At 32.5% G+C, this 283,551-nt stretch overlaps 8 protein-coding genes and 1 long non-coding RNA gene across 10 annotated transcripts; 6 read left to right on the forward strand and 3 right to left on the reverse strand.

Moving 5' to 3' along the window:
* Window positions 1-6,503: 6,503 nt before the first annotated feature.
* Window positions 6,504-98,106, reverse strand: LOC127700885 (RAB11-binding protein RELCH homolog). Its single transcript, XM_052204596.1, has 27 exons — window positions 97,809-98,106; window positions 95,467-95,556; window positions 95,071-95,142; window positions 94,593-94,765; window positions 90,792-90,980; window positions 89,227-89,315; window positions 87,523-87,891; window positions 86,946-87,024; window positions 86,322-86,420; window positions 85,341-85,453; window positions 84,914-85,004; window positions 83,831-83,902; window positions 83,320-83,460; window positions 81,626-81,784; window positions 80,459-80,633; window positions 78,684-78,840; window positions 74,843-74,966; window positions 74,401-74,446; window positions 73,895-73,986; window positions 72,301-72,407; window positions 69,993-70,092; window positions 68,153-68,235; window positions 67,746-67,809; window positions 46,861-46,999; window positions 13,044-13,160; window positions 8,855-9,005; window positions 6,504-7,594 (listed from the first exon to the last, which is right to left on the reverse strand). Exons 1-27 carry the CDS (start codon window positions 98,080-98,082, stop codon window positions 7,483-7,485), a joined length of 3,477 nt encoding a protein of 1,158 aa, XP_052060556.1. The 5' UTR covers window positions 98,083-98,106; the 3' UTR covers window positions 6,504-7,482.
* LOC127700891 (uncharacterized) lies at window positions 40,664-42,568 on the forward strand. Its single transcript, XM_052204607.1, has one exon. The coding sequence runs from the start codon at window positions 40,722-40,724 to the stop codon at window positions 41,913-41,915; it is 1,194 nt and encodes a 397-aa protein (XP_052060567.1). The 5' UTR covers window positions 40,664-40,721; the 3' UTR covers window positions 41,916-42,568.
* On the forward strand, window positions 45,848-46,750 carry LOC127700894 (uncharacterized). The gene is made up of 3 exons (XR_007981761.1): window positions 45,848-46,031; window positions 46,117-46,202; window positions 46,719-46,750. It is a non-coding gene; the product is annotated as an uncharacterized LOC127700894 (long non-coding RNA).
* LOC127700889 (E3 ubiquitin-protein ligase Trim36-like) lies at window positions 55,304-58,081 on the forward strand. The gene has a single exon (XM_052204603.1). It carries the CDS (start codon window positions 55,344-55,346, stop codon window positions 57,039-57,041), a length of 1,698 nt encoding a protein of 565 aa, XP_052060563.1. The 5' UTR covers window positions 55,304-55,343; the 3' UTR covers window positions 57,042-58,081.
* An 8,870-nt stretch (window positions 98,107-106,976) lies between the features above and the next one.
* On the forward strand, window positions 106,977-157,636 carry LOC127700896 (DNA replication factor Cdt1-like). Its single transcript, XM_052204610.1, has 10 exons — window positions 106,977-107,555; window positions 133,304-133,438; window positions 146,107-146,309; window positions 147,858-148,055; window positions 149,098-149,237; window positions 149,991-150,109; window positions 150,958-151,146; window positions 151,989-152,108; window positions 153,926-154,127; window positions 156,244-157,636. Exons 1-10 carry the CDS (start codon window positions 106,989-106,991, stop codon window positions 156,393-156,395), a joined length of 2,025 nt encoding a protein of 674 aa, XP_052060570.1. The 5' UTR covers window positions 106,977-106,988; the 3' UTR covers window positions 156,396-157,636.
* An 8,041-nt stretch (window positions 157,637-165,677) lies between these two features.
* Window positions 165,678-194,031, reverse strand: LOC127700902 (N6-adenosine-methyltransferase subunit METTL3-like). The gene is made up of 16 exons (XM_052204611.1): window positions 193,803-194,031; window positions 185,255-185,525; window positions 184,426-184,498; window positions 183,894-183,952; window positions 183,367-183,427; window positions 175,476-175,565; window positions 175,274-175,310; window positions 174,570-174,689; window positions 173,837-173,892; window positions 172,509-172,613; window positions 170,770-170,957; window positions 170,239-170,277; window positions 169,341-169,449; window positions 168,786-168,851; window positions 168,080-168,192; window positions 165,678-166,795 (listed from the first exon to the last, which is right to left on the reverse strand). The coding sequence occupies exons 1-16, from the start codon at window positions 193,951-193,953 to the stop codon at window positions 166,681-166,683; spliced, it is 1,653 nt and encodes a 550-aa protein (XP_052060571.1). The 5' UTR covers window positions 193,954-194,031; the 3' UTR covers window positions 165,678-166,680.
* Window positions 194,032-194,157: 126 nt separating this feature from the next.
* Window positions 194,158-224,550, forward strand: LOC127700906 (cleavage and polyadenylation specificity factor subunit 5-like). Its single transcript, XM_052204623.1, has 7 exons — window positions 194,158-194,305; window positions 199,759-199,959; window positions 200,501-200,564; window positions 201,002-201,091; window positions 201,298-201,373; window positions 203,710-203,824; window positions 224,405-224,550. Exons 1-7 carry the CDS (start codon window positions 194,184-194,186, stop codon window positions 224,424-224,426), a joined length of 690 nt encoding a protein of 229 aa, XP_052060583.1. The 5' UTR covers window positions 194,158-194,183; the 3' UTR covers window positions 224,427-224,550.
* A 22,694-nt stretch (window positions 224,551-247,244) lies between these two features.
* LOC127700905 (transcriptional repressor scratch 2-like) lies at window positions 247,245-251,574 on the forward strand. Its single transcript, XM_052204622.1, has 2 exons — window positions 247,245-247,817; window positions 248,838-251,574. Exons 1-2 carry the CDS (start codon window positions 247,652-247,654, stop codon window positions 249,596-249,598), a joined length of 927 nt encoding a protein of 308 aa, XP_052060582.1. The 5' UTR covers window positions 247,245-247,651; the 3' UTR covers window positions 249,599-251,574.
* A 9,244-nt stretch (window positions 251,575-260,818) lies between these two features.
* LOC127700903 (uncharacterized) lies at window positions 260,819-277,214 on the reverse strand. 2 transcript variants are annotated; one of them, XM_052204612.1, is made up of 4 exons: window positions 276,999-277,214; window positions 267,415-267,928; window positions 263,842-264,646; window positions 260,819-262,382 (listed from the first exon to the last, which is right to left on the reverse strand). In XM_052204612.1, the coding sequence occupies exons 2-4, from the start codon at window positions 267,863-267,865 to the stop codon at window positions 261,344-261,346; spliced, it is 2,295 nt and encodes a 764-aa protein (XP_052060572.1). In that variant the 5' UTR covers window positions 267,866-267,928; window positions 276,999-277,214; the 3' UTR covers window positions 260,819-261,343. The 2 variants fall into 2 exon arrangements, with proteins under 2 accessions (XP_052060572.1, XP_052060573.1); XM_052204613.1 differs by lacking the exon at window positions 276,999-277,214 and adding an exon at window positions 272,743-272,812.
* Between the last annotated feature and the right edge of the window lie 6,337 nt (window positions 277,215-283,551).

Below are 283,551 nucleotides of genomic sequence, written 5' to 3' on the forward strand. Positions count from 1 at the left end.
AAAAATAATTAAAACAGAACTTGCATTTTTGATCAAAAAAGGTTCTGGGAAATGCGTAGAATGCATGATTTTGCATACATTTTTCTATAGCTTCTTCGGGCCTTCAGCGGCCCCAAAACCCTGCGAACGAAATTTGTTTAGTTTTTAATATACTTTATATTACTTTTAAAACAGGCTAGTGTCATTGTTTTACATGTATGTTAAATTATTGAGAGAAAAAATATATGATTTATTTATAATTTATCTATACATTTATGAAAATGGAATTACAAAAAAAATAAATACCTGAATATATATAGAAAACACTGATAAACTATATACCTAAGTTGAAACAGACTATATAATTGTATGCTCATTAAACCTTTTGTCTTTTTTGTTTTCTTTACTAATAAATAATTGGTGTAATTAAAAGTGGGCAAACCAGGAGTAAACCCTTAGCACCCATCCACTTAATTTTCAGAGAAAAATAATAATAATGAGGGGTGGGGTCCCTGTTTATTTTTCAGAAAACTGTCACAGATTTTGCCAAGTTATATGCAAACAATCCAGTTTAAAACATAATTCATCTACTTTTATGACATCACAAGTACATCACTAATGATGCAATTTGTGAAAATCTTCTCTAATTGAAACAATAGTTATTTTTGACATGTTTTCATCAACTTTTCACAACATCATAACAGTGAAAAATTTTCAGATTTTTAGGGCCAAATTACGAGTTAATGAACAACTTCTACAAGAAATTACTATTTCAATGATCTTCCATGTCATCTTAGAAGCACTGACTACTGGGCTGGTGATACCTTTTGAGCTAAGACCACTAGAAGTGGCATCGACCTAGTGTAGAAGAGTTAGACAATCTATACATAATATCAGGAGCCTGTCATTCAGTGGTAGTTGTTGTTTCATGCCTGTCATATTTGGTGTTTGTTAATTGATTTGATATAGGCTGTTGGTTTTAATGTTTGAATTATTTCACATTCTTTCATATTTAGGCCTTTTATAGTTGACATTATGGTACAGGTTTTGCTCATTGTTGATGGCCATACAGTGACCTTTAGTTGTTCACATGCACATCATTAGGACTCTGGCAGATAGTTGTTTAATATAGATTACTTGTGATCTGAAACTTCTATATGGTCCTTGACCTCATTCTGATGGTTCAGTAAATAACTTTGAAGTCAAAAGTTTTATGCTTTGGTCAGTTTGTCATTTACTTTGAGTAATAATTTCAAACATATTTTGACCATGGAATATTTCTTTAGTGGACATGTTCACCCTACTGGGATATCAGACTTGACCTCATTTCAATGGTTCATGAAACTTTCCTGATTAGGACATTCTCAGTTACCACAATTAAAAGTATCTATATTTAGTCTGTAGAAATACTAGATCCATTGTATTGTGTGCAGGTCCAACTGACCTTGATCTCATTTTTATTGTACAATGATAAATGTTAATTTGTGCATAGGTCAGATTCTTGATAATTGTGAGTATTGGCCAACTATAGTTGGTGTATATAATCATAGTACTGTCCAGCTGGCTGTGGTCACTTGACCTTGTTTTCATGGTTCAATGATCAACATTAATATTTCATGCTTAGTATAGTTTTACCATAGTAGCTTTGAGTAATGCATTAACAGTATCTGGTCTATACAATCGTCGTTGTAAATGTCATCTAACAAAGGTCACCTGCCCTTGACCACATTATGGTTCATAGATGAATATTAAGTTTTTTGATACCTGCAGTTGAACATTATCTCTAAGAATGTCAATATATTATTCAGTTGAAATCCATTTTTTTTCTCATTTGCAATGAAAGTCAAAGTATGCATGCGAGACATAGGTAGGTATTACAATCCGCTGGCAGCGTCGGTGTAAACTATTTATTTAAAGCGTTATATTTCAACAATAAGAAAACTTGGATGCTTCATACCTAGTATGCAGATGCCTTATGTTACAAAGTTTTTGTCTGTCATATATCCATTGTCCTTGACCTCTTTTTCATGGTTCAGTGACTGCTTGAAAAAAAATTACCGATAACTATGTTTGGTATATGGGTTCCTTGCAACGTCAACATGTCCATCAGGTAGGGTTCACCTGACCTTAACCTTATTCAATAGATCAGTGACCAAGATTAAAGTTATGTAGTCAAGTCTGTATCTCATATTCTGTAAGTAATAGGTCAACTATATTTGGTGTATGGAATGGTTGTAAGGGGTACATGTCCGACTGACCGATTTCATATGACCTTGACCTCAATTTCATGGTTCATTGAATAATGTTTAGTTTTTGTAGTTTGGTCTATTTCTCAGATATTATAAGCAATAGGTCAGCTATATTTGGTGTAAAGAATGATTGTAAGGGGTGCATGTCCGATTGATTGATTTTATCTGACCTTGACCTCAGTTTCATGGTTCATTGAACAATGTTAAGTGTTTTTGGTTTGGTCTATTTCTTAAATACTATAAGCAATAGGTCAACTATATTTGGTGTATGGAAATGATTGTAAGGGGTACATGTGCGACTGACAGATTTCATTGGACCTTGACCTCAATTTCATGGTTCATTGAACAATGTTAAGTTTTTTGGTTTGGTCTATTTCTCAGATACTATAAGCAATAGGTCAACTATTTTGGTGTATGGAATGGTTGTAATGGGTACATGTCTGATTGACCGATTTCATTTGACCTTGACCTCAATTTCATTGAACAATGTTTAGTTTTTGTGGTTTGATCTATTTCTTAGACACTATAAGCAATAGGTCAACTATTTTGGTGTATGGAATGATTGTAAGGGGTACATGTCTGACTGACCGATTTCATTACCTTGACCTCAAGTATATGGTTTATTGAACAATGTTTAGTTTTTGTGGTTTGATCTATTTCTTAAATACTATAAGCAATAGGTCAATTACATTTGGTGTATGGAATGATTGTTAGGGTTACATGTCCGACTGACCAATTTCACTTGACCTCAATTTCATAGTTCATTGAACAATGTTTAGTTTTTGTGGTTTAGTTTATTTCTCAGATACTTTAACAAATAGCTCAATTATATTTAGAGTATGGAATACTTGTTAGGTGTACTTGTCAATTATAAATTTTGTGATTTTGTCAGTTTATCAGATACTATTAGCAATAAGTCAACTATATTTGGTGTATGGAATGATTTTAAGGTGTACTTGTCTGTCTGGCAGGGTTCATATGACCTTAACCTCATTTTCATGGTTCATTGGTCAATGTGAAGTTTATGTGATACTTATAGTAAAACCTTCATATTACAGACTTCCAACATAAATTCAATACCGGTAAGTAAAACAGGTGAGACATTTCAGCGTGTGCACTCTTGTTAAGTAGTTAGCACAATTCAGTGTGTCCACTTTATGTGACATCTTGTATCACATATGTGAAAACTAATAAGCTATTGAAGGTTGCTACAAAAAAAATGTCACTTAACTATAGAGGTTAACAGAATGAGACAGCTACCACACTATGCACATAGATTGTGCATTCCAAAATAAAGGAAATATGTGAGGAGCAGGATAGAAGAGTGGTCCAATCACAAGGATGTTTTGACTTGGTCTCTTAGGTTCCATGGTAGACAGAACAAACATTAATATGTAGTGTTGCTATGCTGTCTTATTATCTTTGTGACATATTAATATTTATAGGCTGTCTTCTCCATTTTTTAAACTTAATAATCTGTGGTACATTCACTGATAAACCATTTTGGTTTTAGCAAATCTTACAGCAATTTGCTACAAACTGTTAAGAAGTACTTATAAATCGGATTCTGGTAAAGGTCAGTTTGTTTTATGAACCAGCTCTAGTTCTTTGTCTTGTGATGATAATTCCTTATGAACCAGCTCTAGTTCTTTGTCTTGTGATGATAATTCCTTATGAACCAGCTCTAGTTCTTTGTCTTGTGATGATAATTCCTCGATATTGTTTGAAGTAATCTTGATTTTCTCAGTAAGCCTTAGTCTTGTTCTCGACATTTGGGTGTTACTGCAATTTCTGACATGTTATTTAAAAAAATAAGTTAATCTGATACACAAGAATAATAAACGTCAAAATAAAAATTTCAAGGTACGGGTATTGTAAAACAAGTGTGATTACACTTCGATATCTTGCCTTCAGCAATATCTAAATCATTTTAAGGAGCAATGAACTCTGAAATTGTGGTCAATGTCAAATAAAGCCTGTGAGATATACATGTTCAGTTACAAACATAACATTTCAAGTTCAAAGACAACTTCGTCAAAAGTCAACTGATAAAAATTTCTTGTGGATATGCACATCGAAATATTATGTCCTTATTGTCTACAAAGTTTTATAAAGTTCTGTTGTGTGGTTTCAGAGGAGTTGCGATGTTTTAATAGTAGTGTATTTAGGCAAAAATTCTAAATTCAAAAGTGGCTTAATTCTTAGAAAAAAAATTGAATCATATATACCTGTCAATATGCACATCTACATGTTATTATTATTATCTACAAAGTTTCATGAAATTCTGTTGTGTTGTGTCAGAGGAGTTGGGATGACAAGAACAGGACTGACAGATGGACTGACAGACAGATGGATGGGTCAAAAACATTATACCCTACAGAATTGTGTTCAGTGGGGTATAATCATGAGATACAGGTAATCATATCACATCTCCTTGTTGACTTCAAATGATCCATTATTAAAACATATATATAGAATTACTATACATTGTCTCCAAATATAAAAATTATTTGTACAATGCTTAGAAACAGATAGAATGAGAGGCAGCGTCCAGCATTTGTATCCTGTTTAGAGCTGAGTACAAATAAAAATTATGTTTGGAGACAATGTATGGTTATTTTCTTTACACTGCAACTCTTACAACTGTGCCAAATAAAATATTTCGGGTAACATTAATCGATTTTAAATTTGAAGCAGATGACTTAAAATTCTTTGAACCTGAATTCTTTATTGATGTCATAGATAAAACTCTAGGGAAATGCATTATCCACATCACAAACGAGGTGTCATACCAATAGCACAGTTGCAGTATAGACTTAGTTTAGGACTTTTCAAGTGCTCTTCTCTTAATACAACCTGGATCTTGCCTTAAATAAAAATTGAACGACTTCATTTCTCAGTTCACTCAATGGGAAATGACAGATTCTGCGCAAAGATAAAGAATAATTAAAGTGACACTACCCAAATTCAACTTGATCTGTGTTTTATCAGTGGAAGTCAAAATTAAACATTGCATTGTATAAAGCATTGATTGTAGTTAATTCAACTATAATCATGGACAAAGGAAGATAACTCCAATTTTAAAAATAACTTGATATTTAGAAGAAAATAAAAATTTTGCAATTTTTCCATTTATAAAGGGGCATAACTCTAGAACAGTTAAAGTGAAGCCACCAAAATTCAAACTTGATCTGTGTTTTGTGGTAATAAGCATTGTGTATAAGTTTCATAACATTTGGTTGAGGCAAACTTAAGTAATAGAGAACGGAAACTAAAAAGTTTGCAATTTTTCCATTTACCGGTATAAAAGGGCATAACTCTAGAACAGTTAAAGTGACACCACCAAAATTCAAACTTGATCTGTGTTTTGTGGTAATAAGCATTGTGTATAAGTTTCATAACATTTGGTTGAGGCAAACTTAAGTTAGAGAACGGAAACTAAAAATTTTGCAATTTTTCCATTTATAAAGGGGCATAACTCTAGAACGGTTAAAAGTGACGCCACCAAAATTCAAACTTGATCTGTGTTTTGTGGTAATAAGCATTGTGTATAAGTTTCATAACATTTGGTTGAGGCAAACTTAAGAAATAGAGAACGGAAACTAAAAATTTAATGCCCCTTCCGCTATGGCGGGGGCATAAAAATAGGTTGTTATCAAGCTTCATATCAGATTACTTAAGTTATCTAATTAGATAAAATCTGAAAGGTAAATCCTGAAATATGAAATCAGAGAAAAAATTGTTGTGCTGTGACACCACTGTCTAGGGTAATGTGAATTCATTTATTTTCTTGGATCGAGGAAATATTGTCTTCGTGGATATTTGATTTCCTGGTTCTGCCAAAGTCTGTATGCAAGCCTATAGAAAATGTGTACTTCGGTTGACATTTTAATTCATGGTTTACCTTTACTTAGGAAATCCATGAAAATGTTATCCAACGATTAATAATGAAATTCCAGTATATATCGTATCTGTTTTGTACATAAATCAGGCTGTTGGTTTTCTCTTTTGAATTGTTTTCCATTCAGTCATGTTATGACCATTATAGCTTGCTATGCAGTATGAGTTTTGCTCATTGTTCAAGGCCGTACAGTGACCAATAGTTGCTGGAGATGTCTCATTGGCAATTATACCGCATCTTCTTACTTTTATACATGTATTAAAGTCGCTGACCTATGGAAGTGCCATTAAGCACAGACTAGTCTACCTGTATAACCATTAGTAATAACTGATATAATAAGCCTAAAGTCTTCAATTAAACATAATAATAACAAATCAATTTGATCACAGTTTATTAGTTGTAGAGTCAACAGATATGTATAAATCTAGTATAAATTAAAAAAGCCATTAACTACATGCTTGGTTCAGTAAACAATGGAATGAATTAGAAATAATAAACAATATTATAAGCAAAATGTATGTATCTTGTTGTAAGGGCATAATGTATGCATAAGAGGAAAAGAAATGAAGCACTTGTAAACAAAGGCTAATCCCTTCTTACATTAATCAAAATATTTAATTTCAATCTAAATCATTAAAATGACATTGCATAGTTGTATTTTTTAGTCTTATACTTGAAAACAAGCACAGTAACCTATGTTTAATTTTTCAATTTTTCTCATACCTTTAGAAAATAATAAAGTTTTATAGCTCCACTAAATGTTATTACTTTCTGTATTATCAAGGATTATAACTTTAGAACCAAAAATGAAAAATAAAATGTATATCATACTTGTTCTTAATTTGGTTTATCTGGCCCCAACAAGAATGCTCACTTTAAAAGGTTTTATCAAGGCTTACTGAATGGAGAAAAAAAACCAGAATCAATTTGCATCACTAAACGCCTTAAATGCCTATTTTGGTCATGATTAAACATCAATATCTGTATCACTGTCATAAAAAAAATTGTGAACAACAATTTATAATTACTATCCAAAAAAATAAATACTATCAAAACAAAAATAATCAATCTGCTTGGATTACCTCCCTTCTCTTGTAATATTTATCACATTTTATATCAAAAGCATATCTTTAACAAAGCATATAAATAAATATTGTCTGTTTGTATATTGCTCATTCTACTCTTCTGAAAGACATTCAATGATAACAAATGCCCCTGCCACACAACTGCTGTCGTAAAGACACCTAACAATTCCAGACTGTTTAAATTTCCAGTTGGGAGATCTACATTCCATTTAAAGTGCTTCCAAGTGTGCCTCATAGATTAATATTGGGACTTGGGTATTTTGGTTTTTTACTTTTTCCTTGTAAATATATTTGATAAGTTTGCAGTGTCCTTTAATCGGCTCATCATACGAGATTTCACATCATCAGATCCAGTGGTAGATTGTCCAAAACTTGAACTTCTGAAATAGACAATTTTGGTGGTTAAAAAGTGATCATAGCAAAAGACCATTTCTTAACAGATAATTCAATATTGGTAAATGCATAAATGAAAAACTGCTCTTTTCAAAAACTTTTGTATAATAGTCTTTCTTTTAATTTGGTCCCTCAAAAACAGCCTTTTACTCTTACTGTGACAAGTCCTCACATGAGACTACTACTATCATGAGGCTGTCCTTGTGAATGTAACAGTAACTCAACAACACTGCAAACAGTAGGCAATCCTTTAGGACCATCAATATGTTAGCGACACAAACCCTACTTGAAATAAAGTGTGGTATGGGTTTTGCTCATTGTTGAAGGCCATACAGTGACCTATAGTTGTAAACTTCTATGTGATTTGGTCTCTGCTGGAGAGTTGTCTCATTGGCTTTCATGCCACATCTTCTTATTTTTATAACTAAAAACTACAGCTAATTTTAATATGCTAGATCACACATGTATTCAGCAGGAGGAAATGTCACCAGTCCAGTACAAATCAAACCTACTCTTAACCATCAGTATGTGCTCATATACCTAAATGCTGCTATAGAAACAGAATACCAGTCTTTAAGTCTTGGTTTGATACTAAGAGTGTTTCCCTCTACTGGCCAGCATGATCTTGGGAGAATAAAAAGGCTTTTATACACGTTGTGATTAAAATGTTTAAAGTTGGAAAGTTAGCTTTCATGGAAAGTTTGCTTTACTTTCAGTGAGAACAGTATATCCATGTATTATGGATTTACACTATTTCAGCATTGAAATATTACATTAAATAATTTCCCCTGATCTTTTTGAAATAGGGTAAATTAAGCAATACAAGACATCATTATCATCTGAGAAACTTTTACTGACAAAAAAGTCTTACTTTTGGACCCTCACCCCTCTTTTATGCCTTAAATGAAGGTCAAGGTGATACTATTTTTGTATGAACTTCAGTTCAATCCACACTGACTAGGATTAGGTTTTGGCATTTATAAAGAGCAGATCTTATTACTATCCAGGTTTCAAATAAACCTTCAATTTTACAGAGTTTATCCACTTACAAAATAAGTGCTCTGCGGATGTGGAGATTATTTAAACTCAAAACAGTTCATGAATATCAATGATAGCGCACAGTTTTCCTTTGTCAGAGGGTATTGCAAACTAATAGAAATTTTCATATTATTTGAGATGTCTAATTTTTTCCTTGTGGGATTCAACGATGAGGGTATGCTGAGGGTATGAACATGCCACTATATTACCTGTCAGATCTGGAGAGTTCCATTTTGGTCTCATAATCTCTGATCATTGATTGGATGACTTCCTCATGTTCTGGAGCTATCTGTACCATGTCGTGTTGTAAACAACGTAACCCTGGTAACATCGTCTCTCGTACCAACTGGTCATTCATTACTTTGTACAGGTTAAGGACATTATCATATATAATCAAATAAATCAATTTCTAAGTACAGAAAACTGAAAAACTAATGCATATTATTTGATCTTTTTTCTAAAATCTAAAATCAAGAAATTACTGATCATTTTTTATTCCCTGATGCCCTTTTTAACATAAGTTAAAATGTAAACTCAAATCTAGAATGGAAATAGCTAATAAGAGAGCTAACATAAGACGCGTTTTAAATGTGTTCCTATTCAGTGCTGTGCTAAAAATTCTTTAGTTAAAACAAGTTAAACAAGAGTGCACATGCTGAAATGTCTTGCCTGCTTTACTGACCATTGATTTTATGTTGATAGTCCTAAATATAAAATTTTAATACAAGTATCCCATTAACTTAACATGATCCAAGAAAATGAGGTCAAGGTCAGATAAACCAAGCCAGAAGTACATGTACACCTTACAATTATTCCATGCATCAAATATAGTTGACAGATTGCATATAACGTTATCTAAGAAACAAACTTAACACTGACCAAATTGAACCATGTAATGAGGTCAGATGATACCTGCCGGACAGACATATACACCTTACAATAATTTCATACACCAAATATGGTTGACCTTTTTCTTATAGTCTAAGAAAAACAGACCAAAACACAAAAACTTAACTTTGAGCAATGAAGTGGAACATGAGGTTAAGGTCAAATGAAACTATCAGACAGACATATACATTGTTAAATATTTCCATACACCAAATCAGGAACATATATATTGACGGGACTTGACACTACCTGATTGTAGTCGATTTTATCGTCGTGCCATAGTTAATAAAGATACGATACAGAAACGGACATGTGTTAAAAACGGACTCGCTATTATCCTAATAATTTCTGATATTATCAATAAAATGTCATTCAAAGTAGTTTTATAGTGATGCTAGTGTATCAAACTTGTATTCTGTCACTTCAAATTTGTTAAAATCGCAATCATTTCATCACAGAATTGTGCAGAATGCAAACCAGGTAATAAAAAAATGGCGGCCATTACCGCGATTATTTACAAATTCCCAAACTATTATAAAACACTTCACATCAAATAAATCAAACTTATTTTGGTAATTTTATATGACAAAATATATCTACTAAATGATAAAACTTGTATTTATTTACAATTAGAGTTATGTGGTTTATTTGTTGATCAGTTCTGATAGTTTTTCAGTCAGACGCTACCAAAATCTGAAATCTTGGGAAGTCTCGGGGAGTCCGAGATTTTATCAATTTTATACTGAAAAGCGTATCAGATTCATTTCCCGTTAGATATACTGTTCCCAGACCAAATATAGTTCACCTATTGCATGCAGTATTAGAAAAACAGACCAAAACACAAAAACTTAAACTTTAACCACTGAACCATGAAACTGAGGTCAAGGTCAGATGAAACCTGCCAGTTGGACAAGTACACTTTACACTCATTCCATACACCTTATATAAAAGACCTATGGCTTATAGTATCTGAGATATAGACTAGACCACGAAAACTTAACCTTGTTCACTGATCCATGAAATGAGGTTGAGGTCAAGTGAAAATTGTCTGACAGGCTGAGGACCTTGCAAGGAATGCACATACCAAATATTGTTATCCTATTACTCATAATAAGAGAGACATTAACGTTACAAAAAATTTGAACTTTTTTTTTCAAATAGTCACTGAACCATGAAAATGAGGTTAAAAATAGTAAATTACAGTGGTTGCAATATAGGATTAACCATTGCATTATTGCAACAAATCAGTATTTAGTTAAAATAAAACTGACTGATGATCCTTTATGTACATTTTGTAAATCAGAAAAGGAGTCTATAGAACACCTATTTTGGAATTGCAATAATGTACAAAATTTTCTACAGGATATTGATAACTGGTTCCTTTCCGGTGGAATAAAAATCAAAAATAAAAAAAAAAATGAAAATGAGGTCAAGGGCAATGGACATAAGACAAACAGAAACTTCATAACATAAGGCATCTATATACAAGTTATCAAGCATCCAGGCCTTCTACCTTCTGAAAGTTAGTTAACGGTGCCAGAGGATGACTATCCCTATGTCTCGCTTTCTGCGACTTCTGGCTCGACAAAAAAATTGTGTCTAAGCACCCTATGATCTTTATCACTTTTAACCTTTTCCACGAAGAATGTAGTCTTTTTAAGGGTCTCTTGGACAGTTTTTCTACTACAAAACAGGACATTTTGTAGTGAATGAATAAGGTCCGTGGTCTGATTCCAAATGAATCTTGTACTAGGATAGCAAAATTAATAAAAGAACAGATATATAATGTCCCCCGCGTTGCACATATTTTATCTATCCAAGGAACAAGGGCATAACTAAAAAAAGCACTTTTTTTTTTCTATACAACTTTTTATTAATACTTTAGAGAAATGAAGGCCCCAGAACAAATGCAATGTGATTTCCATTATAATTGATATTTCCAAGGGGCATAACGTTAACATTTTTTGATCAGAACTTATTTTAGAAATTGTCAAAGACATTGCTGATATAAACCTATGATATAAGTTTCATGAAATTCTGGCAAGAATTGAACTTATGAGAGGGCTAACAATGCAATTTTCCATATAATCAATGTTTCTAAGGGACAAAGCACTTTTAAAAATAATTGATCAGCACTAATTTTCAAACTCATCAAAGACATTGATGATACATGTATAAACCTATAATATAAATTTCATAAAAATCTGGCAAGAATTGTACATATTAAAGTGCTAACGATGCAATTTTCCATATAATTAATGTTTCAAAGTGGCATAACTCTTTTAAAAAATTTTGATCGGCACAGATTTTCGAACTCGTCAAAGATATTGCTGATATAAACCTATGATTTAAGTTTCAGAAAATTCTGGCAAGAATTGAACACATGAGAGTGCCAACAATGCAATTTTCCATATAATTAATGTTTCCATGGGGCACAACTCTTTCAAAAATAATAGACCGGGAAGATTTTGGAATTCGTCCAAGACAATGCTGATATTAACCTATGATATAAGTTTCATAAAAATCTGGCAAGAATTGAACAAACAAGAGCGCTAATGATGCAATTTTCCATATAATTAATGTTTCCAAGGGGCATAACTCTTTCAAAAAAAATAGACCAGGACTGATTTTGAAACTCGTCCAAAACAATGCTGATATTAACCTATGATATAAATTTCATAAAAATCTGGCAAGAATTGAACAAACAAGAGCGCTAATGATGCAATTTTCCATATAATTAATGTTTCCAAGGGGCATAACTCTTTCAAATATAATTGATCGGGACTGATTTTCAAACTCATTCAAGACATTACTGATATAAACCTATGATATAAATTACATAAAAATTTGGCAAGAATTGTACATGTGAGAGTGCTAACGAGACCGGATGGATGGATGGATGCCCGGTATTTCTATGTCCCCGGCAACACGTTGCGGGGGGACAATAATATCACAATGGAATGTCACCAGTCCTGTCACATTTCAGAGTATTAATTGTGTCAAAGTTTTTTAAAAATTGTGCTCATAGTTCTAGGACCATACGTCTTGTAACCATAATATTTAAATTTTGACTTGATTTCAAAAATGTTCTTTTGATTAAGAAGTGTCACTTTTTTCAAATAAATGAGGTCTTCCTAAATCATTATTTTCAAAAAATTGAAAATTACTTGTAACAGCCTCTAACTTATCTAACTTTAAGTAATATGATATGTCATTTATTAAACAGACAGCTGTCACAAAATAAAACAATTTTTTTTAATTTGTTTTCAGCATAGGATATATATCAAATCTCTCAAAAAAATAATTTCAGAGGAGAATAATCAATGTTGTTAACTATTGCTGGTTTTTATGATTTCAGTAAATACTACAAAATGACTCTTTTATTTGAAAATCCATCTTATTTCAAAGACTGTATAGAGTACTTTTTGAAAATATACAAATAAATACATGTTGAAAAATGTTGCATATGGCCTTTAACCTTATTCTACCTGCTGATCTTATAAAGGATACCACAACATGACATAGAACTGTAGGCTTCAAATAATTCTAATGCTATCTCTCTTTTCTTCTTTTCCTCTGTCATGTGGTTGTTAGCGGAAGCCATAGCTGCCAATCTTGGTAAAATAACTGAAAATATAAAAAAAAATAGATAATCACTATATAGAATTTCAAAGCAGGAATATGAAAATTGGTAAAGAATTTTACAGAATTATAAAGAATAACTGTAAGAGTAAAGTCTGGTGGGCTCATATTCTGAACTGTGATTTCAATTTTCAATTTTCCATATTTAAATTTATAGAGAACAAGTTATCTTACAGTTTTAATATTGAAAGTTGAAAATGATACTATTTTAAAATTCAAGGTAACAATTCATTATTTTTACTTCTTGTAATTTCCATAAAATACTATGGGATAATATACAGCTGTAAACATAAAATATTTTGTGAAAGAATGTACAATATTTTATGATCTACTCATTTGTAAATATTAACAATACCCATCTTTTGGAATATTCTACTAATGGAAGAGATCTGCCAAATATGAAAAAAAATTCTAAATATTCTCAACTTCATCATCATTAAAAAAAAAAAAAAAAGGAAAAATGCAGTAGAAATCTGAATGTGATAAAATTTGCTGGTCTTTTTATTGGTAACATTTATGTATTTTAGCGGATTCTTTTGTGACACAACCAAAGGCACAAATAAGATAAATCTAAATGAGAAAACGCTTTTACAACTAAAAAGTATCACACGTGGGAAATCTTAATCAGGAAATAGAAATGAATATGCCATTAAACCAAAAGTTATAATGAGCTACCATAAAGTGTTGGGCAGACCTACGTCATATCACATCAAAACAATTACACTCAAAATCTGTTTCTTTTCACTGATCGTCAACGCTGCCATATTGGGAATTATAAAGAGAAAGATCAAATATTCCATGAAATATTGTTACCTAATATAGATCGTGTAATATCATTGTCGAATGTCACAAAACAATGGTGGGACAAATCCAAGTCTGCCAGGAAAAAGAAAATACTGTGGTTCAGAATTACTGCTATAACTTCACTTTATAAACGTTTTTTTTACTTTTATCATTATGTTTTTCTTTCATCAGCAGCTGGTTTTTCACTTGCATCCCACATATTCATTTCTTCTATTGTAAAATAATATATAAAAAAATACAAATACTCTCATTAAGTTCCTTCATTGATACAGTATTTTTCAGATTTTTCCATTTCATTTCTTTTTAAATCGATAAAGTAACCTTATACTGTTATTGTGTACAACAATGAGATTGTCAGGCAAATTATAACCTTATACTGGTATTGTATACAACAATGAGATTGTCAGGCAAATTATAACCTTATACTGTTATTGTATACAACAATGAGATTGTCAGGCAAATTATAACCTTATACTGGTATTGTATATATTACAATGAGATTGTCAGGCAAATTATAACCTTATACTGGTATTGTATACAACAATGAGACTGTCAGGCAAATTATACCCTTATACTGTTATTGTATACAACAATGAGATTGTTAGGCAAATTATAACCTTATACTGATATTGTATACAACAATGAGATTGTCAGGCAAATTATGTAGTAGAGAATTGATAAGAAGTAGTGGATTCGTAAACGATAATCAACGAGCGACTTTAGTCGCAAGTTGATTATCGTTTCCGAATCCACTACTTCTTATCAATTCTCTAGCTTAACCCATTTCTATTAAAACGACTGTCTGTTTTACGTTTTGACAATGAATCAACGATATTTCATAAAAATAGTTTAGTATTTTGTCTTTTTTATTCTATAATAGCTGGAAATGATTATATCCACACGGTTCGCATCTATAATTAGACATTCGACAAGTTAACATAAGTTTAAAATAACTTAAATGGGGTGTTAGCTCCCCTTTTTAACACCAGATTTCAGTTTTGTGTATACATATTTCATTTAATGTTTAATCATTACAAATTATTTATATTGAATAGATTTTGGTATATTTAATTTATTCAAAAAGACATATACTAATATACAGAATTTATTTATCTTGTTTTGAAAAGTTAAAAAATTTTAATTACCAAAATTTAGAACCTTCAAAATTTATATATATAATATTTAGCAACGTGTTTTGGTTAATTGAAGACTAAACACCGTTAAGCCGTTCTTAGTCAAAAAAATATTGATAAGGTAGATGCCATAAATCTGCCATTTCATAATGCTCAAATTCATGTTGCTTTCCTAAAGTATTAAAATTACGATTGTGCTTATGATTTAAATTGAACAATTATATTCAAATCTGTTTAAACTGTTTCCGTTTCATTAAGTTACGATTATTTTAACGTTATAATTTCATTTGGCATATATCGTTCACCGGTAAATAAACTAGTTTTATCTGAGGTACGCATTCTGAATCCCCATCAGAATTGCTCTTGCTACGGATGTACAATGAATAATTATCTTGATTTCATAAACTTACCATCAAGCTGTTCATAGCTGTGATCGTCTAGTCGTTGGTAACGAATGCCATAACGGTGATATTAACAGTGCAAAGTTCGAACCTTGTATCCGGAATGAAATTTTTTCATTGTAATTTTTTTCTCGATAAAAACAGTTTTAATCTTAGAGGTATTATATACTTCATTTTCATGTAAAGGCGATGATTTTGTTTCTGGTTTAACAGTCAAAGAAGTAGTTTTACGGTCGTAGCTTATATATCACACTTTACTCAAATTAGAGTCCGTTCAATGTTGACGTGACATAAATAAATTTGAAAAGAACATGAACAAATCCAGACATAGTATATATATTTTGTTAGATAACAAAAGCGAATTATCTCTGAGATAGAAATACAGTTTATTGACATGTATTGACAGTTGTGCGCTTTAAGAGTGTTATTTAACTAATGATTTATGTGAGCACTCGTGGTATAGTGGTATCATGCATAGACTGAAGACTCTACTGATTATGAAGAAAATACGCGCGAGTTCGAACCCTTCATATGACACTCGTTTTTGAGAGGATAAAAAATCGTAAGTTAAAAGTTTAAAGTCATAAAATAAGTTATCTTAAGTTAACGAAGTAGTCAGTGGATTCTTGAAAAATAATCCACTGTAAGAACAATAGAATGACGTCAGAGAAATGGGTTAAACCCTTATACTGGTATTGTATACAACAATGAGATTGTCAGGCAAATTATAACCTTATACTGGTATTGTATACAACAATGAGATTGTCAGGCAAATTATAACCTTATACTGGTATTGTATACAACAATGAGATTGTCAGGCAAATTATAACCTTATATTGTTATTGTATACAACAAGGAGATTGTCAGGCAAATTATAACCTTATACTGGTAGTGTATACAACAATGAGATTGTCAGGCAAATTATAACCTTATACTTGTATTGTATACAACAATGAGATTGTCAGGCAAATTATAACCTTATACTGGTATTGTATACAACAATGAGATTGTCAGGCAAATTATAACAGTATTTGTCAGATTTCTTTGCCCATAACAGTCTGTAATTTGTTGATATTATTTTGTATCAAGGTACTTCAATGCTAGATGTTTTTAGGTGACACAATCATTCAATTGTCACTGAGCTGTCTAAGTAGTCCATCTACAGTATCACTAGCCTGTTAACACTGAGGTTGTGGTTGTGAGTCAAAATCCTGCTCATTTCAGATGCGTTTGACTCCAATCTTAATTGAATAGAATTGTAAGTTTTCGGTGGTTCTCTCTGGGGACTCCAGCTTCCTCCACCAATAAAAACTGGCTGCCACGATATAAAGCCAATATATTGCAGAAAAAAACAACCGTCAATCAATCCTGTTAATTAGTTTTAAACAATCACAAATGTAAATGAAATAGCACCAACACATAAGACTTAATATTTACAGATCTAGACAGTAAACTGACCAATCAATGCAAATCAAATCATAATTCGTACATGTTGATGAATGTCTTGCTAGTCACTCAGGAACCAATGTTTTAATGTTTTAACAGAAAAACTTCATAAGAAATGGATATGCTCTGTATTGATTCATATTCCTGAAAATAATTTCCCCCAAAGGAATCTTTTCACAGCGTGCAAGAAAAAAATTAACGGAATCAAATCTGACAAGGGATGCTAAGGGAGTGAAGTCAAATTTCATCTGTTGTAAATATAACAATTAAAATTTATTGATAAAAGAAACAAAACAGCTATACTTATAGCAATCAGTACATACAAACTGAGAGATGATGTTATACAGGAAAGGATTGTAAAATGTCTTACTAACATTAACATAGTATATCATTTGAATATTCCACAACAAACCAGAGTTAAGTAATATAACAGAAAGTTTTGTCACAATGAAGGACATAAGAATGAAAATCCATACAAGTGTTAGCTTTCAAAAAAGCTTTGTCTGAATTTGACATTGATGATAAATGAGCAAATTGAGTAATCCTGAATTTTGGATGCAAATTATTCTTAAAAAGGAAGTATTGATGTATAAAAAACATCTCCTTTTCTTCACACTCACTACACATCAAAACAGTCAGACTTATATGAAAACAATGCAAACAGTGTGAAAAGCATGACGTCTGAAGAAAAACACAACCACAAAACTTGCTAAGTACTGTTTTCAATTATGTTTTCACATATCAATGATTGTTGGAGTAGGTTTAAAAAGCTATAACATTTTACTATGTATAAAAATATAAAGTAATTGAACAATTGCACGTATTATTGAGAGGTTAATCACACTCTAGACTATGCTTTTTACCGTTATCATTTGTCAGTTGCAGAAAGATTTTATATTGATGTAAAATTGAGAATGGAAACGGGGAATGCGTCAAAGAGACGTGACTATTCAGTATGTGACTGAGCTAGTAATTAAGCAGATTTTAAGAATGGATTAACATCAACAAATAAACCCTGTTTTTTAAACTATGGTTTGTGAACAATTCATTCATAGATATTTTGAAATTCATGGTTTGAGGACAGAATATTTTGCTCATGGATTTTTGTAAGGCAAACAATTAGTGTACGGATTTAGGAATTCATGGTTCATCAACAAATCATTGGTTTATGAATTTTGAATTCATGGTTTGTAAACAAATCCTTGGTTCACGGATTTAGAAGTTCATGGTTTGTGAATAGATCACTGGTTCACGGATTTTGAAGTTCATGGTTTGTGAACGGATCATTGATTTATGGATTTTGTTGTTCATGGATTGTGAACAAATCATTAGTTCAATGACTGATTGATCGATTGGTGTTAAACGCCAATATCAACACTATTGTGCTATTTCGTGGCAGTCAGTTTTTATTGGTGGAGGAAGCGGAGTGCCTGAAAAGAACGACGACCTTAGGTAGGAAAACTGACAATCCTAGTCAATTAACATTTTAGTCGAGCACACCTGCCACGTTCAGGATTCAAACTCACAACCTCAGTGTGATAGGCTAGTGATATAGTAGTTCGACTTCTTAGACCACTCCGCCCCTATTGGTTCAATGATACTGGCATGATGGTCTGTGGACAATTGACTGATAAAAGGATTTTTTAAATCAAATTTTGTGGGCAAACCATTTAGAAATTCATGGTTTCAGGTTTTACACATAAAACATTAATGAACAATATAGGCTTATGTTCATTTGTTTGATGCTAAATCCTAAAATTGGCATTAGGAATAACATGACTTTCACAGTGTTTACACAAATCCAATGATACAAGAAGTGTGATACATATAGATACCTAACAAAAGTTTTTGAAAAATAAAAACTTGATTTCTGTCATAACTATTTACTCAAAAGCTGGTGATCTGTAATTCAAAATACCTAAGGTCCTTGCTGTGTAATATTGAGAAAAGTAACAGACAGTGACATTTAAATGTTGCAGTTAATGTTCCTGATCTTCATATTGATCTGTAATTTAACACATATTTCATGTAATGGTTTTCGTAACTTTTATTACAAACATCTGTATTATTTATAGAGTTTGTATGGGACAATTTTCATATCTATTAAAAAAGGACATTAATGCCATTCATATCGCTATTGTCCAAATAGCAATTTTCACACATTTTGCACAAAGTAGCAACTTTTTTTTCCTGATTTAGCAAATCTATGAAAACATACATCAAAAAGCTAACATGTCAAAACAAATGTAGAAAAAAACATTAATCTGTTACAATGAATACGACATGACAAATTAAAATAGTGGCCAAATAAAGGAAATTATGGAGATCAGTTGAGACAATCATGACTTATCCTACCACATTGGCATGCTGACGGCTTATGGACAGAGGAAAGACAGAGGGATTACATAAGGGCACTATCAAAATCATATGATAGAGGCAACCTGCCAAAACTCGAGAATTCAAACTGATCAAATTTCAAAATTCCAATAAGAGAGATATTTCCAAAAAATATTGGGAGGCTGCGTCTCAAAATTGTCTGTCACATATTTTAATTTCCTGTAAGTGATAAATATATAAAACTAAGGAGATGTGGTATGATTGCCAATGAGTCAACTATCCACCAGATTCAAATGATGTAGATATGTAATAGTCTGATGTGGTATGGTTGCCAATGAGACAATTGTCCAACAGATTCAAATGACGTAGATATGTAATAGTCCAATGTGGTATGATTGCCAATGAGACAACTATCCACCAGATTCTAATGACGTAGATATGTAATAGTCCAATGTGGTATGATTGCCAAGGAGACAACTATCAATCCAGATTCAAATGACGTAGATATGATCATTGCCCTCCCCCTTCTAAATTTCACAAAAAGTAATAAAATACAACTTCCAATATCTGTTACATTTGTACTTTATATTTATCATCCAGTTATCAATTTATTTCAGACAATATCATTAACTTTAATATTTCAATATATATGCAAATAACTTCTATTATTCTGTGACCTGCAGATTTCAGTTATTTGTCTCAATTGACAGATAAAAATGTCGGTATAAATAGTAATCATACCACAGAGTCTTCTCATATAATTGAATTATAATGCAACAGAAATCCACACTCTCTTGAGAAAAAATAAACAACAAAATTGTTCATTTCTGAAAACTTGAAATACTGATTTACAGGAGTATTATATTTTAGCAAAGACCTTTGATGAAGCTTTTGATTGAATGAATAAAAAAAAAACATTTTGTAATGACAAACTGCATATTCACACTCTGTGGAAATTGGAACATGCATGGCTACAGTAGATCATTGTAAGACAGGGATAAATTATGTGGAGAATAAAGGAGTTTTAATAGAGAGGACCTGCATCCAATGATAAACTTATTGCTTAAACCAATGGCTTTAATCAACAGGGATGCAATTTAGATGTATTCAAGTAATAGTCAATTTATAGTTAACATTAAAATCAACTATTTACTGTGACTCAATTGAAAGTGCTGTGTCCACCTATTGCAGTTCATTAAAAATTCTGATCTAATTTTAATTTATCAAACCAATCTGTTCAACTGGTCAGAAATTTTAACCAACTGCTGTAAAAGAAGTAGTCGAAGTCATCAAAGTGCAAAACGATTGATTTACAACTACGTCACTGTAAATTCAACACACTAGCATCCTTTGATATTTGCTTTCAAAATTAGTATTGTATTGAAAATAAACGTCAGTGGATCACATTATTGGTGTCTCATTGTTTGTATAACAATGTCTGTCAACATTTACATCATATTTACATCATCTTAATTTCATTGCGTTTCCTATTTTTAAACATGTCTTGGAATATTTAGTTTGATGTAACTCCTACTACTCAGAAATATTTAACAAAACATCAAACATAAGCATGGCAAGGTATTAGATTTAAAAAGGTTGAAACAAATTACGTCAGCTATAAAATAGAGTTGGTAAACTGCACACAGGAGCAAACAATAGCATGCAATTCTGCAATTTTCTCTTACCACAGTACTATGGTATAATAAAAATAATCATTATAATGACTTTAAGAAGCTAAGTCAATTAGCAATCACTAATATCTACTTTGTGGCCCTCACAAAAAACATACAGAATAAGTTTTACAAAGATTACAATTTTTGAACACACAATGCCATGCTAATTGATTGTCTGTAGAACAAGAAAACAAAATTATACAATACAGAAACATTAAAAAGATACGAAAGAGTTGTTACATATCATTTTCAGTTAAAAACAACTTTTTTTGTTGGTAGATAAGTTGTCTTGGTTTTTGCATCCAACTTATAACCATTCTCTACTCGTCTGGATTAACTAAATTTAAGAAGATTAGTAACGTTTTGCCTAAAAACCCTTGACCTATCTCTTTGTTTGACTATTGATCAATAGGAATCATCCTCTCCTGATGGATATATGAGTAAAATATATCAAATGAAGTCTGATAAAGCCATAAAGGGTGATCAACCAGTCATATGTCTGTATTTGTTGACAATATTTTGACCTGAACCCTTGAACTTAAAGTTATAAGTCGAGACTTTTATCATAGGAATTATGTACATAGTGTTTGACAACATTAGCTCCAGCAGTTTAGATATTATGCTTAGTAAGGTTTAACATCTGACCTTGAACATCTACAGGGGTCACTTCTTATCACGATAATTATGTATACTAAATATGGTCATAGAACTAATATAGGACATATAGTTAATATGTACTTTCATGGTATGATGTAGTTTGCACAACAGTTAAGTCTATTACTTTGATAGGATTGTGCTGAGTACTTTACCTCTCTTTGAACTTTGACCTTTGACCTTTGACCTCTGATGCCTAAACCCCATAGTGGTTTATTTTTAGCCTTCCTTCAAGGTATGTTAAATCTATTTCACATTAAGATTTTGAAATACATCATTGATTATAAATTGACTTTAGACCTGAAAAGCGATCTATAGTTGCTAACTTCTGTGTCATTTGGTCTCTGGTGCAGAGTTGTCTCATTGGCAGTTATACCACATCTCCATGTTTTTAAAAGGGTAATAACTCCTCATTTAATTCATATACACATGAAGTTTGATGAGGATTTATTTATAGATGTGTTTAGTCCATATTGTGTTGTCAGGACTGTGATTACTCATAGACAAACACAAACACATTCCACTGATTGAAAGAACCCTTACTGTTTCTCTTTTGAAATTTGCAAGGGGATAATAAGAAAATGTGCTGTAAATACCATAATGTCTTCACTAATTTGATGCCAATAAGTTAACTTCCTAGAATACATCAGAGATAATTGAACTGCTGATCTAATCTTCACATAACCATTACAAAACCATGTTTTTTCCAAACTACAAAAGTCTCCCCTTGACAGTTCTAAGATGAAATCTTCTGATTATTGATTATGCTGAACTGAACTTCAGCTGTTTATACATGCATTGATTAACCCAACACATGTATTGATAGTAATGATTATAAACTACAGGTAGTAATTGGTATGTACCTGTTACAATATCTTTGCACCAAATCTTTCGAACAGAACTACTGTAAAATCAGAAATTTTTGCATGTATTTATTATTGCGATTTTTGAAGTATGGACAAAAATGCCAGATGAATTATTGGGATCTCAGTAAATGCTGCATACAAATAGTACTATCACAATCTAAAATGTATGAGTTTTTAGTTTTTGCAAAACTTATCCGTTGCAATTTTTTCACAAAAACTATTTACAGCATTCAGATATACAAGTCAAATAAAGTTAAAAAGAAAATACTGGAAGATCAATGTCAAGCAATTAATACATCAACATTGCTAAACTAGTTCTTATTAGGTGATCACACAGAGTCAATCTCTGTGTGCATGACACATGCTTCAGGAATAAACTTCATCAGAAACACTTCAGATCACAAGTTTGTGAATCCAAATACCAGTAGTATTACTTATAATGTTTGGGAGCATTTAAAGCAAAAGAACCAAAAACAGAACCACCAAAAACAAGGTCACTTTTTCTAAGAGATTTGTCACCATGATATAATATAATTACTGTTGCTCTGAACAATTACTATTAAAAACAAAACAAGCACTCTTCTATGAATTATTGCCTGGCACAGCTTGAATTTAGAATTCCAGGTTACTCACAAAACATCATCCAATTCTTTAACAAAAGAACCTAAAACTGTACTTACATTAAATTAACATGAAGAATAATAACTTCATAAAAATAGCTGTAAAGTTCCTATAAAAATAATTAGAGGTGTTATAGACAAAGAATAAGCATGTTTATTACCCATGAATTTCTTTGATACTTTACTACTTTTTGTTACTTAGATGATCAAACATTCTGTAATGCTGTTATCCTAAATATTCCACTTCAACCACTCAATAAACACAAGAACAGAGCAACTGGAATGTCCCCAGATGTATCTGTAAAGCACAACTCAACTTTGAATAGTGCACACAAATGGGGATATACATAAATAAATACTTAGGAGTGATTACTGTAACTAAGGAAGTATTATATTGTCTAACGACCACCTGAGGCGTTCACGAAAAATGAAACGGACATCCAATCTAAGCAACTGGACACAGTGCTGTACAAGATAGGGATTTCCAAATCAGAGATCGACAGAGATATTGCCTTGAGAGAGGTCAAAGACAGACCCAAGGTTTCATGCTGGAGCACATTGTGTCGCATTTCGAGAAGTTCAAGCTTAAAGAAAAGCATGAAATACAACATTAGTCCCCAATTTATTTGTAAAGTATAACTCCACTTTTAAAAGTGCGCAGCAAACGGAATATACATGAATAAATACTTAGGATGATTACTTAAACTATATAAGGTAGTATTATATTGTCTATCTTACTTCCATTGCTGTAAGCAAAATTTTACTGAACAGTAATCAATTCAATCTCTCTATTTGTCCAGTCAATAAAAAGTAATCTGATCCAAACATTATGCTATAGAGTCATCAGCACTGTTCAATTGGTAAGAAATTCTACCCAGGTACTCTTTGAGACATAACAATCAAGTCATTCATGTTAGTAGTGCCTTGAAAGGTTTGAACATACTTTTTCCAATAGGTTTAATATCCACATTTTAAAGCAATGATACTGAGTAAATGATACCCTAGGAAACTAACAGTCAACAAGCAGTAGTCAAAATGTGCCAAGTCAGCACATTTCCTATTTCTATTTTGATATTGTACTTTAAACTATATTGATAACCACACAGACCTATTACCAGAATTGTATAACATTATCAATCCACTTTAATTTGTCAGATTTAAAGGTTTCTGCCTTTTCTATTATTATTCAGTGATCTATAGAATATGTACCATTACAAATGACATTAGCTTCTATAAAATCTCTAGAAAACTTGCTAGGCTTCAGACCATTTCCCCATTACAAATAAGACTTTGTCAACTTAATCTATAAAGTTTACAGCTTCAGAAAAGGGATTGCTCTCAGATCTGTCACAGCTAGATAGTGATTCTATCAAATTCAAATAAATACATAGACTTCAATCTTCCATACCGCCTATGAAAATAATCATTCCTATAAAAAAGACGTAGGGGAAATGAACTCTTGGACAAAATGATGAATCTTTTGTTAACAAATTCTCATCAAAATGAAACAAGTCAATGCCATTTATTGTTGCTAGAATTTTAATCTTGATAATTCTGTAAAAATAGATGTTTGATTAAAATTCATGTAATCGTTCATCATTATAAAAGTAATAACTCAACCCTCTTAATCATAATAAATTTAATTTAACTAAATAATCAAATATCGATTTTTATTACTCTTATCGATTTTAAAACATTTTTTCAACTTGTTGAAAAAAGATAATTCAATAAGAAAGTATGAGTTATTTAAATAATTTGCAATAATATAAAGCACAAAAGGAATTCTTGGAATGGTAATATAGGTCATAACATGCAAAAAAAACATAATCTTTCCCTGAAAAGGAAATTCATCACTTTTAGTATTAGTATGCCAGGGTTTTCATCTATTACAGTGTCATCAAGCTTAATTTCATAGTGAAGGACAAGAGCCATGACGATATCATGTGACCAAACCATTTATTTAAAGAACAACTCAAACAGATAGCCAAAATGAATAGCCTTTAATCTTGGACACCCTAATTAAGATTCAACTGTCAATAGAATGAGGGTTATAATTCATAATATATATCAAATGTACAAACAAATAAGAGTAAAAAGATGTCCAATCTTTTTTCAAAAGAACTCTTGGCGCCAGTAATAGATATACTCATGAGGGAGTTAGACGGATAAGGATAGATCTAATTTACACCACGATAAAAAAATAAACAAATTCTTATTCATATGAGTCAATACTGTAAATGGTCAATAGTCAATGTTTATGTTAAACAAGAGCGCACACTCTGAAATATCTCGCCTGTTTTACTTATCATTCAATTTATATTGAAAGTCTGTTATATGAAGGATTTACTACAAGTTTCACATAAACTAAACATTATCAATGTTCTATGAAAATGAGGTCACGGTTAGATGAACCCTATCAGACAGACATGTACACCTTACAATCATTCCATACACAAAATATAGTGGTCCTATCGCTAATAGTACCTGAGAAACAGATCAAACCACAAAATTTTAACATTGACCAATGAACCATGAAAATGAAGTCAAGGTCGCATGAACCCTACCAGACAGACATGTACACCTTACGATTTCGTTCCATACACTCAATATAATTGACCTTTTGCTTAGAATACATAAGAAACAGACCAAACCGCAAAAAAAAAACATTGTCCAATGAACCATGAAAATGAGGTCAAGGTCAGATGAAATCTGCCAGATGACATGTACACCCTACAATCATTCCATACACCAGATATAGTGGCCCTATTGCTTATAGTATCTGAGAAATAGACCAAACCACAAAAACTAAACATTGTTCAATGAACCATGAAATTGAGGTCAAGGTCAGATGAAACCTGCCAGTTGGAAATGTACACCTTACAATCATTCGTTACACCAAATATAGTTGATCTAATGCTAATAGTTTCTAAGATATGGACTTGAATACGTAACTTTAACCTTGATCACTGATCCATGAAATGAGGTCGAGGTCAGGGTAACCCTCACCTGACATACATGTGGATGATGCAAGATACCCATATACCAAATATAGTAATCCTATTACTCATAATAAGTGAGTATTTCACTTGACAAAAAAATTGTATTTTTTTTTAATGCAGTCACTGAAGCATGAAAATGAGGTCAAGGACAATGGACATATGACAGACGGAAACTTCTTAACATAAGGTATCTGTATACAAGGCATGAGGCATCCAGGTCTTCTACCTTCTGAAATATAAAGCTTTAAACAAATAGTTGTCACAGTCAGATTGTAAAACCTATGTCTCGCATTCTACGACTTTCATTGCAGGCGAGACAACAAAAAAAGTCAGTGAAAAAGTTCAAGTAAGCCACATATTTGTATAAATGATCCATTCTCTTTTACAATAATTTATATGTACATGATGTACCAAGATTTTATTCAATCTGATAAGCAGTAATGGCATATTGTTCAACAGTCTATTATGTCTAAATAGTTAGGATGATTTGTATATATATTTTCATAGATAAGTTAATTTCCTCTGGAATACAGCAAGCAATAATCAAACAATCAATCATCCATAATTTGAAACAATAATTCTAATTTTGTGAATACTGTATTCTAGTAAACACAATCAGATGACAATTGTTTCACTTGTCTTCAGCTACCTTTTACAAATCAGTATTTTCTATAAAATATACATGAAATATTTGATTTTGGACATGAAGCAAAACAACAATCAATCCATACTAATGTAGTATTTACAGAATATAATTTAAACAAGCATTCTGTGAGTATTGTATAGTCCCCTACCGGTTAAAAATTCATTGTATTGGAACAAAATTCTAACTTGATCTATAACTTGTCATGGTGTAAACTATGTAACAAATATCAAGTCAATATCTTCAAAAAAAGTGTTGAAAACTGATTATTTAAGTGAATTTTCTAAGTCCAAGGACCATAACTCTGCACAAAATCATCAGACCGGAACAGAAGTCGAACTTGAACTGTAACTTGTCATGATTTAACTATATACCAATTATCAAATCAATATCTTCAAGAATGACAAAAAAAAAGTGTTGAAAACTGATTATTTTAGTGAATCTTCTAAGTCAAAGCACCATAACTCTGCACAAAATTATCAGACCGGAACAAAATTTGAACTTGATCTGTAACTTGTCATGATAAAATAACACACTACATATCAAATCAATATCTTCAAGCATGAAGAAAAAGTGTGGAAAACTGATTTGCCAAACTGACGGATGGATAGACAGACGGAGTGCAAACCTAAAGCCCCCTTCGACTTTGTCAGTAGGGGACTAAAAAAAGAAATTTGCAATTGACAAATTTTTGTTTGTACAGGAACAAAAAAAAATATATTGTTTGTTTTAATTTAATTTTTCTCCATATTTCCATATGATCAGAGTTGGAAGTAAAAAGAGGTACAGTGACATCCAGCAGTGGCTTTTTCTTTATTTGTGGATATCAAATTTTTCATTGATTTCATTGGTAATAGGTGAACCACCAGTTTAAGTGTACAACAAAATACAAATTTTCTACAGGCATGAATACCACAATTTGTAAAAACTAACAAAATATCATTTTTCCTAAAACACAAATTTTGGTACCCTCTCCCCCCAAAAAAAATGATCTTTCAAAAAATATTCTACCATAAAAATACATAAAGAAAAAAAAGATAAGCATGTTCAATTCAAATTTTTCCTTCACAAATAAAATTTGATGAACAGATTATTAATTACTGTAAAACCTTTTTCATTAGACAAAAAATTAGCGTATCAATAATCACTGTAACTATAGAAAACCTCGGAGATAAAAGGTGTAGTGACTATTGGAGAGAAACAGTATGATGATCGCTGATCATACAATATCTCTATCAGTAGAATATTGATTGTAGTCAAATACAGGTTAGTCTTATCTACTCACTTTTATCCTTATTTTATTGTATTAATTTATTATTAACATTATATATATTTGTGAATTTAAAAAGAAAGAATTGATTCAATATTTTACATTTTTTAATTTAAAAAAGTTGCTGTTATTCCATATCACTAAGTATCTTTAACAAATATGAAAATTAATGCATTTTCAAATAAAATTTCAACAGTGGATATATGTTTCCCAAATTTTGTAATTGAAGGGGCATTTTCTTATATTTTTTTTTTTCATGTTAATATTGACTGGGTTTTTTTTTATGAAAGAAAACAAATTACTTAGATTATTAGGAAAATGAAAAGTAAGCTAGAGAGAATACTACCATTTGTTTATTGTGTATTATATCAATGTTGTGCAACTCCACCTAAACGGCAAATAATACTAACAGATTTTTAAATCAAATATTCAAACATTGCAAATTATTATCTATTAGCTAAGATTTTAGTTAGGTTCGTACCAATGTTTAGATTTGAAAGACAAAATGTTTAGATTTGGAAGACAAAATGTTTAGATTTGGAAGACAAAATGTTTAGATTTGGAAGACAAAGAGGTTAAGCAACTCTTTAATTTCAATTTTTCTTTAAAAAAGTCAATACAAGTAGATATCAAAATTCAATATATAAGGCTCATGTTTCAAGAAATATTTTCAAAGTAGTTCAATAAACAAAATTATATGTGAATTGAAGAAGATTTTTATTGCAAAGACGTATTTGTCACTTGAAGATAGAAATAAATGAAAAAAAAGTGAGCATCATAAAACTGATGATGGAAATACCATAGAAAAATATCAAAATGGCAGGCTAATTTAAATAAATCTTTAACTACATCTATTTTTGACCTGATCAAGCGACATTGATAATAAATGACATTTATTGTGCTTCAATTTCAATTATATTGCCAGAAGATCATGACAGAAGATTGCTTTATATAATTATATCCCGTCTTGTATAAGCTAGTAGTTACAAGTGCCATACAAGTTAGAATCTACAGAAGTAAAATGGGTTCATTATATTTTTCATTGCATAGAGATTTATTTTGGCAGGAAAAAAATCCTAAATTTGATTATAGCAATTTACAGTTATGAGCAGAAAGGTTACATTGTTTCCTAAATTGCCTCTAAAACCTAATATCACTATATATAATGTCAATAAATCTAGAACTGTAGGACATTATCACTAGAATGGACGGGATTTAATTCACCATTTAACAACACTCTCTTTATATACAAATATCAAGGATATACAAGCTTATATGTAGAATTAAATTAGCCGTTCAAGCATAATAAGTCATGGTGACTAATGTGAAGTTTTTGTTGGAAGCCATCAGATTCACATTAAGTTGTATGTAGGGAATTTCCATGAAATTTGCTAGTATATATCACATATATGGAAACTTTGAAGTTTAGTACACTAGTATTGGTAATTGTAATTCCCTATCTTCAGTTTTTTAAGACCTTAATTTGTCTAGATGGATACTTGATGGTCTTTGATCAACATTTGTCTAGACTCCAGGTCATTTATAGCTGATCTTATTTTGTGAATGTTGATAAATTAGTGTTGTGAGGTTACCACACACAAGTTGTTGTCTCATTGAAGTTTATACACATGTTAAACTACATGAAAAGTCAATGAAGCATGAAATATATGTCACTGTGACCTAATTTTGATAAGAGATTTTTATAATCAAGATGCAGCCCTACACAATAATTTGAGCCACTTAGTAGTATTTGGAACCTGAACTCAGAAATGAAACTTAATCTGTCAATAAGGCATGGAAAGTAGTTCACAGTGATTTATTTTTTTATGCTACTGTGACTTGACTGTGAGAACATGCCAGTAAAGTCACCTTGAACTTCAGAGGTGAATTAGAAATCACTCTTTTAGGACTTATCAATCATTCAATGAGGTACTCTGAGGTAATACAGGTAAATTCCTGTTCACAAAATCTATCTGCAGAACTACTTGTCTACTTGTAATGATCTTAAGCTTGGGGTACTAAATCTACTCCAAAGTACAGCTGCCAATACTTCAGAAAAGGATTGCAAGGATTTCTATATCAGCATGTTAATGACTTTGAGTTTGCTTCAGATAACACCAAGTTACCTGGTGTTATCCGTTTATACAGAATTATTGACTATTTTTTTACTTGTACCAGTGTTGTTTTTTTTTTTATCTATTATACAGATCTTATAGAGTGAAGTAGTTTTTCCAGATAATTGTAAATTCTTCAATGTAACTTCTGCTATTCCACTTATCAGGATTATTATATAGACTCTGGTGATTTTGAACATAACATATTCTATAGACAAAAGTCACATGACAATTATAAGACCGTATTTTGACCTCTAAATGTCTTTTGGTTGTCTAATGTGTTGTTGGGTTGACATCTCCTTTTTATTTATACATTTAGCGAATTTTGATTTTCACTTCTTTTTATAAATAATCGAAGGTAGGTTATGAAATCATTTCTTCACAAAATTGATTAAACAAAATTCAATAAAAAATACTCCTAGAAATAATCATTTAATATTCCTAGGCCAGAAGGCTACATCATATTTTTTTTCTGTAGCCTGAGATGAACAATTTATCTGGGGCCAAGTACACAGACCCATAAATCCTAGCTGTGATGGACAATATCATGTTACGTTTAATTTATAGATGGAGTAATTCCCTTGACAATTTAATAGAAAATCAATATATTAACAGGTCTGAAAAATATAAGCAATTAACGTAAAGCAAACAAGTTGTCATATTAACTGCAGATTATATTTCAGCTTATTAAAATCTTCTTTTCATCCACAAAACATGCCATACTATTTACATTATGTAATGGTATTGACTATGATGGTGCTAAGAGTAACTAATTCCCACATTCCTGTTTGAGTAAACATAGAAATAAGATTTGTACCAGGTAAAACAAACCTAATCAGGTAATAACATTTTTCTAAATAAAAAATTGGAATCTATAAGTACTTTAATAGAAGCTGGCCTGGTTATAGGCAGTGGCCAGTTCAGGGCATACTAAAAAGGCACAGAAACTCAATGCAATAATAAATTAACAAGGCCATTTTTCACAAAACTTTCAGGTCATTGTAACGACTTTTTTTGTATATGTCACTGTTATTTGAGAACAGCTGTTGCAGAACAAAAACAATATCTTACCAAAAGATTTAAAGCTTTTTTACAATGAAATAACAACAAATACCCTCTAAATATATGAAAGAAGTTAAGTAGCAAATTACCCATGGGAAAATTGTCCAATATATATATATTAGCACAATGTTAATTGGAGCATTATTTTGATAATTAGTTCAATAATTGTTATTTTACAATTAAATTCTGGGTAAATAGATTATTATCATATTCTGAATTGGGCAATTTATCTCCAGATAGGTTAAGTATCCACAATTACAAACCTAATAACCTAATGACTCATTTTTTCCATGACCTAAATCCAAGATACCATTTCAGTCATTGGTCTTTCAGATTAGGTCTTTGACTGTCAGAACTGACTGTTTCCAGAAATTTGTAGTGAGAGTTGTGATTAATAAAATATCTTTTACCGTACACCAATTATTTAAAGACTGAAGTGCTTTCTGAATATCTATATTAGCTGACCATTACAGCTTGTTTGTCTATATTACACCATTAATTTAAGCATGATGATGATAAAACCAAAACTGTGTGAACCAATTTTCTTGCCAGTTGTCAATTCTGTTCTAATTTCATCAAATAAAATGTCAGATGTTGAATCCAAAATTGCTAATGTACAAATTAGAAGAAGAGTAAAGCTCCATGAATCATGAAGTTTTACTTGAGCAATACTTAATTCTTACTTTAACACTCCACTATTCTTACCAGAAAAGGAATCATATAAAAATAGCAATCAACAAATAAAAGTTTTTACATAGATGCTCTTACTTATATGTTGGCAATGGCATATTCACGGATGAAGAAGGACAAGAAACAGAAACCTGATCAGTGATATTATAACATAAATAAGACCATTTTCCACAAAGTTATTATACAATGGCAATGGTCTGATAAAAATAAATACTTGATAAAGTAAATTGGAAATTTCATTCTCTGATTCCACACTTAAATTGCAGAGGCTGAGCCCTAACAGAAATTGCAGCCTAAACTCTGTCTAAAATGGAGACAGTGTAATCTCCCAATCCCATAGCAGAGCTTGCATATTTGTCTTATATACGACTTCTATTCTACCAGTTATGTAGAAAAAATAAATATTTAGTGAATCCCCTTAACCAAGTTAACTGAGGAGACAACTTAATATCCTATTTTTATTCTTTGTGAATGTTGAAAAGAGGATATTTCAAACTATGATATCCTACAGGAACCATCAAAATGAGAACTTTCATTAAATTTAATTCAATATTCTCATTTATGATCTGAAAAGAGTTTTACAACAGAATTTTGGGGAGGGAGTGAACAAAAAAATCTCTCTATTTTGCTTAGTTTCTGTAAATTCAAATTTTGATATTAATTATGTAAGTTATGTGACTTTTTAACCTACCATTCTTAAAGAACGAAACAAATATATAATTGTTACATATTTTTCATGTCGGGGCCTTTTATAGCTGACCATACTATTGGTTTTTCTCATTGTTGAAGGCCGTACGGTTGCCTATAATTGCTTACATCCACTTCATTTGAACTTTGGTGGATAATTATATCATTGGCAATCATACCACATCTCCTTAATTTTATATAACAATAAACCAAACCTTCAAATACATTAAGTAATTGTCTTACATATTTTATTACTGTCAATCTGGATAAAAAACAGTGAAAATTTCCTGTAGTAATCCTTTTATAGACAAATTACATTCAACCATGATCAAAAATCAGCTGAAATCTATTTCATTACCAAACTCAATGACTTTAAGGAATCTCCAAAAGAATTAAGATTAAGAAGCGAAACATTGTGAAGTAATTAATTTGGCGACAATTTAAGCATGGTATGATTTTAACTATGATGAACATTTTATTTATTGAGGAAGATTAATATCCTTCAGATAATGTTCTAAATTGAAAGTAGATCTGTAGAACTCATCAATCCTATTACATTGTACTCAACATCAAAAACTGATAAAAGATATAATCACATCATACATTAACATTTCAAACACTATAACTGTCATATGGGATTAAAATAATATTGGATTCAATCCAATTTTTGTGATAATTTTGTGATTTTATCATTTTCTGACCGATAAATTCACAAACTGAATGAAAGTCAGAAGGACTTTTTGAAATTCAGCAGCCCAGATTACATACACAACAGTAACCTCTAGAAAGAATATGTTTAATACTTACAGTAGCAGATCCAGGGGTTGGAACCCTACTTTTTTTTTGGCAATCAATGCTTTTGAATTGGGACAAATGTATCACAGTGGAATCCAAGTAGTGTTTACAATGGTCATGTAAGTAGTTTTGGCAAAATGGTCTGTAGAAGTGTAAACCAAGGAAAGCAATTCTAATGGACCAATCACATTCAAGTATTTGTATATACTGTATAAGAATAAAAAGACTTTGTAATTTAGTAACTTTAATAGCAGATACTAGTATTATATAATCATCATACTGTTTGACTATATACAAAGAGAACAGTTAGATCTGTTGTCTGCATACTTTTAGCATGGAGAAATATATATCCCATCTTTGCTGCTAAAGAACCCATGTCTCTAGGTTTCTTTAGGCTTTTTTCGTGTTTGGGTTGTTGTCTCCTTGACGTATACCCCACATCTTCTTTTATTCCTAATAGGTATCTCTTTTATTCCTATTAGGTATCAAGTGATTAATAAGAATTATATTGCAAAATATTACCGTGAGATTTTTAATAATAATGAAAACAGAAAAAAAGGTAATTAAAGTTCTGAATTATATGTGACATCTAAAGGTGTGGTAGAATTTTAATTCTAAACAGGAAATCTTACAGTCTGATTATTACCTATAAAACGTGAGTAATCATCCTATAGCAAATTCTAAAACAAATATTCGTAAACCAATAATTAGTAAGTAATTATTCTCCGTCTGTGCCAGACAATTACTGTTTTATCAGATTGTTTTTCTTTTTTTGTAATCTGTGATGCTGTATATATATTTTACTGTTTTATACTTAACATCACAGACAAATTAAAAATTAAGTTTTACAGTTACGACCATATAAAGTGGTCATTTACTGAATATAAGCATTCTGTCTTTGAAATATTCTAATGGCAATACATGTCAACATTTTTTGGTTCCTTGTGTAAATAAAATGCTCCGCAGGGCGCAGCTTGATACGACCGCAGAGGTCGAACCCTGAACAGTTGGGGCAAGTATGGACACAACATTCAAGCTTGATACAGCTCTAAATTTGGATTGTGATTAAATATTTGACACAGCATAGGTTTCTGACACAGAATGAATGTGGTCTAAGAACTTAAAAATTTTAAATTGGACATTCACCTATTATGGTCCAATATCCAAAATCTAAATACATGGTTAGATTCAGCATATCAAAGAACCCCAAGAATTCAATTTTTGATGAAATCAAACAAAGTTTAATTTTGGACCCTTTTGACCTCAATATGGACAAAGTTGATAACGGGGCCCAAAAATCAAAAATCTAAATACATGGTTAGATTCAGGATATCAAAGAACCCCATATATTCAATTTTTGTTGAAATCAAACAAAGTTTAATTTTGGACCCTGATTTGGACCAACTTGAAAACTGGGCCCATAATCAAAAATCTAAATACATGTTTAGATTCAGCATATCAAAGAACCCTAAGAATTCAATTTTTGTTAAAATCAAACTAAGTTTAATTTTGGACCCTTTGGACCTTAATGTAGACCAATTTGAAAATGGAACCAAAAATTAAGGATCTAAATACACGGTTAGATTCGGCATATCAAAGAACCCCAATAATTAAATTTTTGATGAGATCAAACAAAGTTAAATTTTGGACCCTTTGGACCTCAATGTGGACCAATTTAAAAATGGGGCCCAAAATCCAAAAACTTAATACACGGTTAGATTCAGCATATTAAAGAACCCCAAGAATTCAAGAATAAAACCCCATTGAAATTGATCAAGAAATAAGCAATTTATACGAAGTATCTTCTTTTGCACAATACTGTGCAATTGAATATTTCTTGCTATTGTGCAATACTGTACAATTGACAATTTCTTGCTATTGCGCAATATTGTGCTATTGGATATTTCTTGCTATTGCGCAATACTGTGCAATTGAAGATTTCTTGCTATTGCGCAATACTGTGCAATTGAAAATTTCTTGCTATTGCACAATACTTATTATATAATAATTTACACATCCTGTTTGGTGTGTATCTCCTACCATATCATTATTATTTGCTTTTAAATATAAATCAGAAATAACCAACTTAAAATGGAAAATTTTAAAAGAAAAAAAAAAAGAAAAAGAGAAAAAAAAAGAAAAAAAAAAAATCCCCCCCCAAATTTTTTGAACCCCTTATGATTCATAACCCCCAAACTCAATCCCAGCCTTCCCTTTGTGGTATGGTACCTTGCAGTACAATTTCAGAGAGATCCATACACTTGAACACAAGTTATTGTCTGGAAACTAGAAAAAATGCTTATTTTTGGCCCCTTTTTGGCCCCCAATTCCTAAACGTTTCGGGCAATTACCCCCAAACTCAATTCCAGCTTTCCCTTTGTGATATGGAATCTTGTAGTACAATTTCAGAAATATCCAAACACTTACACACAAGTTATTGTCATGAAACTAGAAAAATGCTTGTTTTTTGCCCCTTTTTTGGCCCCTAATTCTTTAAATTTTGAGGCAATTACCCCCAAAATCAATTACAGCCTTCCCTTTGTGATATGGAACCTTGTGGTACAATGTCAGAGAGATCCATACACTTACACACAAGTTATTGTCTGGAAGTTACAAAAATGCTTATTTTTGGCCCCTAATTCCTTAACTGTTGGTACCATAACCCCCAAAATCAATCCCAACCTTCCTTTCGTGGTCTTGAACCTTATGGTAAAATTTCATGGAGATCCATTGACTTAAACTAAAGTTAGAGTGCGAAAACCAATGTGTCTTCGGACGACGCCAACGACGACGACGACGCCAACGTCATACCAATATACGACCAAAATATTTTTAATTTTTGCGGTCGTATAAATATTGGTGTGTGGAATGATTGTTATTGAGACTACTATCCACCGATAAATCAAGGAGGTGTAATATAATTGTTATTGAGACTACTATCCACCAATAAATCAAGGAGGTGTGGTATAATTGTCATTGAGACAACTATCCACCGATAAATCAAGGAGGTGTGGTATAATTGTCATTGAGACTTCTATCCACTGATAAATCAAGGAGGTGTGGTATAATTGTCATTGAGACAACTATCCACCGATAAATCAAGGAGGTGTGGTATAATTGTCATTGAGACTTCTATCCACTGATAAATCAAGGAGGTGTGGTATAATTGTCATTGAGACTTCTATCCACTGATAAATCAAGGAGGTGTGGTATAATTGTCATTGAGACTTCTATTAACCGATAAATCAAGGAGGTGTGGTATTTTCACTGTTGAATAGATGTGTTCTGACTTTTCATTTTGCAATACATTTGTTCTGGCTTATACAACGGCAATGGTCTGATAACAAATTATCTGACTTATCTCCGTGTCAACAGTTTATTGAAGACATTAACCAATCACAATGTTTCGATGAACACTTTTCAAAACATTACTTAGAATGCAATTAATTCCGAAAAAGTGTTGTGCAGGGTACATTTCTTTCATGTTTTATCTAGAGTTGCTGGTTCATTAACATATAACACATCTTTTTTTTTTTAATTCCTATCCTGATTCATTTGTTTTGTTCAAAGTCTGTAACTACAAACCAGAAAACTCATGTAGCAATAATATTTGTACAAAATCTGTAACTACAAACCAGAAAACTCATGTAGCAATAATATTTGTACAAAATCTGTAACTACAAACCCGAGAACCCATGTAGCAATAATATTTGTACAAAATCTGTAACTACAAACCCGAGAACCAATGTAGCAATAATATTTGTACAAAATCCGAAAACTGGAAACCATGAATAAAAGATCTGACTCAGTCTCAATAGATGAGTTCTGTATTTTCACTGTTCAACAGATGTGTTCTGACTTTTCACTGTTCAACAGATGTGTTCTGACTTTTCACTGTTCAACAGATATGTTCCGACTTCTCACTGTTCAACAGATGTGTTCTGACTTTTCACAGTTCAACAGATGTGTTCCGACTTTTCACAGTTCAACAGATGTGTTCTGACTTTTCACAATTCAACAGATGTGTTCTGACTTTTCACTGTTCAACAGATGTGTTCTGACTTTTCACTGTTCAACAAATATGTTCCGACTTTTCACTGTTCAACAGATGTGTTCTGACTTTTCACAGTTCAACAGATGTGTTCCGACTTTTCACAGTTCAACAGATGTGTTCTGAATTTTCACTGTTCGACAGATGTGTTCTGAATTTTCACTGTTCAATAGATGTGTTCTGACTTTTCACTGTTCAGTAGATGGGTTCTGACTTTTCACTGTTCAACAGATGTGTTCTGACTTTTCACTGTTCAACAGATGTGTTCCGACTTTTCACAGTTCAATAGATGTGTTCTGACTTTTCACAGTTCAACAGATGTGTTCTGACTTTTCACTGTTCAACAAATATGTTCCGACTTCTCACTGTTCAACAGATGTGTTCTGACTTTTCACAGTTCAACAGATGTGTTCCGACTTTGCACAGTTCAACAGATGTGTTCTGACTTTTCACAGTTCAACAGATGTGTTCTGACTTTTCACTGTTTGACAGATGTGTTCTGACTTTTCACTGTTCAATAGATGTGTTCTGACTTTTCACTGTTCAGTAGATGTGTTCTGACTTTTCACTGTTCAACAAATGTGTTCTGACTTTTCACTGTTCAATAGATGTGTTCTGACTTTTCACTGTTCAACAGATGTATTCCGACTTTTCACTGTTCAACAGATGTATTCTGACTTTTCACAGTTCAACAGATGTGTTCTGACTTTTCACTGTTCAATAGATGTGTTCTGACTTTTCATAGTTTACTAAAGGCATTCTGACCTTCATTTTCTTATTCTTGTTCTAAAATAGGTTCATTTGGATTTAAACTGTAACATCAATTCTTTTCTTGGACACAAAATATTATTATGTTTAGTAATATTAGTATTCTGTTTTAAATGTTTCAATTCGATGATGCTTAACATGAAAGCATTGAATTTTTGGGCAATATCTTTGACTTTTTGTTAATTACAATCAGTTAAAGCTGACATTATTATTTTTTTAAACTGGTTGACAAATATATGAGCAGAAATTTGAATTTGAATTAAATCTTGAATTAAATCTTTCAATTTTGTAATTTACCACCCGTTAATTATGTAATTTACCACCCATTAATTATGTAATTTACCACCCATTAATTATGTAATTTACCACCCATTAATTATGTAATTTACCACCCATTAATTATGTAATTACGGACAGGAAAACATCATCTGCAGTTCAAATGCATAATACAGGCAATGACTATTTTTTTCCCCATCTAATATTTATTTTTCTTTGTCTTGGTACAGATGATTTGTGCTGCTATTTTTACCCTTATCTACTTCCAGCTGTGTTATTTGTGATGTAAACAGAACTTTATGTATCTCCTCGACAGAACAGATCCTTATACACATCTGATAACTGTAAAAAAATAACAATTAACTAGTATTTATCTTTTATACTGAATTCTTTACTTTATTGATTCTATCGCATTGATAAAAAGTCTTTAGAGAGGGGGGGGGAGTGTTCAGTTAGGACCATCTCTATAAAAAAAATTTAAAACATTATTGAATTCACTGTCTAGTTCATGTCCATTGGGAAAGATAAAATAAGAAAAAAACAAACATTATACCACATCTTCTTATTTTTATATTTATACTCAATTAACAGGTAAATTTCTTAGAAGTTTGAATAAGAGAGAATATTGACAACATTTCCTTCATATAATACAACATTATAACCAAAGCTATAAAAATGTATCAGCAATGATTTAATGCAGAGTAGGCATTTAGAACTTGTTGAACAGCATCGAAATATAGAAAAATGTTGTAGGTAGCTTTTATACTTTCAGAAATACAATCAATTCAGAAGTTATGAAATAGATTAATGAATGTTTAGATAATACATGTTAAAAGGGGCAAAAATATATTCCATCTCTTTCATAACTTTTTAATTGATTGTTTCTCTGAAAATATAAATACTACATGTAACATTTTTAGATATTCAGGTGCATTTTAACAAGTTCTAAATCCGTACAAAATTTTATAAAAATCTGAAAAACTGCCCAATAACATTTACTTTATTTATTTTATTTATTATTCCAATCAAGGGCCTTTGATGGGCAGCATAACATGTACACATAAAACAATACATCATGATTTGTAACAGAAAAACATTTTTATATATTAAAATGAAACATTAAAAAGTTCAGACAGATGTTATTATCTTCATTCTATAAAAATCACATACATTTAATTCCAGGCAGGATCAGAACTATAAAATAGATGTTATTATCTTCATTTTATAATTTATATTTAATTAAATACAATTTATTGTAAATTTTTATTAACTGCATATTGTAAGCTACTGACAAATGGAAACCATGGAACAGTTAGCACTACTTGTTATAAAAGATTATTGACCCATCAGGGTTAATTATAACTAATTATTTCTGCAGATTTTCTGGATTCCTGTGTTGATTATTTGATCAGTGTTTTGAAGCCAAAAATATGAAAAGATTTATATTCACCTACCAGGAACTTGGTTAATAGACAACAAATGTGGGACAGTTATCGAAAGTATTCTCTTTTTAAGCATAACACATACTTATATCAATTTTCAATCTAGTTGTTATTTTTTTTACAGAAGTCTTCAACACAATGCACTATTCATATGTATAAGGAAAAACAACAAAACTGAAGAGATTTTTCTCCCCAAACAATGTATTTTTAACACATGGAAATATTTTTCTGTCACATAAACGATTTTATTAAAAAAAAATAGATTTAACTCCCTTAATTTAGCAGATATCTAATGGGATGACAGGATGATGCAAAGGAGACACACAAAAAAACCATGCTACCCTGGTACTGGATAAAATAAATACAATAATTATTGCATTCATTGACATATGTTGGTGCAACTTTTTGAATCTAAAACAAATTTTTTTATTAAGCAATTCATTGGTTTATTCTTAAAAAAAACCCAGTTTTTAAAGTTTTATGTGAATGGTGAGAATCATGGTAACCAAAAAGGTTTATAAATGTATAAATCTGTTTCATGTTGTCGCCAGTTTGAATTCCTACACAGGCAAAATAGTTCTGTGTGAGTGTTGAGGAAATTTTTGAACTGGACAAAATTTTTAGTGCTTTTTTTTGTAATGATGAGAAATTAAGGTTCGGACTTTCATTCATATATAAGAAAGTCCTTTGTTCACACACCAGTTAACTCCTAAAAAATAAAATTTATTACTATATAATAATTTCTCTTTTGCAGGAAAGTAATAATTGTTGAAAAAAAATGTTAACATCCTGATTAAGTGAAATAAACATAGAAGATGTGGAACACTACTTTGTCATTTGATTATCCATTACCTATGAACGATGACCAAGAGTGGCTGGAAAATTATCAACAGTACTTGAATAAATTAAATGTGTATGATAACATAGAGAATGGACTCAGTCGGTATTTATATGTAGTATTTCTAATTGTTGGAACATTTGGAAATCTTTCATGCGTGTATGGCCTTTCACAGTATTGTAGGACTGCATGGTCAGTTTGTTTCTATCTAGTGCTATCAATGTTGTTTGGATTAATAGAATTGTATATCTACTGTGGAAACTTGTGGTTCTTGTCTTTAACAGACAAGAATCTGACATTGGAGATCAACATCTTGTCGAATGCTGTGTGTAAACTGTATAATTTTGTAACAACTGTTCTTCTGTACTTCAACTCGTGGGTTATGGTGGCTATCTCTGTAGAAACAATGATAACAATTGTGTATCCACATCGTATGTATAAAATGTGTACGGTTGAACGAGCAAGGTCAATTGTACTTTTAATCACAGTTTTAGTCGTTTGTTTGAATCTTCATTATTTCTGGACTATAGGATTATCCCTTCCAGAGACAAATCCAGACGTTGACCAACGGATGTGCCATAATAATTACCAACCACAACTTTCTGACGAGATCACTTTTATTGTTCCACTTTTGGATTTTTTATTGGATAACATCATTCCACTCATCCTGGTGACAGTTTTTATCTATATGACTTTAGTAACTATGATATTAAAGAAAAAAGACATTACATTTGACCTAAAAAAGTACATTGTGGACATAAATACACTAATTCAGTTAAGAAAACCAACTGTTGTCATGTTAGTTTGGTATGCCCTTTTAAAGGCATGTCACTGTACGGAACATACTTTACGTTTTATACAAAGTCGAACGACTATCGACCTTCTTTGGGAAACACAATACATACAGATGTTTAATGTAACACTAACCTATTTTTTCATTAGCTTCAAACCCTTAATATTCATTGTAATGTGCAAGCAGCTTCGACAAGACATAAAAAAGGGATTATGTAGCATTATTAAATGTCTTTGTCCATGTGATTCTTGTGGACAGAGTCGATATAAATCATATATTACTCCAGAGACCAAGTCTGCAACAGCTGGATCTTTAATGGCAGTAGACAAGCAGTCCAATGGGGACCTGTTGCCAAATATTAAATGTACAAATGTATAATTCTGTCCAGATCAAACTCTGTGTTTGGATAAACTGTTTGATGATTGATATTTATCAAGGACCCATTCTGTACAAAGAGCAACACCTTACAGAAAATGTACATGTGTGTATAAACTCTGTCCAGATCAAACTCTGTAATCTGTATTTGGATAAACTGTTTGCATATCTATCAAGGACCCATTCTGAACAAGGATAAACACCTAACAGGCAATGTTCAAGTGAATAGACCTATTCAATGTTTGAATGACCAGATGACAGCAAAATATATAAAGGTGTAATTCAGTCATATAATTGTCCAATACTTGAATTACTGCAGAAAAAAAGACAATGGGCCAATCCGCTGATACTGATATTCTCCAAACAGTGAGAAAAGTGCAATGCAAAGACCTAACATTAGTACAGAAGAATTAGTTCTGTCAAGATCTAGTTCTATACAGAGATGAACTTCTAATGGAAAATATCTAAAATGCATAATTCTGTTTGGTGACATTCTGAACAAAGATAAACTATTAGAGTTTCTAATTCTGTGTAGGTGTCATTCTGAACAGGTTTGAACAACTGATGGCTTACGTTACTACTGATAGATTCTTATTCTGTCAATGTCTGAATCTGTACCAATAAAAAATGCTCATAAATAAATTATACTTTCTGAGTGCTGTTTGCTCAAATTAACAACATGGCCTAGCATCAAATAGGCCAGAGTGACCAGAATAAGATAAATATGTTACACTATGCACAGCTAGCTCTTCATGTATATAATCAATTTAAAAAGATATATACAGTGGATTCATTATAATTCGTGGGATACCAATTTTCGTTGATTTCTTGGGTAAACCACAGATTTAATTGTTCAACAAATAATTTCTATAAGCTTGTATGCAGACTTTGGCAAAACCATGAAATCAAATATCCACGAAAATACAATGTTTCCTCAATCCACTAAAATTAGTACCCATAAAAATAAACAGTACTTCTTTTCTAAAATTTTCTGTCTTTTCATACCTTACTATAGCTACAAAAAATAAAACAAATATAAATATGCATAGGAAAGTTAACTATATATGAATTGCTTTCTGTTTTCAGTTCCAGTGGGTTTTTTATATTCAAACTTTTAATCATGAAACAGCCTGACTGCAAATGACCTGACAGCAAGTGTTAGAAAACTAAATGTTTGATAATAGGTTCTAACATCCCAATGAGGATTAAGCTGATGCATATACTTATCTAATTAAATAACAATAAATCCAGAAAACTCTTATATTGATTAATCCTTATGACAGCTTAATAAGAACAGCATTAACCATCAGGGATTTTAGTATATACATAACAGGGAAGTAAATTGTTGACGATTACAACAGTACAGATACTGTTACGAGGTGAATGGCCGAATCTTTAATTTAAGCACAAGAAAAATTAAACTTTAAAAGAATCCCAGTTCCAATTTTCAAAACCAACTGAAGCAGGTTGTATCAATCTCTAACTACTGGAATCACATAACAAATATAAACACTTGCATTGATCTGACATCTATACGACAAAATATTCCCTATTGGTACAGATGGAAAATATATCAAATTATACTGTATTTCAATATAGAAATTATTCTGTATTACAATTAGTTACAGGTATCCTGTTACTGCATTGTGGGGGCATTGGTAGCATGCTTGCCTTAAATGATGGAAATGGGGGGCTTGTTTCCTAGCAAGGTAGGTAAACTGTTGACACAGAGTTATGTCTTGCCTGTATGTAATTTGATAGTAAAATGCAAATATCATCACTAACCATTAATTGTTCTTTTTTAATTGACTTAATCACAAGCAATAACACTTAAATCAAGTAAAAGTTTCAAATTTCATAGACAATGGCTGAGGGGTGAGGCCAAAAAATCTCAATAGAAATGAGATGTGCATATGATAATACAACTGCATACCAAATATCATTGACCAACCACTTGTGCTTCCCTTTAAACTGACCTAATCATAAACAATAACATTTAAACTATGAAGCATTTCAAATACAATAGACCATGACTGAGGGGGCAGGGCCAAATAATCTCCATGGAAATTGGATGTGCCAACGCTTTTACAACTGCATACTATCATTGACTTATCATAAGTGGTTCCCCTTAAACTGACCTAATAACAAGCTTTAACATGTAAACTTTGCAAAAGTTTCACAGCCAACAGACCATGACTGAGGGAGAAAGGCCAATAATCTCCATGGACACCGGATGTGCCAATGCTAAATACAACGGCATACATAATATCACTGATTAACCCTTTATGGTTCCCCTTAAGCTGACCTCAACACAAACTTGTATAGAGCTTATTTTGAAAGGGAAGGAACTCCAAATTATAAATCAGCAACATTTGTTTACTGAAGAGAACATAATCAAAACAAGTGTTTTACTCCTTGAGTACATTATTACTCATTTAAGTGACCAAGGAGTTAAAAAGAAGATGGACTTTTACATGTAATAAATTGTCTGCTATAAGGTTCTTTATACAACTATATTCTGTCCTGATAGTTATCTTTGATACTGGTCACTGCCATCACTTGTACAGAATGGGAACTATATTGTGATCATGACCAAGTCCTCACACACTCCAGGTGAGCATGTTACCATGAAACCTCCATGGAGGTTGAGAAAATGATTATAGACGACTTACAACACATGATGGCAAGGTGAACAATTAAACATAGCTGTTTATCAATGACTTACAACACATGATGGGTGAGCAATTAAATGATGGCAAGGTGAGCAATTAAACGATGGCAAGGTGAGCAATTAAACGATGGCAAGGTGAACAATTAAACACAGTTGTTTATCAATGACTTACAACACATGATGGCAAGGGGAGCAATTAAACACATCTGTTTATCGACTTACAACACATGATGGCAAGGGGAGCAATTAAACACATCTGTTTATCGACTTACAACACATGATGGCAAGGGGAGCAATTAAACACAGCTGTTTATCGACTTACAACACATGATGGCAAAGGTGAGCAATTAAACACAGCTGTTTATCGACTTACAACACATGATGGCAAAGGTGAGCAATTAAACACAGCTGTTTATCAACTTACAACACATGATGGCAAAGGTGAGCAATTAAACACAGCTGTTTATCGACTTACAACACATGATGGCAAAGGTGAGCAATTAAACACAGCTGTTTATCAATGATACAATATCACATACCTTCCAAAAATGATGAAAGAGTAACTTTTTGTTTGCTTTGTAATTGTAATGAAAGCTGTAAACCTTCCATTCAAGTAACACTACAAACCTATATATGTAACTATTTACAATATGATTTAACTTAATGAGAAAAAGTATTCAACCATCTTTAAGATAAGTGTATTCTGTAGTGAAAGTGAAATCCCATAAGGAGTCCGCTGCAGTGAAAGTGATGTCCCATAATTCACCAGACAGACAACAAATTATTTAATTACTGACAGAAATCTAAGTCAATACAAATGTATGCATTTCAATAACAACAATTTATCCACTACTTTGAATTGCCAGTTTTGATTTAATAACTCAAACTACATAACAACTGCTATCTCAAAAGAGATAAAATTGATGCATTAAATCCTATTTGAATTTTCATATTAAGCCATAACAAACAGACTTAATTTATTTTGTCACATTTTCATTAGTGACACAATCTTCAAAAGAAGACATATATTGGAAATATGATTCCAATATGACAGGATTTATTTGACAAGTGAAAAATGGACAGACATTTTTTTCTGCAGAAAACCATTTCACATAACATTTCACATATAAGTTTTGATGTGAGTCCTATCATTATAAACAAAACTGCTGACTGGCAACTTATATAATTAAGGTTAGTTTTATCTGCTAAGGATTCAGATCAGTTCAGATCAACTTTATGCTCCACTTACATTCCTACATAAATTTCAGTTGTGTGTTAAGTGCCACTCTGGGTAAGGTTTTCAGTTCTCTGTGGCCTACATGTTCTACTATATTCCTCCCTAAACTTTTAAGTATTGTGTTTATTGCCACTGTAACTTAAGTATGATCATTTCTAGTTGGACTACATGTTCTACTTACATTCCTCCCTAAACTTTGGTTCTGTGTTAGGTCACACTCTGGATAGGGTATGGATTAGTTCTAGGTTGATTACATGTTCTAATTACATTCCTCCCAAACTTTGGTTCTGTGTTAGATCCCACTCTGGCTAGGGTATGGATTAGTTCTAGGTTGATTACATGTTCTACTTACATTCCTCCCTAAACTTTGGTTCTGTGTTAGGTCCCACTCTGGCTAGGGTACGGATTAGTTCTAGTTGGACTACATGTTCTACTTACATTCCTCCCTAAACTTTGGTTCTGTGTTAGATCCCACTCTGGCTAGGGTATGGATTAGTTCTAGGTTGATTACATGTTCTAATTACATTCCTCCCTAAACGTTGGTTCTGTGTTAGATCCCACTCTGGATAGGGTATGGATTAGTTCTAGGTTGATTACATGTTCTAATTACATTCCTCCCTAAACGTTGGTTCTGTGTTAGGTCACACTCTGGATAGGGTATGGATTTATTCTAGGTTGATTACATGTTCTAATTACATTCCTCCCTAAACGTTGGTTCTGTGTTAGATCCCACTCTGGATAGGGTATGGATTAGTATTAAGGGGACTACATGTTCTACTTACATTCCTCCCTAAACTTTGGTTCTGTGTTAGATCCCACTCTGGTTAGGGTACTGATTAGTACTAGTGGGACTACATGTTCTACTTACATTCCTCCCTAAACGTTGGTTCTGTGTTAGATCCCACTCTGGCTAGGGTATGGATTAGTTCTAAGGGGACTACATGTTCTACTTACATTCCTCCCTAAACTTTGGTTCTGTGTTAGGTCCCACTCACGCTAGGGTATGGATTAGTTCTAGGTTGATTACATGTTCTACTTACATTCCTCCCTAAACTTTGGTTCTGTGTTAGGTCCCACTCTGGCTAGTGTATGGATTAGTTCAATGTGAACCTTATGTTCGTCCCGGTATGCAGAGTCATCCATGAAGGTTAAAAATTGCATATAAGCTCTGTCTAACATCTGAAAATAGACATTTGAACCCCAATTTTGCATTTCATTAAAAAAGGAACGATTGATTGGCGTTTTAATGCCATTGGCAAATATCAATTGCATATCAGGATGAGAACATTTTGATGCGATTTGAATATGAATATGAATAGATATAGGAAGATGTGGTATGAGTGCCAATGAGACAACTCTCCATCCAAGTTACAATTTATAAAAGTAAACCATTATAGGTCAAGGTACGGCCTTCAACACGGAGCATTGGCTCACACCGAACAGCAAGCTATAAAGGGCCCCAAAAAATTACTAGTGTTAAACCATTCAAACAGAAAACCAATGGTCTAATCTATATAAAAACGAGAAACGAGAAACACTGCTTTGTACTAGAACAACATGCTGATCAGGATATTTAATATGCTAGTTCACAAGGACCACTGACATTCTACAGGAAAACATTAGAATAGGAAATGATTATCAACTTCATATAAAAATGCTGAATGTGTGACACTGGGTCTTTTTGGTCTTTAAATCTTGGAAACCATAACTTTTAATTTGTACATATTTTTAAAGAAAAATTCGTAAGGGTTCCGCGGAACCCAGTGTCTCGCCTACTTTTGCTGTTAATCGCAGGCTCAACAAAAATGAGGAAAAAAAAATAATAAAAATATTCCTCTCTATACTATCTTTTGATTGTAAGTAGCTTCTGTCCAAGTTTGGTAAAAATCCAGGATAGTTTATGAATCTAATAAATGTTTTAAAAACTTAAACTGCAGACTGTATGTAAAGTTAACTTGAAGAAAAACTAAGTCCATTTATAAGTAAAATAAGGAAAAAATGGAACAAAATTTTAACAAAATTTCCTTCTAGATACTAGCTTTTAATCATAAACAAGCTTCTGTCCAAGTTTGGTACAAATCCAAGATAGTTTAAGAAAGTTGTTAAAATTTTAAAAACTTTAACCACAGAGTGAATGTAATGTTAACTGGCAGAAAAACTAAGTCCATTTATAAGTAAAATACTGAAAAATGATTTTTTTTTTTACAAAATTTACTTCTGGATACTATCTTATGATCATAAACAAGCATTCAAAGAGTATTGTATGGCAATACATAGTCCCCTACCGGTTAAAAACTCATTGTACTGAAACAAAATGCTCACATGATCTATATCTTAACATGGTGTAAACTATATAACAAATATTAGGTCAATATCTCCAAGCATGACTAAACTAGAGGCTCTCAAGAGCCTGTGTCGCTCACCTGATTCTACTTTGGTTTTGGAAATCATGTAAAAATAGATTAAAATCATAACAGATACCCTAATAATGAGTGAGGCCAAATTTGGTTTAATATTGGTCCTGTAATTTAATAAAAAATCCTGGTGGCCATCTTGAACAGTAAATCGGCAACAAAGTAGCAACACTTAATCAGCACCTCATAAGAAACATTTATGCCATGTTTTGGTTTCATTCCATTCAGTGCACCTCTAGAAGAAGCATTTGTATGTATTTCCCATAGGGTCTTATGTTAAAGGAAGTCCCCCCATTGGCGGCCATCATGGATGAAGGATCAGCTTCAAAGTAACAAGACTTGGTCAGCACCTCAAAAGGAACATGCATGCCATGTTTGGTTTTATTCCATTCAGTGGTTCTTTAAAAGAAGACATTTGTATGTATTTCCCATAGGGTCCTATGTTAAACTAAGTCCACCGCTGGCGTCCATCTTGGATTATGGATCGGCTTCAAAGTAACAACACTCGGTCAGCACCTCATAAGAAACATTCATGCCATGTTTGGTTTCATTCCATTCAGTGGTTCTCTAAAAGAAGACATTTGTATGTATTTCCCATAGGGTCCTATGTTAAACTAAGTCCACCGCTGGCGGCCATCTTGGATGATGGATCCGCTACAAAGTAACAACACTTGGTCAGCACCTCATAAGGAACATTCATGCCATGTTTGGTTTCATTCCATTCAGTGGTTCTCTAAAAGAAGACATTTGTATGTATTTCCCATAGGGTCCTATGTTAAACTAAGTCCACCGCTGGCGGCCATCTTGGATGATGGATCCGCTACAAAGTAACAACACTTGGTCAGCACCTCATAAGGAACATTCATACCATGTTTGGTTTCATTCCATTCAGTGGTTCTCTAAAAGAAGACATTTGTATGTATTTCCCATAGGGTCCTATGTTAAACTAAGTCCCCCGCTGGCGTCCATCTTGGATTATGGATCGGCTTCAAAGTAACAACACTCGGTCAGCACCTCATAAGAAACATGCATGCCATGTTTGGTTTCATTCCATTCAGTGGTTCTCTAAAAGAAGACATTTGTATGTATTTCCCATAGGGTCCTATGTTAAACCAAGTCCACCGCTGGCGGCCATCTTGGATGATGGATCCGCTACAAAGTAACAACACTTGGTCAGCACCTCATAAGGAACATTCATGCCATGTTTGGTTTCATTGCATTCAGTGGTTCTCTAAAAGAAGACATTTGTATGTATTTCCCATAGGGTCCTATGTTAAACTAAGTCCACCGCTGGCGGCCATCTTGGATGATGGATCGGCTACAAAGTAACAACACTTGGTCAGCACCTCATAAGGAACATTCATGCCATGTTTGGTTTCATTCCATTCAGTGGTTCTCTAGAAGAAGTTCAAAATGTAAAAAGTTTACGCCGACGACGGACGACGCCGGACGACGGACGACGGACGCCAAGTGATGAGAAAAGCTCACTTGGCCCTTCGGGCCAGGTGAGCTAAAAAGTGAGGAAAACTGATTATTTGAGTGAATTTTCCAAGTCCAAGGACCATAACTCTGCACAAAATCATCACACCGGAACAAAATGCAAACTTAATCTGTAACTTCTCATGATAAAAACTATATACCATTTATCAAATCAGTATCTTCAAGCATGACAAAAAAGGAAAACAGATTATTTGAGTGAATTTTGTAAGTTCAAGGACCATAACTCTGCACAAAATCATTAGACTGGCAAACAATTTAAACTTGTTCTGCAAACTTGTCATAACAAAACTATATACCAATTATCAAATCAAAATCTTCAAGCATGACGAAAAAAAAATGTGGAAAACCAACTATTTGAGTGAATTTTTTAATTCCAAGGACCCAAACTCTGGACAAAATCATAAGACCAAAACAAAATTTAAACATGATCTGTAACTTGTCATGATTAAACTATATACCAAATATCAAATCGATATCTTCAAGCACGAAGAAAAAAAAGTGCAGAAAACTGATTTGCCAGATTGACGGATAGACAGACAGACAGACAGACGCAAACCTAAAGTCCCCTTCGACTTTGTTGGTAGGGGACTAATAATTAAGGTGAAAGAAGTTAACTGATGTTCAAATCTCGTAAATCTATTAAAAGAGACAAATCAAGGTAACTCATCTGAAAATATGATTAAAACTGAACTTTCTGCCATGACAGAGAATGAGGATGAGATGGAAACTAGAAAGAACAACCTAAACCAAGCATTGGAGGCACATCAGGTGGCAGACATTTTCTCTACAAACAAAACCTTACACAAGTCATTGCAAAACTATTCAGTTAAACAAATCAAACCTAATAAAATAAAGTTCATTACAAGCAAAGTGCAAATGAATATAGGATGTGGAATGCTTGGTGACTTTTATACAGTTCCAAACTTTACAATGGTAGGCACTTATCATAGTGATTATAAAGATGTGATGAATATACTCATCTTCGATGACGATACTGCATGTATAGGAACTTTTCACAGTGAACATGGTCAAAAACTGCAAAAAGTCAAATTGGAAAACCAAGATATAAGAGTAGAGAGAGAAATCCCAATAGAAGTGTATGATTTTGCAATGACAAAAACTGGAGAAATACTAGTATCCTCTAAAAAAAAATAATCTGAAACTCTATACAAAAACTGTTAAATTGAAGACATTTAAGGGTTTTCCCCTTTGAAAACTTTGGGTGTTCATATAACAAACAATAATAGGATAATAGTGAGGTTGGTGGAATATTTAATACTACCTGCATCAAAAGACAGTATCAGAAAACTTGAAGTTATGAACCAGGATGGTGACATACAACATACTATTTAATATGACAGGGATGGACAGAAAATGTTAACTTTCTCTCATAGAATTTATTCTTTCAATGATAAGATATTAGTTGTAGACATTATTAACAAAGAAGAGGAGGGGAGGGTAGTAATGTTAGATTATGGGGGACAACTCCATTGGACCTACAAAGGTTTTGAAAGTATCACTTCAAAGGAGGTTTATAATTTTTTTCCAAAAGATGTGGCGATTACCATAACTGAAACGATTTTAGTGTCTGATTCTGTGAATCATGCTATACATGTATTAAATAGTGCTGGAGAAGTTATTCTATAGAAGGATGTAATAAAATGCTTCGCTGGGGCGCAGCTTGATACGACCGCAGAGGTCGAACCCTGAACAGTTGGGGCAAGTATGGACACAACATTCAAGCTTGATACAGCTCTGAATTTGGATTGTTATTAAATATTTGACACAGCATAGGTTTCTGACACAGAAAGAATGTGGTCTAAGAACTTGAATTTTTTTAATTTACCTATTATGGTCCAATGTCCAAAATCAAAATACATGGTTAGATTCAGCATATCAAAGAACCCCATATATTCAATTTTTGTTAAAATCAAACAAAGTTTAATTTTGGACCCCAACTTGGACAAACTTGAAAACTGGGCCCATAATCAAAAATCTATACACATGTTTAGATTCAGCATATCAAAGAACCCCAAGAATTCAATTTTTGCTAAAATCAAACTAAGTTTAATTTTGGACCCTTTGGACCTTAATGTAGACCAATTTAAAAAACGGGACTTAAAATTAAAAATCTAAATACACGGTTAGATTTGGAATATCAAAGAACCCCAATTATTCAATTTTTGATGAAATCAAACAAAGTTTAATTTTGGACCCTTTTGACCTCAATATGAAGCAATTTGATAGCGGGGCCCACAAATAAAAAATCTAAATTCATGGTTAGATTCAGCATATCAAAGAACCCCATATATTCAATTTTTGTTGAAATCAAAAAAAGTTTAATTTTGGACCCCAACTTGGACCAACTTGAAAACTGGGCCCATAATCAAAAATCTAAACACATGTTTAGATTCAGCATATCAAAGAACCCCAAGAATTCAATTTTTGTTAAAATCAAACTAAGTTTAATTTTGGACCCTTTGGACCTCAATGAAGACCAATTTAAAAAACGGGACCCAAATTAAAAATACGGTTAGATTTGGCATATCAAAGAACCCCAATAATTCAATTTTCGATGAAATCAAACAAAGTTTAATTTTGGACCCTTTTGACCTCAATATGAACCAATTTGATAGTGGGGCCTACAAATAAAAAATCTAAATACATGGTTAGATTCAGCATATCAAAGAACCCCATATATTCAATTTTTGTTGAAATCAAACAAAGTTTAATTTTGGACCCCAATTTGGACCAACTTGAAAACTGGGCCCATAATCAAAAATCTAAATACATGTTTAGATTCAGCATATCAAAGAACCCCATATATTCAATTTTTGTTGAAATCAAACAAAGTTTAAATACTGGACCCTATCTTGGACCAACTTGAAAACTGGGCCCATAATCAAAAATCTAAACACATGTTTAGATTCAGCAAATCAAAGAACCCCAAGAATTCAATTTTTGTCAAAATCAAACTAAGTTTAATTTTGGACCCTTTGGACCTCAATGTAGACCAATTTAAAAAACAGGACCCAAAATTAAAAACCTAAATACACGGTTAGATTTGGAATATCAAAGAACCCCAATAATTCAATTTTAGATGAAATCAAACAAAGTTTAATTTTGGACCCTTTTGACCTCAATATGAACCAATTAGATAACGGGGTCCACAAATAAAAAATCTAAATACATGGTTAGATTCAGCATATCAAAGAACCCCATATATTCAATTTTTGTTGAAATCAAACAAAGTTTAATTTTGGACCCCAATTTGGACCAACTTGAAAACTGGGCCAAAAATCAAAAATCTAAATACATGTTAAGATTCAGCATATCAAAGAACCTCATATATTCAATTTTTGCTAAAATCAAACAAAGTTTAATTTTGGACCCTTAGGACATTAATGTAGACCAATTTGAAAACTGGACCCAAAATTAAAAATCTAAATACACGGTTAGATTCGGCATAACAAATAAATAAATGTGATCAAATATTTTACAAATCTAATGCGCCATACTGTGCAATTAAAGATTACTTCTTGAAATTTTTCAATATTTGAAATTTGAAAAAAAAATAATATTTGAAGAATAATTCTTTTTAATTTCTGAAATCTGAAATGAGAAAAAATTGGCCCCCACAATTTCTTTTTATCCCCCCCCCCTTTTTCCCCCAAAAAAATTCTTTCCCTCAAGATATGGTCATAATCTCAATTCAAATTTCCAATGGAGTTGGCAACCATAATTACCCATTTAAATTTACCATAGTGCTAACTTAATCTATTTTATAATAGAATTAATAAAAATATAGTGTCAAATCTTTCATATGGATTTTTTTGTAAAAAAAAAAGATGAAAACATTTGCAGATATTTTTACTGGTCTTCCTTTATAAATATGCATTTCTTTAAACATAATTTAAAAGCAGTGTAAGGGAAGTAACCAAAACGTTGTATTTGGATTACCTCCCTTACACTGTTTTAGATTATCTTTATTGTTCATTAACCATTACTTTATACATAATTTAAAAGCAGTGTAAGGGAGATAATTTCAATGATGTATTTGATTTATCTCCCTTACACTGCTTTAAATTTTGTTTTGTACTAAAGTATTTGTCCATTAACCAGGACAACCTTGTTTTCCCCCTTTTTTGCCCCTAATTCCTAAACGGTTTGAGCCATAACCCCCCAAAGCAAATCCTAACCATCCCTTTGTGGTATGGAAACTTGTAGTATAATTTCAGAGAGATCCATACACCGTTCCACAGTTATTGTCTGGAAACTAGAAAATGCTCATTTTTTGCCCCTTTTTGGCCCCTAATTCCTTAACTGTTGGTACCATATCCCCCAAAATCAATCCCAACCTTCCTTTTGTGGTATTTAACCTTATGGTCAAATTTCAAAAAGATCCATTCACTTAAACTAAAGTTAGAGTGCGAAAACCAATATGTATTCGGACGACGACGCCGGACGACGACGACGACGACGCCAACGTCATACCAATATACGACCACAAAATTTTTTGGCGGTCGTATAAAAAGCTTAGGAATAGAATTTCCTTGAGTCTTAATTTACTATTAACACAAATGAAGTTCTGTGGATTGGGTGTAGTATATGGGAAGCAGACATAATAAGCTAATATAAGTTGTGTTAAGCTTACACAACTAAAATAAGAGTCTTAGTGATTGGAATATGTAACATATTATTATATATATCAATGAGAAGTATTGTGTTTGTATAAAATTGTGGAATATTTCCAGTTAAGTTAAAGTTTTACTTAAAATTGAATATGAAGTGAGCAATACATTTTTATTTCATTTTATCAATATTATACATTCATTTGCATTTTCTTTTATTTGTGTTCATTTGCAAATTACTACCAAGCGGTAATATTGATCTGGTCCCCAGAGAAATAAAAAAAAAAACTTGATATCTACGTTCCAATTGTTTCCTTTATACCACTTTTACTTGTTTCACTCTTCCTACATTTTAAGCCTTTTGTTTCCAACCATTTACCTAAAAATCAACATATTCACTACCTTTATAATTACTGTTTTAAAATTACCTTTGAAATTTCTACAAAACAATTGTTAAGTATAATTACCCCCAGCTGATGGTCCATGATTGGTTTACAATAAATACTATGTTATATACTGCAATAGTTTTTTGGATAAATCAGTTGATTCATTTGTTTTCATGGATACTAGTTTTTACTGATTAAAGAAAAATTGTAATTTCTCAGATATTTGATTTCATGGTTTGTCAAAGTCTGCATACAAAGTTATAGAAAATATGTACTTTGTTGGTCCTTTAAATTTAAGGTTTATACATATATATATATATATATATATATATAAACCCAAGAAATCCACGAACATTAGTATCTAATAAATAATTATAATGAATTAAAGGTATGACATAAGGTCCTCAAATTTCTTTATATGCTTTAAAATTGCCTTGTTATCAGTTCTTTAAATATTTAAATAATCCATAAATTATTTGTTATAAACTTAAATGTATAATATGACCTAGTAGTTGAATTTTAATAGTTTTCCAATAACCAGGAAGTAAAACCTATTCATAAATTACTGACAGTGACTGGATATTATAACAAAATGGCATTTTCTCATTCTGTAGGGAAAGCACAAACTCCAGCTGTATGTCAGTTCTGTGAGGAATCCACAGAAATTAAGTGGAAGTGTATTAATTGTGAACTATTCCTATGTCAACTGTGCAGTTCAAAGATACATAGTAAAAGTAAGGCATCAATGGAACATGAAATTATAAATCTTAAAGATTTAGAAACACAGAACTTCGCTACTTCCATGCGGAAAGTAGATCTTGATAACATGGTATGTACGAAGCATATTAAACAGAAGTGTTTTTTCTACTGTAATAAATGCAGTCAGCCGGCCTGTTCCGAATGTGTAGTGGAGACCCATAAACTGCACGACTTTAAAGCCATTGGTGAAGTGTATAAAGATATCATCTCTGAAATGAAGAAACTAACAGACACATTTGAAAACAATCTTAAAATCTGTAGAAATAAAAAAGACAAACTGCAAAAAATGCTTTCTGATGGTGATACAAATTTTCAAGAAACAAGGGGGAAAATTTTGCAAACTGAGAAGGAATTGAAAGAGGCTATTTCGAAACATGCCAAAGACCTCTTACAAGAACTTGAAGCAAAATGGAAACCTTCAGAAAATAGGATCAAAACAGAACTATCTGCTTTGAGGAAGAATGAGGATGAGTTGGAAACCAGGAGCAACAACCTAAATCAAGTGCTGCAGTCTCATGAAGTGAAAGACATTTTCTCTACAAGTAAAACCTTAAATAAGGCATTGCCAAAGTGTTCAGTTACACAAATAAAACCTAATAAGGCAATTAAGTTTATTCCTAGAAATATACACATGAATATACAAAGTAAAATACTTGGTGATCTTTATACTGTTCCAGACTTTGAACTTATAGACACTTATCAAAGTGACATTGAAAATGTGTCATCTATACTTGTATCCAGTGACAGTAATGCCTTTATAGGAAGTCATAATAATAAAAAGATACAGAAAATAAAATTTGAAAATCACAATATTAAAGTGGAGAAAGAAGTTCATGAAGTAGTCTGGGATATATCCTTGACAAAGGATGGAGCAATACTTGTGTCATCCATAGGGAGTGATCTGAAACTATATACTAAAGATGGACAATTAAAGACATTCAAATCATTTTCTCCACTGAAAACTCTAGGTATCCATGTAACCAAAGATAATAAGTTAATAGTAGGATTGATAGAACCTATTCCTATTCCATTCCCCCTAACAAAAGACAGTATCAGAAAACTTATGGTTATGAACCAGGATGGTGATATACAACATTCCATTGAATATGATACATGTACAACCAATCAGAGACTGCTAACATTTCCTTGTAGAATCCAATCTGTCAATGATAAGATAGTAGTTTTAGATCTTATAAACAAAGAATATGAGGGTAGGGTAGTAATGTTAGATTATGGGGGACAACTCCATTGGACCTACAATGGTTGTAATAGTACCAATTCTGATCTGGTTCAATTTAATCCTAGAGATTTGGCAATAACTTCTACAGACATGCTTTTAGTTTCTGATTTTATAAAAAATGCTATACATGTATTAAATCATGCTGGGGAGGTTATTGTATATAAGGATGTAAAAAGCTTAGGAATAGAAATACCGTTAGGTCTTGGGGTTGACAAAAATGAGGTTTTATGGATTGGGTGTGGTAGATTGGGAAATGACAAAAGTAAGATACACAGTGTTAAACTGATATAACCAAGATGTTAAAATAGACCAGACATTATCAATAAAGCTAAAAAAAAACATCTTTGAGTTTAACCTGAAGGGTCAGACCAGGGTTTGGGACCAGAAAATATCTACAAAGAAGGGAAAGGGACAAGACTTCAACTGAAGTATCTTATTGTTCACTTGTTTCAGAGTTTAATTTCTACTCTGAAAAAATCACACCCACAACTTCCCTGCCATTTTTTTTTTATTAATTAATATATCTTAAGACAGCTTCCCAATGAAGTAACAAACACAGAACATATATCTACAATCTGATTTATAAATAAGTATTGTTTAATTTTTATTTTTTGCTATGTGACTCTCATATATATTAAAACAAGTCAATATCTTCAAGCATGACTAAAAACAGTGTGGAAAACTGAATATATGAGTGAATTTTTTTCAAGTCCAAGGACCATAACTCTGCACAAAATTATCAGACCGAAACAAAAATTTGAACTTGATCTGTAACTTGTCATGATAAAACTATTTACCAATTGTCAATCAATATCTTCAAGCATGATGAAAAAAAGTGTGGAAAACCTATAACACTCTAACATTAGATATGATGTAATACAATGTATATCTAATTTGAAATTACAATCAAATATAATTAATAGTTCCAAATATTTTTTCTTTCATTTGTCACAAACTAATATAGATTTGTAACTTACCTATAAAATGTCAACAACTTTTATCTACACAATGTAATGTAATGAAATATATACCTTAATAAAAATAGATTATTATCTAATTAAAGGATTTCACTTAATAAAAAAAAAAATATATATATACATGTAGCATTCAGAAAATTAGTTTATACAAAATAACATATTAACCTGCCACAAAATTCCTCAAACAATTTACCAAAGAATGTCTTTTAAAAAATGAGTTATCTCCCTTTGTACAGATTATATGGTTTAACATAGTACTCTAACATTAGTTATGGAGTTTTTTCATGGACCATAACTCTGGACTAAATCATCAGACCGGAACAAAATTCGAACTTGATCTATAACTTGTCATGATAAAACTATAAACCAAATATCAAATCAATATCTTCAAGAACGAAGAAAAAACGTGTGGAAAGCTGAGTTGCCGGACTGACGGATGGACAGACGGACGGACAGAGTGCAAACCTAAAGTCCCCTTCTTTCCAAGTTTGGTAGAAATCCAGGACAGTTTAAGAAAGTTATTAAAATTTCAAAAACTTTAACCACAGAGTGAATGTAATGTTTCCTGGCAGAAAAACTAAGTCAATTTATAAGTAAAATACGGAAAATGGAATTTTTTTTTACAAAATTTACTTTTGGATATTATCTTATGATCATAAACAAGCTTCTGTCCAAGTTTGGTAGAAATCCAGGATGGTTTAAGAAAGTTATTAAAATTTCAAAAACTTTAACCACAGAGTGAATATTTGTGGATGCTGCTGACGACGAAGCCGCCGACGGAATGTAGGATCGCTATGTCTCGCTTTTTCGACAAAAGTCGAAGGCTCGACAAAAAAACAACACACAAAGTAGAATAAGAATAATCTGAAAAAATAAAAAAGTCTATAAAAAAAAAGGAGTTGTCGGATTTTGATCCACAATAAAAATTAAAACTTTCAGCATAAACAAATTTACTCAAATCTTTTCAAGGCAATGAAAAATTACCTACAATACAAAAAAAAACCTCTTATAATTAATTGCTCAAGTTATCACTCAAAAACAAAGCATTTACAAACAAACAAACAAACACCAATAATGAATATACATCTTTGCCATATAGTTCATTAAATTGTACAATGCATATAAAATAATCAGGAAGAAAGGTCGTACAGTGTATAAAAATCAAGAAAAAAGGATCAAGTACTATCAAAACTTTCGAGGTATGCTTTACACTTGAACATCAGAAACATTTCTGATTCTACGTCAAGTCACTTAACCATTCTATAGAAAACATAATTGGAGAGCTGCTAAAATTTTGAAGATAGGAACTATTTTTTCTGAATACTAATTAATTGCCTATTAAATCATCCACAAATGGAGTACTGGTCAGTAACAACCTCCTTCAGTTGCCAATAATATTAAATATTCACAATAATTGACCATAATCAACTTTCTCTCTGAGGACACAATAATGTCTTTACTTCATAATAGTTTTTGACATCTGTACTGTGTGACCTTTATCTCAGCTGCTGTTATGACTGCAGGCCCTCTAACATTTAGAACTTGTTTCTATTTTGATAGAGATGAACATCATTTGGTCTCTTGTGGAAAGTTTTTTTGCTTCTTATTTTTACATAATTATTTCCAGTCAGTTGATGAGGTTAAAAGTTCATTTTTGTGCAGTTCTGTAGAACATGTAGTCAGATTTATAAACAAGAATGCACAAGCTAAACTGTCTTGTCTGCTTTACCGATCATGATTGAATCTTATGTTGAATGTCTTTGATTTTTGATTTTTTGATTGTTGGTGTTTAACGCCACTTTTAAGCACCGCTTTTGGGCTATTTCGTGGTGGCCAGATTTTATAGGTGGAGGAAGCCGGAGTCCCCGGATAAAACCACCGACCTTCGATAGGAAAACTGACAATCCTAGTCAATTAAGATTGGAGTTGAAAGCACCCGCACGAGCGGGGTTCGAACTCACAACCTCAGTGTTGACTGTCTAGTGATTACAGTAGTAACTACTTAGACCACTCGGCCACCGAGGCCCCTTGAATGTCTTTGAAGTCATCTGATACTTCAAATTTAAAAAAAAAAATAAAGTTGAAAGTATTATATAATCTTTTAAAAGAAAATCCTTTATCTCATCCAAATCTTTAGAAATTAACAGGGTCAAATAACCTCCATGGAAATGAGAAATGCCAATGCTTATAAAACTTGTACCAGATTTCATTGACTTATCGTAAGTTGCTTCCTTAAAACTAACCTGTAAACTATGCAAAAGTTTCAAAGTCAATGAATCATGAAGATGGGACAGGGGCATATAATCTCCATAGAAATGAGACTTGCAAATGCTATTACAACTCAAAATATGTTTAACTGCCCGCCCCAAACCCCCCCCCCCCCACATTCTTTATGTGCCTGTAGTTCAGTGGTTGTCGTTGATTCATGTCTGTCATATCTATTTTTCATGAATTATTTTGTTAGAAATTAGGTCGTTAGTTTTCTCAATTGAATTGTTGCATATTTTTCATTTCAGGGGCTTTTATAGCTGACTGTACAGAATAGGTTTTTCTCATTGTTGAAGGCTGTATGATTGCCTTTAAATGCTTACATCCTCTTCATTTGAACTGTGGTGGATAGTTGTCTCATTGGAAATCATACCACATCTCCTTATTTTTATATTAAAACATTCAAAGTCAAATGACTATGCCTGGAGGGGGGAGTCAACTAATCTCCATGGAATAGAAATGAGATGTCCCAATGCTAATAAGTCTGCATACCAAATATAATTGACATACTTCTATTGGTTCCCCTTAAACTGACCTAATCACCACACTAAAACATTGCTAAGACCACCTTTGTCGAGGCTACACAAAAACTGTGCACAGAGGACTTAGTTTAGTATATATACATGCATTGGTTTAATAATTTCCTTAACATTATGGTAGCAATACACAGTTAGAAGTTTATTTTCGTGTTTTGGCCATGGTAAATTTTTTAAATATGAAAGTTTTTGTACAATAAAATTGATTTTTAGATAGTTGAAGAATAATATAGCCTTCCAAGTGGGTTTATATGAACATCTAGATTGTTTTTAGCATGTTTTATAGGCCATTTTTCTGTTTAACAGTCCATATTTTCACATCCGTACCGCCCATAGGTCCAGAAATTATTGTAGTGTTTTTCAACAAAGATTTGACCCTCGATCTTTTCAATTCAATTTTATGGAAAAACGAGCAGAAATGCATATGATTTTTTTTTGACCTCTTGATAGATAAATGTCTATGGTTTCAGGAAAGGTATCACTCTAATGGATTGAAATTCTCCTTTGGACAAAATTTTGAAGACTTTTGTGACATTTTCACCCCCCTTTTTGCAATTTTTGTATCAAATAAATGCAGATTGTTGCCATGGTTACACCAAAAAGAGATTATATTTCACCATTATAACTATTGGAAATCAAATCTATGGAAGATTCTCTTTCCATAAATATACACATGCATAACACAACTATTAAGCCTTATTTGTTAGAAAGGAAGGAAAAGAGGGTGGTTAAAAATTATGAGTGTCAATTTTAAGTTTTTTTCCTAACTGTGTATTGCTATCTTATAATTACACGAAACTCTTAAGCATAAAGCTTAAGGTTTTACTACAGGTAACACATAAACCTATCACTATTAATAATCCATAAAAATGAGGTCAAGGTCAGATGAACCATGCCAGATTTACATGTTCACCTTAAAATCATTTCATACACCAAATAAAGTTGTCCTAATGCTTATAGTATCTGAGAAAAGGCCTAACCAAGTTAACTTAACATTAACAAATGAACCAAAGATAAAGACAATATGTTTATTTAACAATGGTTCTATATACCAAATAAAGACCTATTCCTATTAGTCAACCAAACAGTTTTTTTTAGTACTAACTGAACCATGAAAATGAGGCCAAGGACAACAAACATATGCTAGACAGAAACATCAGACCATCAGGCTTCTGTATACTTATGTGATGTATCACAGTATAGATAGGTTTAGATTGACCCAATTTGAGCAAGAGTTACTTCCCTTTTGTTGCCATTTTATACGACTATATGCGCAAATTCCATCATAAATCAGCCAAATTCAACTTGTTACACTGACCGTTACTACGGTTAGAATTTAGAAAAAGGTTTTTTTCTGAACATTTTTTTAATCCTTTTAGCCTTACTTAGTTCATCATTCAATCTAGTTAGGATCTCTTATCACTTATGAGTATCACATGTTTCTTTTAGCCTTGCTTAGTTCATCACTCAATCTAGTTATGATCTCTTATCACTTATGAGTATCACATGTTTCTTTTAGCCTTGCTCAGTTCATCACTCAATCTAGTTAGGATCTCTTATCACTTATGAGTATCACATGTTTCTTTTAGCCTTGCTTAGTTCATCACTCAATCTAGTTAGGATCTCGTATCACCTATGAGTATCACATGTTTCTTTTAGCCTTGCTTAGTTCATCACTCAATCTAGTTAGGATCTCTTATCACTTATGAGTATAGCATGTTTCTTTTAGCCTTGCTTAGTTCATCACCCAATCTAGTTAGGATCTCGTATCACCTATGAGTATCACATGTTTCAATGTGTTTAGCCTTGCTTAGTTCATCACTTAACCTAGTTAGGATCTCTTATGAGTATCACATGTTTCAATGTGTTTAGTCAAATAAGAAAATCAACAGTGTATCCCTACAAAATGGTAGCCAAGGGAAATAACTCAAACTCAAATTATGTCCTTCCAAACCTATCTATTCTGCATTCTGATAAACAAAGCTTTAAACAAATAGTTTATTTGACATTACTTGTAGGCGAAACAAAAACAGAGTGAGGAATTTAATGAACAGAAGCAGTAAAGAAACATATTGGACACCTTTAACCATTTGGAGTTATCTGATGCTGATATTGAGTGCAGCAGCTAAGAACTGTCTTTATCTGTAGTTGTTTTGAAGACTAAGTGATTATCTTGGCATTATCAGATTTTTTTTTATATACAGTGTAGTATATCTGTTTTATGTTTGCCAGGTTTGGATGTTATGTCAATTAACATTTTTTTCAATCTCTTCAGATTAATTACCTCTGCTTACAAAGTAGAACAGTAACTTTACCATATAATGTTTTTTTAAGCAATCATAGGAAAAGTTCATGTAAGATTACAAAGTGTAACAGTTGTTCTAAATGGGTTTTTGTAAAGCTTGTGAATGATAACAAAGTGCAGCAGTGTAACTACACAGATTTTTGTAATGCTTCTAACCATGCAGTCACGTGAAATAGTTAATCAGAAATGACAAATCAATCAGCACCCATCACACCTGCTAAATCATTTAACATTAAAATGATAAAACATTTCTGACAAGTAATTATAAACTAGCATGTTAGCAGATCATTATAATCATCTTATAATAGTGAACAAAGTTATATGTTGGGTAAGATGGTCAAAAGAAGATTGGTCAATGCATGAATTAAATTAAACTTTTCTTCATTTGCACAACTAGCATTTTGTTTGAAATTGACATTCAATTTGTTTTTTACAAACTCATTTATGAGTGTAAAGACAAAATAATATAATCTTCTTTTTAAACTTGTATAAAAGACCTTGAATTCCATCAAAACTGAAATTAAAAATGTTTTGCAAAGCTATACCAATTAAAGAATCTTTAAGTGACTAAGCTCACATACCCTATGCTCCCATATGAAGAGGGAAAACTTAAATTAACCTGATGTCACAGTTTTATTTCTTCTTTTTTGCTTTTAGATAAGATTCTTTTCTATTATGATTTACTTTGTAGCATAGGGTATAATCTGTTGACAAAGCCAATTTGCCAACCTTGTCCCAAATATTAACCCTTCCAGGAAAATAAACAACCAAGTCTTTTTTAGCATATTGTTTAAACTTGAAGAGAGAAAGTTGACCTTCCAGTCTTTCCATGTCACTGAAATACTAGTTGATATTTAGAGTCTTTCTGATAAATAACGAACAAATATTTTACTTGAAACCACAACTAATTTGGCTATTTCTTTAAATTAATTGATTTTTACCTGCATAAAGGAAATTAAAACTAAGCCAGAAATCTATTTCTTTTAAAAGTATGGAGGCACATATGCATAAAAGATGAAATGCTATTTCAATGACAAATTATAAAATAGATAGGTTTGGGGATAAATGTGTTAAAGAGAGCTGAATAGTATTGAATGAATGAATGGATCTTTCTTGCAAAAGCATAAACATGCTATGGCAAAATTAACCACATATATTACTTTGGTAACAAGAGTGCACACGCTGAAATGTCTCGCCTTCTTTACTAACCATTGATATTATGTTGATAGTCCTAAATATAAAGCTTTACTACAACTATCACATAAACTTAACATGATCCAAGAAAATGAGGTCAAGGTTATATAAACCGAAGGAGAAATACATGTACACCTTACAATCATACAATTCACTAAATATAGTTGACCTATTGCTTATAGTTTCTAAGAAACAGACTTAACCAAGAAAAACTAAACATTGACCAATGAACCATGAAAATGAGGTCAAGGTAAGATGAACCATGCTAGGCAGACATGTACAGCTTACAATCCTTCCATACAACAAATATAGATGACCTATTGCTTATAGTTTAAGAAAAACAGACCAAAACACAAAAACTTTACACTGAGCAATGAACTGTGAAAATGAGGTCAAGGTCAAATAAAACCTGCGAGACTGACATGTTCATCATAAAATCTTTCCATACACCAAATATAGTAGACCTATTGCATATAGTATTAGAAAAAAAGACCAAAACTCAAAAACTTTACTTTGACCACTGAACCATGAAAATGAGGTCAAGGTCAGATGACACCTGCCAGATGGAAATGTATACCTTACAATCTTTCCATACACCAAATATACTAGACCTATTGCTTATAGTATCTGAGATATGGACTTGACCACCAAAACTTAACCTTGTTCACTGATCCATGAAATGAGGTTAAGGTAAAATGAAAACTGTCTGACGGGCATGAGGACCTTGCAAGGTACGCACATACCAAATATAGTTATCCTTTTATTCACAATAAGAGAGAAATTAACATTACAAAAAATGTAAAAAAAAATTTCAAGTAGTCATTGAACCATGAAAATGAGGTCAAGGACAATGGTCATGTGACAGACAGAAATTTCGTGACATAAGGCATCTATATACAAAGTATGAAGCATCCAGGTCTTCCACCTTCTAAAATATAAAGCTTTTAAGAAGTTAGCAAACGCTGCCGCTGTTGCCGCCGGATCACTATCCCTATGTCGAGATTTCTGCGACAAAAGTCGCAGGCTCTACAAAAATTGTGTTTTCGCACAGATCTATAAGCTGGACAAACTAGAACAAAATGATGTTCATCTTCAATAACACACATTTTAAGGCATCTACATTAATGATTTTCTCTTGGAATGTTAGTGTAACGACCAACTTCAACATCTAACTTTAATGTTCCACTACTTACCTTTGTTAACAGACAAACATTATTGTCATAAGTAAGATATTGGAAATCTATTAAATCTGTTAATGACTACAACTGTTACTGGTATTGACATTTCAATCTTTTGGCTAAGGATGTCTTTTTTTCTTCTTTTTTTGTAGTTAAGGAAAAAAAGGGGGGAGGTTATTGAAACCATTTCTCTTTTTTGCAAATACATGCAAACGTAAAGAAATATTTTAATAGAATAATTATAATACAGTTAATATTCTGCTGGACATTTTGAAACTCTGCAACAATGCTTGATAAAAAGGGAGATAAATAATAAAAGGTTCAAGAAGAAATAGATATATTAAAACAATTCCACAAAAATATTGTTTGTCTTGAAAACAAACATCTAAAGTTTTATTTGCAATCACAGAAACCAAACATTTTTTTGAAACTGTATCCAAAAAAACATGGGAAAGGCATTCCATAAACTCAGAATAACTTGCCACTAAGTACATGGGAATCCTCCTGAAATCTGAACCTTTTCAGGAAAATTCTTTACAAATGATCATCATTAGAACATTTGGTTATTGAATATCATACACAACATTCTAAAATGGTAGGTTTAATCAGATTGTACAGCCTACCAAACCATAACTTTTATTACAATCATTTTCAATTCCAATTTATCACTAAACCCAAAAACACTGAAGTTTATAAATTAAATAATCTTAAATGTTATTCAACCAAAGCAAAAGTGTATTGATCAAAGTATACTTAGATTATCATCTTGAAACCTTATGTTTTTAATGGATGGACAGACAGAGTGGTGACTATATGCATTTCAGATTTTATTTCAAAAGACTAAATTAATTAAAACTCTTTTAAGTACATTGATTGCATGAATAGCAAACAATCTATCTACTAACTGTTTGTCTTTCAGAGCAATCATTTAAAAAGCTTATTTTGTTGAAGCAATTTACCAAACTTTTTATCTATGTATAATGTGAGAGTACCAAATTTCAACTATTTTGACAGTTTTTTCACATAAAATTAAAACAACATCTTCACATTTTTTTAACACTTTGACAATAGTTCATGCTTGTTTAAGCATTTTGTATGAAAGGATGTCTGTTTTATAGTTTAATTTCTCATTTTAAAAGCAGATTTTTGTTGACATTGCATGCAACGTTTCGGTAAATCTTAACTTTTTTTCACTGGAGACTTATCTGTTGATATATAATGTGATCGTTTTGTGTACATTAAAGTATAGTTAGCATTGAAATTAGTGTCACACCTTCTTATTATTCCCAGCATGGCATGGTCTAAAAGATTCTGGAGAGAATACTGCCTAAGATGATTTGGGTATTTTGTTAAGCATATTTTGGTTGACCTCCTTAAATAAATTATGCAACAATCCTAAGTCACCAGCTCTGGAGTATTCCTTATGAAGGTTATTCCATTAATATAAGCCATGTACATGCAAAGAAGTATCATATTATCAGATGCAGATTTGTGGGGGGGGGGGGGGGGGGGGGGGGGGCAGGGAATTTAGAGATTGAGTAACAAGAGTTTTTACTTATTCTGAGATAAATGTTGGAGTGCTCAATTCTGAGTTTCTGTGAAATGTTTTGTGGACTGAATCTGATGATGTTTTTTGTTGTTTTTGTTCTTCGACATGTAAATGTTGCACTAGTGGTCGATTACCCCTTTGGAATCTTACTTTTTATATAAATATAAATCATGCCCTAAAATTTTCAATTGCATAAAAAACGAACATGTTAACGTCTTTCTAGTTCAACACACAAATTCACATGTCATACTTACAATTTTACGCTACTGTATGTATTTCATTCAAATTTTGTAGGGTCAATTTTGTTTTGATTTTAATTCATTTGGAACGAATAGAAGCAGAATTGTCACTGGTTTATTTGTTTATTTTGTTATAATTTTGTTGTTAGGCGTTTTTACTTTCTGTGATATAAACTTGAGTCGCATTGACTATTGTGTTCCCTGTCCTGTGTGATTAAAACAAAAACAGTGGTAATAGAGTAAGGCTAACTAGCAACAGGATACTCTGATTTCTGATTGGAGTAATTCTAATAATTTCTTTGAAGTTTTGAGACAGCACTGGCATACTTATTTGGATTCGTGATAGACCGCACGGTAATTTCTCTTTCATGTGCCCATTTTCTCTCTCTTGGAGTAAGGGTGATAACTTGCTTAACTAACAACACACGTTTTTTACCCCGAATTCTGCTAGAGGCGTGCAATTACGTATCCTTCGCCTTCAATGAATATAACTGTAATATTGAGGGATATCTACTAATAATATTTCTGTTCGATTATTATCATTATTTTGAAGATATAGAATCATACAATACCTTTCTTTTCAGTCCAAATAATTATGACGTCTTGAAAGGCTATTTCATTTTTTTGCTGTGACGCCTTACGAAGGCATCACAGCAAAAAAATAAAATAGCCTTTCAAGACGTCATAATTATTTGGACTACTTTCTTTCCAGAGAAAGCTTTAATACATGCACAACAGTTAACACTCACCTCTCTTACAGTAACATTCTCTATTATTGCACCAAGTGCCGGAATGGTTGATGTTCTGACCAATCTGAAATTAAAAAATATCAAAAAACATTAATTCAATGAATCAATTTCATCATTTAAAAGATTTTTTTTTATTATCATAAAATCACTTTCCAACTGATGCAGAAACATCTTTTAGAACACAAATCAGATAAAAACAAAAATCTCCTCTTTCTCTAATGATGAATTCTTCTTTGAATTGAAGGTACTCCAGAATTGCTACCATTATGACCAAATAACCAACAATGTACAGCCCTCTTTACTTAAGTAATTGATGTCCAGCATAATAGCTGATAAATATAGAATGGGAAAATCTTAAAATTTTCACCATATTGTTATATAATGTACGATGGGAAGAATGAACTTACATTTCTGGGTCGTTACCAAGTGTAACTAAGGCAGGAAACACTCTTGATGAGACTAGACTTTCATTTACACCTTTGACCAGTAACTGTAAAGAGAAAACAAATATTGGAAATATTTGAATGCTTTATTTCTAATAGCAACATGAAATTATTCAATAATAAAAAGATAAATGGGGCAAATACAAATTTGGCTATTTTCAGCAAACAGTTTAACAATTAAAATGTGTACAAAGAAATTTCACATTAAATCTGATTGTAAAATAGGTGGACCATATTACCCTTAGACACTTTCTTTACAACCTAATGTTTTTGGAGTACCCATTGAAACTGCTAACCAATGAATCATTAAACAGGCAACAAAGGTGTGTTCGAAGAACCTGCTGCACTAGTCAGCTTTTTTATTTACCATAGCTTATACAGAATTCATGATTATACTACAGGTACTTAAAATCTTAGTACTAAATAGAAAATTAACAACAGACTCTGATAATTTCACTGTAGCGTTAAAATTTATTTCATACATATCAAAAAGTTCTTTGATAAACATTTACATACATAAGTTAATAATGTACAAAGCTGATGTTGATATTACATCAGATATAATAATTGGTTGCTTTTAGACTTTGGCATCTGCCTTGACATGTTACTGTCAAGTTGTACAATCTTCTTCACTTTGTTATTAAGATAAGAACACTTACAATTTGTATTATATCTTTAATGCATTATACAATTAATGATAACACTTATCAATTACCATAATGTTTTAGTGCACTGCCAAATTAATTGTTTACAATGTTTTAATGTAATTCTGGAAGTCAAAAGGACTTTCTCAGTGTCATAGTTTCTGTGACACTATAAGACTGCAATGCAAATATTTCTATGTGATGAAAAAGTATGAAAAAAAGGTTTATATTTTCAATGCATATTACTCCAGGTGAAGAGACAGACTTTACAAAACACATTCAATGTATATGTGTATTGCAATGTTTCCAATGTAAATTGCAAAGATATGATATTGATATTTTCATGAAGGCTATGTGGTGTTGTTGTAATAAAATTATACTATATTATGTAATAGAGGATGGTAGTCTCTAAGATAGACATGAAAAATGGCATTCTTTGTTACAAGACTAACCTCTTTTGATAAGCTCTGTTGATTTGAAATAAAGTGCTAAGGTTATAAAGATTTCTATCACAAATCAGTAGTAATTCACAAAACAGCACATGTACCAAGAAAACTTAACATTGAACAACATGAATCTCTAGCTTTTATAACTAAGTGATAGGGTAAAATCTGCTTAAAAATAACTTAGAAGTTTGCATGGCTTCAAGAGACATACTGATTAATTCATCAATAGGGAAAATAATTCATTTCCAAGAACTTGAAAGTAGGGAAAAACTCAATCCTTCAAAGAAATAATTCAGTTCAAATAAATTAGCCACTCGAATTATTGAATTGACCTGATATCAATCAAAATCCTCAGGGCTATTCCATTAAAATGTATGTGGGAGGGTAGGAAGGGAAGTTTAATTATTGAATGTGGGTCATGGGTCTTTTTTCAGTATGCGTCTATTACCATTATGCAAAATTATCTAAAAAATGGTTCTTGGTTGTAGGGATATTTTGAAAGTCCCTTCCTACCCTCCCACATACATTTTAATGGAATAGCCCTCATACAATCAATAGAAATACAGTGAGCAGGCTAAACATGATACTCTCTGCTCTAATTCAACTTAAGGTGATATGTTTAAGTATCTTTCCTTTAAGAAGTCTGATCATAATTATTTAGCTTCATACTTATAGTACATTAGTACAGGATTCCATTATCCAGTGGAAACTCACCTCAAACAACCTTGCCGCTGATGCCCTGACTTGAGCAGATGTGTGAACAACTCCGTCCCACAGAACTGTTAACAAGAGATCATGGTTTGCAGAATCACAACTAAAAAGAATAAAAAATAAATACACATTATTTGAAACAAGAAATCTGTAAAGTAATCTGTTAGCCATTGTTTATTATTACATCAGGGTTTTCGATATCACAAACTAGTCAAAACATTTACTAAATGATATCATCGGTACAAGGACATTATTCGTAAATATAAATCAACATGCAGACATCTTATACGTTCAGGTATTTCACATCCAATCTTTTATGGTAATATTCTATACAAAGCACAAAAATGTCGTCATTCACCTCAAAAGATAACCAAACCTTTAAACAGACTTATTCAGAAGAGATATAGTTCCTTAAAGATGGCATATTTTGGAATTAATATTGGGTCTTTGCATTGGAAATAAACACATTTATTCTAAAACCAGTTGTTGGCATGATACGGGTTATGTCCTTCTCATATATTTTATGATGGTATGATACTAAACCCATAACGGTAGGGATTGTGCTTGATTTTCATATGATGAAGACATAATCTGTCAATCAGTTTAATTGAGGTCTGGAGCTGGCATGTCTATAACTGCTAGTAGTCCTTTGTTAATTAATGTATCATTGTCATTTTGCTTAGTTTCTTCTGTTACCTATTCTGAAATCGGACTCAGACTTCTTTTAAACTGAGTTTTACTGTGTGTATTGCTGTGTGTTTTTTCATTCTACATTGGCTAGAGGTATAGGGGGAGGGTTGAGATCTCACAAAACATGTTTAACCCCGCCACATTTTTGCGCCTGTTCCAAGTCAGGAGCCTCTGGCCTTTGTTAGTCTTAATTGTTTTTTTTAATTTTAGCTTATTTATATGTTTTGGAGTTTAGTGTGACGTCCATTTTCACTGAACTAGTACACATTTTTGTTTAGGGGCCAGCTGAAGCTCACCTCCGGGTGCAGAATTTTCTCGCCGTGTTGAAGACCCATTGGTGGCCTTGGGCTGTTTTCTGCTCTTTGGTTGGGTTGTTGTCTCTTTGACACATTCCCCATTTCCATTCTCAATTTTATTTACCATTCTAATTCAAATTCTAAATGTACACACACAAGATATTCCACTGGATATCATATATTACTTGATATTCTCAGAATAAAAATGGATTTTCCCCCAGTTATTTTAGATATTAAAAAAATAAACCTTCTTATCTTGTTTGTCTTTAGTTTTAACTCATCATATTTTCAATAATGGCATTCAGTTTTGATCAGGATTCAAAAGTAGCTGGCAGAATATGAAAAAAAATGAATTGTAAGGAGATTGAGTTTTTTGAATATTTTCTGAAAGTAACACCCTATCTGAAATTCTATTTGGTCTTTTTGGTGGATAGTTATCCAAATGGCAATCACACCACATCTCCTTATTCTTATATTGAGAAAAAAATATGTACATAATGAGTTGATCTGAATGAATATTTAACAAAGGTAAGTGTAACCATAGAAATTTAAAAATTTGATGCTTCAAAAGGGTGCTTTGTACAATTTTCTTTCCTTAAAATAGATGAGGCAGATTTGAAGCTTGACTTAATTGATCTTATCTGACACTCAAAGGGTTTTCTGTACAAATCATATTATTTTCAAAAAAACATGGAAGATTTAAGCTCCCTGAGGGATCTTTTCATATATATCAATTACCTTAACACAGATACCTAAGATTTGACTTGTTTAAAAATATATTTGTATAAGGTAGCAATACACAGTTAGGAAAAAAACTTAAAATTGACACTCATAATTTTTAACCACCCTCTTTCCCTTGCATCATATGTATTTTACCTCATTTGTCCAAAAAATTGAATTGAAAAGTTGAGTAAAAAATACTTGTTGGAAAACACTACAATAACTTCTGGATCTATGGGAGGTAAATTATTCTTTAGCTATCTAAAAATCAATTTTATTGCACAATAACTTTCATATTTGAAAAATTCAGCAAGGCTAAAATGTGAAACCAAACTACTAAAGTTCTTTGTATTGCTACCTAAGCTATCTAAACTTAAAACTGGTAAAATGATTTGAATCTTTTAAACAAAAGCAAATCTTACATTCTTATGCAGCTGCTTATCTATTTAAATATACCTCATGGCAAACTGTTTAAAATTTGCATATTAGCCATTTCTTGTATATCACTCATACTGATGAAAATGTTTGTGGAAAAAAAGCATTGTTCCCTTTCTTATGTAATTTTTTTTGTTAAATCATCATGGGAACCTGGTACAAAGTCTTACCTTAAAACAGATATGGCTGATTTGAGGCTCTCTAAAGGAGCTTGGTATAATGATAATGTACACAGAATTTCTTGTAAAAATTGACATAGTTGCTGTTTGTCTTCTTCCTGTGAAAGAGAAAAAGATGCCAATATTTTATGTAGGTTATATATAATCATTTTCTTTCCAAACCATGTAAATCCTAAGTTGATTAAAACTGTGCATTTTCACTTAAAAAATAAATGGGGAATGTGTCCATGTGACACAGATGATGCCCTAGCTTGCATATCATATAAAGTCATAAAGGGATATAACTCTAGAACGGTATAAGTGACACCACCAAAATTCAAACTTAATCTGTAGTTTGTGGTAATTAGCATTGTGTATAAGTTTCATAACATTTGGTTCAGGCAAACTAAAGTTAGAGAACGGAAACGAAAAAAATTCAGCATTTTTTATGTTTATAAAGGGGCATAACTCAAGAACGGTAAGTGACTCCCCAATATCGAACTTGATCTGTATTATGTGGTAATAAGCATTGTGTATACGTTTCATAACATTTGGTTCAGGCAAACTAAAGTTAGAGAACGGAAACGAAAAAAATTCAGCATTTTTTATGTTTATAAAGGGGCATAACTCAAGAACGGTAAGTGACTCCCCAATATCGAACTTGATCTGTATTATGTGGTAATAAGCATTGTGTATACGTTTCATAACATTTGGTTCAGGCAAACTAAAGTTAGAGAACGGAAACGAAAAAAATTCAGCATTTTTTATGTTTATAAAGGGGCATAACTCAAGAACGGTAAGTGACTCCCCAATATCGAACTTGATCTGTATTATGTGGTAATAAGCATTGTGTATACGTTTCATAACATTTGGTTGAGGCAAACTAAAGTTAGAAAACGGAAACGAAAAATTCAGCAATTTTTCCATTTGTAAAGGGGCATAACTCTAGAACGGTTATAGTGACGCCACCAAAATTCAAACTCGATCTGTGTTTTATGGTAATAAGCATTGTGTATAAGTTTCATAACATTTGGTAGAGGCAAACTAAAGTTAGAGAATGGAAACCAACTTTGGGACGTACAGACGGACAAGGGTAAAACTTAATGCCCCCTCCGCTACGGCGGGGGCATAAAAATTGTGTGACCAATTAATATACACAGAAATGGTCAAATAAATGTTTTGGCATGGGAAACCCCAAAAATTACTTAGATAAAAATCTTAAAAACAGCAGTTGACCAACTGCTTGTCCTATAGAAGATTGTGTGCAAATTGAATGAAATTCTGTCAAGCTGTTTTCAAGGAGTTGCTGTGTAACAAACTGATATATGCAGAAATGGCTAAGTCACTGAAGAAGAATTTTGGTTGAATTCTGTCAAGCTGTTTTTAAGGAGTTGACAAATAACAAAGTGTGACCGGACCACTATACAAGACAACAGAAGTGTGTCCCTAAGTGTCCAAATAGTTTTGCTGGCCGGCAACACAAGAAGTTTGAAGGGAGATTAAATCGTATTTAGCCTACTTTTTACAAAGTTTATCAGTCGATGCATTCTTTAGTAAATTTTGCCTTCTTTTAATTCCACTATTCAGATTTCATTCAATTACTTACTGAACTAAATGCAGTTAACACTCCACTTGCATAAACTGGTACTATACTGGTAGTTACTGCTGTCTGTTTGCTCCTCATATAAGAATTCACATCTACAAAGGTAATAAAAAAAAATACACTTAACTGATTTGTTTTCTCAGAATTCTGTGATTTTGTAACATCAATTTGGACACAAAATAGTAATAGATTAATACTAACCCATTTAAAAAAGCTAAAACATTATACTTTCTATGAAACTTTTTTTTGTGTAATAATTTAAAAGCTCCAATAAAGTATTTCGTTCTGCATCATTTTATTATTCAATAATACTTCTTAAAAAATCTGTTTTAATTTGTCATTAAAAAATAAAATGGTCTACACTACAGTCAATTTATTTTTATACCAAAATCGATTGAACTGACAAAAAATAATTTGAGATAAAAAGATTTATTATAGTATTGATAAACACCTATTTGATATTATTTTCGATTAATTCATCAATTTTAAAAAATTTCTCTTCAACATACCTTCATCGTCATTCTGTATGAGTAACTCTATAAACTTTGGTCTAACCTGAAAAAGTGTAAACAAAATTAAAATCAAATACTATGGTGTCAGCTTTTTTCTGATAGTTAATACAATAAATCATTGTATTCCCTTTCCCTGGGGAGTATAAGTAAAATAATAGCATGCAACTTTCATTTAGTTTTGGACTAGTTCAAAATAGTTTGAAAATGGTGATTTAACTGTAGTTAACATTGTGTTCTTGTCATTATGTAAGAATTCACATACAATAAAAGGGTGACTGCATGAATATTGGTGAACTCTTGAAACAGTTCATAATTGGTACCAGCAGATTTACAGGGGGAAGCACTTATATGCTTATTTTGAAGAAAAAATTATAGGAGTCTGACAACTTATTATTCAAATATAGTACAGTAAATGTTGTATTATAGTTTAGGATCCTACCTTTTTCTCTACAAAAACTTTCCCAAACGTCCGAGATATAGTGAGAAAACATGAACACAACTGGCTTATGACCTTTGGCATAGATAATCCTGATCCCATTACAACTTCTAATAAACGTGGAATACTGAAAATAAAAATATCATCTAGATCTTTGTAACATAAGGACTAATGAATTTTTTTCTATCACATACATTGTAGGATTTAGTCTTCAAAAATGAACTATATAAAAATAAGGAGTTGTGGTATGATTGTCAATGAGACAACTCTCCACAAGAGACCAAATGACACAGAAATTAACAACTATAGGTCACGGTTTTCAACATTTTCCATTTTTTGTATTGTATGCATTTTCCTGAAATATCCTTAATGTGTATACTGTGGATTTATTTTTAGTCATGGGGGAATACCAATTTTCATGGATTTTTTGGGTAAAGGAGAAAAACAAATTTAAATATTCAACGAAGTACAAATTTTCTTGAAGATTATACACAGATTTTGGCAAAACCACGAAATCAAATATCCATGAAAGTGTAATATTCCATCAATCTATGAAAATTGATTACCAAGAAAATAAAATGCTCTGCAGGGCGCAGCTTGATACGACCGCAGAGGTCGAACCCTGAACAGTTGGGGCAAGTATGGACACAACATTCAAACTTGATACAGCTCTGAATTTGGATTGTGATTAAATATTTGACACAGCATAGGTTTCTGACACAGAATGAATGTGGTCTAAGAACTTAAAAATTTTAAATTGGACATTCACCTATTATGGTCCAATATCCAAAATCTAAATACATAGTTAGATTCAGCATATCACCCCAAGAATTCAATTTTTGATGAAATCAAACAAAGTTTAATTTTGGACCCTTTTGACCTCAATGTGGACAAAGTTGATAACGGGGCCCAAAAATCAAAAATCTAAATACATGGTTAGATTCAGCATATCAAAGAACCCCATATATTCAATTTTTGTTGAAATCAAACAAAGTTTAATTTTGGACCCTTTTGACCCCGATTTGGACCAACTTGAAAACTGGTCCCCATAATCAAAAATCTAAATACATGTTTAGATTCAGCATATCAAAGAACCCTAAAAATTCAATTTTTGTTAAAAACAAACTAAGTTTAATTTTGGACCCTTTGGACCTTAATGTAGACCAATTTGAAAACGGAACCAAAAATTAAGAATCTAAATACTGGGCCCATAATCAAAAATCTAAATACACGGTTAGATTCGGAATATCAAAGAACCCCAATAATTCAATTTTTGATGAAATCAAACAAAGTTAAATTTTGGACCCTTTGGACCTCAATGTGGACCAATTTAAAAACGGGGCCCAAAATCCAAAAACTTAATACACGGTTAGATTCAGCATATTAAAGAACCCCAAGAATTCAAGAATAAAACCCCATTGAAATTGATCAAGAAATAAGCAATTTATACGAAGTATCTTCTTTTGCACAATACTGTGCAATTGAATATTTCTTGCTATTGCGCAATACTGTACAATTGACAATTTCTTGCTATTGTGCAATATTGTGCTATTGGATATTTCTTGCTATTGCGCAATACTGTGCAATTGAAGATTTCTTGCTATTGCGCAATACTGTGCAATTGAAGATTTCTTGCTATTGTGCAATACTGTGCAATTGAAAATTTCTTGCTATTGCACAATACTTATTATATAATAATTTACACATCCTGTTTGGTGTGTGTATCTCCTACCATATCATTATTATTTGCTTTTAAATATTAATCAGAAATAACCAACTTAAAATGGAAAATTTTAAAAGAAAAAAAAAAGGAAAAAAAGAAAAAAAAAGAAAAAAAAAAAATCCCCCCCCCCCCAAAGTTTTTGAACCCCCTTATGATTCATCACCCCCAAACTCAATCCCAGCCTTCCCTTTGTAGTATGGTACCTTGCAGTACAATTTCAGAGAGATCCATACACTTGAACACAAGTTATTGTCTGGAAACTAGAAAAATGCTTATTTTTGGCCCCTTTTTGGCCCCCAATTCCTAAACGTTTCGGGCAATTACCCCCAAACTCAATTCCAGCTTTCCCTTTGTGATATGGAACCTTGTAGTACAATTTCAGAAATATCCAAACACTTACACACAAGTTATTGTCATGAAACTAGAAAAATGCTTGATTTTTTGCCCCTTTTTTGGCCCCTAATTCCTAAAATTTTGAGGCAATTACCCCCAAAATCAATTACAGCCTTCCCTTTGTGATATGGAACCTTGTGGTACAATGTCAGAGAGATCCATACACTTACACACAAGTTATTGTCTGGAAGTTACAAAAATGCTTATTTTTGGCCCCTTTTTGGCCCCTAATTCCTTAACAGCTGGTACCATAACCCCCAAAATCAATCCCAACCTTCCTTTCGTGGTATTGAACCTTATGGTAAAATTTCATGGAGATCCATTGACTTAAACTAAAGTTAGAGTGCAAAAACCAATGTGTCTTCGGACGACGCAGGACGACGACGCCAACGTCATACCAATATACAACCAAAAAATTTTTTAATTTTTGCGGTCGTATAAAAAATGAATTCACAGTAATATCAATCATTAATTGTGGTACAAAGCATGAACACAGCTGACAATAAACATCAGTAATTTTTTATGTGAAAAGAGCTGATTAACATTAGTAACATGTATTTACTGTATAGATCATTAATATTCTTTGTCTTTATTTGTATAAACAATTTAAAAGGGGTTCTGCGGAAACCTGTGTCTCACCTGTGATTGCTGCTGTAAGTGTAAAAATGTAATGTTGACTTAAAAAGTGAGTCCATTTATCAGTATAATACAGAATTTAAAAAAAAAAAAAAAAACTTTTTTCTTTCGATGCTATTTCTTGGTCTTGAAGATTAGCTTCTGTCCAAGTTTCATTACAGTCCATGAAGGTTTACAAATTTATCATGTCAAAAAAATTTAATTCAAGCCTGTCTGTAAATGTTAACAGTAAAAAACGAAGTCCATCTATCAGAAAAATACTAAAAATGTAAAAAAAAATATTTTCAAAGGTTTGCTTCAATCATTATCTCTTAGTCATTAAAAAGTTTCTGCAAAGTAATTGATGTGTAACAAACTTTAACCCCAGACTATATCTACTTGTTAACTGTAGACTGAGCCTGAGTGTTAACTGTAAAAAAACTTAGTCCATTTATCAGTAAATGAAAATAAACATGTTCAAAATTTTGCTCTGGATACTTACTGTCTTTTGGTCATAAACAAGCTTCTGTCTAAGTTTCCTAAAATTCTATGTAGGTTTGACAGAGTTATTGATGTCTAAAAAAACTTTAACCACAGACTGAACCTAAATGATGACGCCGCCAACAGAATTTAGGCTATGTCTTGCTTTCGTGAAACAAATTTTATAGGTTCAACAAAAATGAAGTAGTTTTCATATTTGTGAGTCATACAATGTTGTAAACAATTTAACATAGGTAAAATGATTAAGCTGTTAGATTCATGTTCAAAGGAACATACTGCACTTTAACCATTTATTCCAAATTTTTATTAGAAAAAACAACATTTTTCTTCTCTGCAATTTCTTCAATATTGTAATGGCATACTGTAACTTCCAGGTTTATGTCCTGTTAAGAAATACACTATAAATAAAGATTGATTGTTTTTTGGCAGAATTTTCATGAATATTGCAATCCAATTTGACATTAAAAATAAAAGAAAGGGTAATTTAGTGTTTTGAAAAAATATTACAACAGCTGATACATTCATTTCTAGCCTTTATCTAATTTTGTGGAATTCTGTACATTGTTTTCTGCCAAAATTTTCAAATAGACAAGCTATATCTTAAATACTTACAAATTATTTACAACCCAATTAAAGCTATCCCATGGTTCAAACCATTCTTGAGATAGATGATTCTGAAATCGGTGAACCAGGAAAGATAAGTCTTCACTGTCACCTATTATTACGTTCAGATCTGTTAAAGGAGAACTGGATTTAGGAAACTGAAATTCTGTAAAGAAAACAAAGAGATAAATTTGATGCTACGACCATTATGAAACAAGTAAAAATTTTCTACAAAATAAATCTACAAAACCCAAAAAAACTGGAACTGGACCACTTATGCAATATACACAGAATTTTGCATTTAATATGTTAATACAAGTAAGAAGGGGTTTATTAATGCATTATTTTATCTCCTGTCTGCATGTGTGGTGACATCGTGGTTTCTGTATAGAAGGAAATATTACAAATTTGAAAAGACACAGCAGTCTATTAGAGAAACAATGATTTATAACCTACTACAAAGATAACATTTTAATAAAAGAACAGCATTCCAATATTCCCTGTCTATGCACATATGTAATATTTATAATAGATTCAAAAGTATTACAAAATTCTTCATGTGAAAAATTATTAGGTGTTAAAATTGACAGCACACTTAACTGGAGAAATCAAATTGACCACGTTTGTGCTAATATATCATCCAGAATATACCTTCTTTCTAAAATAAAGAAATTTTTAGATATAAATGCAAGGAAAACATATTACAATGGGTATATTCTGCCCCTGATTGACTACTGCTGTATTATTTGGGGTGAATGTAAAAATGAAGGGATAGCAAGAATTTTAAAACTCCAAAAAAGGGCAGCAAGATTAATTCTAGATGCAGTTCCTTTATCCCCCTCAGCCCCCTTATTTAAAGAACTTGGGTGGATGACAGTTGACAATAGAATCAAATACCACAAATATTTACTTCTATATAAATGTATGCGTATGGAAGCACCAATGTACCTAGTTCAAAAGTTTAAACTGAAATCAGATAATAATCCTTACTCCCTGAGAGGCGTCACTCAAGGTAATCTGATAGTTCCTAAGCCAAAAGCTGAGCTATTTAAGAAATCTTTTGTTTATTCTGGATCAGTGTTATGGAATGGACTACCACACAAAATGCGTAAAGCTCAAAACACTTATACTTTTAAACAAAGTATCAAGAAGTACTTAACACAGTCCTGATAAGATTATGTTTTCTACAATGTATTTGTATATTCTTTTATTTTTATTTATATTTGATTTTTTGACTACATGTACATCTTGAACAGCCTTATATCTTATCATGTTAGTAATATTACACTGAACTAATTGACTGTAAATTAACTATGTGTAAATATCTGTTTTTGATTGTATTGTAATTTGTATGTGAGGGCCTCAGGGAAGATTAGTTTATTGTAACTAACTGAGTTTACCCTCTTTAAATAAAGAATTTATTATTATTATTATTATTATAATCATCCAGGGGAAGTAACTCTAATTTGAAATTATTTTTTTTAAATACTGTTGTAACATGAAGGAGTAAGATCACTTCGGGCAATGCTACGGGGACAAAAATGAACTTATCATATATATATCATGTAAAAATTGTGTGTTCATTTAGTTTTGTTTGTCCTTGAATTTTCTAAGCATGCTAAGAGTTGCTACTTGTATATTTGTGACATGGTAACTATGGCAATACAATTACATATCTTATTGAAGAATGATACAATTCGAATTTTTATTTAGGTACGGCTATCATAATATCACAGATAAATATTGGAATGAAACATGATAACAATGGCAATAAAGTTACATACCATCTAACTGAGGAATATCACAGTCTATATCTTTATCTAGGTATGGCCCTGATGATATCACAGATATATAAAGGAATGTCACAAGTTCCTTCAATGAAGACAATAACAACAAGAATCTGCCCTCATTTAATGGTATGGTCTGACTAGTAGATGCTCTTTTAGCCCCGGCTGCACACTGAAATACAAATAAATAAAAATATAATGTAAGTTCAATTTAACTGATTGTACTAATTTTCAATATTTTCTGGGGTCTAAACAAAATACAAACTTGAAAGTTAAATAAAAAAATGACCCCTATAAACTACAAGGTTAAAGTTGATTGATTGTTGGTTGGTGTTTAACATTACTTTGAGCACTCTTGGCTAAATCATGATGTCAGTTTTTACTGATGGAGGCAGCCTGAGTACTAAGAGATAACATTGACCTTCAACAGTACCGGTAATCCTGGCAATCCTAGTCAATTAAGATTGGTCAGGGTTTGAACTCACAAGCTCAGTGTTAATAAATGTTGATGAACTACTTAGGTCACTTGGTCAGCAAGAACTCACAGATAAAAGTTATAAAAACACAACATTTTGTTGCATGATAATGTTATGATTGATTGATTGATTGATTGTTGGTGTTTAATGCCACTTTCAGCACTATTGGCTATATCGTGGAGGTCAGATTTTTTTGGTGAAGGAAGCCAGAGTGCCCTGAGAGAACCACCAACCTTTGGCAGCAAAACTGACAATCCTAGTCAATTAAGATTTTAGTCAAACACACCTGCCACATGCCGGGTTTGAAATAATGCACTCAGAATTGGTAAGCTAGTGATACTAAGATTGACTACTTAGACCACTCTGCCATTAAGGCACTGATAACGTTATGATACTTCAGAAGGAACATATCTGTCTGATATATATTAATTGATCAGATGTCAACTCTTCAAATAAATTTTTTTATTCTAAATTGCAAACATATTTATTGTAATGAAGTATGAATAAGTTGTGCAAGTAGTTATTAGTTCATGTAATAGCCTAAATGTTACTATAACTGTACTTCTACATGGATATAAACCATTTCCTCAAAATCACTTTGATACTAGGTATCAGATTATGCTGTAGTCCATCCACATCATACATCCTTAAGGACAGCAGAAATAAATATTGTGTTGCTAAGACTCACCATATCTTCCAGATCTCTCAGAATACTATGTATAAGATTATGTTGTAATTTATCCAGATCACATGCCCACATAGCAAACGACGGCAGAAAAACATGCTGCGTTGCTATCACAACCTTCTCTGAGGTGTCTTTTAATGCCATTTTTAATAACTCATAACCCTACAAGTAGAATAACTACTGCTAAAACAAAATCAGAATGAGTTCTATCAAATACATGTATTATCTATAACATATTAAAAGGAAATAAAACTTCAGTGACATTGATGTACAGTCGAACCTCGTTGTGTCGAAGTCGAAGGGACCGGACCAAAGTATTCGACTCATCCGAGGTTCGACTCATCCGAGGTCGAGTGTGTCGTCATAAATTTGGAATGCATGAACTACGGTATGAGATTTGTGTAAACTAGATACAATGAACAGTGTGCCTTTTTTCGATATGACACTTTATGATTGTGTATTCAATCTACATTTTTGGTCCTTCGTAATAATTAAACACACAAGTACAGATACAAATCATGCACAAATAAAATCAATAGTCTACACAAATATTTACAAATGTCAGTCACTATAAATTATGAAATCCCTCGCGGCACGAAATAAGTTCTGAACGATCTCTGATGAGGTCGTCTGCTTTACATTAAATTATTATGAATTTATTATAATTGTCCTAATCCTTTTATTTATTGTAATTAATGAGTTTTAAATCTAACGTTTCATTTAATCTCGGCTTGGGTCATTTAAATTCGTTTTGTTTTTATCTCAGGTGAAAAATGTTAAACAACACTAACATTCCGCTTGATCGATCAACAAAGGTGTTAATTAGCGGTCTTCATAAACATGTCATTTTAACTGTTATACAAACAAGTATGTTTACTCAGCTTTAATCTCTTTTGAAAATGATTAGGTGACATAAGAAATACATCCGATTTGAATTTTTATCATTAGGCCTGCATCTTTCGAACTTCGAGACATCGGGGTCAATTTACATTAATTTTACCTCGACGGGACTATAAAATTTACTCTACTTAACCAAGTATTCGAATCAACCTAGTTCGACTCATCAGAGGTAATTATGCATTGATCAAACGGGAATTTTACCGGGACCGAGAAATTACTTTGACTCATCCGAGTTTTCGACACAACCGAGTTTGACACAACGAGGTTCGACTGTATCTATGGTAACTCTACTTTTCTCCAAAGTATTTATGTATAAGCAGACATTTAAGTGACATTTATAAAAAAAGCTGTGTAAATCTAACCATTCGACCAAATATTTTTTTTTAATCATTATAATTTATTGTTTTTCTTGTTTCACATACTGTGACCTATAATTGCTTTTATCTTCATCATTTGAACTTTGGTGGATAATTGTCTCATTGACAATCATACCACTTCTCCTTATTTTTATATCATGGATCTTTGTCATATATCTTCATTACTCTACTTTGCTCTAACTTTATCAATATAAGTAACTTTCTTAAGACAGGTATGTGAAAAGTTTATGTAACTTTCCCAGGGGTCGTGAATTCTTAACAATTTTTATGTGTTTGCAATGTGCTAATTAGTCAGTTAAACTACAGAAAATGTAAGATATTTCAAGCTCAATGTTTATTTTGATTCAACACAATAAAAAATGTCACTTTATCCTTCTATCAACATTTATCATAAAAAATATTGTATCCTTGATAGCTTACCTGGGTATATTTATCAGGATTTTGAATAAATCCTACAATAAGCCCTAGACTACGTATCACAGCTTCTCGAACATCATCATCTTTGTCATCCATCAACATTTGTTGTAACATGGATAACACTAATGAGCTGAGTAATTCATTCTGAAATCAAAGAATGAGTATTTTATACTGACATACCGATAGGCTTAAGTAACATTACACAGAATTCATGAAATTTCCAACATAATTTTAATAAAGAATTTAAAAGCTGAATGAAAATGTGCATTAGCTGAAATTATGGAAACATCAATATATTTATCTCCTTAAATCTACCATAATTCCTTAGAATTTCTAAACTTTTGGACTCTCATTCTACTTTTCAGTTTCAATAAAATCTTCCAAAATGGACTGATAAAAGCAGTTAACACATTATCAAAGCATCTAAAGACTGAATTTTTAGGTGTTTCTATGAGTGAGTTTAGACATATGTAAAACTGCTGATGTCACATTTAGGCTGTGTTAAATAACTTACTGGGATGTATGGAGATAATGCCCCACATGCTTCAGCTACTAAAATTCTTCTCTCTGGATATTTATGGTTGATCTGTAAAACACATGTATCATTGTATAGTCAATATACAAGTTGTTAATCATATGTACAATACATACAGTGATGTTTTTTTTATCTATATACTGGTTTTCAAAGACATCTAATAAACAATCAAGGAAAACTTTTTTTAAAAATATTTTTGCACTACCACTAAAAAAATTTCCCAAGACACTTGATATTAACCCTTAAAATGTATACATAAATGATCTCTCAGTCACAGCTGTGACCTATTTTTCTACTTTTTCATTAAAAAAATTTCTTGCACCATCCTTCCCCCCTTTTGTGGTCATAAATATATTCCATCTCCTATGTTGTCCAAGCTCACTTATGGTAAGTAAAAGCAACAAGTGTTAACACAACTGACAATGTTTTTATCAGTAAGTTACTTACCCTTTTCACTTCATCATATAAAAGTGAATGTATCCATGTTTAGTGTTTCAAAAAATGATTACCTAAAATATTTTTTATCGGACAAAATTTATCGTGCCTGTATAAACCAGATACTGTCTGTATATACATTTAACAATTTGATTTAAAAAAGGCATAACAAAAACTTAAAGTTTGACAGGGGAAATCAAATTAAAAATTAGGCAGTATTTTTAAAACAAAGGCAACACAACATTTTCTAAATTTGAATTCGTTAAAGAATAGTATGAACTGACAAATCCCAAACTGTAAAATAACATAAAAATACATTTCCAATGGCATCATAAACAACTGGTATGTTTTCTGGGTTAGGATCATTTAGAAGAACTTCTATTTTTGTATATCGTTGCACCCAAGTTATATATTACAATGCTGCTACTCATCTTATAAGGGTGATTTAAAAAGATAATTATTTTTTTTTTATACTGTGGTGTTCAATTTTATTCTGTCAGACCAGTTCCAATTATTTTCTATCAACATTTCCATGCCTTTCAAAATTTGGCCATGACTATTCCCAAGAAAGTTTATTCAATAAAACCCTTCTAATGCAATACACAAGGTACAGCATGATTATTTTACCTGTTCCCAGCATTGAGGTAATAATTCTTCCTCCAGCCTCTGTTGACCAACATGTTGAGCAAAAGCCACAATACCAGTCAATATCATGTTCCTGTTCAAAGTTTCAAGAAATCAGAAATATTAAATTGGCACAAATTCAAGAAAGCAGAAATGATAAATTGGCCTAATTTCAAGAGAGCAGAAATATTAAAAGTGGCACAAATTCAAGAAAGCAGAAAGAATTTTACAGTTATCTACACAACATATTTGACAAACAACTTATTTAAATTTAATGAAATAAGATTGACAAAAGGCTTTAGAAAATTTACAATAACTGAGATTCCAAAGCATTACTTCAAATGTCAGCAATTATTTCAAGTACAACAAATATAACAAATCAAATTTATTTATAAATTATTGCATTGAAATATTGTCCTTCATTAAATACCTTTGTTCTTCATCTGGTTTTTTGATTAGATTAAACAAAATATTCAGTAGCCGATCCCTGTCTTTACTGTTTGGATGTAACATTGCTGTGCATATAATCAGGGGAATTAACTCCTAAAAAATGCATAAAATTGTTTGACATTATATTACAGTATGTCTAACCAAGACAACTTCCGAAATAAAGAAAATATTTACTAAACATTGCTTTATATAATAAATTGTGATTCTTTCTTCAAGTTAACCTAAAAAGTATTTTCTGTAAATTATACATCAGACCATATATTGACCTCTAGATATGTTTTTTTTGTATTGCTTGGATGCTGTCTCATTGATTTATACATGAAATCTTTCTTTCAACTTTACTTACAGCAAGTAACATTGAATAATATAAAACAAGGAGGAACTAACTCCTGAAATCAAACATTAAAGAATAATTTAAGTCTATACTTCATGTCAGGAGGCACTTCGGTGGCCGAGTGGTCTAAGTAGTCGAGCTACTGTATCAGTAGCCAGTCAACACTGACGTTGTGAGTTTGAATCCCACACAGGGCAGGTGCACTCGACTCCAATCATCAGTTTTCCTACCGAAGGTCGATGGTTCTCTCCAGGCACTCCGGCTTCCGTCACCAATAAAGCCTGACCGCAACGAAATAGCACCATAGTGTTGAAAGTGACGTTAAACACCAATCAATCATGTCAGGATTTGTATGTTCTCTTTTAAATTGTAATTGATTGCCTCATTCAATAGACGTTTATATTAAATAATAATGTCTCATAGGTAGTAAATTTTGCATTCTAAAACTTAGCCTACCTGTTATTGTTTTATTGCAAATTTTAATGTGTGATATGTCCTCAGGCGTACAGGCTAAAATTTTTGACAGTATAAATAATTTTCATATCTGCAGGTAAGTCTGATGATAGAATGCTATGAAATCTATAAAAAAGTAAGTACATCATTCTGAAAATAATATCTTTTACTGACCTCACGTTTAGCCAACAAAACATTAGGTACAATGTGTGGCAGACATCGACTTAACATTAACACTACAGTATCAGTATCTGATCCCACTATCTGAGACACCTGGAAAAGTAAAAAAACATAAAATTAACACATTAGTAATGGTATCTCATCCCACTACCTGAGACACCTGGAAAATTCAAAACATAAAATTAACACTATAGTAGTGGTATCTGATCCCACTTTCTGAGACACCCGTAAAATTCAAAACATAAAATCAACACTATAGTAATGGTATATGATCCCACTATCTGAGACAACTGGGAAAATTTTAAACATAAAATCAACACTATGGCAATGGTATCTGATCCAACTATCTGAAACACCGGGAAAATACAAAACATAAAATCAACACTACATCAACTACGTTATAAAGATCTGATCCCACAGACACATTCTGGGACACCTGGAAAATTTAAGCATTAAATATGCCTTATAAGGAAAAAACAAATGAGAAAGATTAAGGACAAAACATGTACCTTATTTAGTATATGAAAATATGTTGACTTAAATGTTTACTATGCTAACACTGTAATGTAGAATCTCTATATCTTGCATTGCAGGGGAGACAATAAAATCTTTTCATACCTCATTTATCAACCTATTATCTTTGGAAACATGGAAACACACATCTCGTAAAGCTCTCTGGAATGCTACTGATGTTTTTCTGTAAATAAATTATCATAAACTATTTTCACATAAATAGCAAAAAGAAAGAACATTGAACTATAATTCAAATAAATCTTTCCTTAAATAATGTCAAGAAATAAGAAAATTCTATATCAGATATATTCAACAACGGGGTATAATCCAGTGTCATATGGTAAACTTCTTTCTGGACAAAACTATTTTGTTGTTCAACTTCCGTTGTCTTTTTAGTGTGATTTGGCAATTTGAAAATAAGGGGAATTAACTCTTGAAATCTGACAAAAAAATAAAATAATCTCAATCTTTTTTGAAGGAGTCTTGTTTTGAATTACACAGAACTTTATATACATGTAGATTGGAAATGCAGAATTTGCAAAGAACATTTTCACTTGTGACATTAAACAATTCATAATTATTAGTACTGTTACAATTATTAAAAAAATAAATTGAAATCTGTAAATTGACAGTTGTCAAAGAATACTTGTTTAAGTTTTTTAGCTGAATTTCTAGTACCTACCTTGATAGATTTTTTTCATGATGTTGCCCTTTATCAGGTGGTTTCTCCTTTTGTGATTGTGTTCCCTCTCTTGTTTCAATTGTCAGTTCTATGTTTTGGTCCATTTCACTAGTATTCTCATTTGTATTTCTATCTTCATTTTGATTGGTCTCTGATGACTCAGATACAGAGTCACATGTTATTTGATTGACAGACAAAGTTTCTGAACCATCTCCCATTTCTCTTATAGAGAACATTCCATTTTCAACAATGTCAACACTATTTTCAGATAAGTTTAACGACACACGGTCTAAATTGTCAGATTTTTTGATAGAATCTAATGGCTTGGATGGAGTGGAGTGTATCACTTTATCATTGTTATATGTATTGCTGCAAAAAACAAAGTTACACTCATTATCTATATTAAAATGTATAAAATGTAAATCCTGATACTATCTTTAATAAGATGAACACATTAACAATAATAAATAGACACTTTAAAATCCAATCTTTAAAAAATGTACATCAACAAATATATATTATAATCATATTAACAGAAAACTGAAAAATAGATACTGATGCTACAAAATTTATATTTTTATAGTCTCCCAAAAAAAAAAAACTTTCACAACATAAAGATAAAGACAACTGAATTATATCTTGGAATAGTTTTTTTATCTTCAAGTACCTCCTTCTTTAACCTTTGGAGAAAAATAAAAAAAGTATAAATGTTCATTATTGCAGTAAAAATGTGACTGCAATATAACTGGCTCTTGAAAGGATAAAATGACTCTTTCATGTTGCAACAACCCCTAGATGTCCTATGAATGGTCTTTTTTTAAATGTGGAAAGCCTAATACAGCAATTAGTAAAATTCTCTAAAGTGAGGTGTATTCTATTTCACAATATAGATCATAGGTTTTTAACATACCCTACATGTTCTCATAAAAAAAGGTTAAACATAATGATGGCATTATGTACTTCATTTACATTACAATTACTGTGAATTCAGAAATTATTGCAAGGTTTTTATTACTGTAGTTGCAATAATTATTCAAAAATTTTGGTCTGTCATGTCGAAATCGCAATAATAAATGCAGGCGATAATTTCTGAATTTACAGTAATTTGAACCTCTGTGGTTTACATGCAGATTATCAGATTAAAGACTACATAGAGACAGCCATGAGAATACCAACCTTTTATAAGATTACAGACTACACAGAGACAGCCATGAGAATACCAACCTTTTATAAGATTACAGACTACACAGAGACAGCCATGAGAATACAAACCTTTTATAAGATTACAGACTACACAGAGACAGCCATGAGAATACAAACCTTTTATAAGATTACAGACTACACAGAGACAACCATCAGAATACCAACCTTTTATAAGATTACAGACTACACAGAGACAGCCAAGAGAATACCAACCTTTTATAAGATTACAGACTATATAGAGACAGCCATGAGAATACCAACCTTTTATAAGATTACAGATTACACAGAGACAACCATCAGAATACCAACCTTTTATAAGATTACAGACTACACAGAGACAGCCAAGAGAATACCAACCTTTTATAAGATTACAGACTACACAGAGACAGCCACGAGAATACCAACCTTTTATAAGATTACAGACTATACAGAGACAACCATCAGAATACCAACCTTTTATAAGATTACAGACTACACAGAGACAGCCATGAGAATACCAACCTTTTATAATCTTCTAACTGTAACATTAGTTGATCTTTCTCTATTTTACAACAATCTAATTCTATTTCTAACTGCGAGATTCTTATTTCCTGCATAAGATAAATCAAAATCTAATAATTTATTATTATTATTATAATATAAAATATTTATATAAGAATAAAAAATTCGTCAGGGTTCCGCGGAACCCAGTGTCTCGCCTACTTTTGCTGTTAATCGCAGGCTCAACAAAAATGAGGAAAAAAATTAATAAAAATATTCCTCTCTATACTATCTTTTGATTGTAAGTAGCTTCTGTCCAAGTTTGGTAAAATCCAGGATAGTTTATGAATCTAATAAATGTTTTAAAAACTAAAACTGCAGACTGTATGTAATGTTATCTGGCAGAAAAACTAAGTCCATTTATAAGTAAAATACGGAAAAAATGGATTTTTTTTTTTACAAAATTTACTTCTGGATACTATCTTATGATTATAAACAAGCTTCTTTCCAAGTTTGGTACAAATCCAGGATAGTTTAAGAAAGTTATTAAAATTTCAAAAACTTTAACCACAGAGTGAATTCGAATGTAATGTTAACTGGCAGAAAAACTAAGTCCATTTCTAAGTAAAATACAGAAAAAATGGAATTTTTTTTTTACAAAATTTACTTTCGAATATTATCTTATGATCATATACAAGCTTCTGTCCAAGTTTGGTAGAAATCCAGGATAGTTTAAGAAAGTTATTAAAATTTCAAAAACTTTAACCACAGGGTGAATATTTGTGGACGCCGCTGCCGACGACGACGACGCCAACGACGGAATGTAGGATCGCTATGTCTCGCTTTTTCGACAAAAACGGTTCATTGATGTGTGAAATGGACCAAATTACTCACAAACCAACATTGAAGCTCAAGGTACATATACATAAAACTGTGAGTAGTACACTCACTGTTAACACAGCAATAAAGTCTAGGGGGAAATGGTTTAATCCTTATCATTTGTTTAATTTCATAATCTTTCAATCTACAATTGTAAAAAAAATATAAAGAGGATTTGTATGTTTAACATGCATACAAACCATATGGTTATCCTGGGTACATACGAAATATATTCTAATGAACACGCTCTTTTGAAAAATAACCTGTCGAAAAAAATAACTACCAAAAGACTTTGTTACAAATCATAGTAAAGCATTCCCATGCAAATCATAAATTTTAATGCCCTACAGAAGAAGTCTTGTGTTCTGTGCTTTTACATACTACAAATCTCACAATTTCCCGAAAAAAAAACACTACTATTTATGTTGTTAATGTTTTTCCTTTCATCTTCAACATTATAGTACATTTCATACGCTATGTCCTAACACCACAAATCTCACCATTTCTTGACAAAACTGTTTATGTTTTTTTCCTGTATGACAAAATTTTATTTCACACCCAATGTCCCAACACCACATTAGCATTTCCTGACATAACTGTTTATGTTTTTCCTGTATGGCAGAAATAATATTATCTTCAAACCATACCATGCATTTCCCTATAAAGTATACTACCTCCACCTCTGTCCTATACAACAGTTATCTTACCATTTCCTGACACAGAAGTTTGTGTTGTTCCTGTATAGCAGCAATCCTTTCATCTTCAAAACATACCATACATCCAACACTACAAGTTTCTACCAAAGGTGCTGTATGGCTACCAAAATCTTTATACAAATGTAGTAAGTCTGGAGGTCGAGCAATGTTCAGTCCCACATCATCCCAATCTTCAAAATCCTAGTGGAAATAAGAAACACAATCATTATTAACAGAAAGTTTCCCCAATTTATATTGTAACTTTATAAGGAACTGTGAACTAAGAAATAAAGGGAAGGTTCTATTGAGGATTATTTCATAAATAAATGTAGAGCAGAGGTTTCACAAGACATTTTATTATTATCCAACAATACATAAATTTTAAATGCTAAGGTCCATCATGTATACTTCTTAACCCTATACCCAGGATTGTTTTCCATTTCCCAATGTAACCATCCATACAATTAAAATAAAATTCTCATTCTAAAAATACAAATAATGTTCATTTCTGATGATCTTTTTTTAATTATATTGTACCATTATAAAAAAAAAAGAGTTGTATGAAATGTAAATGTAACTGGTGGTATAAACATGTAGTTCATCATACTTTGCAGAGACTTCAAGGGAATTAATTTATTTGTTTTGTTAACCAAGTAAACATTGATTTGTTGGATTTTAAATCTGAGATTTTAAGATTTACATATTTTGAATCAATGGAAAATATGCATTTTTTGGGGGTATATAATTTGTCGTTAGAGGGAACCTTCAAAACTGGTACCTTTGACTATCTCACAACAATAATACTCTCACAGTAATTAACTAAAAAAAAAGTATCTTTTAACTAATCAATATTACGTCTTAACAAATCTTCAGCCACATCCCATTTCAATGATTTGTATGTTGATTTTATTCATTTTCCATCAAGAGCTGGTACCCCCTTATATATCCCTCTCCTGAAATTAGTACTATCTCTTGTTTATCCATCCTGTAACTAATTCATTCTTCATCAAGAGCTGGTACCCCCTTATATACCCCTCTCCTGAAGTTAGTACTATCTCTTGTTTATCCATCCTGTAACTAATTCATTCTTCATCAAGAGCTGGTACCCCCTTATATACCCCTCTCCTGAAGTTAGTACTATCTCTTGTTTATCCATCCTGTAACTAATTCATTCTTCATCAAGAGCTGGTACCCCCTTATATACCCCTCTCCTGAAGTAAGTACTATCTCTTATTAATCCATCCTGTAATTAATGCATTCTTCATCAAGAGCTGGTACCCCCTTATATACCCCTCTCCTGAAATTAGTACTATCTCTTGTTTATCCATCCTGTAACTAATTCATTCTTCATCAAGAGCTGGTACCCCCTTATATACCCCTCTCCTGAAGTTAGTACTATCTCTTGTTTATCCATCCTGTAACTAATTCATTCTTCATCAAGAGCTGGTACCCCCTTATATACCCCTCTCCTGAAGTTAGTACTATCTCTTGTTTATCCATCCTGTAACTAATTCATTCTTCATCAAGAGCTGGTACCCCCTTATATACCCCTCTCCTGAAGTTAGTACTATCTCTTGTTTATCCATCCTGTAATTAATTCATTCTTCATCAAGAGCTGGTACCCCCTTATATACCCCTCTCCTGAAGTTAGTACTATCTCTTGTTTATCCATCCTGTAATTAATTCATTCTTCATCAAGAGCTGGTACCCCCTTATATACCCCTCTCCTGAAGTTAGTACTATCTCTTGTTTATCCATCCTGTAATTAATTCATTCTTCATCAAGAGCTGGTACCCCCTTATATATCCTTCTCCTGAAATTAGTACTATCTCTTATTAATCCATCCTGTAATTAATGCATTCTTCATCAAGAGCTGGTACCCCCTTATATATCCTTCTCCTGAAATTAGTACTATCTCTTGTTTATCCATCCTGTAATTAATTCATTCTTCATCAAGAGCTGGTACCCCCTTATACATCCTTCTCCTGAAATTAGTACTATCTCTTGTTTACCCATCCTGTAATTAATTCATTCTTCATCAAGAGCTGGTATCCCCTTATATACCCCTCTCCTGAAGTTAGTACTATCCCTTATTAATCCATCCTGTAATTAATTCATTCTTCATCAAGAGCTGGTACCCCCTTATATACCCCTCTCATGAAGTTAGTACTATCCCTTATTAATCCATCCTGTAATTAATTCATTCTTCATCAAGAGCTGGTACCCCCTTATATACCCCTCTCCTGAAGTTAGTACTATCCCTTATTAATCCATCCTGTAATTAATTCATTCTTCATCAAGAGCTGGTACCCCCTTATATACCCCTCTCATGAAGTTAGTACTATCCCTTATTAATCCATCCTGTAATTAATTCATTCTTCATCAAGAGCTGGTACCCCCTTATATACCCCTCTCCTGAAGTTAGTACTATCTCTTGTTTATCCATCCTGTAATTAATTCATTCTTCATCAAGAGCTGGTACCCCCTTATATACCCCTCTCCTGAAGTTAGTACTATCTCTTGTTTATCCATCCTGTAACTAATTCATTCTTCATCAAGAGCTGGTACCCCCTTATATACCCCTCTCCTGAAGTAAGTACTATCTCTTATTAATCCATCCTGTAATTAATGCATTCTTCATCAAGAGCTGGTACCCCCTTATATACCCCTCTCCTGAAATTAGTACTATCTCTTGTTTATCCATCCTGTAACTAATTCATTCTTCATCAAGAGCTGGTACCCCCTTATATACCCCTCTCCTGAAGTTAGTACTATCTCTTGTTTATCCATCCTGTAACTAATTCATTCTTCATCAAGAGCTGGTACCCCCTTATATACCCCTCTCCTGAAGTTAGTACTATCTCTTGTTTATCCATCCTGTAATTAATTCATTCTTCATCAAGAGCTGGTACCCCCTTATATACCCCTCTCCTGAAGTTAGTACTATCTCTTGTTTATCCATCCTGTAATTAATTCATTCTTCATCAAGAGCTGGTACCCCCTTATATACCCCTCTCCTGAAGTTAGTACTATCTCTTGTTTATCCATCCTGTAATTAATTCATTCTTCATCAAGAGCTGGTACCCCCTTATATATCCTTCTCCTGAAATTAGTACTATCTCTTATTAATCCATCCTGTAATTAATGCATTCTTCATCAAGAGCTGGTACCCCCTTATATATCCTTCTCCTGAAATTAGTACTATCTCTTGTTTATCCATCCTGTAATTAATTCATTCTTCATCAAGAGCTGGTACCCCCTTATACATCCTTCTCCTGAAATTAGTACTATCTCTTGTTTACCCATCCTGTAATTAATTCATTCTTCATCAAGAGCTGGTATCCCCTTATATACCCCTCTCCTGAAGTTAGTACTATCCCTTATTAATCCATCCTGTAATTAATTCATTCTTCATCAAGAGCTGGTACCCCCTTATATACCCCTCTCATGAAGTTAGTACTATCCCTTATTAATCCATCCTGTAATTAATTCATTCTTCATCAAGAGCTGGTACCCCCTTATATACCCCTCTCCTGAAGTTAGTACTATCCCTTATTAATCCATCCTGTAATTAATTCATTCTTCATCAAGAGCTGGTACCCCCTTATATACCCCTCTCATGAAGTTAGTACTATCCCTTATTAATCCATCCTGTAATTAATTCATTCTTCATCAAGAGCTGGTACCCCCTTATATACCCCTCTCATGAAGTTAGTACTATCCCTTATTAATCCATCCTGTAATTAATTCATTCTTCATTAAGAGCTGGTACCCCTCCTGAAGTTAGCTCTCTCTTATTAATCCATCCTGTACCTGTTCTTCATTCTCCTCTGAGAATGTAACTGATGTCAGTTTATAATTGTTCTGTAACAGGTACTCATTCACCAGGAAGTTTAATGCCTTTCTTTCCAGTGGTTTGATTGGATCATCCTTGTTTGGTGTTATATTGTCTTCATTTACTTGCTCAGCTGGAACTAAATCGGTTTCTGCAAAGTTACAAATATAATGTCAATATTATTCTAACTTTTATATAATGGTAGATACAATATGGTGCTTTTATAATGTGTTAAACATAAAAACAGGTGTTCAGTTAAAAAAAAAACTTTTCATTTTTTGGACTGTAGACAATTAAGTGCTTCACATAACAATGTATATGGTGCTGTATAGACACCTAATTATTGTTGAAGACTGTATATTGACTTCTAGTTATTTTTTAGTTACTTTTTCATTGTAAACCTGATATCACCTTATTATTAAATGCTTTTCTTATTTAAAGTAGAAATATATTTACCTGCTTCTTTTGTTAAACTAGCTCGTAGTGATTTGATTGTGTCCTGAGCTTTTCTTAACTCAAATTCTAGAACTGTCAATATAAGAATTAGCATTTCAGTTAGTTTATCACAATATTATTACTATTTTTTAACGGTATCTTTATAGCTGTTCTTCATCTTCAAAATTTCTGAAAGGTCTTCAACAATGATCTAAAGAGCACATGCCTAACATCAATATCATCATGCTTTCACCTCACTCTCCCAGGTTTTTAGTTGATTTAATATAGATATATAGGTAATATAAAATCAGAACAGTGTTACAATTTGTAGTATAAACACAAGTTGTTTATCATGTTCATGTATCTGCTTTACTTTCATATATTTCTCAGAAAGAAAAAAAGAAGTTGTCAACAAACCTGCAACTCTTTCATCTACTTGCCCCCCACCATCATCAGAATATCGGGCAAAATCTAGTGAATCAAAGGTCTGTATGCTGGAAGCTCTCTCTGAAAATAAAAAAAAAAACACATGAAATAAACTTCAATTTATAATTTTTAAAACCACATCCTTATTTAGAGTGTAAAACATGTAAAAGGCATCATGGCAAAAGGGTTAGGTATACTTTGTGCCTTGTTAAATAGTCTAGCTCAATCAAAAACTATTCTATTCTGTTTGTCAAGTTCATGAAATTCATTGTTTCTCATAAAAAAGATATATATAAATTTAAATAATTTAAGCAACTTTAATCCATAAATCAAAACAATGCATTTACATGGAAATATATACATTTAGCAAGGAGATCTAACCAACTGTCTATTAATGCGTGTAGAATGCGTAATTTTCCTTTTAGGAATCAGTATTCTTTTGTCTGCTGAGCCTTTCATACATCTGCAGTAATTATCGGTAGAATACGGATTTCGATCATTGCTGATCTGCTTCCGCTGAATACTGCCTCTGATGCATGGTTTGTACAAATATTTCAATGGCGGATGAAGAAAATATTTCAAAAATAAACCATGTTTTACAAGCGGTTTGGAAAGGAATATGACATTTTTTAATTGAATGAATAGATGAAACACTATTAAATGGCAATTTTCATCAAGTTCTAATGATGTTCAATACTTATTTTGCAGAAAATCAGAGTCTTTTGATGTAAACTCTCAAGTAACAAGTTCGGGAAGTGAAAGAAAACACTTCATAAAAAGCTGTTTCTTTGAAATAACATACAACCAATTTGTTAATCTCTTTTCTAAAGTAATAAATCGTTTAAGTCTTAGAATTTCTTTACTTACAAATGAAAAATTGATGTTACATCAACTTGGTAAAAATGGAAAATTTTCTATGACGAAAGCAAAGAAAAGCGACTATTGTGAAAACCCCCGGTAACTAGATATCGTTTTTGAAAGTAGAGCAAATCAAATGTAGGAAAGGCGACTTATTAGCCCCACTTCCCCACTAGTATGAGCCCTCAAAACCAACTAATATTTTGCTTAAGAAAACTTAGTTCAAAGCATTTTAGGGATACTACCGAAATAAAGAATTTTCTTTACTCAATATAATAATAAGATGTGATATGATTGCCTATGAGACAACTCTCCACCAGTGACCAAAATGTCGTAGAAGTAAGCAGCTGTACAGCCTTTAACAAATGTAATAAGTAACTTCTTTAAAATTTCCACAATGCCACTAGAATATATACGGAAATAATCTTAATGATGTAAGAAATCAGCTGGTGTAAGGGGGATGCTTCCTGCAGACACACATGACATCAAGACAGAAAATCATGAGTCTGTAACACATATCGGGTCAAGTAGAATAAATGGTACTGTAGTTCCATCGGAAGAATAGAGAAGTAATTCGGTTTAACTTATGAAGTAGATCAGTTTATATGTACATAAGTTGACAGACTAAAAGGTCGACAGGTTGACACTAGAAAGGTCGACAAGTGCGAAAGTCAACAGGTTAACAAGTGTTGAGGTCGACAGGTTGGCAGGTCGACATGTTGAAAATTCGACAGGTTGACAGGTTGACAAGTGTTTAGGTCGACAGGTTGACATGTGTAATGGTTAACAAGTTGACAGGTTTAATTTTACAATTCAGTTTTTTAACCTTTTTATTAAGTCTTGACTTATAACTGTCTACCTGTTGACTGTTGAACTGTCAACCTGTCAACCTTTCGACTGTCAACCTTTTAACCACTATTAAAGTTTTCATTTCTCCCCGTCAAATTGTCGACCAGTTGACTTGTCGACCTGTCTACCAGTCACCAATAATACTATTTTACACTAGATAAATTCTTTCAAATTGTCAACCTATCGACTTGTCTACCATAACTTCAATTTTAACTATATTAAATTTTCAACTTGTCAACCTGTCGACCAGTCAACCATAAAAGTATTTACATTTTTAACATTGTCAACTTGTCGACCTGTCAACCATAAAAATATTTGCATTTTTAACACATTGTCAGCCTGTCGACATGCATGACATGTCAACCTGTCTGTAGTAGAAGTAGACCAGTCATTTATTTTTTTTCATTGTATAATTTTAATACATTTATTGCCCATAAATACATAGGCGTATAAATTTATTATAAAAGCCGGAACTATAGTACCTTATATCCTACTTGAGCCCACAAAAAAGGCTCATATCCAGGTACACGCTTTAACAAGATCTTTTTAGGGAATATATTTATTCAATGAATGATATTTATAAAAAACATGGTTGACAGTTGTTTAGATATGTTTGTGTATCTTACGCAATGTAGGAGAAGTTAGGTCCTCTTTGGTTCTTTCGAAGTTTCCTGGATTTGAAAAATAATCCCGGAGACGTGGGACTTCCCTTCCCAGCTCGGTCAACTCCGTATGTAGTTCTAGGGCAGTTAACAGTAAATTTTCTTTGAGAAGTCTAGATGCTAGCGAATCTAATGTCATTTCCGTAGTTTCCTCAGATTTTGAAGTCTGTGTTACGGTATGTTCTTCTGAAATACTATCGTCATCGAGGAACGGATTTGTGTTTGGACAATCCGCCATTTTGTGATCACGTGGGTATTAAGGATATCCAGTATTTTTTTTAACTACATCCCTAAAATTAAACAGAAATGATTGAATTATTAGCTCAATTCTAAAATTCAATATATGTTTATATATTGAGTTATATTGATATTGTTTTCAATACAACGGTAGCAAAGTGCGAAACTAAAGATATAAATTATGTCTGACACTTTCGTAAGCACCCCCTTTCAAGTGAAAGGGTGCCACATGTGGAGCAGGATCTGCTTCCCCTTCCAGGTACCTGAGATCACCCTCAGTTTTTGGTGGGGTTCGTGTTGCTCAGTCTTTAGTTTTCTGGGTTGTGTTTTGTGTACTGTTGTTTGTCTGTTTGTCTTTTTGTCGGTTGGTCTTTTTCTTTTTTAGCAATGGCATTGTCAGTTTTCTTTTTACTTATGACTGTCACAGGGTAAATGGCCACTTGGTTCTTATTATTAGGGCATTGATTATAGTGACGATAATAAAGTTGCAAACCATTTATTCACACTGAAAATACATAATTATAATAAACAGTTATTACAAATGTTAACTTGAAGTTTCCTTTCAATATGAACTGTGAATTGGATAGAAATACATGCATTATAAGGCCTACAAAATTAAATGTGCTTACCTGAAAATAGGGAAAAAGTTATATGTCCCATATGTAGCTCGTGCGTGCTAAAGTGTGAAACTCGCATTAGTACGAGTACACTGTATATATAGTACTAGAAAAAGTGGCGGGGTTGCATGCATTATAAATTCGTGCAGAGTAGAACATAGCCTAAGTCTTTGGGTCAATGAATGAATGAATGAATGAATGAATGAATGAATGAATGAATGAATGAATGAATGAATGAATGAATTAATTAATTAATTAATTAATTAATGAATTAATGAATGAATGAATGAATGAATGAATGAATGAATGAATTAATTAATTAATTAATTAATGTATGAATGAATGCGTAAATGATAGTAAATATAGTACACACAACATATAGTATAGTACTAGTATATAGCTGATAAATAGCTACGGTGACATGACTTATGAATGTCCCTTTTGGTATCTGTCGACTCTCTTTTACCCCCTTTCAAGCAGTTCAGATCAGTTCGATATTATGTATTTTACTCCACGAGGGTATTGTGTTGGGGCTATGTACATCTGTTTAACATAAACAATGATTTAAAAAAAAATCATGACCAGTTTAACATAATAATATTCATAAAAAAATACCAACACCCATTCAAAAGTGGGAGTCTAAATTAAAATCGATAGAATTTTAAAGTAATCTGCCAAAATGTAGTTTATATCATACTTTTTTCAAAAATATAATAAAACTAGAGGCTATCAAGAGCCTGTGTCGCTCACCTGATTCTACTTTGGTTTTGGAAATCATGTAGAAATAGATTCAAATCATAACAGATACCCTAATAATGATTGACCAAATTTTGTTTAATATTGGCACCGTATTTTAACAAAAAGCAGAAGACTTTTGTAAAGTTTACCGAAATTACCAATAAATTCATTGAAATTGTAGAAAATGACTTTATAAGGACAATAACTCCAACAAGATGTCAATTGACAATTTTGCTCATGTTGACTTATGTGTAGATCTTCTTTTCTTGATATTTTTGCAGTTTATAGTATATCTCAATCTATACATGTATTAAGGTCTTCATCAGCACCTCATAAGGAATATTTATGCCATGTGTGGTTTCATTCCATTCAGTGCTCCTCTAGAAGAAGCATTTGTATGTATTTCCCATAGGGTCTTATGTTAAAATAAGTTCCCCGATGGCAGCCATCTTGGATGATTGATCGGCTACAAAGTAACAACACTTGGCCAGCACCTCATTGGAACATTCATGCCATGTTTGGTTTCATTCCATTTAGTGGTTCTCTAAAACAAGACATTTGTATGTATTGTCCATAGGGTCCTATGTTAAACGAAGTCCCCCGCTGGCGGCCATCTTGGATGATTGATCGCCTACAAAGTTACAACACTTGGTCAGCACCTCATAAGGAACATTCATGCCATGTTTGGTTTCATTCCATTTAGTGGTTCTCTAAAAGAAAACATTTGTATGTATTTCCCATAGGGTCCTATGTTAAACTAAGTCCCCCTCTGGCGGCCATCTTGGATGATGGATCAGCTTCAGCACCTCATAAGGAACATTCATGTCATGTTTGGTTTCATTCCATTCAGTGGTTCTCTTAAAGAAGACATTTGTATGTATTGTCCATAGGGTCCTATGTTAAACGAAGTCCCCCTCTGGCGGCCATCTTAAATGATGGATCGGCTTCAAAGTAACAACACTTGGTCAGCACCTCATAAGGAACATTCATGCCATGTTTGGTTTCATTCCATTTAGTGGTTCTCTAAAAGAAGACATTTGTATGTATTGTCCATAGGGTCCTATTTTAAACGAAGTCCCCCACTGGCGGCCATCTTGGATAATTGATCTCCTACAAAGTTACAACACTTGGTCAGCACCTCATAAGGAAAAGTCATGCCATGTTTGGTTTCATTCCATTCAGTGGTTCTCTTAAAGAAAACATTTGTATGTATTTCCCATAGGGTCCTATGTTAAACTAAGTCCCCGTCTGGCGGCCATCTTGAATGATGGATCGGCTTCAAAGTAACAACACTTGGTCAGCACCTCATAAGGAACATTCATGCCATGTTTGGTTTCATTCCATTTAGTGGTTCTCTAATACAAGACATTTGTATGTATTTCCCACATGGTCCTATGTTAAGTCCCCCTCTGGCGTTTGAATGGTTTTACACTAGTTATTTTTGGGGCCCTTTATAGCTTGCTGTTCGGTGTGAGCCAAGGCTCCGTGTTGAAGACCGTACTTTCACCTATAATTGTTTACTTTTATAAATTTTGACTTGGATGGAGAGTTGTCTCATTGGCACTCATACCACATCTTCTGATATCTATTTGTATGTATTGTCCAAAGGGTCTTATGTTAAACGAAGTCCCCCGCTTGCGGCCATCTTGGATGATGGATCAGCTACAAAGTAACAACACTTGGTCAGCACCTCATAAGGAACATTCATGCCATGTTTGGTTTCATTCCATTCAGTGGTTCTCTAGAATAAGTTCAAAATGTAAAAAGTTAACGACGGACGACGGACGCCAAGTGATGAGAAAAGCTCACTTGGCCCTGAGGGCCAGGTGAGCTTAAAATATGGTTCAGGGTTTTTTTTTTAATCAAGCTGCAGGTTTTTCAAAATTATAAGAGACTATGCATGAAAAACCAATTGTTGTGTGATAAAAAGAAAACAAAACGATGGAATTTTAAGATATACTATGAGAAGATAGATCTTGTAATGTGCTATTAGAAAAAGAAAAGAAAAATAGGGGTTACGGGACTCGTTTTCTTGCGACAAAACTAAATAGGCATATTCATAAAACATTCCTTTATAAACGTTACATTATTTGAGTTATCTCCCCTTATATGACAAAGTTGAAAAATGAATCAAACAAAACATATTCTGTATTTGTAAAAAAACCAGTTGAAAAAAATGATAAAACACATAATTTTCTCATTTAAATGAAAAGTTTTACAAATGAATAACATTCTTCTGTCAAAATTTGCACATTTCATTAAAGATCTGAACCGATTGTTTTCTGCTATTTATCAATCCAAGATTTAAGATATATAGCTTTATTTAAGGTCGGTATATACAAAATAATTGCAAACATAAGCTCTGGAGAGGTGTGCAGTATGTAACAGATGTAGTGCATGTCACACACACTATTTTGGTGCATCTCATAGCACATAATTCTAGCGATGCTTTTTATATCTTCGCACATTTGTGTATGCTGACAACAGATGAACTAAGGAAAAAAGACAAAAAGGAAAATTAACAGTAAATCAAAACACTGCATAGACACACAAAGAAGGGGCATTACGAACTCACAAATACAAAGGTTTCGCCACTTCGATACCAAGACAAATATTGATAAATATTCCGTATCAACTTTACAAATTATACATGATGGTCTTGAAGTATAGATTCTAGGTACTGACGTTGTTTATCATCTTAATTACGTGTTATAGTGTTCTTTTATTTGTCTTTGTAAATGATTACCTTTACTGTTTAGTCCATTTTTTGGTAATATCCCTTTGGCGTGCGGCTCGGTACTTATATATCCCGTCATTGTGTTTTTGTGCTATGGTCAATTTTTGTATTTTTGTTCACACATTGTTGTCAATATAATGGAATTTTATGCGACTGTCATACAAGTGAGAGGTTTAGCTAGCTATAAAACCAGGTTTAATCCACCATTTTCTAGCTACATAAGAAAATGCCTGTACCAAGTCAGGAATATGACAGTTGTTTTCCATGCATTCGTTTGATGTGTTTGAGCTTTTGATTTTGCCATTTGGTGAGGGACTTTCCGTTTTGGATTTTCATTAGAGTTCGGTATTTTTGTTCTTTTAATTTTTACTTCCATTATAATTCTGATCAAGTCAGCATAGTCATAATACACCTGGATCGTTGATGTGCTGACCCTGGAGAAACTGTGTCTGTGATATTGCCTGGTTGTTACGTTTTGTCTCTTGATATGAAATGGAATGGTAACAACAAATTATAAATACTTACAGATGGCAATTTAAGATTATTCCAGCAACAAGCTTTCTCGTGGTGTCACCATCCTGCTGAAAAACTGTCTCGTTTATGTTTTTTCTTGTAGATATAGCTTTTGGCCTCTTTTTAAAAACAATATGAGCAAGCAATTGAATAAAAACCGAAAATGGATCTACTGTTTATAAAGTTTTCCGCCCGACTTCGGCGAAGGACAAAGCGTCCTTTTGAACTGAATAAAATGTCCGGGCTGGTGATACCTCCGGGAGGAAACATCCATCAGCAGTTGCATCGACCCAGTGGATGTAAATGAACTCATCATAGATACCAGGATTACAATTTTGTGTGCCAGAAGCGCATTTCGTCTACAAAAGACTCATCAGTGACGACTCAAGGAACTATTAAAAAGGGTGAATGGTTACACGTAAATAATGGAAGGAGTCAAACCTTATATCATATTAATGTTTAAGATATGATTAAGGAGATAAAGCAAAAAATAGAAATCAAATTAATTTCTCGATTTAACGTTTTCGCTGTTTCGTGTTTGTCAATCATAGCCTGCATTCCCTATTAGACTCCATTAGATTACATTCTTTATGTTATGTATCTATTTCAGAATAAAAACTATTTCATTTTAAAACTAGAATGACTTTGCATATATCTTTACACGATGACTGACTTGACACTCCGTCAAAGACAATTTTCTTTTTATCTTTTGAAAACCATTTTATTTAGTAATATCAAACGGTCACAAAACCACTTGGTTGTTGTAACAATAATCTTCTTTTTTGTTTTAATTTAACTTGATAAAATTTTACAACTCACTATTTATCCTTTACCTGGTACCACCTATTTGCATAACTTCTATATGACTTTTAAGAAAATGAATAAAATTGTTCAAAAATATTTTCATATAATTGTTCAATGACAGTTTTTCAATTCTATTATTTATTTATTTTTACATTTTTTAATTATTACCAATAACATTATTTTTTAATGACATAAATTTACCAGGTCTTCTGACCTACTGACAATCTTATAAAGCTCTAAAAATTTATTATATTGTCACACACCTGTACCAATATAAAACAATTATACATCATAATATATATATTAAAAATATACAATAAAGATTTTAAGTTAAAATATCGTCCATACCTTGTAAAGACGTATCGTTCATACGTTAAGTATTTATTCCACTGTGGTTATAACATTAAATATAATAATACACCAAGTATTAATTCATAGTTATGACATAAATATGATTTTGTAGTATTTATTATGTACAAGTTTGTCGGTTCACATCCTTTGTTCATTTGTTTATGGATAATTGTATCATCGACAATCATATCAAATCTCCTTAAAACTTTTTACTATAAGAAGTAAAGATAATATTTCTGTTTTGTATTTTGTTTATTCATTCAATCATACAGATAAACAAATATAAAACAGATATACATCATACAGCAAACACCATACACCATACATACAACATACAATATACAAAAAACATAATTAAATTGAGAATGGAAACGGGGAATGTGTCAAAGAGACAACAATCCGACCACTGAAGAACAGAAACAGCCCAAGGCCACCAATATGGGTATGAAATACAGCGAGAAAATCTCGCACCCGGAAGCAGGCTTCAGCTGGCCCCTAAACAAAAATGTGTACTAGTTCAGAGAAAATGGACCTCACACTAAACTAAATAAGAAAAAACACACATTGTCAAAACTTACAAAGGCCAGAGGTTCCTGACTTGGGACAGGCGCAAACATGCGGTGTGTTAAACATGTTTTGTGAGATCTCACCCCCCTAATACATCTAGCTAATGTAGAATAAACACACACATAGCAATACGTACAGTAAAACTCAGTTTTCAATTAACCATTGAAATCAATTGCTTTCAATATTAGATTATATCAAAGTTACTTATAGTTACTTATAGTTGATTTCCAGTACAGGACCCCTCAAGGTTCCTCTTCACCAGACTCATAATTTAATGTTTTTCTATTACTGTTTTGTCCGTGACTTCCGGATATTTCTGCTCTGTAGTCATTATAGTATATCTCTTCGTCTGACCAAAATTTGTCTAATCGGTTTTTAAATGCATTTATTGATGGTGACTTTGTTATTTTATCTGGTAATTTGTTCCAGGTTTTAGCAATTCTAACAGAGAAAGAGTGTTTACGGATATTTGTTTTGAATCTTTGATGAATGACTTTATTACTGTTGGTCCTGCTACTGAATCTTTGTTGAGAATCATCTGCCGTTCTTAAAAATGAGCTTACTTCTTTGTCGTAGTATCCATTCATTGTTTTGAAAGTTTCAATCATATCCCCTCTTATTCTCCTAAACGATAATGTTGGTAAGCCTAGTTTTTTAAGTCGCTCTGGGTAGCTCATGTCTTTGAGACCTGGTAATTGTTTTGTTACCCTTCTTTGGACACCTTCTATTTTGTCGATATCTTTTTTCCTGTATGGGGACCAGACTGAGCTGGCATAATCTAGGTGGGTTCTAACCATGGTTTTGTACAATGGCATGAATGTCTCAATTCCCAAGTACTTAAATGTTCTTCTAAGAACTGCAAATATAGAGTTGGCCTTGTTCACTTTTTCACTTATGTGATTTTCAAAGGTGAGTTCTGAGTCAATAAGGACTCCTATATCTTTTTCCTCTGTAACTTGTGCTATTGGATGGTTTAGAAGACTATAATTTGATGGTTGGTCAGTGCTATTAGATTTCTTACATATTTTCATATATTTACATTTTTCCGGGTGAAATTTGAGTAGCCATTTGTCACTCCAGGATTCCATCTTGTTAAGGTCTTCTTGTAGAATTTGTCTGTCTTTCTGGGTTTTTATTATTCTAAAGATCTTGGTATCATCCGCAAATAGGTATGCATCAGAATCCACTTGGTCTGGAAGATCATTTATATATAGAACAAATAGTAATGGTCCTAGTACTGATCCTTGGGGTATCTCAGATGTAACGTTAGCCCAGTCTGATTCTTCACCATTCACTATGACCTTTTGTTTCCTATCTTTTAAGAAGCTTGTTATCCACCCTACTATATCTTCACTGACACCTAGATTTTTGATTTTGGCTATTAATCTTTTATGAGGTACCTTATCAAAGGCCTTCATAAAATCAGTATATATGCAGTCTATGTCTAAACCTTGATCTAATGCCTCTGTCCACTTATCAATCACTTCTAATAATTGAAGACCAGTTGACCTCCCTGCAATAAATCCGTATTGCTTTTTAGAGAATAAGTTGTTCTTTTTCATATGCTCTATAATAAATTCACGCAATATCTTCTCCATTATTTTGCATACTACAGATGTCAAACTGACTGGTCTATAATTTTTGGCTAGTGACTTATTACCCTTTTTAAATATAGCACTTATCATAGCATTTTTCCAATCGTTAGGTACTGTCTTACTTTCAAGTGATTGATTATATATTATACATAAAGGATTTGCCAATGATTCAGCGATCTCTTTTAGCAGCCTAGGGTGTAGTTTGTCCATACCTGGAGATTTATCTATTTTCAATGCATTTAAGTGTTTCAGCACTACTTCTTCCTTTATTTTCTGATTTGACATTACATTAGTTACTAATACCGGCGTTGGTGATGGCACTACTCCGTCAGGTTCCTTGGTGAATACGCTGGAAAAGTATTCTACTAGTAATTTAGCCTTCTTGCTATTATCCTCCGTTTTATCTGATTTTGTGTCTTCTGGATCCAGGTGTAAATCCCCAATTCCTTCTTTGGTTTTAGTTTTTGACTTGATATAACTCCAGATAGCTTTTGGGTTTTCTTTAGCTTTTTCAGACAGATTTTTCTCATATTCCCTCTTCAACTTATTTACTCTACTTTTTACTTGATTCCTTATCTTATTGTATTCTTTCCTCACATCTGGGTCGTTATTATGCGTTATCTTTTTTAAGAGGATGTTTTTCCTTTTAATTTTATCTATGGTGTTTTTATCCATTGGAAAATTGTTTTTCCCTCTACCGATTTGTTTCCTTTCTTTTGTTGGTATATAATCAAAGATCTGAATAAAATTCATAACTCATTTAAAAATGCTTTTCATCTTCTACACAATCAACTGTACACTATTTAAATATGTCTATGTTATTTATCATTTACATTTTTCAGAAATAAACTTGTTAATTATTCTATACAATTAGAATCCTTGGCGTATGAGTAACTGGTTTCTAATTCGGATATGAAAGTTGGGTTTTATGTACAATACTAATTAGGTCACGTGATTTATACCGCGGCAAACTAGAATCATAACAATGTCCCAAGCTCACGTTACTGATTTTTTCTCCACAAGAAAGAAGACGAATGGGGGAAATCCTTCGAAAAGAAGGAAACTTGGTGAAACTAATGAAGTTGTGAACGTTTTTAGTGTACAAGAAACAAACAAAACACCACAACATACAGTGAATAACAACGTAAACGTCGAGGACACACGACCTGAAAATGCTGTATTGCAAACGTTACCTGAGGCAAAATCTGCATCAAGAACAAACAGATCCACAAAGAAAAGGCTTCCAAAATCAGTAGCAAGTAAAAATCAACCCTTGTTGAAAGATTTGTTTAATCATCAGTCTGATAAGGATGGATATCGTCAGGTCATGGAAGAAGTTACCTCGGCATGGGATGAACATGACGGACCCTTATTAACCCCTAGTAAAAGGAACAAAGAACAGAATGACTCGGACACTGAAATGGCTCAAGGATCGAAAAAAAGATCAAGATGTGGTGCAAAGAAGATAGAAGTTGAAGAAACACCAGAGAAATGCCTTGAAGATAATCCGAGAACAGAGGTTAAAGCAAGAAAACAGTTGATTCTTAAACAGGTATTGAAAAAAATTAACCATGAGTGTATATTATAATGATATCTTCATCATTTCTCCTGGCTAGGTATTTCTTGAAGTGGATCCATTCACCAAAAAATCATGTTTGCTCCGATTCTTGTTCACACCACACACGTTTGCACTCTGGGTGGGGTGCGACTTTTTACCCCAATATACCCCAACATACCCCAATATACCCCAATATACATCAAAAAACAGTTTCAACAAAATATTATTGAATAATAATAGCATTTTAGGCATTTTCATGTTATTTTAACACCAACAATACTTTATTTTATAAATATATTTAATTTTAAATCACTTTTTTCATTGAAACTTGTTCCGTTCTTGTCAGCCGCTTACGATCACAAAATGACTTTTTACCCCAATATACCCAAATATACTCCAATAAAACGTTTCAGTGCAACATTCATGTTCTGGAATGATATTTTAACCATATTTATTTAAAAAAAATATCCTATGCACATTTGTGTGCATTTAGAAGCTTTTTAAACTATAGTTAACTCGAATACTGATAATGGTAGCACTAAAGACCAGAATGGACCTGAAAATATACAGGGCAATTTTTAAATTGCAATTTCTTTTTCACTCCTTCAAATTTAAGTTTTATTCAATAACATTTGTGTTTTCTGAATTAAATTTGAAATGTTTTTTTCATACATGTAGATAAAATTAGAAATATTTTACTCATGTTTTGAAATATTTTTTTCAATTTTGATTTTTTTTTTCTCATATTTTTAAAATAATTGTCTCAAATAAAATTTGAAAAATTTTCTCCTACATGAAATAAGATTTTCGAATTTTCATTGAACAAATTATGTTTAATCATCACATGCTTAAAATTTAGGTAAACTTGGACGGACCAGAAACTACACAGATGGTAGTTTTATTTATATTTTTCACTTTTCAATAGATAAATTTCAAATTAAAAAGTTATAAATTCCATTCATCTAGACGGGAAAATAATTTTTCTGATGCCACAACTCAGGACTGAATGGGGAGATTTAAAGACTTAAACGGACATCTATCTTACGGTTGGATTCATTTAAACTTAAGAATTATTTATTCATTGGATTTCCTTCTTATTTTAAAGTCGAGGCTAGTCATTCAATTAAAATCAAACAAGTTTTAAAGAATTATATGTTTGTAATAAATAAAAAAAACTTGGACCTAAACGTTAACATTGAAAGACATCAAGACAAGAAATTCTGTATATTTTTTTTAATTTATTTATTTTCATAAGTAATCACTGATTCCAACCTTTTAAGTTAGGACTGAAAACGAGAAAAAAATATTTTTAGATGATAGGAGGTATATCTAAAAAAAGTCTGAATGTTCCCGAATTGTATCTACCATTCTGCAGATAGCATATTTAATATTTATTCGAAGAAGAAAAAAGTCTTTTAAGCCAACACTCTTCTTCTTCTTCTTTGATATAGTAGTTAAAAAAACTCAGTAATGAGTACTCAATACTTGTGCGTTACGTAGGTGCTGGTAATGTCTATTTACAATAAAAGACCAAAGATAAAAAAAAAATATGGTGCATGCTGTACAGTTGGAGCAGGATAAAAACATTCCTTCATCTATGTAATCAGTCTTGAAAGCTTCCATATAGTTGGAGCTTTCACTGTCGATTTCGGTAATGTATTCCAGGCTATTACTGTTCTCGGAAGTGAACTGGGAAAAGGAAAAGGCCTAACTGTTTCTAAAAATATACAGGTAGATTTATAGAAACTTGTAAAACTCATATATTTTCAATGGATCTTCTGCAAAATTGGATTATATTAATGAAAGAGACAGTCGTTTTATAAAATGAAAAGATCTGATTGGCTCTGAAAATTGAAAAAAAATATATACATACAAATAAGAAGATGTGGTATGATTGTCAATGAGACAACTCTTCACCAGAATAGAAGCTGGGACTATTACAACAATGTAAGTGTAATAGTTCCAGGTAGAAGTTTGTAATTATAATGGTCACCGTACAGCAAGCAAAAATCATTCCGTATGTAGCAAGCTATAAAAGGCCCTGGCATGTAGCTGGGAAGTCATTTCCTTTTTTTAAATCGTATATACTTTTTCTTTGGCGCCAATGATACTATGTATTCTGAAATATAATGACGCCAATGAGTTGGTGCACAAAAGGATGCATTTTTGACGGTCAGGTGCTGGCGAAAACACACCAAACGTGAATCACATTTTGTTTTCTTTTAAAATCTCAGTAGAAACACCTACAAATAAAGTATTTTTCTCTTTATTGTATTAAAATTTTGTACAAAACCAGTTTTATATAAAAATGTGTTTTAAAATAAGAAAACTAGAAATACAGCAAATGAAAAGGTTCCTGTACGAAATGTGACGCCTTTAAATGACACGGAAACCAGGCGTAGAAATCATACTTTATCCTGGCGTCATTGCAGTGTTTGAGGAATGCATGTCCAGGCGTCAACCAGGCGTAAAATTAGGCGTAATATTTAAATGAGTACGCCTGGTTGACAGAAAATCAGGCGTAATATGCAAATGAGTACGCCTGGTCAATAAATAAACCAGGCGTTATGTCCTTACATAATACTACACTTAATTTAAATCAGTGTATTACCCTAGCTGTGTACTTTGTGTATTTGATACAAACTTGTATTGTTGCTTAAAGTTCTCACTGTTTGACATAAAACATTAAATATTAACCATTTAAGAAGCTATATAAATAAATACATATTAGAGGGACACTGGCTCAAATAAATTTAAGGTTAATTAAGAATTATGACAATTAGTTTTTCTTGAAATAAAACTAGCATTTTGACTAAGTTGTTTTGAAAAGTATTGTCATTTAAACTAAAAAAATCAATGATAATACTGTAATTTAACTTGTGAAAGATTTATAAATGTTATTATCCAAGGATGAGGGTTTCCAGAATTTGAAATTAATGGTAAAAAATTAAAAAATAATAACTTAGTTACTCACATAATTATTATTTACCATGGCCATGTATACTACTTTCTTTCATTTCACAATTTTCATTCATCAATTTGATTCCATAATTACAATTTCAAGTTCTTTCAAAAAGCACAAAAAAGCAAATTTCCCCTGAATATATGAAGCTGCCATATGTCCAACTCTTGCAAGCTAATACCAGAGAGCCAAATCTTGAAAAAATTTCCCACGATCCTTTAAACATTTAGCATTATGGGTATTATGATTTAGCGGTCCTTCCAACAGTTTTACGCCCGTAGGAAAATTTACGCCTGGCTTATTTCAATTTACGCCAGGTTTATCACTTTTTTCTACGCCTGTAAATGCTACAAATTTACGTTTCCTGCTCCATTACGCCTAGATCTAGACACGTAACTATCACTTACGCCTGGTTTACGCCAGATTTCCAGGCGTAATACTATGGAAAGCCTCAGCTGTCACATATTAGAGATTTACAATACATTATGCTTCAGCTTAAAATGTAAACTTAAGACCGCGTGATGTTGAATTGAGTCATCAAAATGCTAACTCTAAATTACAATATGCTAAGTTGAATCTGCGCAATGTTGACTTGCAATGACAAGTGCTTTAGTTGTGATAATATAATGATAAGTCACAATGTTGTGATGATATGCCAAACACACGTTACGTTGAGTTCAAAGTACATGATGTGAAGTTGACGTTGCATGATGTTAGCTTGCAGATGGATAATGCTCAGTCATCCACTTCGATTGCTATGATAACAAATAAAATGAATAGCTAAAATGTATGGTGCTGACTTGTTATTAATAAATGTTGAGCTGAGATAGTACGATGTTATATCATTGTGATATTGCGATAGGTCTATCATGCAATCTGTTGATTTAAAACACCATGATGTACAGTTGAAAGTACATAATGTTAAGTTAAGATAACACGATGCTACACCACTATATTGAAACGAAAGGCCTACCATACAATTTGTTGACTTAAAACAACACGATGCCACTTTGAAAGTACATGATGTTAAGCTAAGATATCACGATGGTTTATCAGTATAATGTCACGATGGGCTTACCATACAATATGATCACTTAAAACTACACGACGTACAGACTAGTGTCAAGCTATCCAGCAATTCTCATCCTGCAATTCTCTTTATAAAAAGCTATCCTGCAATTCGTCATCCTGCAATTGCTTTTGGAAAACTACTTGAGCGACAATTTTCTTTTTCTTTAAAATCATAGTTTTTGACTTTTTTGCTCGAAAACAAGATTTATATAGAAAATCAAAGATTTTTATATCCCATTAATAAAATGCTAAATTTACTTTGCAGATTTCTAACTCATAGTTACGGTTTTGTAATGAGAATTTACAATAAAAAAATAAAAAAAACAAAGTATTATTTGTTAAGTCCAGGATGTGATTCGTATTAACGCATGTTTAACCCACATTTGCGATTTTCGAAACTCATATTAACGACTAAAAATATAGAATTTAAATTTTGCTGTAAAATAAATTTTTTCATGGTATACCCAACAATAGAACTTCTATTTGAAACTGGGTCAACCATTTTCAAACCAATTGCCTCGGCAGTTTTGTATGGCTAGGGATTATAGACGCTGCCCTAATGAATAGCTATTGGATAGTACTACAACGTGAGGGTAAAGAATTTCTAGGGTAAGCATTCTTAAAGGCCGGAAATTTCGTCCGTAACACGAAAAAATAATCAAATTTGATAAAATACGCATTGGGGTCACCAACTTTCCAACCCATTGCCTCGGCAGTTTTCTATGGCTAGGGATTATAGACCCTGCCCTAATGAATAGCTATTGGATAGTACTACAACGTGAGGGTGACGAATTTCTGGGGTAAGTATTCTTAACGGCCGAAAATTACGTCCGTAATACGGAACAATGGTCAAATTTGATAAAATACACCCTGGGGTCACCCACTTGTTCAAATCTATTGCCTCGGCAGTTCTGTATGGCTAGGGATTATATACTCTGCTCTAATAAATAGCTATTGGATAGTACTACAACGAGACGGCAAATAGTTTCTTGGGTAAGCATTCCTAAAGTTCGAATATTTCGTCCGTAACATGGAAATAAAGCCAAATTCGATCAAATACCCATTGGGGCCACCCACTTTCAAACCCATTGTCTTGGTAGTTCTTTATAGCTAGGGATCATAGACCCTGCCCGAATGAATAGCTATTGGATAGTACTACAACGTGAGGGTAAAGAATTTCTGGGGTAAGTATTCTTAACGGCCGAAAATTTCGTCCGTAACACGGAAAAATGGTCAAAATTGATAAAATACATATTGGGGTCACCCACTTGTTAAATCCATTGCCCCGGCAGTTCTGTATGGCTAGGGATTATAGACTCTGCTCTAATGAATAACTATTGGATAGTACTACAACGAGACGGCAAAGAATTTCTAGGGTAAGCATTCCTAAAGGTCGAAAATTTCGTGCGAAACATGGAAATAAAGCCAAATTCGATCAAATACGCATTGGGGCAACCCACTGTCAAACCCATTGTCTCGGTAGTTCTTTATGGCTAGGGATTATAGACCCTGCCCTAATGAATAGCTATTGAATAGTACTACAACGTGAGGGTAAATAATTTCTGGGGTAAGAAGCAGTCTATAATCCCTAGCCATACAGAACTGCTAAGGCAATGGATTTAACAAGTGGGTGAAATGTGTATTTTATCAATTTTGACCATTTTTCCGTGTTACGGACGAAATTTTCGGCCGTTAAGAATACTGTCCCCAGAAATTTACCCTCACGTTGTAGTACTATCCAATAGCTATTCATTAGGGCAGGGTCTATGATCCCTAGCCATAAAGAACTACCGAGACAATGGGTTTGAAAGTGGGTGGCCCCAATGCGTATTTGATCAAATTGAACTTTTTTCCGTGTTACGGACGAAATTTCCGGCCTTTAAGAATGCTTACCCCAGAAATTCTTTACCCTCACGTTGTAGTACTATCCAGTAGCTATTTACTAAAGTAGAGTCTATAATCCCTAGCCATACAGAACTTCCGACGCAATGGGTTGGAAAGTTGGTGACCCCAATGCGTATTTTATCAAATTTGACTTTTTTTCCGTGTTACGGACGAAATTTCCGGCCTTTAAGAATGCTTACCCCAGAAATTCTTTACCCTCATATTGTAGTACTATCCAATAGCTATACGTAAGGGTTCCGTTTATAATCTCTAGCCATAAAGAACTACCGAGACAACGGGTCGTAAAAGTGGGTGTCCCCAATGCGTATTTGATCGAATTTGGCTTTATTTCCATGTTTCGGGCGACATTTTCGGCCTTTTGGAATGCTTACCCCAGAAATTCTTTACCCTCCCGCTGTAGTACTATCCAATAGCTTTTTATTAAAGTAGAGTCTATAATCCTTAGCCATACAGAACTGCCAAGGACTGCCAAGGCAATGGGTTGGAAAGTTGGTGACCCCAATGCGTATTTTATCAAATTTGACTTTTTTTCCGTGTTACGGACGAAATTTCCGGCCTTAAAGAATGCTTACCCCAGAAATTCTTTACCCTCACGTTGTAGTACTATCCAATAGCTATACGTTAGGGTTCCGTTTATAATCCCTAGCCATAAAGAACTAACGAGACAATGGGTCGTAAAAATGGGTGTCCCCAATGCGTATTTGATCGAATTTGGCTTTATTTCCATGTTTCGGACGACATTTTCGGCCTTTTGGAATGCTTACCCCAGAAATTCTTTACCCTCCCGTTGTAGTACTATCCAATAGCTACTTATTAAAGTAGAGTCTATAATCCCTAGCCATACAGAACTGCCAAGGACTGCCAGGGCAATGGGTTGGAAAGTTAGTGACCCCAATGCGTATTTTATCAAACTTGACTTTTTTTCCGTGTTACGGACGAAATTTCCGGCCTTAAAGAATGCTTACCCCAGAAATTCTTTACCCTCACGTTGTAGTACTATCCAGTAGCTATTTACTAAAGTAGAGTCTATAATCCCTAGCCATACAGAACTTCCGAGGCAATGGGTTGGAAAGTTGGTGACCCCAATGCGTATTTTATCAAATTTGACTTTTTTTCCGTGTTACGGACGAAATTTCCGGCCTTTAAGAATGCTTACCCCAGAAATTCTTTACCCTCATGTTGTAGTACTATCCAATAGCTATACGTTAGGGTTCCGTTTATAATCTCTAGCCATAAAGAACTACCGAGACAATGGGTCGTAAAAATGGGTGTCCCCAATGCGTATTTGATCGAATTTGGCTTTATTTCCATGTTTCGGACGACATTTTCGGCCTTTTGGAATGCTTACCCCAGAAATTCTTTACCCTCCCGTTGTAGTACTATCAAATAGCTACTTATTAAAGTAGAGTCTATAATCCCTAGCCATACAGAACTGCCAAGGACTGCCAGGGCAATGGGTTGGAAAGTTAGTGACCCCAATGCGTATTTTATCAAATTTGACTTTTTTTCCGTGTTACGGACGAAATTTCCGGCCTTAAAGAATGCTTACCCCAGAAATTCTTTACCCTCACGTTGTAGTACTATCCAATAGCTATACGTTAGGGTTCCGTTTATAATCCCTAGCCATAAAGAACTAACGAGACAATGGGTCGTAAAAATGGGTGTCCCCAATGCGTATTTGATCGAATTTGGCTTTATTTCCATGTTTCGGACGACATTTTCGGCCTTTTGGAATGCTTACCCCAGAAATTCTTTACCCTCCCGTTGTAGTACTATCCAATAGCTACTTATTAAAGTAGAGTCTATAATCCCTAGCCATACAGAACTGCCAAGGACTGCCAGGGCAATGGGTTGGAAAGTTGGTGACCCCAATGCGTATTTTATCAAATTTGACTTTTTTTCCGTGTTACGGACGAAATTTTCGGCCGTTAAGAATACTGTCCCCAGAAATTTACCCTCACGTTGTAGTACTATCCAATAGCTATTCATTAGGGCAGGGTCTATGATCCCTAGCCATAAAGAACTACCGAGACAATGGGTTTGAAAGTGGGTGGCCCCAATGCGTATTTGATCAAATTGAACTTTTTTCCGTGTTACGGACGAAATTTCCGGCCTTTAAGAATGCTTACCCCAGAAATTCTTTACCCTCACGTTGTAGTACTATCCAGTAGCTATTTACTAAAGTAGAGTCTATAATCCCTAGCCATACAGAACTTCCGACGCAATGGGTTGGAAAGTTGGTGACCCCAATGCGTATTTTATCAAATTTGACTTTTTTTCCGTGTTACGGACGAAATTTCCGGCCTTTAAGAATGCTTACCCCAGAAATTCTTTACCCTCATATTGTAGTACTATCCAATAGCTATACGTAAGGGTTCCGTTTATAATCTCTAGCCATAAAGAACTACCGAGACAACGGGTCGTAAAAGTGGGTGTCCCCAATGCGTATTTGATCGAATTTGGCTTTATTTCCATGTTTCGGGCGACATTTTCGGCCTTTTGGAATGCTTACCCCAGAAATTCTTTACCCTCCCGCTGTAGTACTATCCAATAGCTTTTTATTAAAGTAGAGTCTATAATCCTTAGCCATACAGAACTGCCAAGGACTGCCAAGGCAATGGGTTGGAAAGTTGGTGACCCCAATGCGTATTTTATCAAATTTGACTTTTTTTCCGTGTTACGGACGAAATTTCCGGCCTTAAAGAATGCTTACCCCAGAAATTCTTTACCCTCACGTTGTAGTACTATCCAATAGCTATACGTTAGGGTTCCGTTTATAATCCCTAGCCATAAAGAACTAACGAGACAATGGGTCGTAAAAATGGGTGTCCCCAATGCGTATTTGATCGAATTTGGCTTTATTTCCATGTTTCGGACGACATTTTCGGCCTTTTGGAATGCTTACCCCAGAAATTCTTTACCCTCCCGTTGTAGTACTATCCAATAGCTACTTATTAAAGTAGAGTCTATAATCCCTAGCCATACAGAACTGCCAAGGACTGCCAGGGCAATGGGTTGGAAAGTTAGTGACCCCAATGCGTATTTTATCAAACTTGACTTTTTTTCCGTGTTACGGACGAAATTTCCGGCCTTAAAGAATGCTTACCCCAGAAATTCTTTACCCTCACGTTGTAGTACTATCCAGTAGCTATTTACTAAAGTAGAGTCTATAATCCCTAGCCATACAGAACTTCCGAGGCAATGGGTTGGAAAGTTGGTGACCCCAATGCGTATTTTATCAAATTTGACTTTTTTTCCGTGTTACGGACGAAATTTCCGGCCTTTAAGAATGCTTACCCCAGAAATTCTTTACCCTCATGTTGTAGTACTATCCAATAGCTATACGTTAGGGTTCCGTTTATAATCTCTAGCCATAAAGAACTACCGAGACAATGGGTCGTAAAAATGGGTGTCCCCAATGCGTATTTGATCGAATTTGGCTTTATTTCCATGTTTCGGACGACATTTTCGGCCTTTTGGAATGCTTACCCCAGAAATTCTTTACCCTCCCGTTGTAGTACTATCAAATAGCTACTTATTAAAGTAGAGTCTATAATCCCTAGCCATACAGAACTGCCAAGGACTGCCAGGGCAATGGGTTGGAAAGTTAGTGACCCCAATGCGTATTTTATCAAATTTGACTTTTTTTCCGTGTTACGGACGAAATTTCCGGCCTTAAAGAATGCTTACCCCAGAATTCTTTACCCTCACGTTGTAGTACTATCCAATAGCTATACGTTAGGGTTCCGTTTATAATCCCTAGCCATAAAGAACTAACGAGACAATGGGTCGTAAAAATGGGTGTCCCCAATGCGTATTTGATCGAATTTGGCTTTATTTCCATGTTTCGGACGACATTTTCGGCCTTTTGGAATGCTTACCCCAGAAATTCTTTACCCTCCCGTTGTAGTACTATCCAATAGCTACTTATTAAAGTAGAGTCTATAATCCCTAGCCATACAGAACTGCAAAGGACTGCCAGGGCAATGGGTTGGAAAGTTAGTGACCCCAATGCGTAAGTTATCAAATTTGACTTTTTTTCCGTGTTACGGACGAAATTTCCGGCCTTAAAGAATGCTTACCCCAGAAATTCTTTACCCTCACGTTGTAGTACTATCCAATAGCTATACGTTAGGGTTCCGTTTATAATCCCTAGCCATAAAGAACTAACGAGACAATGGGTCGTAAAAATGGGTGTCCCCAATGCGTATTTGATCGAATTTGGCTTTATTTCCATGTTTCGGGCGACATTTTCGGCCTTTTGGAATGCTTACCCCAGAAATTCTTTACCCTCCCGCTGTAGTACTATCCAATAGCTTTTTATTAAAGTAGAGTCTATAATCCTTAGCCATACAGAACTGCCAAGGACTGCCAAGGCAATGGGTTGGAAAGTTGGTGACCCCAATGCGTATTTTATCAAATTTGACTTTTTTTCCGTGTTACGGACGAAATTTCCGGCCTTAAAGAATGCTTACCCCAGAAATTCTTTACCCTCACGTTGTAGTACTATCCAATAGCTATACGTTAGGGTTCCGTTTATAATCCCTAGCCATAAAGAACTAACGAGACAATGGGTCGTAAAAATGGGTGTCCCCAATGCGTATTTGATCGAATTTGGCTTTATTTCCATGTTTCGGACGACATTTTCGGCCTTTTGGAATGCTTACCCCAGAAATTCTTTACCCTCCCGTTGTAGTACTATCCAATAGCTACTTATTAAAGTAGAGTCTATAATCCCTAGCCATACAGAACTGCCAAGGACTGCCAGGGCAATGGGTTGGAAAGTTAGTGACCCCAATGCGTATTTTATCAAACTTGACTTTTTTTCCGTGTTACGGACGAAATTTCCGGCCTTAAAGAATGCTTACCCCAGAAATTCTTTACCCTCACGTTGTAGTACTATCCAGTAGCTATTTACTAAAGTAGAGTCTATAATCCCTAGCCATACAGAACTTCCGAGGCAATGGGTTGGAAAGTTGGTGACCCCAATGCGTATTTTATCAAATTTGACTTTTTTTCCGTGTTACGGACGAAATTTCCGGCCTTTAAGAATGCTTACCCCAGAAATTCTTTACCCTCATGTTGTAGTACTATCCAATAGCTATACGTTAGGGTTCCGTTTATAATCTCTAGCCATAAAGAACTACCGAGACAATGGGTCGTAAAAATGGGTGTCCCCAATGCGTATTTGATCGAATTTGGCTTTATTTCCATGTTTCGGACGACATTTTCGGCCTTTTGGAATGCTTACCCCAGAAATTCTTTACCCTCCCGTTGTAGTACTATCAAATAGCTACTTATTAAAGTAGAGTCTATAATCCCTAGCCATACAGAACTGCCAAGGACTGCCAGGGCAATGGGTTGGAAAGTTAGTGACCCCAATGCGTATTTTATCAAATTTGACTTTTTTTCCGTGTTACGGACGAAATTTCCGGCCTTAAAGAATGCTTACCCCAGAAATTCTTTACCCTCACGTTGTAGTACTATCCAATAGCTATACGTTAGGGTTCCGTTTATAATCCCTAGCCATAAAGAACTAACGAGACAATGGGTCGTAAAAATGGGTGTCCCCAATGCGTATTTGATCGAATTTGGCTTTATTTCCATGTTTCGGACGACATTTTCGGCCTTTTGGAATGCTTACCCCAGAAATTCTTTACCCTCCCGTTGTAGTACTATCCAATAGCTACTTATTAAAGTAGAGTCTATAATCCCTAGCCATACAGAACTGCAAAGGACTGCCAGGGCAATGGGTTGGAAAGTTAGTGACCCCAATGCGTAAGTTATCAAATTTGACTTTTTTTCCGTGTTACGGACGAAATTTCCGGCCTTAAAGAATGCTTACCCCAGAAATTCTTTACCCTCACGTTGTAGTACTATCCAGTAGCTATTTACTAAAGTAGAGTCTATAATCCCTAGCCATACAGAACTTCCGAGGCAATGGGTTGGAAAGTTGGTGACCCCAATGCGTATTTTATCAAATTTGACTTTTTTTCCGTGTTACGGACGAAATTTCCGGCCTTTAAGAATGCTTACCCCAGAAATTCTTTACCCTCATGTTGTAGTACTATCCAATAGCTATACGTTAGGGTTCCGTTTATAATCTCTAGCCATAAAGAACTACCGAGACAATGGGTCGTAAAAATGGGTGTCCCCAATGCGTATTTGATCGAATTTGGCTTTATTTCCATGTTTCGGACGACATTTTCGGCCTTTTGGAATGCTTACCCCAGAAATTCTTTACCCTCCCGTTGTAGTACTATCCAATAGCTACTTATTAAAGTAGAGTCTATAATCCCTAGCCATACAGAACTGCCAAGGACTGCCAGGGCAATGGGTTGGAAAGTTAGTGACCCCAATGCGTATTTTATCAAATTTGACTTTTTTTCCGTGTTACGGACGAAATTTCCGGCCTTAAAGAATGCTTACCCCAGAAATTCTTTACCCTCACGTTGTAGTACTATCCAATAGCTATACGTTAGGGTTCCGTTTATAATCCCTAGCCATAAAGAACTAACGAGACAATGGGTCGTAAAAATGGGTGTCCCCAATGCGTATTTGATCGAATTTGGCTTTATTTCCATGTTTCGGACGACATTTTCGGCCTTTTGGAATGCTTACCCCAGAAATTCTTTACCCTCCCGTTGTAGTACTATCCAATAGCTACTTATTAAAGTAGAGTCTATAATCCCTAGCCATACAGAACTGCCAAGGACTGCCAGGGCAATGGGTTGGAAAGTTGGTGACCCCAATGCGTATTTTATCAAATTTGACTTTTTTTCCGTGTTACGGACGAAATTTCCGGCCTTTAAGAATGCTTACCCCAGAAATTCTTTACCCTCACGTTGTAGTACTATCCAGTAGCTATTTACTAAAGTAGAGTCTATAATCCCTAGCCATACAGAACTTCCGAGGCAATGGGTTGGAAAGTTGGTGACCCCAATGCGTATTTTATCAAATTTGACTTTTTTTCCGTGTTACGGACGAAATTTCCGGCCTTTAAGAATGCTTACCCCAGAAATTCTTTACCCTCACGTTTTAGTACTATCCAATAGCTATACGTTAGGGTTCCGTTTATAATCCCTAGCCATAAAGAACTACCGAGACAATGGGTCGTAAAAGTGGGTGTCCCCAATGCGTATTTGATCGAATTTGGCTTTATTTCCATGTTTCGGGCGACATTTTCGGCCTTTTGGAATGCTTACCCCAGAAATTCTTTACCCTCCCGCTGTAGTACTATCCAATAGCTTTTTATTAAAGTAGAGTCTATAATCCCTAGCCATACAGAACTGCCAAGGACTGCCAAGGCAATGGGTTGGAAAGTTGGTGACCCCAATGCGTATTTTATCAAATTTGACTTTTTTTCCGTCTTACGGACGAAATTTCCGGCCTTTAAGAATGCTAACCCAAGAAATTCTTTACCCTCACGTTGTATTTCTATCCAATAGCTTTACGTTAGGGTTCCGTTTATAATCCCTAGCCATAAAGAAATACCGAGACAATGGGTCGTAAAAGTGGGTGTCCCCAAAGCGTAGTTGATTGAATTTGGCTTTATTTCCATGTTTCGGACGACATTTTCCGCCTTTAGGAATGCTTACCCCAGAAATTCTTTACCCTCCCGCTGTAGTACTATCCAATAGCTATTTATTAAAGCAGAGTCTATAATCCCTAGCCATACAGAACTGCCGAGGCAATGGGTCGGAAATGTGAGTTATGAAGTTGTATCGTCGGTATACAACAACCATGAAAATTTTTATTTTACATCAAAATTCAATGTTTTTAGTCGTTAATATGAGTTTTGAAAATTGCAAATGTTGGTTAAACATGCGTTAATACGAATCACATCCTGGACTTAACAGATATACTGTGTTTGAATCGTCGTCATGATTTATTTATTGTAAATGCTAATTACAAAATCGTAAATATGAGTTAGAAATCTACAAACTAAAGTTCGAATTTTGTTAATGGGATATAAAAATCTTTGATTTACTATATAAATCTTGTTTTCGAACAAAAATGTCAAAAACTATGATTTTAGAGAAAAATAAAATTGTCGCTCAAGTAGTTTTCCAAACGCAATTGCAGGATGACGAATTGCGGGATAGCTTTTCATAAAGAGAATTGCAGGAAGTGAATTGCTGGATAGCTTGACACTAGTGACGTACAGTTGAAATTGTGTAATGTTAAGCTAAGATAGCATGATGTTATATTATTATAATGTCACGATAGGCTTTTTATACAATTTGCTCATTTAAAACTACACCACGTACAGCTGAAAGTACGTGACGTTAAGCTAAGATAGCACGTTGTTATATCATTAGAATGTCACGATGCTTACCACACGATATGCTCAATTAGAACTACATGACTTACAGTTGAAACTAGGTGATGTTAAGCTAAGATAGCATGTTGTTATATCATTTGAATGTCACGATAGGCTTACCATAGAATATGTTCATTCAGCTTAGCATATTGTAATTTAGAGTTAGCATTTTGATGACTCAATTCAACATCACGCTGTCTTAAGTTTACATTTTAAGCTTCAGCATAATGTTTTGTAAATCTCTAATATATGACAGCTGAGGCTTTCTATAATAGTGGTTTAGAGGTCGAACCTGGTTGAATTTTTCAATGGCGAGTTAAAGAAATTTCTTTTTTATCGAGATTCAAAGTAGTGTAATCATATTTTATGCCAGAATAAAAGAACTTATTATTTTTTTAGAAAAGAAAAGAAAAAAGATTTTTACAAGTGTTGAAACTTTCTTTCGTTACGGTAACACGAAGTTTTAGAAAATAAAGAGAAAAAAGGAATACATTATACATTCTATACACCTTTCCGCTTACCATTTTTGTGCTTGTTTTGCAATCAAATAGCTGGTGGTATAATCTGATTGTCGATTTCATTTTTGAAGCAAACAATATATAGATAATTAAGCGTTATAATTGCCATGATAAAATGAAAATATAGGAGTTTTGTCCTGTGTCATTCATGGTTTTTCCCTCCTTCTTACAATTGTGTTAGAGGTGTGATTCGTACTATAAATACAGCTACATATCCCTCCGTAAGTCTGACCGCGTTCATGATCAGTAATTGTCAACGTACTTTAGTGTACTTTATTTTTATAACTCCTTTGGTTTGGTATGAAACCAGTTGTGTGTATTTTCTATTACAGTAATTGATTACATGATCGTTGATTTCACAACGTTCAGTGGCAAATATTTGAGGCATATTCAGGACTAATAAGAACAATGTAAACATTGATCAAACTTTAGGCGTAGAAAATATTTACGAATATAGGAGAAAAAATACAAACTCCCATGCATTCAACGCTTTTCAACACAGATTATGTGTAATGAGGTTATCTAAATCGGGTATTTTCTACATTTCTTAACTAAAGAAAATAACAATAAATATGTTTTTTTAGTTGTCTATTTGTCTATCACAAGTCCGTTTCCCGTTTTTTTTCACATGTAGGCTAAACGCAATAAAGATAAAAGCTTAAAAAATAATTATTTCTTAATTTCACCCATTCAAGATTTGTTTTACTGCATGAATTAATTAATAAATTAGATATATTCAATCATTTTGGTTTTGACAGAGTTTATACCATAACATATTTGTCTCAGTACCTGATGGTCACATGAACATGAGGGTATTCCATCAAGAATATACAATATACAAGGTTGTCGGGTAAATGTAGATTGCGGATTAAGAATTTGGATATCAAACTTGAATAAACAAACTGAGGCGAATTTAACGCGGATATGTATTTTCTCTTCAACAATATTTTAATTCTCTGATCTTTATTTTCATTTAAACTAGGTTAATACATTTTATGGCATATAAAATAAAAAATAAACATCAGATATATTTGAAGGCATTTTGTAAATAAAGTAAAGGGTCAGGCAAATATATCAAGTATTCCGTTTTAGAAAGTTTTTATATATGATTTTTTTTACTTGAAATTGTGTTTACGGGTTTTAAGTTATTTCACAATTATTGATTTTCTGATAAAATAGTTAAATTTGTGGTATTATCATAATAATTCTCTAATTTATTTAAAATAAACATTTAACACTTTCTCGGATTAACTTTTCATCGTGTTCATGATAACTTTGTTAACCCTCTAGGATTATTAAAAAATGACTGATTTTTTTTACCATGGGTGTATTTTTGTTCCGTTACTGAGGATATTTTTGTCCTTTATGAATCCATAGGAGAAATTTGACTCCAATATGATATATTTTGTCTCATATTAATAAATGGTAGTTTTATCCGATAAATTTTTATCAGTTATAGTCGTTATTTTGATAAATTCAATAATTCATTGAAGTTTCGTATGCATCTATGAAAATAAAAAAATCCCGTGCAGCAATTTTCTCCAGGAACGCTCAAAGCAAAATATTTGAAAGCCAAAGAATGCATAAAAAAGATAGGAGTGAAGAGGTTTATGACCAAAAAAGGACCTACACATCGCCACCTTCTTTGTGAGTCTGTTCAAAGTCAGGAGCATGTACTTCAGTGGTTGTTGTTACTTCAAGTCTGATATTTTTTTTTTGTAAATGCTTTGTTATAAATTAGGCCGTTACTTTTCTCAAGGAATTGTTTCATATTTTTCATGTCGAGGCGGGCCCTTTTATAACCAACTTTACGGTTTCCATATTTTTCCATATTGAAGGTCGTACGGTTGCCTAAAACACAACTGAATGATCGAAAAAAGAGAATATACTTGCACTGACGATTTTCATACAAATATGGTAGTAAATTAATAATATAACAATTATAGCCTATGCATGAGGTCAATAGAGGAGACATCGACCCAAAGAAGTATATCGTCCTCAGTCCATATACTTTTTTAGGTCAATATATCATTGTATCGACCTCATACAAAGGCTATAATTGTATAACATAATATAGACCGAAAACACAACAATCGTGATTCACATTTTTTTTTTTAAATCTCAGTAGAAACACATACAAATAAAGTTTGTTTAATAAATGATAAAACATCGGAAATTGTTTAGCCGAGTGTTTATTTAAGTAAAGAAAAATGTAAGTGGGGGTTAAAATATAAACAGACGACGAACAGCCAATAATGGATCCAACATTTGATAATGTCAACTACCGCAAGACCACAAGATACCCTTTGAATATATTTACATACTTAAACTATTCTAAGGAATTTATTTCTGCACAAAAACGAATTCAGAAAGTTAACTGTTTAACAGACAACAGACATGCACCAAGTGATGGATACGATTGTGTTTTAAATTGTTGAATTCATATTTTAGTGCAAAATTTGATTGATTGATTGTTGATTGCTTAACGTCCAGTGGCAAACATTTCATGCATATTATGAACGAAATGTCATTTCAGAAATTGATTTATGGAGTAATAATTATTACAAATGTTAAAATTTTCGTATCATTTGGTAAAACATCAAGACTACTTTGCCTATGTAGATAGAATGGAACCGAAAAAATACATAGTTCGGCTGAAACATGCTCCTTTATATTAGTATTTAGTGCAAGAAAACGTTTGTGAATTGTTTAAGACAGACTGGAAGAATCGGGTTTTCTATGTGCTTTATATCTTGTACCTTTGCAAGACTTGTCATTCATATTCTTCAGTAGGGGACATTATTCCTACTCTAAACAGACAAGAATACTGCTTAATACCAGATAAGCAATAGTATTTTTTAAATTTCTTTGATTTAATACCAATTTAAATAAAAACCACCGAAATTAATTTGATACTCAATATGTTTCCTTGAATATAAGTATATTCTCATTCGGTCTGAAAATAAAATATGAAATTGATATATAGAGCATTTAGAAATGTGAATGTTATAAAATGTTATTAAATCAGAGAAAGGTATTGAACGCCATTCTAAAACATGAACCTGTATACGTAGGACCTCATGGGACGACACTCTGCCATTTTCAGGTAATATACATGTTGATCTGTAATACCCGGAAATGTCAAGGAATATCACTACCTATATCCTATATAGCTATACAGAATGTACCATGTCAAAGAAATTCGTAAAGCATGACCATTCATGATTTAAGAGGGATCAAGGGGGGGGGGGGGGGGGGGGGGGGGGGGGGTAATGATTTAAATTTTGACTACATTGTTTTTCCCAACTTATATCACTAATAAAAATACATCCAGGAACAAAATTCTTTTTGTTATTTCATAGAATACTCCTTAATATGGGCTACAGTGGACAAGCAGTATTTTTTGATTTAATACTTAGTAAAAACAAAATTATTTTGATAGCCAATATGTTTCCATAAAAAATTACATATGCTCATTGGTAAACGGACAGAAAGTCACAGGACATAAAGTCACAAATTTGATAGGACAAAAAGTAACAGGACAAATTGAAAAAGTCACAAATAATGTGTTGACAATTGTTCGAATATATAAGAGAAAGATCTTACAATATTTCCTAGGATTTTTCAGTATACGGATATGGATAGTAAACTGCACGTTGCTAGAAAACAAAGAAATATTGATGCCAACGTTAAAAACGTGAGTAATGTAATTCAAATAGACAGGAAATACGAAAAAAAGATTTTAAAAACAAAAATAAACAAAATTTTAATCTGCAAACCGAGTCCCTGAGGTAATTTTATAGATTTTAAAAACAAACTTAGTGTGCATTTCTTTCTAACCAAAGTTTGGTAAACGTTGTGTGCCGTTTGTTATAGTTTGTTAAACGTTACAAAAGTAGAAACAAATGCATCGTTTAATCAGTGTTTACTGACCCTGTTTGAACTGTGAAAACGCATGCACATGTTGTTGGTATTTGAACTTAATATTACGCGGGGAAAATAGCCTCCGTATAAGATGTTATAGACACAGAGGACATCGCTCCTCTATGCATATTTAATTTTTTTGGCAGTTCTTCATCTTCATCAGATAAATGTATGAAGATAGTGATGATAAGCCTTTTTATTGAAGATAACAGAAATGAAAAAAAGGCCATGCTGGTAATACCTAAATTTTAGTAATTTTAGACATTGTTTTGAGTTATGACAAGCAAGAACATACATCTTTTTTAGTGCGGAAATTTGTTTAGGTATTGATTAAATGTTTAAGTTAGAAAGAAATTCATCGTTTGTACTAACAAACGACGAACGACAAACTATAGACGCATTTGCAGCGAGTGTATAGTTTGTCAAAGTTTATGCAAACTTTGCAAATGTATGTTAGAAACAAATGATCTAAACGTGTGCTCGCTGAACCGTTTGTATCGTTTGTGTAAGAAAGAAATGCGCTCTTAGAGAGATATTCGTTATTTTCATAAAATAATGCGGGCACGTGTCAACGATTACACAACTACTCAGCCGTGAATTATACAATCAACAAAATTGATTGGATTATCCTTATTGCTTATGACTATAATGTTATGAGAACAGTGTTTTGAATAAAATAGAATTAATTATACATGTTCAACGATGTTTTTGAGTTGTTTCTGAATTGTTCCATGTTATTAATACTTTAAGGGTAGTGCGTTTTTGTGATTATGGAGAACAAAATATATGATAAATGATAGAAACAAAGAGGAAAACAGAGTCAAATTCATTTTTCAAAATTTATTTTCACATTGAAATATACTATTCATTGATTCTATAAACCCCATCAAGACCCTCACAATGTTGATTGAGCTGATGCGTTCTGTATTTTGAGGTATGAGAGATAACTAGTACTGCGTGTGAGTCCTGGAAAATAATGCGGATTGGTCTGTTGTTTCAACAGATGAATTAATCAACAACATCCTGTCATTGTTTATTGAACCTGAATGACCACCTAGGGTATACATCGATATCCTGTGACACGAGTGTAATCTATTGAATAACTTATCAAATTGCACATCACTAAGTTTAAAATTAGAATTAGCAGTACAATTCAACTAATTCAACATTTTGAAGTCTGATGATAACTCGACCTATCAGAATTTAAAACAAGAAACTTGATTAACGTCTCTATAGTATGCAAGAACATAAAATACCATATTGCAATTCTGACAAAAAGAAACATACTATACGAATAACAACAGCAACAAATAAAACAGATAACATAACAATTATCATAATGCATCAGTAGCAGGTAAACACTATTATAATGAGACTACAATAAATTGCTTTTTTCTGTTAAAAACATTGAAATATAGCTGCAAATCACATGCTGATATCATGTACCATAGATTATACATCTATGCATGTACTTAGTTTTGTTTCGTTTGGTTTTCTGCTGTTTTATATATCGGAATGAAATTATTTCTAAGTACAAATATTGTTTACATACAAATAGATAGTGAAGTTAACCTCCTTTAGTGTTTCTCTATAGAATGATGATTAATTCTGTCCTCTGATAGGAAATCCGACAAGTACACTGTTTCAATTAGAAACTAGTTATTTAAGAGTATGTAAATTTATATGATTAAAAAAATTGGAAAAACGATTTTCTTTCTCAAATCTTGTGGAGTCCCCTGGATATCTTAAACTTTCTCCTCTTTTAATAGAACATCAAAAGCATTTTCCTCGGACAATTGTATCATTCAAGTTGTTTAATTCTTATAGAATAGCTATATATACCTTTGTAATAGCAAAAATGCGAATTTGTATAAAAAAAATTATTTTAGAAAAAAAAATCAAAATCATTCGAAAAAAAAAAACACCAATTTTTTATAACCCGATTAATTCACTCCTCGCCATATCGATATCTCCTATACTTATGACGTACCCGTCATAGAGCACAGAAATATAAAGATTGAATTAGCAAATATGTGTCTTCATTTTTTTCTTTTTCAGTCAACGATTAGTAAGATACAAGACACAATTCAAGTTTCTTTTCCTGATTTTAAAAACAATTTTAAAGCATTCTGTATATTAATAAAGTAGATGTGAGATATTCAATGAAACAGCAATCAAGATAATATTACAGATTTTCAACATTCTTCAATCATGATAAATAAAGCAGCCAAGATATTTGAGTGCACTCTTTTTTTTTATTGATAATTTTTTTTGTGCTTAATTAAAGATTGTAAAGTGCCGATTTTTTTTCTGTATAGTACTTTTGATATGTTCGCAATTAAAAAAAAAACCCTTTGCCTCAGTAATTTCAAGATTTTATAGTGTATTATTTCGCCATAAATACAAATTTTATTGTCAATTTAGCGGTATTTCTAACATTGCCTATAAGAGAGAGATTTGGCTTGCCATAAAACCAGGTTCAACCCACCATTGTTAAATTGAATTGGATTCACTGTAACTCCATTTACCGGTAAATTTCATTAATCTCTTGGACAAAAAAAAACCACCTTTCTCCGACATGGATTTTTTACCTTTACAAGCTAAAAAATTACCATAGAGCAAATTACATGGATGATTAATATTGACCATTTGGTATAGGCATATGTCCGTGTTCAAAGCGATACGTACATGCAGGACATACATTATTTTGTTGAATAAAATCAAATCTACAAATGGGTGCCGTAGGAGGACCACTGAGTTTTGAGCAAGGATTTCTTGGCATGTAACAGATCGAAAACTCGGGGTTATGATATTTCATGTATATTTTGAACACATGGAGGGTTACCCCGGCACCTTTGCAAAAAAAAAAAAAAAAAATCTTCTATGTGCCTTCGGACTTTATGTTTTTGAATTGTAGTTCCACTTTCCATATACGGTATTTATTCTGAGTCAAGTGCCTGTGCGGAGACTCCAAGCAGACAACACGCATGTGTATAACGGCATTGTAGATTTTCTTATAAAATAACGAGAGTTGCCGGTCCGGTACACGAAAAGATCGGTTAGAAAGCTAGGTTTTAATTTTTAAATTAATTAGATTGGAAAGCTTAATTGAGGGTTGAAAATAGAGAGCGCAAAAAAGGGGGTTGGGGTGTTCCACAGGGAATATTTTTATTTTATAAACGCTACATTTGAAAGGTTTATATTTTCCTATTTAATCTTTAACTAGTAATGGATGCCGTAGGAGGTCCATCGGAGTTTCGAGCAAGGATTTCTTGGCATGACAAACAATTTCAGATGTTGGTCCGAGAAGCGTGAACACACCGACCTGACCAACATAGAATTTCCGCTGACCAATGTCCTAACTGAGTGAAAGATACAAACATTTTATAAACATAAAAAGAAAACTTTAAATGTTTAACATATAAGGATTATATATTATTTTCAAAGAAAACAATTATTTGAGAAAATAATTCCAAATTTGAGAAAAAATTTCGAGTTTTATTTTAGAAAAAAACATCATATAGAAAACAAAACACAAAATGCATTTACAATCTCAAAATTTTAAGGGAGAAAAAAGAAATTGCAAAAATTTACCGGTATATTTTTAGGTTCGTTCGTTCGGGTTTTTAGTGTAACCTTCGTCAATACATGAATAAAGAACCCGTGTTTTAAAAGCCTCTAAATGCACAAAAAATGTAAACAGTTGTGTTCAATTTTAATATATCTGCTTGTTATATCATTCCTTATCGTGGAAATTGTGTTGAAACTGTTTATTCGAGTATATTTGGGTATATTGGGGTAAAAAGTCATTTTGTGATCGTAAGCGGCTGACATGAACAGAACAAGTTACGAGGGAAAAAGTGATTTAAAATTAAATATATTCATAAAATAAAGTATTAATGTCGTTAAAATAACATTTAAATGCCTAGTGTAACATTGTTATTCAACCAAATTATGTTTAAACTGCTTTTTGAGGTATATTGGGGTATGTTGGGGTATATTGGGGTATATTGGGGTAAAAAGTCACGCCGCTCTGGGTGGGTCCATTTGCACCCTTTTAAAATCTTACATACATGTGCTATAATAAAGGGAGAATTAAGAATGTATATAAAATGGACAAAACAATAGAGAAAGAGAGACCAATTTAAAGATAGGAAACCAGTATTAATGGGAAATGGGTTTTTTGTCACTGAGACTACAACTAAAAGTAAAAGAGGAGTTCAAACTTTTTTCGACATCAAATTTCAAATGAATTGTGTATCTACCAAAAATAGAAATAACTATGGGGCTGAAAATTTTCTCATGATTTTTTTGTGAAATGAGTCCCGGATATTGCTATAGAATAAAGATAAGTCTTTTTTTATTGTTTTAGAATAAAGTGACATTCTAAAAAGGTATACAGTATAAAAATAAGGAAATGTGGTATGATTGCCAATGAGACAACTATCCACCAAAGTTAAATGAAGTGGATATAAGCAATTATAGGCAACCGTACGGCCTTCAACAATGAGAAAACCCCATACAGTTTAGTTTGGCTATATAAGGCCCAGACATGAAAATATGAAACACTTCAATTGAGAAAACTTAACGGCCAGATTTATAACAAAACAATTTATGAAAAACAAATATGACAGACATGAACCAACAACAACTGCCTACAGGCTCTCGACTTGGGACAGGTACAGAAAGAATGTGGCTGGGTTAAACATGTTTGTGAGAGCACTCAACCCTCCCCTAGTCTAGGACAGTGGTGTTACAGCACAACATAAGAACAAACTTTAAAAATCAGTTGTAAATGGCTTAACTCATCAGATCAATACAAAGCTGAAAAACATCTTAACAAAAACACATACCAGACATGGCAGGGTATTTATAATATACATCCTTTACCACAAAAGACACTAAGTACAGATATGAGAGTACTCGCAGTTACTGACAGCTAATTCAAAGCCAATAACAACTAATAAAAGAAATCGTGTTTAAAACTAAGATATCAATCGGTTCACATCCAACATCCAATGGATTTAGTGTAAAGAGGTCAAAAACAGTCAGAGAAAATATGACCTCAGGTAAATTTCAGCTGTTCGACAACTAATTAGCCTTGATTAGAATTAGAAGGTATTAAAGTAGGGGTTGTTTTGATAGTACTTAATGATCATGTCACTTATATGACCGGAAATGTGTGGCTGTTAAAGGCAAAAGGTTGGGTCGAAAGGATCGTGAATTATGTTAAAATGACTGTCTCTTAAGAAAGCGTTGAGAACTAAAAAGTAGATGACTGTTTCATCTTTTGCCCAGCTGGACTTTTACCGGACACTACACAAATGACCGGAATATATGACCGTTTTGGAAGCCTTAGTGCTAGTGTATATGTGTATGAAAATGCTATTTAGTATCGTTTTAATTTACTGATAACAAAATGAATATTTATACAGATAAAAACAATATTCAAAGATCTAATTACAGTGTTGAATTGGTAATCTTTTAGAATAAGTTTGTTCAAAGGATTGATAAGTTTACAAGGGTCGTATATAAATTTCCAGGCTCTGTAAACAACATCATCGTAAAATTAAGGATGTGCTGTTCCGCTGAAATAAGTTTTTTGCAGGTACAGCCAAATTTCCAAACCAAACCTTTGTATCTATGGACATGATGGAAGAATTTAGTAAAGGTTTTTAAGTAATTTGTGGTAACTAAATCCCCAAGTTAATAATTTTCCAGTAATACATAGGTTATGTTCTTTGCAATCCAAAACTTCACTACAGACACAGGCATAGCAAATGAGTTGGGATATATAAACACCGTAAGACAGTGCAAAAGGAACATTAATGTCCTAAAAATTTATATTGGTATTGTATTTCTTACAATCATGGGTTTTATTATTGCGTGCCAATATTATATCCTGAGAGCATGATGTACCAACTGAGCTAAAGGATTACTTTACTAGCACAGCAAATGGCAGGCAAATATTATTAAACTAGGTATGGGTAAGCACTGCTACAAATTAAACAACTGTTAAAAGAATTTTATAGCTTTACTTTACTAATTTGAGTTGAATTATTTATCATGTTTATAACATGTACTGAATATTCCTATTGTCACTCTGATAATGATGAAAATATAAGGTTTCTGCTTGGGGTCGCCATTTTTTGCATTTTGCGAAAAAAATATAAAATGGCAATAAAAAATCATTGAATCATGAATGTCGAAAGAATTTGGCGAAAGAAATATAACGGATTGAATTCGTCTACTCGTTATTTTGGTTTCAGGTTTTATCAGACTTAATTTGGATTTCATCTGAACTTGTCACAGTCTCAATTTTTTCAGAAAATCAATAATCAGCTGATTGCATTTGAAAGCAATGGGGCAACAATGGACTAATTAAAAAATATGTTAATTGTAATGTTTAATGAAAATGTGTGGTAAAACAGCGTCACATGTCAACTAAAGGATTGTTTTACAACTTTTGATAAAAATGATTGTTTTGAAGTGGGTACTTCACAATTGTTTTAGCTGCACACCTGTTTTAAGCATAATTTAGGTCTCAACATTTACTTTTAACGATGGTTCGGAAAAGAAAGCATGATTTTGAAGAAAGGGTTCAAAAGTAAGAAAAATCTCTGATTTTATTCTTTGTCCTTTAACTAGACAGCAGTATCCAATAGAATGATTGATGATGAACCCTGTTTCCCCAGAAGTCAAATTTTACAGTACATGTATATTAAAAAAAATTCAAGAAATTTTGTTCTAATTACAATGTAGATCATAAATAGACATGTAGAATTATAATGAATGAGCCAACAATGCTGCAAACTGATGTTTTTTTGTGAACAAGAAGGAAAACAAATTATAAACAAAAACATTTTTATGTGAGCTGGCAAAAAAAATTGAGAGAGTGGCTTAAAAAGAAATTGACCCAAGGCCCTGGAAATATGTTATACAGTTGATATTTGTCTTACTTGGTTAGTTGTATTGACTTTGTAGTTTTCACTATTTTGAGATGTTATCAAAATTATCAATTTTCTTTTCTTATTTACAGGTTGCTGACAATATATCTGAAGAACAGACTCCCATAATTAACAAACCAGAAACTTCTACTTTTAAAAATATTCCTATGTCACCAAGGTTAAAGAAAACTATTGAGAAGGTTAAGCAGCTGGGTAGTATTGAAAAGGTAAATTCTAAAAGCTTTTTTTAAAATAATTAAGTCAAGATTCTGAATGTACCATGTTTATCAGGGGTGTGGAAATATTTGTTGTGACCACTTGTCCCCAAGTGAAAGTGTAGATTTTACTTGTCCGGAAGAAAAGTTACTTGCCCTGATTTCTTAATGAATTTTGTAATGAAGAAGATGTATTTTACTGTATTGTTATTGTTTGTAGCGGTTTAGTAATTAAGGGACAAAAAGGGACCAAAAGCTAGTATTTTTCTGGTTCACAGACAATAACTTCAGTATAAGTGTAACGATCACTATGAAATTATTGTAAACGTGTATGTTTCTCAAACAGTTATGAAACACAATGAAAATGGTATTCATGATTTTTATGTGTATGTTAGAATGATAAAAAGATAAGTAGAGTATACACCAATGACATAAAAACCAACCAAAAAATCAACTTTAAACTAAAGAATCTAGAGCGAAGTTTTTTTTCAATGCTAGCTTACATGAACCTAGGAGATTATATCATGACATATTTTCTTCACTGTTAGTATGTGCAGAATTTTAAAGCTAATAAAGAGCGGATGAAAACCAAAAAATTGATGATTTATTCAATTGTTGTTTGCACCTCCCCCCTGTTTTCCCCCAAAAAAAATTTTGTAGGCCAATTGTAAATTTGAGATTTTTTTAGATATTAACTAAGCAAAATCAAAACATTATATAACTTTAAAATCCTCTATTTGTCCTTTGCCTCTTCTGATTTCCATTTCTTGTCAATTAGAAATTTTCATTCTTGAGAGCTTAAAATAAGTAAGTCAAAATTTTTTTTTGTAAATATTTTAATTGCACCAAGCTTATCACTGCTACTTAATTGTTCTGCGAGTTTAATGCCTCAGATTGAAACTTGAAAAAAAATTTGAAGATATAAACATTCTTATATTTTAAACTTATATAAATCGATCACAATGGATTCCGGTTAATTGCATAGCCTTCTTGATGGAAAAAATTATGCAGTTAAGTGGACTATGCTTATAACAGAAATCATGATTTTGGAGTGACGTCAGACTGGAAGTAAAGGAAATACGATAATGAACTGGGATCCACACATATATCATCGATTGTTCAGTATATAATGTATTATTTATGTTATGTGATCTTGTTATTTAACCCTTTCAAAAAAAGATTGTATATAAATATTTGTGTTTGTTGTGTAATAACATTTTCTTTAGGGTTGAACTAATTATAGAACCATGTGTTGTCAGTTTTTGATCTATAAATAGACTGTGACTGTATGTAAACATGGTAAAATAAACCATCATTCCCCTTTGTTCAAGTAACCAATAATGTTATCAAAAATGTGAACTCTCTATTCTTTAAAATGGTATCCTACTGCATTATTGATTTTTGTGTAACTGGATTAGTAACCACATTGCGTTTTCCTAGTGTAATGTTGAAAAGTGGCTCCTTCAGGGGTAGAAGTTGATTTAGAAAAAAGAATTGAAAAGCAAATTGTATCTTTATATAGGTCATAGAGATGAAATAATTATAATAATAAAACATTTTAAATTAACATATATAATTTATTGTCTGACAGTTAATTTTTTTAAGCATATATTGTATTTATACACGGTCTTTTCTGCAAAGTGATACATGAGCACAGTTTAATTTTCGTAAAGCACATATTAGTTGCACAACATTATTTTCTACAATTTCACTAATGAATTGTCACTTCAGTTTCCAGTTTACAAACTCTGTAATTTTGCATTGGTGTCTTGACTGTGCAAACATCTTAATAATTTTGGCTTCCACCTTATAGTAGGTTGAGAAGTCAGTACAATTGTGTTCCTCCATCGCATGTGGTAAACAGGTGAGATGTGTTTGCCTGGGCCAAATTCACTGGAATAATGCTTTCTTTTGTAGACTCGTCTTTCCTGTCTATCACCTGCTAATTCAGAATTCTTCATAGTTTCTTCTTGTAATATAGATGTGGTGATGTCTGTGTTGGTAAACTTTCCCTAATATTTGGTGTATCAAGTGTTCTCCCCTGAAATTTCTAGCTGGATCAAACACACACAAACTTTCCAAAAGAGGTAAATCTAGAAACCTCTTACAAATTCTCTATCACTTTGTCTAGGTATGGCAAGTAAACCTTAAAAGAAGTGTTTATTAATGTTTACTTTGTGAGAAAATTTATAAAAGATGCATATAATTTAGAAAGTCAGATAAAATTATTTTGTTCTATCATTAATGAGCTACTGTAACAAGCATGGTTTATGTTAAAAAGTAAAGAGTTTTTTTTATTTAAATACTTTTTTTTCAAATTTGTCCATTTTCTCTTCTGATGGACTCATATTAAATCAAATTGTCCATATAACAGTCTGGATTGTAACATAATTGTCCCAATTTGTTTTTTGGAATGATTGGATGGTTTTTAGCATTCCAGTCACTAGAGGTCTCACAACCATGACAACTGTGTAATCTGCATCTTTTATTTGTAAAAAAAATATACATTTGCTTTAAATTATTTTATCTTATCATTTTCGTATCAAATCTATTTTGGATGTGAAAAAAATATGACATATTACCTGTAAGGCCTTTGCCAGCTGTTACAGGGGTGGCAGCAGATCACACATTATGTACAGAGTTGCTATAGTCATTTTTCTGTACAAATGTAGCAAGACCTAGTACTTGAGCATCACACCTCTCTTAAGGTTCTCTCTCTAACCTTGTAATAATTGAAGACAAACACCTCCTTATTGACTGATGATTACCAGTAATTTATACTTATCAATGCCAGTCATGTTGCATGCTACTATTGTAGTGGATCTGTCTTTTAGCTTCAGCTGCTGGAAACATCATCGTCTTTATGTCAGGGCTCACACTACTTCAGAATTACAGGGAGAAGTGACTTCTCTTTATGAGACTAGCAGGGAGAAGTGGTTCACCTTGCCATATAATGAATCGACAAACGCGTCACGTTCTAGTTTTATGTTTCCTTGTGTATTATATGCAGTATTTAATGTACTCGGTATAGTGCATGTGTTATTTAAACTAACTATGCATCTTTTAATCTTTGCTTGGTGTTTTAGGGCTCTTGTGATGATCCAGGCACATGTTTAGGAAAAGAAAAAAGCCAATGCAAGGCATATCTTTGTTGCAGATTATAGCATAATAAACAAATACAATATTATATCAGAATTCAATTTTATTGAGCAGTCAGTTTCATTTCATTTCGTTACATACATACATGAACAACATACATAAAGACATAAATAAAATAAATAACAACAGAGTAATGAAAAGAAAACAGATGTATATGCACTATTTCAATGTTTACTGCACTATAAAATGTCACAAAATGATTGTGTTTTTAACACAAACTACAAGAAGTTAAAACTAAGTTTGTAATCATCTCAGCATTGGCAGTGCCTGAGGATATCTGTATGTTTGAAAGAAAGCATGTCTCTTTGACAGAGTTGTGAATGTATTCTATATAAGTTATCAAATGTTTTTTGTTGGTAAGATCTGTAGACTCATCTATAGTTATCGAATATCCAGCTGAGTTATGTCATATATCTTGTTTTTCTTTACAATACATGATAAGACAGACTGAAATTCTGTGGTATTTTGATGGCTTGTGTATGCTACAGTGTCAGATTTGTGAATTGGAGCTTCTTGGATTGACTCTATCAATTCTAAGGTTGGCTTAAACTGTGTTTTAGGTAGCTCATGTTTGGCCAGGTGATATGCAGTCTTTAAATAAGTTTTTACGACAAGATCATCTTTCGACATTTGTTTAACCACTATATCTTTTATACCTGTATCTGTTTTACTACTTATGTTCTTTTTTCTGGTGATAGCCATCAGGTGATTAGCAGCTGAAATTAAAAGATTGTTTTTATTTTCTGTTGAATGTAAGGATAAATTTATATTCATGTAATACAACTTATTAAAATTTTATTCAAATAATTTTCTACTCGTCATTCTTTTTATTTTTGTTCATTCACTACTGTATATTATGCGAACCCCATCAAGACCCTCCAATAATACAACGACTTGAAGGAACATCGGAAAGAATTATCGATTTTTAATTTTTACCTGTGACCGATAGCTATCTGTCCGAGATTTTTACTAATATAGTATGCAACAAGTAGATATTGTAGACTGCCCGTCGTGTGTGTATAATAAAAATGCCAAATAGACACGTGTCGGTAATTAATAGTTTGACTTGATCGGACTTTAAATAGACGTCAGAAATTGATATTAGCTCAAAATTCTAGAATAAAACTTTTTGCGCATTGTATTTCATATCTTTACATCTATACAGTAAGAAAATTGATTCCTTTGGCGTAAATGAAGTAATATTGGGGCAAATGTTCATTAAATTACATTAAAAACTTTTAAAAATCTCGTGTTTCTTAAGATTTTTCAGTACCTTTTGACGTTTACCCTTTAACAAATGTCGTTACTAATATACCTGGCTAATTGACCAGGGATACAAATTATTCCTTAAGTATCGTAAAGACGTATAAAATATCATATTTCCTATAAACAAAAATCTATTTATCGACGTCTACAAATGTAAATCATACTTTTCTTTACTTCTATACAATGACGACCAACGAAAAAATATATTCCATTAACTTAATGAAATAAATAATCTATTAAGTAATGATACAATTATAGAAAGGCATTTTCATAATATAAATCTAAAAGTAATGATTTTATATACCGGTTATATATATATTAAGAGCGCAAGATGTCTACAAGTAAATGAAAAAGATAAATATAAAAGACTTACATTTTGCATGCCTAGAATGGTTTGTAGTTTTCTGAGGCTTGTCATGTCCTGTGGAATATTTACTACTGAATTTAGCATCCCGACACAAAACACAATGCCACACATTGAAAGTATCCTTGACGTACCAGTCATAAGAGTTCTGAGTCATAGTTTTACTAAACTTTTTCAGTGGAGGAGTATTTTCCAATTCACTAGTATCAGCTTTCCGTTTTAACGGAGCTGGCGATTTAATCCATGTTTGGAGAGACATTTTTAAGAATGGTTAACCATTTTTCCGTGGTGCTGAATTTATCAACTTCGGAGCTTGGGTATAAACAAAAAGAAACAAATATTCCGACATTTTAGGATGAACTCAATTTCCATTGACCCAAGTGCGATCAAAGCCCGATACAAGCTGTGAAATTCCTGATACATTTAATACCTTTAATCATGAAACATCAACTTTTTGTCACAACAAGTTATTTAATTAATTTTACCTTGTTTCTAATCATTAGTTCTGATCACTTTGTGATTAAATTAAATCGAAGCCATAATAAGAAATCATTAGCAAATTGAACTACCATGTCGGAATTTTTCTTCATTATATCTGATTAATAATAAGATAAAAGAACCAATTTGAAAATAGATTACTTGTTCGCATCAATTAGAATTAAAAAATTAAAAATCAGATCTCGGGATGCGGATACACAGTCACTTACCGACACGTTTTTTTAGTTTAGTATCAAACACCTATTTGTTAATTATTCCCCTTTGATAAACAATGTCTGCATACTCGTTTGATGCTAACAAGTCTGTTTTTTGTTTTGTTTAGTTGACACAGAAACAGAAACATTTCAGGGATTTTAATGCATTTCAAAATAAATATTGATATTTCATGGATTTCATTGGAACTTTTTACCGATTTACTGCAAAAAATCAGCGGTCGGGCAAAGCGAAGTGACGGCTGGGAAAGCGACTTCTTCGTCCCAGTTGCCTGGTAGCGTGAGCCCTGTTATGTGTTAGTGTACTGTTGGGTAGTGCCCTGAAGTATAGGCCTGTTTCGTCTCCATTGTAAACATCTTTCGGGTGGTACTGTTCCAATAATTTTGAGTAAAACAATATGCTAGATAATTCTCTGCTGCTTTAACTTCCGATTCTTTTCTTTTTGCCATGCATCTTTTTTTGTGTATGATCATGTTGCATGTATTCCAATATGACTGTCAGCCTGATGTTGGGTTGAAGTCTGCATCGCCTAATTCAAAAGCAAGGTTTTTTTTGTTTTCCCTTCTTTTATTGTGCCACTGATTGGAATATCTCTTGACCTTGTGTCGTTAAACCATGTAGTGAGTGCTGCTTGAACATCAGCAGATTTAACACATCTAGCATTTTCTATCTGGTAGGGTTTTGGAATGAAACTGGTCTCTTATCACTTCTTTTTTTGCATATATATGAGAGACCTGATATTAGGAACAATGAGAAGATTACGTGTTTGATTTCTATATTTTAATAATGGATATTAAAGCTATTTCATATTTTCTATCAAACTGAAAATAAACCACACAAGTCGATATTAATTTTACGCAAGTCTGTTACGGTCCTGGTTTTGAAATTTTTACAAACTAGAGTAGGATTTCACTGGCCTAGTGCATCGGACCACCAGGCCAATTTAGAAGACTGTTTTCATTCTTTCACTATCTACAATTGAGTCAACATTAACATTGCCTTATACATCAGTCTTTCCATAATTATCACATAGTTAGTCTGGTGTTTACCTCAAGAGTCCATGACTTGGGATAGTTCCAGTCAGTCTCTAGACAGTTTGGATTTAAAACCGTGTTGATTAGCTGTAGTGATTCGATTGAATTGTAATCAAAACTGTTTTGAATCAATGAGTCCAGGTATTCATTGGCTGAATTTTATAATAGCATTCTAAATGTTTGTTTGTTAAAAACTCTTCCTTTAATTCATAAGCCTGAGTGAGTAACAGTGTTGAACTGTTCAAGTTGTTAGATTGTAATTTCAATCATAACACTGCAACTAACACGTCTAAATTGTCCCTTTGGAAAGTTTTGTAATTTTAGCAAGAACATCTTTCGTGCATGCTGTTGTCAAAAGAAATCCTAACATATTTCATTTTCTAAAACAATCCCTTTGCCTGTTTGTTGTTTTTGCCAGCAGCACTGTTTTCAAAAGTTCTTACAAGTGCTAGGTAAACATGAATGACCCTGACATCTGTATCCATTGAGAACCAACTGAAGCTTACAGACTCTTTCAGTGTCAGGTGTCTAATGTTTTCATCCTTGACTACACCTTGCATTACACAAACTTTATTATACCGCACAGCACTGTTGTTGAAATGGCAATAAATGTATTTTAGAGTCAATTTCATATTTATTTAAATAGCTCACATCTGTGCAAGCTTGTCCAGCAACCTGGACTACTCTATGAGCAACACAATGAAGTTGTATCAATCTTGTGTTGTGTTCATATTTGAGATAGCACCTACTGTCTATCCATCATAACTACAGCTCCAGTCAAGTCTCCTTTCTTTGACTACCTTCTTTGTTTCATCAACAATTGTAGTTGCCTGTCTTTTGTCTCATTATACTTTGATATTTTTTAAAATATTGAAATATAATTCATAAATTTATAAATAATCTCATGTACATAACTCCCTAAAATAAAGTAAAAAATACCTATAGAATCTGTTGACACCCACTGGATAAGCATAGTACAACCACATCTAGTCGTTGATAATGAACTCTGCACTCCTCATATTACAGTCAAGTCTATCTAATGTTCATTAGCTTAGAGGAAGCATTCTGTTTGTTGCTCTGATACACTTATCATTGACTGTTGATGGAGTGCCGGTTTTGGATTAAAGTCCTTAACAGGAACACCCACTAAACCTATGCACAGCGCATCATCTGGTCCAAAGTGTGGGTACTGGTCTTACATTGGAGCATCGTCTTGATGAGGTTTTCAGTGTCTTCCCTAGAAAATTTTTCATGCATGGTGAATTTGCAACGAGGCGCTACGCTTCTTTTTTTCAGAACTATTTACACTACATAATGAATATATTTAAAGCCATATACCAATCCAATTGTTTTATTTTAGCTACAGCAATTCATACAAGTCCTGGAACTCTAAAGTATTTATCACAGATGAGAGGAATAAATGAAAAACCTTATAAACAATAATAAAAATAATCCAGTCTGCAATAGTTATTTACAAATTAATGTCATGTACACATTATTTTGTTGATATTTTCCTCTGTTTCAACTTTCCAAAGGTCAGCACACATTTTTCAAAATCAAAATCTTCCTCCTTTGGTCCTTCAATTGATATGTGCATTAAACAATTCAGCACTTTTTGGCATAGTCTGATTCTCAAAGGTGTTTTTACTCTGTTCAAACATGAAAAATATCTTTCACAATCAGCTGTTGAAACAGGCAAAACAAGACCAATTGCTGCATACTTAGACAGACAAGGATACAAAGTTCCAAGACTGGCAACTTTGTTCATTGTCTGCCTAAATGTCATGTCTTTACATTCTTTCACTAACAGTGTCCTCAGTTTTTCCCATTCTTCCAGAACTTCTATTTCACTTCCAACTGACTTGAAATGTTTGGCTAGATTCTAAAAAATAATTGTAGTGCAGGAATTATATGTCAAAAACTACAGTTAAAGTACATACTGTATGTGTATGGTCCAGCTTGATAAATAAAAATGTTTTACTTTTTGTTTTTCATTTATCCTCAGACTATAAATAGTAAGATTTATTTGTATTTATGTATATATTTCATAACTAGTTAATGAATAATTCAATGTACATAACTTCAGTTTTATGTGTTGAATCCATTCATTCAATGTAGGGTCCTCTGCATTTAGAGGTCTGGATCCATGACAGATAGTGCATCCAGTACTGGGTTGTCTGGAAATCTGTCATGTAGGTTCTGGACCACATTCTCTAGGTAGGGCTGGTATATATCCCTTTTCAGGTTGTCAATGTCTGACTGCCTCAGTCTAACACCATACTCTGACAGGTTGTCCAGACAGGTTGGTCATTTCTTGTCAACTCCAGTTTTTCGTTTCTTTGGATCTTTTGTGATTTTCGTATTTTCCGAGTTCAGGGATACAATGGCCAGTGTACTGGTAGGTCTTGTGTTTGTTTGTACATCTAGACTTTCGGTGCATTCAGGTGAAGGTTGAATTTCAGGGCTTTGCTCAAGGTGATGATTTTCATGATCTGTCTGACTACAATTTGATGAAGGAGTAGACTTCTCTAACCAACTTGTCAGAAAAGTTGGGCCAGTAATACGACGTGATGATTGTTCTTCGAAATTTGCGGGTAGAATGGTTTCATCTTCAACAGCAATTTGTTAAATAAAACTATGAATGTCATCATTGCTTCACAGACATTTTACAGGAAATAATAAAGTATATTATTTGTGTTAATTACAGAAGTCTTCACTGACTAATACCTGACATACGTACGTACGGATGACATATTTGGCAATTACCTGTTTGAAAGCTAAGCTGACATTATATTTTATGAAAATTAACTATTGATTTAAAAACACCCCTTTCCCATTTATTTATAACGATTCATAATTGTAAAAATCTTATCTTGCTGAAGTGAAAGAAATTTAGCCCCACTTGTGATCACTTGTTTAAAAAGGGTAAATGAATCTGCTACACGTATAAACCCATTGAAATAAAAATAGAACAACACAAGTTTATTAAAGAACAATATTTCCATTAATTACCAAATCTTTTAAATGTTTCATAAGACACATCTTTTACTCGGCCCAGTGATGTGTATTCTTTGATAAAAATCAATCAACCGCGACTAATCTAAAAATAACTGATTGTTGTGACCACTCAAAAAATAGTTCATTGATGTACATATAACTTGTGAAGTAACTGCGAAACTTTATTTAAAAAAATGTGTTGTTCATTCTCGGTGAAATTACCTTAGTTTTATCAAAAAATTTCTACTTTTTAAAGATCATAGTAAAACAACGATGTCAAAAACCCGTTTTAAAAGAGATCACTACCACAGGTAAAAGTTAATATACGGAAAAGGTTAAACTTTTTATTTTTTTTCACAGAAAGTAGGCATTGGAGATTAATATAACTATTTATTTATCAGCTGTCTGGCAACTTCTATTGTGTAACTGAAGTCTCGAAGTATAACCAACTAATCAAGACGGTTGTAAAATCCTGGCACGCACGACATGATGCATCCAATTATCAGTCGGATGAGTTTAAAACACCTGTGGAGATTTGTCAATTGTCTCTTCACTTTCAAAATATCGATAATAAATATTTTACACAGTTACAATTTTCACACATAGTGGGATGCATTGCGGCAATGATGAAAGCATGGCGGTCGAAATTTATGCATAGCGGTACCGCAATGCTTGAATAGCCTAGGGAAAACACTGGTTTTGTCTTGAACTCACACTCCACAATAGGAATCAAAAGACCACGGTTGTACTGGAAATAGTTGCTTCAATCATAACAATAATGACTTCTAAGCTAAGTGTTAATTTTATAGGATTACTGTCTCCAAGTATGATAGATACTATATTTATAAACCCAGACTTACCCCTTGTTGTGACTGGATCGAGTTCCTGTGCATTGTATTCACAAATATGAATCTTAATGTTTCGGTTTTGATTTATTTATATTGATTTAAAAACAAACCAAGCAAGCAAAAAACCCACATGATATATTAAGATAACAAGCACTGGACAAATGTACAGGTCTGTTGATAGTACTAACATAGAATAAGCTCGTAGTCTTTTTAGCTCTGCAATAAAGTGACTTTATCACTGAGTAGTCAGCTTTTGATAATAGAAGTTCCTGAAGTCACACTGACAATAAAGGTATACAGTTCAAATTTACTAACCAGATTGAGTATTCTGTTGTCCCATGATCAGTGAGGTGTAGATGTGGTCAATATTCCACACCATGGCAATCTGCACTGAACAAGGTGCTACAACTTGAACTGGTCTCATGGTAATTACCCGGTAAAGGGATTTTAGATAAAATATTTTTTGAAAAGCCCAAGAAGGTGAAAGAAATAGGTGAAACTTGATTTAAATATTGCAATGTTTTATTTATTTGACTTGTACATTAATCTTTGACTTTTTTATTCAATAGTTGACAACAGGCTATTAGGAAGCAATATCTAATCTCCATCTTTGCGGTGGACATTCAGATCCATTCATTTTTTTTTGTATTTTTTTTTTTTTGTATTTGCTACTATTATAGCTGATATGGAAGCTTCTATTCAACAATCAATAATAGCATACACATCTCAACTATCTATAAAGTTTTACTGATGAATATCTTCATAACACAGTAAGGACTTAAAAAAACTCACAACTTCAGAACACTCGTGAAACAACATGTAACAGTAAGGGAAATTTTTTTTTTACAATAAGTTATAAATAGTGCCCAAGTTCCACACTAGGAAAGCCACCTCCCAAAACTCAAAAGAAGAAATAGAAGTAGAAGTAGTCAGCTTTCTGTTCTTTGACTTTCCAAACCGTCTAGGAAGTTTAAGTATTGTAGAGCTAGTCTAAAGATATGGTCTTGAGTGAGTTAAGTATTTTCTGGCTCAAACGGTTTCTTAGGGAGATCTTGTCTGTTAAGAGCACTGAAGGATCTTTCACAGTCAGCTGTGCTTACTGGATTGACAATTAGAATCTGCAGTATCTTCCCTAAAAAAAATTTCATGCATGGTGGGTCAATGGTGGATTTGCAGTGCGGCGTGCAATGATTCTTTTTCAGAATTAGTTACACTACATAATTTATTTGTTTATAGCCATATACCAATCTAATTGTTTTATTAAAGGTAAGTCATGGAACTTTAAAGTATTTATTACAGATGAGAGGAATTAATGAAAGAACATATAAACAATAATAAAAATAATCCAGTCTGCACTAGTTATTTACAAATTAATGTGATATACACATTATTTTGTTGATATCTTCCTCTGTTTCAACTTTCCAAAGGTCACCACACATTTGTCAAAATCAAAATCTTCCTCCTTTGGTCCAATTGATATATGCATTAAGCAATTCAGCACTTTTTGGCATGGTCTGTTTCTCAAAGGTGTTTTAACTCTGTTTAAACATGAAAAACACATTTCACAATCAGCTGTTGAAACTGGCAAAACCAGACCAATTGCTGCATACTTAGACAGACAAGGATACAAAGTTCCAAGACTGGCAACTTTGTTCATTGTCTGCCTAAATGTCATGTCTTTACATTCTTTCACTAACAGTGTCCTCAATTTGCTGATAGAATGGTTTTAACAGCAACAGCAAGTTGTTAAATAAAACTTTGAATGTCATCATTGCTTCACAGAGATTTTACAGGAAACAATAAAAAAAAAAGTTTATTTGCGTTAATTACAGAAGTCTAGGGAAAACACTGATCTGTGCATACTATGCTAGTGTAGGATAACAGTCTTTCAGAGTTGCAATCTTTCTGATGGCTTTTGTGTAGGTGATGTCTTACATATGTGTAGAAATCAGGTTTCTAAGTGATGAGAACTCTTCTTTGCCTGTCTGGTAATCACCAATACTACGTCTTGTTAAAGTCTGAACGACAGTAAATGAGTTATTTGATTAAAATTTAAAGTGTATAGAAACTGTGAATTCAGAAATTTTTGCTATGTTTTCGGGATAGGTTTCGCAAAAATAAAACCTTCCATTTTAAATTTTGATAGCATTATTCATATGCAGTATTTTCTGATATAGCAATAATTTATATCACATTTTTTTCTATTGTTCAACATTCGCAATAAAAAGCATGCAAAAATTTCTGAATTTACAGTAATTAAATTTTATAGATCCTTGCTTAGGGGAGTTATTTCCATTTCAGAAGTTTACAGCAGACAATGTAAAAGACAAGCTAAAGAAATGTGGACGCCTGGAAGAGATCAAGGCACAGCTTTCACAAATGAGTAAAAACTTGAAAGACCTGAAAAAGACCCCAGTAGAAAGTCCAAAGCTTGGAAAGTTTGAAACAGTTACAATAGAATCACCAGTGAAGGAAATTATAAAACCAAAAGAAGCTTCACCTCTGTAAGATTTATGTTTTCATGATTTAACTTATGATTTATGATTTAAGGATACAAGTATTTCTATTTACAGTACACACGAGATAATTAAGGTGAAAATATGAGTGATGCACTGTCTCAATCACCAGCATTTTCATTGCAAACAGCCACAACCATCAGTAGCTTTTATATCGATCTCCTTGTCTGTACTGAACATTGATCTTTGATTTAAACCAATTTTGCCCATTGCTCATGCTCATAGCATAATAATATTAGTTACACAGTGTGTTAGAGACCTAATAAGATATATATGGGTTCAGTAAATTCCATATTGGGTGAGAGCATAGCTTTTTTGTTTTGAAAGGGAAGTAACTCCTTACTAACCCCATATTTTTTAGGACACCCTATATCAAATATATGTAGTCACCACGTGTAGTCCTTTAACCAATCATATCCCCAAAAATCTATAGGAGGTAAGATAATATTACTGACCTCATATATATCGTATTAGGTCACTAGCACACTATGTAACAAATTTATCTTACAGACTATCTTCACATGGTATTTAGACTAGTGGTCATCTTCAATACCGTTGGTATTAAGAACCTACTTCAATGGGTCTATACAAAAACAAGTTCCAACAATAACAACTTGTTAGCTTTAAATGTGTTAAATGAATTTACTTCAATCGTTCATCATCAATTTCTTCGTCTGTTGAAACCTTAAGATTTTTCCACAACACAGTGTTGTTTTTATAAAGGCATGTAACACCACTACTAACCGTGTATTGAAATAAGCCCCACCTACTAACCCATTATGGAATATACGCGGTCTACACACGGTTGCTTTTAACCAATCATATTCCTAAAAATGTATAGGAGGTAAGATAAATATAGAATAACTATACATATATGATTTATTTGTAATATTGTGGTATTTTAAGTTTCCTTCAAGTTATTTATAGGTGTCTATGTACTCTGGGCACACATGTTTACTTTACTAATTATACCGACTTTCATGAAACCAGAGGAAAATGATAAAAAGTGGTGTATCGCACTATCCAATGATCTTTATTGATTCATTAACTTGACTAGAATTTGCTTTTGCTTCGAATGGTTGTTCAGAATTAATAACTTCAGAACAATGTACTTTAAAAGACACGTTTCAGCCTACCTGCTATGTGTTTGTCAATGGCAAGAGAGATCTTCAGTTGTAAATTAATTTTCCTTACGGGAACATTATTTAATACTTTGATGCATGCACATACTGTATAGCAGGTTATTTTCGCAGGGTGTAAATTTTCGCTTATTTTTAGGGTTAGAACAAAATTGCCAAAATAAATTCTGTCAATTTAAAAGTGCACATGCAATGGTATTGTATAAAAGTTTTGAATCCGCCAAAATATTTTGTATACCTTATTCAATGAAAATCACAAAAGTTTACACCTGCGAAAATAACACGCTGTACAGTACATTCTGTGAACCATTATGAAGTCACAGTAAAAGTCCATTTTAATCAAAGTGGAAAATATGAATACATTTGTATATTTGAATTTAAAATTTGTACATTTCAGCAAACAGAAAGCACCTGCTTATGAAAGATTCCATTCTTTGGCAACACCAGCCCCGCCCACTTTGTCACTTCCTTACAAGTACAAACTACTGGCAGAGATGTTCAGGAACTGTGATACAGTTGTTAGTATGTTACACAACAGAGCTGAAGTATGTACGTTCTCCAAACTAAAGGCAGCAGTTCAGGATATGGGTAAAAGGTAATACATAATTTACAGATATGATTAATAGTATCAAGTTTATATTTTCTACAAATAATGTCCTAGTTCAAGTTGTTGTTGAGAATAAGGCTATATTGGAAAACATGAAGTGTATATGAAGTTTTTTCTGAACTTTCTGCTTTATTTTAAATTCATAACACATGCCTGAATAGCAGTACATGCTTCATGTTGAAGGCTTATGTACAAAATATTGAAAGTTCCAATGACTTTTCTTTACAATTTTCAAAAGCATAAAAAATTAATTTGTATTCTATGTGGAAAGCTAATATATAAAGATAAAAAGTTTAAATCAAAATCTAAAACATGACTTGTGACGTGTGTTTCTTAAGGGCATACGATACAGTTTCGATCCCATGATGAAATTTTTACAAAAACTTGCATACAAGCTATTTTTCACCTAAGCAATTCAAATATGTAATAAAAAATATACCTTCATGTGCTACTTTAAGAGATAAAAAAGGTTGAAATTTTAGACATTTACTGTAAATTTTGTTTTCTGGTACATTTCTATCATTTGGATAGACACACCTAACTTTTTAATTTCAACAGATAAACACAAGCCGATTTTTGTAAAAACACTATGAAAATCTTTTTTACATATATATGCTCTTAATATGAACGACAATGCTTTGGAAATAATTAATTTGTAACAAAGTTTCAGATTTTAGGAAAAAAACGGCATTTTTTGCGGTATATTAATCAAATTAAAAAAAAATCAATATTGACTTTTTCATTAAAATTGGTACAATTAATCTTCATACGTAATCAAACCTAATGCCATTTTAGAAAAGAGGGGTCCATGTACTCGTTTTCAAGATAAATCAGTTTAAAGCATAAAAAACAGTCGAAAAATGCATCTTTTCCCTGATATGTTCTAGTTTGACGTCGCCAAAATAACATTTTACGTTAGCAACGTCATTATCTCCTCTGTAACTGTATTGTATGCCCTTAAACATACAATGTATAGAATTTATCTGACTGTTGAATATACGATTTAAAAAATTATATTTTGTGTTATTAGAAACTTTGAGAAGAAGAATTTAGGACAGATCAAAGCAGTTGACCCTACAGTCTATACTCTTCGTCAGGAGAAAGGATTTGCTGCTTTTGGTAACAAGAAAACTGGATATCAGCTCACAGTAGAAGCTAATTTACCACAAGGTAGAATTGTAACATTTGCTTTAGGACATTGACTTTTTCTTTGCAATGTTTGGAAAGTTTAAAATATTAAAATATTAACAGCAAACGTGTCAACTAAGTTGAAATTTTTGAAAATAGAATAATTCTCCTCTTGGAGGTTCAGTACAGATTCTGACCTTTGATGTATAATGCTGTTGCACTTTGTTTTTAACCCTAAATGATTTGATCTCTGATATCCCATGACTTACTTTGACACCCAATGTGATAAACCTACATGTATATGCATATTCTGCCATCTTGATGTTTACACCATTTGTGCAATAAGGGCCTTATTCTTTTAAAATGAGACGGGACAAAAACAAAACTGAAATGAACCTGATTTATGTGACACCTCACATCTGGTTTTAGATTGGGAAAGACACATTAATGTCATCATTACTTAAACTGGTTTCATAAAAACTGGACCTCCTTCTTTTTGAATTATCTTTGTCTTTTTTTCTGACAATAAAACTTAAAAGATAAATTATCTTTTTTCAGATGTCAAAACATAAATATTGTTTGTACCTTAAGCTGTTTTTGTTATGTAAATCAAATTGTGTTGTAAATTAACAATTTTCTATTTTTGATGACTTGTTACATCTCTATCTTGCATATAACAACTGCATATTTAAGCAGTGGTGACCAGTGAAATTTCAGGTATTTGTTTAGAATACAAATAAAAATATTAATTTAATAAAATGACCAGCAGTTGACTTTTATTTTATTTTTTCACAGAAAATAAGACTGTTCCTGTCAGCTATAAAACTAGACAGACCTTCACTGCTAAACACTTGCTGGAAAGAAGATCAGTGTTCACCAATAAATTGATATCCATTGTTAAAAGACAACACAAGGTAAGGATATACGAATGTCACTCATTATTGTCAACTTACAAATGGAGATGAGGGATGAATTAAATGAGACAGCAACCCAGCATCTATGGTTACCTGACATCTAGGGGTCAACATGCAACTGTCTATCATGGACAAAAACCTGACCTGAAAAGCACTTACCGTGAATGTAGATAAGAATCAATTAAATATTCCATCGCAAATTCTTGATTGAAGAAAAACATGAAAAGTAAAGATACTCCCCCTCTGTTAATAAGCACTTAAAAACATGGTTATAGTTGGCCTCAACTAGTTTTATAAAAACTCAATCCTCCACAATTTTCATATTTATCTTAATCTTAAAAAATTATGATTAAACACACTATAAAAACCATACCTCTCAAACCCAATTGAATGGACAGCAGATGTTAATTGTAAAAAAATAAATAAATGATGTTTTATTTAGAGTTGGCATAGTATACAAATAAGGACATAACATAAGCTCTATTAAGCTTTTAATCGACATACAAGACATAACAATACATTACATAATAAGCATGCAAGAAGGTGATACATAAAAACACAAAATGAAGCACTATAATTAAGCATGGTAGTAATAAGCAGATTATAAACATGATAAGCTAGGTATTAAAGCTGAAAGCAAATTAAAAAAAATGTGTAGAAACTGGAATATTGAAGCACTTACTAATGATGTATGTGATTGATGCTGTGAATAATTAAAAAAATATGAAACTGTTAACACTACAATGAAAATTTACCATTTAAAATGCACTCTGTATATATTGTTTATAAAGTCTTAGACATTCCAACAGATCACTTAGTAGCTCATGAATGTTCTACTTTCTCTTCAGGAATTCCTGTCAAAGTTGGACCGACCACTAAATGTCCCAGATGATAAGATTACTAGATGGCATCCCAAGTTCCGATTAGATGAAGTCGCTGATATTGAACCATCAGAACTTCCAACACCACCCAATGTAGAAGTGTATCAAACAGCTAAAGATGTTTTGGAGAATGCTAGAGGAAAAGTTTTACCAAATGTAATTATATAAAGTACTGTAAATTCAGAAATTATTGTGATGTTTTAGTAATGCAAAAAATGCGACTGTTTCAGGTTTGCAATAATAAAAACTTGCATTTCATAAATTCAGTAGTGATTTTCCTTTCATAACATTTTTGCAATCATATTAATTAGATTTCACATTTTTACCAAAGGTCAAGGATTGGCAATAATAAATGCACACATTAATTTCTGAATTTACAGTATTATTTTAACTGTTTTGACATTCGAAATATGACAGGATAATCGTCACAAATTTTTTAAAATCACAATTTGACTTTTGGTAGTAATATTCTGTGACAGCAAGTTCTGGAGTCCTATTTTAAAATTAGTCACATTATTTTTGTCGGCTATCATAAATGCACAGTAATGAAAGCTCACATTTAATTCTATATTTATGTTAGTACTAATGGAAAAAGTTGGGAATAGAAATCTACAAAGTTCAATAATGTGAAATACACAAAGAATTTGCTAATGTCTTTTTAATCTGTTTCAATGCTAATAACAGAATACAATCTAAATGTCTTTCAGGCTAATTTTCTACAGATTAGAAATATAAACGCTATAAACAGGTTATATGCTAGTAATTCAGTAATGCTATACAAAACTATATGAAATATGTTTTAAATTAGGTCTGTTCAGAGAATCATGATGGTTGTTTGACACCAATTGTTTTTGAGGTTTTTTTTATAAAAAGAAAAATTATGAACTTTGATAAAACTGCAAGTGTCAGTCAAATTGTTACAGTTTTATTAATACTTAAAATTGGTACCTCCCTAATTCAGTACATAACAATATTTGAGAGTTTTTTTGTGTTTCTAGGTAGAGAAAGCATTAGAGAATGTTTCAAATAACAAAAGAGAAACTCCTGCTGTTTCTACGGATAAACCTAAAGACGAGCGTGATGAAATGAGAGGAGTTCCACAGACTCTACTAGACAAGGTATGGTATATGATGAAAAAAAGACCAATAAATATAATGAACTTGAGGCATATATAATTAAAGTTGAGCTTCTGATATTAGGACATGTATTTTAGAATGTATTCTATACAGAGTCCAAACCATTAAAACGCTTAGAGAAATAAAATGAAATTTTAATTATACCTTATGTCGGGTAACATTTTGAGAATTTTTGTTATGGTGATGTCAGTTTGGCTGGGTAACCCACTTACAATATTGTGATGTCAGATGGGCAGGCAGTGAAAAGATGGTACTATTTTGTGTAAACTTTCAAACAGGATCTCTAAAACTTTACAGAAAAATATCTCAAGCCTGCTATTACGAAACTGCTTGAGTAATTTTATCTATCTTCCAAGATATGGAAACTTATTAATTCTTATACAAATTTAACAATCATAACTCTCCTTTAGTTTTCAACCAGTATCCTTGAAACATCACAGAAGTATTGAAATTGAGCACTTTCTACTGTGGAATTATAAAAAAAATTTTCAAGACTTCAGAACATGAAAATTAATATGCAGACTTTTCCAATTTCCAACTCCTAGTTTTCATCATAGACACTTGAAACATTTCAGAAAGATTGCTGGCATATAAAAGTTTATGGAGTTGCTATTTTAAAATTGTTTGGAGAAATTTTTACCAATTTTTCAACAATTAGTTAAAGTGATTAGGTCAGTTTGAGGGGAACCTCTAATGGCAATTCAATGGTATTTGATTCTGAAGCTTCAGTCATTTTTAAGAGCTTTCAGTGTTTTGCATAGTTTACATGTTAAAGTATTGCCATTTTAATATCAATATTTTTATTTACCAAACAAATTACATACAGGTGAGACATATCTCTCTCTGTTTATACAGTTTAATGCAGTTTCCATCAGGATTGATCACAGTAATACAAAGAAGTTTTTCTAAATCACTTTTTCTTAAGAAAAGTTGAAATTTTCTGAAAAGATTTATCGTTAAGTCGAAGTTTATGATTGTGTATTCAAGCTCCATATTTTTTAGGTCCATCATAATTAAGACAAAAAAAAACATCTCAAATAAAATCAATAGGCCAGTACACAAATATTTACAGTCAGTCACTATAAATAATAGAATCACTTGCGGAACACAACAAATCCTGAAAGATCCCTGATGAGGGTGGTCTGCTTTGAATTGAATTCTTGTAAATTTGTCATAATTGTTTTAATCCTTTTGATTTTTGTAATCAATGAATTTTGATTTAACCAATTCATCTAATCTCTGCCAGATGAAATATGTTAAGTAAACGAAAGTTCCACTTGGGCGATCAACCAAAGTGTTAATTACTAGTCACCATAAACATGTCATTTTAACTGTTATACAAACAAGTATATTTATTATGAAAATAATTAGGTTGCATAAGATAAACATCTGATTTGAATTTTATCTTTAAGTCTGCATTTTTCAAAATTTCTTACTTTCGAAACTTCGAGACATCGGGGTCAATTTACATTAATTTTACATCGATGGGACCAAGAAATTTACTCAACTTAACCGAGAATTCAAATCAACTGAGTTTGACTCATCAGAGGTTAAAATGCATTGATCAAACAGGAATTTTACCGGGACCAGGAAATTTCTTCGACTAATCTGAGTTTTCAACACAACCGAGTTTGACACGATGTTCAACTGTATAATGAAATCTGGTAATTGTTTACAAAGTAAATAATATAGCTGATTCACCTTGATTGATTGTTATTCATCATATATGTTTGTTTTACATGTCTTAAAACTGAATCAGAATATCATATTTTACCACATTTTGTTAATTCATTCTACAGATCAGAGCAAAAGAAGCCAAGAAGATTGAAGCAGCAATGATGAGGAATCCTGTAGAAGACAAGAGACAGAAGATGTTACAGAAATTACCAGAAATGATGAGAATTCTGCGAGGTCATTTTGTAACAGAAAAGAAGCCAGCCTTGCTTAAAGCTGATATAGTCACTAAACTGGTTGATAGCTGTAGATCGGCTATTGCTGTTGGTATGTAGTTTTTTGGAAAGTTTGCTATAGCTTGCTATAGCAATAAACTTTCCAATGGCATTGGCCTCCCAACCGGAAGTTGGACAGACTATCGCACTATAGGATGTGTGTTCTACTCCTAGATAATGTAGTACTAGTGTTTGAATACTAATTATAGGAAGATGCTTTTGAAGTTTTGAGTTACTTCTAATTTATTAAGCTTACAGCTTGAATAAAAATGGACTGAATGTTCACCGACAATTCAAATGAATCCAACTTCATTTTGAAAATGGGTGTCACAAACACTACTTCGCGGATCTGACCTGCGTTGAAGATAAAATTAATAACATCAACACAAGGCAGCAGTTTCTACGTTTATATTCATTGAAAATTAAGAGGGCCTGATATTTATTTCGAGGTGTGTGTTGGGTTTTTTTTTTACATTTATTCATGAAATTAAAGAATTCTTATTGTTAAGAATATCGTAATCTTTTAAGTTTTTACGTTTGTAAATGGTATTAGGTGTGACCTCTATAAATTATTCATACCTTGAACTTTCAGCCATTTTGTATGTTTATGTTACCTTTATGTTTTCCTACGGGATTCCCCAGACATGCATTTAATCCATATATGTGAACCTCCCGACGGGAGTACAATAATCCCGGTGTCAGGGGTCTCCTCCTGTCCTCCGATTGAAGAGAAAATAAATACCGTGTTTAAAATATTTCATGAAGGAACATTTTCCGATGCCATATTTACAAATGTTTATTAAAGACGTAAAAGCCTGAGTGTATCGAAAGTATCATCATATCTCGGCCTATAACATACTCGGCCTATAACATAATTGGCCTCACAAAATAGGACTCTAATTACTATATATATACACCCTATGGGATTTTATTTTTTCAAATTTTCAAATGACTATAACTTGAAAACAGTAAGTGATAGACACACACAGTCTTCAGTAATGATCACAGGACAATAAAACAAATCAGATAAAATATAGGGTGAGTCCTGGGGGTTCCCCCCCTCCCCTTTTCAATTTGAGAATGTTTGAGAATGTGCTTTTATCTTGTAAACGGTTGAGATCCCCACCCCTAAACCATATATATTCTTGTATGGGACAATAAAACAAATCAAATGAAATATAGGGCGAGTCCCTGGAGGTCACCCCATCCCATCCTGTTTGAGAACTTGTAAACGGTCGAGATCCCCACCTTAAAACCATATATAATCTTGTATGGGACAATAAAACAAATCAAATGAAATATAGGGGAGTCCCTGGGGGTCACCCCCACCCTTTCCTATATTAGAACTTGTAAACGGTTGAGATCCCCACCCCTAAACCAAATGTATTCTTGTATGGGACAATAAAACAAATCAAATGAGATAAAAGTCGAGTCCCCTGGGGTCACTCCCATCCCTTCCTGTTTGAGAACTTGTAAACGGTCGAGATCCCCACCCTAAACCATATATATTCTTGTATGGGACAATAAAACAAATCAAATGAAATATAGGGAAAGTCCACAGGGGTCACCCTACCCCCCCTTCTTTTTGAAAACTTGTAAAAGGTCGAGATCCCCACCCCGAAACCATATATATTCTTGTATGGGACAATAAAACAAATCCAATGAGATGAAAGCGAGTCCCCTGGGGTCACTCCCACCCCCTCCTGTTTGAGAACTTGTAAACGGTCGAGATCCCCACCCCTAAACCATATATATTCTTGTATGGGACAATAAAACAAATCAAATGAAATATATGGAAGTCCATGGGGGTCACCCGACCCCCCTTCATTTTGGAAACTTGTAAACGGTCGAGATCCCCACCCCGAAACCAAATATATTCTTGTATGGGACAATAAAACAAATCAAATGAAATAAAAAGTCGAGTCCCCTGGGGTCACTCCCACCCCCTCCTGTTTGAGAACTTGTAAATGGTCGAGATCCCCACCCCTAAACCATATATATTCTTGTATGGGACAAATAAATTAATCAAATGAAATAAAGGGTGAATCCCCTGGGGATCATGGGGAGACTTCATAACAGCATCCTGTAACAATTGTTTCTTGTTAACAATGTGTCAACTCAACACAGAGGGAAAGATAATATCAAATGAATTTTATTTATATTTCCAGGTGATGTAGAAGCCCATTTAAGTTTAATGATTGAAGTGTTACCACAATGGTTAAAGCAGGTGGAAATAAAGAAAGGAAAGTACATCAAAATGGACAGGAATCTGGAGTTACAAACACTCATAGCTCAAGTCAATAAATCTATACAGAGTTGATGAAGGCATTTTAACTTTTTAGTGCAATTGTAAATATTTTTTTATGTTGTATGTAATTAACATTTATGCTTAGCAATGTAAGATGATTCATCATTATTTTTTGTGCTTTTTTACTTTAAAAAGATATACATGTATTACTAGAAATACCATAATGTACTTCACATGTAAGTACCAAAAATGTTACATGTTATTGAAATCATTGAGGAGCAGATTTTTTTACTATCTGTTTGGTAATTTCTTTCTAAATATTTTACTATTTGACATTTTTAGATATAGCTGTAACAAACTAAGAATAAATATACGATAAAAGTAGAAGCAGAAATCATGTATATTGATACTATAATTTTTTGTCAAAACATGATGAGTTTTTGTTTGAGAAAAATTTCCATTTCGTTTGAAACATTTTATTTTATTGAACATTCTAAATTTGACACTGAAACTTTGCATGCATAGGCAGATTCAGAGATTCAAGGATCTTAAATAGCTAAAACAGTAGATATGTTTTTCTCAGGTTACAGATTTGATTCAGGTATTTATATATATTGCACTATCATAACAGTGATTATATATATATGATATATGAATTAAAAATAGTAGTACCCCATGTGTGTTTGTGATAGAATAAATTGAAATAGGGCTAAAGGACAATTACCTTTATTTTTATTTAAATTTTTAATTGCATGAATGATGGAAACATATTTTTATGCCTTGCAAGATCTAAAGTAATTATTTGTTATGTTTTATAGACCACAACATTTTAATAACTTTCATATCTTGATCCACAAATTTATTTTGAAATTAGGATACAATCAGGTTCAGAGAAATTTTTATATATAATATCGTAAAAATGTAGATTTTATTTTGCATGCTGTAGATGATTTACATTTATTTTGTATAAAGTAGAAAGAAGGGATTTTTTTTTAATGCAATCTATAAACAATTTCCTAGTTGTACCTTTTTGAGATATTACTTAGCAAAAAGTATTATTCAAATTAAGTTTTTGCGATTGTATAATATTTTTCTGTTATTGTCAAACAAAGTGACCAAACACATGTAATTCTCTTATTGTGATGTTTAGATTTCTTTTGAGAGTAGAATAAAATTTATGGGTATAGGAAAACTTTATATAAAAACATAACTTTTTGTTTGCTAGAGATGTATTGCATTTATTTTGTATAACTTGTGATGGAAAATGATAACGCATTGCAAATATAAGTTGTTAAATAAATTTGTTGATTTAACACATGACTTTTTTTTGACCAATCCATAGATGAAATCCATTTTCCAAAAAGCTTTGATGGTGTATTGGAGGCACTCAATTTAATATGGGTCGTTGCATATTCCACAGAATTTTGTAAGAATTATAAGTAAAATGCAAATTTTTATAATGGTATTCAGGGTGTTAAAAAGTGCCTCCCATATGTTTATGGAACAGCCTTTAACAATATTTTTCTGTGTATTATATAACTATATCATAATTGATATAGTTATATAATATATATATTTGTGTTCTAAAGTATTGGACAATGCAAGCATATTCATCTGGTCCAATATTTATTTATGTCAGAACAAGTTGCCAAAAAAAGAAAAAAAAACCACCAGAGAAATGTAGTATAAAGAAAGCTCATTTATTGCTGCACCTTTTCATATACCTTAATGACTTGTCTCCATTTTCACCTTGGTCATCACATTTGAATGACAACACTTTGTCATTCAGCCATTGACCTAATTTCTAATTCCTGGTCCAGTGGTCAGGGAAAGTTTTCAGGTACCATAACTATACATGATAGGTCAACAATATTTGATATGTGAAGTTTTTACAAGGAATATATCTTCTACTTGCAGTCGAAATTTCCCAACCTTGCCCCAATAAATTAATTTTGCAGATTCTACTAAATCGCTTTTGTTAAATTTGTTTTTGTCGAGCCTGCGACTTATGTCGCAGAAAGCTCGACATAGGGATAGTGATCCTACGGCGGCGGCGGCGTTAGCTAACTTCCTAAAAGCTTTATATTTTAGAAGCTAGAAGACCTGGATGCTTCATACTTTGTATATGGATGCCTCATGTTACGAAGTTTCCGTCAGTCACATGTCCAATGTCCTTGACCTCATTTTCATGGTTCAGTGACTACTTGAAAAAAAAGTCAGCATTTTTTGTAATGTTAATTTCTTTCTTATTATGAGTAAAAGGATAACTATATTTAGTATGTGCGTACCTTGCAAGGTCCTCATGCCCGTCAGACAATTTTCATTTGACCTCGACCTCATTTCATGGATCAGTGAACCAGGTTAAGTTTTCGTGGTCAAGTCCATATATCAGATACTATAAGCAGTAGGTCTACTATATTTGGTATATGGAATGATTGTAAGGTGTACATGTCCAACTGGTAGGTGTCATGTGACCTTGACCTCATTTTCATGGTTCAGTGGTCAAAGTTAAGTTTTTGAGTTTTGGTCTTTTTTTCTAATACTATATGCAATAGTTCAACTATATTTGGTGTATGGAAATATTTTATGATCTATATGTCAGTCACGCAGGTTTTATTTGACCTTGACCTCATTTTCAAGGTTCATTGCTCAGTGTTAAGTTTTTGTGTTTTGGTCTGTTTTTCTTATACTATGCAATAGGTCAACTATATTTGGTGTAAGGAATGATTGTAAGGTGTACATGTCTAGCTGGCAGGTGTCATCTGACCTTGACCTCATTTTCATGGATCAGTGGTCAAAGTTAAGTTTTTGAGTTTTGGTCTTTTTTTCTAATACTATATGCAATAGTTCAACTATATTTGGTGTATGGAAATATTTTATGATCTATATGTCAGTCACGCAGGTTTTATTTGACCTTGACCTCATTTTCAAGGTTCATTGCTCAGTGTTAAGTTTTTGTGTTTTGGTCTGTTTTTCTTAAACTATAAGCAATAAGTCAACTATATTTGTTGTATGGAAGAATTGTTAGCTATACATGACTGCCTAGCATGGTTCATCTGACCTTGACCTCATTTTCATGGTTCATTGGTCAATGTTTAGTTTACTTGGTTAATGTTAAGTTTATGTGACAGTTGTAATAAAGCTTTATATTTAGGACTATCAACATAATAACAATGATTAATAAAGAAGGCGAGACATTTCAGCGTGTGCACTCTTGTTTCATCCTGATTATGTGTAAACTATATAACACTGGATATAAGCAAACATCAATCAATCAAATGAGAAGATATTTTAAAATTAACTAATCAGAATCAAGAGTTCAACTTTCCAATTGTGAACTTTTCATTTATGGGTAGCAACATTACAGCAGCGTCTGCATATGGAGTATGTATCTCCCAGTTGATACAATATATCAGGGCTTGTTTCCTATCATGATTTCCTTGATTTAGGTTTTTTGCTCACAAGGAAGCTATTGCACCAAGAGTTCCAAGTGGTGAAGTTGAAATCATCCCTTAAAAAAGGATACATCACTAGTTGGACCTTTATGGAATATCTGTTTCACAGATGACGATGGATGTGTTCCAATTGTTAACAGCACAATCCCGTCCTCCTTTTCCCCAAAATATGACCTACTAAATTAAACTTATCAGTGGGTTCTTATTACACGAGCAACACGACTGGAGCCACATGGAGCAGAATCAACTCATTCTTCCAGAGCACCTGAGGTCATCCCGAGTTTTTTGTGGGGGTGAAGTTGCTGAGTCTTTAATTTCTATGTTGTGTTTTGTATACTGTTGTTTGTCTTTTGGTCTTTCTTTTTTTGCCATGGCATTGTGAGTTTATTTTCAAATTAAAGGAGTTTGAATGTCCTTTTGGTATCTTTCACCTCTCTTTTACATGGCAATCCTTCACATAATTTAATTTCCAAATCATTTTTGATCAGTTTTGGATTTCAAACAAAATTATATTTAACTCACAGGAAAAATATTGATTCCATCTTTCCACCCGAAAGAAAGAAATCTTTGACAATTGGCTGCTATGAAAGGTAATGGTTTGAAATTTGGTCTGCAACTTGATAATGTAGAGTTGTAGCGAGTAAGTAATTCTGACATCTGCTGTGTAGCCACTTCCTGTTTGCTGTTAGTACACTCATTGTACAAGGAAAATTTTCATCGTAGTTTTTGTGGCTTCTATGAAAGGGAATAATTTAATATTTGGTCAGCAGCTTAATAATGCTGAGTTGTATTGAGTAATTGATTTTTACATCTGCTGTGTGGCCACTTCCTGTTTGCGGATAGTATGAAATTTTACAACATTGTACAAGGAAAATTTTCTTGGCTACTATTGAAGTGAATGTTTTTAATATTTCATAAATTTGTCTGGGAATGATCAGTTATGCTCCGGTATACATGTTACCTCAATCAGTGATGCAGGTCAAGAACAGGTATTGGTCTTTTGTAACTTGAGATATAGTTAATATGAACTTTTCATTCAAATTTAATAGAATCAGTCAAGAATTTCAAGGAAGACCAATCTTACAAGGGAATTGTTGGCTTGATTTTTACACAGCATTTCTCAAATAAAAGTGTTTGATTGGCCTGTTTTTTTTTTAACTTGATCGATATATTGTTGATTTAAACCCCTCATTTACATTTAATCAGAATCATCAAACACTGTAAAGGTCATCAAAACACTTATAAGATGAACAGAGAGCCTGTCATTTCCATGTCTCTACAGTATCTTTGTGACTGACAAAAAATATTTTCCATCTTTCATGTGTAATTAGAAAGATACATACAATCCAAGATCAGAACTCAATTTTAAGAATGAAAATGAGGTCAAGACCATTTGTAATACATAGGATGTACTTCTCACAGCAAATCCACATTCCAAAAATTGACCATTACATGCTGAGTAACAGGCTTTGTGCTAGCTTTGGTTGTTTGTTTCTTGAGTAATTTTGTTAATTGTTAATGTGTTTTCTAAGGACCTTATTTAGTGAGAAGAGTCATGCCCTATTCAACTGATTTTAGTTTGGTCTAACATTGTGCTGTTATGCCACTGCTAAAAAAATCAACCCACCAAAATGAGGTCAAAGCCATAAGAACTAGAGGATCTAAAGAGCCTGTGTCGCTCACCTAGGTCTATGTGCATCTTCAACATTGTAGACTACTGTTTACAGTTTCTCTTATTTAATTTTTGCCCAAAACACAAAAGAGGGTAAAAAAAATTGGCAATCACTCCACTAGCTTTTTCAGTAGAATTTGACCTGATTGTAGATCTTGTCTTGCTGATCATTTTTGTTATTTAAAGTTTCTATCCATCTTATATAGTTTAAGATAATAGGCAAATTGGTAAAAAATTGTCATAAAAGAGCAATAACTTCAATAACCAGTCGACTGAAGAATTCGACCTTTAGACTTGTTTGTAGACCTTGTCTTGCTGATCACTTTTGCTGTTAAAAGTTTCTATCTATGTATCGTAGTTTTTAAGATTTGAGGCAAAAAAATTGGTAAAAATCTTCATTAAAGGGCAATAAGTCTAACTAGAAGTCGACTGATGATTTCCGCTATTTGACTGATTTGAAGATCTTGTCTTGCTGATCATTTTTTATGTCAAGATTCTCTCTTAGCTATTATAGTTTCAAGATAATAGGCAAAAATGGAAATAATATGGTAAATTTTGTCATCACAGGGCAATAACTCCTATAAAGTCGTATGACAGTTCTGATGTAAAAACAATAGGTCCGGGTACACAGTTATCGTCCTTTGATTTTCGTTGTCCGCGAATATAGTCCCTAGTGTGGACAGTGTGTTACTTGTCGATTTTTTTTATACCCCTTCCGAATTTATTTCTCCATGTTTTATGACTCAAATAGTAAGTAGGGGGGTGAAATGACACTGTAAAAAAATTTGGGTCATGAATTTTAAAGTAAAGTAGTGATTTGGTCCAGCTGAAAAATGTTAAAAATTAGCACTTCGGAGGCTGTCAAAAGATTTGAAGACCCCCTCAGCATGAAATTGTCCATATTTTGAGTTAGAGCCGATGAAGTTTTCTATAATTTTGATATAATTTGTCCCAAAAGTAGTACAACACACTGTAAAAATATTATTGAGAAAGCTCAGGTGGGATTTTTTTAATTTTCATTTATTGTCTAAAAGAAATGCACTACGAAATAACTGTGTACTCGGACCTAAGAGGTGAAATCAGGAAATATAGAATCTGTACTTTGGCAACTTCCCTGAATGATTTGATGGTGTCAATTTATCAAATAGCATAAAACTAAAGGATTAAAACTTTTATTTGATAGAATTTCTGCAAAATGATCAATTTTGGCATTTTATGGTCAAAATAAGCATTTCATAGCTTTTTCAATTTTGATGCATAAGTGGCATTCTGACTTTCTATCTAATAGGTTTTTATGTGTCAATATTTGTGTTTCTATGCTTCAATCCAGTTGTATTACTCATTTGTGAACTCTGAATCTACAGAAAAGAAGATTATCTCAGACAATATGTTCAAAATGTGTTGTATATATGGTCCTCGTCTAACGCCCTGTTTGGATCGAGTTAAATGTGAGGAGCTTGGAACATAAAAGTTGAAGTCCATTATAAAGACCTCACTAAATTTGTATAAAAAGCACTTAACAATGTCTTTTGTACCTGTTTTATGTCACATAATATCTTTCTTTTCTTCTGTAGGATAGCAAGTGGTTCAAATATAAGCCTGTTGAGACTAAAATTGCATGCATGTTTTTCACTAAAAAGTGAAAAATCTTTGTATCAGACCATACTGTTTGCAAAAAAAGTTGAATGCAAGAGTCTTTTTGTGCTCAGATTTATTGTATCATGTCACCTGAGTATAGAAATGATAGAAAAGACACAAAATTTTATTTCATATAGCTTCAATATGCATTTTTAAATGTAAATATGTGATACGGCCTAAATTGACCCTAAATTATTTTCAGTCTTACTTGGCCTAAGACCCTTTTAAACTAATGTGATATGTTATTTGTAAGTTTTCTTTCCATTTAAAGTACATTAAATACATATGTAAGGATTATTTATAACCAAAAAGCTTTACAAATTTAAAATTGCTGGAAAATATTACATCTTCATGTAAGGCCCCCCTTCATTGGAAAACCTCCATTTTTAGCCACAGGCTCATATAAATTTGACTTTTTAATAATTATGATAAGTCTGATAAATCAAATGAGTACTCTATTGCTTTTAATACATAATATATTATATATTAAGGCATTTCAAAAGTATTTTTTTGCAATATTTAAATTTTTTAAGCCCCAAATATTGATAGTTGAAAATTTTCAATTTTAACATCTAAATTTTACACTCAAAGTTGAATATAGAATTAGTCATATTGTCTATAATATATATCCTATTGCCATGAAACTTTGTAAGCAGTCTTATAATTTAATAAGCTTTGGTCATACCAAGTTTCATTAAGATTGGTCAACTTTTTCTACCCTATTAGGTCCGGGTACACAGTTATCGTCCTTTGATTTTCGTTGTCCACGAATATAGTCCCTAGTGTGGACAGTGTGTTACTTGTCGATTTTTTTTTATACCCCTTCCGAATTTATTTCTCCATGTTTTATGACTCAAATAGTAAGTAGGGGGGTGAAATGACACTGTAAAAAAATTTGGGTCATGAATTTTAAAGTAAAGTAGTGATTTGGTCCAGCTGAAAAATGTTAAAAATTAGCACTTCGGAGGCTGTCAAAAGATTTGAAGACCCCCTCAGCATGAAATTGTCCATATTTTGAGTTAGAGCCGATGAAGTTTTCTATAATTTTGATATAATTTGTCCCAAAAGTAGTACAACACACTGTAAAAATATTATTGAGAAAGCGCAGGTGGGATTTTTTTAATTTTCATTTATTGTCTAAAAGAAATGCACTACGAAATAACTGTGTACTCGGACCAATAGGTAAAGCTCAACAATTGAACAGTTCTGCCCCCTGTCAGATTTTCTCTATTTATAGTGTTTTTCAAAATAATAGACAAACTTACATTTTTACATTTCTTACAAAACTGTCTGCCATCTTGGTTGATGAATTTTGCAGTCGTCTATTGGTATCACGTCTTCGTCATCCGAAGACATTTGGTTTCTGGACAATAACTTTAGTATAAGTAAATAGAAATCTATGAAACTTAAACACAAGGTTTATAACCACAAAAGGAAGGTTGGGATTGATTTTGGGGGTTATAGTCCTAACAGTTAAGGAATTAGGTGCCAAAAAAGGGCCCAAATAAGCATTTTTCTAGTTTCCAGACAATAACTTGTGGAACGGTGTATGGATCTCTCTGAAATTATACCACAAGTTTCCATACCACAAAGGGATGGTTAGGATTGACTTTGGGAGGTTATGGCTCAAACCGTTTAGGAATTAGGGGCAAAAAAGGGAGAAAAACATAGGTTTCCTGGTTAATGGACAATTCAAAATGACAAAACCATGAAAATTTCACATTGACCAATGTACCATGAAAATGAGGTCAAAGCCATGAAACCACACACAGACATACGCACCTTATAATCATTCCATACACAAAATATAGTGCCTCTATTGCTTATAGTATCTGAGAAATATATCAACCCCAAAAAAATAAACACTGTCCAATGAACCATGAAAATGAGTTCATGGTAAGAGGAAACCTACAAGTTGGTAATTTATATCTTACAATTATTTCATACACCATATATGGTTGACCTATTGATTATACATAGTATTTGAGATATGGACTTAACCTTGATCACTAATCCATGAAATGAGGTTGAAGTCAGGTCAACTCTGTCTGAAGGAAATGTAGACTTTGCAAGGATCCCATATACCAAATATAGTTATCCTATTACTCAAAATAAGTGAGATTTTTACATGAAAAAAATTACTTTTTTTCAAGTAGTCACTAAACCATGAAAATGAGGTCAAGGACAATGAACATACGACATCCATAAGGTATCTGCATACAAGGTATGATACATCCAGGTCTACTTCTTTCTGAAATATGAAGCTTCATACAAATAGTTTATGCCATTGCTGCTGCTGCCCGATTGTAATCCCTATGTCTCGCAAGACAAAAATGGACCCCCATTGAGTCCTTTAGAATTTTTACTGTTCTAAAAATTTTAAAAGGTAAGTTTGCATGTATGTTTGAATGATTTGCTTTAATATAAAATAAATAGTGATTTTTGTGAATTAAGTGATGTCAGTTGCACACTTATTGTCATTATATATAAGATGAATGAGTTTTTAGAAAAGTTTACATATGCAGACATGTGGATACATAAAAACAAAGGTCATTGTTTAATATGACTCGTTTGGTCAATCATACAACATTTCCTTATAAAATTTTATTTTCATCTCAAAGACAACAACTTAATATTGAATAACAAATACAAAATGTATAAAAAATCTTAAATGATAAATGTTTTGTTTACTGTGTCATGAATTGTTTTGGCCATTTAATATGTTACAAAAAAAATTTCATAACCTTCTAGAGTTCATTAATGTCCCCTATCTCATTTTAGTATAATTCCTTTTACACAATTATTAAAAGATTACTTTCTGTTTAGTAAACAAATTATACTTGTTCAAAAACCAAATACTACTGAGGTTCTTGACCTGACCCAATCACATTTATATGAGATGAGGTCAAACTATTAAGGGTCTCAACCCTCTCTCTCTTTATCTTGATCAATGGAATAACAAAAAGTACAAAAAGTGCACAATTAAAATCAGTTCAAAAGCACATAAATCATTAATGTTGAAGATGACAAAAATACAACTACAAAATGAAACAATACTATATTATACTGTATCAAGAATGCTAGATTCTGAAAGTGCAACACACAGATATCAAATTCAGAGAACATGAGAAAATTATCTGATGATGAAATTGTTTCACAAAAATCGCTGTAAAAACATGGATGGATAGAGGTAAAAATGTATATGCTCCCTCATTCGACCAAAACTTGATGCAAGTCATTGCAGATAATATGTCAACAAAAAAGTTCAGCTTTGAAAGTAAAACAATGATGATAAAATACTATTATTATGAACTACTTTATACAAGGTATTAAAAACTTATTTCACTTTTAATAAACAAGCACTATTTCCTTTGATTTCATTGATGAATTGAAATCCAAATTTGCAATATTGCACATTTTAATCTTGTGTTTCCTCAAGTCTATTTAACTCAGCTTGTAACATGTAGTCTACAAATTATAACATGTCTTGAATTTCACGTGCATGCTATATTGTTGATACATTTGAACACAATAAAGCTGTTCTACAAATTGTTTTAGTATTTATATGTCAATATCATTCAGGAAGACATCACTATCTAGGTTTGGCTGGTTCCATACAGTTTCCATCTGGATATCTCTCTTTAAATCTGGCCACAATGTCAGGATCCTTTAATCGAACTCCTTCTGTTTGGTTTCCTAGTGTTATCCTGTCAGAAATTTTTTTAAATATTAGCATGATTTATAAATATATTCATTTGAACTTTTCCATGGGGGATATTCATTTTTGCAAAACAAAAATATATTGTTTTGGATTTTAAAATTATTACATTTGACAACTGTGTTCCAAACTAAAAGTTGTCAGTAATATTCAGTGCAATTTTTTGACAACTAAAGTTCTTTCTACTAGACTAGACCTGAAGATGACCTAGACTGGGGATTCCCCTTATTTGTAGAACATTTACATTAATTCATTTTTTACTGTTCATTTATATATGTATATGTATTGGTAGGATTACAAGTTACTGACAGGAACAGTGTACAAAGACGTTTTAATCTTTGCTAAAAACGTCAAAAAATCTTAATTACTTGCAGAATGGAACTGTTTTAATAAAAAATAACTCAAGAACTGCAAAAGTGACACTACCCAAATTTTTACTTGATCTGAGTTTTGTGGTAATAAGCATTGTGTTAACGTTTCATAACATTTAGTCCAAGCCAAACTTAAGTTATAGAACGGAAACGAAAAATTAAGCATTTTTTCCATTTGTAAAGGGCATAACTCTAGAACGGTAAAAGTGACACCACCAAAATTCTAACTTTATCTGTGTTTTGTGGTAATTAGCATTGTATATAAGTTTCATAACATTTGATTGAGGCAAACTAAAGTTAGAGAACGGAAACCAATTTTGGGATGTACAGACGGACGGAAGGAACGGATGTACAGACGGACAAGGGTAAAACTTAATGCCCCCTCCGCAACGGCAGGGGCATAAAAACAAGATAATGCTTATGGTAACTGATAAACTAATATTATATAGGACATTGTTCTGTAAATTGTAAAAAATTTGAAATATATTTGATTTAAGAGCATATTTGACCTTAAATTATACCTTCCCCTTTTGTGGTTCATAAAAACAACAAAAAATAAATTAAATATCCAATAAATTGTGATGTTTTTATTGTTTTATTATATACAAGTGATATCTTTATAATAAACCATGAATAAAAATTTCATTGATTAGCTTGTCTTTTAAAACTTTAAAATGAAACTGCCTTAGTTATGACATAGGTTAGAATTCAGACATCCACTTATCTCTGATGACATCAAATCAAATACTGTACTCCCAACACGAAAAGTTATTTAAAATCAATAATATTGATGTTAAGGGTGCACTTAATGCAAAATAATTTAAACCATTCACAAAAAGTTTATGCATTGACTTAATTAAAAATATCCACATTTACAGAAGATTTCCTTCAATCCTACTTACCAATTAGGCTGTACATTATGTGGACGACCAAACAGTTCTACTTTTCTTGTTCCTGGAGACAACCTTTCTATAATACCATAGACTTCATCAGGTTTATGACTGGTAGCCCTTACCTAATAAAGAAAACAAATTGCTTATGAGTTAGTGTTACCCAAATTTAGAGAAATATATTAAAAATGTTTTAAGCAGATAATATAATGCAATAACTTGTTCTATCTTAACAAATTGGTCTCTGACGTGCATGACCTGGTGTGGTCAAGGGAAAAAAGAATATCTTTTTTTGTAATTAATTAAGGTCCTTGCTATGTCCATATTTAGTACATAAATGATAATGATCTCTAAAGAAAGAACGAGATCAGGCCTTTGGTTATTAAACTTATCTCAGTACCAAGAGTATAAAATGTGTACTCAAAACACCAAATCCATCATTTTGAATTGCTGATTTCTGAGTCTGAGAACAATAATCATATTCAAAATTTTTATGACTGTTAGGCCAGAAATCTCAACCATGGAATATATCTCAGCACTATAATATATATTGTACAAATCTATTGATGTGTGTTCAAATTAAAAATTGGGCAATTACATGGTGAAATATGCAATATATTTAAAACAAATCAAGGACATTTTCTGCTTTATAAATACTTAAATATTAACACTGAAAAATGTTTTGAATATTTAATTTATATGTCATACACAGCCATACCTCTGCTACAATAACATCACAGTCCAAACCACAATTCACACCTTTAGGGTTACCTTTTACACCAACCTATAGTAAACACAAAATACACAATAACCAGCACATTTGTACATCATTTTCAAAATTTTCAAACAAAATAGTTAATGGCTCAAGCTTAACTAGCAATAATTAAAATCTGATGCCTCTAGATTAAATCCAACCCAAACAGAGGACAGTTTAGCTAATGGTTGCCTTCTGGTCAATTATACATTGACAAATTAAACAATTATCAAAATAAGAATAAGAGTGGTTTATTAACCTTACTCTAAGTAAATAACTGTCAGAAATGGCCTTATTGGAATGAAGAATACATACAATACTGAACATCTATGTATAATTTCTTTTAATTTCTAGGGGTAACTTTGGATTTCTATTCATTCAAAAATAATTGTATGCTCTAATTTATGACTGGTTGTCAAAGTAAAACAGAAATTTTTCTGTTAACTAAAAATATTATGAATATTTTGAAGACACTGAACTATGACCAGATTTTTTTTTAACAGAAAAAATAATATTTACCAGACAATGTTCTTTTCCATGATTCAGCCAATGACCAGTTCTTCCTGTCCTTATTATTCTCTGTAGTTGATTGGTCTTCACCCATATCAATTCATCCATTCTTGTATATCTTTATAAAAATATAAAAAAACAAAGAATCAATATGCAGCAGATGAGGTTTTACTGTCATAAGGAACAAAATACCTGCATAATCATTTGCAATCATAAAAGTTTGTAATAGAGATTGCTTATTAAAATTGTTTTAAAAAATGAACTCCGTCTGTAAAAATATCAAAACCTGATTTAAGGAATTTAAATATATGAGCATGGCAGAAAAGGCAGGTTCTATAAATTTAGATATTCATTTTTGAATAATGTAAAAAAAAACGTTTGAATCCATTATAATATTGATAAGGAACATATAGACATGCTTTTTCATTTTATTACTGAAAACAGGCCTACATTAATTCTTCATTTTTTCAAATATAACTGGACATTTCGTTATTTGAGATAAGTGCACCATTTAATTCTATAGGTCAAAATAGTGCAGAATATGTATACTACATAGTTTTTTGTGAGATCAGTGTTGCTCAGTCTTTTTACTTTCTATGTTGTGTTTTGTGTACTATTGTTTGTCTGTTGGTCTTTTTATTTTCTAGCCATGTCATTGTCAGTTTATTTTCTACTTATGAGTTTGAATGTCCCTTTAGTATCCTCGCCTCTTTTTTACATCGGTTAAGAAAAAATCCGAATAAAAAAAGATTTATTAAATGGTATTGAATGCCATACATTTCTCATTGGTAATTGGACCACAATCAAAACAAGTATTCTCCTAGTATGAAAACCCCTCCTCTATCAAGTTTTTATTAACTATAATAGTACATTGCAACCAAGTTTACATTACAACAGTAGGACTTACCCCCACAGATCCAAACATTCTCTTCCTAGTTCCATAGCTCTGAAAAGAACAGTTTTAAAAAAAATGCAATATAAAAATTATTTTTTCATTTATAGTTTATTTTCTTCTTTAATTAACTAATTACCACGAAGATTGATGTTGCAAAGAACCAATCTGAACCTCTATCAATTACTTGACATATCTGTGTGGCATAGAAAGGATTCTTAAAGAATCACCAATGATTAATCAATTACTTCTGTTTGGTATATTTCAATCAATATTGGAATCACCAACTACATGTATATCAATATCTTGGCAGTAATGTATTGTACAAAATATTGAAAAATTACCAAAATCTAAATCAATTATCATTTCAGCACTTTCATAAAGCCATTAAAGTTATTTCTAGGTTCCATCAACTTATTGATTGTGATACTAAATCCAACTTGCAAGGTCGGAAAAAATATGCGCAGGCATATGCTAAAAAAAAAAAATTGATGAGAAAGATGCAACTTTGGGGAATGTTTTTAAACCTGTTCAAGATGATCCTACCTTCCTGTGACCCACAAGAATATATATCCATCATCTTGTAAAGCTGGGACTGGCAACTTTCTCATTTCATCATCCTGCATTGTTCCATAGGGTAATTCCATGTGGATATCCCATGGTGGATCAGCCATGATAACCGCACATTTCCCAAGCACTGACATGTCAAACACTCGAAGATCACACTGGATCCACTGAAAAACAAAAAAATATGGTGACTCTAAAATAACAATAACATGTTGCCCAGCACAGTCATGTATAATTTCAACTTTCTGATCATGAATGCTATTCAAAGAATAACAACTGTACATTCTATCATGAAATTAAATTATCAAAGTTGGCTCCCCTCATAAATCAAGATCTTCACAATTTTTTTGATCAATCGTGCTATTACAAAATAACAAAATCATACAAAATGTCTTTAGTTAAATCAGAGAAATATAATACAATAGAGTGGGAACTAGATGAAATCTTGTGATACCACACAAACCACATGTTTTCAATTAAAATATTATTTTCTCAAAAATCAAAAAAAATTATTCACATTAGAAGTTATTATATATGTCTGTTAACTGAGGTGGAACAATTATGCTTACTATATGACTATATGAAAGATCATGAGAGATTTGGAACAGCCAAAGTGTACCTAAATATTTATTTTCCTAGACAAGGCAACTTTATCAAAAAGACAAAAATTGTATAATATTACCTGAGATAGGAGAGTATATGTATATTACCTGAGGTGGAACATGTCTTTAAATTAACTGTAGGTGGATCATATACGTATATTACCTGATGTGGTACATTGAACAGATATATCATGTTATGGAGGGGTATTTGCGAAAAATACAAGTCAAGGGAAATTTGGTCTCAAGACTGGTATTTTTCGCAAATACCCCTCCGTAACATGATATATCTGTTTAATTACACCGAATAGATTTTGATTGAAACTTTCTGTACAGATGAAGGTAAATCTTTTTTTTACTAGTAAGCTGTCTGAATCCATAAACATGTTTATGCATAATTTTGAGGATAAGTAGAGACTATCATAGTACCACGGGAGTTATACATGTACTTATACGCGTTACCGCTGTCTTTATGTAAGGTCATGGTATCTGTGTAAACGTCATTTTTATTCCATCATTAAATCGTTCACTTGTATAGACAGCTTTTTCCACTTTATATACACAACGCAATCCCAATATACGATCATGAGATTGGTGCCGTGCAGTTGTGTTGTCCGACATTTTTGTTTACAGTTTTCAGATTACCTCTATCAGTCAATATTGCTTTATCATGTTGCCTTAATAATCGGGATAGGATGAGAAAGGTTCCGAATAATTTTGGCGGGAAGAGGCTCGCGAGGGTAAAAAATGAATATCCAAAATGGCAAATACCCCGGCATAGAGAGGAATTTGAGGCATATTCACCGGCAGTGGTGAAAAACAGGCAAATTTGTTTGAAATGAGGAAAAAAGGTTAGAATATGCGAAAAATACACTAACTACCAACCAATCAAAATCCGGCATTCTTATATAAGGTGTAATTAATCTTTATATTACCTGAGGTGCGAGAGTATATGTATATTACCAGAGGTGGAACATAAATGACCCTGAGGTGGAAGATACACATATTGATTGAGGTTGGGGATTTTATGTATATTACACGAGGTGGAACATATATATTTTACCTCATCTGGGAGAGTATATGTATATTACCTGAGGTGGAAGAGTATATGTATATTACCTGAGGTGGAAACATTTGTACATCAGTATTTTCTATTTTCTTTGTGACAGACAATTCTTTGGTAAGTCCTAACTTAGCTTGGTATTCAACCTCATAATGTACATACTGAAACATAAAGAGTATACATTTCCAAAACCATTCTGACGAAGAGTAATAATACTGGATTGCTATTAACTTAATGTCAAGCCACAAATATTACATGCATATTCAGTACGAGAACAAATTAAACAACACATCAAGTAAAGTTATATTTAAGGTATTACATGTATATGTCTATCTACATTATTCAATTTGTGCATTTTATCAAAAATACTAACTAATACAGAAATTTACTTTATGATTTTTGTCTCATCTGCAATGCAGGTCACATCAATGAGATACAGATATATCTTTTCCTGCAGTGACAGTGTAGGCAACCTCATTCTTTAGATCTTTTAAAAGATCTAGTCCTCTTTGTCAACCAAGGCATTCAAAATCTGTAGCTTCTGATAATATTATCAACCAATAATTATCTTCTGATCTTGACCTAATTTTCATTGTTAAAGTTTTTATACTTCTTAGTAACTTACCACAGTTAGATAACAGTATTTGGTTTAAGGATTTATTCAAAGGTCGATAGGTTTTATTGAAATATTTTAATTTGTTCTGAAATTTTTTGAAAAGTCTGGTTCGTAGTGACTGTAAATAAAAGGTGTGGTAACTGGTCAACCATATACAAGTATGGTATGTTGATAAGACAAGAGGAGCACATCTCATTTCACACTGCACTGGCAGGTTAAATTTTTAAGGTCTGTTTCTCCTTAAACAACTTTAAAAAAACTATGGCAATTTTTTGGGGCATGTAACCTTTTGTGGCAGCTGATTGAAGTTACTCTTTCTTAAAACATAATATACCCAAAGGAAACCACTTTAGTACCTGAATGAATTAAGTAGACAGAAACAATGAGATGATATTACAGTGTACAATAATCAGAACATTAACCTGGAGAAACTTATTTCAAATTTTTTAATGCGTGGAGATACATTGCAACTGCATCCTCTCTTTTAAGACATCCTGTTTGGTAGCCTGATTCTGAGCAATTATTACCAGTATCTACATCATTCTTGACTTTCTCAATAAAAACTGACCGCCACAAAATAACCAATAGTGCTGAAAGTGATGTTAAAACATCAAAAATCAATCAATCATTCTCGACTTCAAATTATTCCAGCTTTCTTTCAATAATTGTAGTATATTGTGTACACATCATCTAAAAGCTATCTTCTTACTGCATTTTAAATTGAAAACTGAAGGCTATTAATCCCATGATCCTATTGTGTAATGTTACCTTGCATGTGTCCATATGGAAACAAGTGTTCAGGAAGGAACAATCACCAAGTGATTCTACAGAATATAAATATATATAAATAACAATAACATCAAAACAATAAACATTTGCATTGTATGTATACTTTATGCTCAATATAGATGTATAAATCCATAAACTAACATATCTTTATATTTGGTCATATATGTATTTTTACTAGAAAAGTTGAATGAGGAGAAACCTATAACTAAAAACAGCTACATTCTGTGTGTGCCTGTCCAAGTCAGGAGCCTGTTATCCAGTGGTTGATGTTTGTTACTGTATATCATATTCATTTTTTGTGTACTGTCTTGTACAGTTTGTTTTTGTGTTGTGCTATTGCACCACAGTCCCAAGTTCGGGGTGCCCCCAAACATGTTTAAACCCGCCAGATTCTGTATGTGCCTGTCTCAAGTCAGGAGCCTGTTATACAGTGGTTGTTGTTTGTTAAGTACTGTATATTATATTTGTTTTTTGTTCGTTGTTTTATACATAAATTAGGCCGTTGGTTTTCTCATTTGAATTGTTTTACATTTTGTTATGTCGGACCTTTTATAGCCAGCTTTGCAGTATGGCTTTTGCTCATTGTTAAAGGTCACAAGTCCACCTATATTTGCTAAGATCTACATCATTTGGTCTCTGGTGGATAGTTGTCGCAATTATACCACATCTATTTTATATTTATGTTATTACAAAAACAACTTCTAATATTTACCATCTGTATGTTTGTTGATAATTTTTCTAAAATGAAGTCTTTTACAAGGCTTTGATGTTTCCTTTAATCTGGAGCATTCTTCTCTGGTACCAAACTGACAAAATTCCTTCAGTTGGGCACCTGTCAATAACTCACCCCATAAAGAATTTTATTCAACAGTGTATAATGATTCTAACAATTTTACTGTTGCAATCAGTTTTATCAACACCTAGTAAAAAACCTATGTAACAAAAGATAAATTCAATTTCTACCAGTTAAATCTACAATTTACGTCTACAAAATTAAAAAATATGAATACTGACAGAGTTTATGTCTTATGAATATCTACTTGTTGAATATAAAATACTTTTTGATTTCTGAAATCATGGGGCGAAAAAAAATTGCCTTATCATATTTTCTCCTTGCAAAAATTTTAAGGTGAAACTTAAAATTTATTATAAATTTTTGAAAAATCTGGCATGAGACTAGGAAAGACAACCTGTGCAAACAAATCTTTAACTCAACTTGTTCTGACATTACAAAAGGATAAAAATAAAGATTTTGTCAAATATTAATATATATGTACTATTTTCCAGTGACTGTTCATGTACAAGTGTTGCATGTGTTAAACTAATTGACCAGAAGATATTTCAAGAAAGGTTACATGAAATATTGAGTAAATACAAGGACAGAACCAATATAAATACATGAACATGATAACATACCTCCTTGGGATTTGAACCTCTGAGTTAGGAATTGTTCCTGAAATACAAAAAAATATTTTTGTATTGTTTTGCAAAAATTGTCTTTTTAATCAATATTCTGAACATGCTATGTTATCATAAACTATTTTTGAAACCAAATAAAACTGATCTTGAGTAACTTGACCTTTATATTTAAAAATAAATTATTTGATTGAAGTTTTACCTTTGCTGTGGGTTTATCCAACAATTCTAAGATTTCTTCATTCAATTTCTTATTTTCCTTCTCCTTGGCAGATTCCATTGACAAAAGGCTCTGTAAACATACAACATACAATATAAAGTCACAATGTGTTCATAATGTAAACTAGCATACCTCAGTGTTCTCCCCCAGATATTTCATATAGTATCCTGGTAAACAGGGTAATTTGAAATACCATCTTGTTTCTAAGAAAGATAGCATCACATCCATAACATAATATATAACAATTTTGATTGTGTATTCTAGCTCCATATTTTTTGGTCCATCATTATAATTAAACACACAAGTTCAGATACAAAACATCCACAAATAATCACTAGCGGAACGAAACAAGTCCTGAAAGATCACTGATGATGGTCGTCTGTTTTAAATCTAATTATTGTAAATTTGTCATAATTGTCTTAATACTTTTAATTGTTGTAATTAATGAATTTTAATTCTAACAAGAGTGGACACACTGAAATGTCTCGCCTGTTTTAGTGTTCATAATTGAATTAATGTTGAAAGTAAAAAAAATAAGTTTATATAAGCTTTACATTAAATTAACATTTTAATGATGAATGAACATGAAGTCAAGTGAGATAAACCCTATCAGACAAACATGTAGGCCGTACAATCATTCCATACACCAAATTTATTTAACATATATTGCCTAAAGTATCTTAGAAACAAACCTCATTGAGGAAACTGAACTTTGACCAATGAACCATAAAATGAGGTCAAGGTAAGATGACACCTGTCAGACAGACATATACACATAACATTCATTCCATACAGAAAATTTTATGAACTTATCACTTATCTGCCAGTTGGAAATGTGAACCTTACGATCATTCTATACACCAAATATAGAAGACCTATTGGTGATAGAATTTGAGATATGGACTTTATCATGAAAACTAAATCTTGTTCACTGATCCATTAAATGATGTCAAGGTCAAATGAAATATGTCTGACAGATATGTGAACCATGCAAGGTACGCACATGCCAAATAAAGTTATCATTTTACTCATAATAATTGAGAAAATCACATTACAAAAACCATACAGTTTTTTTTCCAAGTAGTTGCTGGACCAAGAAAATGAGGTCAAGGACAATGGACATATGACTGACAGAAACTTTGTCACATAAGGCATTAGAAATATTAAGCTGTAAGTAATGAGATAATGACGCTGCTGCTGCCGATGCCCCTGACAACGCTGCTGCTGCCGCCCCTGCCGAAGATCACTATCATAGTGTCTTCATACTACAAATTGTATGGGTTATTATCCACGATATGAAAATATGCTGAATAACTGTGGTTAAGGTTAAATAACATAGTGATATACCATTGATATTGATAATTGTGATTAATATGGTCTTCTGCAAATCTATTGTTAGTAAATAGGACCTCGAACTAAGACATAGTGACTTGAAAAACAATAGCCAGGGATCTTCCTCTTCTTTCTGTTAATTTATGTAGCCACATATCCAAGTTAAGTTGCAATCCCATTGAATACATCCTGAAACCTATGTTCAAATTTTAGTCTTTTTTAGTTACCTTGACCTTAGGCTTAAATATAGGTCTGTAATGCTTTTACATTCATGTTGAGTAACATGTTTTTAGAAAAAACAGCATCATAAAATCACATGGGATACACTTTTGGCTAATAAATCACAGGCAAATATAGCAACAACATTTGAGTAAATAAAATCGCATTCTACAAATTATTTTTTTGAAACATTAAGTCAAATGACTACTAAAAGCAAACTTTGAAATTTCTTATGAAACAATTTTTCATCTAGATTTAAGGTTCATCAGAAGGGATTGACAAATATGGCCATTTTTTTTTTATTTCCTCTTGAGTACAGAAAAACCTGTGCACAAGGAAAAGTTTTAAGGCATTGTAGAAACTGGATAAATATTTGTCAATTCCTTGAGATGAACCTGAAAGACCCCCCCCCACCCCAAAAAAAAAAACAAAAAAAAACTAAAATTATCTTCAATCTTTGATCAAAATATTGTAAAAAGTCATATTTTCATATTATCTATTTATCTATTTATGTTGCTATGCTAAAATATTTTTTACTTATCTCAATACTTATCTTATTTCATATGTATCAAAAATCAGTAAATGTGATTCTGTTGTGCAAACAAAATTTCAAAAGTTCTTCAATCTGTACATATTCAGCCAATTAATCTTTATGAAGGGACTGGAGTGAACTGTATTCTATGTTAAACATTCATGCATGAGTGACCTTATTTTAACATTTTCACACCTTCCAATGTTTTTGTTAATCACGGTTTAATAATGATCCCTTAAAAGTTTTTATTATTTATTATCATTATTAATGTTATTTAAAGATTTTTATAAAATAATCTATTTCAATGTAAGTAATCAGCAGTTAAATAATAAAATACATTCCATACACCAAATATAGTTGACCTATTACTTATAGCATCTGAGAAGAAGACCAAACAACATAAACTTAACATTGACCAATGAACCATGAAAATAAGCTCAAGGTCAGATGAAACCTGTCAGACAGACGTGCACACCTTACAATCATTCCATACACCACATATAGTTGACCTATAACTTATAGTATCTGAGAAGAGGACCAAACAAGAGCAACTTAACATTGACCAATGAACCATGAAAATGAGGTCAAGGACAAATGACACCTGCCAGACAGACATGTACACCTTACAATCATTCCATACACCAAATATAGTTGACCTATTGCTTATAGTATTAGAAAAACAGACCAAAACACAAAAACTTAACATTGACCAATGAACCATGAAAATAGGTCAAGGACAAATGACACCTGCCAGACTGACATGTATCCCTTATAATCATTCCATACACCACATATAGCTGACCTACTGCTTGTAGTATCTGAGAAACAGACCTAATCACGTAACTTTAACCTTGATCACTGATCCATGAAATGAGGCTGAGGTCAGGTGAACCCTGTCTGATGGACATGTAGACGTTGCAAGGAACCCATATACCAAATATAGTTATCCTATTACTCATAATAAGATACAATCATTCCATACACCAAATATAGTTGACCAATGGCTTATAGTATTAGAAAAACAGACCAAAACACAAAAACTTAACATTGACCAATGAACTGTGAAAATGAGGTCAAGGTCAGATGAAACCTGCCAGACTGACATGTATCCCTTACAATCATTCCATACACCACATATAGTTGACCTATAACTTATAGTATCTGAGAAGAGGACCAAAACACAAAAACTTAACATTGACCAATGAACCATGAAAATGAGGTCAAGGACAAATGACACCTGCCAGTCAGACATGTACACCTTACAATCATTCCATACACCAAATATAGTTGACCTATTGCTTATAGTATTAGAAAAACAGACCAAAACACAAAAACTTAACATTGACCAATGAACCATGAAAATAGGTCAAGGACAAATGACACCTGCCAGACAGACATGTACACCTTACAATCATTCCATACACCAAATAAAGTTGACCAATGGCTTATAGTATTAGACAAACAGACCAAAACACAAAAACTTAACATTGACCAATGAACCATGGAAATAGGTCAAGGACAAATGACACCTGCCAGACAGACATGTACACCTTACAATCATTCCATACACCAAATATAGTTGACCAATGGCTTATAGTATTAGAAAAACAGACCAAAACACAAAAACTTAACATTGACCAATGAACCGTGAAAATGAGGTCAAGGTCAGATGAAATCTGCCAGACTGACATGTATCCCTTACAATCATTCCATACACCACATATAGTTGACCTATAACTTATAGTATCTGAGAAGAGGACCAAACAACAGAAACTTAACATTGACCAATGAACCATGAAAATAAGCTCAAGGTCAGATGAAACCTGTCAGACAGACGTGCACACCTTACAATCATTCCATACACCACATATAGTTGACCTATAACTTATAGTATCTGAGAAGAGGACCAAACAAGAGCAACTTAACATAGACCAATGAACCATGAAAATGAGGTCAAGGACAAATGACACCTGCCAGACAGACATGTACACCTTACAATCATTCCATACACCAAATATAGTTGACCTATTGCTTATAGTATTAGAAAAACAGACCAAAACACAAAAACTTAACATTGACCAATGAACCATGAAAATGAGGTCAAGGACAAATGACACCTGCCAGTCAGACATGTACACCTTACAATCATTCCATACACCAAATATAGTTGACCTATTGCTTATAGTATTAGAAAAACAGACCAAAACACAAAAACTTAACATTGACCAATGAACCATGAAAATAGGTCAAGGACAAATGACACCTGCCAGACAGACATGTACACCTTACAATCATTCCATACACCAAATATAGTTGACCAATGGCTTATAGTATTAGAAAAACAGACCAAAACACAAAAACTTAACATTGACCAATGAACCATGAAAATAGGTCAAGGACAAATGACACCTGCCAGACAGACATGTACACCTTACAATCATTCCATACACCAAATATAGTTGACCAATGGCTTATAGTATTAGAAAAACAGACCAAAACACAAAAACTTAACATTGACCAATGAACTGTGAAAATGAGGTCAAGGTCAGATGAAACCTGCCAGACTGACATGTATCCCTTACAATCATTCCATACACCACATATAGTTGACCTATAACTTATAGTATCTGAGAAGAGGACCAAACAACAGAAACTTAACATTGACCAATGAACCATGAAAATAAGCTCAAGGTCAGATGAAACCTGTCAGACAGACGTGCACACCTTACAATCATTCCATACACCACATATAGTTGACCTATAACTTATAGTATCTGAGAAGAGGACCAAACAAGAGCAACTTAACATAGACCAATGAACCATGAAAATGAGGTCAAGGACAAATGACAACTGCCAGTCAGACATGTACACCTTACAATCATTCCATACACCAAATATAGTTGACCTATTGCTTATAGTATTAGAAAAACAGACCAAAACACAAAAACTTAACATTGACCAATGAACCATGAAAATAGGTCAAGGACAAATGACACCTGCCAGACTGACATGTATCCCTTATAATCATTCCATACACCACATATAGCTGACCTACTGCTTGTAGTATCTGAGAAACAGACCTAATCACGTAACTTTAACCTTGATCACTGATCCATGAAATGAGGCTGAGGTCAGGTGAACCCTGTCTGATGGACATGTAGACGTTGCAAGGAACCCATATACCAAATATAGTTATCCTATTACTCATAATAAGATACAATCATTCCATACACCAAATATAGTTGACCAATGGCTTATAGTATTAGAAAAACAGACCAAAACACAAAAACTTAACATTGACCAATGAACTGTGAAAATGAGGTCAAGGTCAGATGAAACCTGCCAGACTGACATGTATCCCTTACAATCATTCCATACACCACATATAGTTGACCTATAACTTATAGTATCTGAGAAGAGGACCAAACAACAGAAACTTAACATTGACCAATGAACCATGAAAATAAGCTCAAGGTCAGATGAAACCTGTCAGACAGACGTGCAAACCTTACAATCATTCCATACACCACATATAGTTGACCTATAACTTATAGTATCTGAGAAGAGGACAAACAAGAGCAACTTAACATAGACAAATGAACCATGAAAATGAGGTCAAGGACAAATGACAACTGCCAGTCAGACATGTACACCTTATAAACATTCCATACACCAAATATAGTTGACCTATTGCTTATAGTATTAGAAAAACAGACCAAAACACAAAAACTTAACATTGACCAATGAACCATGAAAATAGGTCAAGGACAAATGACACCTGCCAGACTGACATGTATCCCTTATAATCATTCCATACACCACATATAGCTGACCTACTGCTTGTAGTATCTGAGAAACAGACCTAATCACGTAACTTTAACCTTGATCACTGATCCATGAAATGAGGCTGAGGTCAGGTGAACCCTGTCTGATGGACAAGTAGACGTTGCAAGGAACCCATATACCAAATATAGTTATCCTATTACTCATAATAAGATACAATCATTCCATACACCAAATATAGTTGACCAATGGCTTATAGTATTAGAAAAACAGACCAAAACACAAAAACTTAACATTGACCAATGAACCGTGAAAATGAGGTCAAGGTCAGATGAAACCTGCCAGACTGACATGTATCCCTTATAATCATTCCATACACCACATATAGCTGACCTACTGCTTGTAGTATCTGAGAAACAGACCTAATCACGTAACTTTAACCTTGATCACTGATCCATGAAATGAGGCTGAGGTCAGGTGAACCCTGTCTGATGGACATGTAGACGTTGCAAGGAACCCATATACCAAATATAGTTATCCTATTACTCATAATAAGTGAGAAATTTACATAACAAAAAAACTAAACTTTTTTTTCAAGCAGTCGCTGAACCATGAAAATAAGGTCAAGGACATTGGACATATGACTGACGGAAAGTTCGTAACATAAGGTATCTGCATACAAAGTATGAAGCATCCAGGTCTTCTACCTTCTGAAATATAAAGCTTTATACAAATAGTTTACGCCGCCGTCGCCGCACCGGATAGTAATACCTATGTCTCACTTTCTGCGACTTTCGTTGCAGGCGAGACAACAATTCATGACACGGGTTATGTTCTTCTCATATATTTTATGACGGTATAATACTAAACCCCTAACAGGAGGGATTGTGCCTGATATTCATATGATGAAGACATAATCTTTCAATCAGTTTAATTGAGGTCTGGAGCTGGCATGTCAGTAACTGCTAGTAGTCTGTTGTTATTTATGTATTATTGTCATTTTGTTTATTTTCTTTTGTTTCCTATTCTGACATCTGACTCTGACTTCTCTTATACTGAGTTTTACTGTGCGTACTGTTGTGCGTTTGTTTTTTCTACATTGGCTAGAGGTATAGGGGGAGGGTTGAGATCTCAAAAAACATGTTTAACCCCGCCGCATTTTTGCGCCGGTCCCAAGTCAGGAGCCTTTGGCCTTTGTTAGTCTTGTATCATTTTTAATCTTAGTTTCCTGTGTATAATTTGGAGTTTAGTATGATGTCCATTATCTCTGAACTAGTTTACATATTTGTTTAGGGGCCAGCTGAAGGACGCCTCCGGGTGCGGGATTTTCTCACTGCATTGAAGACCCATTGGTGGCCTTCGGCTATTGTCTGCTCTATGGTCGGGTTGTTGTCTCTTTGGCACATTCTCAATTTTATTAAATCTCACCTTGGGTCATTTAAATTCGTTTCATTTTGATATCATGTGAAATGTGTTCAGCACATTAATGTTTCCTTTGGACGATAATTACGGGTCGCCATAAACATGTCATTTTAACTGTTAAACAAACAAGTATATTTACAAAGCTCTAATCACTTATGAAAATGATTACCTTACATCAGAAAACATACGATTTGAATTTTTATCTTTAAGTGTGCATTTTTCAAAATTTCTTACTTTGAACTATGAGACATCATGGTCAATTTACATTAACTTTACATCGAACAGACTATGAAATTTACTTGACTTAACCGTGAATTCAAATCAACCGAGTTTGACTCATAAGAGGTAAAAATGCATTGATCAAACAGGAATTTGACACAACAAGGTTTGATTGTATTTCATCATTTGCTGATACACACCATTGATTGACATATTTCTACCATCTACAGTAGCAAAGAGAGATTGAGTAAAGCAAATTTTATATTTCACGGAAAACAAACTTCTCTTCATGCAAAGTACAGTATACATGTACTACTAATGGGATAACTGAAAGAGATTTCTCAGGACATTATTTAAACAATATACCTCAATGCTGTTATCTTTAACTTTGGATTGTTTCACTGTCGGTTCTTCAATACTGCTATCCCTGGAACAAATCAAATCATATCAATCCCAAAACTATACAAAATATATTTATTGAAAAGGTGTGGACAACATCAACAATAACGAAAACATTTAAAAGAATACGACTTTTGACTGACTTTTAGGGAAAGGAAAATCTATCAAATAAGCTATTTATAATTTTCTAGAGAATACCAAATTGAAGATAAAAAAAAAGCGTTACAACCAAAACCATGTAAGTGTTAACAAAGTGGTGAATTTTATTTTAATCTTTATCAAGAGCTATACTAAATAAGTATCTGCTGTCCAAATACTCAGGTTAATATCACATAAAGGTAGCTGTTTCAACTAAACAAAATTAATTACAATACCTGACAACAATGGAAACAGCTCTAAATAATATTCAAATATATTATATGTCATTTTGTAAAATGGGAATTTCATAGAGATCTTTTCCAAGTTGTGTATAAATGATGTCACGTGATACCTACCCGTCATGTTTCCTTTTCTTAGATACTTTGTCATCGCTTTCTTTTGTCATTGAAGATAGCTGAAATAAAACAAAATAATAAAAAAACTGTATACCGGTAATTGAGAAATATGTAGTAGCTTCTAATTTACAATTAAAACAATTATTTATAAGGAAGCAATGATAAATTAGCAATAACTCCAACCATCATCTGTGGAATTGATGGAAAACCTCATCATATCAAAATTGGATTGTCTTATTGCAGCAATCATCTATAACAGCTGAAGGATAATGTACAAATTCTGAATATTTCTTTGATCAGAACATTCCAAGGATGGATTTACAGCTTCACAATGATTGAACGGAAGCAAAAGAAGACAGCACCAATAACATGTTTATTGAAAATTGGATGTTCCTGAAAGCAAATCTTCATAAGTAGCAAGCGGGATTTTTGCAAATCTAATGTGGGACTTGCATTTACATATATTACATTGTTTTTAGGATATTGAGTACTGTAATTTTGCATATTTTTCACAATAGTCAGTAAGACCTACCTTAGATATATCCATACTATTGACAATAATTTTGCCTTGTTCATCTTCTGAGTTGTCATCTTTTACTGTTATACTGAAAAAATAATGCATGATTAAAATATTTTGAATGCGAGTAAATTTCCATTCATATACCATAAAATTGGTTTTTAAAGCAAACTGCAAGTAGAATGGTTTGATTGATTGATTGATGGCTAATTAAAATCTAGCAGCAAGTATTACATTCATATTCAGGATGTTATAGGAATGTACCGACCCTGTCTTGTACTACACTGACAGGCTGGATTGGACTCTTGAACGTGCTAGATCATAAGGTTACAATCAACATGAGGACATGTTATCCTACATAGACACATCATTCTAGCTGCCTATCAACCAGTCTTATCTTACTTCAAAGTGCCACTTGCTTGGAGGAAAAGCAGTAAATACAGATTTCAATGTTTCTAGTTTGTCCTGGCTAGAGATAAAACTCACAACTCTCTGTATTCAAGGGCAAGCACCCTTCCATGAGAACACCTTCCCATTACCAAAGAAACAGATAATATTAACAGGGGCAGTAAATTATTATTCTTTTTGCACATACTATCTGTTTTACTCTCTAGCTTCAGTAGCTGAATAATAATAATGATATGCTGACATATTTCAATCCCCTGTGACAATATTGAATTATTTTCTCAAGGTTTTCAGGAAAAAAAACGACAGGAAATCTATGTGTACGGACAGCAGAGGTATAGAACTTTGATGGGTTTTCCTTGGTGTCGCTCCATTGTTTAGCATTTTCGTTTACCCCACATCTCATTTTATACATTATGTTCAAACTTATTTCACCTACTTAATCAGCTGTTGCCCTGCAAATTTCTTAAGAAGTTCTTCCACAATATCAAGTTTAACAGTCTGTTTGAGTATTTTAGACGAATGTTCAGCTATAACACTAGAACTACATGGTATGTCTAGATCTATGTCACAGAGGGCCAACATGATTTTCTTCTCTAAGACAGGGTCTATCTTTGTAGGTTCTACTGCCTGAGTGGACTTTACTGGACTGGAAGAAGTAGATGGTATTGCTTTAACAGGACTGGCAGTTTCTGATTGGCTCTTTGTATCTGAAAAATTTAATAATTCATAATTTGATGAAAAATTAATTCAAAAGTTCTTGTCCAGAACTTTTATCTAAATTTAAATTTCAAATAACTCATTGGTGTAAATTCCGTTACAGGAATGATACCAGCTGACATTTACACAATAAAAAATACAAAAATAAACAAAGACAAATATACAGAGATATATTTTCTCAATGAAAAGAATCTCATATTGTGTATCTACATTGTGTAGAGGTGTGTAGTATTATAAAGCTATTACAATAAGATATTTAATACTACAACAGTTCTTAACAACATATATATATATACGCAAAAATTTCTTGCCGTCAGTGAAGATTTCATGGCAATATTGGATCACAAAGTTGAAAGGGAAATTTACAGATATTAACGAATAAAAATTTTGAGATATAAGTCATTTTTACTCAATAAAAGTACATTTCACTTCAGGAATTCGATTTGTGTGTCTTGTAAATAAAGACAACAGTAGTATACCGCTGTTCGAAATTCATAAATCGATTGAGAAAAAAACAAATCCGGGTTACAAGCTAAAATTGAGGGAAACACATCAAATATAAAAGGAGAACTACGACACAACAGAAACACAACATTAAAATGTAACACACACAGAAACGAACTATAATATAACAATGGCCATTTTCCTGACTTGGTACAGGACATTTTAAGAAAAAAATGGTGAGTTGAACCTGGTTTTGTGGCTAGCAAAACCTCCCGCTTTTATGGCAATGTTATATATAACATTAAAATGACAACATTACATGACAGGACTACAATACAAATAAATGGGCGAACATATAGGACAGAGAAACATACGAATAATAGCTAACAAAAGGTACCAGGTTTAAAATTTAATACGCAAGACGTGCGTTTCGTCCACACAAGACTAACCAGTGACGCTCATTTAGCCAAAGAGATCAACGCTAAAAAAAGGTGACGTCACATTTGAATTTCTGTAAGCAAGTTCTCTGTATTACTGAAAAATTATTACACCAGGGTTTTCGATATCACAAACTAGTCAAAACATTTACTAAATTTTATGATCGGTACAAGGACATCATTCGTAAATATAAATCAACATGCAGACATCTTATACGTTCAGGTATTTCACATCCAATATTTTATGGTAATATTCTTTACAAAGCACAAAAAAATGTCGGCATTCACCTCAAAAGCTAACCAAACCTTTAAACAGACTTATTCGGAAAGGATATAGTTACGATACTGTTGTCAAGTCATTAAGGATTGCATATTTTGGTATTAATATTGATTCACTCATAGGGGTCTTTGCATCGGAAATAAACACATTTATTCTAAATACAGTTGTTGGCATGAAACAGGTTATGTTCTTCTCATATATTTTATGATGGTATGATACTAAACCCCTAACGGGAGGGATTGTACTTGATTTTCATATGATGAAGACATAATCTTTCAATCAGTTTAATTGAGGTTTGGAGCTGGCATGTCAGTAACTGCTAGTAGTCCTTTGTTTATTTATGTATCATTGTCATTTTGCTTAGTTTCTTTTGTTACCTATTTTGACATTGGACTTGGACTCCTTTCAAACAGTTTTACTGTGCGTATTGCTATGTGTTTCTTTTTTCTACATTGGCTAGAGGTATAGGGGGAGGGTTGAGATCTCACAAAACATGTTTAACCCCGCCACATTTTTGCGCCTGTCCCAAGTCAGGAGCCTCTGGCCTTGTATGTTTTTTAATATTAGTTCATTTATATGTTTTGGAGTTAAGTGTGACGTCCATTTTCACTGAACTAGTACACAATTTTATTTAGGGGCCAGCTGAGGACCACCTCCGGGTGCGGGATTTTCTCGCTGCATTGAAGACCCATTGGTGGCCTTCGGCTGTTGTCTGCTCTTTGGTCGGGTTGTTGTCTCTTTGACACATTCCCCATTTCCATTCTCAATTTTATCCTTTATTATTAAAAAGGTAGATTCAGTTTTTGGGAGTTCTCAGGAAATTGTGGTAGCGCTATAAAACTATCAATCTTAATGAGAACAAGAGTGCACACGCTGAAATGTCTCGCCTTCTTTACTAATCATTGATATTATGTTGATAGTCCTAAATATAAAGCTTTATTACAACTGTCACATAAACTTAACATTAACCAAGTAAACTAAACATTGACCAATGAACCATGAAAATGAGGTCAAGGTCAGATGAACCATGCTAGGCAGGCATGTACAGCTAACAATTCTTCCATACAACAAATATAGTTGACCTATTGCTTATAGTTTAAGAAAAACAGACGAAAACACAAAAACTTAACACTGAGCAATGAACCTTGAAAATGAGGTCAAGGTCAAATAAAACCTGCGTGACTGACATATAGATCATAAAATATTTCCATACACCAAATATAGTTAAACTATTGCATATAGTACTAGAAAAAAAGACCAAAACTCAAAAACTTAACTTTGACCACTGAACCATGAAAATGAGGTCAAGGTAAGATGACACCTGCCAGCTAGACATGTACACCTTACAATCATTCCATACACCAAATATAGCTGACCTATTGCATGCAGTATTAGAAAGAAAGACCAAAACTCAAAAACTTAACTTTGACCACTGAACCATGAAAATGAGGTCAAGGTCAGATGACACCTGCCAGCTAGACATGTACACCTTACAATCATTCCATACACCAAATATAGTAGACCTATTGCATACAGTATAAGAAAAACAGACCAAAACACAAAAACTTAACTATAACCACTGAACCATGAAAATGAGGTCAAGGTCAGATGACACCTGCCAGTTGGACATGTACACCTTACAGTCCTTCCATACACCGAATATACTAGACCTATTGCTTATAGTATCTGAGATATGGACTTGACCACGAAAACTTAACCTTGTTCACTGATCCATGAAATGAGGTCGAGGTCAAGTGAAAACTGTCTGACGGGCATGAGGACCTTGCAAGGTACGCACATACCAAATATAGTTATCCTATTACTTATAATAAGAGAGAATTTAACATTACAAAAAATCTGAACTTTTTTTTCAAGTAGTCACTGAACCATGAAAATGAGGTCAAGGACATTGGACATGTGACTGACGGAAACTTCGTAACATGAGGCATCCATATACAAAGTATGAAGCATCCAGGTCTTCCATCTTCTAAAATATAAAGCTTTTAAGAAGTTAGCTAACGCCGCCGCCGCCGCCGCCGCCGCCGCCGCCGCCGTAGCCGCCGCCACCGCCGCCGGATCGCTATCCCTATGTCGAGCTTTCTGCGACAAAAGTCGCAGGCTCGACAAAAACTATTTTTAAAAATGTCTGCAGTTTGATAATGCTCCTAAGCCCTATTGAGCCCTGCATGTACTAAACAAGAAGAAAACCTTATTGAATTAATTCATTCTGCAGCAATTGGGTAAAATGCATCAGGGTGCAAATAAAAATTTGTCTAATCAACCCAATTTAGAATCCAAGTTTAAATTCTATTAAAAAAAAAAATTGTAGAAAAAAGTCAGTTTATCATAGTTGATTATTTGATGTTTTATAAAGTTTCAAATTTTGTAGCTATTTAAACTAAGCTACAATTTCCTGAAAATAATACAGGTTTTTTTTATTGTACTAGTAAATTAAAAAAAATAGTAATAAAGCATCACACATTTTGAAACATAGATCAAACAGTCAGGGTTTAAGCTAGGATTTTGAGGGCTTTAGTCACTTTTGCGCGAGATGAAAATCAACATTATTTGTGATATGTATTACAGCAAATACTAGGTTTTCCCATTCATATTATGATATTGATTTTTACCCTCATTTTAATACAATCATATGTTTATCTTTTAATTTTTTTAAACTCTCTTTGTCTACATCTTTAGGGAAAATAATATAAAAACTTAAACCACTGATTGTTGCAGAAATTTAAAGAATGTAAAACTGCATGTAAAATGCATTATTTGTGTATCGTTGTCCAGAAAATACAGACATAAAATGTGAAATACAATAAACTAAAATTTATGAAATCAAATAAGAGGAAAACGTAACTGAAACGTGAATAAGTATACATCATTTTATTTTGTGTATTGCAGCATTGAACGATATTTATCATGTTTATACATAGTTTAATGTTGATTAAAGATTAAAAGTAATTTTAAAAAGACAATGTTGAGTTCAACAGGTGTTCACTATTTATAATGATTTACAACTAATTGTATAGTCTGATGCGTGTATTAAGTTGAAAGTGTTAATTTGATGTTAGGTCAAAATAAATTGTGTGATTCCTATTTCACCTAAAAAAAAAATAAGTAGGGTTGATAGGTAAAACATTGTATTTGTTGTCAGCAGAAAAAAGGTTCCAAATCAAAATTAAATCATCTGATGCGCCACATTTTCCCTGCTTCTTTGATATTTAGAATAGTATTTAAATCTACAGCTTTTTTTATTTTCTGTTTTAGTTCTGGGTCAGAAATTTGAAAATAAACTTTAATGCAAATTTTATGCATTTCATGGATCAAAATAGGAATATGTTCTTGCCAATGAATCATTTTAAACCAAAAATGGCAGTGAAAAATGTGGCATGGTATGTTAATATGTCATGTATGTAGGGCCTTGTTCAACCTAACAACGTAAACGACACACAGGGTAAGTGTGGGAGCAGATTATTACCCCTTGAAAACATTGTGAACCGATGCTAAGCAGAGGTTGATTATGATTTTTCAAGAGTTACCCGTAATACTCTGCCCTTGCATCCTCTTCATTTAATAAACAGATGTGTTTTTATGTTAGACAGAATGTGATCTTGAAGATTGGTTGGTTCTGACAATATTAAAATTCCAGGTTTTGAGAAGAGTGAGAATGCGAAATCTTTTGTCTTAATCTATGGCAAATAAATTGCAGATATAAATATGACATGAATTTTTTTCCTTTTCTTGTATAAATTGTTATAGGACCAGCCATAGAAAATATAAAAGGATTAAAGTAGACATGGTGCTGGGGAAAATTCATTTATAAATGAACATGAATCATACACCATGTCTGCCTACTGGGGAAAGCTTCTTTATCTCTTTCTCGTTACACATTGTCTGCCACCTTGCCATCATTAACTCAAAAGCTCAAAGGCATTGACAGCCATTAATGTTGCGTCCTGATCACAATTCTGTACAACATTTATAAGGAATTTTTTAACAACAAAAGCTGGATTGATTTAAGCAGTAAATTAACACAATTTACTATAAAACTGTCTGTCCAACCTGGCATGATTCTGACTTTTGGTCCAAAGAAGTTAAGCAAAAAGTAAAACAACAAAAATACCGAACTCAAAGGAAAATTCAAAACGGAAAGTCCCTTAACCAATTGGCAAAATCAAAAGCTCAAACACATCAAATGAATGGAAAACAAATGTCATATTCCTGACTTGGTACAGGCATTTCCTTATGTAGAAAATGGTGGATTAAACCTGGTTTTAAAGCTAGCTAAACCTCTCACTTGTATGACAGTCGCATAAAATTCCATTATATTGACAATGTGTGAACAAAACAAACAGACATAATAGTTAAAAATGTCAAAAATAGGGGTACAGCAGTCAACACGTTATAATCTCACTCACTATAAAAACAAACAAATAAATCAACAAAGAAAAACAAAATGGCATATAGCAGTCAGGAGTACTACTTGTACAAATGATCTTTATTTACTTGAAGAAGTAAATAATAATATACTTATATAAGTTAATTATAACGTTTGAATAATCTCCCCTTAATTTTATCAAAAATTTACTTGTATAAGTAATTTTTTTTTACAATCCAACAAAAATTCTCAAGTTTTGAGATGTAAAAACATGCCTTTAAAAATTTTTCTCAGGCTAGCTCATAATTTTTTATTAGAGGTCCAACCCTGAACAGTTGGGGCAAAAATGGACACAATATTCAAGCTTGATACAGGTCTGAATTTGGATTGTAATTAAATATTTGACACATTATAGGTTTCTGACACAGAATAAATGTAGTCAAAGAACTTGAAATTGGTTGTATGATTTGAATTTATATTCAATTGAAGATTTCTTGCTGTTGTGCAATACACTGTGCTGTTGGGCAATACTTAGTAAATCTGTTTTCAGATTATATACAAAGAATTAGCAAAATAAATTGTGACCCCCAATTTTTTTCTTGGAAAATTGACGATTTCTTAAATCTTGAGGGAAAAAAAATTGACCCCCCTAAAAAAAATTTTTTTTTTTACCCGCCAAAAAAATAATATTTGAAGAGAATTTTCTTTTGAAAAAAAAAATGTTTACCCCCCCCCCCCCCCCCTTTCCAAAAAAAATAATTTTGAAGAAATTTTCTGTTTGTAAAATGTGGTACAAATTAAGAGACATCCATACACTTAAACACAAGTTATTGTCTGAAACTAGAAAAATGCTTGTTTTAGACCCTTTTTGGCCCCTAATTCCTGGGGTTTGGGCAATTACCCCTAAAATGAATCCCAACCTTCTACTTGTGGTATTGAACCTTGTGGTACAATTGTCCGGAAACCAAATGTCTTCGGACAACGCTGACGGCGACGATGAGGTGATACCAATATACGACCACAAAATTTTTTTGCAGTCGTACAAAAATCTGAATGTCTAAGGGACATAACTAAGCCAAAAATAATTTTGTATTAAGATATACTTATAAAAGTATCCTACAAATTTACTTACATAAGTATACTAATATTTACTTCTTTCCTACAACAGTTTACATACTTTCAACCACGCTCTAATATTAGTTGTTTTTATCAATCATTTTGAAGATCAACAGTATTCTAAAAGAATAATTGGATCCGGAAACACAGAAAAATCCAGATTTTTTTTATATCGGCAATAAAATGTTTAGGGTTCGGCCAGAGGAGGACGACACTCTGCACACGGCACGCAGATTTGTCTTATATTATCGATCGGTCGCGGAGGGGGTTTTGTCTCATTTATATCAAACTACTCGTGGTGTGGACATCACCGTTAATGACACCTGGACAAGCGAAATTTGTTGAATCAATTAAAATAAAACAAGTAATATACAGAAGGGCTGATCATGCAATATACATGTACTTTGTACATACATAATAAACAAATTTGTTAGTTATTTCTTGGTAATAAACATATTTATACCCAAACTGACTGTTTATTACCAAGGGCTAATTTCGACATCGATAATCACTGAATTCTCAATTTATTCAGTCCGTTTTAAGTTTTTAATCGGGACAAAGTTTTATAAAATACTAAATTTTAAATATTGCATTATTTCGTCATTTGTCAGTCATTGTCAGTAAACAAAACAGAGATAACATTAGAGAGAAGGCAATTAAGCAATCCAATACACAAAAAGTGCACAATTCAATTATGAAAAAACTATATTTTTTCATGATGGTTATTCATAAGACAAAATTTTCATTTTGTTTTCAAAATAATTAAAATACATAAGAGTTTATATGCCTAAAATAACATAATTACTCGCAGATTTGACAAATATTTTTGATATTTTACTTACCAGAAATCATATTTTAGCGACTTATTACGAAGCAATGGCTGGAGACTTAAGGAGACTTAAGAAAATTTAAAATGTTTGAATAGTGTTCTTTGATTGACATAAATTTGAATGATTTTCACGTACTGACATTTGTAAAATTTACAAAAATCTGAGCCTTGTGATTTTGCAGAAATCGAATAAAATTTCCCGCCATTACAGTGCATTTCTTTATTGATAGAATTTACTTTAAAGATAAAAAAACATAAAGAAAATATTTCATATAAAGTGATCTTTTTTCATTGATTAATCTTTTTATTTCAATACTTTCTATATTTTCTGCGAGTGCAAGAGAGTATATTTGATATAAAAACATGAACAAATCGATCTTTTCCAGATTGAAAATTGTCTAGGGATGCTAAAATAGTACCATGTGACCTACAAAAATTTGCACACAGCACCTAAGGCTGTCGCCCCTCCTCTGGGGTTCGGCGTTGGAAACAGAGGTAGGGTTGGACACTGGAAAAACACAATTTATTTACTTTGGCCTTATTGTAGCAATTAAAATAGGGACTATTATTTTAAATAATTAAGTGTTAGTCTTCTTGTCGCTAAATTAGTTTTTTGTCGCTAAATTAGTCTTCTTGTCGCTAATTAGTGTTCAGAATACAGAATACTAGCGTCAATGAATCAAAATAAGATAAAATATGGGTCAGATATTTGGTGCACTACTTTTCAGTAGCAAAAAAAAGAATAGTTTCAATGAGAAATACACAATGACATTTCACCTTCACTACTTGTTGTCGGTGAAATGCTGGACTTGGTGATTTCGGCTGCAATTCCTTCTCTTTCTTTTCGTCTCTGGAGCATTTTTGCTCTCAGGCTGCTCTGTTTGCTTTTGATAGCTTGGATATCGCTCCATGCATCTGAATCTGACATGGCTGTGTTTAAAAATCTGTATCGTAAATAGGTAAATGGTTATACGATCTCAATTTTTTTTTATATTTGATCGGTGTCATTTATCTGTAAATTAAGCAATGAAAATTTTATCGATTTGAAAGCGCTAAAAAGAACAAGATGAATACTAACTGGTTTCTTGTTACTAATTTTGTTTCTGATTTGGCTCTTAAACAACAAAAAAAACAGTATAAAGTAGGAAAACATTGACAATGGCGTCACATGGAAGAGCACACGGCGTTCCCCACGGTTGGCCTAAACAATCTAATACCGCATCCTTCCCAAAATATGGCACTGCAAATCCTCTCATCACTCTCGATAGACCAATTAATTTGTAAGCAATTTAGTAAGAAAGGTTCTTGTGTCTTTTAATTTATCGTTCAGAAATTCGTCATCTTTCTGATAATCGGAATTCTCCACTGGCCCTGGTGATTTTGAAGCACTAGAAGCATAAAAAGTATTCATAATCCGCAGACTTTACTTATCTACTTGCTGCCTTGTTAGGGTTTTCAATAAGCATGGGCACCTGGTGAAATTTCCCCATTTCAAATTAAGGAAAATTATAGCCAGTTCAAATTGTGTTTCCAAAGGTTTCATGTCGATCCGGCCCCACGTCGATCCGTCCCACGTCGATCCGGCCCAACGTCGATCCGTCCCCAATAAAAAAATATATTTATAAGGAATAAAAATAAAGATATATATTAATTGTAATTCATAAATGTTTATGAATTTTATTATAATGTAAAAAGCAAAAAGGTGTAAAAAGGTGTACGGTAAAAAAAATGGCCTTTGACAAATATTTTCTTTAGATGAGTATAAAACAAGTAGGTTGATTATGTTTTCATTACAAGTTTTCAAGATTATTGGGTATAAATATAATAAAAACGTATATAACAGAATTTAGTACAATTAACAGACATCAACATTAATCAGCAGTAATTAGCATTTTCTTTCAATTGACTGTGGTCTTAACAAGTCTTTCATCCTGTGTAATAACAAAATTAATAGTTACATACACAACGGTACAAGCCGATCCCCAAGCTGATACATACAAACTTTGTTTTTGTTTTAAGTTCTTAAAACTTCTCAAATTGAGAAATGTAGCTATTCTGTGTGTGAATTAAATAAAATAAAAATCGCCATGACATTCAAAGTTATCATGGAAAATAACTTCATATTAATATGTTGAAGCTGCTATACAAACAGACACAATCACACTCAGTTTCGTATCGATTTAGAATAATTCTTTGACTGGTACACCAATACTTCACTTACCTGTTGTCATCCATCATCGATACTTTTTGCAAAATCTATTTATACTGTTAAAAATCCTCCAAAGTCAATATAGTTTATTCATATTTTATTATGGGGCCGGATCGACTTTGGGCCGGATCGACTTGGGACGGATCGACTTGGGGCGGGATCGGTTTGGGGACGGAACGACCGGATACCTTTCCAAATAGAAATATCAACCACCATCCGATAAAGGAGAATCCCTAGATCAACTTCGTATCTCACTCAATAGAGTCTTATGCAAGAAAACGAACTCAAATATTTGGGTTTAAGTTCAAGTTCAAAAGCTTTATTTATAGACGAGATCATTATACAGAAAACATGATCTTTTATATCCTCTTATTACAAACAAAACATCTAAAACATGCAAGTTTAAAACAAAGCAAGCATGCTACACACACAAGAGCTACACAAAGCAAATCATAGTACATTGAAGCATACACACACAATATACATGACATGAAGAAGTTAAATATGTTATACCATGCAGAAATATTAAAAGTACCATAAGCAACTCAATATTTAAAACATATAAAGCACTTTGAAACACATAAGTAATTAAACCACATTATGCAGAAAAAAAGCACTAAAAATTAAAGCATTAATTTTTTGCAGGCATTGCATTGGCATGAACTACCATTCTAGGTAACAATAAGTTTAGAAAATTGGTTAAGTTGTTTTCATCTCTAAAACTCTGGGGTAGTTCTTTCCATAATTTTGCATCTGTGTATCTAAAAGAATTGATGCCATAGCTTCTTGTTCTCACCTGGGGCTGTTCAACTGTATTTTTATGTCTTAAGGAATATTTGTGATTTTTATACGACCGCAAATAATTTGGGGTCGTATATTGGTATGATGTTGGCGTAGTCGTCGTCCGAAGACACATTGGTTTTCGCACTAAAACTTTAGTTTAAGTGAATGGATCTCTATGAAATTTTACCATAAGGTTCAATACCACAAAAGGAAGGTTGGGATTGATTTTGGGGGTTATGGTACCAACAGTTTAGGAATTAGGGGCCAAAAATAAGCAATTTTCTAGTTTCCTGACAATAACTTGTGGAAGGGTGTATGGATCTCTCTGAAATTATACCACAAGTTTCCATATCACAAAGGGATGGTAAGGATTTGCTTTGGGGGGTTATGGCTCAAACCGTTTAAGAATTAGAGGCAAAAAAGGGGGAAAACAGCAAAGTGTATTGCACAAAAGCAAAAAATTGAATATAAATTCAAATCATATAACCAATTCTAAGTTCTTTGACTACATTTATTCTGTGTCAGAAACCTTTTATGTGTCAAATATTTAATTACAATCCAAATTCAGACCTGTATCAAGCGCGAATATTGCGTCCATTTTTGCCCCAACTGTTCAGGGTTGGACCTCTGCCGTCGTATCCAGCTGCACTTGGCGAAGCAATTTATTTATATTAATCAAATTATGTAAATAAGATGGACTCTTTTTGTGTATAATTTTAAAAGTTTTTATAGCTATTGCTCATATGAGCTATCATAATCCTCATAAACAAATCTCAAGGCTCTCTCTTGGAATTACTGTGTTTTTCTCACTACAAAAATGCCAGGTGACTGGGCAATAACTAAGATTAGACAAAATTAAAGAATAATGAATTGTTAGACGACCAAGTCTATTCAGATATCTACCAATACGTTTTAGAACATTAAGTTGACAAGAGGCCTTCTTACAAATCTCAGATATACATGTATGTTTATCAAAATTTAATCTGTAGTCTAGTGTGACTCCCAGTAGCTTTACATCATTTCCACAGTCTATTCTATTTCCTTTAAGATTAAAAACAATATCATGATTAATTAAAAGTTTTTTTGCCAATTGCCAGAGCTTGAAATTTATCTGTATTAGCTTTCATTAAATTGTAATCAAACCAGTCCAACATTTTAAGACTATCACTTTCTAAATTTTTTATGACATTCTGTATATCAAAATCTGCATAGGATAAGGTGTTGTCATCCGCATAATTATATATAAAGTACTATTGTCAACTACACCCAAAATGTCATTTATGAATATAGTAAAAAGCAAAGGTTTAAGTATGGAACCTTGCGGAACACCTTTGAACATAATTTCAAAATTACTACAAATATTATTAATCTTTACACATTGTTTTCTGTTTTGTAAGTAGCTCTGTAATAAATCTATAAAACTATTTGATAAACCATAAGTTTTCATTTTTAATAATAATAAGTCATGTGGCAAACAGTCGAATGCCTTTGATAAGTCCATCAATATTGCTGCGACAAATTTGTTATTGTCCAGGGCCTTCTTCCAATCCTCAATAACTTTAAGGAGTGCAGTTTGACACCCATATCCTGATCTAAATGCAGATAACAGGGGGTTAAAATGTTTTTCAAAAAACTCAGCTAGTTGATCAAAAATAGCACATTTGTAAAATTAGGATGTACTTGGCAACACACTAACTGGGCGATTATTTCCTTTGTCCAGCATATTGTTTTTCCTAAATAGTGGTTTAACCTGGGCCACCATTAACTTATCTGGAAAAACTGAAGTTTTAAAACTTTTATTGATTAGTGTTTTAATAGGACTAATAATTATAGGTTTTGCCAATTTTAGCATTTTGGCTGAAATACCATCATACCCTGTAGCCTTTTTATACGCCCGTTTACGGGATGTATTATGGTATACCATTGACTGTCTGTCCGTCCGTCTGTCCGTCCATCATCAACATGTCGGACATTAACTCATAAAAGCTTTAACTAATATTCATGAAACTTTAATGAATTGTTTATATTTATTGACGTGAGCTCCCTTTCGTTTTTTATAAATTTCAGATCTACCGTTTCTGAGTTTTTGGGTTTTATTCATTAAAAATGGGGGGATTTTCCCGTTTTCCGACAATAACTCAAGAATGCTTCACCATCTTGCAAGAAATTTTGGTGAATTGTTTATATCTATTGACATGAGCTGCCTTTCGATTTTTATAAATTTTAGATTTTACTTTTCTGAGTTTCAGGGTTTTATTCATAAAAAAAGGGTGATTTTCCAGTTTTCGGACAATAACTAAAAAATGCTGTCAGCAGTTCTCATGAAACTTTGGTGAATTGTTTATATCTGTTGATGTAAGCTCCCTTTAGAATTTTATAAATTTTAGATTTTACATTTCTGAGTTATGGGGTTTTATTCATTAAAAAAGGGGGGATTTTCCAGTTTTTTTTACAATAACTCAAAAATGCTTTCAGCAGTTCTCATGAAACTTTGGTGAATTATTTATAGCTATTGATGTAATCTCCCTATTGATTTTCATAAATTTCAAATATGACATTGAGAAGAAATTGAACTTTATTTGTTTATAGTCTGACAACAGATTTACTAAGTATTGCGCAACAGCATAGTGTATTGCACAACAGCAAGAAATCTTAACCAATTTCAAGTTCTTTGACTACATTTATTCAGAAACCTATAATATATCAAATATTTAATTACAATCCAAATTCAGACCTGTATCAAGCTTGAATATTGTGTCCATTTTTGCCCCAACTGTTCAGGGTTGGACCTCTGCGGGCGTATCCAGCTGCGCTCAGCGAAGCAGTTTATAGATTTTACGTTTCCAAGTTACAGGGTTTTATTCATAAAAAAGGGGGGATTTTCCAGTTTTCGGACAAAAACTCAAAAATGCTTTCAGCAATTCTTATGAAACTTTGGTGAATTGTTTGTATGTATTGATGTAAGCTCCCTTTAGAATTTTATAAATTTTACATTTCTGAGTTATGGGGTTTTATTCATTAAAAGAAGGGGTGATTTTACAGTTTTCGAACAATAACTCAAAAATACTGTCACCAATTCTCATGAAACTTTGATGAATTGTTTATATCTATTGATGTAAGCTCCCTTTTTATTTTCATAAATTTCTAATATGACATTGAGAATTAATTGAACTTTATAAATTCAATTCATATAACCAATTTCAAGATCTTTGACTACATTTATTCAGAAACCTTTAATATGTCAAATATTTAATTACAATCCAAATTCAGACCTGAAACAAGCTTGAATATTGTGTCCATTTTTGCCCCAACTGTTCAGGGTTGGACCTCTGCGGGCGTATCTAGCTACGCTCAGCGAATCAGTTTATTAATTTTGGAAATATTTTCTATATTCTGAGATATACAGACCATAAGTTTATTATAAGGACAGGAACATTGGGCTTCATAACCTAATCACTGAGCAAGGTTCCGACATAGTTACAAACAACGTAAAATCTTGTTTTTGCAGATTTTATAATATTGTAAATAATCAACAACAACTTATGCAATCTTAATTGTCATCATATACAGTAATACACAATGTAAACATGTGATAAAAGGCCACATTGAATCCACAGAAACGTAGACACAAAAATTGAGAGGTGCCCTTTCCCAACCTCAAAGAGTGCCCTGCCCTCTACTTGCATCCTGCCCCTTTCAATTTCTAGCTGGAGCACTTATATGTTATATCATTTTTTTCAGGTATCCTTTAACTAACTACACATTTGGTACAAAGGAACCTCTTTATGAAAAGGATAGTTCTGTTCCAGCCAGATTTGCCAGGATGAGGGAAGATTTTGAGAAGATTGGTATGAGACGATCTGTTGAAGGTGTATTAATTGTACATGAACATGGTCTTCCACATGTCCTCCTGTTACAGCTTGGTACAACTTTCTTCAAATTGTAAGTTTAAAAAACAATGTATAAACTCAGTATTTTCATTGGTCCATATGATAATTATTTGAACAGAAAGTTGAACAAGGTGTTTTCTGATCCTTGTAGTGCAGTGACAGGATGTTCAATTAGATTGAAAAATGAAGCATTTATTAATATCACTAGGAAGACGATTCTAATATACAATGTTATCATCTTGAATGGACATAATATGAATTAATAAAAAAAAAAGAGATGTGGCATGATTGTCAACAAGACAACATTCCAGCAAAGTTTACAGGACAAGGATATAAGCATCTACAGATCACCAAAGGTCCTTCAACAATGAGTAATATTTATACCCTATAGTAAGCTGTAATTCATAAGGAAAAAAAAACCAGCCTGATTTTTAAAAAAAATCATTCAGAAGCAAGTTTAAAATCTGTTGTACTTAAAACCACATGTTCACACTACCACTAAACACAGTAAAAGAACTGAGGTTGTCTATGTAGTGTGTCAAATCTCTAAATGTCAAATATTAATGAATTATAAATTACATTTGTTTTTTCAGACCAGGAGGTGAATTAAATACAAGTGAAGATCAAGTTGAAGGCCTTAAAAGATTACTTACAGAGGTGAATTGCATATTTAAGACTGGACAAAATATTTGGTAACATTTTACCAGAGTTGAGCTTTTTATATAAATATAATATTTACATAGCCTAATGGAAAAGAATTATGAACAATATTACAATGAGTTTCCAAGTGTCTTGTAAAGCTGTCACATATAAGTCTTACATAGTTCATTAGAAAAGAATATGGACAATACGGATATAAATTTGCAAATAAAAAAATGGGAAGTAACTAATAGAATTATTTTCAATCTAAATCTCAATTTGATAATTCCCTCAAAGTTTCTAAACTATAAGCATGATAAAAAATGCAGTACAGTTTGTCAGTATTATAATTGATAAACCATATCATAGAAATAAGGGGAATAACTCGTTATGTATTATTTATGGTGGAATATACTTAGCCATTGAACTATAAATATGTATTGTATTGTTTACAGACACTTGGTAGACAAGATGGAGGGACCATGGAATGGGCCATAGAAGATACGATAGGAAACTGGTGGAGACCAAACTTTGAACCACCACAGGTGAGAAATTATAAAAAAAACAAAGATGGAAAAAATTTGTAAAATTTCTTAATTTAGAAGGATGTGAATGTATTTTGAATGTAAGTGATTTGTTAGTTTTACAACAAATTGTTTTTTAATGAAGTTTAAACTTATAAAATTCTTTTTAAGAATGGTGTGAATGTATTTTTGGATCATGTTGTATACTCATGTTTTTTTCTCTCCAGTATCCATACATACCAGCCCATATAACAAAGCCAAAAGAACATAAAAGATTGTTTTTAGTACAGTTACCAGAAAAAGGTCAGTAAAGTATAATGAACTTTTATTAAAAAGTCAGCTTCTTTCATTTCCTCTACCATCATCACAGAAACTGCATTTGATGAGCTCTTGAAGATTATTGGTGCCTGTTTTATTTATCATACTTTTTGGTAAGCTTATATACAAATTTGCTGGAAATCGTATGCTCCTTTATAATGTTTTACGAAAAATCCTGAAAAGTAATGAAAAAAAGAAAAGAGTTTTATTATGCTGGAGGTCATTCGGTACGTTAGTCACATGACCATAAATCGATTCTTTTCCAAACATATTTAAGTTGGGACTACATTGTGTTACCACAAAATAGAGGAAAAAATATCATCAATATGGTTAATATGCGAAAGTAAGTTAAGATGTTTAACTTTGAGAATTATTGTAAGAATGCATTTGTTTCAAATTGTACACAAAAAAAACACTTTTTACTGATTTTATTTCCAAATTTTTATTATTTCATGAATTATGATTGATGATTTAAGCTGTGAGTATTTGTTTATGGATCTACTGATATACGGCAGTGTTCTCCCCAGGCCGATATGACGCTGCTGTGCCGCAGCGCCTTCATTATATTTTTGTAGATCCCGCAGCGTCTTAATTGGCCGCTGTCCCTTAATACTTGATCCCGCAGCATGTTAATTTTCACATTTTCATTATAAATGTTGGTTAAAATTGTCAAGTTACTGATCACGTCAGTGTTACGCAATAACTGATAATTAGTTTTACCTGAGCCACGCTTATCTCAGCCTTATCAGGTAATAGGAGCGTAAATGATCATCAAGAAGATAAATAAATAGATCGCAAATACATTGTATTTACGCATCGTGTGTGTGATCACTTGACCATTTATATAACAAATTTTTTCATTTGTTGAGAAGAAGAATCTATTTAAACACAACCAATGAACGTGTTGAATACACATGATAAATTTGAATACACATTGCTAAAGATATTTACGATGAAAACTATGAATGAAAGTATTAGTAGTTGAAAAAATTAAAATAAAGTTTGATTAAAGATAACGAGGAGTGATTTACTTTAATAGAAAGTGAAAAAATGTTGCTTGCAAGGTAAATTCATCTGAAACTGTCATATTTTTAGAAATAAAATGATCATTGAACATCGATCGTGAATCCGTGTGTCGGGAAATATGTGACAATCAACACAGGTACAGAATCGCCGCAGCTTCTGTATAATGTCACTGGTAAATAATTTCAATGGTTTTAACTTTAACAAATTTTGTAAAGTTTCGTTTATATCTATCTGCCAAAAATAGGATTAAACAATAATACGTACGGAAGCGTAATGTGAAACTACGGAAACTGGTCAGCTGTTCATTTATAAAAAAAAATTGTTTTAAAAAGTTGTATACCAAATATCTTAACCATATTCGATTTTATTAATTCTGAATGAACATGTTCTCTGCAAATAACAAAGGGGTGAATTATAAGCAAAAGGTAGATGATGGAAGTAGAAGTTTTTTTCAGACCAATGACTTCTAATGAAAAGGGGAATACACCTCCACCTACACTGTCAGTATAATCAGATTTCATTGCTTCTCCTAATCCCAACCAAGGTCAAGTTTTAGCAATTGATAAAAGCAAGCACCGTGTTTCTGGTTTCATTGACAAGTGGCTGACTGAGTTTTCATGGCTTAGAAATGTTAAAGGGGGTATAAGCAAAAGTTATTGTGAGTGGGGGTTTAATTTTTAACCCTGAAGAGGATAAAGACAAAGTTGAGGAACAGACTGTCCAACAAAATAACACTATCTTGAAACAATATCCCTAGAAGGAGCAGAGAGTAGAGATGAATATTTATATTTTGACTTCTTTAATTGACTGAATATAAATAACTTTTGTGTTTAAAATCAATTTGTTTCATATATATATTCTTGTAATTCATTAATACTCTGCATTATTAAACACATAACACAAAGCATTATAATTCATATTGCATGTCATGATTTACATGACTTATTGCTTCAGATCACAAACGTTCACTCTAAAAAAAAGAGTTACGCGCCCTTGAATTTTGCGCCTTAAAAAAATCCTGGGGAGAACACTGTGTAACGGTCTACATTAAGTTCATAGTTAGACTTTGAAATTTGTTTCATTGATCACATCTCACAACATTCTATTCAAAAACTTGAATGTGTTGAAGTATTGAGTTGGTCAAAGAAATATTCAAATTAGTTCAATGCACTTATATATCTTGATTCAGTTAAAATCCTTGTTAACTTGACTTTCAAATGTAGAAGTCATCAGATCAATTAAAGTACAAATTTGTTTTAAAGTTTTAAGCTAATTTTATTTATGTTCATTTCCAGCATTGTTTGCAGTCCCAAGAAATTACAAATTAGTAGCAGCACCATTATTTGAACTATATGACAATTCTGCAGGATATGGCCCAATTATATCAAGTTTACCTCAGGCATTGAGCAGGTAAGTCAATAGAAGTGGGGTTAGAATTAAATCAAATGACATCTCAGCTGGATGTGGTCCAAATATATCAAGTTAACCTCAGGCATTGAGCAGGTAAGTCAATAGAAGTGGGTTAGAATTAAATGAAAGTTCAGAGATATTAAGCAGGTTATGCTTTATAAAGGATAGTGTAAAAATATGCTGCACATTATCTTGAAACTGATGGGATGCTGATAAAATTACAGTCAGGATTCTACTTTGTCAAAATTATCTCCCCTTTACGCCAGTTAATTTTTACAATCGTAAAAATGGAAGCCATTTTAGGGATGACACGGCGCCAATTTAGCTCTTGAAAACCGATAAATTTATCCACATAGCACCATTACGATCCTTATATGCCAGTTGCATTTTAAAAGACAAATGTATCTACTAGCTATTGAGCATCATTTAATGCACTTTTCTGCATTCAGTCACCTTAAAACTATTTTCTGATCGGTTGTCAGGTGGAATTTTCGAAAGTTCAAAAACATTTAAAAAAATTCTACATAAATATTTTGTTGAAGGGCAGACTAAGAAGAAGACGAATAACCCTAGATAACACACACAAAAAAATGAAGTTTTTTTGAAGTTATACATTTTTAAGATCCAGTTGTAAAGTCTGTCGTCAAGTACTTTTAGTAAAAATTTGTTACACCTACTCTGTTGTTATGCTTATTAAATATATAAAAATAATAGAATCTGAAGCAAGATGATGTGTCAAATATATTTGCTTTATACGTTTTCAAGACAGAATAATCAACTCAAACATGCACGAACATAAAAAGGTGCACTTGACTTTCTCATTTCGATGCAATTTTCCCATTTTTTGGATTTTTTCCCAAAAAACTGTCTCTGGTGGCAGAGATGCAAATTAATGCTTTAGAAAGATCAATCTATTATCTTTCTGTGGATTTTTTTTCGGCGGAATTTGTGCTTATGCACAAAAAAGATCCACTTTTGATTTGCACCTGCCACGATCGAATGTTTTATGAAAGCTCCATACTATAATTCAAGTAAAAACAGGTATATAAGATGCATAAAATCCTAAATTATGCACCTTTATTGAACTTTTAAAGCCCGTAGAAACAGATGTAAACAATTCAAATATACCAATTTTGCTTTTTTCACCTTCTCTAACAAAGAGCTCCATTTCTTTTGTTTAATTTCAACTGGGTTTCCGCCTGATTAGGGTCAATTGAAGACTCAATGGGGTTCTGATGTGAATGCAATCTAGGGGAGGCAACTAGAATTTGCTCTAGGTAAAACCAGTACTGCCTATCCTGTTGATCAGATCATACATTGTACTTGTGGACATCAATCCAAAACATGTTTTATATTTGGTATGGTGATTTTGTTGTATCATCTACATTGTATTTCATTACAGTTTTTCAGTGATTTTTGACTTTTTGTTGATGTGTCAGTTTTTCTAAGGGTATGACCGATTAGAAAATTTGTAATATATAATCTAATTTAAAGCAGCTTATTTTGCATGGATGTTCAAAAAATATTTTTATTTCATATAAATCCAGAGTTCTATTAGGACATCTGTCCCTCAGTATAAATTAGCAGAATGCTTGTTGGACCAGTTCAATGATATTTTTAGGAGTTTTTAGTCATATAATTAATGATTGACCACTAAAAATTTTATCAAACCAGTAAATATAATTAAGAACTGTTCACTGTACCAAATGTTCAGTGAATTATTTACATGTAGCAACTTAAAGAAACAAACATCAATCTTTTTTTGGAAACAGAACATAAAGGTGGCATTATCTCAACAATAATATAATGACTATTAAATGTATAGAAAATCAGAATCTTCATTAGCCAAAGGTTACAATCTCTTGTTGATAGCAGCAGATAATAATGATTTGTTAGTCAACATGGGAAATGTTTAAAAGTACAAAGCAATATCGAAATAACATATAATTTGAATTTAAAACCTTGTATCAATTCAGAACTTACTCTATTTTATTATAAATGTAATAAGGGGAGATAACATTGTACAGTGTGTTATTGCAATAAGTTGTCTCCCATATAATACAATACACTCAAATACTAGATGCAAGTTTAAAAAATAAGGAAAATGTCCTTTATATTATTAAAATAAAATTAAGATAGAGCAAGTATATTTATTCATGCCTACTACACAGCTAATAATTTAACTATGGAGCAAAATCTATATTTAGATGATTTCCTCAATGTTGAAATCCAAGAATTAACACTGCTATTTTCATGATCCACTCCTGCCAGACAAAGTGAAATCAACAATTATTTGTGGTAGATTTTGTTGATTTGTCCTAAATCCCTCCTCTATATGATAATTGTCCTAAATAAAAGAAATTCTAAAATTTCATTATGTGTATATCAACTTAACCTGAAAAATGACAGAAGCAAAAATTGCTGTCGATAATAACAAAGAAATGAAAAGAGCAGTAAGACATATGTCAATATACATGACAGCTACACAAAAGTACTGATTACTAATGTTACTTAGTATGTGATCTGTTAAATGAAAAACAAGCCTCTAGTTTTCCAAATGTCATGTTCTTTCCTTAAGTTATGGTTTCACTTATATCCTTCCTTAATAGGAAAACGTGCTTTAACACCATTGTCCCTGGATTAGGGGGGGTGGGGAGGTTGATCCCTTATAATCTGGTTTGACCTTGTCACATTCATTATGTGTCTGTCCTAAGTCAGGATCCTGTAATTCAGTGGTGGTTGTTGGTTCATATGTCTGTCATATTTGTTTTTTCGTATATTGTATTCTATAAATTTGGCAGTTAGTTTCCTTGTTTGAATGGTTTCACATTTTTCATGTCAGGATGTTTTATAGCTAACTATATGGTATGTGTTTTTCTCATTGTTGAAGACCGTACTGTGACCTATAATTTCTTTTATTTTCGTCAATTGAAATCTGGTGGATAGTTGTCTCATTGGCAATCATACCATATCTCCTTATTTTTATATTTGAGACAGATTAAAATAAGCAATGTTTCATGTTTACAGTCCTATTATTTTTAATGTATAATCTTATAAAGCATGATTAGATTTATTGAATATTTATTGTTTAAACCAATATGAAGACATAATCTCCATGTTGAATGGCTCACTGTGACTTTGAAATGAAGAACATCAATAATAAGGCTGTTCCTTTAATTTGTTGTTGTTTTTTAAGTGCATGTAGTAATTTTGTGTCATGTATTAGATACAACTTGAGGCTGTTAGCCCAAATGGGTGTATCTAATTTACACCAAGGTACTATTTGTCAATGCAGAAAGATAGTTTTCAATAATTTAGGAGGGGGTCTTTCAGAGATTTGACCATATGTTATTGAAAAGCGTGATAAATGCAGGGTATCTAATTTCATTTAACAACATCTTTGTGTAATTATAAATACTCCATATACTTTCTTTTCATTTTGATAAATTCCACGGTTTAAACTATGTAAAATTGAGAATGGAAACAGGGAATGCGTCAAAGAGACAACAACCCAACCAACGAGCCGAAAACAGTCCAAGGCCACAAATGGGTCTTCAACACAGCAAGAAAATCCAGCACCCCTAGGTGGGCTTCAGCTGGCCCCTAAATATATGAAAAGGGACGTCACACTAAGCTCCGAAACATATAAATGAACCAAAATTTAATAAAAACAGTATTTTATGGTGACAGGTTTCATTTGTTTTGACAGGCAGCAAAGAAAACTTGATGGTTAATTCACAAATATAAGTAATAATTGCATTTATTACATTGGTAGCAATGAATTACATTGATTTCCCAGTCAAATAAAAACCGATAATTTCACATGTGAAATAAACGTGGTTATTTCACTCTCTGACGTCATACAACAATAGGCGTTGTCAAGACGTCCATAACGTCGGATCAAAACAAATTGTGAATGCGTAGAAAAAAGATATAGTTCCTTACATTTTCTACATTAATTTCATTAAAAAAAGCCATTTGCCAATGTAATAAAAAGAATAACTAATCAAAGAATTCAAATATCGAAAAATATTCAACTCGTGACCGAACAACACTGATAATTAACTCATGCGCTATGCGCATTCGTGAATTAATGTGTTGTTCGGTCACTCGTTGAATATTTTTCTCTATTTGAATTCTTCGATTAGTTATTCTATAAGTATTTCTTAAATAATCACTGTAAAGCTGTAGACAAATAGTTTGGGAAACTAAAGTGATAACAAGCTTTGAGCATCAAGACAGAAAGGGTGTTAACAAATTAACAGATCAGCTATATTCATCTCAACGGAAAGGTATCTATTACAGAAAATGGAAGTAGTATAATTGAATAAGAAATGTGACTGCAATATGTTTGTTCAGAATCCAAATCCAAACTGTTGGTAAATCCATTGTACATACTCAAAAATGTAAATAACAATATTGGTTGAATAAAATATTGTTTATTACTGTGGAGCATTAAATTCTCTTTTTTGAAAGCAAAAGTCATACTGATGGTATAAATCATACAGATAATATATATCCTATTCAAAAGTTTAAAACTTGGGGCAATTTTAATATCGAAATGACTTTTTAGAGACTTGCCTTTTGTTAAAAAATGTATGGCGTTATAGATATGTTGACCTCAAAATGTTTTTTTGTGTTGTTTCAATGATGTATTCTCAACATCTCTAAAAAAATTTATTTATAATCAACATCTTTATTTATATTTCCAACAATATAAAATTTGCTTTATTAATTTACTGTATATTTTCAGAGATATAGCAGAAAAAAAATGACCCAGTTATTATTGAACATATTAACTTTTAAAAAGTCAATTTTGACTATTATTATTGATTCTTCATTGCATTTTATTAAGAAAATGATTTTTATAAATTGTTAAAGGAATTGTTAAGGAAGTTTCCTTTGTTAACTGGCATTGTTGTGATTTGATTCGAGACATTAAGGCGTTAATTTTGTCTGACACATAAAAGACTGGGATTAAAACAATGACATGTTTTTTATAGAAGTTTCTTGAAGAAAATTTGAAGACAGCATCATTTGCATACAATGACAAAGATGACACTTGTGTATTCAATGAGTCACAAGTTCCCCATCTGTCTGAAAGTCCAGCTTCATTTTCAAATTTCCTCCAGTCGCGTCTTAATTTGACGTAATAATTAATCCTTTTTTAGACTTTATCCATTTAAGTCGTCAAATTGGTAATGGGTTCGCATTGGACAACAGAAATTAATTGCATTTTTAGGTTATGACAAAATGTGATAATTGGCATGGAGAGAAAAGTTATCAAATGAAAACATTCCTATGAGGGGGAAAAGATGATTTAAGTAAAATTGAAAATTGACACATAATAGTTTATTTTTAATGACGAACTTAATGACTGGACTTTCCAGAGTAATTAAATTTATATTTGATAGTTGAATTTTCCTGCTTTTTAGTTTTTATTAGAAATCTGAATTTTTCATAAGTTACTTAATTCTTTTTTTAGAAATCTAAATTTTGAATCTTAGACTTTAAGTCAAAAGAGTAAAATCATATAAGATGTACTAAATGAATAAATATAGGGACAGTTACTGTAATAGAAAATATGAATTTGATATGTATAGATACTGTTGAATGACAAGTAAGTACAAAAAATAAAGTTCTGGAAATTCTATAATATATGTCACCTTGATGATGTCATATTTGGTTACAATATATTTTCAATACTTATATAGAGACATTGAGATAGGGATTCATATCAGGTAGCAGTGGTGAATCCATAAGGTCTATATATAGGGCTTTATATTACAGAAAGTAGAAGTCTGGGATACTTCATACCTTGCATACAGATGCCTAATGTTACATTTTTTCCGTCTGCCATATGTCTATTGTCCTTAACCTCATCCAGTGTTCTCCCCAGATATTTCATATAGTATCCTGGTAAACAGGGAAATTTGAAATACCATCTTGTTTCTAAAAATTATAGCATCACATCCATAACACAACCTATAAGAAACTCTTTTCAGATAGCTTCACATTACCATGATGCTAAAAGGCCCTGGGGAGAACACTGCTTATCTTAATGGTTCAGTGACTGCTTACAAGTACAGAAGTTTTTATGTTTTACAAATTTATCTTTTTGAGTAATATTATAGGATAACTTTATTTGGTATATTGGTTCCTTGCAAGGTCTACTTGTCCATCAGACAGGGTTCACTTGACCTCATTTCATGGATCATTGATCAAGGTTAAGATTTGTGGTCAAGTTTGTATCCAAGATGCTATAAACAATAGCAGTAATCTCCATAACCTGTTTTATGATGACACACTGCCATCATCAAATAATTTCGTCCATCAATCCACCATTGTTAAATAACTGCAAAAATATGCAATTATAGGTCATGTATATTTGGTATGCAATGATTGTAAGGGGTACATGTCCATTTGGCAGGTTTCATCTGACCTTGACCATATTTTTATTGTTCATTGGTCAATGTTTAGTTTTTGTGGTTATGTCTGTTTCTCAGATATTATAAGTGTTAGTTTTTGTGGTTATGTCTGTTTCTCAGACATCATAAGACATAGGTCAACTTTATTTGTTGTATGGAATGATTTTAAGGTGTGACTGTCTTTTTGATAGGGTTCATATGACCATGACATCATTTTCATGGATCATTGGTCAATGTTTTGTAGTCAAAGTTTGTTTCTCAGGAACTATGAACAATAGGGTAAATATATTTGGCATATAGAATATTTATAAGGCGTTCATGTATATCTTGCAATATTTCTCTGATCCTGACCTCATTTACATTGATCATTGAAAATTGACAATGTATTGAGAAAAGGATAATTGTCTTAACTTAATTGTCTTTAGTATGTATATATTATACCCCCGCTTTAAAAAGTGTTTTACCTCTGTCTGTCCATCCATCCGTCAGTCCGTCCGTCTGTCCCATGAATATTTTTCATCGCATTTTTCTCAGGAACTACATGACAAGGATTTCTGAAATTTGGTTTCAGGGTTTATATGAGTCAGCTATACCGTGTGATGCATTTTCAGATTCATCACTCAACAACTTTCTGTTTACCGAAATATTTGGGCGGGGGTATCATCAGTGAGCAGAAGATCAGTTTCACTTGTTTTCTCCTGAAATAAACTAGCATGAAGATTATAAGCAATTCAACTTAATTGAAATATATGGAAAATTTCAGGACAAAATAGTAATGCTTGTTTTTAGTGTTTACATCAGTAGAAAATGAAGAACAAAAATAAACCTATGACAAATCTTAATCTTGACTCCACAATGATATTTAAAAATGTGGTTTGATATAAATTATATAGTGAAAAAAATGGTAAGTTCCTAATACTTATATCTTTGTCCTCTAATGTAATTATTTAAAATACAGTAGGTAGTCACTGTCCTTACATGAAATTGCAAACACTAATAATATATTGTCTATTTTGGGATATATCTTCCCTTTGTTAGACTAGGACTATACTTAAAGGTTTATACCATGTTACTAAAACTTCATTAGCCATATAAAATGTTACATCAGTTTTACAATAACATTAGAATTGAACCATAGATCTAAATTTCTTACTTGGTAAGATTTTACACTTTATGGTGAAATCCAACATGTTTTAGTGGAAAATTCAGCAGGTTGAACGTCAGTCCAAGATTTATACCTCATTTGAATTTTAATCATTTATTGTTCTCTGTAGGACATAAACCATTAAAATTGAAAATTCATCACCCGATTCTGCAAGGGAGAAGATGCTGCACGTCTTGTTAACGGGGATTAATGGACGCAACTCCGCCAAAAAAATTGCTAGATTTATTGATTTGGAAAAGTTAAATGTGAAAAGGCTTGGATTGATAATGATAAATTATTAACTTTTACAGTTACAATTTCACATTGCCATTAAAGTAAAAGACAATCAGGTATCTATCTTAATTATCGCAGATACAAGTGGCGTTGATTTCAAATTAACCCGTCCCAGAATCTATCATTTGTCAATTATCTCCCCTTATGGAATCTATATATCAAATAGGTTGTAAAATATCTGCCAGTTGATATAAATATTCTAGAGTTTGTGCATCTGATTAGGATTTCCTTGACAGAGGGTTTCTGCTTGCCAGAAAGCTTTTGGAAGCATTAACTCATAACAATCGTTCTGTATCAATCATCCATAATATAAATATCAGTCATGGTTGACAGTTTTTATCCAAGCCCAATACTGTATCATGTCATACAGATGTACGAATCTGTTTTTATAATATAATAAAGTTTACACAATATGGCTTTTTCAATATCAAACACTGTATCAACCCTCAACCAGTTTATTCCTTGAATGCCTACATCCTTTGATCTGCGACAAAATACAGGTAAAAATATGTTGACATTCAAGGAATAGTATCTGATTAAAATTAAGTGTTGTCAAAACATTTAGTATTATAATTTGTTAGCTTATTATTCAATTCCGATACAAATTCAAGGTAATATTACCATTTTTATACGACCATTTTTTTGCGGTCGTATATTGGTATGACGTTGGCATCGTCGGCATCTGAAGACACATTGGTTTTCGCACTCTAACTTCAGTTTAAGTGAATGGATCTCTATGAAATTTTACCATAAGGTTCAATACCACAAAAGAAAGGTTGGGATTGATTTTGGGGGTCATGGTACCAACAGTTAAGGAATTAGGGGCCAAAAATAAGCATTTTTGTAACTTCCAGACATAACTTGTGTGTTAGTGTATGGATCTCGCTGACATTGTACCACAAAGTTCCATATCACAAAGGGAATGCTGGGATTGATTTTGGGGGTAATTGCCTCAAAATTTTAGGAATTAGGGGCCAAAAAAGAGTCAAAAAACAAGCATTTTTCTAGTTTCATGACAATAACTTGTGTGTAAGTGTATGGATCTTTATGAAATTGTACTACAAGGTTCCATATCACAAAGGGAAAGCTGGAATTGAGTTTGGGGGTAATTGCCCAAAACGTTTAGGAATATGGGGCCAAAAATAAGCATTTTTCTAGTTTCCAGACAATAACTTGTGTTCAAGTGTATGGATCTCTGAAATTGTACTGCAAGGTACCATACCACAAAGGAAAGGCTGGGATTGATTTTGGGGGTAATTGCCTCAAAATTTTAGGAATTAGGGGCCAAAAAGGGACAAAAAACAAGCATTTTTCTAGTTTCAGGACAATAACTTGTGTGTAAGTGTATGGATCTTTATGAAATTGTACTACAAGGTTCCATATCACAAAGGGAAAGCTGGGTTAGAGTTTGGGGGTAATTGCCCTAAACATTTAGGAATTTGGGGCCAAAAAGGGGCCAAAAAACAAGCATTTTTCTAGTTTCCAGACAATAACTTTTATTCAAGTGTATGGATCTCTCTGAAATTGTACTGCAAGGTACCATACCACAAAGGGAAGGCTGGGATTGAGTTTGGGGGTGATGAATCATAAGGGGGTTCAAAACATTTGGGGGGGAGGGGGGGGGGGGGGTTTTCCTTTTTTTTCTTTACAATTTTCCATTTTAAATTGGTTATTTCTGATTTATATATAAAAGCAAATAATAATGATATGGTTTGAATAGGTAAATTAAAAATTTTTAAGTTCTTAGACCACATTCATTCTGTGTCAGAAACCTATGCTGTGTCAAATATTTAATTACAATCCAAATTCAGTGCTGTATCAAGCTTGAATGTTGTGTCCATACTTGCCCCAACTGTTCAGGGTTCGACCTCTGCGGTCGTATCAAGCTGCGCCCAGCGGAGCATTTTATTAAAGATAGTGAATGTATGATTATAATTGTTGATTTTGAGATTCTTTGAAACCTTCCCTGTTGGAATGCATAAGATGCATTTGATGATGGTACATTCAAGTTATGTTGTCACAGCTTTCAATTGTAAAGTGTAAAATTGAAATAAAATCTTTTGTACGTATTGGCGCAAACACATTATTTTAGCAAATGAGTTTTTACACACGAGGACGCATTTTTGGTGCAAAAGGATTTCTCCCTCAATAATCTTGTAAACAAGCCCATAGATATATTTAAAGATAAAAAAAGCATGTGTCACAATTAAATAAATTAAGCATGTATATATTTGAAATATATAGTATGAACAGTCACATTCCACAAAGTTTACCTTGTTTAAGTAACACTCCATTTCGTTATATTTTTTTTTTAAATTAAAAATTTTTATACCATTTTCCTTGTTATTCCAATCTTACTCAATTTTATTAAAAAAAAAGTGATATTCTGAAGGTGCAAAATAATATGTACCTTTCAGTTACCTTTTTTAAAAATAATTAAATTTTGTTCTAAAACATCACCCATTCACTAAAATAACATCTATTCAATTTATTTTGTCGGCATTTAAGGAATAGATATTGTATAAAATGTAGCCATTCCAGGAAGGCAAGTCCCTCAACCAATATAATCCCTCGAGCACAGCGTCCCTCAACCAATATAATCCCTCGAGCACAGCGTCCCTCAACCAATATAATCCCTCGAGCACAGCGTCCCTCAACCAATATAATCCCTCGAGCACAGCGTCCCTCAACCAATATAATCCCTCGAGCACAGCGTCCCTCAACCAATATAATCTCTCGAGCACAGCGTCCCTCAACCAATATAATCCCTCGAGCACAGTGTCCCTCAACCAATATAATCCCTCGAGCACAGCGTCCCTCAACCAATATAATCCCTCGAGCACAGCGTCCCTCAACCAATATAATCCCTTGAGCACAGCTCTGCTCTTGTGATAATATCAGTGTCATAGCTGGTTGATAAAGATGTGATATTGAAAAAAGCATATAACATTCTCTATTCATCTTACACCATTTGAAATGACTATTAGTAGACAGGCCTAAATTCCTAATGATCTTAATAAATGGAAATACAGCAAACTGCCATTTGTTCTAACAAATTTCTTATAGCATCAGGGTAAAGAGGGAATTTTGAAACACCATCTTCTTTCTAAAAATTATATCATCACATGACCATGATGCTAAAAGGCTGTGGTGAAAATACAGAATGACCCATATAAGTTGCATCTTATGTATGGCCAAGGTCTATAAGCCATAACACTATTGGGGTATGCAAATTTTAGCCATTTTCAAACTTATGACAAATGTGGATCTGAATAAGTTAATGCTTTTCAGAAAATAACCTGACTTAATAGAACACTTTCAAGTAATGTCCTTCACCGGAACAATTGTCAATTAGTCATGAGTTTATGACGTCATTTACCAGATAGAAGGGCCCCCTGTATTCCTGCACTATAAAAGTTCATCAAGCGTCTTTGTGATTGTCATGCAGGATAAACTAGAAGTAGTGTTTGTTCTGTAGGTACTTAATCACAATTCCCTAATGACAGCTGTGCTAAATATTAATTATAAGAATTTAATTTATTCGTGCAATATAACATCATATTTTTTTAACCACTCGATCAACATGGGAAGGAAGTGACAATGCTAAATGCACGAATGATGTGTACTAAAACCAAAGTTTTTGATGGAAATGCAACGAACTCGAAAGTGTTCTGTTGGCTTTGTAAAACAATTGGACCCATACTAATATGTTAAAAATACATGCATTACAGGAAAAATAGCGAGCTAATGTCTTGATGTGATTTAGGAACCTTTTGATAACAGTGCAATGATCTTTTTGCTGTAAATTCAGAAATTTTTAGTATATACTTTAATAATGACGACTTCAGTATGTACACTAAAGAGATTTTAATAATCCTGCTGAACTGACTTTGAATAAAGCTAATACTAACAATGAACACTGCCCTTTCCTGGATCTTGATATCTATATCTTTAACGGGAAGCTTACCGGTAATACCGAAATTAACGATAAAAGAGATGATTTTTCATTTCCTATTGTTAATTATCCATTTTTAGATGGTGACGTTCCCTTGTCACCATCTTATGGTGTTTGTATATCTAAACTTGTTCGATGTGCTAGAGTATGTAACAACATATTTGATTTTAAAGAGAGAAATCTCTGTATTACTGAAAAATTATTACACCAGGGTTTCCGATATCATGAACTAGTCAAAACATTTACTAAATTTTATCATCGGTACAAGGACATCATTCGTAAATGATAAATCAACATGCAGACATCTTATATGTTCAGGTATTTCACATCCCATCTTTTATGGTAATATTCTAAGCAAAGCACAAAAATGTCTTCATTCACCTCAAAAGCTAATCAAACCTTTAAACAGACTGATTCCGAAGGAATATAGTTAAGATACTGTTGTCAGGTCATTAAAGATGACATATTTTGGAATTAATATTGATTCACTCATAGGGTCTTTGCATCGGAAATAAACACATTTATTCTAAAACCAGTTGTTGGCATGATACGGGTTATGTTCTTCTCATATATTTTATGATGGTATGATACTAAACCCCTAACGGGAGGGATTGTACTTGATTTTCATATGATGAAGACATAATCTTTCAATCAGTTTAATTGAGGTCTGGTGCTGGCATGTCAGTAACTGCTAGTAGTCCTTTGTTAATTTATGTATCATTGTCATTTTGCTTAGTTTCTTCTGTTGCCTATTCTGACATCGGACTCAGACTTCTTTTGAACTGAGTTTTACTATGCATATTGATGTGAGTTTGTTTATTCTACATTGGCTAGAGGTATAGGGGGAGGGTTGAGATCTCACAAAACATGTTTAACCCCGCCGCATTTTTGCGCCTCTGGCCTTTGTTATACTTGTATGTTTTTCTAATTTTAGTTCATTTATAGGTTTAGGAGTTTTGTGTGACGTCAATTTTCACTGAACTAGTACACATTTTTGTTTAGGGGCCAACTGAAGCCTTCCTCCGGGTGAGGGATTTTCTCGCTGTTTGAAGACCCATTGGTGGCCCTCGGCTGTTTTCTTCTCTTTGGTCGGGTTGATGTCTCTTTAACACATTCCCCATGTCCATTCTCAAGTTTATTTGATAGAGATTTCTCTAATAAAAACATACAAATCATTGCACTTGTTAAAAAAATACTTGTTTTATGAATCAGATAATGAAATCATTAACTTTGAAAAATGAGAACCTAAACATGACATTTAACATTGCTCTCCAAAAAAAAATCATAATTTTATGAGAAAAACCTCATAAATTGTGTAAAATATTTGTCATTGTATAAAAAGTGTAAAGAATTTGGAACATTGGACATCTGGATAAGAACCTGGATGTGTGATTCCATCTCATGATAATATTGCTCTAAAGTAGTTTTGTCAATTTACATCAAATTCCTTACCAAATATTCATCAACAAGGAACAAAGAGATACTAGTCTCATATTACCATATAGCATTTAGATTTAATAACAAAATAATGAAGAAATTTTATGAAAACTGTGAATCTCTACCACTTGGAACTAACATTCTGTTATTTAATCGTTAATATTAAAGAGTTATACATTTATTTGGCTTGAAGAAACCCCTGGGCAACAGATTCCACTGTTCAATTATAACGGGGGGAGCGTGTTCTTCTCGAGCGTAATAACAAAATCTCATAACGTCAGACAAATTATAAAAGCCAAATTTCTATTGTATGGTAATATGGCAGCTTTTTTTTGTATGGGTCTTTTGACGTCTTAAAGAAGTGTAATCCGGGTGAATCACGCCCTTGAATCATAGATTTTAATTGTTTGATCAGCCTGTAAAGAATTTTTTCTTCAGAATACACACTTCCATTGTTCTATGAAGAATGGATGGTTACAGTCGATTTCAGTGAAAGTTATAATTATGATAAGAGGGGTGCTGATGTAGAAATATCAGATTAAGGTTTATCACATCACGGCAGACAAAGGACACATTCAATCGTCTGTCGGTGTTATTGTCAATTTTTTTTTGAGATTAGTTTCAGAAGCTTTTCAAATGAAAAGGCAAAATGGGAAAAGTAAACTTATGTCATTATTTTGTTACAATGTCTTGCATGTCTATGCATTAGTTAAAAATTGCAGAAAATGTAATTCTGAAAAAATAAACTGAATAAACAAGAAATAATTGATTGAGATGTGTCTATATTTATTTTGTTAATTGGGAAAAATCTTTAGCCTTAAAAAGTCCTTTTTCTTAATTTTCAAAAATTCTGATAAAGATAATTTAAACAAAAGATGTAATTATAAAAGTTGTGAAAAACTTGCAGAAAACAAAAACCAACTGGCATTGGTTTTGTAGAAACATAATGTAATTACTAAGATTGGCTGTTGCTTCCCTTTATGGTTGACCACGTGGATGACCAGTGCTGACCATTGTTGTGGTCAGTACAACAGTTGGTCAGACTGCTTGACCAGTTCACTGTAAGGACACTTAAATCATACATCTATTAATAATTCATTGATCAAATGAAGTTTATGATTTAATCGTCATATTTGGTGTTTGGTTGAAGAGTTCAAATGCAAAATAATTGTATCAACATATTAAACTTATATTTAATTGATCGATTGTTTAATCAGGAATATTTATTGATAATCTATTGTTTTTTCTGTATGTACATTATATTGTTGAATTTAATGACATAAATTGTATATTTTTAATTTTTATTGTTTTATTATGTAACAACAGCATGACACACCTACAACTAAACATTTGAAAGATTGAACTATCTTAATCAGTAAATTCAACAGAAATGACTTTAGATCATACAATAAGAAGAGGACTAATTTGTTTTTTCTCATTCTACAATCCTTTTCGATTTTTGATTTTCTGCAGTGAATTTTTGTGAGTGATTAATATTGAATATTCAAACAAAAGAATTAGACTTTTTGACATGAACTTAATTGACCAAGTTGGTGGTCATTTGAGGATACACCTGGCTACCCAGGTTATATCTTGCTATACTGACCATTGGTCAGTTGAGGCCATCTTTTATCCTAAAATAACCTGTCTGTGGTCAGTTTGTCCTAAAATAACCCTGGTCACTGAGGTCCAGTTAGCTCTGGACAATGGTCAACAGATGACCACCTGCTGAATATTAATCCTGAAGGGTCAACTGGTCATTTGGCTATAGAAAGTGACCATTTGGTCAGAATTTTTATATTTATGGATTAATTTGATTAGTTTGAATATAATTATTTGATGCAGAAAAGTTATTATCTTAATATGAAAATGGTGATTTTATTTAGAATATGATCTGAGTAATTAGAGATGTTACCAATCTCACATCTGTTAGATTTTTGTGATGGACAGTAGTGAACTTTGTTATATTTGATTTATCAAATCCATTCTATCCTGTAGGAAATACTGTATATACTTCACTGTTTTTCATGTTGCCTTGTTTACCTCAATAAAAATCTAAGTTATTTTTCTCTCTTAATACACCTTATCACTATTTATTCCATTCCAGGTAAGTTCTTATATTACACAACTTTTTCATCCAGTTGAAGCTATCTTGGGCCCTGTTGAAACCATGCATCATGCATAATACTTTTTAAAGAGACCTGTTTAAACCATCGTAAACACTTCAAACAAAATATTTTTTTTACTTTAATTTGAGTTTCGAAAAAGTGGATCATAATCTATCAAAGTTTCAATGTGTTCACTTTCTAAATTTTTTCCTCCCTCAGCTCGTTACTGATGACCTTTGTTTTGGTGAATCAGTCTGTTTCATTATCAATAGATGAGATAATACATAACCTTATCCAGCATTTCCTTGTATCATCCTAGAAGACCATACAGTGTCAAAATTTAGAATGATGTCATTCAAGCTTACTAAAGTTACAGGTTAGAATCCTAAAATTTGGCTATTTCTGCATTACTAAGGTGAATATATATATATATTCGACTAGGGAAATCTTATAACTTTGAGGAATTTTTTTCGACATTTGATGGTCTTGTAAATTTATTTCATTTATTTAGAATTTGGTTTTAGTATTGTGCAGACTTGTGGGATTTATAAATTTGCATATGGTCTGTTGACCTATAGATGTCTATTTTCAGAAAAAGTCCTTTACTCTATAATACCAGCTTAAAATAACCAAACTTTGAGGAATCGGGTAGAAAGCAGTAATAGTAGATATGATTCTATAGAAACACTGTGCAAATCTGGTAGTAACTAGATCAGATATATTCCTCTTTTTCTAAAGGCCAATGACAACATTGTTAATATCTCTAGACATTTGAAAGTATGAATTAATCAAATCCCCAGGTACAGAGTTTAAGGGATAAAACAAGTGTTTCTTGAATAAACTGAGCTTAATACATAACTTTTAACTATAATTTTGAAGACATGAATAAATTAACAATAATGATTCTTTTTCTTTTGGTTTTCTCCTGTGACTTTGGAAATGAGTTGATGTCAAAATGTCTATCACATCTAAGACCAAGAAAAAAAACAAAAAAAAAACAAAAATTGAAAGTAAGTGATTTCTGGAACCAGGGTTGTTTGTGGACATGTGCAGTTGGACAGATGAAAGTTTTTTTAAAGGTTTTATGGACAGATGGACAAATCTGTCAGATAAAAAATTGTTGAGAATAATAGATAGAAACATGCAAAGATAAAAATATTTAATGCTTGCTGTCACATGACAGACCCACTATTTAAATCAGTTAATGTTTCTCCACAATAGAATCTAACATGTTTATTTGAATAGGAAGATCGCTGAATAAATATTGGTTTAAAGTGTTGATTTTATAAAAGAATAAATTAGATACAAATGGTCAAGTTCTATTGTTGTACACTACAAAGAATTAAGTCCTCTTCTTATTGTACGATTTAAAGTCATTTCTGTTGAATTTACTGATTAAGGAATTATTACTCTTTCTTCCATCAAATGATGATTTTTGACATCGTTTAACTACAGTTGATGTCTATTGTAAAAAACACGTGCCTGTAATTTAAAAGCAACAATTCAATCAAACAAATTGACAATTGTATAAATAAATACCTTGTTATTTTAATGTAAATAAGACAAATCTTATTATTTATTAAAATATGATATTCTTTTGATTTATTCTGACTTTTATGAAAATTTAAGAGATCAAAAGAAATGATGTGTATAACTGAACCTTGTGAAGTAGTTGAGATATCTAAAATTGAAAAAATAGCAAAATTAACAAAATATATAAATAATCAAAATGAATTCATAAATATAGAAAAAATTTGAAATTATGTGTGCTTTTGATTTACATTAAAAAAAATATCATTTTTATAGTTATTAAAAAGTAACAGTATCTTGAAATTGAAAAATATTTAAAGTTTTCAGTTACATTAGGACCTGTCAATATTTATCCTGTTTATATAATTCTGTTCTGTACAATGATCATAGGTCACTTATGTTCTGACTACCTGTAAATGTTTACTAATAATCACCTGCTATATTTACAAATAAGTTGTTTAGAAAAGCAGATCACAGATTTTAAAATTTGTAAACTTGTACAAAGAAAACTTGGCCGATGTCATCTGTACTGTTGTCACTACCAAAGTTTTCCGTCAAAACTTGGTCAAAGTAATCTCTTGTCACTTTCAAAGTTTTTTGATCCGTGATTGGTCAAAGAAAAGTTGGGACTTCAAGGTTTACAAGAGTAAAGGGGTTTTAAAAAACTTTAAACAAAAAATTGCATTGCTCTTTCACTATATTTTCTGTGGAAAACCTTTTTTGAGGAGGCAAATTAGAAATTGTGCATGATTTGTTTGTGGCCGATGAGTTTTATACTTCTTTGTACTCAAACAATTGAATCAATTCTCTTTCACACCATTTCTCCATAACTATGTTCTTTTAGTTTTACTGGAAGTTATTATGTTTATTCTGCTCATCTCATCTCCCCACCTTTAATATGTGCTTTTGTTTTGAAAACAAAATTGCATCTTTCCTAAATTCAACTCTAATTGGCTAGTTTCCATCAAATCCATCCAAGTTTCAAGAAAAATAGGATGACATTATACACTATTAAAGTTTTCAAACATTGTCACTGACAAATTCCTTCAAAAACTTTCTCCAAGTTTTTGATGTTAAGGAAATCTTTGATAGTGTCAACAGGGCTTATTAATCAAATTTCACAGCACATATATGCAAAGATAAGTTAAATATTTGAAAATGACTTTTCAATATAAAAAAAAGAGTCGGTAACTTAACAAAGGCTCCACTTACACTAGAAATCTTAAGTTGAAGTTCCTACTGAATCATATTGTTATGTATTATATTAAATTTACCAGTAAAATGAATGATTAAACAGCCTCTTAATATGACAGTCCCTTAAGTTAACTTGTTATATATATTTTTACATCGCGATGACCTTGAGGTCATTCTGATGTATTGCTATCGCCTAGATTTCCATTATGTAAATTAGTTTTGGGTTTGTAACCGATCTATAAACATGATAAATATGCGCACATAAACGAGTGCAAAATAACATTCCTTATCGTTTGATATAAATACATCTCTTCAATGAATACTGATAAAAATATTTTTGTTTACAATATAGATTAATAATATGAAAATGTTTTGTAGTTAGATATATATATATATAAGTAAAAAATCATTGATAATATCAATGAACACGTACCGAAAAATTGTGTTAAAGCATGCGGAAGGATATCTCAAAGAATGTTTTGCGACAATACCGGCAAGGACCGGTAACTCTGTAATTGTTTTTGCTGGAAAATATGAATGCCTACTCGTATCCAATCTTAGAAAAATCAAATTTTTACAGAAAAGTGTCCACCATGCACTTGCATTGCACTATTATTAGATTAGTAGAATGGAATGATATACAAATGGATGCAAATCATATATATATGTAACTGTTATTTTAATATAATATATAACAACAAATCAGTGTACTGATTTGTATCACTACAATATAATCGTTATTACAGTGAAGTTGAATTTCCTGTCATTTATTCATCATCTACGCACGAACTTGTCTCAGAAAAAAATATATCTCTGTACATTAACCTCAGTTTCAGGTAAAGAGATATGTTGTTTTTTTTCTGAGACAAGTGCTTTTGACCATCCTCAAGAACTTGTGGTCATCCGATGTTCAGTACTTCAGTACTTTGATTTAAAATACCAGAGACATATAGCACTCACGATATACAACTACAATGAATGTGTAATCTTGTGATATCAGGTTTCATTGAAAATTGAAGTTAAAAGTATGAATTAATATCCAAACATTTCAAACACAGTAAAATAATATTTGAAGATTCTTCAATGTGGTACCTGGTTCAGATATAGTATTAAATTTGTGATTTTATTGCATCATAAGTGCATCCTAACACCACATCTCTTTCTGTGACTTTTTTTAATTTGTCAATTTTTGAATTTGATGATAAAATCTTTATTTATAAATATACCTTTTCAAATTTTAAAACAACATTTGGAAAAAATATAAAAAAGGAAAAAAATTATAACAAAAAGAATATGTCAGTACATTAAAAAGTAGTATGAGAAATATTGATATTCAAATACGTAATAAATGACCTTTAAATGGAACTGCCAATCTCTGCTTATAAAACTGCAAGAAATAAACTTACAAAAACTCTTACATTGTGTGGTTTCATTTTATACATCTTGTTATATAGATCTATATTAAATTTTGCTGAGATAATTTTAGTCTGACAACCCTGTCCTCTTTAAAAATGAATAATAATTGCAATTTCATTATAAATAATTCATTTAAAAGCTGCTTGATTTGGTAATTTTAACACATAATATTGAAAGCAACACATTTTGATAATAAAATAAGATCAGCTTACCCAATGGGTAACAGCCAAGCAATGATTTTTATCTGTGTAATGTTATACATGAGGTGTTCAACAAATTGCTAGTTATTTTATATAGATACAATCTTATGCCAAAAAATAAAAAAAAAATTCTTTTGTTGACCAGATGTTAGAGGCGTGGTTTTAATACACATTAGTTCATTCTTGTTGTATTTTATGTTTACGCTGGACGAAATTAAATTAATGGCAGTATTACCCTGTTACTATAATTATATTATCAAGATCTTTTGTCAAGTCTGGTCTTACAGGACATGCACAATGTTATAAATGATCACAGATTTGTTGCATGGAGAGTAATAGGTTATAAGGGATCATTGTTGAATCAACGGTGTTGGAAATTTGTATTTTTATGTCTCAGCTCCTAGCTCTCCCCTGGGGATTTTATTTCTTTCGCAAATTATCTTTTTTCCCAAGATTTTGACGATTTTAATAAAGTAAAGGACATGGAGTTTGTCACTAAAATTTAACATTATCATAGAGATGAGAGGAGTTAATTGGTTAGAATCAATAAACTGTGGGGGGACTTCCCGTCTGTGGGAAAGTTTCTTTGTTTAGAAAATTATTATCTGAGGAAAAATTCTCCATAACTTGCTTCATGGAATAGGGTACAATTAGTTTAAATTGATGTGAAAGACTGTCGCTCAAGACATTCTTAATTAGGATTAATCATGCAAAAACTCCACAAAAAGCATGTTGACCAACTCATTTCAAACAAAGAAACTTGAAAAAGAATAAAAAAATTATCCGTCATTGTTGTGTTCAGAGGAGATAGTAAAATTATCTTCATTGTTCATTTCAGACAGTTTTATAAATTTTATATTTTATTTCTTTTCAGATTCAATTTCATCTATAATTAATAAGATTTGTTTGTTCATCTGAAGAAGAGAGAATTTGGTGTTGTAAAAAGGCAGCTCACAGACAAGCTGATCTGTTAAGAGACGGGACTCTGTTTTTTATTAATAAAGACATGTTTTTTCATGATTTTTATACGACCGCAAAAATTAAAAATTTTTTGGTCGTATATTGGTATGACGTTGGCGTCGTCGTCGTCCGGCATCGTCGTCGTCGTCGTCGTCGTCGTCTGGCGTCGTCCGGCGTCGTCCGAAGACGCATTGGTTTTCGCACTCTAACTTTAGTTTAAGTGAATGGATCTCCATGAAATTTTACCATAAGGTTTAATACCACGAAAGGAAGGTTGGGATTGATTTTGGGGGTTATGGTACCAACAGTTAAGGAATTAGGGGCCAAAAAGGGGCCAAAAATAAGCATTTTTGTAACTTCCAGACAATAACTTGTGTGTAAGTGTATGGATCTCTCTGACATTGTACCACAAGGTTCCATATCACAAAGGAAAGGCTGTAATTAATTTTGGGGGTAATTGCCTCAAAATTTTAGGAATTAGGGGCCAAAAAAGGGGCAAAAAACAAGCATTTTTCTAGTTTCATGACAATAACTTGTGTGTAAGTGTTTGGATATTTCTGAAATTGTACTACAAGGTTCCATATCACAAAGGGAAAGCTGGAATTGAGTTTGGGGGTAATTGCCCGAAACGTTTAGGAATTGGGGGCCAAAAAGGGGCCAAAAATAAGCATTTTTCTAGTTTCCAGACAATAACTTGTGTTCAAGTGTATGGATCTCTCTGAAATTGTACTGCAAGGTACCATACCACAAAGGGAAGGCTGGGATTGAGTTTGGGGGTGATGAATCATAAGGGGGTTCAAAAAATTTGGGGGGGGATTTTTTTTTTTTCTTTTTTTTTTCTTTTTTTCCTTTTTTTTTTCTTTTAAAATTTTCCATTTTAAGTTGGTTATTTCTGTTTAATATTTAAAAGCAAATAATAATGATATGGTAGGAGATACACACCAAACAGGATGTGTAAATTATTATCTAATAAGTATTGTGCAATAGCAAGAAATTTTTCAATTGCACAGTATTGCACAATAGCAAGAAATCTTCAATTGCACAGTATTGCGCAATAGCAAGAAATCTTCAATTGCACAGTATTGCGCAATAGCAAGAAATATCCAATAGCACAATATTGCGCAATAGCAAGAAATTGTCAATTGTACAGCATTGCGCAATAGCAAGAAATATTCAATTGCACAGTATTGTGCAAAAGAAGATACTTCGTATAAATTGCTTATTTCTTGATCAATTTCAATGGGGTTTTATTCTTGAATTCTTGGGGTTCTTTAATATGCTGAATCTAACCGCGTATTAAGTTTTTGGATTTTGGGCCCCGTTTTTAAATTGGTCCACATTAAGGTCCAAAGGGTCCAAAATTTAACTTTGTTTGATTTCATCAAAAATTGAATTATTGGGGTTCTTTGATATGCTGAATCTAACCGTGTATTTAGATTCTTAATTTTTGGTTCCGTTTTCAAATTGGTCTACATTAAGGTCCAAAGGGTCCAAAATTAAACTTAGTTTGATTTTAACAAAAATTGAATTTTAAGGGTTCTTTGATATGCTGAATCTAAACATGTATTTAGATTTTTGATTATGGGCCCAGTTTTCAAGTTGGTCCAAATCGGGGTCCAAAATTAAACTTTGTTTGATTTCAACAAAAATTGAATATATGGGGTTCTTTGATATGCTGAATCTAACCATGTATTTAGATTTTTGATTTTTTGGCCCCGTTATCAACTTTGTCCACATTGAGGTCAAAAGGGTCCAAAATTTAACTTTGTTTGATTTCATCAAAAATTGAATTATTGGGGTTCTTTGATATGCCGAATCTAACCGTGTATTTAGATTCTTAATTTTTGGTTCCGTTTTCAAATTGGTCTACATTAAGGTCCAAAGGGTCCAAAATTAAACTTAGTTTGATTTTAACAAAAATTGAATTTTTAGGGTTCTTTGATATGCTGAATCTAAACATGTATTTAGATTTTTGATTATTGGCCCAGTTTTCAAGTTGGTCCAAATCGGGGTCCAAAATTAAACTTTGTTTGATTTCATCAAAAATTGAATTCTTGGGGTTCTTTGATATGCTGAATCTAACCATGTATTTAGATTTTGGATATTGGATATTGGACCATAATAGGTGAATGTCCAATTTAAAATTTTTAAGTTCTTAGACCACATTCATTCTGTGTCAGAAACCTATGCTGTGTCAAATATTTAATCACAATCCAAATTCAGAGCTGTATCAAGCTTGAATGTTGTGTCCATACTTGCCCCAACTGTTCAGGGTTCGACCTCTGCGGTCGTATCAAGCTGCGCCCTGCGGAGTATTTTATTATATAATAAGTAACCTACATGTAATGTTTGAAGGTTAAACTTTATACTTCAATTTTTCAAGGTCAATACAGTAAAGACCATGTATAACTGTAAAAATGAACGTTTTTTAAAACAATATGATTTTCACCTTTTATTATGACATAAACTAATTGCTAAATTGTAAAAGCTATTGAATTAATGTGTATGAACTTGTAGTTTAAAAGTGCAAATAAAAAGGGGAAAATACAGCAATATCATACATTTTAATGATTTTCATTGTTGCATATGTAAGAAAAATCTGTCAGTCATCATCATCAGAAATCATTTTTGTACATATGAATAATCATGAAAATATTTGTTATCCTTATTGGAATATCTCAATTCTAGATAGTTACTTGTTTTTCAATTCTAGATAGTTACTTGTTTTTCAATTCTAGATAGTTACTTGTTTTTCAACTAACCAATAGTTAAGGTAAATTTGGTGCATGACCCTTGTGCTTTTTGATGGGATATTTGCACATTTTTTAGTGGGCATTTTCACTTTGATTTTTATGACATTTTCACTTTATCAAAAAGGACATTGGGGCTTTTTCTGCAAGAAATTGTGCCTTTTCTACATACATTTGCGCTTTTTCTACAGGACACCTGATCTTATGTGCTCTAAAGTCAGTAAATATCCACACTACAGTAAATTTATTTCTTTATATACATTTAAACGTAACTTCTGAATACATAAAGGACACATGACAGTTGGCTTTATACCTGTAGCCCATGGAGTAAATAAATATAAGCTCAAGTAATCTGTCCTAACATGTATTCTAACCACATTTCAATATCTATTTCAAATTTTCTCTTTTATTTCTAAACTTAGGTTGAGGCTCATGAATGTATATTATTTGATATGGTTTATATAGATTTACAGTCAGATGGTTGCTCAAGCCATTCTATAGAGGAAATTGAGGAAAATGTTCATGTTATTTTCTGTCAGATAATATGCAAATTTGTTCATCTAGGTTCTTGAGCAGCCATTGGTTTAAACATCAAATAATGGTCTACACAAATGTAAGCAAGTCTAATGTTTCATTACTGAGTTAATGTAAAGCAACTAACAACAAATTTGATTTCAATCAAATTTATTATTACAACTCATGAAAGTTAGAGGTGACCTTTTACAGGTAAAAGAGAGGTGAAAGATACCAAAGGAACATTCAAACTCATAAGTCGAAAACATACTGACAACACCAGTGCAAATGTTCAGTTAACTTAGTCTAGGTGTGTCCATCATATTTGGAGTGCAATTGTCCTTAATACAATTAGTAAATTGCAAATGTCCTGCGCCTTGAAATAACTGCATAGGTAGTATTGAACCATAACAACAACAAAATTACAGAACTTTTATACTTTGAAAAAAGGAAACTTCAACAACATCTATTTTCTATTTTCTAAATCATAATAAAAAGTAAATGTTTTTTTAATGTAAGGAAAATTGTCTCATTCAATAAGGTTGAAAAATTGTTGCAATTTTAAATTATGTTAGCAAAAACAAACTAAATGACAGAATTTCAAAATGGGAAGATGAGAAATTTTTTTTTATGCTCCAGCCGTAGCGGAAGGGGCATTAAGTTTTACCCTTGTCCGTCTGTACGTCCCAAAGTTGGTTTCCGTTCTCTAACTTAAGTTTGCCTCAACCAAATGTTATGAAACTTATACACAATACTTATTACCACAAAACTCAGATCAAGTACAAATTTGGGTAGCGTCACTTTTACCATTCTTCAGTTATGTCCCTTTATAACTTTATATGATATGCAAGGGGGGCATCATCTGTGTCCCATGGATACATTCCCCATTTATTTTAGAGTATCTTAGAAAATAGAAAGAAACAATGAGGTCATCATTCCTGTTTCCTAGTTGTATACATAATTGGGAAAGTTTACAGCACTTTTCTTAATATTGATCCCACTTACAATTCCAATTATTTGAATTCTTCAATAATTTTAAAGTTTTCCTTATTTGGTAAGATAAAATAAGAATTGACAACATACATAAATGTTTTCATGTATAAATAGAATTGTATGTAAATAATTTGCATTTTACAATGAGATTTGTTTGTGAAACATTTCACTGATCATTTCAGGTCCTTTATTGCCAAAACGATTTTTATACTAGCATAATACCAGAAAGTACCCTACATGAAATATCCAGTCACCAAAGAATGAAATTTTGGTGAACATCCATGTTAGAATCATATTTTTTAAATCAACCATTTGTTTAACATTTATTTAAGGAAACTTTCAGTTGTTTCCTTGAAAAAGAATTTCGGTGAACAATATAGTTCAACTATTTTTATAAGAATGAATAATGTTTTTTAGAATGAAAGTATGAATTTGTGTTCATGTATATTGATACACTATAGGCATGCAATACTACTGGTTTTGTTTAATGACAGGGCATTATATTAGAATCTCATACATGCAAAACAGGAACTCTTCTGTCATAGAAAGAAGGAATTAGTACATAGATTTTTCTCCTCACATGATTTATAAGAAACATTTCTAACATTCCTATTTGATAATTAAGTAATTACTCAGAAACTAAGGGTCCATGAGCTGACTTATACTTCGACTTTTTTTAGGTCACTATTGGTTATATTGCTCCAAATGTTTCCACGTATTTCACTTCCCTGTCTTTCAAACGTTTAGGCTTGAGAGTTCTTGATAAAGATTAATCGAGGAAAGTGTTTCATTGTATAAACTTTACTCTTTTACTAGTACGTTTTACATTTTACTGAAAAATCTCATTCTCTATTTAGAAGAAAAAATCTGAAAAATCATCATAGTTTACGTTACGTAAACAAATTGTTAAATGTTCTCATTAAGAGAATGTCACAAGTGGAATTGTAAACCCTTAGCTGGAGCCCTAGCCCCCCCCCCCCCCCCCCCCCCCCCCCCCCCAGCAGAGTGATGGGAAAGAACCACTGTCATCTTACTTCACAAATTCAATGATTATTTGTTGGGATTTACTTACTAGAGACATTATATCATTATACCCTGTAATAAATATACACATTCATTCTGGTCCTTCTGAGTATATATGACATTACATTTTTCGGTCATAACACCAACTGATGAAGCCAATTAGACATGAGGATATAATTCCATAACAGATAGATTCATAGTATAAGATGCTTACCCATTTGGATGTACCTGGTCTCATTCTGTTTTTGAGTTCATATGATTCTAACTATTTTAACTTTAACGCTATGTCTCTCCTGGACATTTGAAATGCATTTGATAAAAAGCTTGCAAAAGGGACAGAAGATATCAAGGAGACATTCAAAACTCACAAGTTGAAGAAAAACTGACAATGCTGTGGCAAAAAAAAACACAAATGAAAAAACGATGAAAAGACGAACAAATAGAAAACTAAAGACTTAGCAACACGACCCCACCAAAACAGAGGGTGATCTCAGGTGCTTCGGAAGGGTAAGCAGCTCCTGTTCAACATTTTTCACCTGCCATGCTGTTCATGCAAGTATAAATCTGATGTTAAGTCTCATTCGGTAATGTCACAAATCGAGGAAAAAAGGGCGGGGTTGTGGGTACGACAATTGGAACAGATATTCCATAACGTTCAACCAACTCGTACTTCAGAAGGTATGACTTCAACTTCACCACTTGGAACCCTTAGTTCAATAGCTTCCCTGTAAGCCTTAACCCTCTATCAAGGAAATCTTGACAGGAAACACAAGCTCTGTAACGAAGTTGCGTATGGTATAATGTTTATAACCTGTCCGTCTCAGTCTGTCCGTCATCATCTTGTCATTACATCTCCCCTGAAACCACAAAACAGAATTTCATGAAACTTTGTAGATAGTAAGGACATACTATGTAGATGTGCATATCGACAGGAAATTATGATTCAATTTTTATACGACCGCAAAAAAATTTTTGTGGTCGTATATTGGTATGACGTTGGCGTCGTCGTCGTCGTCGTCGTCGTCCGGCGTCGTCGTCCGAATACGCATTAGTTTTCGCACTCTAACTTTAGTTTAAGTGAATGGATCTCTATGAAATTTTACCATAAGGTTCAATACAACAAAAGGAAGGTGGGGATTGATTTTGGGGGTTATGGTACCAACAGTTAAGGAATTAGGGGCCAAAAAGGGGCCAAAAATAAGCATTTTCTGGTTTCCAGACAATAACAGTGGAACGGTGTATGGATCTCTCTGAAATTATACTACAAGTTTCCATACGACAAAGGGATGGTTAGGATTTGCTTTGAGGGGTTATGGCTCAAACCGTTTAAGAATTAGGGGCAAAAAAGGGGGAAAAACAAGGTTGTCCTGGTTAATGGACAAATACTTTAGTACAAAACATAATTTAAAGCAGTGTAAGGGAGATAAATCAAATACATCATTGAAATTATCTCCCTTACACTGCTTTTAAATTATGTATAAAGTAATGGTTAATGAACAATTAAGATAATTTAAAACAGTGTAAGGGAGGTAATCCAAATACAACGTTTTGGTTACTTCCCTTACACTGCTTTTAAATTATGTTTAAAGAAATGCATATTTATAAAGGAAGACCAGTAAAAATATCTGCAAATGTTGCATCTTTTTTTTTTACAAAAAAATCCATATGAAAGATTTGACACTATATTTTAAATTCTATTATAAAATAGATTAAGTTAGCACTATGGTAAATTTAAATGGGTAATTATGGTTTGGGGGAAAAAATGGGGGGGGGGGGGGGGGGGGGGGTAAAAAGAAATTGTGGGTGGTCAATTTTTTCTCATTTCAGATTTCAGAAATTAAAAAGAATTATTCTTCAAATATTATTTTTTTTTCAAATTTCAAATATTGAAAAATTTCAAGAAGTAATCTTTAATTGCACAGTATGGCGCATTAGATTTGTAAAATCTTTGACCACATTTATTTATTTGTTATGCCGAATCTAACGATGTATTTAGATTTTTAATTTTGGATCCAGTTTTCAAATTGGTCTACATTAAGGTCCAAAGGGTCCAAAATTAAAATTTGTTTGATTTTAACAAAAATTGAATATATGGGGTTCTTTGATATGCTGAATCTAAACATGTATTTAGATTTTTGATTTTTGGCCCAGTTTTCAAGTTGGTCCAAATTGGGGTCCAAAATTAAACTTTGTTTGATTTCAACAAAAATTGAATATATGGGGTTCTTTGATATGCTGAATCTAACCATGTATTTAGATTTTTTATTTGTGGACCCCCGCTATCAAATTGGTTCATTTTGAGGTCAAAAGGGTCCAAAATTAAACTTTGTTTGATTTCATCAAAAATTGAATTATTGGGGTTCTTTGATATGCCAAATCTAACCGTGTATTTAGATTTTTAATTTTGGGTCCCGTTTTTTAAATTGGTCTACATTAAGGTCCAAAGGGTCCAAAATTAAACTTGGTTTGATTTTAGCAAAAATTGAATTCTTGGGGTTCTTTGATATGCTGAATCTAAACATGTGTTTAGATTTTTGATTATGGGCCCAGTTTTCAAGTTGGTCCAAGTTGGGGTCCAAAATTAAACTTTGTTTGATTTCAACAAAAATTGAATATATGGGGTTCTTTGATATGCTGAATCTAAACATGTATTTAGATTTTAGATTTTTGGCCCAGTTTTCAAGTTGGTCCAAACTGGGGTCCAAAATTAAACTTTGTTTGATTTCAACAAAAATTTAATATATGGGGTTCTTTGATATGCTGAATCTTACCATGTATTTAGATTTTTTATTTGAGGGCCCGCTATCAAATTGGTTCATATTGAGGTCAAAAGGGTCCAAAATTAAACTTTGTTTGATTTCATCAAAAATTGAATATATGAGGTTCTTTGATATGCTGAATCTAACCATGTATTTAGATTTTTTATTTGTAGGCCCGCTATCAAATTGGTTCATATTGAGGTCAAAAGGGTCCAAAATTAAACTTTGTTTGATTTCATCAAAAATTGAATTATTGGGGTTCTTTGATATGCCAAATCTAACCTTGTATTTAGATTTTTAATTTTAAGTCCTGTTTTTTTTAAATTGGTCTTCATTGAGGTCCAAAGGGTCCAAAATTAAACTTAGTTTGATTTTAACAAAAATTGAATTCTTGGGGTTCTTTGATATGCTGAATCTAAACATGTGTTTAGATTTTTGATTATGGGCCCAGTTTTCAAGTTGGTCCAAGTTGGGGTCCAAAATTAAACTTTGTTTGATTACATCAAAAATTGAATTATTGGGGTTCTTTGATATGCCAAATCTAACCGTGTATTTAGATTTTTAATTTTAAGTCCCGTTTTTTTTAAATTGGTCTTCATTGAGGTCCAAAGGGTCCAAAATTAAACTTAGTTTGATTTTAACAAAAATTGAATTCTTGGGGTTCTTTGATATGCTGAATCTAAACATGTGTTTAGATTTTTGATTATGGGCCCAGTTTTCAAGTTGGTCCAAGTTGGGGTCCAAAATTAAACTTTGTTTGATTTCAACAAAAATTGAATATATGGTGTTCTTTGATATGCTGAATCTAACCATGAATTTAGATTTTTTATTTGTGGGCCCCGCTATCAAATTGGTTCATATTGAGGTCAAAAGGGTCCAAAATTAAAGTTTGTTTGATTTCATTAAAAATTGAATTATTGGGGTTCTTTGATATTCCAAATCTAACCATGTATTTAGATTTTTAATTTTAAGTCCCGTTTTTTAAATTGGTCTAATTAAGGTCCAAAGGGTCCAAAATTAAACTTAGTTTGATTTTAGCAAAAATTGAATTCTTGGGGTTCTTTGATATGCTGAATCTAAACATGTGTTTAGATTTTTGATTATGGGCCCAGTTTTCAAGTTGGTCCAAGTTGGGGTCCAAAATTAAACTTTGTTTGATTTCAACAAAAATTGAATATATGGGGTTCTTTGATATGCTGAATCTAACCATGTATTTTGATTTTGGACATTGGACCATAATAGGTAAATTAAAAAAATTCAAGTTCTTAGACCACATTCATTCTGTGTCAGAAACCTATGCTGTGTCAAATATTTAAAAACAATCCAAATTCAGAGCTGTTTCAAGCTTGAATGTTGTGTCCATACTTGCCCCAACTGTTCAGGGTTCGACCTCTGCGGTCGTATCAAGCTGCGCCCCAGCGAAGCATTTTATTTTTCTAGGAGTAATGCCCCTTTGAACTTAGAATTTTAGCCTTTACTCTTTACTGCTGCAACAGTTTGTCATCGCAACTCCTCTGAAACCGCACTACAAAATTTCATAAAACTTTGTAGTTAATGTGGCCATAATATGTAGATGTGTATATCCGCAAGAATTTTTTATCAATTGACTTTTTTAGGCGTTGTGAGTCTTTGAACTTAGGAATCTGGTGAGATTTTGTTTGTCAAGAGACAATGGGGGGTGTGGGGTATGTGAGCGTGCTCACAAAGGTTCTATAATTGTATCTGTTGTATTCTTTTCTTCAAGTTCTATGACATACATTCCTTCGAAATAGTCACAAAACTTTGTTTAGTGATTTAGTGAGATGACATCTATAAAGCGAAACATGAAGAAAGGGGATAACGTTACTAATACCAGAATTTTATTCAGTAAAGAGTTCAGTAAAGCTTTTATAGAATCTCACATTTAGATAACAAAAAAAAACTGTGGCATTACAAAAATCTTTTTCATGTCCGATGATCCATCAAAGATCATCCTCTAAATAACATTACGACAATTAATGTCACTTCAGTGATTCATATCAGGCCCAAATATTGTATAGTCTAAAACCTAATACAAACCTTAAAAGGCTAATGAAACAAAAATGGACCAACAGTACAGCCAAACCTGGACCAGGCACCAGAGCTTTGATGGACCAACAGTACAGCCAAACCTGGACCAGGCACCAGAGCTTTGATGGACCAACAGTACAGCCAAACCTGGACCAGGCACCAGAGCTTTGATGGACCAACAGTACAGCCAAACCTGGACCAGGCACCAGAGCTTTGATGGACCAACAGTACAGCCAAACCTGGACCAGGCACCAGAGCTTTGATGGACCAACAGTACAGCCAAACCTGGACCAGGCACCAGAGCTTTGATGGACCAACAGTACAGTCAAACCTGGACCAGGCACCAGAGCTTTGATGGACCAACAGTAACGCCAAACCTGGACCAGGCACCAGAGCTTTGATGGACCAACAGTACAGCCAAACCTGGACCAGGCACCAGAGCTTTGATGGATCAACAGTACAGCCAAACCTGGACCAGGCACCAGAGCTGTGATGGACCAACAGTACAGCCAAACCTGGACCAGGCACCAGAGCTGTGATGGACCAACAGTAACGCCAAACCTGGACAAGGCACCAGAGCTGTGATGGACCAACAGTACAGCCAAACCTGGACCAGGCACCAGAGCTTTGATGAACCAACAGTAACGCCAAACCTGGACCAGGCACCAGAGCTTTGATGGACCAACAGTAAAGCCAAACCTGGACCAGGCACCAGAGCTTTGCATGAGAGAGATACATTCCTTATTTTGAAATTTCATAACAGCAAATTCTAAATAGAACAAGTTCCGTATTTGCATGACAATACCAAAGTACTGGCTGTTGGGCTTGTGAAACTCGAGGGGACTAACAGTCCACCAGTAGAGGTATCTACCCAGTGGTAGTAATAATATTAACGGTACCAATTTTATTGCACCAGATGTACATTTCGAGAATTAATGTCTCTTCAGTGATGCTCGAGGCCAACAAATAAAATTGTCCAAAACCTAATACAAACGTTTAAGAGCTGACAAAATAATAACAAGAAAAAAAAAGTAAAACCAAACCTTTATAAAGAATCAGAGTATTTCTGAAAGGTCACATCTTATATACAAAGCGTATACATCAACAACTCTTAAGTATTTCCCATTCCAAACTAAAAGACAAATTGAAAGAGTTGGTATTACTTTGTTTCATTAAAAAGAATGGCGAACGTAGATACAAGTATCTTGTCTTGGGGAGGGATAAATCCTACTTTGTAAAGAATCACTCTGATTCAAACAAAAAATTCTCTGAAACTGACATTATCAAGATGCTTGATTTCTTGATTGACAACTGGAGGACGTGTTATCTACAAACTGTCGGAATTCCAATGGGAACCAATTGTGCCCCTCTTCTTGCCGACTTGTTTCTTTATTATTATGAGACTGACTTCATACAGGAACTTCTTAGGAAGAAAGATAAGAAGTTAGCAATAACTTTAACTTTACGTTCCGCTATATAGATGATGTTCTCTCACTAAATAATACAAAATTTGGTGACTATGTTGAACGAATCTATCCCATCGAACTAGAGATAAAGGATACTACAGATACAGTTAAGTCTGCCTCATATCTTGACTTACATCTAGAAATTGACAATGAGGGTCGGTAAAAGAGATGATTTCAGCTTCCCAATTGTGAACTTTCCATTTCTATGTAGCAACATTCCAGCAGCGCCTACATACGGAGTATATATCTCCCTATTGATACGATATTCCCGGGCTTGTATTTTCTATCATGATTTCCTTGATAGAGGATTGCTGCTCACAAGGAAGCTATTAAACCAAGAGTTCCAAATGGTGAAGTTGAAATCATCCCTTCGTTAATTTTACGGACGCCATCACGAGTTGGTTGACCGTTATGGAATAACCGTTTCACAGATGATATCGGTTATGTTCCTTATGTCGTAACTACAATACCCTTCCCTTTTCAACGAATGTGACCTACCGAATCAGACTATTTACCGGATTTGTAATAACAAAAGCAACACGATGGGTGCCACATGTGGAGCAGGATCTGCTTACCCTTCCGGAGCACCTGAGATCACCCTTAGTTTTTGGTGGGGTTCGTGTTGCTTAGTCTTTAGTTTTCTATGTTGTGTCATCTGTACTATTATTTGTCTGTCTTTTTATTTTTGGCCATGGCGTTGTCAGTTTGTTTTCGATCTATGAGTTTGACTGTCCCTCTGGTATCTTTCGTCCCTCATTTAAGAGGAAATCTTGAACAATCATAGGTTGGTATTATATACCTTTAAACAATGATGGATCTTCAAGAGGAAATCTTGAACAATCATAGGTTGGTATTATATACCTTTAAACAATGATGGATCTTCAAGAGGAAATTTTGAACAATCATACGTTGGTTTTATATTCCTTTAACCAATGATGGATCTTCAAGAGGAAATCTTGAACAATCATAGGTTGGTATTATATTCCTTTAAACAATGATGGATCTTCAAGAAGAAATCTTGAACAATCATACGTTGGTATTATATACCTTTAATCAATGATGGATCTTCAAGAGGAAATCTTGAACAATCATACGTTGGTTTTATATTCCTTTAACCAATGATGGATCTCCAAGAGGAAATCTTGAACAATCATACGTTGGTATTATATACCTTTAATCAATGATGGATCTTCAAGAGGAAATCTTGAACAATCATACGTTGTTATTATATTCCTTTAACCAATGATGGATCTTCAAGAGGAAATCTTGAACAATCATATGTTGGTATTATATACCTTTAACCAATGATGGATCTTCAAGACGAAATCTTGAACAATCATACGTTGGTATTATATTCCTTTAACCAATGATGGATCTTCAAGAGGAAATCTTGAACAAGCATATGTTGGTATTATATACCTTTAACCAATGATGGATCTTCAAGAGGAAATCTTGAACAAGCATATGTTGGTATTATATACCTTTAACCAATGATGGATCTTCAAGAGGAAATCTTGAACAAGCATATGTTGGTATTATATACCTTTAACCAATGATGGATCTTCAAGAGGAAATCTTGAACAATCATACGTTGGTATTATATTCCTTTAACCAATGATGGATCTTCAAGAGGAAATCTTGAACAAGCATACGTTGGTATTATATACCTTTAACCAATGATGGATCTTCAAGAGGAAATCTTGAACAAGCATATGTTGGTATTATATACCTTTAACCAATGATGGATCTTCAAGAGGAAATCTTGAACAAGCATACGTTGGTATTATATACCTTTAACCAATGATGGATCTTCAAGAGGAAATCTTGAACAAGCATACGTTGGTATTATATTCCTTTAACCAATGATGGATCTTCAAGAGGAAATCTTGAACAATCATACGTTGGTATTATATACCTTTAACCAATGATGGATCTTCAAGAGGAAATCTTGAACAATCATAGGTTGGTATTATATACCTTTAAACAATGATGGATCTTCAAGAGGAAATCTTGAACAATCATAGGTTGGTATTATATACCTTTGAACAATGATGGATCTTCCTTGTGCTCCTTGCACAAAAACTACTCCAAAGAGTTATGTTTGTTATCATGAATTGTATCTTCTTAATCCACTTCTGACATTCTGGTTGGTTACCTAAACAAATATCATCTTAATCGATTTATGAGATTTGAACATTTGTAAACTAATGTTGCCTAAATTTGACTCTACTTGACGATGCTAATATTACAGAAGTGTCGATACAAATAACATTATATTGCGTCGTCTGCCAACTACTTTCTAAAATCGGTTGTTCTGTGATCATTAAAACAAGCCAACAGAAAAAGAAAATTGCTTACATCCACTTCATTTGAATTCTTGTGGAATCTAGGATAGTAGGTGTCTCATTGGCATTATACCACATCTTCTTCTTTTAAACTGCAGGATTACTGTGAAACTCAAAACTATAGATGGTTTTATAAATAGATCTTGAATCTAAAAATAAATCAAACAAAGTTCTATCCTCAGGCACTTGTATGAAACTATTTTAATTGTCTACCTTGTACACAAGTACTCCTCATTCTATAGTGTCGTCATCGTCGGAACAATTGGGTCATACTCACTGGTTGTAATCACCCATCTTAAAGGATTAGATCAACTTTTTTTTTTGTTGTTGTCTTTTTTTCAATTTTGATCCAAAATCAATCTAATTAAAAGATAGATCTCTGATTTTGTTATGCTCATAAGAGTTAGCAAAGTGCAATAGATCTGAATTTTAATCAGATCGATATCATATCTTCTCAAGTTATATAGACGAGACCAGTTCTCTTAAATAGACATTATCAACATACTTGATATATTGGTCGGTCACCTTATAAGACTGGTGGATATGTTTGCAATAGACATCATGACTGGCGACAGCGTCTTGTTATCTTCCAATGTATTAACTAGAATTCATAGTGAATTTGAAGGAAGAATCAAAAGAAACTTACATACTCCTTTTGGTATCGTTCTAAATAAGAATAAGGAGATGTGGTATGCTTGCCAATGAGACAACTATCCACCAAAGTTCAAATGAAGTGGATGTGAGCAGCTATAGGCAACCGTACTGCCTTCAACAATGACAAAAATCCTTACCGTATGGTCAGCTATAAAAGGCCCCGACATGAAAAATATGAAACAATTCAATTGAGAAAACTAACGGCCTAATTCATAACAAAATAATTTACGAAAAACAAATATGACAGACATGAACAAATGACAACCACTGAACTACAGGCTCCTGACTTGGGACAGGCACATAAAGAATGTGGCGGAGTTAAACGTGTTTGTGAGCATTCAACCCTCCCCTAACCTAGGACAGTGGTGTAACAGTACAACATAAGAACAAACTATAAACATCAGTTGAAAAAGGCCTAGAAATACATATAACAGAAACACAGAGTGGATGCGGACGGGTACGCCTACATCCCAAAAACAAAAAGACACCAAGTACAGATCTGAGAGTACTCGCAGTTACTGACAGCTAGTTCAAAGGCTATAACAACTAATGAAAAAAATCATGTATCTAAGACTAAAATATCAATCTGTACACACCCAAAACCCAATGGATTTAGTGTAAAGACGTCATTAACAGTCAGAGAAAAACATGACCTTGTGCAATGCCAAACTATAGGTATCGACAGATTGTAGTACCGTCACGAAAGTACATATGTGTATTATTTAGTATGGTTTTAATTTACTGATAATAAAATCAATATTTATACCACAAAAAACAATATTCAAAGATTTAATTTAACGGATCGTTTCTAAATTTCCGTGATCGGTTTATAGCATCACCGTAAAATTTAGGATGTGCTATTCCGTTTGAAATAAGTTTTCTACACCTACAGATAAACTTGCAGACCAAATCTTTGTATCTATGAAAGAATTTAGTAAAGGTTTTAAGTAATTTGTGGTAACGAAATCCCTGACTTATTATTTACTAGTAATACATAGATTACGCTCATTAGAATCCAAAACGTCACTACAGACACGAGCATAGCGAACGAGTTGGGATATATAAACACCGTAAGACGGTGCCATGGGAACATCACCGTCCAAAAAGGGAAAATTAACAGGGAAAGAAAAATCATCCCTCTCGTCGTAAATTTTTATGCCCTACCTACGATAGTAGAAGGGGAATTATGTTTTCTGGTCTGTGCGTCCGTTCGTTCGTCCGTCCGTCCGTCCGTCTGTCCCGCTTCAGGTTAAAGTTTTTCTTTAAAATGTGTTAAACTTAGTACACATGTTCCCTATGATATGATCTTTCTAATTTTAATGCCAAATTAGAGTTTTGACCCAAATTTCACGGTCCACTGAACATAGAAAATGATAGTGCGAGTGGGGCATCCGTGTACTATGGACACATTTATGTTGTGTAGTTTCTGGTGTAATACTGAACTATCTAAATCCAGGAAAGGACAGTTATTGCTGTTGATATTAGATTTATTTAAAGTAAGTTCCTTTGGGTAAATTTCAGCAGTATAGTTGGGGAATTCTTGAATATTTAACGAAAAAATATCATCAAGATAACGGTAAGTGTTGTTGAATTCATCAATTAAATTTTATTCAGAAGGTTCTTTACTGAGTTTGGACATACAATGTGATTCATGGCAGTAAAGGTACAAGTCTGCTATTAAAGGGGCACAATTGGTGCCCATAGAAATACCTACAATCTGTCGATAAATTCTATTGCCGAAACGTACATAAATGTTGTCAAGGAGAAAATTTAGTGCTTTAATCATCTCATCACACCTCCAGTAAGTATGCCTATTATATTTACTTTTCTCATTAGAGAATAAGGCTTTATATGAGTTGCAGCAAATAAATTTGCAACCAGATATCAAACGACCATATAATTAGATAGGAAAACTTTTGTGTGATAATATTGTGTGGAAGTGTAGTATAAAGAGTGGAAAAGTCAAAACTGTCAACCTAATCAAAAGGACCATCAAAAGCACGTCATTTATCTAAAACATCCAAAGATTTTTTTTACACTCCAAAAATTGTTCATTCCACTGTTTTCATAAGTTTTATTACAAAAATTAACGATAAGTTCTTTGAGAGTAGTTAAGGAACTCGTTAAAAGCACCGAAATATTAGTAGTAGAACACTTACTACAGGCCGAGATGAAACGATATTTTACGGGTTTTTTGTGTAGTTTAGGTAACCAATAAATAGTGGAGACCTTCAAATGTTCAGAGGAAGCCTTAAGCCGAGCTGTTGTAGTGACATGATTATTTACTATATGACTCTCTGTGGAGCGTACGGCCTTGAATGTAGTTGAATGTATAATTTCATTCTTAAGGACTTCCGTGTAGTATTTACGTCATACCACCACCACATTGTTGGCTGCTTTGTCGGCCGGAACGACCACACAAAACCCTTTGATAGTACTTGCATTTTGTTTCTAATCCTAGAAATGGGCGTATTACTTACTCTTTTATTTATCTCTAAATTATTTCCGAAATATGATATGCGAATATCAACAATATTCATACATTTATTCAAATACGAATCAACTGACTTTTTGTCAGATTTCTTCCGTTTACACCATTTTTTACAATAGGATGAAAGAGCATCTCTAATATTCTGACGACACTCTTCTCAATTTATTTTAGACGGTGGACGATACTTTGGTCCCTTTTTCAGAAAGTTTATAACCTCACGGTCTTGAACGATGTTGATGTCCCTTTTAATTACATGGCCATATGTATCATATATAAACTTCGATGTTTCACAGTCACATGTTGAAGGAGCATTATTTTCTATACTGACGTCTGATGGAACTGACGTATAATTAAAAATTAAACTTCTCCTGTTTTTTTTTTATACGAATAAGAAATTATAGGTGGCTCAATGTTATCAAACTATGGAGGTATAACGTTTTGAACGGTAGAGTCATGAAAAATACTAGACAAATTAATAAAATCAATACCTCTATTAATGCATTTTATTTTAGAAAATACTTTTTATGATCTTCAGGTTTGTCAATTTGAGGGAACAGTCTATGGTGACAAAAAGCTGTAATAATCCGTGTACACTCATATTTTGGACTAAAAAACGATATTGTATCACACTCGTTATAAATATTATGTAATTTACTAATTGGTATTTGATTCAGTTTGCATAATAATTGATGTCTACCATTGTTTTTAAATATAGATAAAAAATCATCAAGTGTTAAATTAGAACGATGTTTACTTCGTTGATAGCGGTTAATGTGATTGCCATGAGTTAGATATGTTCCCTTGGTCCATGATATTGTTATTTAGACCTAGATGATACGCTGTCTGTAGTCGTTTAAACCAAGACAGTTCGCAAATATTACGGGAATCTTCAAACTGTTTATGTGATTGTCCTGATTGTTTATGGACTGTTTGAGTGGTTTGAAATTTGATAATTTTAATAATTGTGTTTGTGTTTAAGTTAATGTTGGTAAATTAATCTTTTGAATTTCTTAGTCTGCGGAAGCGGTATAGATGTTCCTGTGTTCGTTTGAAAAATTCACGTCCAGTTTGCCCTACATGTTAAATACTACATTTCGGTTTTGTTCATGTTACAAGATATATGAGGCTTTTGGTTTTTCAAGTAATGTCATATGAAAAGGAGAGAGAAAAAGTTCTTCCAGGAACTTAAGCTTACAAAGTTATTACAACGTTTTACTGCTGTCAATGCTCTTTAATACGTGAATACATACTTTATTTTGTCATGGATTTTCTAAGTTCCAACTGTTTTGAATTTGAGCGCCACTGATGGGTTCTATGCAGACGAAACGCGCTTCTGAATTACGAAATTATGAATTAAGGTGACAATAGTTTACCGAGGTTTAAAGCCCGGTATCATTGAGTCTTGATCTTCGGATTTTAGTTGCCATGAGCAACCCGATAGATGGCAGCACTGAACTCGGAACTTTTTACTATTCTAGAGTAACCGTTCTAATGAGTTTGTGTTGTTTTCTGCTCAAGTTATCAACGATTGTGTTTATTACATCTCTCTCTTGAAATAAAGGATAATACATATACTGAGTAAAAATAGTTTAGCAACATATGTAACGTAATAATAAATTATTATAACAAAGAAAATAAACAATAAGATGCATATTCTTAACTGAAAAAAAAAACAAAAAACAGTAAAAACTCAACTTCGTAAATTTTTTTTTTGTAAGTCAAAATATATGTTGCTAAACTTTTTTACTCAGTATATATAATTAGACCTGCTTCATAACTTGAATTACAAGTAGTAAATGACAATGACATCACGCCTTTTGAATATGTCGCACTCAGTTTGAGAAGGGATGGCTTAGTTTGCTGCGCAGCATCTTTGCTAGACGAAGGTTACGATGTAGCCCATGTATGACTAGCGAAGATGGCTGCGTAGAAAAGAGAATAAAATGTATATTTATTTCCTAATTTGGAAGTAAAAGAATCAAATTAGGTTCCGCACATAAATTTCACATAAAACCAACCAACCAATAAGATAATCAATTAAACTTGTAAATGTTTGTTTTCGTAATGGTTCTTGTATAAAATGTTTCACAAAACTTTTGCTTGATATTTATTGGTAAACGAAGGCTTTTGTTTAATAAATAATTGATTGCATGATAATAAAACTAAAGAATATTTCGCTATACAGGTGTGTGATTGCTTCGGTATTAACATGTTTAAATCGTTAAAATTTCCACTTGATGAACGTAAAAACAACAATTGAAGCTTTAAAAAACTTGAAATCCATAAAGTCTATGCTTGTATAGCATCTGAAAAGTGTTTCAGTTTGCGAGTTACAAAACGTGTTCATTAATTAAAAGATAAAACAAATTCTTTCAAGGATGTTCTTAAATTTTTATAGTCCTTGTAATCGATCATGTCTGCGCCTCAGTAAGGATAATTTGAAAAAAAAATTGACAGAAAATCTCGTCGACAACGTCAAGATAAAAAACCTAAATATGAGGTTAAGAAAAATAGAATTAATACATTGTTTTTTTTTCTCTCCATTTTTTTCTATCCCCCAGTCTCACACCTGTTCCTTTCATAGATGTGTATCATTCATAGAATAAACCTGTCTCCTCCAAAAATAAAAAAAAATAATGAAAGCATTCTTTACTTAATTTTATTGAAACTCAAATAAGTCTGCCCTTAATAGACCGCTGGTCCTAGATCAAATCGATGCATGTAAGTAGAAATAAAATTTGTATGCAACACACTCACGATCAATGAAGATTACAATTTATACGCTGAATCTGTACTGACAAAATGAATTGCTTAACAAAACATGCACAGAAAAAACGGATGATCAAAGCATTCTAATCCTTTTTTTCTGATTCGCAGATAATACAAATAGTTGTATAACAACATAATGCTTGAATAAAACTGCTTTAGAAAATGTACAAAAAATACATAAACAATGTATAACATTTCAGAATACGTATATACCAAACATGCCATGACAATGCAGATAGTTAAATAATATTGCTATATATAGTACCTATTTCAGTACGTATGTGCAACATGCTTCTGAAAAAAACTTCAAAAAGTGCACAAATAGTACAAAAATACGACAGCTTAATCATATAATTAACGGGGAATAATATACTCTATCACGACATATACGGAGGTAACGATATATAATCACAACATACACGGAGATAGATACTTAGTCATAACATACACGGAGATAAAGATATCTACTCACAATATACGCGGAGATAAAGATATTTAATCACAACATACACGGAGATAAAGATACTTAATCACAACATACACGAAGATAAAGATATTTAATCACAACATATACGGAGATAAAGATATTTAATCACAACATACACGGAGATAAAGATATTTAATCACAATATACGCGGAGATAAAGATACTTAATCACAACATACACGGAGAAAAATATACTTTATCACGACATATACACGGAGGTAACGATATATAATCACAACATACACGGAGATAGATACTTAGTCACAACATACACGGAGATAACGATATTTAATCACAACATACACGAAGATAAATATATTTAATCAAAACATACACGGAGATAAAGATACTTAATCACAACATACACGGAGATAGATACTTAGTCACAACATACACGGATATAACGATATTTAATCACAACATTCACGAAGATAAATATATTTAATCACAACATACACGGAGATAAAGATACTTAATCACAACATACACGGAGATAAAGATATTTAATCACAACATACACGGAGATAAAGGTTTTAATCACAACATACACGGAGATAAAGATATGTAATCACAACATACGCGGAGATAAAGATACTTAATCACAACGTACACGGAGATAAAGATACTTAATCACACCGTACACGGAGATAAAGATATTTAATCACAACATACACGGAGATAAAGATACTTAATCAGAACGTACACGGAGATAAAGATACTTAATCACAACATACACGGAGATAAATAAACTATACTTAATCACTAGTTTTTCAAATATTTTGGCCTCGAGCATCACTGAAGAGACATTGATTTTCGAAATGCGCATCTAGTGCAGATAAATTGGTACCGTTATTGTTATTACTATACTTAATAACTTAGTAACCTATCAGGAATACATGGGGACAACAAATGAAAAACGAATATACAAAGGGAAGACATAAACTTATACAAAAAAAAAATGCACGGATCGAGAATTTCATTGAACATTTTCGAAAAATATAGAAAACTATTCATAATACTGCACGTGAAAACAAATAACGAACATCGCAATTGAACGCGAAAACGTATATTGAACACACAAAGAAAATTGAAATACAGAACATACAAACAGTGTATATAGATATTGTTAACCAGCTTATATTTGTAACAAAACTCATCAAAGATACCAGGCTTATATTTTGTATACCAGACGTGCGTTTCGTATATAAAAGACTCATCAGTGACGCTCGAATAAAAACATTTGAAAGGACAAATAAGGTCCGAAGCTGGAGAGCATAACAAACAATTTGTTTTATGCAACAGAAATTTTCGCAAAAAAATAGACGCTAATAACTTTCAAAATGTCATTAAGCTTTTGTAATAAAAATATTAAAATTGCTAAATAAACGAAATTTGTCTGATATAAGAAACTACATGATATACGCCAGCTATCAACAAATTAAGATCAAGGATACTTATATGGGTGTAAATAATATAAAATATAATAACTGAAAATCATATTTAAAACAGAAGATTAGTAAACATGTACATAGCCGGCTATACACTATAATTATGACTATAAGACACAACAGAAAATCTTTGCATTTTATCGGTTATTTATGGCAATATATTCATAATTTTCACTATTTTTAAATGTACTCAAGGCGCAAGGATTTCATTCTTAGAGTAGCATCTAGTTTGTATATTCACATAACCGCCTGGAATCATGAGGCATGGTAAAATTGTCTTTATCATTATTTTTTTTTGATATACGGAACCGAACATATCATATGTAAAATATAATTTTAACATCAATTTGGAAATCATGTTGGTGCTTTAATAACAATTGCAACAATATTTCTTACGACAAGTTTACGCTCGAATTATCAACTTGCATTGAAATACAATCAATCTCCTATTCACCGTATGCTACAAGTTTTTGCAGGACATTTTCACATAATTACGCAAATAAAAGTATAATTGAATTTTAGTTGCCTTATAAATAAATGATACAAAGACAGGTGTCGAAGCGTACAATTTCATCCTGATCGGCTTCAATTCTATAGTTCAGATAAATAATTCATCTTTTATATTGTTTTCTCTTTTTTACAACCTGTAGATTTTGTACCTGTTGTCTTATTGATTTTTACCTGTATCGATCATATCACACGGAAAAACATCTATCGCCTGTTGCTTTTCAAACTGATATTGATATTTTTAAAGTATATTTAAACATACTCAATTTGACACCTTGCTACTAATTCTTTGTTATAATGTTTTATACAATTTAAGAAAAACTTTATACTCTCATTGGTTCTGTTGTACCCGGCACGCGACACAGTGCTATGTACGCATGCTTGCCTAAAATATAATAAAGACATCCAAATAGAATGTCAACGATACATTTTAGAACGCAGCTGACGGGGCGGATTCGTTCATCTGTTAAACTCCAAACATGGAATCGGTTGTTGTTTATATTTGTCAAATAGTTCTATTGTTCCCTAAACTTAATTATTCATGCCAAAATGATGCATTGTGAGCGGTGATTCGTTAATTCGGATGCAGGGTTGTCTCGAGTATTTAAAAGCGACTGGTTTGGTATAGAACCAGATGATTGTCAACCCACTAACGGAGAATAACGGTTTCTATTATGAAAATGTAAAATAACTACTTAAACCGTTATTTATACAAGAAGCTGGAAATTATGTACACTAAATCAATTCTAAATCGATCTGAAGGAATTGTTTGAAAAGTCTTTTCTTGTGAATAAAAGACAGATGTTATGCCAAGTTAAAAAGTATATATAAAAAGGGAACATAAAAATGAATGAAGACAAAAGTGCTGTAGAAAATATATATACACAGTGGTAAATCTAAATTTCATCATGCCAAAGTCGTTTTTGGTAAAGAAAAAAGTTGATCATCACGAGAGAGTATCTAATTACCATTACCAGAGGTTACGAGCGGTATACGATGATTCTTTGGAGAGTATAAAGGCTGTGGTTCCATTCACGCCGAGTATACAGCCATTAACAGTCAGATTAAATAATGGTAAGTACGTCTGATTGTATAGACTTCAAATACATTTTCAAAGCTCATTATTAAAAAATATTGCGAATATAAAACATTTGTACTAAAATAAAACTACTGTTTATTTGGTTTTGGTTTTGTCAAGACCGTGTTTGAGGATTTTGTGTCATGAATCAAAACAATCACCATATCTTATCCATATTATTTTATATCGATGTTGTTATTTATTTATTATTATTATTATTATTATTATTATCAAATGTTCGAAATAAAAAGAAAAAAAAAAGAGAAAAACTGACGACTGGAAGTTAAATATTTTGTTCATTTTGGTTTGTGTGGTAAATCTATTTCCTGCAAATGACTTTAACGATGCTTTTTTTTTGTTTTAACCCCGAATCTATCGATTTAATATAATATTCATAATATTTTAAACAACTGTATGAATGACCATGCTTATATATTTTTTTTATTACATACATTTCATCGAGTCCAAAGAGTTGTATAATTTCATAATATTTGTCGGCCGTTAGTCTGCTGAATTCAAGCCAGTATTTATGTTATTGATAATACTAAGTAACTAATTATCTAACAATGCATACTTTTTAAGGGAACGGTATGTCGCATTCACCCCCTAATGATAATGAAAAAAATCACATGAACGCGAATATACTCATTTAGTGACAGATGCGGATAAGGAACCTCTTATCTTAGAATGTGCAAAGCACCTGATTTCAATCCTAGTTTATGGTTGGTTCGTGTTGCCCAATATTTGCTTACTAGTATCTGCATAGTATTGTGATGACTGCTTGTTGTCTTTTTGCGGTTTTTCTTTTTTAGAAAGTTTGTTTTTATTCGACTGATGGTGTTTGCCCCTAAGTTTATTCTCCCTTTTAAAGTACGTTGAACAAAGTTAGTGAAGGAGAAAAACCTTCATGTAAGTTTCTAGTAAGAATTATTACGGCACTGTGATACGGCTTAATATATATTGGGAACGCATCTTAACGGTAAATGTATCTGTTATTGACATTGATTTATTTTCAGGCTACATTCAAGACATTGCTATTCCGTCATCACTACAGCAAAAGGCAAATATCCCGGATGAATCTGGTCGAATTTCTGAACCCGAAGTTTCTTCATGCAAAAGTGTAGAAACAGAAAATATATCACTTGTGACATCACCATCTCCTCAAATTTTTGTTGACGACATTGAAAATGGGGGGATAACCATCGGTTATACTTATGATTCTTTTTTCATAAGCGATGGACGTTCCAGGCGAAAATCCATTGAGAAGGTAACCAGGCAACGGTATACCTGCAATGAATGCGGTAAGGACTACGCCACGTCATCAAATCTTTCCCGCCATAAACAGACACACAGAAGTATCGACAGTCAGTCAGCTAAGAAATGTCCTCACTGTGACAAGGTCTACGTAAGCATGCCAGCATTGTCAATGCATATTCTAACACATAATCTTAAACATACATGTGACATATGCAACAAATCGTTTTCACGGCCATGGCTTCTTCAAGGTCACAGAAGATCGCATACTGGAGAGAAACCGTTTGGCTGTGCCCACTGCGGGAAAGCATTCGCAGATAGGTCCAATCTTAGAGCTCACATGCAGACTCATTCAGCTTTTAAACATTATACATGTAAAAGATGTAACAAATCGTTTGCTTTAAAGTCGTACTTAAATAAACATTATGAATCCGCATGCATAAAAGATGGAAGCGAATGTTTGTCTGATTCAAGTTCGGTTAGAGATACTTATGAATTTGAAAACTCGAATAGCTCTTGTTAATTTACTATAAACCTTTCTGAGAAATTATGATAGTCATACTGACATAAATACATACAGGACTAAAATGAAGAATGAAGGTAAATGCTTTGCTGAATATTAAATGTCATTATTAAATCGGAAATGTTGAACTAAAACTATGGAATAATGGAAATGTAAATATATATTTCCTAGGATAGTTTTGAATAGAAGTTTGTGTCCTCATTCCAAGGTTGTGTAATGTATTTTGCACCTGTATATTTCACCAAGCATATTTTTGCACTATAAGCTTTCTTACCATGAAGTATTTATATTTATGAAGTTGTTTTCTTGTTACCAAATATGCACATATGTCCTCTATTTTAGATACTTACTTTTATACTGAATATATATCTAGTTTTAGAAAACCTTTTATAGAAGTCATCAACGAAAATAGCGTAGACATTCATTCATTCATTCATTCATTCATTCATTCATACGTTCGTTCGTTCGTTCATCACTTCCTTCTTTTCATTCATTCATTCATTCATTCATTCATTCATTTATATGTTCGTTCGATCGTTCACTTTCTTTCCTTCCTCCATACCTTCATTTATTTATTCATTCATTCATATTTTCTTTGATTTGTTTATGATATAAATACCATTCATTCGCCCAAAAATTACATGTTCATATTTTTTAACATTACGATTGTGCACTGCACAACACCAATTAAATATTTGAGGTAGTATTTATTAATTTTATCATTGAATTTAATCATATTTATAGTTTTCTCCTTTTATACTGTAAAAAATTTGCACACTAGTTATTTTCAATTTTAAACCAATTACTACCTAAACGCTTTGTATATTGATCTTGATTTTATTTATTGTTAGATAATTGTTATTAATCCATTGTGCCAATCAAATTATAGTGTTTAAGTAACAATGTGTGAGAAGTCTAAGCATACAAATAATTAAGCCTGTCTTTTGAAGGAGAAAATAGAAGTAACATCATTGTTACAGCTCACTACTCTGCTTCGTTCAAATAAATTGTTATTAAAGTAATTGAAAGTAATACAACTTCTTATGTCTGAAAGCAATGGATGAATCATTTCAAAATATGTTTCTACTATTCTCTTTTATTCTAAATTCCCTGTATTGTATTTCAAACCCCTTGTATTGTTTCTTTTTAATATTTTGTTTTAGATATGCGAAGAAACAAACGAATTTCTTTCCCAGACCCTATTGCCGGCTTTCATTACGGTTGATACAAATTATATTATCTGTGTTCCCGATTCAATGACATTAAACACAATTGTGTTTGCTACCGTGTGCGGCAGATTTGTGTATATTGTTCCGATTGCCATTGCAAAACAAGGGATTTTGACTTGTGTTATTTACTGCAGATGCAGTACCAATAGCTGGTAATAGGGCGTGTTTCCGAGGCAGTATCTTTTTCAGCTGTCTCGTTGTTTCGATAGCAGTATCGATATTCAGTTACAAAACTATGATGGGACATGTGGCCAGTATTGTTACATAAACACTTATATTTAATTGAAAATTTAGATTTTATTTTTTCACATGTCAGTCTTCTCGCAACAATTGTTCACAACTATCACCATGATATATTTTAAACTTAAAAAAAACTTATTTTGTAATTGTTTGAAGTAATATTTGGTTATAACCTTTTTGATCAATGAAATTCTACTTGCAAGTTGCAGGAAACGACATGGATATTTTTAAATCTGATCATTTTATCATTGTTGTAACTAGTGCTTTTGAGAGATATGTGCTTATAGCATTGTATATACTGTTATGTTGTATCCAAGTGCAATTTTTGTAGCTATAACATGGCTTTGTTAAATGATTTTAGATTTTTTTACAAATCCTTTAGCTTTAACACAGTTTTGTTTAATGAATTTTTAGATTTTTACACATTCTTGTGCAATAGTGAGAACGGTCAGTATTACAAATAGCATTTTTCTGTGTTACTTGCTGAAAATAAATTTATTAGAATTATGTTTTTATCTTTATTTGAACATTGAGTGTTTCTACAGTACAACGCAGTATTTTCAAAAGTTAAGATAAAATTCTGAGGATCATGTATCTTTCACCTGATATCTATGCATACGTGTACGGACCATTGAAAGTATGTTCTGTTAAAGGAGGGTAGGAATGCCCTTTACCGTCAGGCGTCAAACGGTCATTTTCGCCTACCGTTAGCGTCAAATTGGTTAAAATTGTACCGTGATTCGTCAAAATATCCTTATCGTGATTCGTCAGAGGTCTCAAATAATTATCGTTACCGTTATATTTGGAAAAAAATTAACGTGATTCGTCAAAATCAGTCGATTGTTTTATTGTCTGAGAGAAAGAGTACATTTTATCGTCATGCACCAAAAATTACCGTTAACGTCATTTGGCAAGATTTTTTTACCGTTATTCGCCATGAAGGTACCCCCATTAAGACCCTCTTAAAGAAGGCCATATACGAGTGCGGACCATTGAAAGTATGTTATCTTAAAGAAGGCCACATACGAGTGCGGACCATTGAAAGTATGTTCTCTTAAAGAAGGTCACATACGAGTGCGGACCATTGAAAGTATGTTCTCTTAAAGAAGGCCACATACGAGTGCGGACCATTGAAAGTATGTTCTCTTAAAGAAGGCCACATACGAGTGCGGACCATTGAAAGTATGTTCTCTTAAAGAAGGTCACATACGAGTGCGGACCATTGAAAGTATGTTCTCTTTAAGAAGGCCACATTATCTGTTTAATTTTTGAAACTACATAATCTTTAGATGATGGTTTGATAAGGTTTAATTTTTTTCAGTGGATATATTATTTGTGTACTGTCCCATAATGTCCGACGTAAAACATTTCCTCTTTGGAGGCCATGTTGGTTGCCGGGCGTTCTGACCAGGTGTTAGATTGAAAATCAACCTTCTTAGCAACATTAATGTTCTTGTGTTAACCTTGTTAACAAAATAAACATAGATGTAGTATAACGGCAAATGAGACACCATCCTCAATTTTCTAAATGTGGATGTAACTTTTAAACATCAATAGGTCACAATACAGCTTTCGACAATGATCAAAACACATACCGTATAGTCAACTACAAGAAACCTCGACAAGACAAAATGTGTTAAATTCAAACAGAAAAAAACGGTCTGATTCCTAACAAAATCATTAGCGAAAAACAAATATGACAGACATGAACCAACGACAACAACTGAATTACAGGCTCTTGGCTTGGAGACACTTAGTTCACCTGTTAAAGCTGGTGTCTTAGGAATGAGAAGCAACTGTAAACACGTCTACAGTTATAGATGTTCAGTACTAACATTTTAAATTTTCCTTAATCCTTGGTAACATTTTCAGCATTTTTTTCGTAAAAGACGAAATAAATTTAGCTACCATGTAACCCAATACTTTTTATATTTAACTTTTGCATCTCAAATGCATATCTGACAAATATTCCAAAGTCGTGATATTTTTCCGTTCCGATACAATTGTGTCTCTCATTACATCTTGTATCATCAACTTAGTAGTCAGAGCTTTGGTTCTGATTTGATTTATGAGTAAAGGTTAATTTAGTAACGACTTGGTCACCTAAAGTAAATGAAGGCTAAAATTGTAAAGTTTTATTTTCATTCCTAGCACTGGATCGACACCGCTGCTGGTGGATTGCTAGTCCCTGAGTGTAACATCGGCTCAGTAGTCAATGCTTTGGTACTGACATGAATTATGACGCACGTTTCTTAAACATGTTAAATTTTATAATTTTAATAAATTATCAAGAAACAAAGTTCCAACTCCCCCTGTCAAAGACAAGGCTAAGGTGGATTGGGGTAACATTTTTATGTCCCTTATGATGATATATATCCTTAACAAATCAATTTTTGGGTATTAGTATTGGCGTATACCTGATGAAGGTAAATATAGAAAAGCGCTTTGGACTTACCAAATTTATAAATTAATATTTTCATATTTCTTATGAACTATATAGTGCTATCATTTCCCGCCAAGGAATATTGAAATTCCATCTGGCGGCTGATCTGTCTCAATTTCTATTATCTTAAAGAATTCTATGTCGGAATAGATTTTTGAAAAAATTGTCTTTGTTAATGTGGTCGACGGATTGCTGTCTAAATCATTTAAGTTATCGTGTTATAAGAGAAAACTTGCACACTTGAGATTTGCTGTGTAACAACGTTATGACAGCAATGTGTAACATCGTTACGACAGCAATGTGTAACATCGTTATGACAGCAATGTTATACGCTTACCATTTTCTACATAAGGAAATGCATGTACCAAGTCAGGAATATGACAGTGTTTGAGCTTTTGATTTTGCCATTGGGTAAGGAACTTTCCGTTTTGAATTTTCAATGTAGTTTTGTAGTTCTGTATTTTTGTTATTTTACTTTTTGGTAATTTACACTCTTTTTTACTCTATACGTCAAGACTAATTGATTTCTAATGAAAACAAAACATATCCGGTGATCCCCGTATATTTTCATAGAAGAAAAACTGTTCACAGCAATGATTTATCATTTTTAAACAGAATCATGTGGACAGATTTCGAGAATTAAGAGTATGAAGGGGAAAAAATTAATTTTTCGACGCTTTTTTAAATACTTCTCATCATTTGTAGATCTATTTAATAACTTTTGAATTGATTGTATCTGGAAATATAATCATAATTATTTTAAGCTCACCTTACCCAAAGGGCAAAAATGAGCTTCTGCTACCACTCAAGGCATCCGTCTTCCATTAACTTTTACACAAATATTTGGCTCTGAAACTGCAGGGCCAAATTGAACCAAAATTGGCCACAATCATTCTTGGGGTATATAGTTGAAATATATGTCGAATAATCCAGCCGGCCAACCAACATTACTGCCAAGGCTAAAAATTGAAAAAAAAACTTAAAATGCTATAACTGTTAATAACTATTTTGAAAACCATTTTAGATAGAGAAAATCTGACGATTTTTACCCGTTGTTTTGCAGAACTGTAGTAAATATAAAAAGTTGTAAACAGCAAATTGGTGTATAAGACAAGATCTACAAAAAAATTAAGGTAGTGGAAACTTCTGGGAGCAATTGCCCTAAAACTACGATTTTTTACCCTTTTTGTGTTTTTTTTTGCAATAATTTTAGAAGACAAAGAAACTGTATGCAGCAAACATGATCTGTAAAGACAAGATATGCAAACTAGTCAGAAACGACGATATTATCAGTAAATATACTCATCATAGATACCAGGATTAAAATTTTGTACGCCAGACGCGCGTTTCTTCTACAAAAGACTAATCAGTGACGTTCTAATAATAAAAAGTTTAAAAAAATAATTTATAAAAGTTATAACCTTTTAAAACTTTCGTGAGTGGATTAATAGTCAAGGGGTTAAGTGAAAGAATCCGTTTCGGGAGGAACTAGATGCTTAGTGCAATCTTCCGAATGGACATGGCGGGAAATTAAACAAGACAAATCAAATCAACGTGTGTTTTTTTTTTTTTTTAATTTTTAGACTCTTCAGAACCTGTTAAAATGGATATAGTTTAAAGTAAAATAACAAAAATACCGAACTCCAAGGAAAATTCTAAATGGAAAGTCCCTTATCAAATGGCAAAATCAAAAGCTCAAACACATCAAACGAATGGGAAATAACTGTCATATTCCCGACTTGGTACAGGCATTTCCTTATGTAGAAAATGTTGGATTAAATCTGGTTTTATAGCTGCTAGCTAAACCTCTCACTTGTATGAGAAACTAAAGTATATAAAAACAGTTTTGAGGCCTAAAAAACTTGTGATAGTTTGACTGATAAAGATTACTTACGATCAACAACTAATTATAATACTGGAAAACACCGATGACTAAAGCGCGACAAAAACAAAGACTCATAAAACGTGTCACTGATCATAAATACCAATGATGTTTGAACGATGGAGACAATAGACACGCTAGATTCCTGATTGTACTGCGGTCTTGAAATATGTGCAAAACGTACAAAAAGGGTACTTTTGATTAAAAAATTTCAAATGGAAACATTTAGCTAGTTATTTTCAGATGATTTTCATAACAAAAATGATAATAATAATAATCATAATCATAATAATTAAAAATGATATTTATAATAACTCGCTATACGCATCCCTTGTAAATATTTATTATTTTGCTTTCTTTGATTGTTATGTTGATGATGCATTAAATTTACGTTAGGAATTGAATTGATAAAAAGTTAACAGTATCTTTATAGTTTTCGATAAAATCATTCCATATTGTTCTATGACCAAAACATTTATGAATATTTATCCTGTAAACGTTCTGACCGGAGGCAAATGTTCACTATAGGCTACCCATCCTTCAAAAGCGTATTTCAAAGCATTTATCCTCGATCAAGGACATCATCTTAACTTGAAGACATGTAATATTCCATATGCAATTGCTGCTAGAATATTTCTACATATCTAGGTGTAAGTCAAGATATGAATCAGGTCTAACTTGTATCTATGATGAGTTTATTTTGTATCTATGATGAGTTTGTGTGTATATATCTTTTTGATTGAGTTAAGCCATTTCAATTGATATTTTATAGTTTGTCTTTCTATGCTGTAATGTTACACTACTATTTCAGGTTAGGGTGAAGGTTGGCGCCTGTTAAAACGTTTAAACCCGCTGCATTTGTTTGTACCTTTCCTAAGTCAGGAACCTGTTTCAGTGGTTGTCGTTTGTTGATGTGGTTCTCAAGTGTTTCTCGTTTTTTATATAGATTAGACCGTTGGTTTTCCTGTTTCACAGTTTGAATTGTTTTGCACTAGTCATTTTGGGGCCCTTTATAGCTTTCTCCGTGTTGAAGGCGTACTTTGACACATAATTTTGTTTACTTTTTACACATTGTAACTTGGATGGAAAGTTGTCTCATTGGCACTCATACCACATCTTTTTATTTCTATATAATTTCCTCTATTCAAAGTTCAAGAGATTTGAATCTACCCATTAAGTTGCTATCCATTTATATCTGTCGTTATCTTTATGAATAAAAGGATATGAAAGGTTTGTTGTATTAATGGTACAGCAACTCAGCAAATCTTAAAAAAATGATATCTAGATGACATATTTAAAAAAAATTCTAACATCAAACAATTGTGTATACAAATCAAAACTTAGATCACGCCTAGTCAAGTAAAGTTTAAACTTTTAAAAATCGTTTGTATGTTCTTTTTTTTCATTTTGTAATCATTAGACAACGTAGGAGAAAATATTTATCAATTGTCCGAAGTTTACTGAAATTGATTTCGAGTAAGACAATATATAGCCTCGAAGCTTTTACGGATGAATTTATTTTCTGTCTCACTGATTCAATAAAACACAAACATCCAAAATTCGATTATTTAAACGTTTATAGGATTCCAATGACCATAAACCGTACAGTAAAGAGATGTTAGTAAAGCTAACAGGTATTTTACTTGTTGCTAGTACGCCATTAAAACAAGATGTAGATTTCCTAGCAACAATCAATCATTTTAAATAGAGATAATTGGTACTTACATGATTAATCAATCTTACTGTGTATCAATTAACAATGGTTTACTTTGTTTTGAAAAGAGATAGGGAAATCCATTTTATATTGATGTTTTAATGGGAAGGATAACATCAGAGATCACCCGAACAGTCGGAATTAGACCCTGTGATGGATGGTTGTCTCCGATGTAAACAGTTTGTGATTAGTATCAATAAAAACTTATTTATCTTATATCAGACATGGCACAATAATAAATTGAAAAGTAACATAAGAAGGATATTTCACTACGTTTTCAAACGTCTGAATTGTCCTGTTGAAGAAATGATAATAAACGAACACGTTAATGGAATTTTAGTATGAACTTGTTACGTGCATGTTATCGTCTTCAACTGGCACATCGAATTTTAATTACACTCTTCATGAATTCATGAAAGACTAAAAAAAAAAACAAAAAAAAAAACAAAAAAAAAAACCAAACCTATGATACATACATAGCGGGAGACGCTTATAATTAACCTTGTCGACCCACTTGGTCTCGATTTTTGGAGTTCAGTTTTTTTTCTCTTGATTCGTATAATCTGGATGGATTTATGCAATTTGAATATCGGTCAACTAAGTCTGTTATCTCTAATAAATGGGGTATTGCCGCCTACAAATGTTTTCCAGACGCTAAAGTTCTAAATTTTGTAAAAATGTCTTTTAAATACTTTAGTCTTCTTGGTGAATAGGATTCAATCATATCTTCATTATCTTTCAACTACCTTAAATGTTGTATCCAAATGGTTCGTAATATTTCGTAGTTGTTCTGACATTCGTAAAGTTTCTACGTTAGACCAATATCAATTTTACCGTTATTTTAGAGTAAGCGCCTTTCTTTACTAGTTTTTATTGCATGCTCTTTTATATAACTTTTGTTTGTTAAATGATCTAGAATAAAAAGGAGGGTTTAGATATCAAACTGTTCAATTCCGTCACGTATTCAAGTGCTTTTCCACAACCATGAACCTCGCCAGTTACTTTTGGATATTTGGAGAGTCTGATGTTGATAATAGTTTCTGTTAAATTATTTTTGGACGATTAAGCTTGACAAGTTATATAGACATCTTTCACTTGCTTAGTTATCTAGTCTTATAGCTATCGTTCTTTCTCATTGGCGTATATAGACATCTTTCACTTGCTTAGTTATGTTGTCTTAAAGCTATCGTTCTTTCTCATTGACGTATATAGACATCTTTCACTTGCTTAGTTATGTTGTCTTATAGCTATCGTTCTTTCTCATTGGCGTATATAGACATCTTTCACTTGCTTAGTTATGTTGTCTTATAGCTATCGTTCTTTCTCATTGACGTATATAGACATCTTTCACTTGCTTAGTTATGTTGTATTATAGCTATCGTTCTTTCTCATTGACGTATATAGACATCTTTCACTTGCTTAGTTATGCTGTCTTATAGTATCGTTCTTTCTCATCGACGTATATAGACATCTTTCACTTGCTTAGCTATGTTGTCTTATAGCTATCGTTCTTTCTCATTGACGTATATAGTCATTTTTCATTTGCTTAGTTATGTTGTCTTATGGTCATCGTTCTTTCTAATTGACGTATATAGACATCTTTCATTTGCTTAGTTATGTTGTCTCAACGCCATCGTTCTTTCTCATTGACGTATATAGACATCTTTCACTTGCTTAATGTTGTCTTATAGCTATTATTCTTTCTCATTGACGTATATAGACATCTTTCACTTGCTTAGTTATGTTGTCTTATAGCTATCGTTCTTTCTCATTGACGTATATAGACATCTTTCACTTGCTTAGTTATGTTGTCTTATAGCTATCGTTCTTTCTCATTGACGTATATAGACATCTTTCACTTGCTTAGTTATGTTGTCTTATAGCTATCGTTCTTTCTCATAGACGTAATCCACACACTTTATTTTGAATATGTACAGGAATGACATCAATAAAAAAAACCCGTAATATTTAAATACATATTTGTAGTAAAACTGGTACCTTTCATGTTGTTATTACCTTTTAATTAACCTCTCATCATAAGCTGCGTGTACAGTATTTCAATCCTATATTAATTCTTATTGATGAGTATACGTTTCTTTATGTTTGTCAATTCAAATCACGATAATCTATACAAACCCTAAAAGAGTTCTGTTCACTTAATCTTTACTATTTCTATATTACATGTATCACGCAACTGACACACACAGAATATAGGCAATACATTTTCCATTGATGCATTTTTATAAGTAAAAATAGTGGGCACTAAAAGTGATATCAGAGGGAATAGGTATTGACAACGTTATTTGTAATTTAGAAATAATAGTTTAACTTATGGGAAAACATGAAGATATATAGTAAACGGCAATGAAAAAGCAAAACTCTATTAATCAAAATAAACATTTAGAGAGGCAAAGTTGACTTTACATAGATTTGGCTATTATTTTTATGTCCTTTTTGGTCATACATTCTTGGCTTGTAAATATTCGGCTTTGAGCGTTCCTGTTGAAGGCAAATTCAGAAAAGCACTGAAAGATACATGAAATTTACAAAGTGTTGTTTTCATTTTTTAGAGGTTATTACTTAATATAAACATTTAGTGGTCATTTACGAGTTATTCATGGATCCAACTAATATTGATTGACTTCCGAGTACTTAAATTTAGAAGTTTAAAAAAAAGGAATTTATACGACACATTTTTCAATATAATTTCTTTTGATATGAAAAGCTCAGGACTGATTACGTTCTGTTTGGCATAGTAACTGTATAAATAAACCTTATGCGTGCTGTCTAAATTAAAATTTCATTTGTGGTCGTTTCCTATAAATAACATCGGATGAACAGTTCATGGACGATCAACTCGTCTTTATTTTCAAACTTGTGTCCTTTAAATTTTGGAGTTATCTCGCTTTCCGCGGGCGTATTAAGTTTAAATATAAACAATTGCTAAACCACATGTTTCAAGACAGGCGAAATATACCAAAAGAACATTCAAACTCACAAGTCGAAAAATAAACTGACAACGCCATGGCTAAAAAAGAAAAAGACCAGCAGACAAACAACAGTTCACAAAATACAACATAGAAAACTAAAGACGGAGCAACACGAACCCCATCAAAAACTTGGGGTAATCTCATGTGCTCCGAGAGGGTAAGCAGATCCTGTCCCGTATGTGGTACCCGCCGTGTTGCTCATGTAAGTACAAACCCGGTGATAAGATTTGGTAGGTCATATTCGAGGAAAAGGGGCGTTATTCAAACACATATATGTCAGCCCCAAGTATTTCTATTACTGGTTAATAAAAATAACACTTCATAAATTTCGTGCGTCTGAAGCGCTTTTCTTGATTTACCTTAAAGAGGAACACTCACACCTAAACATGTGAAAGCCAGGGTGGTATAAAGAGGAACACTCATACCTAAGCCTGTGAAAGACAGGGTGGTATAAAGAGGAACACTCACACCTAAACATGTGAAAGCCAGGGTGGTATAAAGAGGAACACTCATACCTAAGCATGTGAAAGCCAGGATGGTATAAACGTTTCATTAAGAGTAAAAGTGCAGTATTTGCATATAAAAGATGCAAGGTGAACCAAATTATTTCAGACAATTCAGTGCATTCATTTAGACGTTTGAGTTCAATGTTTTCTGTACATTTATGGTTTGTTCATTTACGATGCTCAAAAGTATATTAAAAAAAACAAAAAAAAAAACAATATATATATATATATATCGACCAATTTATTAATAAGCGTCATTATAATTTCATCAAAGCAACCAAGGACTTGAAGAGTTGAAACACAACTTAGAAATGTTTCAGTGTTTGATGTAAATATACGATATGTGTCTTGTTATAAAATTTTTTATCTGTGAGGTTATACTTTTTCAATGTGCGGTTAGTTTGACTTGGGGGGGGGGGGGGGGGGGGGGTATTTTGTGACAGATAGATTATAGCTATAGATTACCATAGCTGTATAGATTATGATAAATAAGAGGAATTATATTATAATATTGATTATATCTTGTAAGACATTGATCATCAAACCTTTCCAATGAAACTGATTTGATTTTTAAAAATAATTCGGAAGGCAAAGTAAGTGTTCAAATTGTTTTCTGTTGTGCAATAGCTTAACCATTAAAAAATGCTTAAAACAAATGTCGATATAGAAGAATGTTACAGTGTGTCTGAAAGATTTGGGTGAATATATATATCTGTGTCGAATTTATGAAACCTAACAACACTAACATGTGAGAATTTGTGCGGTTCGGCGTTGTCTACACGAGTGAAGCATGTCTCTTTCGGTTTCCACTTGCCTCTGAATATCCGAAATGTCTTCTGAATGTTTTCGTTTCATCCAGTCTTGGTACGCCTTATCAGCTTCTACCGCACGTTTAACGTCACTTCCGGGTGCTCCCTTCGAGTTAGATCTCATCAATAATCGAGGGGTTTGTGAATTTTTCCCGCGTAGCCAGTCATTATGTGAGACAGTAATACTATTTTTCATAATTTCTTTTCTCCACTTCTCTTTTTCTTCACTATAACTTTGTTGTATTTCTCGTCTTTTCCTTTCCATTTCCTCTCGTTTCATGACTTCCTCTTGCCATTTGTTATTTGTATTTTGTACAGGAGCTTGATTCTTATTGTTTTCTTGCTCCATCACTTTTAATTGTTCATAATCTGCCTGTAAAATCTTGCGTATGAGCGCCCGACGATCATATTCTTGGTCCATCCATTCGTCATATGAGATTGCAGTCATAAGCAGTTTCTGGCGCTTTTCTTCGAGCATTTTCTTCTGGGACATAAAATCTTTCATCGACTTTATTCTTTCTAAATTAGGCGTCCTCCTATTCGTTTTTCGTCTTTCAAACCAGTCTCTATAGGCTGTAATGTTATGTTCCGCGGAAGGATTACGGCCATCACCTACTTCAGTGCTGCCTATTTTTATAATGTCATGGATAGGTCGAGTTACCTTTCTTGGCATTCTTTTACTTTCCACTTCTTTTCTCTTTAACCAGGCATCATAAGCCTCAGCATTTGCTTCAGAACCATTCCCACTATCATCATCGTCAAAATCACTGTCATCGTCGCTACTTGAGATGTCTTGACGAACCGACTTATTTATGACTTTTTTTCTGTCTGCCCATCGATCATGAATTACTCCTGAGCGTTTCGGCGTTGACGTTTCGCGTTGGTCGGAATGATGTGCACTTCGATTGGCTGCTAGATTAATGCGTCTCTTCATAACACGAGACGATTCTGTAAAATCTTGAAACTCGGGTCTGAAATTATAAAAAGTACACCTCTTATTTATTTGTACAAATGAATAAAAGCTTTTAAAGACATTCGCGGAATTTTTATTGGAAATTGACAGAAGGTGGACTCTACATAAAATGATCCAATTCAAACATGAGATCTTTTGTACACAAGAAATCTTAGTTTAAATTATTGTATTATATGTCAGGTGCATGAATAATATTATTGGTATACATATTGAAATTGAGCCACAACTTTGAATCAAACATGCATTTGTTGTAAAGTCAATTATATATATTCTACAAATATAAAAATCCAGAAAAGAAAAAAAATTTATAAATTTTATCGATATGATAAAAGAGAGGCGAAAGGTACCAAAGAGACATTCAAACTCATAAGTCGAAAATAAACTGAAAACGCCATGGCTAAAAAAGAAAGAAAAAACCAACAGACAAACAACAGTACACAAAACACAACATAGAAAAAACTAAACACTGAGCAACACGAACCACACCAAATACTGGTGGGGGGGATTGGAAAGTGGTGATTAAAATGATGAAAAATAATGAAAAATGAATTCGCTTCGGAGTTATCGGATTTCTCATTATAGGAAGCTTTCGATCTGCAGCAGCAACTGCATGTATGCTCTTTAGTTCACATGAAAACCATTCAGTCAGTCGAATATTTCAGCTCAACTTAATACTACAAGGAGTATGATGCTAAATGTGAATTTGATACTTTCATCGGTATATCTTTAATATAAACTTGTATAGATTGAGATTGGTCTACCTAACAAAATTTATACAAAACACTAAAACATTCATTATGTGTAACAACATCGAAATTACTTACGTCTGACGAAAATATCTGCATTCACTAAAAAGGAATACACGTGTGTTAAATTAAACATCCATATAAACGTGTAAAACTGATTTCAAAGCGCAAGGAAAACCTGTTTCGGGAATGACCTTCAACAGTAATGATCAAAGATCCAAAAAGGTCAGCAATGAATTACAAAAAACGTTTTCGAGCATCGAAATCCAAAATCCCTTACAGACCAGCCCGATTCGTCTAAAGTTAATTTCTCTTCACATAATTTACAAAAAAGAGGCGAAAGATACCAAACGGACATTCAAACACTTGAGTCGAAAGCAAACTGTAAATGTAAATGATATTGCAAAAACAAAACCCACAAGAAAAACTACTAAAGACAAGCAACAGTTTACAAAACACACAATAGAAAACTAAAGACTGAGCAACACGAACCTTATAAACTGTAAATTTGATAAACATGAAATAGATACACTGAAAGTAAAGCATTGATATAATTCTTTTGACAAAGAAAAAAATACGACGAATAACATGAAAAGGTAATTAATTATTCCATCTATCTTTACAATTTTTGCTTAGGTCAAACGACCAATTTCGTCGAGTCAACTATCATCGCAATTACTGCATAAACTATTTAACAAATTACAAACCTACCTTTCCTTGTGAGAAAACGACACAAGTTTCCCAGATTTACTAGATCTCGTTCTAGCAGACATTGCACGATCTTCAATCTCATCTGTTACAGTGCTCCCATCCAAACGGCTGCTGGGAGGTGCAAACAACATAGGCGTGGTAGAAACATCTGTTTTAGATGCTACAGGTGTAGTCTGCGTAGATCTAGAAATAGCTTTTTCATCAGGCCCGGATGTAAATTTCAAACATGACTTCTTCTTTAAAAGTGGTAGCGGTTTACATGTTACAGCATTCTCATCTAAAGTTTCCATCTTCGTTACGTTTTGAAATTTATGATAATTAGGCGTCTTCCCAATATTTCGGTTGACTTTGTTGTCTTGAATCGATACCCATGCCACAGCTCTTGAACCTTTAGGGCTTCTTCCTAAAGGTTGCCTTGTAGAATAATGAGTTTGTGGTCTTGTTTTTTGAGAATCATCTTTTATACTAGTTCTGCATTCCACTAAAGATTTTGGTCTTATCATCTGATCTTTATTCATTTTATGATTTTTCCTGTCAGAGAGTTGCAGTGTATTATATATCGCCTTCGGATTCTTAACTATTTTGTTATTGCCACGTAAATTCAGTTGCATGATTTTCAGATTTTTTTCACACATGTGTGACGAACAGCTTTGTGCTACATCCAATGGCGACTTTCCTAACAAATCTGTAATATATATTTTTGCACCATGATCAATAAGATATTTGAGTGTAATAAGATTGTCTTTCGATGCAGCTGCATGCAGTGCTGTTCTCCCAAATTGCGTAGTACCGTTGATATCTACACCTGAAAAAGGAACAGAGAATCTTGAAAAGTGTCAAATAAAATGAAGAGCAGTTTTTTCAAAACATCTACAATCTATGTATACGGTTGTCTATTATTGCTTACATCCACTTCATTTGAACTTTGGTGGATAGTTGTCTTATCGGCAATCATACCACATCTCCTTTTTTTATTTACTGTGTATTCAAGTTTGTACGACTTTGCCCCCAGCAGAGCTATAGAAAAACAGTACATTAACGGGTGTTACACGGACACTTTTTAGATGATACACGGACACTTTTTAGTTGTTACACGGACACTTTTTATGAATAGAATCACTCGTGCATGATAAGTGAGTTCATGGGCACTTTAAATTTCAATTAGATTTGAACTTTTTGTTTCACCGACATATGTCCTGTCTTTTTAATTAAAAATATTTACGTTAGCATCAATAACTATATTTTTTTCAAACAATTCCAGTAACTATTCAATTTAGTACACTAAGGGGTTGACCATCTAACTTCAAAAGGCCGGTTATAGTTTTTTCCTAAAAAAAACCATTTTGATCCCCAATTTTATGAGAAAAAATATATATTATGGTCAAGCAGATGACACTGAAAATAATGTTCTGACTCCTGATTTTCCGAATACCGTATATAATAGTGCTGATTTCGAAAAAAAAAATATTTGGGCGATAGCGTTGAAAAACAATAATTTTCTTACTCAGAAAAGAACACACCCCCTTTTGAAGCTAAATGGTCGGTCCGTAAATGTATTTTTTTTTCAATATATGGACATGAATAGTATTCTGGACAATGCTGAAAGAAATGCTGGTACCAATGTTTATATTTCAATAAAAAGACAGGAAATATATATATATAAATCAAATCTAATCAAAAGATAAGATCCCTATCAACTCACCAATGCACGATTGATCCTATAAATAAAAAGTGTCCGTGTAATACATGTTCAAATATGCAGCAAATCGTGAAGAAAATCATTCAACTTATGTCATCAATTTTGGACGGTAAGCTCTGATTGGATCATATAGTGACACGTGTTTAATCCTGATCAACACTCTCAGAGACATATAAAAACCTATAAGCATGAACATTTTTTTTTAATCCAAAACATATGCCTTGTTAATATATAATAACAAGACATTGTTTATTTTAAATTTATTTTAACCCCCCTTTCCCCCCAATAAAATCAAATGGAAGCTTGCTTACCTCTGAAATCTTTTTTTATACATTACTTACTTGCGAAGTTGCATTTCAAAAAGTTTCAAATGTGTATAACATTCACCTTTAACTTGAAATGGTTCTTTTTATAAAGTTATTAGATTCTTGAATTTTTTGACAAAAAACTCTCGGCTGAAGGGAAGTGAGAAAAAAAAATTTGAGTTTAAATTGTAACTTACATTAACTGGTAGATGGCCATTTAAGTTTCTAATATCTTTAGTTTTGCTACCTCTTCTACATGCAAAATGTACTTCTTCCTTCTTGAAACGTCGTACAAGTCAGATACAAAACAAAGATAACAAAAACAGGCCGGAAACAACCTGCCGTATAGTTTGTCTGCACTTGTAGTCAGGTCAAGGTCCTCGGCTATCGCCTCGGACCTTGACCTGCCTACTCGTGCAGAAAAACTATCCGGCAACGGTTGTTACCGGCCTGTTTCTTTGTTACCTTTGTATTGTATCTAATACATATCTAGAAACATTATCTTCGCCTAGACATTATAAAGACTTGAATAATCGGTCAACTGAGTTTTTATTTGTTTGAAAAGTGTTCAAAGATCGTAAGAAGTGGGTATTAAAATCAGATAAAAATATATAACGATGAATTATGAAATCGTCATCTGACAAGATACTTTAATTTCATTAACCCGCACTTTTATATGTTCTACTAATATCAACAAGTGTGCAAAGCATCTACAGTATTTCAGCAATCAAAAAACCTTTACCCTTATGGTGTGATATATCAGTTTTTTGAGGCATTCATTTGAATATCAAATGCAGAATCTTTATTCGTATAGTGGCTCCTTCAGAAGGACAATCTGAGTTTCTGTTAATGTTTATACGATTTTAAAGAGAAAAATTATTCTGTTATGCAAAAGGGGGAGTAATTTGGGGCATAATTCTCAAACAGACCATCAATCGTAAAGTTACCATATTGTATTCATATTTGAATTTATCACTACACCAATGTCAGCTCAACTCTACCATACTATGTATTATTTGAATTTTTGTGTTGCTTTCTCTTTACCTTAAATGTTATTGGGTTTTTATGGAGAATAACGTTTTGTATTGTATTGTATTGTTGAGGGTCATAGATATTGATAACGGGTAAAAGATACAAATAAACTCATCATAGATACCAGGATCAAAATTTTGTACGATAGACGCTCATTTTGTCTACAAAAGACTCATCAGTGACGCTCGAATTGAAAAGTGCTGAAAAGGCCAAAAAAATGAAGAGCATTGAAGTCCCAAAATATCGAACGAAGTTACCAAATACAGCTTAGATAATCTATTACTGGGGTAGAAAATGCTTAGTATTTCGAAAAATTCAAATTTTGTAAACAGTTAATTTATAATTATGACCAGATCATAATAATTCATGAACACAGATGTGCTGACTACTGGGCTACCAAGCGATCTGCGTTGCAAGTGGAGTCAAACATAGTCGAGAGGACAATACATAAATCTGACATACCAAAAGCAACGAAACAACAGTACAAACAAAAAAGAAAAGACGAACATACGAACAATTAATCGAAGCAATACTTACCAACGGTGATTAACATATTGCACATACGTAGTAAACCAAGAAAACTTGACATAAATAAAGCTACACATCCTCGATCGTAAACGGCGTTTTCAACTTTTCCTGACTCTTCGGCGTTTATCACCATATTTCCCTTCAAGTGAACACCTCCATTGTGGTATACACTTTCTATATTGTTTCTAAAGACAGAGTTATATAAGGTTTCCCAATGTTCAATAACATGTACTCTCAAAACATAACCATCTTTTATATTTTCTCGCATCAAAAGTTTCTGATGATCTTGTAACTTTTCGCCATCAGGATAAATCAAAATAAAAATATGCGATGGTAGTCCAGCTATCAATTCTAGCCTCGCTTTAACCTCTTCGATATTTACACCGGAAGTGAGGTTTCTAAGCGTGCACACACTGTCGTCTGGAAGAACGACAAACAGCGTAAAGGTGTCTACTGACATTTTATCACGTGTTATATAATGTCCATTTTATCAATGTTGTGTCCTTATCAACTTAACAATAACCTGTAAATATACAATATCATGTGTGTTATATTAGGCACCTAAAAACAATCCAGTGTGATATTTTGTCCAAGTAAATGTATCTTAACAGTCAGTTTTCAAAAACCAGTTTGAGAAGTTTGTACCACTTAAAACAACTCTCAAAGAAAATCCATGAAGATTAACTATGTAAACTTGTTTACTTACTGTCCGTGTAATTACTAGCCGTTCTCATAAACTTAATTGGTAGAGAGTAAACTTACTAGAAAGGCTATTCAGTAAGAAAATCTATTGACAAAATATTACCTCCCCTGTAAACATTGAAAACTAGATCTTTTCAATGTTTGTCCCGTTTTAGCCAGGACGCTATCAATTATAAATTCAAGGGAAAACGTTTTGGTAAATAGTAAAAATAAAAATAAGTTGAAATAAAACCAAACTTCCATTTAATGTTATCATTTTCCTCCTTAAATAGCAAACGACGAGTACAGCAGGCTATAGGAGCTTGATGTAAAATCAGTTTAAAATGTTGCTATGCGAATAAATTCCTGGAGTACCAACTTAAATTATTTTTTTACTGGTTGTATACCTCTCTGGAACATGTTTGTTATATAGATTACTGATAACATGGCATTTTTCATATCAGATCCCTTATCAGCCCTAAGTCATGATATCAGCCCGAGAGCCGACAGGCTCGAGAGATGATTTTGACCATGGGCTGATAATGGATCTGATATGAAAAATGACATGTTATGTTCTTTTTATTATATACTTCAGAAGAAGCCATACAGACATGAAAACTTTTTTAAAACTTTATAAAATTCATTTATTGTATTATTTGTTTTGCGTTTTTTAATAATATATTTTCCTGTTTCCTAATATTCCTTCTGTTATTCTACTTGGCTATCTTTTTTTACTTAAATGTACCACTGAGGTTTATTTTCCGGAATTTGCAGAATGACGTCGAAATGCTTTGCGATAACGTTAAAGAAAGGCATGCGATAATAATCGGAAGCAGTTGATATAAACCGGAAACAGTTGATATATACCGGAAGCAGTTGATAACAAAAGTCATATCACACGACTAAGACAATTCTTCAAATTTATTGAATAAATATATGTATAAATTAGTTTTATTAAGGGGTACAATTATACCATTATTTTCTACAAGTATATGATAAATCCGTATACATATGCAGCTAGATCAGAGAAAATCAGGGAATAAATTCCAAGGAATCGATTGATATGCAGCAAAGATTCGCACTTTTGAAATTAAGTTACTAGTCAAATTCAAACGGACCTTATCCCGATGCAAACATTGAATGTGAAAAGATCGAGGAGACCACAAGTACATGTACAAAAATTGTGACGATCTTTTCTTGAAATTGTGTAAAAATAGTCAAAAGATACCTGCTTTATAAAAATATTTATCTTTAATTGTTTAACCTGCACAGACAGACTTTAAATTTTTTTATATTCACGAAAAGACAATATTTCTATTTTATATGTTCATGTGACAAAAGCAGACCGGTATACTCGAGAACTTAGATGTGAAAAAAAGAATATTTACGGTAATTGTAACATGCTAAGAACTTTGTGGAACACTCCAAAAATTGGTGACCCGAAAGATCTTTAGATTTTGTATGTACATGATTTTTTTCTATTTTGTTTTTATCAATATGAAGCAAAGATTAACATTTTTTAGATTTAAGTTGCACAAGCTTCTAATGCAATTATCTCAATAAAGACTGAACATAAAACATCGTGTATTTGCATGTAACACAGTATAACAAATAATGTCTTTAAAATGTACAATTGTTATTTAGAAATAATTTTTGATCAGTATCGTCACCGGCATTGTTTTATTATTGATTTTGTCGACTCTATCATAAGAAGAGTGAATTTTCTGTTGATATCTTTCGCCAGATTTCCCACTGTATTAAATCAACAAATGTTCAGTTAGATTTTCTCTGTTACTAGAGCTGGTAAACAGCTAGTTATTTTAAGTGAATATTACTTTATACCATATAAACTTCTGAAAACACTTCAAACAGAAACAACGCATACCTGAAACTGACCGTGTTAGTTATTACCTACTAGCAGCTATTGTACTTTTATGCATTGTCATAAAAAAGTGTAATAAAGAAAAGTGGTTTCATCTTCAATTAAGTCTTAATCAATTTTTGATAATAAACCTTTAATTCATAGTCGTCTTAAATCCTAAAAGTACAATAGCAAATTACTAGTACATGATAAAAATACATTAAAGACATGTAAGCCTACGAAATGAAATGTATTTCAAACATGAAACTGATTCATATAAATCATGCAAGTTTCGACATCAGTGACTTACAAGTTTGTCATGTGAACTTGTTTGTAGATTATCGGTTAATTTGGACATCAGTGACTTACAAAGGTTGTCATGTGAACTTGTTTGTAGATTATCGGTTAATTTGGACATCATTGACTTACAAAGGTTGTCATGTGAACTTGTTTGTAGATTATCGGTTTATTTAGACATCAGTGACTTATAAAGGTTGTCATGAGAACATGTTTGTAGATTATCGGCTAAATTTGACATCAGTGACTTACAAGGGTTGTCATGTGAACTTGTTTGTAGATTATCGGTTAACTTGGACATCAGTGACTTACAAAGGTTGTCATGTGAACTTGATTGTAGATTATCGGTTTATTTGGACATCAGTGACTTACAAAGGTTGTCATGTGAACATGTTTGTAGATTATCGGCTAAATTGGACATCAGTGACTTACAAGGTTGTCATTTGAACTTGTTTGTAGATTATCGGTTAACTTGGACATCAGTGACTTACAAAGGTTGTCATGTGAACTTGTTTGTAGATTATCGGTTAGGTAAAAATCAAGTTTGGATCAGTTCTTGTACATCGCATCCATAACTAATCAAGTAAACTACTTTCTTAACTTTTCCAAATTAAGTGTACGCCAAGACACAAATTAAAACCTCGTTTTTATATCAGTACAAAAATGTATATGGATAATGGCGGGAAAAAGTGTCAATAAGCAATTAAAGACTGCAACTCTGGCAGTGTAGTGTTGGATAACTTAACAAGTTATGAGAAAAAAAATAGCAATCGGTCCGACTTTATGTAACTGTCGAGTTTTAGCATTTACAAAAATAGTTTGAAATAAGTGACGACAAGTGTAAGCATACTTGTCTTTATCAATAAATCGTGCTACAAATATTGTAAGCATTTCATATTCCATAATTGTGTACATATTAGTAATTCAAAACTCGAAATTCAGGGAAAGTTAAGTAAAAATAATCATGTCATTGTGGGAAAGGTTCGTTTTTGTGCACTTTCCTTCTGAATAACTTTCAATATGTATTTTCAATTCAAAATCAAGTTGTACTACATAACGATATGTTTACTTAATAATAATAATAATAATAATAATATTTTATTCAATAAAATATCAAGCATATGAGTTAATACAATACTCAAATATATACGCAACATAAAGACAATACTAACACATACTTTGTAAAATATAATGGCATTTTATGAGTGTAGTATTCTTAAGTGCATGGAAAAAATTTGCTGATATTTTATCAGGGATAACCCATGAAAGCTCTAGATCTTGTTTCCAATGGGGTCCCTTCATGTAAACGGCTGATAGTTTCGACATACAAAAAATGATATTACACAAATTAATATGACATAAAAACTTCATATAAAAGTAATTTAAATAAAAATTAGTTTAATAGTATAAAAAGAAGTCAGATGAAGCCGCACTATAACTTTTGGTCAAGTACTCTTTGACGCTAATTTTGAAATCCTTTATTTTCTTTATTTTTTTAACATTATTTGGCAACATACTCCAATCTTGTATGCCATTAAAATAAAATGTATTTTTTTGTTGACTCTTTACTGGTGGAACCCAGCTACTTAACAAGAAATCCATTAGAATATATTTTGACTTCTTGTGTAGATGAATAGAAAAGATAAATGCGAATATTGACATGAGAGGAAAATGAAATTACATAAAAGACTCAAAATCTGAAATTTGCAAGTAGGAACTTACTTTTTAATACTTACAAAATATTATGCTAACAATTATACTCAGAAGCGGTTCTTACGGAATCATTCAATGATTAATGACTAACCTATGTTGTTTTCTTTAATGCATAGTTTGAATAAAATAAGACATATTAAATATAGAATTTCATTGTACGTATCTCTGTACAGTTCTGATCCTCCCTTATATATACACTTCAATAAATCGCTTAGCCAAACATTCTAAAAGCTAATTCAAGATGAGAACGCAATCTGGTTACGAATGAGATAACTGGGAGCGCTTTCAGTTTTTTTTAATTCTGTGCACGACCATTCGGGTCTCTGTTTGATATTTATACATTCTACACATCCAAACGGCCATCAGTTCAGGATTGCTTCACTCAATGACACAAAACCAAGAAGTAACTGCGTAATAGTAGATGTATTTTTAGCCCAAAGATAGCATTAGAAAAAGTTTGGAACTCCCTCGGATGAACTTACCTTGGTTAGGCTATTCTTTTTTATGTCTTTTTAGGTCATATATCCCTTAACGTTTCTACGTATTTATACATCCCTAGGTTTCAAGTGTTCAGGATTAAGCGTTCCTGAAGAAGTTGAATCCGGAAAAGCGCTTCGAACGCACGCACGAAATTTATTAAGTGCTAATTTTCATGTATGTGTTATATTCTTTTTAAATGTGAAAATGACGAAAAATCTTAACCGTTTTAAAAAATATCAACATAAATTTGGAGTTTAAGAGAAGACATTTGTTTGAATAATTTTTTTTAAGCTTAATGAACTCACCTCCGATCCCATATGAAATTAAAAGTACTTTTTATTTGACAATCACAAATATATAATATGCAATATGTCAAAAGCGTTCCGTGGTTGGTTACTGGCGATAAGATCACATGTCTTTGTTAATTAACAATCAGTTCATTATATCTGTTTGTTACATACCTTCCGCTTATTAAGTTTATACCTATATTGACTTTCTATAATATATCCTGTCCTTACGATTTTCCAAGCGAAACTGTTTTGTATTATTATAGCTATAAGTAATTTGGACTGTCAATATTTGATTAGTCAACTAACTACCTGCCACAAATCAAAGTGGAAAATCTCTTCAATTAAAAAAAAAACACGATTGCTGAAGAATACTTGTTACAATTTAAGTAGGTCTCGCTCCACTAGTGTGATTTATTACTATTTTGATTTTTTTCTAACGAAATAAGTATAACTTTGATCTTGCGATCAGTTGAAGTTGATGTCAGAATTCATATGTAATGTTCCATAGATATATACCCTTTACTGAAAACGTAGACTACATTATAATATAAGGTAGTATTTTTTTTTTATATAAAAAAAAAATTGTCGTTTACTGCCTTTTTAAAAAAAAAAGTTAACAACAAAAGAGCAGACAGGTCTTGTGTGTTGGTCCCAGTTTTTTATTATCTTATGTATGAAGATTTCCAGTGATGTCAAACAAAACAATTATTTAAATATTTTGCTGCTTTCTGTTAAGCAAACAAGTGGGATTTAATGGAGACAAATCAAACTCAGCAGAACGAGTTTAAAGGAGACTGTTGATAAATTGCATGTCATCCTAATAGCTAATATAGTTCCAAGTAAGTACAAAGAGCGTGGATTCCTTTGTTATTTAATTAACGTATTCAGTAACGCACGATGTGAACCTAGATTACCACGCAACATGGCCGCACATTTTCTTATCTGTGTTTTATGTTGTTTTAAAAGAGTGTTAACGATTCTATATAATTCCTTGTTAAATATTTGAACATATTTCAATATTAAATATTCTTTAGATATCTTGACACGTCGGATTAAGTTTATACATATAAACTACATGTATCCCTCCCTCGCCTTCAATATTTGTCTACAATAAAATTGAGTAAATTTACTTTACATTAATGTTGTCTTACTTGTTTTAAATATTTTTTTAACATTTAGACTTGTATTTGAGTTCTGGCTATTCTATTTGGTTCTCTTTTGGTAATATAGCCTCTAAACTAATGTATTGCTCTCGAGCATCATTGAAGAGACATTAATTGTCGAAATGCGCATCTGGTAAAGCAAAATAAATCTAATAATCTGTTAATGTTATCAAACCTTAACAATAAGGCCAACACTTAAGCTAAATAGAAATAAGAAGATGTGGTATGAGTGCCAATGAGACAACTCTCCATCTAAGTCACAACGTATATAAAGCATTTATTGCATAACTTATACCATTACTCTTGCTTGATGCGCTATTAGGGAGCTACCATTTGATTTTTATGGGGGGGGGGCTAGGATGAAATTTTGAAAAAAATAGGCAGGACAGGAGTTTTGAGTAAAAAAAAAGGCAGGATGAGCAACTTGGTAAAAAAAAAAGGCAGGATGACAATTTGTGTAAAAAAGTCAGGATAAACTAATAAAAAAAAGGCAGGACCGATTAGAGTAAAAAAAAAAAAAGGCAGGACAGAGATTACAACTAAAAAAAAAAAAAGCAGGACAAAATTTTTCATCCTAGCCCCCCCATAAAAATCAAATGGTAGCTCCCTTAGCCGTAATACGTTTGAATTGGACAATGAAAAAAAGTCTGCATAACAGTAAAACAAATCTATCATGCAAAAATATAAAAAAATAGAGCGATAAATGACGAGGGATAGAGAGATATGACGAGGGATAGAGCGATAAATGACGAGGGATAGAGCGATAAATGACGAGGGATTAGATGGTCATAAGATAGAGCGATAAATGACGAGGGATTAGATGGTCATAAGATAGAGCGATAAATGACGAGGGATTAGATGGTTACAAGATAGAGCGATAAATGACGAGGGATTAGATGGTCATAAGAAAAGAACCACTAAGCAATAGTATATCAAAGATTTACTGGCCTTCATCAGGAACGCCAAAAATCCAAATATGTGAAAACAAAGGGTGTAGAAATTGTGAATTAAGGGGATATAAATGAGAACAACGAATTTTGGAACGGCAACAAACATTAACACAATTTTATGTTTCTTAAAATACGGAAAGCAAAAGAAGACCTTAGGATCCTTTTTATGACGGTGTTAGATCGTTGTCTTAAGTCATGTACCCAAAATCTTCTTTTTCCATGCACATAAAAACTTATATGCAGAACGGTATGCACAAACATATCAATATACATAGGGCAAATAACCGTACGTACATTTGTAAAGAAATTAAGATCAACGCGAATGTTTTCAAAAGAAAGGTAACATATAAATAAGAAAGAAAACTTTCAATAAGCCTGTCTGACCTTTTAAACCTCCAATAAAAAAGATCACCTGAATTGAATGGGTTATAATAATATCAATTATCAAGGCTTATACTTATGTTACATGAGAGTTAGCTTTTCTTATGAATTATTAACAAGATTAAAGATCAATAAATTCATTTCAAGATTGGTTTTTATTGTTTTTATCGTACGAGAATATATGTATGGTGCACAACTAAAATATATTTTATATCTGCTCACAACCTCAAATGATAAGAAGAAAAAAAATTAGTTAAAGAGACGTACACGATCGTTATAGTTAATGAGCGTGTCATTCATGAAATGACATTTTTTGTGTGTCTATAGGAAGTGATCCACTTATTGGCTTGGTAAAACCGACAGTAAAACCAGAGACTTGTAACACACTGGAACATTTGTGTGAATAAAGACAGGAACACGACCCCAGATTGGTTAACGATACTTAGAACCCTATTATTGTCAGCATTTTTGGCCTAAATTACCCATATTATGTCTACTAGTATTTACACCTCCTTTGGTCATAAGCTTCTCGCGTTTTCAAGTTGTTATACATCTTTGGCAAATGTTGGGGTTTGAGCTCCTGATGAAGAGAAATCTAGGAAACTCCTTAATTCATTAAGTGTTATCTTCATTTAACTCGACAAATATATCTAAAAGTGAGTTGAGACACGTTAATTTTGTCTATCTGCATCTTGTTTACTTTATTTTATAGGAATATGGCTGCTAGTCGCATTCTATAACATTTTTGTTATACATGTAAATCTTTTGCAGTGTAAATATAGGAAATACATCTTACATCAACTTTTTACAAATAAAATGGTTGTCCCAAATTTTTAAAGCATACAATCATATTCACATTGTTGATATATAACAATGCTGCCAGAAAAATAGATAATAAATCATGAACAATTATGATACCATTTTTCAAATATTTCACGCCATTTCATAGACATAGATATAAACAATCTTGTCATTATATTTGATACTTATCATGATAAAGTATATTCTATTTTTACACATATGATTTGGTAGTTGAAAATTTAAAACCACTTTAAATTAGATAGTAAATGAACCGATATTTAAATCTCTAAACACTTTCAATAAAATAATTCAAATGTCATTTATATAACGTTGAAGTATACGGGTACAACTCTAATCAAGCTCGTACAAATAAGTGTAAAATTAAATGTTCGAACTCCCGCTTAGCAACTATACAAATCCCTTATCATTAACCGTCCACAACCATAAAACACCTCGCTAAATAACACTAAATGTAGGCCTTGTAATTACCCCTCAGACCGAGAGCGCATCAATCAATAGGAAATTCGGAAAATAAATCTCAAATTCAAACCATATTAATGTTTCGTAATGTTAATAAATAATTGATCCCCTACTATAATGACCAAGAACAAAAATACAGCATAAAATCAATTCAAGAAAAATAAAGATGAACAAGAAAATGACAGAATAATCTTCTTATAAGAGATAAAAATCATTGATAGAAAAATATACAAACATTCCACATCTACATAACTTTATCAATATCAACTTGTCACACAACTTACGGAATTCCTAGTGATTTTTTTTCTAAATGTTCGGTCTGTTTTTGTAGGAAACATTTATTCTTAAGGACACTACTATTCTTACAATTTTTCACATTATTCCAATTCATTCGCTTCAGCTTGAAATAACACATAAGACAAAAATAACTGGCAAAATAAACTTTGATTTTTCAAGCTATTAATGAAAACCTAAAAGCTTCCCGATTATCACTTACCTTTAATCATTCTCCGTAAGACATCACTACACACCGTTGAAGTACTAATGCAATATCAGTACTTATTCCATATCTTACATATGACATTTATCAAAATCTTCTATCACTTTAGAATAAATCCCTGTATTGAAGCGATCATTTTAATTCTCATTTTAAAATATACAATAGATAATATGAAAGTCATTTGTTGTCGAACTTCTCAAGGTGTTTGTGAATTTATATTTCACCGAGCACGTTTAAATGTCTTTGTATTAAAGAAGATAAAAACTGCCAGTAAGGCCATTGAAAAGAAATAAAATAAGAAATGTTCTTATCTGGTATATAATAAAGGAACATTAGATTAAAACATGATTGTATGCACTTTGTTTGGTTTCCTCAATTAACTGATATGATTCATTGCATCTATCAAAATATCGATTACGAAAACTAATTTCTGAAATGAAAAAAGATTGATACAAGATTTAACAAAGTTATTGCATAGCCCATTTTATGTCAATATACACTGTACCTGACAATATCCGTCTATAGAATAAGTCCGTTTATATAAACTGTGATATAAGATGGTTGTCACATAAGTAAAAAGGAAGCTTCTTTTAAGTCGACAATAATATGCCTTAAAATTGACATGTAAATTTTTTTTACAGAAGAACCTGATGATATAAAAAATAAGAAGATGTGGTATGATTGTCAATGGACAACTCTCCACCAGGTCCCTAATGACATTGAAGGTTATAACAACTATAGATTACTGTAGGGCCTTCAACAATGAGTAAAACCCATACCGCATAGCAAGCTATAAAAGGCCACGAAATGACAATTGTAAAGCAGTTCAAACAAGAGAATTAACGGCCTAAGTAAGCTTTAACATACATATATAATATAATAAGGAAATGTGATATGATTGCTAACAAGACAACTATCCAACAGAGCCAAAACAACGTGGATTTAGGCTATTAAAGTGTTTATCTAAATTCGTAGAAATGTCTAGCAACAAATCGTCTGTGTCAATGAGATGGTTTTTGTTCTTTTCGTTGTCTCCACGGTTACCTCGTACATTTTCCTTTCTTCTCAGACTCGTTATGGCCAATTAAGTATTTGTACTTACTGTTTAAAGATATTGTTCAAATATATAAACTCGATCACGTCATATTGCCAGTTATATACATTAAAAAGACCCACTGATCTGTCAAATTAAATGATGCATTGCTTTATAAAGGAAGAAGATCTACTATTCTATTAAAGTACATTTTCTACTATCAATCAATTTGGATTATCGCATTCTATTAAATAACGATATGCACTTTTCTGTCAAATTAGAAAGCCCACTATTCTATCAACAAAAATATTTAAAGTTCTAAAATAAAAAAATAGAACATCCAATGTTATGTCAAAATATAGAGTATTAATAGAATATTCTTTTTGATAACATCAAATTAGAATTTCACATACTCTTTCAAACTCTACATTCAATTTTGAAAAATGCAATATGTAATAATACTAACTCCTTATAGACATGAATGCTAATGATATAATGATAATAGATAAGATTGTATAAGACGCAAAATGGATGGATCTATCCCCAATCACAAAAATAATACGAGCTACATTTATATGACTTCCAAAAGTAACACTAAAGTCCCTATGTTTGTTTTTATAGTGTGTACAAATGGTTTGAGGTCAGAACAAAAGTTGATACTAATGAAAAGAAAAGTTTAATTTCATCTGTTGAATATCGGAATTACATAAATGTACATCTCTTCGTAATACTAGTATTCAATCATTGAATGCTCATGAAATGACACACAACAGAGATTTGGCGCAATAAAAGCAAGTTTAATCTATCGCCTTTTCATGGAAATAGAAAAGAGAATGGAATATTGCATATTCAATGTCAGACGTAGGAAACTCATTATATAAAATTGAGAATGGAAATGGGGAATGTGTCAAAGAGACAACAACCCGACCAAAGAGCAGAATACATCCGAAGGCCACCAATGAAAAATCCCGCACCCGGAGGCGTGCTTCAGCTGGCCCCTAAACACAAATGTGTACTAGTTCAGTGATAATGGAGAACATACTAAACTCCAAAAAACCATACATGACTAACAAAGGCCAGAGTCTCCTGACTTGGGACAGGCGCAAAATTGCGGCGGGGTTAAACATGTTTTGTGAGATCTCAACCCTCCCCTATACCTCTTGCCAATGTAGAAAAAAACAAACACCCAGCGATACGCACAGTAAAACTCAGTTTAAAAGAAGTCCGAGTCCGATGTCAGAATAGGTAAAAGAAACTAAGCAAAATGACAATGATACATAACTTAACAAATGACTACTAGCAGTTGCTGACATGCCAGCTCCAGACCTCAATTAAACTGATTGAAAGATTATGTCTTCATCATATGAAAATGAAGCACAATCCCTCCCGTAAGGGGTTTAGTATCATACCATCATAAAATATATGAGAAGAACATAACCCGTATCATGCCAACAACTGGTTTTAGAATAAATGTGTTTATTTCCGATGCAAAGAACCTATGAGTGAATCAATATTAAAACCAAAATATGCCATCTTTAATGACCTGACAACAGTATCGTAACTGTATCCCTTCTTAATAAGTCTGTTTAAAGGTTTGGTTAACTTTTGAGGTGAATGCCGACATTTTCGTGCTTTCTAAAGAATATTACCATAAAAGATTGGATGTGAAATACCTGAACGTATAGGATGTCTGCATGTTGATTTATATTTACGAATGATGTCCTTGTACCGATGATAAAATTTAGTAATTTTTTTTACTAGTTTGTGATATCAAAAACACTGGTGTAATAATTTTTCAGTAATACATAGATTTCTTTCGTTAAAATCAAATACGTTGTTACATACACGAGCGAATCGAACAAGTTGAAATATATAAACACCATAAGATGGTGACAAGGGAACGTCACCATCTAAAAATGGATAATTAACAATAGGAAATGAAAAATCAACTCTTTTATCATAAATTTTGGTATATATTTGTTTCATTATTTCATATATTAGATACCAGTGGTATTTAAATTTGAATTTCTTGAATTTCGTTTGAGTTAACTATTTTCTATTCTGTTCCTTTAAGTGATTTTTTTTCAAGGTATACAAATAAATACAAAAAAGCTGATTAAGACTGCTGTCAAATTACTAAAAATGGCTTGAAAAGACAATAGCATATATGGTAATAGGAATAAGACCACTAATGCATAGCCCCATTTCTTTCTATGTTAAATTCTTCAATTTCAAACATTAATAGATACTTTGTCTTACGTTAAAAACAAAGTAGCATTCATTTCATGTCAAAACTATATCTTATCCTGACATGTTTGAATGGTTTTACAATAGTAATTTTTTGGGGCCCTTTATAGCTTACTGTTCGGTGTGAGCCAGGGCTCCGTGTTGAAGACCGTACTGTGACCTATAATGGTTTACTTTGATAAATTTTGACTTGGATGGAGAGTTGTCTCATTTGCACTCATACCACATCTTCTTATATCTATGTGCTGAAAAAGTCAACATATCTTTAATTGCATATAAGAGCGCACTGGTTCCAGGAAGTTTGGTCGTACAAAAACAGGTACTTCTGATCTGAACAACAGGCCATAGGTGCCTTCCTATTATAATTTCATATACTTTTTTTATCATTCAAAAGAAACTTTCAACAAGGGTTCTACAGTGATCCCAAATCATTAAGATTTCATTTGATACCAAAAATTATTCAAATTTTACTTATCGACAAAGTTACAGCTATTCGTAGGAACTATTTCGTTTAAAATATATACCAATTCCTTAAATGTTCTTTCTGACTGGGCCCGATTTAGTGGTTCTATACCAATATTGTTAATATTTATCGCGTATAGATATAACCTGCTTGGGATAACCATGTCTAGTTGCAGAAACAATTGCTATACAGCAATGAACATTTACGGTCCCACATTTTGTCGATAATTGTATGTTGGTATTTCACAAGATCATATTTGTATCTGACTGTGTATGACATGTTTACACTTAATCCATTAGATATGTATTGATTGCTATCTTAAATCTTAGATACATGATTTTTAAATAGTTGTTATTGGCTTTAACTAGCTTTCAGTAACTACAAGTACTGTCAGAAATGTACCTTTTGTAAGTTGTTTTTTATGTGTTTTTTTTTCTCTCGATCTGATGAAACTTTTTTTCAACTAATTTTTATAGTTTGTTCTTATGTTGTGGTGTTACACTACTGTTCCAGTCCAGGAGGTGGTTGGGCGTCCACACACATATTTAACCGGCCACATTCTGTATTAGCCTGTCTCAAGCCAGGAAACCTGTATTTCAGTGGTTGTCGTTCGTTGCTGTATATCATATTTGTTGTTCTTTTATTGTTTTGTACAAAAATCAGGCCGTTAGTTTTCTTGTTTGATTTGTTTTACATATGTGATGTCGGTGCCCTTTATAGCTTTTTGTGCTTTATGTATGATGTTTGTGTAGTGATGCTAATACCACACAAGTTAGCTTCCCTATGCAGATAGTATGATAGTTCTTAAGTGTACATTTAAAATTTGCCGGCTTCAAAATCTAATTATTACACTTATTAGTTAATTGAAAGACGTTTTCATTTAAATGGGTATCTTGTGGAAAAAATCGACGAAAAGATAAAACATCATTTCACAAAACACTACACAAAAACAAGATTGAGCCATACGAAGCAGTAGTTTAAAGTATCAGCAATATCTAAATTCAAGAAATAACACATTGAACAATATCTAAATTCAAGAAAGAATACATGAACAATATCTAAATTCAAGAAATAACACATTGAAAAATAATTAAATTCAAGAAAGAATACATGAACAATATCTAAATTCAAGAAAGAACACATTGAACAATATCTTAATTCAAGAAAGAATACATTGAACAATATCTAAATTCCAGAAAGAACACATTGAACAATATCTAATTTCAGAAAGAATACATTGAACAATATTTAAATTCAAGAAAGAATTAAACAATATCTAAATTCAAGAAAGAGTACATTGAAAAATATATATATTCAAGAAAAAATACATTGAACAATATCCAAATTCAAGAAAGAATACATTGAACAAAATCTAAATTCAAGAAAAAACACATTGAACAATATATAAATTAAAGAAAGGACGCATTGAACAATATCGAAACTCGTAAAAGAACACATTGAACAATATTTAAATTTAAGAAGGAATACATTGAACAATATCTAAATTCTAGAAAGAATACATTGAACAATATCTAAATTCAAGAAAGAATACATTATACAATATCTAAATTCCAGAAAGAACGCATTGAACAATATCTAAATTCTAGAAAGAATATATTGAACAATATCTAAATTCAAGAAAGAATACATTGAACAATATCTAAATTCCAGAAAGAACACATTGAACAATATCTATTCAAGAAAGAACGCATTGAACAATATCTAAATTCTAGAAAGAATACATTGAACAATATCTAAATTCAAGAAAGAATACATTGAACAATATTTAATTCCAGAAAGAACGCATTGAACAATATCTAAATTCTAGAAAGAATACATTGAACAATATCTTAATTCAAGAAAGAATACATTGAACAATATCTAAATTCAAGAAAGAATACATTGAACAATATCTAAATTCAGACTCAGGTCAAAAACCAAAAAGACGAAAAAAAGTGATCAATTTCATGGCAATAAAAATTATAATACGACGTAAAAACAACATTCAACAAAACACTACAAAGAAAACTTTAAACTAGTCAATGCAAATTCTACATATAAACCATGGGTGAACTCATGTGCCAATGAGTCGTAGCAGTTTCCATTCCATCAGTGGACACCGTCGTGTTGGTCTTAGTAAATAAACGTTCTGTGACTAGTTTCAGTAGTTGATGTCGCTTTCGATGAAAAGAAAACCGAACAGGATTTTGGCTAAGACATTGGAAAATATCCGTGGTCAACTATGACATCTATATCCCATAACGGTCAACCAAAATCATGATGATGTCCGTAGCTTTTTTGAAGGAGTGACTCTGATTTTACCATTTAAAACCAATGGTCAATATCTGTCTTATAAACAGCAACCCTCTACCAAGAAAATTATGATAGGAAATTCAATCCCTGGAATATATTATAAACTATGAGATATATACTCCATATGCAGGCGCTGATCAGTTTTCAACCTACACTCATGGTCAAATTCCATCTTTACAAGGTTCTATTATTGCTGTTTGTGAAATTAAGACATTGCTTGTTTTTGTATTTTCTATATGGATTATTATATTTTAGTTTTGAAAATCGGTAAACTGTATATATAATTTCTAAAAGGCGATATTCTGTTATTGGTATGGGAAGAGAGGAGATAGTTTCTTGAATGTATCTGGTTGACAGGTGTAGTGTAGGTCCGACCCCAGACAAAATAACATGTGTCGAGGTGGAAAAAACACTCATCAAAGATACCAAGCTTATAACTTGTACGCAAGACGCGCTTTTCATCTACACCAGACTCATCAGTGGCGCTCGAATCA

Source organism: Mytilus californianus, unplaced genomic scaffold (genome assembly GCF_021869535.1).
Source record: "Mytilus californianus isolate M0D057914Y unplaced genomic scaffold, xbMytCali1.0.p SCAF_5, whole genome shotgun sequence".
NCBI classification, from domain to species: domain Eukaryota; kingdom Metazoa; phylum Mollusca; class Bivalvia; order Mytilida; family Mytilidae; genus Mytilus; species Mytilus californianus.

What these genes read in the sequence shown, in the direction of transcription:
- LOC127700906 (XM_052204623.1), top strand. Translation starts at nt 194,184, where the DNA reads ATGGCGTCACATGGAAGAGCACACGGCGTTCCCCACGGTTGGCCTAAA. An exon ending in GGTACAACTTTCTTCAAATT is followed by an intron (nt 199,960 to 200,500) that starts GTAAGTTTAAAA and finishes TTGTTTTTTCAG; the next exon opens with ACCAGGAGGTGAATTAAATA. An exon ending in CAAACTTTGAACCACCACAG is followed by an intron (nt 201,092 to 201,297) that starts GTGAGAAATTAT and finishes TTTTCTCTCCAG; the next exon opens with TATCCATACATACCAGCCCA.
- LOC127700903 (XM_052204612.1), bottom strand. Translation starts at nt 267,865, where the DNA reads ATGTCAGTAGACACCTTTACGCTGTTTGTCGTTCTTCCAGACGACAGT. An exon ending in CAATATGTTAATCACCGTTG is followed by an intron (nt 264,647 to 267,414) that starts GTAAGTATTGCT and finishes TTCCTTTTTCAG; the next exon opens with GTGTAGATATCAACGGTACT. An exon ending in TCGTTTTCTCACAAGGAAAG is followed by an intron (nt 262,383 to 263,841) that starts GTAGGTTTGTAA and finishes TTATAATTTCAG; the next exon opens with ACCCGAGTTTCAAGATTTTA.
- LOC127700889 (XM_052204603.1), top strand. Translation starts at nt 55,344, where the DNA reads ATGGCATTTTCTCATTCTGTAGGGAAAGCACAAACTCCAGCTGTATGT.
- LOC127700902 (XM_052204611.1), bottom strand. Translation starts at nt 193,953, where the DNA reads ATGTCAGATTCAGATGCATGGAGCGATATCCAAGCTATCAAAAGCAAA. An exon ending in AAGAAAAGGAAACATGACGG is followed by an intron (nt 183,428 to 183,893) that starts GTAGGTATCACG and finishes GATTTGTTCCAG; the next exon opens with GGATAGCAGTATTGAAGAAC. An exon ending in TGGATAAACCCACAGCAAAG is followed by an intron (nt 175,311 to 175,475) that starts GTAAAACTTCAA and finishes TTTGTATTTCAG; the next exon opens with GAACAATTCCTAACTCAGAG.
- LOC127700891 (XM_052204607.1), top strand. Translation starts at nt 40,722, where the DNA reads ATGTGGAACACTACTTTGTCATTTGATTATCCATTACCTATGAACGAT.
- LOC127700885 (XM_052204596.1), bottom strand. Translation starts at nt 98,082, where the DNA reads ATGGCGGATTGTCCAAACACAAATCCGTTCCTCGATGACGATAGTATT. An exon ending in CATGAAAAAAATCTATCAAG is followed by an intron (nt 87,025 to 87,522) that starts GTAGGTACTAGA and finishes ATTTATTTACAG; the next exon opens with AAAAACATCAGTAGCATTCC. An exon ending in CTTGGTAACGACCCAGAAAT is followed by an intron (nt 67,810 to 68,152) that starts GTAAGTTCATTC and finishes TTTTAATTTCAG; the next exon opens with ATTGGTCAGAACATCAACCA.
- LOC127700905 (XM_052204622.1), top strand. Translation starts at nt 247,652, where the DNA reads ATGCCAAAGTCGTTTTTGGTAAAGAAAAAAGTTGATCATCACGAGAGA. An exon ending in AACAGTCAGATTAAATAATG is followed by an intron (nt 247,818 to 248,837) that starts GTAAGTACGTCT and finishes ATTTATTTTCAG; the next exon opens with GCTACATTCAAGACATTGCT.
- LOC127700896 (XM_052204610.1), top strand. Translation starts at nt 106,989, where the DNA reads ATGTCCCAAGCTCACGTTACTGATTTTTTCTCCACAAGAAAGAAGACG. An exon ending in AGCTGGGTAGTATTGAAAAG is followed by an intron (nt 133,439 to 146,106) that starts GTAAATTCTAAA and finishes TTTCCATTTCAG; the next exon opens with AAGTTTACAGCAGACAATGT. An exon ending in GTTCAGGATATGGGTAAAAG is followed by an intron (nt 148,056 to 149,097) that starts GTAATACATAAT and finishes TTGTGTTATTAG; the next exon opens with AAACTTTGAGAAGAAGAATT.